The sequence below is a fragment of the Bos mutus genome, chromosome 23 (genome assembly GCF_027580195.1).
Source record: "Bos mutus isolate GX-2022 chromosome 23, NWIPB_WYAK_1.1, whole genome shotgun sequence".
Classification (NCBI taxonomy): Eukaryota; Metazoa; Chordata; class Mammalia; order Artiodactyla; family Bovidae; genus Bos; species Bos mutus.
In genome coordinates, this window is record NC_091639.1 from 12,374,321 (window position 1) to 12,586,416 (window position 212,096).

The 212,096-nt window shown below is 41.1% G+C and overlaps 1 protein-coding gene and 1 non-coding gene across 2 annotated transcripts; one reads left to right on the top strand and one right to left on the bottom strand.

The window, feature by feature from the left end:
• Positions 1 to 24,760: 24,760 nt before the first annotated feature.
• On the bottom strand, positions 24,761 to 24,833 carry TRNAE-UUC (transfer RNA glutamic acid (anticodon UUC)). The gene has a single exon. It is a non-coding gene; the product is annotated as a tRNA-Glu (tRNA).
• A 25,290-nt stretch (positions 24,834 to 50,123) lies between these two features.
• On the top strand, positions 50,124 to 190,234 carry CAP2 (cyclase associated actin cytoskeleton regulatory protein 2). The gene is made up of 13 exons (XM_005898225.3): positions 50,124 to 50,493; positions 73,715 to 73,836; positions 77,789 to 77,889; positions 104,628 to 104,705; positions 142,171 to 142,314; positions 142,640 to 142,725; positions 149,526 to 149,631; positions 170,906 to 171,095; positions 173,106 to 173,281; positions 174,820 to 174,943; positions 175,039 to 175,121; positions 180,045 to 180,185; positions 185,389 to 190,234. The coding sequence occupies exons 2-13, from the start codon at positions 73,716 to 73,718 to the stop codon at positions 185,497 to 185,499; spliced, it is 1,461 nt and encodes a 486-aa protein (XP_005898287.1). The 5' UTR covers positions 50,124 to 50,493; position 73,715; the 3' UTR covers positions 185,500 to 190,234.
• Positions 190,235 to 212,096: the final 21,862 nt, after the last annotated feature.

Genomic DNA, 212,096 nt, shown 5'->3' on the forward strand with positions numbered 1-212,096 from the left:
GGTTAATGGACCAATGCAAGAATCCAGCTGCCAAAGCAAGGGACACAGGTTTGATTCCTGGCCTAGGAAGACTCCAAATGCCACAGGATAACTAAGCCCAAGCACCACAACCACTGAAGCCGGCAGACCTCAGAGCCTGTGCTCTGCAATAAGAGAAGCCACTGCAATGAGAAGCCCAGGCACTGCAATAGAGAGCAGCTCAGTCTCTCTCTAACTAGAGAAAGCCTGCAGGCAGCAACAAAGACCCAGCACAGCCAAAAATTAAATACAGTACCCTTCTTTCCAGTTACTTGTCTCTTGGGAGATGAATGTCATAGCTTTTTAAAATCCAAGATACTACCTCTAAGCCATCGATATGCTATCAATATACTTTAAGTGAGTTGGAGTGTGTGCATTGTTTTTCCTGTTTCCACTCTCAGAGGTCATTCTGATTACATCATAGGAGGGATTGAGTAGCAATCGTAATTTCTTTTCATTTAATAGCTCAGATAATATGTTCATAAAAGGGCAAATATTTCAAACTGACTTCCAGAGTGAAACACAAAAACCTTTTGCCAAGTATGTGCGTTTGTGCTCAGTCCCTCAGTCAGGTCCTACTCTTTGTGACCCCGTGGACTGTCCTCCACCAGGCTCCTCTGTCCATGGGATTTTCCAGGCAAGAATACTGGAATGGGTTGCCATTTACTCCTCCAAGGGGAATCTTCCCAACCCAGGAATCGAACCCATGTCTCCTGAATTGCAGGCAGGTTCTTTACCCGCTGAGCCACCAGGGAAGCCCAGAAATAACGAGGCTTATCTCTTATCTCTAAACTAGGTTCACCTGACAGTCGCAACCAGGTATGAACATGTTTAACTTTCTGAAACTCTCTAAGCTGCACCACTTGTGCTCAAGGTGCCTCAGGTGAGGTGAAGAAGATAGAAAAGATTCTTCGGAGCATCTTAAGGAGCACGCACTTCCATTCTGCATTGTCTTGTGTCCATTTTGAAATTTGAGAAAGAAGGGGTGTGAAAAGGAAGTAGAAGAAAATAATGAAGAAAAGAAAAAAAGCGTGCCCTAAAGCAAGGTGGCGGAGAAGGCAATGGCACCCCACTCCAGCACTCTTGCCTGGAAAATCCCATGGATGGAGGAGCCTGGTGGGCTGCAGTCCATGGGGTCGCTAAGGGTCAGACACGACTGAGCGACTTCACTTTCACTTTTCCCTTTCATGCATTGGAGAAGGAAATGGTGACCCACTCCAATGTTCTTGCCTGGAGAATCCCAGGGACGGGGGAGCCTGGTGGGCTGCCGTCTATGGGGTCGCACAGAGTCGGACATGACTGAAGAGACTTAGCAGCAGCAGCAAAGCAAGGTGGAAGGGGATGAGATGGAGTGGGAGTCAGGTGGGCAGATCACGTGTGGCGAGGGCCTGCCTGTGGGTGGCTCACATGTGGCGAGGACCTGCCTGTGGGCGGGTCACGTGTGGTGAGGACCTAAGCGGGTCACGTGTGGCAAGGACCTGCCTGTGGGCGGGTCACGTGTGGTGAGGACCTAAGCGGGTCACGTGTGGCAAGGACCTGCCTGTAGGCAAGGGCTTGCATGTGGCGAGGACCTGCCTATAAGCGGGTCACGTGTGGCGAGGACCTGCCTGTGGGCAGCTAGCGTGTGGCGGGGACCTGTCTGTAAGCGGGCCATGAGAGCAGGAGCCGGGAGGCGAGGGGGCTCGGCGGCAGGAGACTTCGTCTGGGGGTGAGGAGAAGCAGCTTATTTATTTACACTGATCAGCTATCTAGTTTTCTAATTCAATACAGAACAACAGCTGAATTTTTGACTATGCTCTGAAAAGTTTAGACATTTTTTAAAAAAGGTATATTCTTGGTAACTGAAAGTTTAGAAGCAGACACGAGTGCCTGCAGTAGTCCCAGACGGAGCTTCGTCATGGCCCTTGGCCCTCCAAGGATAGGACAGCATCCTTTCATCCCTTGTCACTTTCAATTTTAAGCAAACAAGCTGGGGGCGGTGGGGGTGGGGGGTTGGGGTGGGGGGTGGGGGTGGCACAGGACTTCCCTGGCTGTCTTAGCTGTTAAGCCGCCTCACTTCTATTGCGAAGGGCACCAGTTTGATCCCTGGTGGGGGGCGGGCGGGGGGCAGTACTATAAGATCTCACATGCCAAGGGGCTTTAAAAAAAGAGAGAGCGAAAGGTGGGGGAGATTAAAGGAAAATGTACTTACCTTGCTAACCAGTATAGTTTCCTTCAACGCAGGAACAGATTGCGTGTGGTGAAGAAAGGTGAGCTCTGCATGTCTCTATTTGCACATGTTTCTGCCTCAATGCGGGTCACTCCTACTGATGGGTCTTTGGGAGAAGTAACCAAGTTGAAGAAGGGATGCGGCCTGCACCGCTAACCACACGTCGGGTACCAGGTACTTAAATGTGAAGTAACTAATGGTATCCCCGGTTCGATTCCTGGGTTGGGAAGATCCGCTGGAGAAGGGATAGGCTACCCACCCCAATTATGCTTGGGCTTCCCTTGTGGCTCAGCTGGTAAAGAATCCGCCTGCAATGTGGGAGACTTGAGTTCGATCCCTGGGTTGGGAAGATCCCCTGGAGAAGGGAAAGGCAGCCCACTCCAGTATTCTGGCCTGGAGAATTCCATGGACTATAGGTGGCAAAGGGTCGGACAGGACTTAGCAACCTTCACTTTCACTTTCAATGGTATCCCCAACTGCCCGGTGAGCAGCCTGCCCCAAGCCACAGCTTCAGCATGGCACAGAACCGGATTTCAAGGTGGGGTGGCCTGAAACCACCTCCTCTGTGCCGGCCACGTCACCACCTGCTTCTGGACCTGTTCTTTCTCATGAACCCTAGGTGCTTCCCCTGGGTTCCTCAGACAGAGCCACTGGTCCTCAATCTCCTGTAACATATGAGCAAGTGACCACTGAATTAGTGGAGGCAAAATTCCTGCACATAGATATGATTGCCTGAAAAGAATGGGAGTAGCAGATTCCAGGGGGCTGAGGAAGCTTTCAGTGTTGCTGTGAACAAGTCCGATTCATTCCCAGTTACACGTAAATCCACTCTTTCATCCTTTCACTTGACATCTAACTGTAGTTTGTGTACCTGCTAATCAGTGGGGACCAATATTACAAAATCTAATGCCAAATTTTCTGTACTCTGCCTACTTCATCAATTGATAATTTAAAAACATTCCATGTGGGGCTTCCCTGTGGTCTAGTGGCCAAGACTCCTACAGGCTCCCAACCCATTGGATCCCTGGGTTAGATCCCTGGTCAAGGAACTAGATCCCACATGCCGCAGCTAAAGATCCTATCTGCTTGCAGTAACCAAGACCAGGAGCATCCAAATAAATAAATATTAAAACAGAAAACAAAAAAGAAACAAGCACTCTGAGAACAGTCTAGTGGCTACCAGTGGGGAGAAAGGAAGGGGGAGGGGCAACATAGGCGTAAGGGATTTAAGAGGTACAAACCACTATGTGCACAATAAATAAGCTACAAGGATATATTGTACAGCACAGAAAATATAGCCAATATTTTATAACTGGAAATGGAACATGATCTTTAAAAATTGTAAATCACTGTTCTATACCTGAAAATACGAAATATGAAAGTGTTAGTCACTCAGTTGTGTCCTACTCTTTGCGATCCCATGGACGTATGTTACAGGTATACAGTATGATTCACAATTTTTAAAGGTTTTATTCTATTCATAATGCCCTGGTGACTCAGTGGCTAAGACTCTTCACTCCAAATGCGGGGGCATGGGTTTGATCCCTTGATAAAGAATCTGCCTGCAATACAGGAGACCCAGGTTTGATCCCTGGGTTGGGAAGATCTTCTGGAGAAGGGAATGGCAATCCACTCCAGTATTCTTGCCTGGAGAACCCCATGAACAGAGGAGCTTGGTGGGCTATAGTCCATGGGGTTGCAAGGAGTCGGACATGACTGAGTGACTAACACTACTACTCTATTTATAGTTATCATATATAAAATATTGAATATATTCCCTGTGTTATACAATATATCCTTGTAGCCTATATTATGCCTAATACTTTGTACCTCTCACTCTCCTTACTCTTCGCTGTCTTGCCTCTCCTTTCTTCCATCTCCCCATTGGTAAACACTAGTTTGTTCTCTTAAGTCTGCTTCTTTTTTGTCTTATTCATTAGTTTGTTGTATTTTTTGGAGCCCAGGTATAAATGATACCACATAACATTTGTCTTATTTTACTTGGCACGATGCTCTCCAAGTCCATCCATGTTGCTGCGAATGGCATTATTGCGTTCTTTTTTATGACTAAGTAGTATTTCAGTGCGTATATATACACCACATCTTCTTTGTCCATTTCTCTATTGATGGACACTTAGGTTGCTTCCCTATCTTGGCTAATATAAATAACTGCTTACATTATCTTAAATCCTCACAGTCTCACTATAGACTTGGCGTTATTATCTTCACTTGTTTTGGAGGCTGATATAATTTCCTTAAAGTCGTAACTGAAGGTGATAGAACTGTGAGTTGAAACCCAGGTCTGAGTCATGCCGAAGATTAACTGCCACAGGATTATTTTAGCAGTCTCTTTCTGTGTCACTAGGAATTGTCTCAGAAATTTTAAGGCAAGTTTAACAAACATGCTTTCAATCTATAGACCCTTCAAAACCAAATCTAAGGACCCTGAGGCAGGTTATTTACATGATTAAAATCCTTTAAAATATATAAAGATACATATAAAGATAGCATAGCACAAATGCCTCTGTGCTCATTCTCTGAATTTAATTTCTGTGGTCAACCTTTATGTAGTCACTATACTAAGGGTTACGTAGAAGGCGATGGCACCCCACTCCAGTATTCTTGCCTGGAAAACCCCATGGATGGAGGAGCCTGGTAGGCTCCAGTCCATGGGGTCTCGAAGAGTCAGACACGACTGAGCGACTTTACTTTCCCTTTTCACTTTCATGCATTAGAGAAGAAAATGGCAACCCACTCCAGTGTTCTTGCCTGGAGAATCCCAGGGACGGGGGAGACTGGTGGGCTGCCATCTATGGGGTCGCACAGAATTGGACACGACTGAAGCGACTTAGCAGCAGCAGCAGCATACTAAGGGTTATAATGACTGTTTAGTCATCTTGACCTCCATCCATTTGTGATTTTGGGGAAAATGTATTATACTGTGATTTATTATTAGGAATGATCATAAAATTGAATGAGTATGTGTCAAAGAATGTCAAATAGTTATATACTTGTAATAAATATAGCCAATTTTAATAATAACAACATGGAGTTTAAATGGAGAATATGGATATTAAAGGTATATGGTTCAAGTCATCTGCCATGCATGAGCTAGAGTAGTGAGCTTAACTGTCTCCATGCCAGTTAAGAAAAGACAAAGGAGGAAAGGAGAACTTGATGAAGAAATAGTGCCCAAACCAGGAGCCATAGCAGCTTGGGAATGGCTGAGTGGGAGGTACGTGTTTGCAGAGTTTGAGGACTGAGACTGACCAGTGAAAGAATTCTCTGTGCTCACCCCTCAAGCACACATGGGGAATGGCTTTCCATCCAGGGCATACCGGGAATCTTGATAATTCACACTTTCCTAACAGCTGCATTTCTTATCATCTTTGGCATATTTCTCCAGATTGCACAAAGCCTCTTATCTTGCAAACATTCTCTCTCTGGACTCCTGTCTCTTTCAGCTGCTTAGAAGCCACGTCTCTTAAATCTCCCAGCTGTCTTTCTTACCTTTCAGCCCTTGTTTCCTTTATCTGTACTTTTTTTTTTTTTTTTTTTAATCTTCCCCAGCTGCCACTTTTGGCACAGTAGTTGTCTCTCTGTTCTCTCAGAGTGAGACATTTCAGCACGCTGATGTGGGGAGGGAACATAACCATTATAACAATGCATTTGCAAAATTAGCCCTGAAATCTAGCAAGAAAAAAATTCATCTCTGCATTCCTCCAACCTGGTGCACTGCATGAATCAACTCACGCAATTCTGAAAAGATGAGACATCTAAGAGACTTGCACAGAGAAATGCCACAGAGAACCACAGGGCACTTAATTGTCCAAAACAAGAGATTTCTCCCCTTAGAAATGCAGAATCTCTGCAACAACAGCCTCACCAAGTTTATGTAACGCCTTCTCAGTGGCATAAAATGTTAACTGGCATCCCAACTGTGTACAGAAAGGTGAATGCCAGAAGCTGGTGACAAATTTCTGTTCATATTGGAAACTCCTTGGTTTTACTTGCCTATCACCAATACCTATAGCTGATTCTAAGTTTTTGTAGTCAATGTGATTGTCACACCTCATGGTAATTCTCTTGAGAGAATATTAGTGGTTCTGTGAGGTTATCAGATTTTCTTACCATGATGGATTCTGAGAGATTGAGAGAAATAATATAATTTTAGTTTGAGGGAATTTTTTTAAAATACATAATAAGGGCTTGAGGACCTCTGAAAAAGAGGGAAAACTTTTGGGATGCTACACTGCTAGGCAGCTAGGAGTTTCTGGTTTGGCAGCAATCATTCATTTATTCCCACTCAAGAAATGCTCCAGGACTTCCCTTGAGGTCCAGTGGTTTAGACTCCCAAGTTTCCAATGCACAGGTGGCATATTCAATTCCTGGTCAGAGAACTAAGATCCCACATGCTGCACAGTATGTTAAAAAATGTTAATGCTGCACAAATGTTAAAAACAAAACAACAACTGAAAAAAAATAAAAACCTAAAGAAATACTCCAAAAGTAAAATGTCTTGGGTAATCCCTAGGTTCTCTTTGGAGCTGGCCAATAACCTCAGAAATTTGAACAAATCTGTTAAACTATCTTTGTGTTGCTAGTATGCTAACAAGAGTGTCATTCCAAAAATGATATCAACCAATATTGAAAGTAAATCTCTTGATTGTCCTAAATACATACCCACTATGCTTTGAAGTAAATGGGAACTTTTTATATACTTAATTAAGTCCAGGTTCTTGAGGGGAAAATCAACAAGCAAGGTCCATTTGAACTGGATTTACTCATTTTGACTGTCATCTCAATCAGATCAGCTGCCATATCTGAATATATTCTATAAAAGCCTGCATTGATTATGATATGCCAGAATGAATAGTTGAACACACACACACATATCTCCAAGTTACAAAGGGCAAACTCTTTCTGGCTATTGCTAATTAGATAACAATATGGATTCTGGTAAAAAATAGTCTGTGTTAGAAGGATAGAAGCTCATAGCTTTGTACTCAGTGATGATCCAGAGGGGTAGGATGGAAAGAATGGGAGGGAGGTTCAAGAGGGAAGGGTTAGATGTATGCATATGGCCAGTTTACTTTGTTGTACAGCAGAAACTAACACAACATTGTAAAGTGATTGTACTAAACTGAAAACAAATATTTTTTAAAAAGGATAGAAGCTCTATAACTCTAAATGATGAATTGATATCATATTTGAGATCCTGAAGTTCCAAATATTATCAACTCAGTACTTCATAACTCCAGGGAAGACAGGTCAAACAGCCAGTGGATTCTATAAATTACAATTGAAACACTAAAGTCATAATTATTTTTCAGAATCATTCGTATTCTTTTTTGTCTTGACAGTGTTCCACTTTCCTTTTCTGTTACAATGATATAAACACTGAAATCTCATCTTCCTTGGGTATTACTGGGCATTTCCTGTGTATGCATGTATGTGTGCTAAGTCACTTCAGTCACGTCCAACTCGTTGTGACCCCATGGACTGTAACCCTCCAGGCTCCTCTGGCCATGGGATTCTCCAAGCAAGAATACTGGAGTGGGTTACTGTGCCTTCCTCGAGGGGAATCTTCTGGACCCAGGGATCGAAACGCTTCTCTTATATCTCTTGCATTGGCAGGCAGGTTCTTTACTACGAACACCACCTGGAAGCATCTTCCCTGTGTGTAAGGCATGCTAAATATACTATTAATACATCTTTCTGGGATTTGGCTTCTGTGGAATAGCCAATGTATGACAGCTAACATTCCCTTGACATTATTCATTTTTATGAGATCTTTGAATAAATAACTTTTAAAAATCTCTGATAGAATAAGGTAGGAGTTATAACTAAAGTGGTGGGAACTGGTTATTAAAACTAAAATATTCACTATTTTATAGATCAGTTATCTTTCTTATAATTATTTCAGAGGCATTATTTGCAGTGGTAACCATAAAATTGTAATCATTTTTGTGATTTCGGTTATGTTGAGTTAGATAGCTAGTATGTGTTTACAGATTCTAAAGACACAGAGGAGATGTCAGTGTGGACATGAATGCAAGCGTAAAGGCTATAAAAAGACTATGGGAACGTGCAAGTGGATTGAAGAATGATGCAAACTGTTCTCTAAGGGTGGGAAAATAAAACTAATGTGCACCATAGTGTGAAGAATCGGAAATCTGAACAAAGAAACACTGAGCTGTTGAACTGTTCCAGTGTTTATTGCAGTGTTACACACCACCCCAAAACCAAGGCTTACAAAATAAAAAACATCCATTTGTTCATTTTTGCTGTCCTGTGGGTCAGAAATTCAGAGGGGGACAGCCCTTCTCTGCTATACAGTGTCTGCCCTAGACCAGCAGTCATGGTTAGAATGGCCAAGGTGTCTGGAATGCACAGTGACCCAAATAGCTGGGCCTTGGAGGATCACTTCCAGGATGAGCTTGAGCATGGCAGTCTCAGGGCTGTCTGACTTTCTGCACAACACTTCAGACTTCACTGACCAAGGAGTTTGAGTTACCTCTCTTGGCCCAGCCTGAGAAGTTACGTAGCACTGCTTATGCTGTGTTCTGTGGATTCCAAGTAAGTCACAAAGACCATGCTGCACTTAGTAGACAGAAGACTTAGACCCTACCTCTTGATGGGAGGAATAAAAAGTATTTGGTGCCATCTTTAAAACTACCATCTTAGGGACTTCCCTGGCAGTCAAATAGTTAAGACTTCACCTTCCAATGCAGGGGGATGTGGGTTTGATCCCTGGTTGGGGAGCTAAGATCCTCCCATGCCTCAGGATCCCCAAAAAATATATATAATATATATATATATATATATATATATATATATATATATATATCAGAATCAATATTATAACAAATTATAACTTTTAAAATAGTCCACATTAAAAAAATTTTTTAAAAACCCTGCCATATTAATAAAGATTTTTTCAGTGTAGATTCACTTACCTTGAATGCCTTTTTCATTCTAATACCTAATCTGTAAGTAATAAGTTCTCTTCCCCTTTCTGTGGCTGTGTTTGCTCATTTTTGAAATGTAGAATTGGTGTGCTGAGTTATGAGTAGTAGAGCCCTGGGATATAGCTGTATAAAAGGTTACTTCTGATATAAACTAGTCTTAATAATAATCAAATGCTTTAATAACCAATACTTTGGCCACCTGATGCAAAGAACTGACTTATTGGAAAAGACCCTGATCCTGGGGAAGATTGAAGGCAGGAGGAAAAGGGGACAACAGAGGAAGAGATGGTTAGATGGCATGACCAACTCAATGGACATGAGTTTGAGCAAGCTCTGGAAGTTGATGACGGACAGGGAAGCTGTGAGGTCTCAAAGTGTCGGACACGACTGAGCAACTGAACTGAATAATCAAATAGAAATTCAGATGTCAGCAGGGTATAGTAGTTGTTAGATATAATTTATCACAACTGTTTAGGAGACTGACAGTTTTTCTAAATCTGATAACCAGCTAGCCAGATGTTAGATTATGAGTCCAAATTCCTAGGGCTGGGATATGCACTGGAGGAAAATTAGCCAGGTCCATGGAGCACAGAGTGACCGTGACACTAACAGCAGGAACCAACATCCTGAGGAAGCCAGCAGCCCATACAATTAGAAGGACACTGTAGGGAGAGGTCAAAGGCTACAAGTTCAATTCCTGCCCCACCAGTAATTGCCATTATGCGTCTGGGCAAAGATAAAGAGTCTATCTTGTCCTCTGTTTCCTCATCTGTAAGAGGTTTGACTAGGGAACCTCAGGATTTCCCTTCTTCCAGTTACAGTGACAGTGACTTTCATGCAGGTCCGTCCTACTGTGCTCCTAACAGGGCAGCTCTTAAAGCATGTATGAAAAGAAGCTAGGAAAAAAACTAAAAAAGCATTTTTTGGTGACTGTCTTACAGTAGAGCTTCCAGCCCTTTGCATGTTTCAGTGCATTCTTGCCTGTATTAAAATACTTACATGAGGAAAAGAAAGACATGAGAAAGAGCTTGAAGAGGAGGTATTTGATGCCAATAGGCCATAATTAAGACAATGGGTCCCTATGACTCAGGCAGTAAAGAATCTGCCAGCAATGCAGGAGACCGAGGTTCAATCTCTGAGTGGGAAAGATCCCCTGGAGAAGGAAATGGCAACCCACACCAGTAATCTTGCCTGGAGAGTTCCATGGATAGAGTAGTGTATGGGGTCACAAAAAGTCAGACACAACTGAGCAACTAACACTATGTCAATTTAAAAATTAAAATAAAATGGCTGGTTAAATATATTAAAATTGAAAAAAAAAGATTTGAGTCTAAAGAGAGCTTCCTGGTCAACCTGAGAGGTACCCGAGAGTGATGTCTCTCCAGAGCAATGAGGACAATGGCCAGGTCCCTTCCCACCCACTCTACACACTCAGCCAGGGAAAAGCTGCTCTTCCTCTAAGAGGTAGCATAAACAACAGCCACCCTCACATTGCCTGGGGTAAGTACACAAGTAGGCTACTGGAGGAGACATCTGGGCCTGCTGAAGTGAGGCTGAAAAGCTGTGTCATATTTGTCTAAAGCAACAGGGGCCTCGCTTAACAGTGAGATCCATCAATAATCCATGGCCCTGTGGAGAAAAAACCCTATTAATAAGATATGTCGCTGTTTGTGGGAGACAGAGCCAATGAGGCCCTCGTTCCAGGGAAACTGAATATGCTCAGAGTGACGCAGCACTCCCTGAACTTTCCAGTGACACCACCAGATAGCTTAGATCAGAAGCAATTTTAGAAGATACATTCAACACACAGCAGTCCTTTCTGCCAGCCTCATTTGTTGGGGTCAAAGGCTGGTCAGAAACACACTTGACCCGTGCGCCATTTATACCTCAATAGAAAGAGAAAAGGGAACTTCCCTGTAGCTCACAGGGTAAAGAATCTGCTTGCAATGCAGGAGACCCGGGTTTGATCCCTGGATCAGGAAGATCCTCTGAAGAAGGGAACGGCAACCCACTCTAGTATTCTTGTCTGGAGACTCCCATGGACACAGGAGCCTGGCAGGCTACAGTCCATGGACTCCCAAGGAGTCAGACATGACTGAGAGACTAAGCACACACAAGGGGTGGGGGGACGGAGAGGGAGAGAAAAAGAAAGAAAAGGAAAGGGGGAGGGGACAGGGGAGGAAGGAAAGAAACTTGACCAGAGGTTTTCTTGTTTGTCTTTAAGAACGGTCAAGGGCACTGAGTTATTTGGGGGCCTTAGGCTTTATATTAGGTCACTGTTTAAGCATAAAAATGTTATCTGCCTGGTTTTAGACCCAATATGGAAGATTGAAAATCAACAGAATTCCCAAATCTATTTTTCATTCCATTTAGAGCTCATCATCTTCTAGATCTATCTAGTTCTTCTTTATGGTAACATTTAATTATTAATTCTTCCTTACTTTTAGCTTCTAATTTAAGAATACATTAATAGATTGCTCACTAGGAGTTAGCCAGAATCATGGCAGGACAAGGTCATCAGTGTATGATGGCTAGGCGCTCGGACTTGGAGGCAGATGGATGTGGGACTGAGACTGGCCTCCACCACGTACCAGCGAGTGACCTTGGGCAAGTTCCATATCCTCCCTAAGTCTCTGTTTCCTCCTCTGTAAGAGGGGGATGATGCTTTCCTCATAAAGTATGATAATGTAAAGCATTAATAAAGGCAAGGAGTAAGCACTCAATAAAGATTTTATATTTTGTTTTTCTTAATTATTCATCTGACAAATATTAAGTGTTTAATAAGTGCTGGATATTGTCTTAGGCAGTGGGGACATAGGAGTAGAAAAAAAGTACAACTTTGGTGCTCATGGAACTTATATTCTTGGAGGAGAGGAGACCAAAAATAAACAAACAAGTAAATATAAGAGGTGAAAAAGTAATGATAGAGAATAAAAAAGGAAAAGGAATTGAGGGTGAGAGAGGTAGGAAGGAGGGTAGTGGCATCTTATTAGTTTCTCTGATAAGATAACATCTAAACCAGGAATAAGAACATATAAGGAGTAAGCCATGTGGGCATTTGTAGGAAGATCATTTGAGGTACAGGGCATTGCATGTTCAAAGGCCCTGCAGCAGGAGTGTGCTTGATGTGTTCAAGGAAGGGCAAGGAAGACAGTGTAGCTAGAGCAGAGAAAGTAAGGGGGAGAAGTGGTAGAAGATGAGGTCAGGGAGATGGAAGGGAGCAGCCAGAACACCATACAACTTTATAGAAGATGGCGACTTAGGGTTTTACTGTGGGTAGGGTAGGAAGCCACCCACAGGTAGAACAGTGTTGATGTCACTGACATGCAGAGGGGGTGAGCTAGCATTCAAGAGTTGAGGCGGGAGTGTGGGCAGTCTTCCATGGTCAGAGGAGAGAAGACAAATTGTAAGGGCACAGATACAGATAGGGTAGTAGGTGGGGTGGTGAGGGACAAGTTCTCTTGTGACTGGTTCAGTTTTTTTCAATGCAGTACGTAAATAGTAATGTCATTATCTAAGAGCAAGGGCAGTAAATGCATGTTCTGCAAGGTTCTGTGTGTTCTGGCTGCTCCCTGCCACCTCCCTGACCTCATCTCCTGCCACTCCTGCCCATTACTTTCTCCACTGTAGCTGCACTGTCTTCCTTGAACACACCAGGCACACTCCTGCCTCAGGACCTTTGCACGTGCAGTTCCCGTGCCTGGAATGATCCTCCTGCAAGTGCCCACGTGGCTTACCTCTCTTATTCTTGTTCTGTGTTTAAATGGCATCTTATCAGAAAAGCTTCCCAGACTTGCCCGCTTCCTATCTCTGTCTCTCCTTTTCTACCCCCTTTCCTTCTTTATTCCTTGTTATTATCTTTATCACCTATCTGAAAAGTATATTTGCATGGTGATTTATTTTGGGTCTTCATGCCCCCAGAATTTAAGCAGCACAAGTACCAAAATTTTGTGTTTTGAGAAGGGAGGTGAAAAAGTCTAGGAGAATGGGCTTGTGGTGAGACACAGAATAGGATCAACAAGCAGTTGTTCTAGTAAGGTTAATGGCCATGAATTTAAAGCACTGTATCTTTTTTAAAAAATATGCCAATATTTAGAAGTATGGAAAATTCTGAAAGAGATGGGAATACCAGACCACCTGATCTGCCTCTTGAGAAATTTGTATGCAGGTCAGGAAGCAACAGTTAGAACTGGACATGGAACAACAGACTGGTTCCAAATAGGAAAAGGAGTAGGTCAAGGCTGTGTATTGTCATCTTGCTTATTTAACTTATATGCAGAGTACATCATGAGAAACGCTGGATTGGAAGAAGCACAAGCTGGAATCAAGATTGCCAGGAGAAATATCAATAACCTCAGATATGCAGATGACACCACCCTTATGGCAGAAAGTGAAGAGGAACTAAAGAGCCTCTTGATGAAAGTGAAAGTGGAGAGTGAAAAAGTTGGCTTAAAGCTCAACATTCAGAAAACAAAGATCATGGCATCCCATGATGCCATGGACTTCCATGCCATGCCATGGAAGTCCCATCACTTCATGGGAAATAGATGGGGAAACAGTGTCAGACTTTATTTTTCTGGGCTCCAAAATCACTACAGATGGTGACTGCAGCCATAAAATTAAAAGACGCTTACTCCTTGGAAGGAAAGTTATGACCAACCTAGACAGCATATTCAAAAGCAGAGACATTACTTTGCCAACAAAGGTTCGTCTAGTCAAGGCTATGGTTTTTCCTGTGGTCATGTATGGATGTGAGAGTTGGACTGTGAAGAAGGCTGAGCACTGAAGAAGTGATGCTTTTGAACTGTGGTGTTGGAGAAGACTCTTGAGAGTCCCTTGGACTGCAAGGAGATCCAACCAGTCCATTCTGAAGGAGATCAGCCCTGGGATTTCTTTGGAAGGAAAGATGCTAAAGCTGAAACTCCAGTACTTCGGCCACCTCATGTGAAGAGTTGACTCATTGGAAAAGACTCTGATGCTGGGAGGGATTGGGGGCAGGAGGAGAAGGGGACAACAGGGGATGAGACGGCTGGATGGCATCACAGACTCGATGGACATGAGTCTGGGTGAACTCCGGGAGTTGGTGATGGACAGGGAGGCCTGGCGTGCTGCGATTCATGGGGTCGCAAAGAGTCGGACACGACTGAGCGACTGAACTGAACTGAATTGAACTGAAACACTATAACAAGTGTTTAGAAGTATCTAAACACTAAACATTATAACTCCCTTGTTTTCTATCTGAAAAAATATTTGTACAGTTTCATGAACAAACAGGAGAAGTTAAGAAAAAAAAGTCATGAGATTCCTAATGAAACGTTTCGATTGTCATTCAAATGATGCTGCCAAAAAATATTCCAAGAGTATTCCAAAGTATTCCAAGAACCTGATATCTTAGTTTAGGTCTTTGCTCCCAGGATGCTTTTCCACTCCACTTCATCTACCTCCCATTAGACACTATCTTTCTAGGAGACTCAGAAAAGCCATCTGGACCAAGGAACAGACTCCGACTCTCACTACAGAAGGCTGAACAATAGAAAGGAACTGCCTTTACTTAGAGCTTTTCAGGTCTGTATGTATAACGTTGAGTGTTTGATTTGCCCCTAAAGGGCAGGGGCTCTATCCTAAAGGATAGAGCAAGGGACAGTCTTTGTTTATAATATGGCTAATTTATACATAAGTGTAGATTTGCAATTGTGTGAACTTTTCCCTGGTGGCTCAGACGGTAAAGAGTCTGCCCGCAATGTGGGAGACTCGAGTTCAATCCTTGGGTCAGGAAGATCCCCTGGAGAAGGAAATGGCAACCCACTCCAATATTCTTGCCTGAAAAATCCCATGGACGGAGGAGCCTGGCGGGCCACAGTCCATAGGGTCACAAAGAGTCAGACACGACTGAATGACTTCACTTTCACTTTCAACTAAACTAAAAGGATAATATGACAGAAATTGTTTCCTCATCACTCGCTGAGAGAGAAATGTGTTTCTCTCTGGAACAAAGGTGAACTACATCAAGATTATGTGCTCTCCTTCCCAGGACCTATCTTGGATTGCCTTGTTCATGAATGGTATGGTTTGGGTGCTGCTGATCCCTGATATTTTAGTAAATTATGGCCTTGAATTTCTTTCAAGGGAAGAAATGGAAAAAAAATGATGGGAAGACTCAGCCCATCGTTGATCAGCCCCCAAAGGTGTGCAGTGTGAATAGATTCCCAAATCTCAGTGGCTTATGATAACAAAGTTGAATCTCAGTCAAGCTACAAGGCCATTGTGTTTGGCTGCCATGTTGTTTCATGTCATCTTCACACCACAACCAAGGATACCCTGGCAGAGACTATCTGGTATGTGGCTGGTGACGGGAAAAAGATGAAGCAAAGCACAAACTCCTCAGGAATTCCCTGGTGGTCCAGTGATTAAGACATGGACTTTCAGTGTCATGGGCCCAGGTTTGATCCCCAGTCAGGGAACTAAGATCCCACAAACCATGCAGTGTGGCCAAAAATAAATTAAAAAGCACAAACTCCTCTTAAACTTTTGAATGAATGTGATACATATCACTTCTCATACTCCATTGGCCAAGCATGATTTCAGAGGGTTGAGAACATAGAATCTTCTCCAAGGAAGAACAAATAGATATTGGTTAACTGTAGTACAATCTACAATAGATGCTTTATTGAATTAAGTAGTACTGGATGGATTGATTAAGATTGGATGAATTGAGTAGATTTGGATTGGATCAGACTGATGTAAAGCAGAGTATTTGAATCAATGTGTTGGTGTGTAGTGTCAATAATTAAGCCTGAATTGAATATAGCATAAGCCAAAATTGACTTAGATGGGACTTTGAATGCAGAGAACTGTTTACTTAATGATGATGCTTTACTGATGAGAAAAGTAAAGCCTACATAGAAGAGTTGACTGGTCCCACATCACACAGAGTCAGTGAAGAAACCAGATTTTGACTTTTCCTAGTTTGGTTCTTGTTCTGTCATAACTGGAAGCCCCTCGGGAAAAACAACAATACCACCACAGTCCCCACCTATGTATTTACCTGATATTTATTTATAAAATGCACATTTGAGGTAAAATTTGAAATAAAAAAAAAAAAAAGCAAAATCCACCCTCCCCACATCGTACCTCAGCTTTACCTCCAGACAAGTAACCACCATTGACACCTGTTTATATACAGAAACCTTCTGTCCATGCACAAGCATGCATATGTGATCTATTTTTACAAATTATATGATATATGTATCATTTGCTTTTAAAATTTAACAATATGGACAGCAGAAATGAACACAATATTGTAAAATCAGCTATATTTCAATAAATAGATAATTAATTTAACAATTATCCTGAACATATTTAGTCTCTGTCTCTGTGAATCTAACCCTTGTTTAATGGCTATGTGATATTCTCCTATGAATACCACTATCTATATAACCAGCTAGCTGTTATACACATTTAAACATTTCATGTATTTTCATATTACAAATGATGAAATCCATCACCTATATGCTCAGACTTTGCAACTTATGTCTCAAGCCTTGACCTTCCTCTGGATTATTACACTACTTATCCACTGTGTATACTGCTTATACTACTTTGTACTGTCATTTTTTTTTTTTTTTTAGTTTTTTTTAAGAGTATGGATCATGTTTAAAATTTTTGTTGAATTTTTAAATTCACTGGACTTTATTGAATTTTTAAAGTCTTTTAATGAATCCCCATCCAGGGATTGATCCCACATGCTTTGTGGCCAAAAAGTCAAAACATTAAAAAAAAAAAAAGGAAGCAGTACTGTAACAAATTCAATAAAGACTTTAAACATGATCCACATTTGAAAAGAAAAAAAAGTGAAGCTACAAAGTAGATAAGTAGTATAATAATCCAGAGGAAAGGTCAAACGGGAGTTTAGCTCCCCAACCAGGGATTGAGGGCTTCCCTGGTGGCTCAGCTGGTAAATTATCTATCTGCCTGCAATGCAGCAGACCTGGGTTCAGTCCCTGGGTTGGGAGGATCCCCTGGAGAAGGGAATAGCTACCCACTCTAGTATTCTGGCCTGGAGAATTCCGTGGACTATATAGTCCATGAGGTTGCAAAGAGTTGGACACGACTGAGCAACTTTCACTTTTACTTTCAACTAAGGATTGAACTCACATGCCCTGCATTGAAGGTGAAGTCTTAACCACTGGACTGCCAGGGAAGTCCTTGTATCTTCACTTTGAATATCTAATAGCTATCAAAACTGAGATGGTCAGAAAAGAGAATTTTTGTGCATCCCAATCAAATTTTTCCTTTCCTAATCTTCTTTGCAGTTAATGACATTTCTGTCCACCTAATAATATAGGCTAAAATATTAACAGTCATTCTTATTTCCTATCTTTCTTCAGTTCTTATATCCAATTTCTTGTTGGCTCCCGCTCCAAATTAAATCATGACCTCAGCCACTTTCCCTGACCTCCATTGCTGTTACTCCAGGCTAAGCTCTCATCACGCTTCACTTAGTTCACTGCAGTCGCCTGCTTGCTGGATTCCCTTGACCCTTTTGGTCCATTTACATTCACTGCAAAGTAGCCGGAGTGATCTGTTATTTTTATTATCAAACAGCAATGTATTGGGTTGGCCAAATGTTCATTTGGATTTTTCCAACCCAAACATTTTGTGCTACATGTCTGTGTACATTCTGTCTAGCACACACAAGGCTAGACAGACAACAAGCAAATAAATACTATAATTTCTTATGGTGATAAGAGCTAAGAGAAAATAAAAGACTGTTGGGATAAAGAGTGATTGGGAGGGAAGAAAGTTACTTCGGATGCCCAAGTCAGGAAAAGATATTAAAGATAAGAAAGAGGCAGCCAGGTGGAAGAATCAGCAATATCCCAAGATGGAAAAAGTTGGCTGTGTCTCAGGACCAGAAGGAAAGCCCACCGTAGCAGAAGTGGGCTGCATGACAATGTACACAATGCTACATTTTGGTCAACCCAATATATAAATATGTATATATGGATACCAGTTCAGTTCAGTTCAGTCGCTCAGTCGTGTCCGACTCTTTGCTACCCCATGAATTGCAGCACGCCAGGCCTCACTGTCTATCACCAACTCCTGGAGTTCACTCAAACTCATGTCCATCAAGTCACTGATGCCATCCAGACATCTCATATACATGGATATATACATCCATAAAATTTAAGTGAAATGAAACATACAAATTTTTATTCTTCTGTTTTATAAGCTTTAATCCTATCACAATATATCGATAGAACACTAACATAACATCAGAACATTTTCTCACACCTCTTTATAGTCAGTCCGTGTCCCCTATCTCCAGCCATAGCGATATAAAAAAATTTGTTCAGATTTTTCCTTCCTTAGACAAATTAAGCTTGTTGTAGAATTTTATATACATAGAATCAATTGTGTTCTTTTGTGTGAATCTTCTTTCAATTAGCATAGTGTTTTTGAGATTTATTCGTGTTGTTAGATATATCAATAGTTTGTTCCTTTTTAGTGCTAGCTAGTACTCTACTGTATACATATACCACAATTTTCTTATCCATTTTTGGGTTAATGAACACTTGGGCTGTTTCCAGTTTAGGGTTATTAGAAATAAAGCTTCTGTGAACATTTCCATACAAATCAGTTTTTGGACATATATTTTCATTTCTGTTGGGTAAAGACCTCAGGAGTAGAATTGCTGGGTTATAGGGTAAGATTATGCTAGGTTTTATAAGGAACAGTCAGATCATCTTTCAAAGCTGTTATACTATTTTATACTCCCAGCAACAAAGTATGGGAGTGCCTGCTTTCTCTTTCTGCACTGTGGTTTTATTTCTTGTTCATTTTTTAACATCCAGTATGATGTGAGCTTTATATAGGCATTCCCTACAATACTCCCAGGGCTTCCCTGGTGGCTCAGGGGTAAGGAATCTGCCTGCCTGCCAAGCAGGAGATGTGGGTTCGATCCCTGGGTGGGGAAAAATCCCTTGGAGAAGGAAATGGCAACCCACTCCAGTATTCTTGCCTGAAAAGTCCCATGGACAGAGAAGCCTGGTAGGCTACAGTCCATGGGATCACAAAAGAGTTGGACATGACTTAGTGCCTAAATGACAATACTCCTGCCTTGACTGGACAGTAGACTTTATCTCCTTCTCTGTGCCCTGAGCATCAATCAATTTAGAGATTAAATTCAACAAAGTTAAGCATATACCCTTAGGATAAAAGCCAGTTTCAGGGATGTACCAACTAGGATTCTGGTGTTATTTCATTTTGGCATCTGCAAACCCCTTACTTATTTGCTAGATCTTGAAAGCATTAAACATATAAAATTATCCAGAATTTTTAGTTGTTTTTAATGAGAGAGATTCATTTCACATTTTAATTGGATTAGATTTCATTTGGGACATCTAGTCTGCCTTGCTGTCATAATTGGAAGTCTCCAGAATGTACTTTAAAAACTGTAAACACGGGTTACATCACATCTCTGATTAAAATTTTCCAATGGTTTCCTATGGCCCTTAGAACAAAACTGCAACTTCCTATTTGACCTTCATGGCCCTGTGTTGTATGACCTGTGCTTACTCCTGTGATTTCATTTTAAAACACTACACTTCTGCTACGTGGGCTTTCTTTCTGGTCCTGAGACACAGCCAACTTTCTCCATCTTAGGATATTGCTGATTCTTCCACCTGGCTGCCTCTTTCTTATCTTCAATATCTTTTCCTGACTTGGGCATCCGAAGTAACCCTCCTCCCTCCCAATCACTCTTTATCCCAACAGTCTTTTATTTTTTCCTAGCTCTTATCACCATAAGAAATTATAGTATTTATTTGCTTGCCTTGTGTGTGCATGCTAAGTCGCTTCAGTCATGTCCAACTCTGTGCAACCCCATGGACTGTAGCCCGCCAGGCTCCTCTGTTCATGGGATCCTTCAGGCAAGACTACTGGAGTGGAGTACTCTCGCTATGCCCTCCTCCAGGCGATCTTCCCGGCCCAGGGATCAATCCCATGTCTCTTATGTCTAACCTGCATTGGCAGACGGGTTCTTTCTCACTAGCACCGCCTGGGAAGCCCTAGCCCTGTAAGAGAATGTAGATTCCATGAGCACAGAGACTGTCTCTCTTGTTTTCCTGCAGTTTTCCCAGTGCCTAAAATTGTACTGATAACCTGGAAGCACTCAGTGAGGACTTGTTAAATGGAAGCACGAATAAACACATTGTGAAGGGACTAACCTCTGTTTACAATAAATGTAGCCATGCTGGAACATGTAAATATTAAATCTCCATTTAAAAATGAAGCTGATTTTTTTAATTTCTCCTTTACCTAGTGTTATTTGGATTCTTAAGAAACTTACTAGGGACTTCCTGGTGGCCCAGTAATTAAGTATCTGCCTTCCAAGGCAGGGGACACAGCTTTGATCCCTGGTTCAGGGAACTAAGATCCCACATGCTGTGGAGCAACTGAGCCAGCGCACTGCAACTGCTGAACACTCGAGTTCATTGGCCACAACTAGAGAGAAGCCCTTGTGCTGCAACCAAGCCCCAATGCAGCCAAATAAATCAATTTTTAAAAATATTTACTATATGTGTGTATTATCTGATTTACAGGGGCATTATTATTTGTTGTATAAAGAAGATGCTAAAAAAAAAAGGAATTTCCTGGCAGTCTGGTGGTTAGAACTCTAAGCTTCCACTGCTGGAGGCCTGGGTTCAGTCTCTAGTTGGGGAACTAAGACCCCACAAGCCTTGTGGTGTGGAGGAAAAACAAACAAACAAACTGGTTTTCAAAGGGTTGAGAACCATTGTGTTAAGGCCTCATGTGCTGTTCTTAGTTGCTCAGTCATGTCTCTTTGCAACTGCCACACTCCTCTGTCCATGGGGATTCTCCAGGCAATAATACTGGAGCCGGTTGCCATGCCCTCCTCCAGGGGATCTTCCCAACCCAGGGATCGAACCCAGATCTCTTGCATTTCGGGTGGATTCTTTACCGTCTGAGCCACCAGAGAAGCCCTAAGTGCTCGTGACTGCCTATAACCTAAGCACCTATGTTCTATTGAACAGCTTGCCCTCAGACACTGAATGGCATTCTAGACGTGTCCAAAGCAAATTTCATCATCTGGCTTCACAAAACTTTCTCTTTGTGCTTGGTTCCTGCGTGTTTCACTCTTCGTCACCATGTCCTTCAGTTCAGTTCAGTCGCTCAGTCGTGTCCGATTCTTTGCGACCACATGAATCGCAGCACGTCTGGCCTCCCTGTCCATCACCAACTCCCGGAGTTCACTCAGACTCACGTCCATCGAGTCAGTGATGCCATCCAGCCGTCTCATCCTCTGGCGTCCCCTTCTCCTCCTGCCCCCAATCCCTCCCAACATCAGAGTCTTTTCCAATGAGTCAACTCTTCGCATGAGGTGGCCAAAGTATTGGAGTTTCAGCTTTAGCATCTTTCCTTCCAAAGAAATCCCAGGGCTGATCTCCTTCAGAATGGACTGGTCGGATCTCCTTGCAGTCCAAGGGACTCTCAAGAGTCTTCTCCAACACCACAGTTCAAAAGCATCACTTCTTTGGTGCTCAGCCTTCTTCACAGTCCAACTCTCACATCCATACATGACTACTGGAAAAACCATAGCCTTGACTAGACGGACCTTTTTGGCAAAGTAATGTCTCTGCTTTTGCATATGCTATCTAGGTTGGTCATAACTTTCCTTCCAAGGAGTAAGCGTCTTTTAATTTCATGGCTGCAGTCACCATCTGCAGTGATTTTGGAGCCTAAAAAAATAAAGTCTGACACTGTTTCCACTGTTTCCCCATCTATTTCCCATGAAGTGATGGGACCGGATGCCATGATCTTCATTTTCTGAATGTTGAGCTTTAAGCCAACTTTTTCACTCTCCACTTTCACTTTTATCAAGAGGCTCTTTAGTTCCTCTTCACTTTCTGCCATAAGGGTGGTGTCATCTGCATATCTCAGGTTATTGATCTTTCTCCTGGCAATCTTGATTCCAGCTTGTGTTTCTTCCAGTCCAGCATTTCTTATGATGTACTCTGCATATAAGTTAAATAAGCAGGGTGACAATGTACAGCCTTGACGTACTCCTTTTCCTATTTGGAACCAGTCTGTTGTTCCATGTCCAGTTCTAACTGTTGCTTCCTGACCTGCATACAAATTTCTCAAGAGGCAGATCAGGTGGTCTGGTATTCCCATCTCTTGAAGAATTTTCCACAGTTTATTGTGATCCACACAGTCAAAGGCTTTGGCATAGTCAATAAAGCAGAAATAGAAGTTTTTCTGGAACTCTCTTGCCTTTTCAATGATCCAGCGGATGTTGGCAATTTGATCTCTGGTTCCTCTGCCTTTTCTAAAACTAGCTTGAACATCTGGAAGTTCATGGTTCACATATTGCTGAAGCCTGGCTTGGAGAATTTTGAGCATTACTTTACTAGCGTGTGAGATGAGTGCAATTGTGCAGTAGTTTGAGCATTCTTTGGCATTGCCTTTCTTTGGGATTGGAATGAAAACTGACCTTTTCCAGTCCTGTGGCCACTGCTGAGTTTTCCAAATTTGCTGGCTTATTGAGTGCAGCACTTTCACAGCATCATCTGTCAGGATTTGAAATAGCTCAACTGGAATTCCATCACCTCCACTAGCTTTGTTCGTAGTGATGCTTTCTAAGGCCCACTTGACTTCACATTCCAGGATGTCTGGCTCTAGGTCAGTGATCACACCATCGTGATTATCTGGGTCGTGAAGATCTTTTTTGTACAGTTCTTCTGTGTATTCTTGCCATCTCAGTATCTTCTGCTTCTGTTAGGTCCATACCATTTCTGTCCTTTATCGAGCCCATCTTTGCATGAAATGTTCCCTTGGTATCTCTAATTTTCTTGAAGAGATCTCTAGTCTTTCCCATTCTGTTGTTTTCCTCTATTTCTTTGCATTGATCACTAGCCCCACCATCATTTAATCAGTCGTCTAGTGTTATCTTTGTACCTCTTCAAATTACTTGTGACTATTCTTTTCCATCCCCATTTCCATGACTTAGTTCAAATGCTCATCATCTTACCTGTAGAACCTTGAAACATTCTTCTTTTGCATCTTCTCGCCACCCTCTATCTCTGTTATCCATAGACTATATAAATATCAGTCATATTATGGGCATGGAATAACAAAGAGGCTACTGTGTATGACATTGACCATATTACAAAATTCGCATTACACAGCACCCTTTCTAAAGTTTCAAATCTGATCATATTCCCGGCACATTGCCTGCCAAAGGAAATCCGTTCCCCTCAGCGTGGTTATTACCACCCAGGCTCCATCTTAGTTCTTTAGCTTCTTCCCCAACTCCATCCTATACTCCAGCCATACAGACCAGATCTGCAGTTCTCAAGACAAGTTCTTATGTTGCCTGAACAGACTTGGACATATTTTCTCAGCAAGAGTCATTCCCACCCCATCTCCTCTGTCTTGCTGCCAGAATCTATAACCATCCTCCAAAACTTAGCTCAGCCTTCACTTCCACTGTGGAGTTTTTCATCTCACCAGACTGGGATTGCCTGGGTCTGAAAAAGCCTGAAATCTCCCATAAGTCCTTGAAGTATTACACTTCTGTGCTGTCCTGTAACTCCTCATATATATCCCCCAACTGTAATGCCAGCTCCTCATAAAATCACGACCAGCCCCATGTTTATAAGAGACTAGACCATAAGAGATATATAACAAGTATTTCTTGAGTAGATTAATGAATCTTGCACTTGTATGGTATATATTTCTTCTAAGGAACATAATTTTCAATATCTAGTTTGTGAGCTTGAATTAATATTTCCCCATGGTACTTGAGATTTCTTTTATACGTCCTCAGAGTGGAATTTAATTAAACCATACTTAACATAATTACTGCATATCTGCCACAGGCAAAGCAATCTGGGCTTGAAAACAAACAAAAGACAGAATCTACAGTGTTGTGAACTCACAGTTGTGAGGTCATGGTGGCATCGTAGACTTCTGAACTTTAATCAAAGTTCATTTTAAGGAGTGGAAAGTAAGTGAGGTGAAATCTCAAAGACAGCCTGTAGCAGAATTAGACTAGAGCCAAAATTTCCAAGTAGGAAAAACACAACACAACACACACACACACAGAAACAGAGAGTAGAAGAGTGCTGTGTAAGTGCAGGAAACATATTTAGCCAGTAAATGACACCTGTTTATTTTTTTGTTTTCAAAGAGTTATTTATTGTTGTTAATGTTTGGCTATGCTGGGTCTTCGTTGCTGCACACAGGCTCTCTCTAGTTGCCGTGATTGAGGGCTACTCTCCAGCTGCAGTGCACAGGCTTCTCTTGTTGTGGAGCGTAGGCTCCAGAGTGCTCGAAGCTTCAGAAATTGCAGCACCTGGGCTCTAGAAGGCTCAGTAGTTGTGGTGCGTGGGCTCAGCTGCTTCCCGGGGATCAAACCCATGTCTCCTGCTTTGGCTGGCGGACTCCCAAACGGCTGAACCAGGGAAGTCCTGTTTTTATTTTTTTTTAATTATTATTATTATTATTTTGCCACACTGTGTGGCATGTGGGATCTTAGTTCCCTGGTCAGGGATTGAACCTGCGCCCCCTGCATTGAAAGTGCAGAGTCTTAACCATTTGACTGCCAGGGAAGCCCCATGACACCTTTTTAAAAATTGGAAACACTAGTAAAGTGATGCGATCGTTCGTAGCCTCAGACAATTCAGTTAGGCTCTGTGCCTCACTTTCTCTCAGTTAGAAAGCAGGGGTAATAATGGCTGCCATCTGGAGTGTTGAGGGAATTATAAATGTTACAGGTGAAACACTCCATCAGCTAGGAATGCTTTGGCTGTGAGCAGCATAAAACCCAGTAATACCTGAAGAAGGAAATGGCAACCCACTCCAGTATTCCTGCCTGGGAAATTCCATGGACAGAGAAGCCTGGTGGGCTACAGTCCGTGGGGTGGCAAAGAGTCAGACGTGACTGAGTGACTGAACACATTGAGGGCTAAGAAATACAAGATATATCACTAATATAACACTAATTTGTACATATTATCACTTATTAGAACATCTGTAGGATATGTCAGCTATCACTTTGGAGAATCACGTTATCATACTGAAATTATACTCAAAGAAGACTAGGAAAAACAGTGGAAATGTTTAAAGTATATTTTCCCTATGAAAGAGTATTCATAAACCTTACAGATTTCAAAGAATATAAAACATGAACTGGAAAACCCATGAAAAATATATAAAGTCTTTGGGTATAATAATTATATCTCTCAACTAAGTGATGTATTATATGTTGTATCACATGCTTTTCACAAAATAAAACACGAGATTTAACAAATGTTTTTATTGTGAAAAAAAAAACAATTGTAGGATCTTAAGCAAATAAGCTTTTTTTGTAATATATATTAAAAGTCTGAATGGAGGAAGTTGCTGGCCTTAATCCAGCAGCATGAGTCTTTGAAAGTTTCTTGGCCTTTTCTTTATGTTGGTGGCCTCCTGCTGGTCACATGGGGGTTAAAGGGCCTGCCATCATGCCTGCATTCCAGACTGAAATGATGGGGGAAGGAGAAAGGTCCTGCTGGAACACCTGTCCCTTGTTATGGGGACAGCAAGTTCATCTAGAAATGCCCAGCAGAATTCTGCTTATAACAGTGCTATCCTGTCACCATCCGTAGCTAAACAAAAAGCTACAAAAGCCGCGGTTTGACTTTTAAGCGTCTGGAGTAGAAATGTCAGGGGAAGGGGAATGGGGAGTAGCTTTAATTTTTTTTTTTTTTTGGCTGTGCTGGGTCTTAGTTGTGGCATGCAGAATCTTTTAGTTGTGGCTTCTTGTAGGATCTAGGTTCCTGACCAGGGATAGAACTCAGGCCCCTGCATTGGGAGAATATAGTGTTAGCCACCGGGCCACTAGGCAAGTCCTGGGAATAGCTTTTCAGTAGTCAATGAACAAGACCTTTCACAGGAACCTACCATAGGAGGCTTAATTTTGTTCTTGTTGTTTAGTTGCTAAGTTGTATCTGACTCTTTGTGACCCCATGGACTGTAGCCTGCCAGGCCTCTTCGTCCATGGGATTTCCCAGGCAAGGACACTGGAGTGGGTTGCCATTTCCTTCTCCAGGGTATCTTCCCCACCCAGAGATCAAAGCCGCATCTTCTTCAATGGCAGGTGGATTCTTTACCATTGAGCCACCTGGGAAGCCCCAAGAGGGTTAATGATGAGCAGTAGTTGAAATTTTAAATTAATCTTTGAGGTTTGCTATGAATTTTGCAGTCGTCTTGATCTCTGCACTCTTAAACAATGAACTTCTCATTACAAAGAGTAAACAAAGAATTGGCTGGTTTTGGTGTGTGGTCTGTGGCTTCACCACATATCTTACACATTTCTTGAGGCTGCCTGGGATGGTGGGGATTTGGTGACTTGGGTCATGAACGCCATTATTTTGTCATTAGCCTTCATGGTAAAGATCCAGTATTAAGCTGGTCTTTTTATCTATTTTTAATACCTTGGATTTGGAGGTAGAGGAAATTAGATGAAACCCCCAAACACACCGAAGATCATGAAATAATGAAAATGTAAGTGGAAACATGCAGAATCAATGCATCCTTTATCATTCTTAACGGCTTAAATAAAATGACTGACTATTCCCAAAGTCAAAAATAATTCAGAATTTAATTGGCAAGGGTATTTTAAGGTTCTGTCTTTTTCTATTTTTCTCCCGCTTTGGTGAAGCTATGAATTATGTTGCAGGCACTGAGCATCTTGAAATAGTAGTTACTAAGACAACGTCTTGAATTAGGAATTAATTGAATCTTTAAAAATTCTCCTATGTGCACATACAAACATACTGGTATTGTGCTTCTCATCTTACCTTGGCACAACATCTTCCTAAGAGGAGATTATATTCTTTAAATTTTGAAAGTTAACATTTTCACACCTCCATAAGTAAGTAGAATCCTTTCCACATGATAGAGAATCTTGTTCCAAAAGGAAAGCTACTTGCTACACATAACGGAGTCATATTATATGACTCAACTTCCACCAAATTATGGTAAATAGCTGCTGTTATCTGAAAGTTGATTCCAGAGTTCCCATGATTATTTGTCAACGATACCTGGGCCTGTTAACTGTTTGCTTTTCTTAATTTCTTGTTGTGAGCATGAGGTTCCTCCAACATGGTAAATTATGGACACTGAATTTGAGCTATGTAAGAGCTGGAAGACACTCCTGATGATATGAACTAAGTATTCCAGCAGAATATTTCTGTTCTTTAGGGAAGCATAAGTCTTCCTATAGTCACAGAAGTTTAGAGGTGAAAGATACTGTCAAGGACACATGACTCAACCTACTTGATGTTATTCATAGAGAATCAAAGCACCGATTGGCTAAGTCACTTTCCCAGCACTGCCAACTAGTGGCAGAGGGAAAGCAAAACCCCAGGTCTTCATACACTTGAACTCCTTCACACTGTTTTACAGAAATAATAACGGGCCTCCACCATCTGCTTCATTCTCTACCTCCAGGTTGTGTGTCAACCACTGTAGTAGGTGCCATGGATACAAAAGGGGTTGAGACGTGATCTTGCCCTTACAGAGCTCATAATCTTTAGAATCTTTGAGAGGAATGAGAAAAATGGGAAGGCCCTGGTCTAAGTAAAGTCATCTCTGCCCATATAAGACAGGCAACAGTCACATGGTAGTGATTTAAATTAAACGAAGACTTTTCTCTTACTAATTCTCTCTGCTCTACAAAATCTGTCTTAAAAGGTTGTGTTATGGCTTTGTGTCCAGCAGAATGAGAAAACGAATCTCAGCTCAGCCTTTTGTCTTTCTGCCTCTCCATGTCTTTGCCAATAAATAAGGATGATGACAGGGCTTAACCCCTAGACTTGTGGCAGTTACAACACAGAATCTCTAATATGTGCATTACAGAAAGAACTTACTATAGGCCAGGTGGTCTTCAGAGACTCTGATTTTCTTCTTATATTTATGCAGTCCAGTTTTCGTCTCTCAAACAATTTGACCTTCAAGACTACAGGGTAAAGTTTTCTCAATACCCTTCCTTTTATGCCTTCAGGATCTGGTGACTCCCGAAGCTGTTGGCAATGCAGAGCTCTTAGAAATTTACAGGAGTGACTGTGGATTAGGGGTGGGAGTGGGAAGAGTTGAGTAGGATGTGTGGAGTGGGAAAATGGGAAGAAAGTTGTAGCCAGCAGCCACTGCAGGCTCCCCCACCATGATAGAAGTGTGGCTGCCAGTCCTCCAATCCAGGCCAACTCTAGAGCAGCCAACTGAACTAAGAGCCTTCAGCCTCAATGTTCAGGATTTCCATTCTATTCTCATTTCTCACCCACTGCCATATGAGTATCAGCAGGGGCTAGTTTAACATGATTTAGACAAATGTCATTCTCTACGCTGGAAATAGTTAGAAATTTCTGAGGGTTTTTTTTATTATTATAAAACAGTGATGGCTTTATTCATTGTAAAAAGAATATGTCATTTTTAAAAATTGGAAAGAAAAATGTTGAAATATAAATACAATATTTTGAAATGTCACCATCTTCTAAACACAATCATGGCAGTGAATTGTTGAGAAAAGATTTGGTATATGAATAATCAGTATTTCACCAGGGCTTCCCTGGTGGCTCAGTGGTAAAGAACCCACCTGCCAATGCAGAAGACATGAGTTCGATCCCTGGGTAGGGAAGATCCCCCGGAGAAGGCAACCCACTCCAGTATTCTTGCCTGGGAAATCCCACGGACAGAGGAGACTGGTGGGCTACTGGACATGATTTCACGACTAAACAACAACATTTCACCACTGTTTCAGGAAAAAATGTTTTTCTTAGCTTAAGCTTTAAAGTGTCACAATCAGTCAGTCAGTTCAGTCTCTCAGTCATGTCCAAGTCTTTGCAACCCCATGGACTGCAGCACACCAGGCTGCCCTGTCCATCACCAACTCCCGGAGCTTGCTCAAACAATAATAAATATATTCAGAGAATTCATTTGCTTCATTTCAGGTATCTTTATTGGTATGTATATTAGTATAGTATGTATATTTTGTTCCCGTAAATTTGGGAAACGTAAGTGAATATGTGTATGTCAAGGACAACTTTGATCTGTAATCATAATGAATTAATATCTAGTACTCTATGCTTTCTGGACATTATGAAATACAAAAATAAATGCCCTCAAAATGCTCAGAGTCTAGTTGGGGAAACAACCATTTCATTGCTGCCAGAAACTGACCTCATTGTCTTGCTAGCAGCTACTGACTGTGGTCCAAGATTCTAAAAAAAGACATCCCAACTCACAAGTCAGCTCCAAATTGCAGAAGAAATACAGTTGCACATTCACCACCAGTTCTCTTGTCTTCGTTTTCTATCTCCCAGTGCTACCTCATCTACTGTCTGTTCAAGGAGAAATGTGTTGCTGAGCCTTTGTTCTACTTACACATTAAAATGTAGGATTGAGGACATCCATTCACATGGGTCAGGACATTGGGCTTTAAAATTTTTAGATTATTCATAGAAATTTTTGTTCTGAGTTACCTAAATATCTGCCTTAGTTCTTTAAAAGTATACTCGTAGGATAAGATTGAGTCATAGTCAAAAGAATGTTTGTTTATCCACTTAGCTGGTACACCAGAAAAGGGAGCCATATTTATCCAAATCTGAGTTGCTTGGCAACTGCATCAGCCTTCCATTCTAGTTAACCAGCTGTGGATGGAGCTGTTAGAGTCCAAGGACTGAGCTAACACTCACATATTCACAGAAGGCCTAGATCTACAGCCAACCTGGCCTATGATCTCAATAGAATCAATGCTTCTGGCATTTATAAGATAATAAGCTCCCAGATTTGAAAGGGGCCCACAATGTTATTTAATCTAAGTGCCATCCTGTCTATAACTTCGCTGCTGAGCTCTGGACCAACCGCTGCATAAACATCTGCCAAATTCAGTGAACTAGTAAACGCAAAACTTTTTTCAACAGTGCATTAGCATGCTTGAGATTAAACAGATGGTGAGATTTCCAAATAATAACAGTGTTTATGTTTCAACATTTTTTGTTCTCCGATTTTCTTAAAAGGACACATATTCTTTTTACCATGAAGAAAACCATTATTGTTTATCCCATCTTTGGACAGTTTTTACCCTTAAAAATTCTTCCTTAGACTGAGACAAAAATCTCTCTTTTAATTCTCCCCATTAAAGATAGTTTACCTCTTAGTGTCTTATAGATCAAATCTAATTTCTTTCCCATATAACAACCTAGCAATATTTTATCTTCATCTAAGTTTTTATTCGAGGCTAAATTCTCCTTTCCTTTAATCAAACCTTGCATACATAGTGCTGAGTCCTTCGTGATTTTGATTACTTGTCTCTAAATTTAAACTAGTTTTCGTATATTGTTTTGAAAGTGCTACTCTTAAGAGTAGATCATAGCCTTCCAGGGGTCACAGAATAAGTTGGAACTATGAATTTATGCCTGAACTTGAATTTATGCCTCGTTTCTAGTAAGGCAACTCAAAACTGCATGACCTTATTAATACACATCATGCAAAGAGTTGACTCATTGGAAAAGACTCTGATACTGGGAGGGATTGGGGGGAGGAGGAGAAGGGGACGACAGAGGATGAGGTGGCTGGATGGCATCACTGACTCGATGGACGTGAGTCTGAGTGAACTCCAGGAGTTGGTGATGGACAGGGAGGCCTGGCGTGCTGCAATTCATGGGGTCGCAAAGAGTCAGACATGACTGAGCGACTGAACTGAACTGAACTGATTAATACACATAATATTTGAACTTGATACATTTTGAGTTATTGAAGACAAAAACTTCTGTGGCTTGTCCACATACAAGCTATTAAACAAAGTCTCCATCACATTCATATGTTTTAGAGTTTGGGGACCCAAATGTAAGACCTTAAATTTACCCTGCTAAATCTCATCTTATTTAATTCTGTCTCTTGGGTTAATCAGTCAAAGTCTCCTGATTCTTCTCTCCAGTATATCCTTTCTTTCAGCTTAGGTTCTTATAAATATGTGATGGACCTCACTGTTTATACTCTTCCCCAAGTAGATGACAAAAATGTTTAATGGATGCAAAGGACAGAATCCCATTGTAAATCTTGAAACCTATCACCAGACTGACAGTGATCCATTAATCCACCTTTGATTACAGTCACTGAAGCAGTTACTCATGTTTGCCTCTAGCCCATAATCCACTCTTCATGAGGGATATATGTATCAGGAAGAACCTTGTCAAATGCCTTCCTGGAGCCAGAAGAAGAGAACTAAGATATACTGGCCACCTCTTGCCTTCAAGTAATTTATACTACCTCATTTAATTCATTTGGTTAATTAACAAATGTTTATTGATCATGTATTATATTCCAGGTGCTATTCTAGGCTCTGGGGCTATATAACAATACAAGATTTTTAAAAATTACCATACATACAAGTATTATCCTCATTTTGCAGAGTAGGAAATTGAGGCCTAGAGATGTGAACCAATTCCCAAAGTGAACATATAATTCACACACACACACACACACACACACACACACAATGAGCTGTGGAAGAACACAGAGATAATTACAATCAGCAGTTGTTTCTGAGTGGCACAGAGACTTGGGGATTTGGGAGGCTTATTCTTTTTATTACTATAATAATATACCCTTTTTTCTGCTAAAAAAAATCCAGTTTCAGTTATTACTTTTTCAATAAAAGTCTGGTTCCTTATGGTTTTATTAGTGGCAGGGTGGGGGAAGGGGGAAGGGTAATGGTGAAAGATTAAGGACGTGAACTTAAATTCGTTACCTAGAAGAATAAAGACAAATATAAGATATTCTAAATTACTTTGCTGGTATCTTCTGAATTAAATATAGTATTAGTGTTCTTTTTGGGAACTGAGAGCACTAAACATCCTCAATCCTCATCTTCTTCTAAGCCATGACTTGGGGCCATGGTACAGTATATATCAGGCTTCCCTGATAGCTCAGTTGGTAAAGAATCCACCTGTAATGCAGGAGACCTGGGTTTGATCCCTGGGTTGGGAAGATCCCCTGGAGAAGGGAAAGGCTACCTACTCCAGTATTCTGGCCTGGAGAATTCCATGGACTATACAGTTGCAAAGAGTGTCAGACAAAACGGAGCAACTTTCACTTTCACAGTATATATAAAAGCACATGTGTATCTTTTTTCTTGAAGCTCTTCCCATGTAAGATAGGAGAACTTACCACATTCTTTTTAATACTTACATTGTATAATCCTGCAGAAATGTACTATATCTGATTTAATACCAGCCTCCTATTGATGGACAGTTGCCTTGTTTCTAGCCTTCACAATTGAGAGCAATTATTTTAATTTAGTTACTTCAAAATATATAACATATACCAAGTGCCAAGCAGTATTCCAAGCAGTTTACAAAAGCGAGCTCATTTAATCTCTAAAATAACCCTTTGCGGTAGGCACTGCTACTATCATGACTGCTCTGCAGATGAGGAAACTGAGAGTAGAGCAATGAAGTGATTTGTCCCTGGCCACACAGCTTAAAAGCAAGAGCTGGCATTCAAACCCAGGCTGTTCTAGCTAAGAATTTGTCTTAACCTTTGATGGGATTTGATTCCTCTTCATTGCTGCAACATAATTGTCTGTTCCTGAAGTAGATCGGTTGCTAGGCATAAGGAATGAAGCATGCTTTTAGTAGCCAGCATTAGCATGTGGGAAAAAACTGAGAAGAGAAAAAATAGATGGCAAAATGCATCTAGAGCCACTTTCATTCCACTCTGCCGTGCTTACTCCCAACAACCTCTGCAGAGCATTTTGAAAGGCAGGCAGACCAAAGCCTCCCAAGTGCTACGTTTCCCTACAAGTAGGAAGTCTCTTCAACCAGGCACACTGAAGTAGAAATGACAGCCCAACAAAGACCATCAGCTTTGAAATTTTGCAGAAAAATAGTACAGACACTAATGTAATTTTGTATAAAGTTTCATTAGGGTGCATAATTTTAAGTTAAGGGTAAACAATCTAAGTTCTCTAAAAGAAGAATTTGTTTCAAGAAAAAAAAAAATTTTTTTTCCGGAACTACAATTGTAGTTTCTCAGTCAGAAGAGAAGTAATTTTGTTGTGATGAAAAACTCAAAAGCCAAAATGCACTCAATTCTTTCCCCCAGATGTAGTGCCATTGGTTTTCTGGTGCCAGTTTTTATATTTCTTAAAGATGACATTGCATGCTGCCAGTTAGTAATACTATTTGAATCTCATAAGTCTTCAGGGGAACCTTGTCAACGCTTTTAAACTTTTATACTTGGGTTTTAAACTTGACAAGTTCCACTCTCCCATGCTCAAGTGGTAAATACAAAAAATAACTTCCAGTTTCTTTTAGTACATATAACGCTAATTAGTTCATTGCTCTAATTTTACATCTGGCCTTTGGTACAGCTGAAGCTTTGCCTGTATATTAGTAATGACATAAACGTTTGCACATCTTTGAAAGTCTGAGAATATGAATCAACTTAAGAGAAACAGATTTGATTGGAACAGAAGAGATACATCTGAACAATTTCTTTACTGTTGTTAATGGTGGTAGAAATGCAATTTGAACTTCAAGATGAAAAAAAATTATGGAGAATAAATGAAGAGAGGGAGTGACTGCAAAGTATATGCAACTCTTGGCAGTCAAAAGAGAAAAATTCAGAAAATTAATGGCTCATGTGGGAGACATGAATTAATTTGGTGTTCTAAGCAAAAAGATAACATTTTCCAAGTATAGAAGAATTTATAAATTCTGCCGTTTTGAATCAAGAGGTGGTATCTGCACACAGCTGAGAGAGCTGTGCTGCCAGATATAGCCATTTCACATTAGGAACTCTGGCCTGAAGTGATGGGTGCAAGGCCTCCTGCACACAGCACCCTGTGAGTAAGCAGAATGACTAAGCACAAAGGAAAGAGAAGGGGAAAAAAGATTTTATTTTATTACCCAGATTCTGTTTTTATTTACCAGGAATTGTTAGAGGGCTTTGCTGGTGACATTCTCCCAAGTAAACAATGAATCTTCACCCTCCAAAACATAGATGTAATTCATTGCTCTGTGTATTTGGAATGAAATTAAATCTGATAAGGCTTTATATACATCAGAAATGTGAAGAACTTTAGATAGTCATGGGAATAATTCTGCCTGATCTCATATCACCTGTGTAGGAAAAAATTCTGATAGCCTTTGAAATGTACTGAAAGGTTCAGTTTAGTTCAGTCCAGTTGCTCAGTTGTGTCCGACTCTGCGATCCCATGAACTGCAGTACACCAGGCTTCCCTGTCCCTCACCAACTCCTGGAGCTTGCTCAAACTCATGTTACTAGTGGTTTTCACGGAAAACTATGTTCAGTTTAGAGCACATTCTTTTGGACTATCTCGTTCTAGAGGGCTTGTGTCCTTCATTGCCTTTGAGCTATTTTACAGCTCTGTAATTTGTAGATAATGAATGCAATGCAAATATTTTTTGTCAATAGTCCCACAAATAAATTTTGGAGCATCAGGAGACAATTGCTGTCTCTCTCTTACCCTGCAGACATAGACAATTTTTGCATCTATTTGCATATTTATTTCATAATTTTCCTGTACCTCCACCTTTGAAATTCTCCTTGAAACCAGCTGTAACATCTTATTGGTTCCTTTATTAATTAATGAGTTAAATGTCTTGGTACTTATTGATTTTAGATGTACTATATAAAATTCACAGTTTCTCTTTTTTGAAAATTATTTTTAATGATTTAACCAATTCCTATACATTCCAATTTAATTAACATTTAAAATTATTCAAGACATCACTTCATTTTTCAAGAGAACCTCCAGGTTCCATTTCCAAAGAACAGAATATGGAAATATGGCTATTCCCCCCAGCTCTGCTCATCATCCCTATCTTGCAAGTAAATTTTTTCTCATAATTTAATAAGATCTTTTGTTTCCCTTATAAATGTTTCATTCATCAACTTCCTTGGAGCCAAGAAAACTCGTCAAAGAGACAGCCATTCTGTGAGTGGAGTAGGTTTTCTTATTTCCCCCCTTTCCTTGTTTTTGGTACTTTTAAATATATACTTTTAATATCAGTACTATCTTTCTTTTTTTTCTTTTTATTTTACAGTGTGTAAGCCGACTGATATTATGTATGAGTGAGTGAGTGAGTGAAGTCGCTCAGTCGTGTCCGACTCTTTGCAACCCCATGGATTGTAGCCTACCAGGCTCCTCCCTCCATGGGATTCTCCAGGCAAGAGTACTGGAGTGGGTTGCCATTTCCTTCTCCAGGGGATCTTCCCAACCCAGGGCTCGGACCCAGGTCTCCGGACCCGGGTCCCCCACATTCTAGGCAGACGCTTTAACCTCTGAGCCACCAGGGAAGCCCTGATATTATATATAGTCTAATATTTATGTATATATATATAGTCTAATATTTATGTAGAAAGTATACTTGTGGTGGGGGTCAAATTCAAGAAATGCCCCCCAAGGAGGTCTTTCAATTATATAAGCCTTGCATAATCTGTTCAGATTCTCCTGGTGCATAAATTAATACTGAGTACTGAATATTTGAGAAAATAGAATCTCTAGCTTCCAGGAAATCTTTTAATAAATGAGTATCACAAATCTTTCAGCAATTATTACTAAGGTCTTATGTATTAGATAACCACACACACATATGCCCTCACCCCAAAATACTGAAAAGAAAACATATGTTTTTCATTGAACTTGATTTCAGTTTTAGACTTCCTTTAAATCTGCAATCAGTATACCTTTGAAATAATGGGCTTCCCTGGTGGCTCAGACAGTGAAGAATCTGCCTGCAATGCAAAATCCCAGGTTCGATCCCTGGGTTGGGAAGATCCCCTGGAGAAGAAAGTGGCAAGCCACTCCAGTATTCTTGCCTGGAGAATTCTATGGACAGAGGAGCCTGGTGGGCTGTAGTCCATGGGGTTGCAAAGAGTTGGACACGATTGAGTGACTAGCATACACACACACACACACCTTTGAAATAAGTGGAAACATTTGAGGTGTTCCTATAGTATTCTGATTATCAGGAGCAAACAGGAACCAGCAGTTTGTAGTGACAGAATTTTATTAACAGCTTAAAACTATTCTTATGGAATCTACAGCTCAAGGGTCATAGAAGACTCAAGAAGTACTAGGAAGGTTTGGTTAGTTAACCCTCATAGTGACCCATGGTACTTCTTGCATCCACAGCAATCTTTTCAAGAATTGAGAGCCCTGTTTAGTTTTTTTTTTTTTTTCTTTAACTTACTCTTTTAAAAAATCTAGAAATAGGAACTGTTGTCAACTCTGTTCCCTAAGCTCCCCAGGAAACAGCATATTCATAAGAATAAATAGACCCAAGAATGCTACTTACATTTATAGCTAAATCAATTTTGTTTTAGTTTTATATTTCCTAATGCTATAAATGATAACACTTTCTATAATACTGTTTACTTAACAGCAGAGTTATCCTTCACATTAAAAATCCTCAGTCCTGCTGAGTCCCTTTCTGATCCTCCCAGTAGTTCTACTGGTCACCTGGGGGAAGTATAGGGTGGTATCTGAGAGTCAAGCCAGATCCCATCATTTACTTAATCACTTATTTCAATCGCCATTCTGGAAAATGACTAATAATGGTGTCTGTCTTAGAGAGCTGGTTTGAGGATTAAGAAAATCAATGTGGGGTCTTCCCAGGGGTCCAGTGGCTGGGACTCCGAGCTCCCAATGCAGGAGGCCCAGGTTCTATCCCTGGTTGGCGAACTGGATCCCATATGTAACTGGGAGTTTGTATGTTGCAACTAAAGAAAGAAAAAGAAAAAAGATCCTGCCTGCCACAACTAAAGATGTTGTGTCCCACTACCATGATCTAAGATCCCATGTGTCACAGTAAGACCCAGCATAGCCAAATAAATAAATACAAATAAATATTTTAAAAGGAAAATTGCTGTGTGTAAAGCATGGTATCTGGGCTGCAGTAGGCACTCAATAAACATTAACATGTGCAGGTCAAAGATTGGCTCAAAAACTGTTGTGTACCAAGGCAGATAACCCAGGAACAACCCACTCCATTTAACAATCCACTCCACTTAGACTCTGCTTTCCTCCCCGAGACAGGTAGCAGAAATGAGCTCTCTTTGCCTTGAGACCTGGTAGAAGTAGAAGACAGAGGAGGCAATCCCTCCCAATCCTCTCGCCCCTGGCATTTGTTAAAGTGTCCTCTGAGGCAGTGGTTCTCAAGGGTGGTACAACTATTTCTCTAGTGGCTCTTCAATATCCTCCCGGTTGGTTTGTGAACATCCTCCTAGATTCAAGCACAAGCAAGAAGACTTAAAGAAAAAAATCTCACTGCTCTAAATAAATTCAGGTCTCCCAAACCAGATAAATTATTTGAAATTTTTTAAACAAGTTAATTTTTAAAAATTTCTCTGTATATAAAATCATCTCTGTGCTTTACTCATCCTGTAATGGCACTTCACGTGGAAAATATAAAGATATTTTTCTTCTATATCCTACAGGACAGCCAAACACTATACTGTCCAAAACAGTAGCCACTAACTCATGTGGCTATTGAGCCCTTGTAATGTGTCCAGTGAGGAGCTGAATTTTTCACTTAAGTCAATAAAAGTTATAATAGCCACCTGTGACCAGAAGCTACCATATTGGGCAGAACGACTCTAGAACAACCCTTGTCACCAGAAATCTGTTTCTTCATTCTTTCCCTGTCTGGTTGCTATTTTAACTTTTCAGCCCTCACCAAAGGGGGACTGATAAAGATGATTCCTGGCAGCAGTGGTAGACATTTCTGCTCTGGGAGGTGAAGTGCGTGGGATGGGGTAGGGAAGCACACTCGAGCTCTTCAGATCACACTTAGATGAACACATCCATCATTACAGAAAGTTCTTTTGGACAGCACTGCTCTCTAGAGGGTGGCTGAAGGTGTTTGAACATGACAGGTTTGAACTAATGGACAAAATGAAATCTGCTGTCTGCACACTTCCAAAGCCAGGACCAGGAAGAGTTATTGAATTATACTGGCTGTCTATCTTAAAATACACAGAGCAAATGCTAGAGTGAATCAGCCATCCTCAAGCAGGCTCAAAACATAACCTGGTCATCATTGCTCTGGACACCAGGGAAAGATGAGCTCTGGGACCTTGGCACATAGGCTGGATTTTATGTGGATAGTTGAAAACTATCTACAGAATGTACTCTTACATAATGAATAAGCTTCCCTCACTGATAAATGCCAACTTTCCAGTGGACCATGGAAAATTGGCTATTTTTGGCCACTCAGTGGGAGGCCATGGAGCTCTTACTTGTGCTTTGAAGAGCCCTGGAAAATGCAAATCTGTGTCAGCATTTGCTCCAATTTGCAACCAGTTCCGTGTTTTTGGGTGGGTATGTTGGTTGCTCAGTCATGCTCTACTCTTTGAGGCCCATGGACTGGGGCTCACCAGGCTCCTCTGTCCATAGAATTCTCCAGGCAAGGATAATGGAGTAGGTTGCCATTTGGGTGGGTGGGAGGGCAAAAATCTCTCAATGGACATTTGAAATCAGACTGAAATCGTTGAAAAGCTTATGTCACTGCTGTTCTTTGTAAGTTTTATTCAAGTTCTTGCTATACATGATCAAGGAGGCAATGACTAAACATTTCAGCCACACAGTACTTCCTGACATCAGTTGTTTTTAGATTACAATAGGGTTATGATTATAGTTACTTTTCTTTGCAATCTTTTTTAATGACCACATCAGTATTTAAGCAGTATTCCCAAATTCAGGAAAAATCAGGCACTAGAATCTTTTTTGAGGTATAGAAGTTGAAAAAAAAAAAAATACAGTTAATTTGATTTTAAAATATGAGTTTTCATGACACTAAAAGAGTTTGTATAGTTGAGTGCTTCAGTCATGTCTGACTCTGCAACACTATGGATTGTAGCCCGCCAGGCTCCTCTGTCCAGGGGATCCTCCAGGCAAGAATACTAGAGTGGGTTGCCATTTCCTTCTCCAGGGGATCTTCCTGACCCAGGGATCGAGCTCACGTCTCCTGGGATTGCCAGGTGGGTTCTTTACCACTAGCACCACTGGGAAGCATCTAAATACAAGAAAATACATAAGACAAGAAAAGTCCAAGTGCATACTTAGGATTGTAGAAGGCTTGTCAAACGTGTTTGAACAGTACCACACAATTATTCAGACTTTTCTATAGTTACTTTTTTAAAGAATGTAGGCAAACTGATCTTGTTTTACAGATCTCTTTGACACTTTTTATGAGGTTGTAGTAAATCATTCAAGACTTGTCTGAAGATTGAGTTTCATTTGAGTGAGGAATGGATTTTCATTGCTGCATCTGTGAGAGGTAAGAAATTAATCACTTTTTTCTCCCCAAAGTCAACTTAGAATTAAACCCCACATCTTCTCCTTCCTCATCATGTTAGAAACTGGAATTATAAACTATACTCCATTCTGGGCTGTAGAATCCTTCCCTTCCCTGGGTCTTTCCTGGTGGCCCAGTGGCTAAGACTCAGCACTCCCAATGCAGGGGGCCCAGGTTCCATCCCTGGTCAGAGAACTAGATCCCATGTGCCACAACTAAAGATCCCAAATGCCACCCCTAAAAAAAAAAATGATCCTTCATGACGCAACAAAGATTGAAGACCCCCAAGTGCCACCACTACAACCTGACACAGCCAAAGAAAGAATCCTTTTTCTCGCCCATCAACCTTTCCCACAGGTATTTGCCGAGGTTGCTACTGCTGCTAAGTCACTTCAGTCGTGTCCGACTCTATGCGACCCCATGGACTGCAGCCTACCAGGCTCTTCCGTCCATGGGATTTTCCAGGCAAGAGTACTGGAGTGGGGTGCCATTGCCTTCTCCTTTGCAGAGGTTACATTGATTTTATTTCATCCACTATTATTTCATCAACACTGGGAGAAATTCGCAAAAGTATAGATACTTATTAAAGCTTCAGAAATGCACAATTTCACCCATTCATGCTTTCATTATCCTTAAAACAGGGAATAGAAAATGGAGCTCCTCTAAATTCCTTCCAATTAGATTTAGGACTGCATAGGGAGACCTGCCACAGGGTCACAGGTGGTGAACTTGGAGGTTTTTATCCCAGGCCTTGGTTTGCCCCCACCCAAGACACCCACACCCATGCCAGCCAACGCTGGCACCACAGGCTGGTCCTGGCTCTGGCTCCATCCATCCTGTCTACCCTGTAGACAGTCCCAAGCCCTTTCTGCTGCCTGCTCCAGGCCTCCCTCCATGCATGCACTGCCAGATGGATCTAAAGTATTTTCACTTTTGCCTCACTGTCGCATACTTCCCATTTCTCCAGTCTGCAGCCCTATTGATCCTTGAGAAGTAGAAGCGTGGTCCATCCTAGAAGCATGGTCCAAGGGCCAACACTGAGCCAGATCCCAGCTCCTCAGTCAGAGCCTCCTCCCTTCCACCTACCACTGGTCCACTAACTATTAACAGGTCCAACAGGACCCAGAGAATTTCTGAAATGGCATAAAGTGAACAGTATGTTCTCTCTGTTTCATATAAAATCTAGCTGCCAGTGGTCCATGGGGATATTCAAAAGGACAGTTATGCAAAAGCTAAAAGAATAATAACAACAACAAAAAGCTGAGTATTTACGGTAAGTTCAGACATGCTTCAGGGAGCACTGGTGGATGTAGGCAGAGGTACCCACCATGACCACCAGCAGAAGCCCACGTGGTATAAGCAGAAATGTGCATGTTGACTCTCTGTCCTTAATTCCTCTGTATGCTCAGGTTCTTGTGTTGGCAGCTGAGAAAGCCACTGACAGCTGGGGAGTTATTTTCTCCTTTGGTCACAAGATGATGGAGATGATCTAGGGTGGGAAGTGAGGGGGAGAGAAAGAGGAGACAAATGCTCACTGCTCTGACCAGAACTGGTAAGAAGGCTCATAGGTCTTCCTTTCATGTAGGTCAGACACCTAAATAACTCGAGTCTATCCCTTGCATTTGACTAGAAACAGCAGGAACACACCAACAAAACTCTTGAGGTGTCATAACGAAGTATCAGGTTTAAATCAGCCTTTTTTTTCTTTTCTTTTTTTCCCTTGGATCATTACAAAATACTTAATCCAGATTGTATTATTTCCAGAAAACCTGAGGAATCCACAGAACTCAATAGAATACTATTTTCCAAGTATGAGAGCTAGCCAGGAAAATTATTAAAAGTTAATCTTTCCTGTTTTGTTGATGACTGTTGAACTAAAACAGGCAGAAACTTGGATATCTAGAGTCGTCCATTGTACAATGTTTTCAGGCACCCTGACTAGGAATATACCTGATGAGAGAGAGCTATTGTTTTGGAATTTTCCACTTGCTGTCTTAGTGAGTCCATGAATTTGCAGATCAATCCACTCTTTAGTTTACATGTGTTAAACATACTCTGTATTTAATACATGCTGCATCTATAATATATCTGTACAATGTTAAATTCATAATGGACCACTGATTATTATATTTACTGCTTAGAATTATCTTGAACAATGAAAGTTTTTTCCAGACAATGCATATTTTTTCGATTGTTCCCTAACTGAATGTTGTTGTTGTGGATAGATATTTTGGCATTTCCATCACTTAAAAGAGGGTTGTTAATTCTGGCCACATTCTAGGTAGAATTCTTTACATTCTTCAGTCTTTCTTCCCCATCATGAGCTATTCCTCTTACAGCAGTTCTATGTAAGCATTACTTCTTTTATGATCAAATTAGGCAAGTGTGTTCTACTTAATAAACTAATTTTATTTTTTACAGTAAAATTCTCTATTTTAGCTATACATTTTGACTTCACCTTTAAACTTACAGCAACAAAGTATATCATGTAAAAAATATGAAAAGTGGAAGACCATAAAAATGCCAGTGTGTCGTGTTAGGATGATATGATTACTTTTGCTGTGTATTTTCATTATTTTTTGTTTGTTTGGTTGGTTTTTTGTTTGTTTTTGGCTGCACCATGCAGCTTGTGGGATTTTAGTTCCCCCACCAGGGATTGAACCTGGGCCCATGGCACTGAAAGCACCAAGTCTTAACAACTGGACTGCCAGGGAATTTCCTGTTTTCTTTAGTTTTAAGATATTCCATTAAAACGAAAGATAAACTTGCCTTGTTTAACCATCGGTCTCAGGCAATTCAATTTCTCAAGCCTTCTTTATACTCAGAATTAAATACCGTGTTGGCACCTTTCTCTATCCTCTTTCTGAATTTATATTGAGATGGAGAAGGCAATGGCACCCCACTCCAGTACTCTTGCCTGGAAAATCCCATGGACCGAAGAGCCTGGTAGGCTGCAGTCCATGGGGTCACTAAGAGTTGGACACGACTGAGCGACTTCACTTTCACGCATTGGAGAAGGAAATGGCAACCCACTCCAGTGTTCTTGCCTGGAGAATCCCAGGGACGGGGGACCCTGGTGGGCTTCGTCTATGGGAATCACACAGAGTCAGACACGACTGAAGTGACTTAGCAGCAGCAGCAGCAGCAGGTCTCTTAAATTCTCTTGGATAATCTCTCCCTTAGGCCACCTCTAAACTTTTGAATCTTGTTTTATTATGTTTTATTACTGTGATTTATTTTTATAATTACTGATTGAGTGTTAGTCACTCAGTCATGTCCAACTTTTTTTGACCCCATGGACTGTAGCCCACCAGGCTCTTTTGTCCATGGGATTCTCCAGGCAAGGATACTGGAGTGGGTTGTCATTCCTTCTCCAGTAATTATAACAAATTATAATTAAATCTGTTACTTCTCACATTCATCATATTTTCAAATTCAGTATCTTATTTCTTCTCAGTAGTTAGAATTTTAAAAAATATATTAAACATCATGGACAACAGTTATATTTTCTGTACTATCTCAAATGCACTGGTCTATTTCTCTGAGCTCTGACTAAATCTGGATTTGTTTCAGTAAGCAAATCAATAAAAACTGCTTACTGACCATGGATTGCATGTCATGTTCTCCTTGGTTAGGACCACTGTGTACAGCTATGCAGGTGTGCCCTGCACAAGGGCACCTGGCCAACAGATGAATGGAGGCTATTTGTTAACATCTGCCAAGAGGAGGAGGCTATGGGCAGCCCTTTCTTTAGCATTCAGTTCAGTCGCTCAGTCGTGTCTGACTCTTTGCGACCCCGAATCGCAGCACACCGGGCCTCCCTGTCCATCACCAACTCCCGGAGTTCACTCAGACTCACGTCCATCCAGTCAGTGATGCCATCCAGCCATCTCATCCTCTGTCGTCCCCTTCTCCTCCTGCCCCTTATCCCTCCCAGCATCAGAGTCTTTTCCAGTGAGTCAACTCTTCACATGAGGTGGCCAAAGTATTGGAGTTTCAGCTTTAGCATCATTCCTTCCAAAGAAATCCCAGGGCTGATCTCCTTCAGAATGGACTGGTTGGATCTCCTTGCAGTCCAAGGGACTCTCAAGAGTCTTCTCCAACACCACAGTTCAAAAGCATCAATTCTTCGGCACTCAGCTTTCTTCACAGTCCAACTCTCACATCCATACATGACCACAGGAAAAACCATAGCCTTAACTAGATGGACCTTTGTTGGAAAGTAATGTCTCTGCTTTTCAATATGCTATCTAGGTTCTTTAGCATTACATCAAGTGTGCCTTAGAAAGCATCACTACGAACAAAGCTAGTGGAGGTGATGGAATTCCAGTTGAGCTATTTCAAATCCTGAAAGATGATGCTGTGAAAGTGCTGCACTCAATATGCCAGCAAATTTGGAAAACTCAGCAGTGACCACAGGACTGGAAAAGGTCAGTTTTCATTCCAATCCCAAAGAAAGGCAATGCCAAAGAATGCTCAAACTACCGCACAATTGCACTCATCTCACATGCTAGTAAAGTAATGCTCAAAATTCTCCAAGCCAGGCTTCAACAATATGTGAACCATGAACTTCCTGATGTTCAAGCTGGTTTTAGAAAAGGCAGAGGAACCAGAGATCAAATAGCCAACATCCGCTGGATCATGGAAAAAGCAAGAGAGTTCCAGAAAAAAAATCTATTTCTGCTTTATTGACTATGCCAAAGCCTTTGACTGTGTGGATCACAATAACTGTGGAAAATTCTTCAAGAGATGGGAATACCAGACCACCTGATCTGCCTCTTGAGAAATTTGTATGCAGGTCAGGAAGCAACAGTTAGAACTGGACATGGAACAACAAACTGGTTCCAAATAGGAAAAAGAGTATGTCAAGGCTGTATATTGTCACCCTGCTTATTTAACTTCTCTGCAGAGTACATCATGAGAAACGCTGGGCTGGAAGAAGCACAAACTGGAATCAAGATTGCTGGGAGAAATATCAATAACCTGAGATATGCAGGTGACACCACCCTTATAGCAGAAAGTGAAGAGGAACTCAAAAGCCTCTTGATGACAGTGAAAGTGGAGAGTGACAAAGTTGGCTTAAAGCTCAACATTCAGAAAACGAAGATCATGGCATCCGGTCCCATCACTTCATGGGAAATAGATGGGGAAACAGTGGAAACAGTGTCAGACTTTATTTTTTTAGGCTCCAAAATCACTGCAGATGGTGACTGCAGCCATGAAATTAAAAGACGCTTACTCCTTGGAAGGAAAGTTATGACCAACCTAGACAGCATATTCAAAAGCAGAGACATTACTTTGCCAACAAAGGTTCATCTAGTCAAGGCTATGGTTTTTCCTGTGGTCATGTATGGATGTGAGAGTTGGACTGTGAAGAAGGCTGAGCGCCGAAGAATTGATGCTTTTGAACTGTGGTGTTGGAGAAGACTCTTGAGAGTCCCTTGGTCTGCAAGGAGATCCAACCAGTCCATTCTGAAGGAGATCAGCCCTGGGTGTTCTTTGGAAGGAATGATGCTAAAGCTGAAACTCCAGTACTTTGGCCACCTCATGCGAAGAGTTGACTCATTGGAAAAGACTCTGATGTTGGGAGGGATTGGGGGCAGGAGAAGAAGGGGACGACAGAGGATGAGATGGCCGGATGGCATCACTGACTCAATGGACGTGAGTCTGAGTGAACTCTGGGAGTTGGTGATGGACAGAGAGGCCTGGTGTGCTGCGATTCATGGGGTCGCAAAGAGTCGGACACGACTGAGTGACTGAACTGAACTGAACTGAACTGAATGATTAACAGTAAATTTGAACTGTATATGGTTCTGCTTTGAGGCACTTAAATATAGATAGATGAGACCTGGAAAAAATTTTAAGAGAGTGATTTCTATATATTGTAATGAATAAACTGTAAATGTACTCAATTTCAAAGGTATTTAATGACAGAAGAGATGAATGTGGACTGGAGTATTTAGGTATAACTCCAACAAATCAGCGGAATATAAAAAGAATCCTTAGGTTTAAGCCCAGCAGTCTTATCTATTTCTAACTACATAAAATTTTCATGCAGGGACAGTCTTATCAGCAAAGTGGGTTAATAGAGACATGCCTGGTGGTCTGAGTGGTGTCCACCAGCCCTCTTCATCATCTCAAATGCCGCTGAACCGTTCCCCATGCTCTCCTTGATGCCTGCGATTAGTGAGTTAGCCCTTTGAGTTAAGGTCTGGCCATCACAAGATGCCCTTTAAATAAAGAAGATATTCCCCAAAGAGTGAACATACCAAACATGGTTAGCCAGGATGATTCTGATCAGCAAGGCTGATCACACCTTTGTTCTGGAGAGCTAGAGACTCTGTTCACCTAAGCCTGAGATGCTGGCTTTGTAGAGGGACTTGGGAAAAAAAGCAGGAAGGAACCTCTTCTCTGCACTTCTGTAAAATCACTGATACCTTGATCAATTTTTAGACATAGATGACTCTGAAAAACATGATGAAAGCTGTAGAGTATCTTCCCAGATAAATGCATAAAACCTAAAACATTGCACATGCCTTATGGAGCTCACAGACTCCTGAAGCCTGTCTAGGGATCTCGGGTTAAGAATCTCTCTTCACTGAACGAATAAAAAGTGCTATTCTTATTGTCTGTAGTGCTGTGGAAACTGGCATTGCTCCCCTTCATTTTCTTCCATTTATAGTTCATCCACTCACCTTTCATGCTCATCTTCCCCACCCCCTACCCCCATCCCCACCCTCATTGGTGGGTGGACAGAATCATCAAAATAATGACTAAGAATCCTCACCTTAGGAAGAAGAGGTATGCTGCTACCTCCAATTTATTTCCATGTGCTAGAACTATGTAACCAAGAACAAGGTGTAGCCAAAGGAGGGGCTGTGTGTGGTGGTGGAGGGGCAGGTGGGCGGTGGAGGTGATGATGCAAAGGTTATATGGTGTGGCCAGCTCTGGCACAGTTGTAACTGCTCCATCCAGTGAGAGCTTAGTTTAACTCCTGCACACCAGGGAACAATCAGACCACAAATCGTAGCCATTAAGGAGTCTTACAGATGCTGGGTCAGGACAGACGGAAGTAAATTAGATAGAATTCTTTACTAAGGACCTTCACGTGGCAAAAGTTTGGACTATTTTAAATTTGTTTTTAGTGTCTTTGACTTCTGGAACACACACTTCCAATGGAGAGGAGAGGGTCAGGATGCAAGAGCTGAGCTCTCCCCATTCCCTATTTGAGAAGAAACAATGTAAAGAACTCATTCACATGGTAAGTGTAACTTTTCTCTACTATTATCAGGCTCTGTTTGCTTAGAGTGTGGTTATTCTCAGTACCCACTATGTGTGGATCAGCTGCTGATAAATTACCATTGATAACTTTCCACCTGGGAGTTATTAAAATGAAATGCAATGTCTCATTGGACATTGGTAATGTTTTTTCTTCAAAACTCCTGAAGAGTGTTTGTGGAGACCTGTTGTTATTATTCTTTCTTCCTCATGGGCTTGGAAAAGCTCCAAAAAAGCTGTGAAGACTTCCCTGGTGGTCCAGTGGCTAAGACTCCATGCTCCCAATGCAGGGATTCAGGGTTTGATCCCTGCTCAGGGAACTAGACCAATGAGCCACAACTAAGAGTTTGCATGCTGCATCTGAAAGAGCTCAGCTGCTGCCACTAAGACATGATGGGTGCAGCCAAAGAAATATTTTTTTTAAAAAGGCAACTTTGGCCATTCACTCATTAAAAATCTGCATTAAAAACTAAACATTAAAAAAAAAAAAGAACCCTGTGTTCATTAGCTGTTTTCCGCTTACTGGTATGATCTCTTACTGGAAAACAGAAAAGGGGATTCAGGTAAAATAGCAAAGGGACTATAATCTGGTCTCAGTATGTCAGCAGCCGTGAGGGTAGGAGATCCTAGCAAAGCCCCTTCATATAAAATTGTCAGTTTAAATGTTTTATACTATATAAAGAAATGTAGAACAGCGGAACCATTCCAGTGATGGGTCCCCCTGTTCCCCACGTGTCTGTCACGTTACCAGCTTTCTAGTATAGCCTGGCCAGTAGCAACAAGAATGTTATCCAGAGACAAAATCAGTGGGGAGGAGGAGTCTCAGATGCAATGCAGAGGTGGAATAAAACAAGAATATTGTTAGCTTAGGCAATGAAGGGGATCTTAATTCAAATGCAATGTAACGAAAGGGTGTAGAGGTTGACATGGCACCAGCCTCCTTGTAAAGCAGATAATAAGATCATCTCGTAAGGAGAAAGGCAAGGTTTTGGGTTGGAATCTCAAGATCCAAAAAGATTTAGAAGAACCCAGTGTCTGCCCTGTTCTTTCCAACTCTACCACCTTCAGAACTAATTCTGTAAAAGAAAAATGTACCAATAAATATGTACTCAATGATTTCTTAAGTGTCAGTCTTGAGAAGATAGCCTTGAACCTTTAAATAGACATGATCCTTGCTTTCTTGGAACTTTTGAATCTAGTTCGAAAATATGGACAGTAAGTGTTAGAGAGCTGTGAGGAAGAAGAGTTGACTGGAGGTGGGGGGATGTCCCCCCACACCCCATGCAGGCATCTGTCACATAGCAGACAGATGCTATGCCAGGTGCAATTCGTGAAGGGAAGAATTCAGGCACCAGGTTAAGACTCATTACTTTCCCAATCAAACTAGTTTTCTTAGAAAACTTCTCTGTCTCCTATCTCTTTCCAGTTCTGGATGGCACCACCAAATCAACTGTGTCATGATTCTCATCCAAAACTGTCAGTAATACCCCAGTGCCTGCCCCTTAGGGTTCAGAGAATTTAAGCTAAGACTGAAGGTCTCCATCTGCTGGGGCCTAACCTTTTTTTCCCCGGATCTGGGTCCCACAACTCTGCTCTCATATAAGTTCACGGATTCTCCTTCATACATGTCCCATCCTTCATCACCTCTCCACTTTTGTCCCTGTTGTCCTTTCATCTTGAGTGCCCTTACCCCCACTGCCCTTTCTTACTGTCCTATTTCTGCTTGAAAGATCAACTCTTACTTCCACCAGAATGCATTCTCTGGTTCGCGGAACCAGAAAAAACCTCCCTCCCCTGCATATCCACAAACTTTGTTCATACTTCTCTTGGACCATGTTTTAAAGTCTTCCTTACACTGTGTTTATTTTTATACTCTCTTTATCTTCTTACTAGCTTATAAATCCAAGGGGAGGATTTGTGCCTCATTCATTCACCTTTATACTCCATAATACTTTATACTCCAGTGCAAAATACACTTAGCCAAAAGAAATGCTCTATTAATGCTTGCTGAAGTTAATGCTAGAGAAAAAAAAAAGTCATGTTAAACTGGAAACTTGGAAGTTTCCTGTGAACCTGTAAAAATCGTTTCTTAAGGATATATTAATTTTTGTATTCCTGGAACATATATATATGTATATATATTTTTAAAGATTCGTCTGTTCATTCATTCTTCAGTAAAAATGTATTGAGTACCTATCAAATGCAAGGCATGTGCACAGCAGGGACAGCACTGATCCTGGATATGTGTAATGTATCCATTCACATAGCGATGTGATCAATGACATAAACAATGTCATTCTGTTTCCCTTCTTTCCAGACAAAGGGGAGCAAGAAGGCACCCCTCATCACCAGTGTTGGACAAAGAACAGTGTGTGATAGGAAAAAACCTTAAGTTGTGACCTCTGGGGTCAGAATAGCCTTGTCATGCACAGAACCAAATTACATGCAATTTTAACACCGAGAGAAAATACTGGCTTTTTAGACACTCATCCTAGTATTTGCTTAGAAATTTTGCTTTAAGAAATATCAATGCAACCCCGCCCCCCTTTCTTCTCTGTAATTATTTTCCTAGCATTCATTCAATGAAGAGCTTCAAGTCTACTTTTTCAGATTGAAATAAACTAATGAAAATTGAAAATCAATGTTTTCTTTCTAACAGCGTTAACAAAAAAAAGTAAAAATCTCCAGTTTTGTAATTGTAGTCAACATACCAAGGGGAATGGCCACAAATACAATAAAAGTAAATTGGTTTAGGGTACCAGGAAGTGGGCTTCCCTGGTGGCTCAGACGGTGAAGAATCTGCCTGCAATGTGGCAGACCTGGGTTCGATCCCTGGGTAGGAAAGATTCCCCTGGCGGAGGACTTGGCAACCCACTCCAGTATTTTTGCCTGGAGAAACCCCATGAACAGAGGAGCCTGGCGGACTACAGTTTAGGAGGTCACTAAGCACAGCACTTTTATCCTTAAACAATCAGGCAATTTTTACAAAAAGATGTATGTAAAGTACATTTTAAAATACATTGTTAAAATGTTGTTACAAAATATGAATGCATCTGAACTTTGTGTCTAGCTGAAGTGTTGCTTCTCCACCTCCCTCTCCAGCCAGGAACTTTATCCCTCTACTGGGGTTGGGGAGAACACTGGCCGGTCTGTAGCTCCCCAAGGACCCATCCTTTCTCTGCACAAGCCTTTGAGGATCCAATCTTCGGCTTCTTCAGCCAGGAGCCTCCCGGATCTTTCCAGACTTCTTTGCAAGGCTGCCTGATGCAGCGAATTCATTCCTGTCTGAGCCTGCCGCCCTCTGCCTTCCTCCTCTCGCTCTTTTCTCCCACGGCCCATCTGCCCCTCCTCTCCTCCATCCCCTCTCTCCCCTCCGCTCCCCTTTATTTCCACTCCCCGCCGGCGGAGCTTGGCTCCCCTCCCTTCCCCCCTCTCCCTCTCTCTCCCTCTCGGCGAGTCAGTATTTGGAGCTCCCGGAAGCCGCCGGCCACTCTCCCCGGGAGCAGCGTGACCGACACCGACTCCTGCTAGGGGGGGTGAGGAGGAGGAGGAGGGGAGGAGGGCGCGCGAGTGGCCGAGCGCGGATTGGCATCGCCCAGCACCGGACCGCGGAACCCGACGGCAGGTAATCCAGAGCTGCCGGGCCGGGCCGGGCCGGGCCGGGCCGGGCCGGGAGGGGCGCGGGGTGGAGTGGGGGGAGCACCCCGCGGCCGCGCTCGGAAGTTGCGCTCCATGGGTGGGGTACAGAGGAGCCCGGGCCGAGGCGCGCGGGGAATAAAGACGCTTGCTGGCCCGCATGCGGGAGAAGCGGGCGGCCGCGGGGCCTGGGTGCAAGGCCCGGACGCGGGGGTGCGGGCGTGAGGGGGGCACCCCATCTGGGTCAGCGCAGCGGCGCTCCCCGCCCCCGCCGCCTGCCCGGTGCGCGCCGCGCAGGCCGGGCTGGAAGGCGGGTGCGGGCGTGCAGCGGTCTCGGGGCTGGACCCGTGGCTGAGGCCTCGCAGCCGCACTCCAGGCGGGTCTAACTTTGGGGGTGCTCGCCCCCTCTGCTCTGAGCCTCAGGGGGTGCGGGGTATTGGGGAAGGGGGGTTGTCATTGGACTGAATTTGATCCTAGCCAGGAAGTGCTGGAAAGAAATGGACCTGGCTTCTCTGCAGAACCTGACCTGAGGTCTTGAGTCACTTTAAAAAAATGTACTGGCCACTGAGGCATTGAGGGACAGCTCCGAAGAGGTCACCTCGCCACCACTGGGTCTTTCCTTGGGTAGAGGGGTTTGGTGGAAGCAGCTTCGTTATCTTCGCTTTGGAGACTAATAATCACATATGCAAATAGCCTTGCCTTTATTGCCATCAGAGTGGTATCAGACATCACAAATAGGCTGCAGGGTTTAGCGATATTTGAATTATTGCATTCTCTAAAAGGAATGAATATGGATATTGTACTAGAATTAGGTCCAAACAGCCAAAGCGGAGATGAACACAGCAGAGAAGATCAAGAACCTCTGGTTATATAGTCAGAGGAATGCAGAAGTCTATGGGACTTAAACCACAAAAGTTAACCAGAATTGTTTGCAGAGTACTATTTCTTTACTGCTTATATAAGACTTTTTTAATTTAAGGAACATGGCTTAGAATTCTTGGCAAAATATCTAAGCCCATGTAATGTAAGGTTACGGCTGTGGAGTGATCCTTGGGGGAATTGTTCTTATAGTTATTAAAGTCCAGTTAGACTGTAAGCCTCCTGAGGGCAAGGGTGGGTATTTTTTAAAGATTTTACTGCACCAAGCAGTATTTGACTCCAACCCTTTAATGAACAGGCAGTAAAAGTTTGTTAAAATGATTAACCCAACGGTTTGAGTGTGATTGTGACTTTTTGAAGATACTACATTATTTTTTAAGGAAACACTACTCTTTGATCTCCAAATCTAAAAGTCCTTAATAAATTAGAACTGAGGTATCATAAATATTTATTAAAATTAAAGAGGAAAAAATTGAGAAATCATGAAGGTAAATGTCAAGGCAGTATTGGCTAGTAGGAAATAGGTTTTTGCTGCTCATTGTAGAAGTGAAAAATATTTTAACTTGTTGATATAAGGTAAGGTTTAGAGTAAAGGGCTGGATAGTAAACTTGTAGACTTTCTTGGCTCTGTGGTCTCTTTAGTAACTACTCATCTGTGCTGTTGTAGCTTAAAACCAGCCACAGAAAATGACTAAATAAATGATGTGACTGTATTTCACTTTATTCGTGGACACTGAAATTTGAAGTTCATATAATTTTCATCAGTATTGAAATTTGTTATCCAGCTCTGTGACCCCGTGGACTGTAGCATCTGCCAAGCTCCCCTGTCCTTGAAATAGTCTTTTTTTTTTTCCAGGCAGTAAAAACTGTAAAATTCATTTTTAGCTTGGGAGAGGATGGGAGACACAAAAGCAGCTGGAGAAAGGGGGCAGGTTTGTCACGTTGGTAGTAGTTTACTCTTCCCTCCTACCATGTGTAGAGTTTGGAGGGGAACCTGTTTGTTTGTTTTTTTTTTTTTTTTAAGATTTTTTTCTTTTTTTGATGTGGACCATTTTTAAAGTCTTTATTGAGTTTGTTACAATATTGCTTCTGTTTTATAGTTTGGTTTTTTGGCCACAAGGCATGTAGGATCTTAGCTCCCTAATAGGGATTGAACCCTCACCCCCTGCATTGGAAGGCAAAATGTTAACCACTGACCTCCAGGGAAGTGCCTGGAGAGGCACCTCTCGAAAGGGTCAATGGGCCAGATTAACTGGGGGCTTAAGTCATACCAGGAGCTTCCCTGGTGGCTCAGAGGTTAAAGCGTCTGCCTGCAATGTGGGAGACCAGGGTTCAATCCCTGGGTTGGGAAGATTCCCCTGGAGAAGGAAATGGCAACCCACTCCAGTACTCTTGTCTGGAGAATCCCATGGATGGAGGAGCCTGGTGGGCTACAGTCCACGGGATCACAAAGAGTCAGACACGACTGAGCAACTTCACTTTCACTTTTCACTTAAGTCATACCCAGGAGTTAAGTTAATACCTTCAAGAGTAGCATTAACTTATTTTGGGCATTGCAGTATTTTGTGTCGAATATTTCCTAACAGACATCTTTATGTATGACGTTTCCTTTTTAATTCATCAATTATGTGATATACTTAAAATAATTTGGTAAGTTTATGTAAACTGTAAACATAATATTCAAATAACTGCCTGTAGCCCTGTCCCGGGCTTCCCGGGTGGTGCTAGTGGTAAAGAACCTGCCTGTCAATGCAGGAGACATAAGAAACTCAGGTTCGATCCCTGGGTCAGGAAGATCCCCTGGCGGACAGCATGGCAACCTACTCCAGTATTCTTGTCTGGAGAATCCCATGAACAGAGGAACGCGCCAGGCTCCAGTCTATGGGGTCTCAAAGAGTCAGACATGACTGAAGCAACTTAACATGGCAGCCCTTTCACTAGGGCTTTCAACCCTTAAACACTAGGGCTTATGAACTAGATAATTGTGAAAATATAACCCACAGAATGGGAGAAAATATTTTAAAATCCTATATTTGATAAGGAACTTGTATCCAAATATATAGAGTTCTTACAACTCAGTAATAAAAAGTAACCCAATATAGAAATTGTCAAGATATCTGAATGAATATTTCTCCTAAGAACATATACAAATGGCCATAAGCACATGAAAAGATAGCTCAACATCATTATTCATCAGAAAATGCATATCAAAACCACAGTGGGGTACCACTTCACACCCACTAGGATGGCTAGAATTGAAAAGTCAGATAAGTGTTGGTGAGCGTGTGAAGGAGTTAGAACCCTTGACAGCCTTATATGTTGCTGGTAGAAATATTTCTTGTACAGTTGCTTTGGAAAACAATTGGGCAGTTCCTCAAAAATTAAACAGAGTTACCATGTGAAACAACAATTTCACTCTTAAGTATATACATCCAAGAGAAATGAAAGCACATGTTGGCACAAAAACCTGTACATAAATGTTTATACCAGCACCATTCATAACAACCAAATTAAAAATAACTGAGATGTCCATAGGCTGAGGAATGGATAAATAAAATGTGATATATCCATACAATGGGATTTTATTTAGCCATAAAAAAGAATGAAATACTGATTACATGTACCTTGAAACCATTATTCTAAGTGAAAGGATTTAATCAAGAAAGACCACACATTGTATCGTTCTATTCATATGGAAATGTTCAGAACAGGGCAATGTATGGAGACAAAGTAGGTTAGTGGTTTCTTAGGTGTGGAGGTTGATGGTGAGGGTGGGAGTGATAGCAAAGGGTGCAGGGTTTGTTTTTGAGCTGGCAAAATGTTCTAAAACTAGTGATGGTTGTGAACATCATCAGATGGTACACTTCAGATGGGTGAATTGTACAGTAAGTCCCCTACATACAAACCTTCAAGTTGCAACCTTTCAAAGATGCATATGTATTATAAACCTATTATAGTACTATAATCATATGCGAGCCATATCTCAATAAAGTTGTTAAACAGAAGGCTAGAAAAAGAGGACTAGATTGCTACCCATACTGTTGTATATTTCTTTATGCCCTTCTCCTATGACATTCACTGTACCCATCCTTACACTGGATTTTGTGTTAACCATTCCTGATTTTATTGTAAAATGCTTTTGTGACATGTATATGTTCCTAATCAAGTTTGTCTACATTTGCTTGTTTTTCTAAAACCATATCTTTTATTTTACATTTCCTTAGGAGGGACCTTTTATTTTGTTTCTGTCACTGAAGGGGTTTTTTGGCTGTGCTGGGTCTTTATTGCTGTACTCAGTCTTTCTCTAGTTGCAGCACACAGGCTCTGGAGCGCGGGCTCAGTGGCTGTGGCAAGTGGGCTTAGCTTCCCCTTGGTGTGCAGGATCGTAGTTGTCAGACCGCAGACCAAACCTGTGTCCTCACGTTGGACGGAGGATTCTGATCCACCGGACCACCAAGGAAGTCCCTTGGTTTTTGTGTCTGTGTTTTTTTTAATTTATAAAAAGGGTATATGTATATTATAACCTCACTTTTAAAAAGCTCAAAACTAAGTTTTCAAGGATTATCCGTGTTGTTGCATGTAACTATGTATTATTGTTGGCAAATATTCCACAGTTTATCCTTTCTCTCATTGATGGACATTAGGGTTGGCGCCCATGTTTTGTTGCTTTGGAGACTTTTTTTCCATGTGTCTTGGCACACATGTGTCTTCTGTGTGAATGTGCCATGTTTTTTAATTACCAAAAAGAGAGTTGATTGACATACACAGTAGTGGTATAACCCCAGCTTATTCATTCCCCTAAACCAAGTGCTTTAATCTGATACCCTATTATAAATCTCATCCTACTTAAATTCTAGTTATAATATCTGGTTTCTCATCACCTAAGAAGCATGGAAAAACACTATTTTAAAATGCTAAAATGAATTTGCTTGACAGATATAAGCAAGCTTCTTCCACTGTGAAAGAGGGAAGTCCAGTGAAGTTCCACAGGATAAATGTTACTTGTGTGAAAAAAGTCTTGGTTATTCAGTCATATCTGACTCTTGGCAACCCATGGGCTTTAGCTCTCCAAGCTCCCCTGTCCATGGAATTCTTCAGGCAGGAATACTGGAGTGGGTAGCCATTTCCTTCTCTAGGGAATCTTCTCGATATTTGCATGCCAATACACAATTATTACTTGCTTTATTATCAATTTTCTACATGTTAACTTTTAATTACAACAGCAGAGTCATGGACCAGAAATGACTGAAATAACCCAGAAGGATGAGCAATTATGCTACTCAACTAAATTTCAGTCTCCCTAAATTTTTCCTTACATTGATGATTTAAATAATTTTAATATTTCATCACCACGTGATGTTAAGTATATAACTCAAGGAGTTCAAAAAAATTGAGTGACATTTCTATTACAAAATTTCATCCATTTGCATCTCATTATATGAATAGTTTGCCAGGATTTACATTGATAAAAACAAAAATTGAGAATCAAATTGATTTTCAACCTTGACTCTTTCTAGCAATAAGTATACTGATCCCATATGCATGAGACAATTGAAAAATAAGAGCTCTAAAGAGAGAGGTTTTCAATGAAAAAAATACCTTTTATCTACATTTACTAATATTTGTCAATATTTGTAGTATTTGTTTTGTTTTTGGTAAGTTCCTTCTAGTAAGAGTTACAGTGGTAACAACTAGGAGAGCACTCTTTACCATTGAATTTAAATACATATATATATCAGATGACACCACCTTTATGGCAGAAAGTGAAGAACTAAAGAGCCTCTTGATGAAAGTCAAAGAGGAGAGTGAAAAAGTTGGCTTAAAGCTCAACATTCAGAAAACTAAGATCATGGCATCCAGTCCCATCACTTCAAGGCAAACAGATGGGGAAACAATGGAAACAATGGCTGACTTTATTTTTCTGGGCTCTAAAATCACTGCAGGTGGTGATTGCAGTCATGAAATTAGAAGACGCATACTCCTTGGAAGGAAAGTTATGACCAACCTAGACAGCATATTAAAAAGCAGAGACATTACTTTGCCAACAAAGGTCCGTCTAGTCAAGGCTATGGTTTTTCCAGTGATCATGTATAGATGTGAGAGTTGGAGTATGGAGGAAGCTGAGCGCCGAAGAATTGATGCTTTTGAACTGTGGTGTTGGAGAAGACTCTTGAGAGTCCCTTGGACTGCAAGGAGATCCAACCAGTCCATCGTAAAGGAGATCAGTCCTGGGTGTTCATTGGAAGGACTGATGTTGAAGCTGAAACTCCAATGCTTTGGCCACCTGATGGGAAGAACTGACTCACTGGAAAAGACCCTGATGCTGGGAGGGATTGGGGGCAGGAGGAGAAGGGGAAGACAGAGGATGAGATGGCTGGATGGCATCACCACTCAGTGGACATGGGTTTGGGTAGACTCCAGGAGTTGATGATGGACAGGGACACCTGGTGTGCTGTGATTCATGGGGTCACAAAGAGTCAGACATGACTGAGCGACTGAACTGAACTGATATATATATATATATATATATATACTTTTGATACAGAAAAGTATGATAGGTAATGAATAAAAGACATTAAAGCATAAAATATGTAAATCTAGGATAAACTCTTATAGAGTGAGAAGAATGGAAATGTAAATTAACGGAGAAATATAATCATGCAAGATTTTTGACTGTCAAAGAACAACCTCTTTATGTATTCTTTTAAAGTAAATGATGATGAGTTTCAATGGATGTATTTCAGCAAGTGATAAAATAGTTTTAGTTTTACATGTCAATATTTACAGAATACTGGCAGCTACATTCTTCACAACAGTTCACATTTTGGTGGAAATTTTTACATGTCAACCTAAAAATGCGAAAGAGGGATTTACAAAGTTCTTTTAGGTTGTATACACGTAAGAATTTGAAAATCCCTTTGAAACTCATCCTGCTTCCATTTTCTGACCAAAAATAAGAGTCTCAATTCAGTTCAGTTCAGTTCAGTCGCTCAGTCGTGTCTGACTCTTTGCAACCCCATGAACTGCAGCACTCCAGGCGTCCCTGTCCATCACCAACTCCCGGAGTCTACTCAAACTCATGTCCATCGAATTGGTGATGCCATCCAACCATCTCATCCTCTGTCATCCCCTTCTCCTCCTGCCCTCAATCTTTCCCAGCATCAGGGTCCTTTCAAATGAGTCAGCTCTTTGCATCAGGTGGCCAAAGTATTGGAGTTTCAGCTTCAGCATCAGTCCTTCCAATGAACACCCAGGACCGATCTCCTTTAGGATGGACTGGTTGGATCTCCTTGCAATCCAAGGGACTCTCAAGAGTCTTCTCCAACACCACAGTTCAAAAGCATCAATTCTTCGGCGCTCAGCTTTCTCCATAGTCCAACTCTCACATCTATACATGATCACTGGAAAAACCATAGCCTTGACTAGACGGACCTTTGTCGGCAAAGTAATGTCTCTGCTTTTTAATATGCTGTCTAGGTTGGTCATAACTTTCCTTCCAAGGAGTAAGCGTCTTTTAATTTCATGACTGCAATCACCACCTACAGTGATTTTGGAGCACAGAAAAATAAAGTCAGCCACTGTTTCCCCTGTTTCCACTTCTATTTGCCATGAAGTGATGGGACCGGATGCCATGATCTTCGTTTTCTGAATGTTGAGCTTTAAGCCCACTTTTTCACTCTCCACTTTCACTTTCATCAAGAGGCTCTTTAGTTCTTCACTTTCTGCCATAAGGGTGGTGTCATCTGCATATCTGAGGTTATTGATATTTCTTCTGGCAGTCTTGATTCCAGCGTGTGCTTCCTCCAGCCCAGCATTTCTCATGATGTACTCTGCAGAGAAGTTAAATAAGCAGGGTGACAATATACAGCCTTGACATACTCCTTTTCCTATTTGGAACCAGTTTGTTGTTCCATGTCCAGTTCTAACTGTTGCTTCCTGACCTGCATACAAATTTCTCAAGAGGCAGCTCAGGTGGTCTGGTATTCCCATCTCTTTCAGAATTTTCCACAGTTTATTGTGATCGACACAGTCAAAGGCTTTGGCATAGTCAATAAAGCAGAAATAGATGTTTTTCTGGAACTCTCTTGCTTTTTTGATGATCCAGTGGATGTTGGGAGTTTGATCTCTGGTTCCTCTGCCTTTTCTAAAACCAGCTTGAACATCTGGAAGTTTATGGTTCACATACTGCTGAAGATTGAAAATAAGAGTCTGTGATGTGGCAAACCATTTCTGCAGGTTTAGTGTTGATAAATTAACTGATTCATTGCTTGATAGTGACTCCTTATTTTACTAGATTCAGAGATTTTTGAAAGGTCAAGTTCTTGATACTTGTGACACCTCTCCAAAGAGGATGATAGCCCAGTACATTTTATTTATTTATTTTCAGGCAGTTATGTTAATATCTTTATTCATTTTTCTTGTTCTTCACTTGGAGGCATTCTCTGTAATGCATTGCATTTGTGTATATGTATGTGTATAATAACCAGACAGATAGCACTCTGGATCTGTAAATGTATAGCTTTCTCCAAGTTTGGGAAGTTTTTGGCTGTTATTTTTTCAAGTATGTTTCCTACCTCAGTCTCTTTGTCCTCTCCAGAAATTCCAGTGACACTAATATCAAACCTTTTTGTATTATCCCACAGGCTTTTTAGGCTCAGTTCACTTTTTTGTCCCGAGAAGGCAGTGGCACCCCACTCCAGTACTCTTGCCTGGAAAATCCCGTGGACGGAGGAGCCTGGTAGGCTGCAGTCCATGGGGTCGCTAGGAGTCGGACACGACTGAGCAGCTTCACTTTCACTTTTCACTTTCATGCATTGGAGAAGGAAATGGCAACCCACTCCAGTGTTCTTGCCTGGAGAATCCCAGGCACGGGGGAGCCTGGTGGGCTGCCGTCTATGGGGTCACACAGAGTCGGACACAACTGAAGCGACTTAGCAGCAGCAGCGGCGGCGGCACTTTTTTCTTCAACTTTTTTCTCTTCTTTAGATGGGATAATATCTACATCAAGTTTATTGACATTTTCTTTGTCATCTCTGTGCTGCTTTTGATCCCATTCCATACATTTTGTACTTGTTATTGTATATTTCAGTTCTAAAATTTTCACTTGTTTCTTTCTTGTAGGTTTTGTGTCTCTGTTGAGAACTCTGATCTTTCAATTTATGTTGAGAGTGTTTACCTTCATTTCTTAGAACATAGTTAAAAACAGCTTCTGTAATCTATCTGATAATTTCAACATCTGTATCATCTTGGAGTTGGCATGTGATAATTGTCTTTTCTTTTAAGGGTTGACCATGTTCTCCTGGTCTCCTGCATGTTACTGATAATTTTTTTTTAACTGAATTCTGAACATTTTGAGTATTATGTTGTGAGACCTCTGGGTCCTTTTGAAATGCTCTGTGTTTTCTTTTACCAAGCAATCAACACAGTTCTATATTGCATCCTGTGGGAATGGTTCCAATATCAGTTCAGTTTTCAAAGCCTTTGCTCTGTTGCGTTGGATCCCATGGAAGCACTGTTTAGGGGTTAGTCTGGGACTTGAGCAGTGAGATTTGAGCAGAACTTAAATCGTAGTTCAGTTCTCAAAGCCTTTGGATCTGTCCTACACATACATAGCTCAGGGGTGAGACTGGGGGGTGTCCACTGGTTCATGTACAACGTCAGGGGACCCCCTTCTTCAGCTGTCTCCATTCTGAGATTCCTCCCACACTCCCCTTCCTCTGGGATCCTTTTGCTGCTCTTCTGGCCAGAAGGACTAGGTTTCTGTTGAGGTGTTAGCTACTTCTGCTGCTGCCGTTCAGTTTCCCCAAACAGGGGCCATCCTTAGGACAAAGAAGTAACAGAAAATAAGAGGGGAGAATGACAGGGATTCTGACTACACTCTTTGGATCACAAAGGGCCCTTTCCCTGCTCCTCTGGCAATACGATTAGGATTTTGGGGAGGTATTTTAGCTGTCTGTGCTGCTGCTTGCTCTTCTACCATGCAGTTCTCTGATGGGCAGCCACTCTTGGAAAAGAAAAAAGGGAAAAAACCCAAGCAATCCAGACTTTCCCTCACATCCTTCCATTTATATGGGCCTCCTTTTCAAGGCTTCTGATTGAAAAGAGGAGGGTTCTCTCAGAGATTTTTTTGTTTGTTTTTTCATTGGCCACACCATGCAGCGTGGATGACTACCCCGACCAGGGATCGAACCCACACTCCCTGCATTGGTGACGCAGAGTCTTAATCACTGGACCACCAGGGAAGCCCTCTCTCAGAGTTTTTGTTGCTTGTATCCTGTGTGCAGTTCCAACTGCAAGTCACCTCTGAAGAGAAAAGAGGAACAAGCCCAGAAATGCACTCCCAAATGGATTCCTTTTCCCAGTGTTGATTGCCCTTCTCAATACTCCTGCTGTTGTTTATCCTTCAGGGTCAGGAGTTGCCTCTTGCATTTGAACACAGTTTAGAGACAGGCTGTGGTGAGCATATTCCCTCTGAATGGTCTCTGGGAGCCCCTCCTCCTTTCTTACTCCCTTTTTCCACTTTTCCCCCATCCCTCACCATTCTTTCCTTTCTGCTTCTCTTTCTCTCTTTCCCCTTTACTCTAAGCTCCCAGGTCCAAAGAGCGAAAAAGAACTTTGCATCTTCTGGTGGTCCACAGCTCTATTTAAAAACTGATCTTGTCATAAGTAGTAAATCGAAGTCAAGTATGGAAGTGGTCAAGTATTTTGAACGTCAAGTATTTTGGCCCCTACAACTAGTTCCAGGAGTGAGGGGTGTGGCCATTCAGAGCAGCCTCTGGTCAAGTTTAATTACTACCTGTGACTTTGTAGGGAGATGAGAGTGCCAGAATCCCTCAGATTTAACCAGTTTTCAACCACCTCTTTAAAAAAAGAAGTACTTATTTTTGTTTTGTTTTTTGTAGCTTTGGTGGCAGTGGTGGTTTAGTTGCTAAGTTGTATATGACTCTTGCGACCCCATGACTGTAGCCTGCCAGGCTCCTCCATCCATGAGATACTCCAGGCAAGAATACTGGAGTCAGTTGCCATTTCCTTCTCCATTTTGTAGCTTTATTGAGGTATAATTTTGCATACCATAAAATTACCCACTTAAAGTGCACAATTCAATGTTATTAGTGCATTATACAACAGCCACCACAATCCTGGCTTAGATCGTTTCTATCTCTTCAAATAGAAATTTTGTACCCATTTGCAGTCACTCCCCATTTCTCTCCCCAGCCCCAAAGTGAAAGTGAAAGTCACTCAGTCGTGTCCAACTCTGCAACCTCATGGACTGTAGCCTGTCAGGCTCCCCGTCCATGGAATTCTCCAGGCCAGAGTACTGGAGTGGGTAGCTGTTCTCTTCTCTAGGGGTCTTCCCAACCCAGGATTTGAACCCAGGTATCCTACATTGCAGGTGGATTCTTTACCTTCTGAGCCACCAGGGAAGCCCCTCCCTAACCCAAGGCACCCACTAAACTACTTTCTGTCTCTACAGATTTGCTTTTTCTGGAAAGTCATATAAATGGAATTATACAATACACGGTCTTCTGTGTCTGCTTCTTTCACCAAGCATAGTGTTCTTGAGGTTTGTTTATGTGGTAGTATGTGTCCGTACTTCACTCCTTTTTATTGTTGAATAATACTCCATTGTACAGATGGACCACATTTTGTTCATTCATCTTTCAGTTGATGGACATTTGGGTTGTTTCCGTCTTGTGTGTGTGTGTGGCCATTGTGAATGATGTTGTCATAAACATTTGTGTACAAGTCTTTGTGTGTGTGCACACATTTTTCTTTTTTTAATGTTTATTTATTTGACTGGGTCTTAGTTATGGCATGTGAGATCTAGTTCCCTGCTACTGCTAAGCCCCTTCAGTCATGCCCGACTCTGTGCGACCCCATGGACTGCAGCCTACCAGGCTCCTCTGCCCATGGGATTCTCCAGGCAAGAGTACTGGAGTGGGGTGCCACTGCCTTCTCCACTAGTTCCCTGAGCAGGGATCAAACCCAGGCCCCCTGCATTGGGAGCAGGGAGTGTTTGCCTCTAGACCACTAGGGCCATCTCTGGATATATGTTTTCATCCCTCTTAAGTAGGTAAATATGAATAGAATGGCTGAACAGTATGGTAAAAATGTGCTTAACTTTTTAGGAAACTTCCAACCTTTTTCCACAGCAGCTGCACTATTTTACATTCCCACCGGCAATGTAGGAAGGTTCCAATTTCTTCATAACCTTACCAGCACTTGATATTGTTTGTCTCTTTGATTGTAACCATCCTAGTGGGTATTTTCAGTTCCCCTAGTGAAGGTATAACCCGGTGGTTACAGATAGAAAAGATAACCTGGTGTCGTTGTGGTGTCGTTTGATTAGGATTTTCCTGGTGACTTGATGTTGAGTGTTTTTATAGGCAGTGTTGGCTATTTGCATATCTTCTTTGGAAAAACGTCTCTTCAAATATTTTGCCCACTTTTAAGTTGGTGTACTTGTCTCCTTCTCATTGAGTTTCAGGTGTTCTTTATGTATTCTGGGTACAAGGCGAACAATACGTTTACTTTAAGGAGGAACAAAAGGTCCATGGAAGCCCTGCCTGGGCCCTGGTAGCCTGGCCAGGGGGGCTCCACCGTTCTTCTTTACCCAGTGCCAGAATGTGGCCCTGGGGGGAAGTCCTAGAAGCATCTCTTTGACCTCTCCCTCCTCCATGGCCTCAGCAGAGCAAAACAACAGCAAATAGAAAAGCTCAGGAATAGAAAGAGTTCTCAATAACATAGGAGTGCAGAAAGTGGGTGGGAAGGGAGAGCAATAGGTCTCCAGCAAAAGGTCCTTACTTCATGCTTAGCTAAGAGAGCACCTGCTTCAGGAATGGAATGTGTTAGGGATCTGCTCTGGTCCCAGTTAGCATTCAGAGTCTGTGATTTTATGTCTCTGTCCTTACGCAGCCCCGTCACCCCAAGTCAGGGCACAGCACCAGCCTTTAAGATATAGTTAGACGTCCCACACGGTTTCTGATTCCACTGGACTCTCTTCTGCTGAAATAGCCCAGTGCCCTGTGTCCTGGTGTTCTTCAGGGCCAGCTGTCCTTAACAGCCAAACCATCTGCTCCCCAGGGAAATCATGGTGCCTTGAAAATAGAATCTGTGTCTCATCCATATATGTAGCCCCGGGAACTCTGCTCAAGACACATACAATTATCATAAGTCCGAATGAAGAGGAAGGGATGAGTTCATGTATTGGAAGTGAGAAAACTGAGACTCAGGTTAAGCAGTCTACCCAGAGTCACACAGGTTGTCAATGAAGGGATTGGGTCTCAAATTAAGATTCTCTGATACCAAAAATACTTTTTCCACTAAGTCAAGTTATGAGTCCTAGCCTCTCATCTTCAGAGATTCCAACTTAGAGAAGAAGTATTTATACTAATAGACTGAACAGGGATGGTTCTGGGGAGTGATGCCACAGTGTGGAGAGGGCAAATGGGCTGAGGAGGTCATTTCTCTATGTGGTTTGTTTATGACGTCCTTCTGTACCCAACTCTGGATTTGGTGGACACGACAGGAAGTACTTCAAGGAAGGTTATCTCTGATGGGTAGGATGAGGGATGACCTCTTAGAGGGTTGGGATTCAAAGCCTGTGTGCATCAGGGCCTGAAGGGGTCCTGGAAGAAGTGGAAATGGCAGGACTGTAGTATAGAAGGGTTGTGGGGTTGTATTTGGGAAGGGATGAGTTGTCTCGCTGATGGACTCTTAGGAACCTGGTGAGTTGTAGTGATAGGGTGAGGGCCTTTTGAAAATCAAGCTAAAGTTTGCTTGTTTGCTTTTTTCTCTGCAGTGGAACATTGTTAGAGGCTTTATAGGAATCAGTTGGCTAACCAGGATCATACGCATTTTCTCCAGTTCTGTGAAAAATTTAAAGTGCTCTTTTATTCATGTAACTCTTTGATCTCTCCTCTTCTGATTCCACTGTTTCAGAGCTTAAAGACTCTTGAAACTTCTTTGCAGTAAAAAGAAAACAGTGGCTTTGAGACCTCCCTGGTGGTCCAGTGGCTAAGACTCCCACTCCCAATGCAGGGTACCTGGGTTCAAACCCTGGTTGGGAAACTAGATCCCACATGTCTCAGCTGAAAGATCCCACGTGCTGCAACCAAGGCCCGGCGCAGCCAAATAAAAAATATAAATACATATTTAAAAAATAATAAAAATGGTGACTTTTTTGCTGTTTGGTGAGAAACTGGCTCCAGATGGTCCCTTTGGAGACTAAGGGAAAGATGAAGGCAGGTACCTTGACAATGTGAATGTGTGTCTTATGGAACAACTCTCTGACTTGACTGAGCAGTGTCTGCTTGCAGCCTCCTACCACTACAGCTGGCAGGATGTGTATTTTAATTGCTCTTGATTTTCTATGTACGAGTATTTTCATAGCAGATAGTGGGGACTATCTTGATGAATGATACAGCGTATTTAGTGAGCCAGTCAATGAACGGATGAATAATGCCATGATTTGTTTCTTCTATACATACCATTACCCTAATTAGTAATAGTGAACCACAGGATCACTTCCCCCAGTGACTGGTAGGTTACAGAGGAAAGAACAGATAATTGTCTCAATAGTCTCAATAAAGAGAAACCACAATCTAGGAAAGTCTGGTGTGAAGATAGTTAACCAAATATTTTTGAATTTGGGTGAACTTATAGAGAAAGTCGGAGAAGGTGATGGCACCCCACTCCAGTACTCTTGCCTGGAAAATCCCATGGACGGAGGAGCCTGGTGGGCTGCAGTCCATGGGGTTGCTAAGAGTGGGACACGACTGAGAGACTTGAGTTTCACTTTTCACTTTCCTGCATTGGAGAAGGAAATGGCAACCCACTCCAGTGCTCTTGCCTGGAGAATCCCAGGGACGGGGGAGCCTGGTGGGCTGCCGTCTGTGGGGTCGCACAGAGTCGGACACGACTGAAGCGACTTAGCAGCAGCAGCAGCATAGAGAAAGTAGTCCATTGTGACTTTTTATTGTTTGCAGAGAGCTCACATAAAAGCCAACTGCCCAGCCTTACCCTAAGAAAAAGTTTGACAGTCTTCAATTTCCTGTCACTTCAAGTCTATTTTCTATTTAATGTTAGGCTCGTGATCTTTGAAATCCCTTGGATCTGGGTTTCTCTTATAGAGGAGAAACTCCCCATGAGTATTTCTGCATCTTTGGTCTAGTTAGAAGTTTAAACCAGCAACCCAGAAGACTTGGCTCTTTTATTAACCTGAAAATATTCCCAAAGTAGTATTTATTTGTTTTATGAATTTGCTGTGGGAAATTTATAAAACTGTATAGACAATATGGAGTTTTTTAAAAAATCTGAAAACCTAAAGAAAAAGAGCCATAGAGAGACTTCCCCAGTGGTCCAGTGGTTAAGACTCTCCCTTCCAATGCAGGGGGCATGGATTTGACCCCTGGTCAGGGAATTAAGGTCCCACATCCTACAGGGTGCAACTAAAAATTAAAAAGCAAACAAAACAACAACAGCAAAATGAACTATGGAAAACCAAAGGTTCACATTGGAGGGAGCAGGCATGCTCTTTCCTATCACGGGAGGAAGACACTGTAGGTCTCCGTAGGAAAAACTAATCTTGTGTCTCCTTTTAAATGGAAATTTCTTCTGCAAAAATCTGGCTTTCCACCTGATCTAGGATTATACCAGTGAGTGGGCAGGCGAGGGAAAGGCAGTGAGGGGTAGCCAATTAATTAGTCAATCAAAAAATATGTATAGAGTTCTCCATGCACCCAGCAGCATGCAGACTCAGTGGGAGATACAAAGAAAGTGAGATACAACCTCAGCCCATGGGAAGCTTGTACTGGTTTCCTTTTGAGGCAAGGTATACATGTGCTAGCAGAAAAAATGGCACGAGGAGGCATTTGCATTCAGCAGTCTGTCTCGTAGATACCAAGGGTGTAGTACAGACAAATAGGCTGCTATTCGGAGAAGGCAATGGCAAGCCACTCCAGTACTCTTGCCTAGAAAATCCCATGGACGGAGGAGCCTGGTAGGCTGCAGTCCATGGGGTCCCTACGAGTCGGATGCAACTGAGCAACTTCACTTTCACTTTTCACTTTCACACAATGGAGAAGGCAATGGCAACCCACTGCAGTGTTCCTGCCTGGAGAATCCCAGGGATGGCAGAGCCTGGTGGGCTGCCGTCTATGGGGTCGCACAGAGTCGGACACGACTGAAGCGACTTAGCAGCAGCAGCAGCAGCAGGCTGCTATTCTGGGCTTATCACTACTTCCTCTGTGCCATGGGGTTGTCAGTATTCAAGGTAGCTACGGAAGCTGCTTTTCATAACTGGTTAGACTGAGTAGCTAGGAATTTAGCAGACCTCTTGCCACCGAACATAAGATGGTTTGATAGAGAAAACAGGAGGGATGAAGGAGGGTGTTGTTTTTTTTTTTTTTCCCCAAAAAATAGTTCCACAGAGATGTCCTCAGAGGACTAACTAAAAGCAAAAGTCATATAAAAATGTTTGGGGTGGGGGGAAACTGTGACTATAAAATTACTAATTACACAGGAAAATTTTTGTTTTTGTAATAACCATTACACATAAGACTTGAGAAAATCTCTTTTAGAAATGTTGAAGGAATAAGTACATTGACAGAAGAAAGTGAAATGTTGAAAAAAATAATGATAAAGGTGTATTGACCTGAAGTTTTCAGCTAGTCATTTCCGTTGTTTAGATCTTCTAGATGATTGCTCAGTGTTTCAAGTTCATGACAGCTTGATGTAGCAGTGTGTAGGCTAACTATTCCCGTGAGAGCAAGGTGGAGATGGGAGATTTTCATGACAGTAGCTGACATGTCTGTCACTGACCTCGTGCCAGACTTTTTATGTTTTGGTATGCATGTTTATAGCAATCCTATGTACAGGTGGTAACTAAAGTAAAACCAAATTAAGCTCTTTTTCCAAAGTCCTCCAGCTAATAATTCCAAAGCCAGGCCACCTCTATGCTACCCCAGTTAAAGATGAGCAAAACAATTGAGACTTTATAAAAAGGTTAAAAAGTGTAGGGAACTCTCCCATTCTGGAAACCACTATGAAAAAAAGGATAGGAATACTGTTTCTCCTATGTTTTAAGTGTAGTCATTGTACTATTGGCATAACATTGGACACTGGACATAAAATTGGACTCTGTGTGTGTGTGTGTGAGAAGTCGCTTCAGTCATGTTGGACTCTGCGATCCTATGGATCGTAGCCCCCCAGGCTCCTCTGTCCGTGGGATTCTCCAGGCATAAATACTGGAGTGGGTTGCCATGCCCTCCTCCAGGGGATCTTCCCAACCCAGGAATCAAAACTATGTCTCTTGTATCTCCCTGCATTGGCAGGTGGGTTCTTTACCACTAGCACCACCTGAGAAGCCCTAAAGGTAAATAATATTAGGAACTAAATATCTGCAATTTAACAATGGGTTTTGTAAGATGACCAATGAGGGAAAAAAAATAGTATTTTTAAACATTAACAGCTGGATTTCCCTGGGGGCTCAGTGGTAAAGAATCCACCTGTCACTGCAGGACACACAAATTTGATCCCTGGTCTGGGAAGATCCCACATGCCTCAAAGCGACTAAGCCTATGCACCACGACTGTTGAGCCTGTGCTCCAGCGCAGGAGCCACAGCTAGTGAGCCCATGTGCCCTAGAGCCAGTGCTCTGCAACGAGAGGAGCCGCCACAACGGGAAGCTCGCAAACGGCAACTGTTGAGTAGCCCTCGCTTGCCGCAACTAGACAAAAGCCCACACAGCAGCGAAGACCCAGCACATCCAAAAACAAATAAGTAAATAAAAACAATGACAGCTACCTCTCCTCCTAGGAAACTGTCTCCAGAACACCTTATTATTCCAAGAACAGTATATGAGAAAATACTGATCAGCTGTATTCTTACTGAAGTGCATGAAGTTTTTGTAAATGTATGCAGTTGATGTAAGAGAAGTTTGAATTGTTTAAATATTTAGAATGCTAACTTCTTTGTTTGAAAACAAATAGACTTGTTTTATTAACTCACCCAGAGACAAACTATATGCACTGTTCATTCTCCAATCTTTTCTACACTCCTGAAAATCATTGATAAGAAAATATTTGGGGACAAAAAATGTTTGATCAACAACAGAGCACATCATCATGAAAATTCAAAACACTGGGGATAAAGAGAAGATCCCATAAACTTCCTCCAGAAAGGAAAACACGGATTACATCCGAAGGAAGAAGGATCAGAATGGCTTTGGACTTAGCAGCAGCCGCCTAGGAAGCTAGAAGAGAATGGAGTGAAAACTTCAAAATTGCAAGGAAAATTTCCAGCCTAGAATTCTATACTCTACCAAACCAGTAGTCACATGTGAGGGCAAAGTATAGATATTATCAGACTACTAAGGTCTCAAAAAAATTGCCCTTTTATGTACATGTTTTCGAGGGTAATACTCTTCCCAGGTAAGAAAGTATCTCAAGAAAGAGGAAGATGTAAAATTCAAGCAACAGGTGATACTGCACTGGAGGGAGAGGAGGGAGAGTGAAGGTAGAGGCGGACCCCAGGGGACAGGTGTGTAGCAGGCCTGCAGAGCAGTCTTGCAGTTGGAGTGATCTCCAGAAGAGATGCCTCTGAAAAGAAAAAGCTAAGACAATTCCGAGTGTGTTTGGCCCTGTGGAAAGGAGACTTATTCAACTCCTGGAAAAGCTTGGAGATGAGTGATTAAGTGTAAAGAAAACTGAGAAGCTGAACATCATAGCTGTAGGAAAACAGGTTGTGCAAAAATGGAACGCGATCTTAGCATACCTCATGACGCAGCTGTGAATAGTCATAATTGTTTCAACACTGATGACGAGTCACAGAAAAATTGTGATATCATAGTGTTGGGAGGATGGGACAAGAGGAAATGTGCATTGATGTGCTGGTGGAGATTAAGCAAGAGAAAAGTAAACGCTCATGTTTCTGGAGGGAACTCAATGGATAATGCCTAAAACTGAAGGAAACAAACAAGACGTAGAGATAGAACCATGCTACTTAGAGACAAGGAGGTAATTACTAAAAGAAACAGCTGAAATAATTGAACATGGTTGACTCTTAAGGCAAAAAATGGAAGAAGGCATTCAGGGGACTGTTGTGGTTTTTGTGATAAGCCTTGTAGAATTACTGACTCTACGTTATGTGCATTCTTTGATAAAAATAAAAAACTTTTTAAAAAGTAAGGGGTAATTCAGATAAGAGAAAATGACAAGGATGAGTTACCATTCCCATTATAAAGAAATTCAAAATAAAATACTTAAAAATTAATACAAAATAAGAAATTAAGATTCATCTCAGGTATAATTTCCTAAACATTCAGAAGAGACAGTCATGTAATTCCATGTTCCTCTCCCTTTTTTTTCCCACCCATCCTCACTCTCTGGTCAAATGTTTGGGCTTCTTCTCTGTAAGCTGTAGGTTATAGGGGAACTTCAGCTTAGAGTTGGCTTCTACTTGAGTTAGAATGACTAGAAAATGTGGAGGCCAAGTTTGAGCTGTATTGTCTAAGCCAGTCTCTTGGTTGTCCAGCTGTGTATCTGGTTTCTCTTTGCATCTCCTCAGAGTCTTAGAATATCTCAGCTTCAGCCATTCTGCCCTGTCTCCCTCCTCTGCTGGCTTCCTGACCCAGGCTCATCTGTCTGTCCACCTGGCCTTGACACATTCCTTCCTCTGACCCTGCTGCCTACATTTGCTTTGACCGTCCTCTCCACTTCCTCAGCCTAATTCTTAATTCCTGGCTCCCCACCTCCTCATCTGAACGTGGATAAATCCACTTTGGAGAACCAAGGCGAATGGAACTGCCTGGGAGGAATGTGGAGAATCTGTAGCTCTGTCCTTTCTTCATTCTTGAGAGCCCAGCTGCCAGCTGAGCGCACATGTGGGGGAAGTGTGTGTGTGTGTGTGTGGTGTGGTGTGGTATGGGGCAGTGCGGGGGTGGGGGGTGAGTGGGGAGGAGAAGAGAGCACAGCCGTCTTGGACTCCGTCATTTGCCCTGGGAATGCTCGTGTATTTTTGATATCCTGGTGTCGTCTTTCTTTTATTTGTTCTGCATGTCTCTTAGATACCGGTCTAAAATTTAAAACCCAGAGGCATCTTTCCAGCTTCCTTGCATGAGCACTGTTTTGACCTCTTAAGAGGCCATGGCCAGACTTCAGCTCCTGGTGATCTTACATGAAGTGACATCTGATTCGCTTTTAGACTGCATTCCACACCAATCTGCCCGGCCCTGCAGTTTATGGGCTCACTCCTGTTGTCTTTCAACATATGGAGCACTGTGAGATAGTGTGAGTTTGAATCTTGTCAGGGAGGCTGATTAAGCCACCATCAGGGACAGCAGTCCTATGTGTGAAATGTCCCAGGCCTTCCCAAACAGCTCTGGGAGCGGCTGGGGGTGGTTAGTGCTTCTCCATTGAGGGGCAGAGAGACCTTGCTAACAAAGCAAACACATTGTTTTTGTATCACGGGCGAGGTCCACGGTGGTAACATTTGGCACGTTGAGTAACAGGGAACATAGATAACTGTGAACAGATGGGCAACTATTAAAAGATCCAGGGGCTTTTATCATTTCTCAGTTGGCCTTCACCCACCTACAGGATACCCAGTTCCCTTGTTAAATTACATAAAGAGCGCAAATAAATTTCTTCTCCCTCCTCTTTTTTTTTTTTTTTTTTTTTCAATTGCGATGGAAGCAAAAGCTCTGACGTTGAAGAAGAGAATAGATGAGAAACTTCTAATTTTGAATCCCCTTGGGATTAGATGCTGATTTCAGCTGCACACAGAACACTGCCCCATATTTTTAAAGAGTAGCTGCTGGCAGTTTCAGAGGCGATGACTTTCCAAAATAGACAGTGAACTCCCCTGTCTGTATCTGGTGACCATCTGACATTTGGGACACAGACTTACAGAGCCATCCACGTGTTTTGATGCGTATAACCTCGCTGTTAGAAAATGGCAGTGGCATGTCATTAAGCTTATGCTCAGAACTAATGGAATACAAAATACAAAAAAGAAACACCTTACCTGGTTCCCAGAAGCAGTGGAAAATATTTACACATCTTAGAGCAATGAGATTTCTCCGCACTCTGGGGAAGTGTTGTCTCTGGCATAGGAGTGTGCTAGTCCTCTTTGGCTCAGGATGATACTTGGAGAGCTCATGAGAGAAGAAGTGGGACTTCCCTGGTAGTCCGGTGATTAAGACTTTGCCTTCCAATGCAGGGGCTGTGGGTTTGATCTTCGGAAGCTAAGATCCCACATGCCTCATGGCCAGAAAACCAAAACATGAAACAGAAACAATATTGTAACAGACTCAGTAAAGACTTGAAAAGAAAGAGTGAGAAGTCCAGACACTGATTGAGATGAGACATGTCTTCCTCTGTCTGGGGCAGCAGCCTGATTTTGCCCAAAGCAGTCATAGGTTGGTACGGTCAGTTATGGTACATATACCTGAATCTGATGAACCTGGCCAAATTAGATTGGGTTAATCAGAGGTGGCCTTAACAACATTACATTCCAGGGCCAGTAATTTTAAAGTATATCCTCTGTGGGCCTCTTGGTGGTTCAGTGGGAAAGAATCTGCCTGCCAATGTAGGAAACCCAGATTGGATTCCTGGGTCAGGAAGATCGCCGGGAGAAAGAATGGCTACCCACTCCAGTATTCTTGCCTGGGAAGTTCCATAGACAGAGGCGCCTGGACGGGCTACAGTCCATGGGGTCGCAAAGACTCAGACACAACTGAGCGACTGAGTACACACACACATGTACACTAAGTGTAGCTATCGAAGATCTGTTTGAACGCAGGAGGGGTAGATACCCAGCCCACTTTTATTCTCAGTCCCTTAGCTTCGAAACCAATTTATCCCAGCTAGGAGTGTTGGGTAGCTAAAGATCCATGTGTCCAAAAACAACCCCAACAAAATCTAAATTTTATTCTAAAAATAACCAGCGGAAAATGGAAATAACCATTTTTATTATTTTATTTATCTGTTCATGTATTTTTTACTGTTAGTTTTGGCTCTGCTGGGTCTTCGTTGCTGGATTTTTCTAGCTGCAGTGCAGACTTAGTTGCCTGATGGTATGTGGAATCCTCCTGGAACAAACGTTGAGCCTGTGTCCCTGGCATTGGCAGGCAGACTCCCAATCCCTGGACCACCAGGGATGTTCTCTCATTCTGATTATTTTAAACTAAGACCTACACTATTAAAAAATAATTTAAAACAATTAACACTGAAGCCAATGATAATAAGTAGAAGACAGCCCTTGGAGGGAATGGCATCTGTTGCCAAATGATACAGTTTGATAAACGCATACTTCTTCTGTGCTGGGCTCTTTGGTTTAAGATAATTGAGTAAGCAAGGGTTATCACTGGGTTTAGTGTCCCCTGTAGAATTATACTTTAACAGAATTATTGGAAATAGATAAAACATGCTGACACCATTTAGCAGGAATGTTGGTAATGTTAATTATGAGATATATGTTCATGGGATTTTTTTCTCTTCCTTATTTTTTAAATTATGAAAGTATGATAGCACATTTATAGGAGACTTGGAAAATACAGAACACAGTTACATATAGTTCTTATATATTACAATTATTTTTAAGTAGATAAATTGAGATTTTTAGTTGGAGTTTGAGTATCAAACTCTCAAAAATTAAGAGAACAAATATACAGAAAAGTAGAAGGATATAGTAGACCTGAAAAGCACCATGAACCAATTCAACATAATTAAGATTTATATAATTTTCACACAATAGTAGGATATAAATTCTATTCAAGTTCCCATAGGCTATAAACTAGGAGAAACTGGAACATATCCAGGGACATAAAACAAGGCACAAAATTTTCATGGTCTGAAGGTATTGAAATCATACAGAGTCTGTTCTCTTATCACTATGGAATTATGTTAGAAATCAATATCAAAAGATATTTGAAAATAACCCACATATTTTCAAGTGCAATGGTTCACAGTCTTTTAAGTAAATGTTATGCATCAATTCATCGTAGAATAAAGAAGCATCCATGGAGACACATGATAATGGTATAGAGAGTGAATATTTGTGTATTGCAATATGATTCTTATAAACATCCCTGAATTGAATAGAAAATAAGATGAGCTCAATGTAATTAGTTTTTATTCTGCTGTAAGTTTTATGTTTTTTTGAATTTCACCTATTTCCCTGACATATAAAAATACTCTCGAGGTAATTAAAGCCATAGCCATTCCGAATAATTTTTATTTTCCTTCTCGCTGCTGTTAAGTTTAATGGTGTCAGCTTGCTAATCCTCCCTGATGCTCACATGGCCTCCATTTGTGCCGGCATTTTCCTAGGATGGCAGAGATGCAGGGGCTCATGGAAAGACTGGAGCGGGCTGTCGGCCGGCTGGAGTTGCTGTCTGCAGGGTCACATAGGCCTCCTGGGGACTGCGGGGAAATTAACGGTGTCAACGGAGGTAGGACTACACAGTTGTCATTACTGGTCTCTTTGTGGGTCACTTTGTTTCCATCATTGAGTTTTCATGAAACATTTCTATGAACTTTAACTCCTCCATTTCTTCCTTTCCATGTGACCATGACGTTAACCAGATGCAAGCGATCCCCCCCAAAAAGAAAAAGAAAGTCTCAATCCACAGTCCACAAAAATTACCTCTATCTGTGCCTGTTAACAGTACAATGCATGAGCTGAATGTTATTATTCTTTTCTTTTTGTGTTTATACTGCTCTTCCACATTCAGTGACTAAGTATATTATCTAAGTCATTATCAAAAAGAAGCTAATGTTCTCTATTAGACTGTAAATTGGAAGAAATTATCATTCTGTGCATTTTAATTTTAAAGAGAACAAGTCATTAAGTGTAAGAACTACAGTTTTGAAGGAAGAGAATCTGATGTGAAACCAAATATTATTTCGAGGTAGCATGATCACATCACATTGCTTTACGTTTACCATTCCTCACCAAATATGTTTTTAAAATTATATGCTAATGCCACACATTTTTAAAAAGAGTTAAAAAATAATGTGAACAAACATATAAAAAGTTAACTACTTCTTTAAAAAGATACTATGCGTGGCCAAATCTGTTATCTACAGTAATTTTTCCAAATTCTTTTTGTCTAAGGTTGCAGATTTAGCAAATAAGAATACAAGACACCCAGTTAAATTTGCATTTCAGACAAACTACCTTTTTTTGGTTGAAGTGTATTCTGAATACTGCATGGGATATACTGCATGATACATACTTCCTCTTAAAATTTATTCTGTGTTTATTTGAAATTCAAATATAAATGGACAATCTGTATTTAATCTGGCAACTCTATTCTTGTCTCACACCCATTGCTTCCGTATCTGACCCATTTTGAATTTTGTCAGTCTTTTGGGGCTTGAGAAAAGCCTTGGGGAAGAGGGGGCTTCAGAAAAAAAAGCTTTCACTGGGCAAGATCCACATTGGTGCTTCTAGAATTTCAAGCGTATTTGGAGCTGTGCCTTGCATTACATGCCCTGGGACAGAAATTACTGTGTGAACACAAATGCACAGGCTGGGTTTTTCCCCCCTCCCTACCCCTCAAACATAATGAAAATTAAAATGCCCTGAATGAATTGAAAGGGGATGTTGTTTAAGGGAAAGCTGCCAGGGGCCTGTAAGTTTTTTCCGCATCAAATGAGACACATCTATGATTTCATTTTAAGCTTCTTTTTGTTAACTATACAGTTGGAATATGAGATTCAATAGACTTTATTTGTAAGGAAATATTTTCGTGTTCTTCTTCAGTGACTTTGTTTCCTTATGCCTTTGGCATCAGGTGATCAAAAGACATTTCTGAGATTGCTGCCCACAAATATAAAGCCTGTGAATACATAAAATAAACTCCAACTCCCAGGAGGCTGTGTAGTGTTGCTGAGTTAAGGAAAAAAGAAACCCCAATAATTCAAACCTCACTTACACACAGAGGTACTAGACTGCTTTGTACTTTCTTCATAGAAGAAGAATTTCCTGGGGAAATTAATAAGCTAAGCAAATTTGGAAGGCATATACTTAAATTACTTAAATATTTAAACACAGTTTCTAGTATAACAAAACATTCCAAACCAGTTATTAAAGTTCTCTTAAAAAAAACTTAGCCAGCAGTTTACTATCCTATTGATAGTATGAAATGAAGACAGGTACTTGGTTAGTAGGATAATTAGTAAAAGGTCTGAATGATGTCCATCCTTAAAATCTTTTCTTATCCTGAACAACATCACTTCCACTTCTTCTAAATTAGTCAGCTTTGGTAATTTTCTAAATTTTATTTTTAACAAATCCTTAAAGACAATCTTCTCACCTTCATTTACACCTTCAAATGTAAACACCATCATTACAATAATGTTATAACTAAGGTTAATTTTTTTAATTTAGAAAGAAACTTGTAGAAGGAACCAGTTCATTACAGATCCATAGTATGCACAGATCAAAGAACTGCCCTATGAGACTGGTGTTATGTTGTGTTTTATGATGTGTTTTTTGCTTACTTTGACAATCAGGTAAGTTAGGCTCAATTCTTGAAGAAATATTTTCATGCCTGCCAATTGACAAGTACTGTGGTAGATGCAGGGGCATCTAAGATGAATTATACACAGTCCTAAATCTTCCAAAATCTTTGGTCTCAATGCATTACTATTCTGGGCCTCAAATGCTTTGATTAAGAGATGCTCAAAGGATGCAGACTTGGGAGAAAGACAGGTCATTAAAGGCTGCCCGGAGGAGGTGTGAGCAGAGCTGAGTGATGAAAGGAAATTGAAAAATATTCCCTTTTATCATTGTCCCTTCTGCTATGTAGAGGCCTCCATCACATTTTAAAACCTTTTCCCACTTTAAACACTAAGCAGAGACCCCTCAGACCTCTTCTACGGCAACAAACAGGTTTATCTGTTTCCAAATGGATCCGCGAGGAATCTTTGGGTTTGCACCTCTTTTATGTTATAGAAGTTGGTACACACTGCATTTTAAACTTAGGATGATAACTCAGCTTCAGTACCCTGCCTAAAAGTGAGACTTAGAAGTAGGTGCAGAGAACTGTGCACAGCTGTTTCCATCACTTTCTGGGCCTGTGGAAAGGGCAACTGGGAACCAGGGAAAAGGAAGGAAATTTATCCTATGCATTTATGAGCTTGGATATTTCTGTCCAGTATAAGAATGGGACTCCTAAGTTTGACTTTGAATCTTATAAGGCTGTACTGCTGAATTTGTCAGTATTATCTTTCTCAACATTAGAGATGCTGTCAGGGACTTAGACAAAAGTTTTTTTAATGAAAAGTCAGGGAAAGAAATACAGAGCACCCCAGTTTGGGCCATTGCCCCTTTAGCTTTAGAGTAATTTAGCAGATCCGAATTCACTGTGGGTTAGCGCACCAGTCATTTTTACACCCACCCTCAATGTTGCTCTCCCCCTGGGAAGTGAAGGAGGAAGTAAATAAATGTGTGAAATCAACTGTCTTCCTACTTTGCCCAGCATTCATTATTACCTTTTAATTGTCCTGAATAATCTTGGTAACTATGTGCAAGGTCATTATAGAACTTGGATAGGTCAGTGTAGAAGTAAGTACACTGGCTTTGGATTCAGAAGGTGTGATCAGTTTTTGGATCTGCCACTTCCTTGGTGTATAGCCCTTAACAAGTCACATCTCTGTTTGCATCTTCATTTCCTCGTCGGTCAAAGTGTGACAGTGCTACCTACCTCATGGGTTTGGGGGAGAATCAAGTGAAAGCATGCAGGTGAAAGTACCTACTCAACGAAGTATGTCAGAAAGAGAAAAACACGTATTGTATATTAATGCATATGTATGAAATCCAGAAAGAAGGTACAGATGAACCTGTTTCCAGGGCAGGAATAGAGATGCAGATGTAGAGAATGAACATGTGGCTCCAGGAGCCAGGGAGGAGAGGGTGGGACAAATTGGGAGATTGGGATTGATGAATATACACTACCATGTGTGAAATAATTAGCTGGTGGGAACCTGCTGTGTATAGCACAGTGAGCTCAGCTCTGTGATGACCTAGAAGGGTGAGATTGGGTGGGTGAGAGGGAGGCTCAAGAAGGGGATATATGTGTATATATAGCTGATTTACTTCATTGTACAGCAGAAACCAACACAACATTGTAAAGCAATTATATTCCAATTAAAAGATTTTTTAAAAAGAAAGTACTTATTCAGGAGGACAAAAATAGAGGAAAACAAAAAAATTAGGAAAACACTGCTTTCTTGAGCCATTGAGAAGTGTTTAATAAGTACTGATTGGGTGAATGAATGAATTAGTGAATAGAAAGAAAATGATGTGGATGGCATGAGACTTATCTATTACTTATGGCAAAGCAGTTCCAGCTTTCACTAAATTACCAGGGAATAACACAATGTTCCTTTCTAAAGGTGTGGCACCCTCTGTGGAGGCCTTCGACAAGCTGATGAACAGCATGGTGGCTGAGTTTTTAAAGAAGAGTAGGATCCTGGCTGGTGACGTGGAGACCCATGTGAGTACTTTCCTCTGTTGTACTCTGTGGAAAGATTGACTGCTATTAAAATATTTTTAAAATAATGGTCATAACCAGGGCTGGCAAAGGATGGAGGGATTGAGACCCCTGTGTGCTGCTGGTGGGAATGTAAAAGGTGCAGCCCATATGGAAAACAATATGGCAGAACATTAAAAACAGAATTAACGTATGATCCAGCCATTTTACTTCTGGATATAGACCCCAGAGAATTGAAAGCAATATCTCAAAGAGATATTTGTATATCCATGTTCGTAGCAGCATTATTCACAGTAGCCAACATGTGGAAGCAACCTACGTTTCTGTTGACAGATGAATGGATAAACAAAATGTGGTCTGTGCATACGATGGAATATTATTCTTTCATAAAAGAGGAAATTCTCACACAATGAAAACATGGATGAACCTTGAGGACGTTATGCTAAGTAAAATAAGCCTGTCACAAAAAGACACTGTATTGGGGAATTCCCTGGCAGTCCACTGGTTAGGAACTGGCACTCTCACCGGTTGGGGAACTACAGTCCCACAAGCCACGTGACATGGCCGGAAAAAGAAAAAAAGGTACTTATGATTTCATTTATATGAGGTATTTAGAGAAGTCAAACTCAAAGAAACAAAAAGTAGAATGGTGGTTGCCAGGGGCTAGAGGGAAGGATAAAAACAGGAATTTGTTTAATGGGTATTGTTTTACTTCTGTGATGCATACTAAACTCCAGAAGAAATGCTGGCAGTCTGATGCATAACAATGTGAATATACTCAACACTAAAGAACTGTATGCTTTAGAAATGGTTAATGTGATACATTTTGCATTATGTCTATTTTACCACAATTGTTTTTTAAACTGCAGCTTGAGGAAAAGCAGAGTTGTAGAATTTGATTGGTAGAGACTTTTAATGCTATCTAGGCCAGCCTCCCGGTTTAGACACTTTCTATACATTTAAAAAATCTTTAGCATTTTCCCTGAGGCTAGACATTGTTTGAGTCCTTTTAATGAAAATAAAAGCCAAACCAATTAACAACCTAAAAGAAAAAAAAAATTTATTCAGGTACTTTTTATTCATTTGCCTTTGTTTCTTGCAAGGATTGAATTTAAAATCCATCTGCTTATAGATTTCTCAGCAAGAAAGCATCCCGGCAAAACCATTTTCAGTATAGACTCACAGAAAATCTGATTCTTGAATAAAGTTGTGGTTTGCAGTTTAAAAAAAAAAAAAACACTCTTTTTGCTCCTTCTTCAATTAGACATTATACGCAACACTCAATACCAGTCTTCCAGGGGATCTGGTAACTCAGATTATACCCTTGGTTCCAGAATTGTAATTAAATAGGTGTTTATCTCATCACATTTGCAATGTATTTGCTCATCACATCTAAGAGAAATGAAGATCAGTCTCATGGACCTTTTTATTAAATATTCCTGTTGAAATCCTCACAGGCAAAAGAAAGGAAGCTCTGATATGCAGGAGTTCTAGAAGAGTCTGTGTAGTAAGACCTACTTGAGATGTATCACAGAACTCTAGAATTGCTCTGGTTTGTTCTTGAGCTTGATGTCTGTGTTTACAGAAACCTGGTCTGCAGTAACATGGTGGCTGAGCTTCTGATATGTTGACTCATGATTGTACTTGAAATCTAACATATAAAATGGAGTATCAGCCCCAAGACCTTAAAGAGATATAATTGAAGAACAGTTTACTCTCTTGAAAACTATTATAATAATTATTATAATTAGTATTGTTACCATTAATATTGACATTATATTATATATAATGTGTACTTCTGAGGTACACAGTACATTATAATTCTTATTAGTAATGTCACAAAATTCTATGTAGTGTTCTTTTACTGGGGAATAATGAAGCCTGTAAATATGTATATTTAACTTTGCATTTTAAGAAATGTAAGGTTTGCATACTAAGTAATTCTCTTCAAGCTGCATAGTAAACAGTTCCTTTAAATTCTTTGTAGAACGAAGTGAGTTATCAATAAAGAGTAGCTTGATTTATGTGAAGTTTTTTCTTCTCCCTGCTCATCAGCCTGAGAACAGCAAGACTCAAAGGAAGGAATATTCTCAATAATGAATAGATAATGCTTAAAGAAATTTGTGTTTTTCACTCATTAGTTTTTTAACAAGGAAGGAAGGTAGGGAAAGAAGAAAGAAGGGAAGAAAGAGAAGAGAAAGAGAGAAAAACACTTGTCATCTGAAAGTGTAGACTTGGTTTCTATAACACAAAGAAAAGCTCAGGCAGCTTTTGTCCATCTGCCCATGACTTTAATACGTTAAACAAGCAGTTTATTTTTTCTCTCTTATAGAGCCATGTGTCACTGACATTAAGCTTGCAGCTGCTGCCTCTCCCATAAGCCAGAAGTAGGGGTTGAACTTTGTTCCAAGAACACACCTGTTGCTTAGGGGAAAGAAAAAACCCACATACCTGATTGTACAGTATGGAAATTTGAGAATGACACAAATGTCCATCACGTTAACTCCTGTCCCTGCGTGTAAAAGCTGTTTCACAGACACTAACGATGAAAAAGGGCAGCCGAGCTATGATTTAACGTCTGTCTTGATGTGTTGGCTGCTGGTTGGGCTTAATTTACTGAACAGTCAATAGTCTATTGACAGAACAGACCACAAAAAAAGGGAACTAATAGCTACAATTAGGAAGCTCTGTTGAACCGAAGAACATAGCAGGTTTAGAAAAGATTAGATCTTGTAAAGCCGCCTTGTATGCGGCATAAACTGAAGGGCTTATTTAAATTACCCTTCAACCCAGGAACACTGACACAGCTTGCACCCTTTTTAAGAGATAAACAAACAATGCACAATTTTATAATACATGTTTAGGGTAAATATAGTCCTCAATGTCAAAGAAAAAGATCCCCCAGAAACTGGGCCTGCAGAATTGTAAGCCCTTGGTCAACAATCATTTATCCTTAAATGGATGAATGTCGTTTGTTTTTTTTTAAAACAAAGCTGTCCTGTTGTTATTCATGGTATATGGAACTAATCTTAGGTCTGTTTCTAAATGATTTGACCATCATGAAACAACTACAAATCTTATAGCTCTTCCTAACTCAAGCCCTTTTTGGAGATTTATAGAATTTACATATTAATGTTTGTAAAGGTCTGGAACATTTATTTCTTGTCATGATTAAGATGGATACAAAAGAAATATTCTTTTATTAATTGTTCAATAAAAATGAGAGACCCACAATTTGAACAAAAGGGCAATAAAATTCAGCAAAAAGGCATAATACACTACATATGGTAAGATTAAATGGTATTAAACAATATTATAGCTTTGAGTTCCTGGACTTTATAAAGGATGGACCTATTTAGACAGTTATTATAGCTCTACTTTTAATGGGCCGTGGTTACTCTTGTAGATGTTCCTAGAACTTGTTACTTACTTAAATCATCTACAGAATGTCTTGTTCATTTTATGCCTTGTGGGTTAGGTAACATGTCCAAAGGGGTGTAAGTTAAGGATGATCTCTTGTTTGTATTTGGATTTCAAAGCTGGCTCTTACTTTTTATAGCATGACCTTGAGCTAGTCCTTACCCTTCTCAGTAATGAGACTGGACCACATCACTTCCAAGGGCTCTCCGAGCCCCTTTGAGTGACTCACCCGTTGTCTCAGTGTGAAAGCATGAGGGAGTTAGTTGCCAAATGAAGAGCTTGAGATAGAACAGCTTCATCACCAATATAAAGAAAAAAAGAAATCTTGAGCCATGCCAGGGAAAGAACCTCAAACAAGCAAAACAAGCAGAAGGAAACATGTCAGAAAAAGGATACACAGAACACTAAAGATAACGTATCATCCTGCTTTATGATAATATAGAAAAAAATCAGACTCCTTCATTTAAAAAGACCTTGAGGGACTTCCCTGGCAGTCCAGGGGCTAAGAAGACTCCATGCTCTGAATGTAGGAGCCCAGGTTCCATCCCCAGTCAGGGAATTAGATCCCACATGCCACAACTAAAGATCCTGCATGCCACAGCTAAGACCTGGTGTGGCCAAATAAATAAATACAAAAAATAAAAAATACAAATAAAAAGACCTTGCAGCCTCCGTGAATCTGTCCTTCTTGGTCTTACTAGTTCTTACTTCTTCCTTGACATGGACCTATGCCTAGAATAAATAAAGTAAAAATGGCTATATATTTATTTTACTAATTGTATCCATATTCTTTCTTCAATTTTAGAAAACCTTTACGTTTGTACTCAAAGAGAACAACCATTTGCATTTTTGGTGCTTTATAAGCTGGGTCTATGTAGAAACCCTCCTGCCCCCACCAAAAAACAAAAAACAATCAGAAGCACAAGTTTGGTGCCTCCTGAGAAACCTGTATGCAGGTCAAGAAGCAACAGTTAGAACCTGACATGAAACAATGGACTGGTTCCAAATTGGGAAAGGATTATGTCAAGGCTGTATATTGTCACCCTGCTTATTTAACTTAAGGGCTTCCCTGGTAGCTCAGCTGGTAAGGAATCTGCCTGCAGTGTAGGGAACCCTGTTTTGATTCCTGGGTCAGAAGATCTGCTGGCGAAGGGATAGGCTACCCACTCCAGTATTCTTGGGCTTCCCTGGTGGCTCAACTGGTAAAGAATCTGCCTGGATTGTGGGAGACCTGGGTTCGATCCCTGGGTTGGGAATATTCCCTGGAGAAGGGAATAGCTACCCACTCCAGGATTCTGGCCTGGAGAATTATTTATATGCAGAATACATGATGCGAAATGCCAGGCTGGATGAATCACAAGCTGGAATCAAGATTGATGGGAGAAATATCAACAATCTCATATATGCAGATGATACCACCCTTATGGCAGAAAGTTAAGAGGAACTAAAGAGCCTCTTGATGAAGGTGAAAGAGGAGAGTGAAAAAGTTGGCTTAAAACTCAACATTCAGAAAACTAAGATCATGGCATCTGGTCCCATCACTTCATGGCAAATAGATGGGGAAACAATGGAAACAGTGACAGACTTTCTTTTCTTGGGCTCCAAAATCACTGCGGATGGTGACTGCAGCCATGAAATTAAAAGACACTTGCTCCTTGGAAGAAAAGCTGTGACAAACCTAGACAGTGTATTAAAAAGCAGAGACATCACTTTGCCAACAAAGTTCTGTTTATTGAAAAACCAAAGCTACGGTTTCTCCAGTAGTCATGTTGGATATGAGAATTGGACCATAAAGAAGGCTCAGCACCTTTGAATTGTGGTGCTGGAGAAGACTCCTTGAGAGTCCCTTGGACTCTCTTGCAAGGATATCAAACCAGTCAAGCCTAAAGGAAATCAACCTTGAATATTCACTGGAATGACTAATAGTTCCCAATATTTTGGCTCCCTGATGTGAGGAGCCCACTCATTGGAGAAGACCCTGGGGAAAGATTAAGGGCAGGAGGAGAAGGAGGCGACAGAGGATGAGATGGTTGGATGGCATCACTGACTCAATGGACATGAGTTTGTGCTAGCTCCGAGAGATAGTGGAGGACAGAGGAGCCTGGCGTGCTGCAGTCAGTGGGGTCGCCAAGAGTGAGACACGACAGAGCAATTGAACAACAACAGCAGTGAAACAGCCCGTTCCACACAGATCCAGCCTCCTCAGTCTCCTGCTTGCCTTCAGTCAAGTTGGCCCTCCCATTGACTAGTTTCTTGCTAATAGTTTTAATATGAACATTTATTTTTATTATAATAAAACATAAGTATACCTTGGCAATCTCAAGCTCAAAGGATCATGTGATATCTGTCACATTCTCCAGATGGCAGAGACCCACCCCCCAAAAAATTACTTGTACAAAGAATTCTGCATCTAGGTTTCAAACAGGCTTTATATCAGGGATCTTTTGTCTTACAATCTTAGCCAGTTATGATAGAATTATTAGAGAAGAAAATACCTTGGAAACCATCCATTCCAATATACATCCTCATTTCTTTTTCTTTGTCTTTCTGCCTCCCTCCCTCTCTCCATCTCTCACTCTCTCCCTTCTCTTCTTTATCTCCTAACACCCAGGGACAACTCTCTGAAAGAGAATGTACCTGAAGGTGTTAGTCACTCTGTCATGTCCGACTCCATGGACTGTAGTCTTGTAGGCTCCTCTGTCCATGGGATTTTCAGGCAAGAATACTGGAGTGGATTGCCATTTCCTTCTCCAAGGAATCTTCCTGACCCAGGGATTGAACCTGGGTCTCCTGCATTGCAGGCAGACTCTTTACCATCTGAGCCATCAGGGAAGCCCTCCTATATACATCCTCATTTCTCTTTCTTTGTCTTTCTGCCTCCCTCTCTCTCTCCATCCCTCCCTCTCTCCCTTCTCTTCCTTCTTTTCTTCCTCTCTACCTGTCTTTTTCTCTTCCTTTCTTCAAAGAAAGAAACTGCAACCTAGAGAGGTTGGTGATATAGGTGCCATGTTGTATACAGAACCATGACCCCATGGCAGAGGAGGAATCTGGTCTCCAACATCTCCATCTGTGGTTTGGGAGATGCCTGGCTTAGACTCCCCAGGGTCAGCTGTGTCTCACTGCCTTTGTAGGCAACTGAATCACTAGTAAGATGCAGTGGCATGTATCTGCCACCTCTTCTTGTCCTCTGCACTCAACAGCTGGCACCGTTCCCCCTATCAAGTTTCCACAATAGGTCAAGAAAAGGGTGGACTTGGGCGCAGCAGGTGAGGAGAGGAGTTACAGTGAACATCACCATAACTCATGTCTTTCATGTGTCTCCTCAGAGCAGCGCTGAGTGAGGCAGCAGAACAGTGACCTCTAGGACAGATGAACTGTGTCCCTCATGGGTCTTTGCTTCTCCCCAGTCACTAAACCAGCCTGCTCTCAGCCTGGTCATCCCTCACTGTGCTGTTGACACCAAATTGGCAGAATTCAGAAAGATCACAGATCAATCCATCTCTGTTATGATTTCTTTCCAAGAAGGTGGAGAATTTTGACTCTCAGCACTGAACACATACTTTGTTTTTAACTTAAGGATGTTTGCTTTTAGAACATCTAATCCCCGTCTCTGCCCTTGAACATCCTAGTTTCATAGCACATTTTAAGCCTAGGGAAGGCTCTTTATCAGGAACTGGCCTTGGAATCTCAGCATCTCTTGAAGAGACACCAGGCACCACTAATCGCCAGAATCTCCCTGTTTACTCCACCAAAAATAAATATCTCCATAATATTTTGCTGAGACAATGAGTTGGGTTCCATGAATCTCTCAGGTTAAGATGAGACCTGTGCTTTTCTTTCTGCTTCTTAAAGGAAACCTGTGGAACACCAGCCCTGATTATTCTCTTCTGGTCTGTGATCACTGGTGTAAGCAAAATGTAAGAACTGAAATATGCGGAGATGTGTTCTGAACATACTCAGACTTCTGTGTACACATTGCTATATTTAAAATGGATGGGCAGCAAGGTCCTACTCTATAGCACAGGGAACTCTACTCAATGTTATATGGTAGCCTGGATGGGAGGGAAGTTTGGGGGACAGTGGATACATGTATATGTATGGCTGAGTTGCTCTGTTGTGCTGAAACTCTCACAACATTGTTAGGCAGCTATACTCCAATATAAAATAAAAAGTTAAAAAAAAAACCCGAAATACCTTTCAGAAGATTGTTTTCCATGTGAGAATTTAATCATGTTACTTAGAACTGCACAATAGAGGTCCTTTTCCTTTCTCTTGCCTTTTTCTTTTTTCCCCCTGTCTTTCCTTCTTCCTAAAACTATGCCAATAATGTGAACATTTATTGTTGTTTTCTATCTAGACTTCAGGATAATTTAATTGTTTGCCTGGAGGCTGCTTCAGCGTCTGAAAATTAATACTTTGTCTAAAAGTAATGACCTGATCTCATTTAGATTATCTTATTATTGCTATTCTAGCAACCATACCCACAAAACACACCACACACACACACACAGAGACATGCCCCTCCACACATGTATATCTACTATTCAGCTAAGAATTCCTTATAATAGTGTATTAGCTACATATAAGAAAAAACAGCCTTGATCAAATAGATGGGCACTCTGACCTGAGTCACTCTAATCGTAGTGTATGTGTTTGCAGATTCCTTAGTGTGCATAAGGCAACTACAAACTATGCTTTTTAACCTGTAGTATATTTTTCCCTTTTCAGTTGTATTTAGAATATGGTTGAAAATTGTAAGTTTTGAAACATGGCAGTTTACACTTTCATAACATATTACAAGCCAATTCTTTTTAATATATAAGATGTTTTAGTGCTGTGGAAAAAAAAAACAGGGTATTCAGTGAGTTAATAATTTATTACTCTGTGTATGTGTTTGCAATAGAAATACTTTCCTTTTCAGAAAACACTTTGCAAAATAAATATTTTAAATGGTAAGGTACTTGGAATGCTGATAGTTGACTTTCAATGGCTTTGGTTAAAACAACTCAACATATAGAAAAGATGGTATGATTTATCCCTTCAGGCCCACCTGTTGAGTGCTGGGGACTAGTTCAAGGTTCCAGAAGTACGCTGTTCTCCTCTTCCCTTCTTAGCGTCCAGCACTTATCCATAGTAAGTGGTTAATAAATGTTTGCCAAATGAATGAATGAAACCAAATGTGTAAAGAATCAAATTACTGAATCAGTGGACACATGGATGTACTATGGCTGAGAATTTGGATCAAGCAGTATTATAGATGAGGAGTTAAAAGAAAATCAAGGCCAGGTTGTATGTCATGAATTAGCAAGAGAAATATAGATTCTATAGATTTTTATCATGAATACATACACACGCACACACAATCCCTGGTTTTATCATAGCCCTGACAATGTATCTAGTACCCTCTTCATTCTCTTTATTCTCATTCCTCTTTTATAGTTGAGGAAAATGAGCCATTGAAAGACTGGAGCTCTAAGGCAGTTTAAGAAAGCTATGGAATTTAGAAAGACAGTAACAATGACCCTATGCAAGACAGCAGAAGAGACACAGATGTAAAGAAGAGACTTTTGGACTATGTGGGAGAAGGCGAGGGTAGGACGATATGAGAGAATAGCATTGGAACATGTATATTACCATATGTGAAATAGATGACCAGTGTAAATTCGATGCATGAAGCAGGGTACCCAAAGCTGGTGCACTGGGACAACCCAGAGGGATGGGGTGGAGAGGGAGTTGATGGGGGTTGAGGATGTTGAGACACATGTACACTCATGGCTGATTCATGTCAATGTATGGCAAAAACCGGAGAAGGCAATGGCAACCCACTCCAGTACTCTTGCCTGGGAAATCCCATGGACAGAGGAGCCTCGTGGGCTATAGTCCATGGGGTCACTAAGAGTCAGACACAACTGAGCGACTTCACTTTCACTTTTCACTTTCATGTACTGGAGAAGGAAGTGGCAACCCAATGCATTATTCTTGCCTGGAGAATCCCAGGGATTCTGGTGGGCTGCCGTCTCTGGGGTCGCATAGAGTTGGACATGACTGACATGACTTAGCAGCAGCAGCATGGCAAAAACCACCATAATATTGTAAAGTAATTAGCCTCCAATTAAAATAAATAAATTAATTTTTTAAAAACTTAAAAAAGAAAGCTAGGTGGGAATTCATAAGTAACAGGAAAATCCATCAATATATTGACTTGTAGTCCAATAGAAATCCCATGAGCTCTGTCTGTGACAGTATATTTTTGTGAGCCTTACTGTAAGTATTTTAAACTGAAGGTCAGAGTTAGAAAAAGGACAACTCTGGATTTTGTTTGATTTTTCTGTTTGGATTGGGTTTTACCATGTTGCTTTCCCCTCCAATCATTAAAGTGATAGCTATCAGGCAAGAAATAACTTGGGAGTCAAAAGGGCCAGTTGAGAAATTGAATTTTTGTCCAGGACTTCATGGCATCATATTTCTAATAATTAGTTATTCCTGGTTTCAAGAGTCTTTAGTTGTATTTATATAATTTTAAATATCTGGATGAAAAGTGAAAAATTCAGTTGTTGTTGTTTAGTAGCTAAGTTGTGTCCAACCCTTTCGTGGCCCCACGGACTGTAGCCCACCAGGCTGCTCTTTCCATGGGATTTCCCAGGCAAGAATACTGGAGTGGGTTGCCATTTCCTTCTCCAGGGGATAGATCTTCCTGACCCAGGGATTGAACCTGCATCTCCTTCTTGGCAGGCAGATTCTTTACCACTGAGCCACCCGGGAAGTGAAAAATTCAGTAGATTGTCTCAATATATCCAGGTCAGACAGTCCCAAACTTTTAGATGAGGACTCTCAACCCAAAGTTCATCTGTAAGTTAGTTCTTAGAAACTTGGAAAACATTTGCCTGTAGACCTAATGTAAGGGATGGGTGGTTCATTTCATATGCAAAGATGCAGAAGAGTATTACTCTGTGTGTGGTACACAAACCACTGCCTTCCACAGATTCTGCTAATGGTCTGCCACGAAATGAGTACAGAAATTGTGAGTAAGACATTGAGAACTTTTATAACAATCCAACAGAGTCATTTTAAAGGCTACTAGGCACCCCACTCCAGTACTCTTGCCTGGAAAATCCCTTGGATGGAGGAGCCTGGTGGGCTGCAGTCCATGGGGTTGCTAAGAGTCGGACACGCCTGAGCACTTCACTTTGACTTTTCACTTTTATGCATTGGAGAAGGAAATGGCAACCCACTTCAGTATTCTTGCCTAGAGAATCCCAGGGATGGGGGAGCCTGGTGGGCTGCCATCTATGGGGTTGCACAGAATCGGACACGACTGAAGCGACTTAGCAGTAGCAAATCTGATAATTTAAGAAACTTGGACTTGTGCTTTGTGTGTCTTTATTTCATTTTTCTAGTAAGGCTCTTTTATTAATATTTCTTTTACAAAACTATAAGTCTGTGAGAGATGAGAAATTAAAAAGAAAGTCTTCACCAAAGGTTTTTTGAGTAGCACCATGTAATGCAGAATGTTGGGGAAGAAACATGACTCAATGACTCTTCCACCATGATTTTAGTTTTAGTTACATGAAGCAGGAAAACAATAATATTAAAAGAAAAACACTCATTTATTATGAATGCTGATACCTGGGGGAGTGCGCATTTAATTAGAGAAGGACTTAGCACCAGATAAAGATTTCTGTGCTGATTCTGTGTACTTACCACTGACGATGGACCTGGTTCCTTTCTACTTTTGCTACCGTGCATAGTATTTTTCTTTTTCTTTGTGTGAGTATATAATTACTCTCCTTTGATTATCAGAATAAATTCAGAATTGACATGTGGGACCAATAAAAAAGGAGAGAAGAAATTTTTCCAGGGATAACAGAACAGGAATTGAAAGGGTAGAGAGGTGATGTATACACTTACCAAAAGATTTGCCTTATTGGAAAGTGAAGTCTGCTGGCTTCCCTGATGGCTCAGTGGCTAAGGCTCCAGGCGCCCAATGCCAGGAACCTGGGTCTAATCCCTCGTCAGGGAACTAGATCCCATCTGCCAAAATGAAGAGTTTGCATGGCTCAACTAAAGATCCCACATGCTGCAAATAAGACCCGGTACAGCCAAATTCATAATAAATAAATAAAAATAAATATTTTAAAAACATTATGATTATATAGTTTGCTTTAAAAATGATGAAATGTTTATATGTATATATATTTTTACGAGAAGAAAGGCTGGAAGGATACTTATTAAATTGCTGAGAGTAGTCATTTTTGGGGGCCAGACTTGCCAAAATCTTTACATTCTAAACATCCATGTCTTTTGAACTTTTGTAACAAGCATGTGTAAACTGTTATCAGAAGAAAAGGAAAGGAAGATTTGGTATTTTAAGAAAAAGATCTTGGAATCGAGGTATTGCCTGGAAGAAGTTCACTGAGCAGCAAAAGACAAGTGAGAAAACATGGGTACCAAGTAGTGTTGGTTCCACACAGCTTGGCTGCGTGCTGGTCAGGAGTGGTCAGGAGTCCAAGATGCCGCAGAATCCATGGGGCCCTGGGGAACCAGTGTTCAGCAAGGACTTTCATGGATTGAGTGCTCCATCGTAAGATCTCAGTCGTTGTCAGGCCTGTACGGTTGATGGATGAACAAAATCTGGTTTGTGGCTGAATTCTATGGTCACCGGAGATCTATTTCATTTCCCTGCCATATTTAAATTTTCTGTATTAGTAAGAGAGGCGAAGGGGAAAGAGAACTAGCATTTATTGAGGACCTACTATGTTAAGCACTTCATACAGCTGCCGATGCATAGCTTTACTTGATCATCAGGAGAACACTTTAAGGTAGGTAAATTCGAGATAAAGAAGCCAGGCATCAGGAAGGCTGGATAACTTGCTTATAGCCCTGTGTCAATGGGTAGAGTTGGATTCCATCTCAGGCCTCTCTGAAGATCTGAAGCTCACGGATTCTCTGCTGTGCCACACCGTTTTCTAAGAATTTCAAATCATTCATTATTTATTGGTAGTTATTGAGCTTCTGGTGTAATAAAGGCCCTTCTGTATAGGCACTGGGCTTCCCAAGTGGCTCAGTGGTTAAGAATCCTGCTATTGTAGGAGACATGGATTTAATCACTGGGTCGGGAAGATTCCATTGAGAAGGAAATGGCAACCTGATCTGGTATTCTTGCCTGGGAAATCCCATGGACAGAGGAGCCTGGTGGGCTACAGTCCATGAGGTTGCAGAGTTGGACACGACTTAGCGAATAAACAACATGTAGGCACCCGGGGGCCTAGTCTTCAAGAGCTTATTACCCACTCAGAGACTCAAGGCATACACACAGGCATGAAGCTTAAATAAGCATACGACTCAAATAGTACAAAGTGAAAGGACAGTGCTTAGTGTTGCAGTGCATTCTAGGATAAGGAGTACTTGCTACCTCTAGTTTTTCTGATTCATTGCAGCAGCCAAGTATCCTTTACTTGTATAGACCCCAAAATTCAGCAACCATGCAGCACTTCTGGCTTTGAGAGTCAAAGGATTTAGTTTAAACATGTTGGTAAAATGCTTTTGATTCCTTAAGTGTTAGAAAAGCAAGTTAGAGAATTTTGAGAGGGGCCAATTTGCCAAGTGTCTTGTCACTATCAGATCAGATCAGTCGCTCAGTCGTGTCCGACTCTTTGCGACCCCATGAATCGCAGCACGCCAGGCCTCCCTGTCCATCACCAACTCCCGGAGTTCACTGAGACTCACGTCCATCGAGTCAGTGCCATCCAGCCGTCTCATCCTCTGGCGTCCCCTTCTCCTCCTGCCCCTTATCCCTCCCAGCATCAGAGTCTTTTCCAATGAGTCAACTCTTCGAATGAGGTGGCCAAAGTACTGGACTTTCAGCTTTAGCATCATTCCAAAGAAATCCCAGGGCTGATCTCCTTCAGAATGGGCTGGTTGGATCTCCTTGCAGTCCAAGGGACTCTCAAGAGTCTTCTCCAACACCACAGTTCAAAAGCATCAATTCTTTGGCGCTCAGCCTTCTTCACAGTCCAACTGTCACATCCATACATGACCACTGGAAAAACCATAGCCTTGACTAGATGGACCTTTGTTGGCAAAGTAATGTCTCTGCTTTTGAATATGCTATCTAGGTTGGTCATAACTTTCCTTCCAAGGAGTAAGCGTCTTTTAATTTCATGGCTGCAGTCACCATCTGCAGTGATTTTGGAGCCCAGAAAAATAAAGTCTGACACCGTTTCCACTGTTCCTGTCTATTTCCCATGAAGTGGTGGGACTTGTCACTATGCATTGACTAAATTTGAAAATGAAATTAATTTCAGAGAAGAATTTTGTTCCGATTACAAACTTAATCTGCCTGTCAGAAAAGCAAACAGATTTAAATATACAATAGTGTTTTCTTTTTTTCTATTCTGATGTCTTAAGAAATACTCACTGGTTTTAATTATTTCAAACAGTTGGTTTTTTAAAAGGTCATCTGCTACAATTAATTGTTTAGAAAAGTTTTATATTGGGTTTTTAAAATTACATGATTAGTTTTATACTATAGATTTTACAAACTTTTCTACACATTCTATTGTTTGTGACCTGCTTGTTTTGACCATGTGTTCTGGGCCTCTTTCCATGTCAGTAAGGTGAGGTCTATACTATCACTTTTAATGACTGCATAGTATTTCATTGCGTGGTTATACCATCATTGATGTAAACAATCAAAATCACAGGTGGAGGAAATAATATGGACAAGGATGCAGAGCCCAGATGAGGGTAGGACGATTAAGGCCCTAGGGTGTGACTCTGAAACGACGTACACCTGGGCTCCACGATTGTCTCACCTGGTCTCTTCCCTGAAAGGATGGGCATCTAGTGGTATTTCAGTCCAGTTCAGTCTCTCCGTCGTGTTCGACTCTTTCTGACCCCATGGACTGCAGCACGCCAGGCTTCCCTGTCCATCACCAACTCCCGGAGCTTACTTAAACTCTTGTCCATCCAATCGGTTGTATTTATAATCATTTAAAAAATTACTGACATTTGACTTTTTTTCATTTTTTCCTTATTATAAATGAAGTTACAGTGCATATCCTTATACAAATACTATTCTATAATTGTACAATTATTTTCTCAAGGTAAAGTCCAAGGATTGGTACAGCTGGGTCAGTGATAAATGCTCCCTAATACTTACTGTTGTCCCCCCTACCACATCCCGCCCTTCCTGCCCACCACACACATTGTACTGATTCATACTCTCAGTGTCTAAAAGTGCTTTAGGCTGTTGGGTGATAATTACAAACTAGCAAAATAAAAATTTTAGGGATACAATGCATGATTTGAACGCACATTATTATTCATGGAATTAATTGTTTAAAAAAACTTTGCCCTCTGTTATACTAGCAAGAAGATAAAAACAAAGCTATATGTCCCCCTGTATTTTTTTGCCAGAGAAGATCATTTATCAGTTCTACCTTTTATTTATTTGACATGGGATGAAGTTTGTTTAAATTGGTTCTCTGGGGCTGGATGGGACATGTTCTGGATGGGGTGTTACTTTAATGGAAACCAATAATGCAGCTGAGCTATGTAATAGACGATTTCAGGCCTGAATGTAGAAAGGACATGTTGGAGCTGTTCCTTAGTGTCAGAACTGTGCACTGTGGCTGATGTAAACTACTTATGTGAGCTGGAAGTTGCCAAGGCAACAGTCCTATTAATGAAGAATGAACCTCTCTTATTATCAGTGCCTGGATGAATTTTTTTTTTTTTTAATAAAATGTGCCTAGTAGTCTCACATTGACATTTTCAATCTACCTACTCATCTTTCCTTTCTAGGCTGCAAAACTATTTAGCTCTATTCAATAAGGATGCATTCTTTCTCTGCTAATGAAAGTGAAATCATTGGGGAAAAAAAAAAACAGTCAACTGTAAGGGCAGTAAAAATACTAATTTATAACAATTACCTAATATAAAATTATTGTCCTTTTGATATATGCTTTGGCTAAGGCAGAGCCTGAAATTGACTGGGACTTGGTAGGTATTTGAGCAGGCCAGAGTCTTTAAATTAACTTGTCTTTATGATATAATGGAGTGTTGCCAACATATTTATAAATAAGTGGAGTGTGACATTGCTTCTTCCTTCTCCTGGTCAGACTGTAAATTTAGACTCCATTTTATTGTGTGCACACTAGAAATTAAAAAAAAAAAAAAAAAAAAGCTGTGGTTGTCTTGAGCCAGAGAGCCATGTTAAGGGGGACGATGGTTAGAATGCCTGGGTACCAAGCATTGTGCTTCCTGAGGTCTAGAAAGAAGGAAATCATTTCTTCAAAAAAAAGAATACATTCCTGGGACTTTCCTGGCCATCCAGTGGTTAAGACTCCACACTGGGAATGTGGGTTCAATCCCTGGTCAGGGAACTAAGATCCCAAGTGCACGGCCAAAATAAAAAAAAGAATACATGCCCTTTCTTAATGAGAATACTTCTTATATTTTGTCAGGCTAACCAGATGAGGAACTTACCTTTCAGTTATGGTTATTGGCAGCCCATTCCTTTCAAAACAGAACGTTAGTTGTCTGTTCCACCCAAATATCACCTTGTCGCCTGTTACAGTCATTAGTCATTCTCGGCTTGTTTCCCCTGAGAAGGTACTCAGAACTTTCTGATTATGAAATTAAATAATAAACTTCGATTGTGTTCTCATCACATCTTTTTGATAATTATTTTCTGATAGTAAAATTTAAATGTTTGAGGTAGAAATGTTGACAATAAATGTATGAAGAAGAACATTTTAAAAACCACTCATAATCCCACTACTCAGTTAACTGCCACTGATGTCGTGGCATACTTACTTCACTGGGACATTGTTCAAAGTCCTCCTTGCTAAGATAGAATCCACACTGATCTGTGAGGGCCGTATGTGTAAGGACAAGTGACACATACCAACGGAGAGACAGAGATGCTGACCGAAATCAAGGGGACAGTTGTAGTCTAAGCAAAACTTGGCCCTTCTGTGTCACTGTGGCAATTCCAGGGTCAACAACAAGTAGCAGTTAATCTGATTTTTCATTTCTTATATCATTGGACTATATGGCTGACAAAACAGATTTTGCCGTCAGAACAAGTTTTAGCACAAGCATGCCTCCAATTTTCTTTGTTAATAGTAATCCTGGCTTGCTTCTTTGTGCCTTTCCTATTGGCACGTAGGGAAGAGAGAGCTGTTTCCCAAACATGCAAAATAGGACAAAGTTCATGGGAACTAAAGATGTCATAGTGAAGAGACACTGTGTACTTGCATGTTTTATTCTTGGCAGTGATGGTATAAAGAGGCAGTTTGGGTGTTGCTTTAGTCCCCTTCAAGCATCCCCAGATAAATATGATAAAAATAACAGTGATAAGCACAAAGAATGAAAGTCTCATGCACTGAGGATAAAAGCTTCTTTAGAGAACTTTGCTATTTTTAACAAACTGAAACAATCCAAGGAAAAATAGAGTGTTTATCACTGAGTCTCTTGGTGACCCCCTGTCAGCACAGTCCCACCATCCTTTCCTCCAGATAATGCCCCTAAGCCCCTCTCGCATGGCTGTTCATAACCAGCCCCACTCCGATTCCATAATCCAATGTGCATACATCACAAGGCAGGTCATGGGAAAATGCTCTGTCATCAGAAGGATGAAGCTGGGATGGAAGTTCCAAAATGTCTGAAGAAGGACATTTCAGTTTCTGGTTCTGCATGTAAAGAGCCTGGAAGTCACCACTCCATCCAAATAACAAGGAAAAAGCTGAACTCTGAAAAAACAACTCTTGTTGGGTCCTTAAAGGAGGACACAGGGAAAACTGCTGTCCCTAAGACCAAAGAAACAGGTGAAGTTTGGACTTAATGGAGCAGCGACTCATGAATGAAACTGTCAAGGGAACCAGTTGTTGTTCAGTCGCTAAGTTGTATCTGACTCTTTGGGACCCCATGGACTGCAGCACACCTGGCTCCTCTGCCCTTCACTATCTCCTGGAATTTTCTCAAACTCATGTTCATTGAGTCAATGATGCTGTCCAACCATCTCATCCTCTACTGCCCTTTTCTCCTCCTGTCCACAATCCTTCCCAGCATCAAGGGCTTTTCCAAGGTGTCAGCTCTTCATATCAGGTGGCTAAAGTATTGGAGTATTTGTTGAGGTAGAAAAACCTGAATTATAATTGGCAAATTATTGGAAGCTCAATGCAGACAACTCAGAGTTAAGAACTCTGGGGGAACCCATTCATAGGCAGCCCCCACAATATTTTGAGATTTACCTCTAACAACTCAACTAGGTTCCCACAGTAAATCCTAGAGAAAAATCTGCTTGAGCTTTTGGCAGGTGGAGGGCAAAAAGAAGCATTTTGAAATAAGCCAGAGCACTGGGTTCTTAGTAAGGCCCTAGCATTACCCTACTACCAAAATAAAACAAAGACATTATAAGGAAACTACAGACCTATATTTCTGTGAACATAGATGCAAAAATCCTCAGCAAAGTACTAATTAAATCTAAAAAAGTATAAAAAAGAATTATGTACCATGATCAAGTTGGATTTTTTCCCCAAGTATGCAAGGTTGGTTCAACATTCAAAAATCAATTCATGTAATCTGTCACATCAGCAGAAAAAGAAAAATCACATGATCATTTCAATAGATGCAGGGAAAGCATTTGACAAAATCCAACACCTATTCCCTGGTGGCTCAGCGATAAATAACCTGCCTGCAATGCAGGATACTCAGGTTTGATCCCTGGCTCAGGAAGATCCCCTGGAGAAGGAAATGGCAACCCACTCCAGTAATCTTGCCTGGGAAATCCCATGGACAGAGGAGCCTGGTGGGCTACAGTCCCTGGGGTCACATAGAGTCAGACACGGCTGAGAGACTAACAACAATAACAAATTCTTTGTTGGGAAGATCCGCTGGAGAAGGGATGGACTACCCACTCCAGTATTCTTGGGCTTCCCTTCTGGCTCAGCTGGTAAAGAATCCACCTGCAATGTGAGAGACCTGGGTTTGATCCCTGGGTTGGGAATATCCCCTGGAGAAGGGAAAGGCTACCCACTCCAGTATTCTGGCCTGGAGAATTCCATAGACTGTATAGACCATCTTTTAGGACTTGAACTAGCTCAACTGGAATTCCATCACCTCCACTAGCGTTGTTCGTAGTGATGCTTTGTAAGGTCCACTTGACTTCACATTCCAGGATGTCTGGCTCTAGGTGAGTGATCACACCATCCTGATTATCTGGGTCGTGAAGATCTTTTTTGTATAGTTCTTCTGTGTGGAATTCTAGTTGAGCTATTTCAAATCCTAAAAGATGATGCTGTGAAAGTGCTGCACTCAATAAGCCAGCAAATTTGGAAAACTCAGCAGTGGCCACAGAACTGGAAAAAGGTCAGTTTTCATTCCAGTCCCTAAGAAAGGGAATCCCAAAGAATGCTCAAACTACTGCACAATTGCACTCATCTCACACGCTAGCAAAGTAGTGCTCAAAATTCTCCAAGCCAGGCTTCAACAATACGTGAACCGTAAACTTCCAGATGTTCAAGCTGGTTTTAGAAAAGGCAGAGGAACCAGAGATCAAATTGCCAACATCCACTGGATCATGAAAAAAGCAAGAGAGTTCCAGAAGAACATCTATTTCTGCTTTATTGACTATGCCAAAGCCTTTGACTATGTGGATCACAATAAACTGGAAAATTCTGAAAGAGATGGGAATACCAGACCACCTGTCCTGCCTCTTGAGAAACCTATATGCAGGTCAGGAAGCAACAGTTAGAACTGGACATGGAACAACAGACTGGTTCCAAATAGGAAAAGGAGTACTTTAATGCTGTATATTGTCTGTATATATACAGACAATGTATAAAATAAGCTGTATAATCCTGCTTATTTAACTTATATGCAGAGTACATCATGAGAAACACTGGGATGGAAGAAGCACAAGCTGGAATCAAGATTGCCGGGAGAAGTATCAATAACCTCAGATATGCAGATGACACAACCCTATGGCAAAAAGTGAAGAAGAACTAAAGAGCCTCTTGATGAAAGTGAAGGAGGAAAGTGAAAAAGTTGGCTTAAAGCTCAACATTCAGAAAACGAAGATCATGGCATCTGGTCCCATCACTTCATGGGAAATAGATGGAGAAACACTGGAAACAGTGGCTGACTTTATTTTTCTGGGCTTCAAAATCACTGCAGATGGTGACTGCAGCCATGAAATTAAAAGACGCTTAGTCCTTGGAAGAAAAGTTATGACCAACCTAGAGAGCATATTGAAAAGCAGAGGCATTACTTTGCCAACAAAGGTCCATCTAGTCAAGGCTATGGTTTTTCCAGTAGTCATGTATGGATGTGAGAGTTGGACTATAAAGAAAGCTGAGCGCCAAAGAATTGATGCTTTTGAACTGTGGTGTTGGAGAAGACTCTTGAGAGTCCCTTGGACTGCAAGGAGATCCAACCAGTCCATCGTAAAGGAGATCAGTCCTGGGTGTTCATTGGAAGGACTGATGTTGAAGCTGAAACTCCAATACTTTGGCCACCTGATGCAAAGAGCTGACTCATTTGAAAAAACCCTGATGCTGGGAAGGATTGAAGGCAGGAGGAGAAGGGGACGACAGAGGGTGAGATGGTTGGATGGCATCACCGACTCAATGGACATGAGTTTGAGTGAACTCCGGGAATTGGTGATGGACAGGGAGGCCAGGTGTGCTGCATGCAGTCCACAGGATCTCAAAGAGTCAGACCCAACTGAGTGACTTTCACTTTCACTTTCAACACCTGTCCAGGATAAAAACTCCATAAACTAGGACTAGAGGGAAACTTTCTCAATTTAAAAGTTTCCCTCTAGTCCTAGTTTATGGAGTTTTCTTACAATGACAAGAAACTGAGAACTAACATCATATTTAATGGTAAGAAAATCAGGGATCAGGTGCAAGGCAAGGATGTCCCCTCTCACCAATCATTTTCAACATCAAACTAGAAATTTTTGCTGATGCAAATAGGTGAGAAAAGGAACTAAAATGCACCCCGACTGGGAAGATATAAAACTGTCTTTTATCACAGATGACATGACCTTCATCTATGTAAAAAGTTGAAAAGAATCAACAGAAACTCTCCTGAAACTTAATTAAGCAATTACAGCATGCAGTATTTGTTAGAGAATTCATTAGAAATGTGAATTATTGGGCCCACCCAAATCTACTGAATCTGAAACCCTGGGGTGAATCGTGACAATCTCTGTTTTAACAGAGCCTCCTGGTGACTGTGTGACTCAGCTGGTAAAGAACCTGCCAGCAATGCGGGAGACCTGTGTTCAGTCCCTGAATTGGGAAGATCCCCTGGAGAAGGGAAAGGCTAACCACTCCAGTAATCTTGCCTGGAGAATCCCATGGACAGGGGAGCCTGGGGGGCTACAGTCCATGGGGTCGCAAACAGTCAGACATGACTGAACAACTTTCACTTTCACATTCTTTCACCAGGTGACTGTAATGCAAACTTAATGCAAACCAGTGGAGAAATGCTGGTGTCAGCCTTCTTCATGGTTCTTTATGTCAATCCAGACAGCTTTGATAACCTGACTTTGTACAGTTGGTGCTTGTGTTCATGTCTATAAGATTAAGCATCTTCAATATTGTTTGAAGCAAAATCGTGAAGTGGGTGAAACTCGGCTTTGGCTTCCCATCACTTCTTTTTGTCAGCTCATCTTCCTGCCTTGCTTTCATCTGTCAGGTTCTCTTTTACCTTTTTGTTGGATGAAACTCAAGAGACTTCACCGTTAGGATAGATTAAAGGGTCCTAAGGAATCAGATCTAAAAACACAGCACCTCTAATTATAAAATACGGGACTTTGGCAGACTCGTTGGGGAGGAATGTGAAGGTGGTGTTGATAGTGACCTTCCCAGAGCCCCCAAATTGCACCTGATGAGCAGATGCCCATTCCCTTGACCTTCAGTCAGAGAAAGAGGACCCCCTTCCCTTTGCTGTCTGGTTCCCAAGAAGAGGACTGATACAGTCATAAGATCTGGAAATATCTTCAGCACAGGCATCCTAGCTGCATGCTTTTTGCATCTCCTCCAAGTCTTACCTGTGCCCTTTCTCCCAGTTGCACCTTGCTCATTTTATCACCCACATGGTGCTTTGTGGCCTATAGATTTCCCAATGAAATAATGCGAAGCTTTAATGGGTGTCCAGAGACCAATTGGGCTTCCCCGGGGAGCCAGTTCTCTCTCAGGGGGATTAAATGAAAATAAGTCATATTAACTGGTGTCTGTTTATCCCGAGGCTTGCTTTAAACTGATGACTGAAATTCATTCTCCTACTCTTTCCCCTCAGACCGCAGGTCAAGATTGTACCCCAACCTGTCTGTCTAAGAATTCTAGTCACCTAAGTGAAAATTGATAGAATTCAAGCAAAATACACAACTTTGTCTCTCACCAACACTGTCCCTTTCCTCTCTGCACACACGTGCTCACAGGCAGATAGATGCGCATGTATACCCACAAAGGTCACTGAGGCGCTCCGAGCCTGGCACATGTGTGATGAACAAACTCAGCAAAAACCCTCAATTATTTGTCGTTACTGAAAATCCCTACGTTGGACTTTTTCTTTCACAATGTTTTGAACGGCCTGAGTGAGCCAAATTCTTCCTTTCAAGTTATCAGAACTCAGCAGGTTCAGAGGAATTGTTACTGATGCTGTCTGGTTGAGGGGACTCATGGAACTTTCCAGAAGTAAGAAGCAGGTAGATCAGAATGCCTCAAAGATGGAATAAAAATTCTTTGAAATGTGAATGGATTAGATTAAAAATGAATGTAGTTTAGAGTCTGCTAGTCACGCCCAGAGTTCCAGGGAGCCGGAAGAAGTACACAGCTGAATCCTCAGAAAGATTTGTCTACATCAAGGGAGAGTGGAAGCAGATAGCTAAATATTCAGCCTTTCTGTCCTCCAACCTCCACCGCTGTTGCTGAGTGAAAGGCCATGTGGGGGGAGAGACTAATTAATGAAATTGGCCATCTTCACCTAATCAGACCTGCCAGAAAATTGTTCTGTTAACAAAGAGCTAAATGTTGTTGCTCAGGAAAGTAAAAAAGGGCAGTGATTGTGTTCATCTTAGGATAACTACAAAAATATTGTTAATGCCATCTCTGAGCTGCAGTTTTAACTGTAGAAGTCAGGCAATCCCAAATTGCTGTTCCCACAGCAACTATGATTCAGATGACTCCACAAGGCTTGCCATAGATGAGGACCATACTTCTGTATCATCACTGTGGGAGAAGTGCACTTCTTTTATTTATGTCTAAGCCATGGAAAGTTTTATTTCATAAGCTTCTATTTGGAAATGTGGTTATTAGAGACTGACAAAAGTCCTTCTGAACCACTGAAAATAAATGTTTTGATGTATAGATAAGCATTCATGCTACTCTTGAGCTTCATGTTCAGGAGGTCATAATGGTCTCTAGGACAGTAAAATTTGAAAATCCTCTATTTCCCTAAGGAATATCCAAAATTTGAGATTTTTGAGCAACATAATCCCAGCACTCAGGCTGCCAGGACAAAGAGGAGATGGTGTACTCCAAAAAGGAAAATATACCCTCATTTAAATATTCATAAGATTTAATCTGTTATGTTTATGATGATGAATTTGTCATTCTAAATGTAAATGATCTACAAATCTTGGTTTTATTTTAAGCATTTTCTTGTCAGTAAGAGGGAAAAAAAAACCCTTGGATGAGAAATGAGAAAAGTTAAGCGTTCCCTTTTCCTGTCTCCTATTCCATCAGGCCCTAGAAGATTAGGAAGAACACTTTTGCTTGAAGTGGAAATAAACCAGTCTCCAGTAAGGTGGCAAAATGCTCAAGGAATCACCCACAGGGTTACTAGAAATAGTGTGTCAGAGAGGAACAGAGCAGGCAAAGGAAAGTTCATTGTCTCAGAGGAAATGAGACAATGAACAGAAACAGATTTCTCACTGTGGCTTAATTAGAGTGTAACTTAGACTCTTAAAACTGAATAAGAGTATTAGCATATTTTTCGGAGAAGGCAATGGCACCCCGCTCCAGTACTCTTGCCTGGAAAATCCCATGGACGGAGGAGCCTGGTAGGCTGCAGTCCATGGGGTCGCTAGGAGTCGGACTCGACTAAGCGACTTCACTTTCACTTTTCACTTTCATGCATTGGAGAAGGCAATGGCAACCCACTCCAGTGTTCTTGCCTGGAGAATCCCAGGGACGGAGGAGCCTGGTGGGCTGCTGTCTATGGGGTCGCACAGAGTCGGACACGACTGAAGCGACTTAGCAGCAGCAGCAGCATATTTTAAAAATATTTTTCAGGGGCTTCCCAGATGGCGCGGTGGTAAAGAATCCACCTGCTAGTGCAGGAGATGCAAGGGACACAGGTTCAATCCGTAGGTCGGAAAGATCCCTGGAGAAGGAAATAGCAACCTGCTGCAGTTTTCTTGCCTGGAAAATTCCACAGACAGAGGAGTCAGGTGGGTTACATTCTGTGGAGTTGTAATGAGTTGGACGTGACTGAGTGAGCACACAGCATAGCTTAAGGTGATAGAACAGTAAGAATGAAATACAAACGGAAATTGAAGTCTAATGAATCAAAATCAAAAACAACATTAATACAGAAATGAAATATAAATTAGAAATGTTAATGTATATGAGACCCTATTGAATATCCGTGTATCAGCAATAGAGAAAAGTATTGATATAATCACAGTAATTACAGATGACAGATAAGGAAATGAAAGGCAGAGAGAATCTAAAAGGTATGAAATCATTGAAATATTATACAGTATGAAGATAATTGTTTGAACCCCTGAGTAGAAAATCTAACAAGTGGAACAAAACATATTTTGAAAGATAAAGTTATGTAAGAAAATGTACCATAAATGAAAGGACCAAATCTATTCCAAGAAATATAACACAGAATGCTCAAAATCCAGACATAACTTAAATTGTTAAGCTTCAAGGATAAAGAAATAATCCTTCAGGTGTCAGAATAGAAAAGTCAGTTTCCTACAAAGGAGAAAAAAGTCAAGCTGGCTTAGATTTGTGCATTGCCACAGTCAATTTGTGCATTGCCACAGTCACTGCTGTCCTTTCTGCACGTGGTGAGAGAGAGAGACCCAAGGATGTTATATCTAGCCAAGATGTTGTTAACATGTATAGACAACAGGGAGACATGCTTCAGACTGAAGAACTTAAGCAACTTTGAGACCTTTTTGAGGAACATACTTGATAATGGGAGTCTAGCCAGAAAAAAAAAAAATCAAAACTCAGAAATGGAGAAGCCATGGTAAAACAACTGGTGAGAACCACTAGGTATGTCTAAATGTAGAAGTAATTCTCAGGAGCTATGGGGTTAGCATTACAGTAAGAATAATAACTAAAACAAAGTGAAAAATGGAGACCAGAGGTAGAAAGAAGTGGGAAAGACCTGTGCTCTTGTCTTTCCCAACAAGGAGTCAATTAGTATCATCTAAAATTACATTATGTCATTTAAAATATAAGTACATAAGTATTCCAGTCTCTTAATATTTTGTATTTTTATCTTAGAATGATCATTTGTGTGCATGCTCAGTTGCCAAGTTGTGTCCAACTCTTTGCAACCCCGTGGACTGTAACCTCCAGGCTCCTCTGTCCATGGAATTCTCCAGGCAAGAATACTGGAGTAGGTTGCCATTTCCTTCTCCAGGGGATCTTTCCAACCCAGCGATCACACCTGCATCTCCCACATTGACAGGAGGGTTCTTTATCACTGAGCCACCAGGGAAGTCCAGAATGATCATTTAGATGATTTAGAATGATGCATAATAATTATAGTGCAGAAACTTTTATTTGAAGCTTATCAGTTCTTTCTCTTTCATCTTTAGTATTCAATTATAATGAAAATTTATACTTTCATTTTAAAAAATAGTACTTAGGGTATGGTCCCATTTTACCAATGTCTGTCTGCATATGGATTTTTAAAGATGGATGCTGTGATGTTCATCTTGTATTAATAATGATTATTTCTAGGTTACGAGGTATTTTTTAAAATTTTTTAATCTTTGTAACTTATGGGATTTAAACAAATATTCTGAATCATTGTGCTTTGTCTTATGAAAACAACTGTATGACTTTTCTTAAAAACTAATTGTGTGTGATATAAACATTTGGAATTATTTTCTTCCTGATACTCTTCTGTAACTTTTTGAATTTAAAAAAATTAAAGAATTAATCAACTAGTTAAGACTGAGTAGATGGTAAGGATAAGAGAATATGGTACCACGTATTTGAAGACATTCCCACCTGCTCAACTCCTTTTAGGGTGTTGAGTACAGGTAGACCTGAAGTCTCCTCCAGAGCCATCTAACTGAACAGTTGTAGCAACTACTATTGCTCGGTGAGCATATCTTAAATATTTATTTTTGTTTATTTATTTGGCTGTACCAGGTCTTAGTTGCAACATGCAAATCTTTAGTTGCAGCGTGGGAACTAGATGTGGGATCTAGTTCCCCAAGCAGGGATCAAACCTGAATCTTCTGCATTGGGAGCACAGAGTCTTAGCCACTGGGCCATCAGGAAAGTCCCAGGTGACCGTATCTTTATGGGGATAGCTTAAGGGACAATTTTCTTTCCATTATCAAGTGTAGAACAAATTGGGGTGTGAAAGAGGATAGTAGAAACACCCTTTGTAAAATAGTTACACTTTGGGGCTCAATATTTTTTTAATAGCTTCATTGAGATATACTTCACATATCATAACATTCACTCTATTAAAGTATATGATTTGGTGATCCTCAGTATATTCACCACGTTGTGAAACCATCACCACTGTCTAATTCTGCAACATTTGCATTGCCCCCGAAAGAAGCTCCATGCTCATTAGCAGTCACTGCCCATTCCTCCCTCCCGCCAGCCCCTGGCAACCACTAATCTACTTTCTCTCTGTAGATGTGCTTATTCTGGACATTTCATATAAATGGAATCATACAAATGTGGTCTTTTGTGACTGGCTTCATTCACTCAGCATAATGTTTTCAAGGTTCCCCCCATGTTGTAGCATGGATCAGCACTTCATTTCTTTCTATTGCAGAGTAATATTCCATTGTTATGGATATATCACATTTTGTTTATCCATTCATCAGTTGATGGACACTCTGGTTCTTTCTGCTCTCTGGCTATTATGAATAATGATGCTGTGAGCATCTATTTACAAGTTTTTTGTGTGGACAGGCATTTTCATTTTTCTTGGATATATACCTAGAGATGGGACTGCTGGATCATATGGTAAGTCTCTGTGCAGGTACTCACACAATTAAACTGTTCCCGTTTTGTTTTTGTTCCCAGGCAGAAATGGTGCATAGTGCTTTCCAGGCCCAGAGAGCTTTCCTTCTGATGGCCTCTCAGTACCAGCAACCCCAAGAGGTAAGAGTGTATCCTGAGAACCAAGGGTGCCCGGGGAATGGGCAGTGTAAGATAGAAAACAGGCAAGCAACAGAACCAGTTACTGTGAGACACATCCCGAAAATGAGATGCAAAGGCCTGAAAGTTCTGTCTCTAATCCACATTATAGTACAAAACATTTCTTCGGCCTTTACAGTCTTATTATGACCAAATTTATACAGTGACATTCGACATCACCTATTTAAAGGGTCAGTTTATCTATGTCGCCTGTATTCTATTCATTTTTACTAGTCTCACAACTAATTTGTAATTAAGGAAGTATTTACTACTAATTTTTAGTTCATACTTTGTACTTCTTTGTTATCAAAAACTGCTAGATTGCTGCTTCTCAAACTCTAATCTTCATCCGAGTCAGTCTGGATTCAATGATTTGTTAAAGTGCAGAGTCTGGGTCACAGGTCTAGAATAGAGCCCAGGAGTCTATAGTTCTAATAAGCTCTCGGTGATGCTGCTGCTGCTGGTCTGTTGCTACATTTTGAGCAGCAAGACTCAGGTGTCCCCACCTGAAATGCCCACCAGCACAAAATCTTTTTGTAGACAAATACCAAGCTCGTGTTCTTTTTTCCTATCGTGTCTATATCAAAGCAGGCTGTTATGCTGCATTAACAAACATTCGCAAAATCTTAGTGATTTACAGCCCTGATTGACAGTGATGACATCCAACTCCAAATTTCCTGTCTCATTTTGGACTAAGACACATGGTTCTTATACTCTCTATTACAAAGGATTTCAAATTTTTCAACCTTGATCTATAGGAAAAAGAGTATTTTATTTCACCATCCAGTTACACAAAACAACAGTTGTAATGTGCATTTTGTTATGATGTATTTCACATAGTCAATTCTATTGCTCTGTTCTTTTCTTCTTTTTCAATTTGTCACCCACTGAATTGATTTCATGATGTACTTATGAGTCAGCCCATCTTGCACCTTGCAAGCACCCCTCTTTCTTACAGACCTATTACAGTGATCCTGATATAGAACAACTTGTGAAACATGTGCAGAACATCTCATGCTTTTCTTCTCTCCCCTTGTTGTAATTTATAAAAATGATCTTTGGGCAAAAGATTGTTCTAATCTTTACAGTATTGTTGCTAAGAATTCTAGTGACACAGAAGAGCAAATACTGTACAATTCTACTTATATGAGGGATCTTAATTAGTCATACTTGCAGAGACAGAAAGTAGAATGGTGATTACCAGGAGCTGTGGAGAGAAATAGATTGTTGTTGAATAGATAGATGGTTTCCCTTTTGCAAGATGAGAAAGTTCTGGAGATCTGTTTCATAACAGTGAGCATATACTGAACACTGCTGAACTGTGCACTTAAAAAAAGGCATATACAGGAAGCCTTTTGGGTATTACAGACCAGGTGCTACCAAACTATGGCCCATGGCTCAGATGCCTGCTTTTTTGAATTAAATGTTACTAGAACATGAAAAAAAAAAAAAAGAACTCTAGTGACAATTTATCAAGCCCATCTTTTCCCAGTTGATAGAAGGAGTCTCACATAAAAAATGGCCAAGAAACCCCTTTTCTATATGTGTAGAATTTTGGTGCATTCAGCTCTTCACTGGGTGCAGGGAAAATAGGATATTTCTAATTTGCGAGCATGAAAAATGAAGTTCAGTGATACATTTTAATGCCCTGGCCATGGAATCTGGACCTGGGCCCATTACTTTACTCACCATCCAAAGTTCTCTTCATGGATACTACACATAAAAAGAGCTGCAATGCATAGTCATTTATAAGAGTTATGTGGTAAAATAAAACTGTAGAAAATTTTTATAGTTAACAGAGAGAGGTGAAATAAGTGCTGTTGGCATGGAGACGTCTCCCATCACCTGGGAGAGGTGTGGGAGACGATCTTTAATCATCTCTACCGTGTGTTGTTGTTCATTTGCTCAGTCATGTCTTGCTCTTTGCGGTTCCATCGACTGCGGCGTGCCATGCTTTCCTGTCCTTCACTATCTGCCGGAGTTTGCTCAAATTCATGTCTGTTGAGTTGATGATGCCATCCAACCATCTCACCCTCTATCACCCCTTCTCCTACCATCAGTCTTTCCCAGCATCAGGGTCTTTTCTAATGAGTTGGGCCTTTGCATCAGGTGGCCAAAGTATCGGAGCTTCAGTATCAGTCCTTCCAATGAATGTTCAGGGTTGGTTTCCTTTAGGATTGATTGGTTTGATCTTGTGGTCCAAGGGCCTCTCAACAGCCCCACAGTTCGAAAGCATCAATTCTTCAGCTCAGCCTTCTTTGTGGTCCAACTCTTACATCCATACATGACTACTGGAAAAACCATAGCTTTGATTATATGGATCTTTGTCAGTAAAGTGATGTCTCTGCTTTTGAATATGCTGTCTAGGTTTGTCATAGCTTTTCTTCCAAGAAGCAAGTGTCTTCTAATTTGTTGGCTGCAGTCACCATCTGCAGTGATTTTGGAGCCCAAGAAAGTAAAATCTGTCACTGCTTCCACTTTTCTCCCTTCTATTTGCCATGAAATGATGGGACTGGATGCCATAATCTTTTTTTCTTAATGTTGAGTTTCAAGCCAGCTTTTTTTACTTTCCTCTTTCACCCCTATCAAGAGGCTGTTTAGTTCCTCTTTCTAAGTTAAATAAGCAGGAAAGAAATAATATACAGTCTCATCATACTCCTTTCCCATTTGAACCAGTCCATTGTTCCATGTTCAGTTCTAACTGTTGCTTTTTGACCCACGTATGTGTTTCTCAGGAGTCAGGTAAGGTGGTCTGGTATTCCCACCTCTTTAAGAATTTTCCAGTTTGTTGTGATCCACACACTCAAAGGCTTTAGTGGAGTCAATGAAGCAGAAGTAGATGTTTTTCTGGAATTCCCTTGTTTTCTCTGTGATCCAATGAATGTTGGCAATTTGATCTCTCATCTCTACCGTGAGTGACCTCAAAACTTTGGCCACGGCTGAAAATGTAACTTCTGCTAGCCCAGTGCCTCTAAAGTCCTGGATGGGCACCACTCGGAAGGCTTGTCACAGGGGTTTTTGGGAGGTCTGCTGCCTGTGCCCCTCCACCTTGTTTCGGACAGATGGGCAGCACCTTTGTGGTCAAGGACCACATCTGTTGTGCTGTAACTACAGCAGGGAGTGCCTTCCCACCTACAGACACTTCCATATTTTCTTCAACACGTCTTATGCTGCTGAGGACCTGACAATGAAACTGTGTGAGTGTGTGCTTGCGTGAAATTAATGTGTACTGGTACACAGTGGAAGAAATTAACCCTAGGTTTCCAGCTAAAGGGAAGATGATTTATGGCCATTGACTGGCCTGTTGATTTTGTTCTATTAAAAAGACTAGGAAATCTGAGTTTTTTAATCCTCCATAAGTAAGAAAGAGTTTCTTCCACCTGCCCTCTTTTTCTGTCTTTATTTGACTTGCATTTTAAAAGGAAATATTGGTCACAGCACTGTGTACAATAGCCAGGACATGGAAGCAACCTAGATTTCCATCAGCAGATGAATGGATAAGAAAGTTGTACAAATACACGGTGGAATATTACTCAGCTGTCAAAAGGAATACATTTGAATCAGTTCTAATGAGGTGGATGAAACCGGAGCCTATTATACAGAATGAAGTAAGTCAGAAAGAAAAACATCAATACAGTATATTAATGCATATATGTGGACTTTAGAAAGATGGTAACAATAACCCTATATGCGGGACAGCAAAAGAGACATAGATATAAAGAACAGACTTTTGGACTCTGTGGGAGAAGGTGCGGGTAGGATGATTTGAGAGAATAGCATTGAAACATGTATACTACCATATGTGAAATGGTAGTATACATTGATCAGTCCAAGTTCTATGCATGAAACAGGGCAACCAAAGCTGGTGCACTGGGACAACCCAGAGGGATGGGATGGGGAGGGAGGTGGGAGGGGGGTATGGGACGGGGGACACCTGTGGCTGATTCATGTCAGTGTATGGCAAAAACCACCACAATATTGTAATGTAATTAGCCTCCAAATTAAAATAAATGAATTAGTTAAAAAAAATAAATAAATAAAAGGAAATATTGGGACTTCCCTGGTGGCCTCGTGGTTAACAGTTCACCTTGCTATGCAAGGGCCACAGGTTCGATCCCTGATTGGGGAACTAAAGTCCCACATGCTGTGCAGTTACTGAGCCCATGTGCTCAGGAGCCCGCACTCACCATAGCTAGAAAATTCGTGCCCCTCAATGAAAGATTCTACATGATGCAACAAAGACCCTGTGTGTGTACTGCAACTAAGACTTGAGGCAGCCAAATAAATAAATAATTATTTTTAAAAAAATAAAGAGATAGTGCCTTCCTGTGCACTGAGCAGGAATCTAAAATGAATTTTTGTCCTTTCATTATTTAAAGAGTCTAAGAAATTAGAAGAGAAAGGAGGATGAGAGACCCCTTCTGTCCGTTCCTCCAGCTAGTGATATGCATGGCCCAGCAGAGTGCTCTGCCAGAGCACTCACTCAGTAAGGATTTTCTAAGCTGTGGGGCAGTAATCCAATGTGTTGATAATTTATTAATCTTAAACCAACCAAGAAAGCCTAGTAGTTAACCTTAGTACTTAAGCTAATTACTTAGGTACACTGAGAGATTCCAATTATTTATGGGTTTATGCCCATAGGTTTGAGATTAAAAATATATATATATTAATTTGTGAGGGTGGTCAAGGGTAGAATCTTTGGACTTGGGCCTACCTGGATTTGAACCCTAGATCTTCTACTCTTTAGCTTTGTGAATCCAAATGCAAGAAAAACAAAAAGGATCTTTTTTTTTTTTTTTCCTGGATGGCTACTTGCAAATTAATCTGATAAAGTCCACAAGAAACTCCCACTGAACTGAGCCACTCTAAACCAACTTGTCAAGTTACCCACTTAAGAAAGCAGTTAAATTCTCTTAGCCCATGTTTCCTTATTTTTAATAGGGATAATAGTTCTTATCTCATAGAGTTATTGTGAGGATTGAATGAGAAAAAATATGCAAAGGTCAAGTGATTGAATAGGAGACTTTAGTACTAGTTAGGTTAATCCAACTGCTTTAAGCAGAAGTGCCTAATTCTCATTTTTCTTGCTTGCCTGAGGTCTGCTGTGGTGTTTTTGATTGACAGTCTTCCATATGGTCATTCAGGGACCAGGCATCTTCTATCTTTTAGCCCCTTCCTGACTCCAAGTCCTTGGCCACTGACTCAGGAAAGACAATGCAGGATCATTCCTGGAAAGGTTTTATGGGTCAGACCTGGAAGTGGCATATGTCACCTCTGCCTTCATTCAATCTCTTGGACACTTGTAGTTGCAAGGGTGGCTGGGAAATTTAATCAGCCTGTATGCTGGGAAGGAGAAATTCATGGATTTGGTGAGCATTTAGCCAGTCTGCCAGAGTGGGTAAGTTGGCTTGACTAAAATGAAGTCTGTCTTAGTGGAAATATCTTTCTAAACTTTCAAGTGGGTTTTTCTGGGCTAATCCCCTAGGAGGCATCCAGAGAAAGACAAGAAAACTTTCCAATCTAACCACTGAATTTGTTTTCACTGTACTTGAGTATAGAGAGATCTAGAGATGTAGATACATATATAGAGAGATCTCAACATTTCTTTTAATTAGAGTGAGTTCATCCCCCCCTTTTTTTGCCTCTGTATTGTTTAACACAAGGTGTCAAATTATTGTCTAATATTTTGAAATGGCAAGCAAAGTAGTCATGTGACTTTGATCTCAGAACATGCCTTGAGTAAATTAGGTGGGGCTAGTGGCAGGTCTGGAAATTGTAAAGAAAAAGCAAACGAATGAACAAAGACAAACTCCCAAGTGTTCCTTAAGTCCCTGCCCAGAAAATGTCACAGCATAGCTTAGTCACGATTGCTGAATCTTGAAAGATTTGGCCACAATGAGTACTGCCAAGTTCTATTGTTAGGGGGCATGACAGGTAACATAATGCAATAGAGCAATTCTGGCCCTAATACAAAGTGAAATGCCTACTTTAAAATATTGCCTTAAAGCTTTCTGTCTTCATGTAAAAGTATCGAGAAAATATTCTGTTAAGTAACTGCTGTTATTTATATGTGTTGAACAAGTCTTTTTAATGGTTTTTTAAGTATGTAATTCTACATTTATCTGGAAAACAGAAAAATAAAACTGCAAGAGAAATAAAAGGTAACAAGTTTTCATCTTTTGTGTCATGGTCAGTTATGTTTTCATTTGACAATAGTATTTCCCAGTGTTCAGAGTTTCAAAAAGGAGTAGCATCTTAGAACCTAATCAGTGACTCACTTTATGGCCTTTTCCAAATTAACTGTCTCACTTCATAAATATGCATAAGTTTGGACTCACTGATATTACTAAGTGGGTGGTTCTCTTAACTATCAACTCAAAAGCACTCAAAGGCAATGCATGCTTTTAATTTCTGAAGAGATAGGCTTAAACCCAACTGAAATGTCTGCCCAAGTACAATCTATGATGAGCAGGTAAAAACGGGTTACAGAGACTTACAGGATTGAATTTTTTGTAACCAGCAGCTTTCTGAATAGCATTTTGTGTTGTATTTGGAGAAGTGAGGCAAAAAGAAGCCTTTGCTTTTCATATGAGCCTTTCCAGGGCCAGAAAATTGCCTTGGTAATTACACCCGGGCTCCATGTGTAGGCTGGATGTTGATGCTGGTTCATGAAGAATGAAGCACCCGGGAAGGAAGGAGAGGAAGAGGTTTGTGTGATATCATCAGGGTCTGCTTGAGTTGACAGCTTGAAGCTACCCAGTCGGGGCTGAATCCCAACAGGAAAGCGAATCATTAGTTTATCAGGATGCAGAAAGGAGGATAATCAGAAAGGAGGGTAATGCTGTCATTCTTCTGCCCAGACTGTTTGCTTTAGCAACATAAAGCTGTGAATGAGCCTGTGAGCTGTGACTGTGGGTTAGTAGCTTTATAGGTATTTAGAAACCCAGGACTATGGAGGCAGAAGGGATTTGCTAAGATCCTGTCCTGTTGGACATCACTCATGGTGACTATTTTTTTTTTTTAATCTGATAAGGCACATTAGCTCATTTCTCTTTGTGTAAGACATGAATTAGATAATGAATGACTGCCCAAAGGAAGTGAGGTGGTTATCACACACATGGGATTTGGGGGATTATCCAAGGGGGTAAAGGTTAATAAAGAAGGATAATATCCTTTGTTTTATCCACTATTTCATACTAAATTTGTTACAGTTCCAGACTGCCTCAATGGCAAATTCTGCAAAGAGGTTAGGGCTACGTAATATGACTAGGGAATTTTTCATTCTCCCTTTAGTCAAGTTTTGGGATCACATTGCATTTTTCATAACATGATTATCAACTATTTTTCATTCTCCACTGTACAGCTTCCTATCTGTTTGCTAGACACCATAAATCTGAAATTTCAAAATTGGTAGGGTTACAAGTTTTTCTCTTACAGCCTGATTCAAAAATTGATTTTAAAAGGGGTTTAACATCATTCAACAAATCTTTTTAAAAGCCAAACATGTTTTAGCCTTTGGGTTTGCTACTTGTTCGTCATTTCAGCAGCCTTAACATGAGTCCTCTCTGCAAGACGTAGCTTCTATCATCTGTACAAAGCTGTATATGCGAAAATAGCAGACAGGGAGAAGGTAATTCCAGCTGGCATTCCAGTCTGGATCCGCTGTCATAAATTACTTAGCAGAGGGCATGGTCCGTTACTTTTTATGGTCATGTTCTATATTTGTATGTGCTGCGGGTTGGATCACATGACAAAACCATCATTTGATATTAGTGTTTATGTGCACCAGCCAGTGAGGGCTGGATTTAAGCTACACTGTGCAGCACTTTTAATTTGTATACTTAGCTCTTAATTGAAAATGCAGACACTTCCCTAAGTACTAAAATTACAAATAACTCAGAATAAATTTTACATAATTATTTTTAGGAGAAGACAAACTACTGTATAGTCTCACTAATTGAAATGCACTGTGCCTTCCAGAGATTTTAAAACATAAATTTTGAACATGAACAGGCCAACATTGCCAGAATAATAAAGACCCATATTCACCACTTAATGTCTTCCCAGCCCCTCTCCTAAGTTGAACAAGAGAGCGTCTTACTGATGACAGTGTTTTTTAGTGAAGACGCATTTCCCAAACCAGTGGAGAGAAGAAAACACACACATGCTTTCCCCCTTCTGTTTCCCACTGTACTCCCCCCCAGCTGGCAGCAAACACCTAGAGAATGTGCTTCTTCCTGGACCGTTACCTCTTTTCATAAACTGAAAAGGAAGAAAGAATGTTCTTGTCAGGTTTTTGGTAGATTAACTGCTGCCAGGATTAGTGTTTCTATATCTGGAATCGCTTATTAGGTAAATTTGCCTGTTAAGTAGTTACTTCAGATCTTTGTTAAACCCTGTTTACCTTACATATTCCAGCCCTCTTTAATTTCCTCCACTCTATTAATTTATTTCTTGGGTCTTTTTTTTTTTTTTTTAACCAAACATTTACTGGATCCCCTGCTATATAGCAGTCACAGCATTTGGCATTTCTGCATCTATCATTAGCTCATTTGTAGGAGAAAATACTTTGGAAAAATAGGGTCTGGGTGATGTTATTTATCATGATTTATATATTTCTGTACTTTGCACTTATCTTTGTAATTTCTGCGCTGTTTACCACCATGACCATTGTTTGAACTTTCCTACCTACTCTCCTCTATCAAGGAACATATTCAACATGCCTTCTGATGGTCTCTTCATAGCTTTGAACGTCCCAGCACCGTTACAGTACTTTCTGTCAACACAGAAGTAACTGGTTTACATGACATTTTAGGAACATCCCACCGTTACTTTTTGTGCATGTTTTCCATCCCCTCAACAAGATTCTGAGAGCTTCAGGGAGCTTGAGAGTTGATGTGTCTTTGCTTTCATGACTCGTTGTGGTCTTAACTATATTTTATTTGATGTCACGTTTGATTAAAAAAAGACCACCTCTGGCTTCTGACACTTTGTGTTGGTTTGAGGAATAAAAGCTAGGTTAATAGATTCCAGTAGTAGAGGAAGGGAACGGAAGAACAGGGTGAAATGACATTTTTATTTAGTGGTACTGTTATCTTAAAAAAAAAAAAAGAACTTGATATTAGGAGATTTATATGGTATGGATTGAGATATCAGTTGAAGGTATAACTGCTAAAATGTAGGTTGTGGATCAGCCACATCAGATTCGCCTTGAAAAAGTGTTCTTCAGGGGAATTTGGAAAAGGGAAAGTTAGAGGAAGAACAGGGGGCCTGGGGTTAGGAAGGCATTTCATTTCAAGGATGCTGTTTCGCTGCTGCATGCTGTCACGAAACGAGTGCCTCTGAGGCTACCACTGAATGTTTCGTTTCTGGATGTTCAGAGTGAATGACAAGAAATGAGCACGGCCAGATTTGGGTGACAGATGTAGCTCAAGCATTCAGTGATGATAGAATATAGGTTCTGAGAAGTGTGCTGATTCAATTCACATGGGCTGTGGAGATCCAGCTGGCCTGGTATTTAAATGCTGTTGAAAAATATTCCAATTAGATTTCCCTATATAGAGTTTTCATGTAAATTGTGAAGAGTGGTACTTTCTTGAGGCTGTGACATTGTTGTGAGTGTCCAGCATCAGTCCTCTAAAACTGGTAATTTCACAGTTAGAACCGAAGTGACTGCAGTGCAGAAGAACTTCAGGCTTGATCCCATCTTCGTCCATCTGGATTCTCTATATAGAATAATGGGCAGCACCTCACCCAAATTGGGTTTCAGTGGTTCAAACAGCAGGAGTCCCATCATTTCCTTTGGCTGGATAGCTTACGGTTGAATGTGTTTAGTGTTCCTTTTGGAAAGTCATAAGTTGGAACAGGGACAAGGATATAATTTGAAACTTCACATGTTACCAACCTGACAGCAAATGAAGCACAGAGAGGGCAAACTACACATAATAAAAACCAAGGTACAGCTAAAACATTATCATTATTTAAAATGGGGAATGTAGCTCCAAGTCCTATAAAGAGGTTATAAATATATTGTTAACTTTGAGTCCCTACTGAATTTTAGAGCTTCCATGATGACTCAGTGGTAAAGAATACACCTGCAATGCAGGAGATATGGGTTTGATCCTTCCTGAGTCAGGAAGATCCCCTGGAGAAGGAAACGGCAACCCATTTCTTGCTGGAAATCCCATGAATAGAGGAGCCTGGCAGACTACAATCCATGGGTTGCAAAAGGGTTGGACACAACTGAGCGGCTGAGCAACTACAAATGAATTTTAACTGCATATGCCATTCAGTTAAAAAAAAAAATATATATATATATATATCATAGCTTACCTATCTGAAACTGATAATGGCTATAGTAAATAGTCATCAATAAAAATTTACTTGACATTTTTAGAATTTGAAGGATCTTTTTATAGAGACATACTGGATAATTCATTATCGTTAAAATATGTTTTGTGGGAAAATGAGAACTCTTGCCTTTCCTTTTTCTCTTTTGACAGGATTTCTCTGGTCTGGGACAGAGACATTCAGAATCATTCTATAATTCTCTAATACTGTACCTGAGACTGAATCATCTTTTTTTTTTTTAATGTTGTTGTTGTTCAGTTGCTAAGTTGTGTCAGACTGCAACCCCAAGGACTGTAGCCCACCAGGCTCCTCTGTCCATGGGATTTCCCAGGCAAGAATACTGGAGTGAGTTGCCATTTCCTTTCCCAGGGGATCTTCCTGGATCAGGGATTGAACCCACGTCTCCTCCATTGGCAGGCAGATTCCTTACCGCCGAGCCACCAGGGAAGCCCAAGCAACCAAAGAGTCACAGCATTCAGTGATCTGTGTTTGAGACAGGACTTTTGTTTCTGATCTTTCCAGTCAACTTTCCTTTGTTGATATCTGGAAATGTATTTGGTATGGATTGGAGTACTCTCTTGGTTGAGTCACAGAAGAGCAATGGGAAGAAAGAGAGCCGAGAAGGATCAGCATATCTCCTTTTTTATATCAGTCGGGAGAGAGGAGGTTTCAGCCAGGCACGTGGCTGTGCACCTGGGGACTTTTTAGCAGATGACTTCCCTGAACCACTCTGCGCTTATTTTCTTCTTTGTGTTTTTGTCCATCATTTGTAGCCCCAAGGCCCTGAAAGTGTTAGAAAGTAGGTGTTAATTAGTAAGAAGGTAGTGACAAAGGAGTGAAACTGAAATACAGGGCTGTCTGTGGTGTTACAACATGTTGTGAAACCACCTTTATTTCCTTTGATTTGTTATTAATATCTTTATTTCCAGTCAGGTTACCCTAAACTTCGTTGTTTTCCCTAGATTGATTGACTCATCATGTTCTTAGGTTGCCCCTGGCATCACAACAGTTTGATTGTTGACTTAGGTTGTGAGTAATGCCTTCAGTGACTGCCAGTCAGTACCAGGGAGGGATTAATATAATAGAATGTGATTATTCAGTACTGCTGAGTCATGAACACCCAGCCCTGTGTCCAGTGGCCATAGTAGGTGCTCAGTAAGAGACTGAGTGAGTTAAACATCTAAAGCCAACAGAACCCTAGACATTCAAGATGATTAAGACCTTCTCCCCAGATCACTTATTAAATGAATACCTGGGAACCTTCTCTTATCTTTGTGGAAACAAAGAGTACATGGAAAGTCAACCCCAATTGCTTTTTACAGTGAGAGAATCTCAGTGCGACTGGAAGAGGAGAGTCTTCTCTCTGTACTTATTGGATAGATATTCTCTGGCAAAAAGGAGATTCACACTCAACAAGACCATAGGAAGACCTTAGCATAATCATCTCCTGGCCTATAAAAATAAGTATTATTATTTCCATATAGATAAGGAATAAAGCACAGAGAGATTACTTGTCTGGTATCCTTCAATAAAGCAAAAAAAAAAAAATTGAACACCAGGTTTTTCTAATTCTAATTATGAATTTATCACCTCAGTCTGTCTTTCGTTTGGCTTTTTGGTTCCTTTTAATTTTCTTTAAAATGCTAATTAAATTATGTTCTTCCTACCTGAACATCAAGATAATTGGCTTATAAGATCTCCCAATGTGTGAGTGTCACCACAAATTTCACCTGTGATCTTTTTTTTTTTTTTTTTTGCTCTGAAAGGTTTTTTGTGGTTTTAATCTTGTTTGTTTTTTTCCTACGTGGAACATTTATTTTATTAATAATGGGACTTCAAGATAGATTTAGCTCATTTAAAAAGAGTACATTTCCTGAAATTTCCATGACCTTCTCATTTTCTTGACCTCAAAGAGGATGAACATCATTCCATTTTGTCCCTGATTTTTTTTGGTTTTGTTTTTAAAAAAGTGAATTTAAGAAATTCTAAAGGTAATAAACACTATGCTCAAATGACTTACATTACTTCACACTCTCCTCAGTTCTATGTCAAAGTATTTTTTCTGCTTTTCCCTAGAACATAATTAAATATTCACATTTTCTCATATCAAGCAAATTTTAACAGTGTAATTTTAAGGGACATATACTGTATCTGATAATTATATATGGCACTATTTAATTGGGCATTCTTCTATTTTTGAGTTACTTTTGGTTGATCATAGATTCTTATGATCCATATCTTAATTTTTTATTCTGTTCTCCAATAAATGTTAGCCCATACATATAAAACATTTTTTTGTATTTATAAAGTAGAATGAGTAGAGAAGATCATCAAATAATAATCACTCTTTATGCAGAACAAACACCCTCCAATGTCCTCAGCTAAGCTTAAGGAGAAATACTGAAGAGCTGGGTTGAAAGGATTGTTTCAAGAAGTGAAATTCTAAAGAAATTTAACCCACAGGGGTTGGGTCATGGCTTGCCTCTTTTATTGCTATTGTTTATGAGAAAAAATTTTTACTCATATAATATTGCTTAAATAGAATTAAGTTGATATTGTTTTTCTAATATTTATGAGTATTGTTGGGCTTCCCTAGTGGATCAGTGGTAAAGAATCCAGCTGCCAATGTAGGAGACATGGGTTCGATCTCTGGGTTGTGAAGATTCCCCGGAGAAAGAAATGGCAACCCACTCCAGTGTTCTTGCCTGGGAAATCCTAAGAGCCTGGTGGGCTACAGTCCATGGGGTCTCAAAAGAGTTGGACACAACTTAACAACTAAACAACAACATGAATGATATGCGTATGTGTTTATTAAATATGACTTTGTCTCCCATATGTGATAGATATTGATGGTACACCTATTTCTATTGAAAAGAAAAGATTTTCAATTCTGTCATTCAAGTTGTCTCATATACCGGTTATTGCAATTTTCATTTTTGTTTCTCTTCTTTGTTCAGCTTTATCTCTGTTCTTTATTCAGGCATGTCTTGAACAGAGTTTGTTATGCAATTACTAGCTTTATTTCTTCTTGCAACTTCCTCACTGTTACCATATATATTTTTTATGTTGCTTGAGACATAAATATTTACTATTTTAGATAGGTTGTGTCTTTTGCAATCCTATAGTGATCCTTGGTAGAGTTTTATTCAGGATACTTTTTTTAATCTGATAGCATTATAAGTTTTCTTATTTATTTGACCTCCTTCTAATTTCTTTGGAACCTTATCTGATCAATCATTCCCTTCTTTCTCTCCCTACTGACTCCTGTTTAATCTGCAAACCAAATCATTTCTCTCCTTGATAAAAACAGCTTCCTTGACCACCTGTACCATCTCTTTCCTCCCTTTGCTAGCAGATATCTTAGGAAGACTCTGTCCTTCCTCTCCGTCACTTCTCTGTCACTGCTCAGTCTCCTTCATCTGTCCTCTCTCCTTATCATTTTACCAGAAAAGCCTTTCTCGTTGGTGTGGTATCTTCCTAATTGTCCTCATTCGATTCACCTTCCTTAAAGAATTTTTATCAATGACTGTCCTTCTCCTCAAAGTTTTTCCTTCCCTTGGGAGTGAACTTTTTTTTTTTTTTTTTCATGCAAACAGCACACAAATTTAATTCCAATACAACAAACCACATAGACAGTATGCAGACTATAAACTCGGAGTTGATGTGTGCGGAGTAGGAGCCCGGGCTCCATCCTGATCTCGCGCCTCGCATCCGCAGAAGCCCTGGCGCGCTGGGAGGCCGCGGCCGCTAAATCTGCGCAGCAACTCGGGAGTGAACTTTATTCTTTCTAAGTTGTCTGTTTCATTTAATTTCTTTGTCTGACTTCTCTTCCTTCCTCTGCCTTTTAAATGTATATATTCCTTCAAAATTTCATTCTTTGTCAGCCAAAGAGGATTTTCTTGAGTATAGTCTGTCCCTGGTCGATTTCAGCCATGTCCCTGATATGTCACGCCTACACTAGTGGTGCCAGCTGTCCATCTCCAGGCCTTACTCCTTAATCCTGGGTCTGCATTAACCCTGCATGAGCTGTAAATCCACTTTTTTCAGAGCCACACACAGAAACTGTGTTCTGCCTTCTGGTTCTTTGTCTCAGGTGTTGGAACTCCAAACACTCTGCCCCATCACCTGACTTCTTTTCCTTCACCCCCTCATGTCTAACCCATCTCTGAATCCTGACAACACTCTGACCACAAGAATCTACGGGATCTAAAACCTTTGCTCTGTTCCCAGGGCCCTAGTGCAGGAAAAAAAAGAGGGGAGAAGTATGAGAAAGAGGGAAGGAAGTAAAAAGAAAGAAGAGAGAGAAGAAAGGAGAGGAGGAGGAAGAAGGGATAAAGGAAGGTGAGAAAAAGAAAAAAAGTTGAAAAGAGAAAGAAGGGGAAAGATAGAAAAAGATCACCTGCTTTTTAAATTTTTTAAGTAAAGGTATTACAAGCATGCCTTTTAAAAAACTAAAATAAAAAGAAGATGTAAGAAGAAAAAAAAAATGCCACCACTCACTGAAAAACACTATTGGTTTAGCCTCTTAAAACTGATTTCTCTGCCTCAAAACTTCTCCTCCAACCTGTTCCCCATTCTCTCATCATAGGAACTGTTACAAACCAAGGTGAACAAATAGAAAACACAATTAGTCTGGAATCCTGCCATTGTTTCCCATGACCTGCGCGATCAAGTCTCTAGGCTCCGCAGGATGGCCTTCAAGGCCCTTTGCACTGCAGTGTTTCTGCATGTGAGTGCTCTCCCTGAAACTCCTCTCCCACAACAAATCCAATATCCCAATCATACTGGAGGACCAAGTCCTGGGAAAAGAATGATGGACCTGAAATGTCCTCTTCCTAATCCATACCTTTGTCATTATAATAGAGATATCATATTCATAATTTGATTAGCTGTGTTTGGAAACACCAACAGCTGCTTTCTTCAAGAGTTCAAGGTCTTATGAGGCCAAAAGATCAATCCAAAGGGGGTACATCATAATCTCTGCTGAGCTGATGGGTGCTCGTAGGTGGCAATCTTGAACACTGCCTGAAGATTGGAGAAGTTGGAGACAGAGTCACAGAGAAGGGGCCCCTCTAACCAAGTCTTGCAAGATAAGTAGGATTCAAGTCTGTGAAATTGCATCTAACACAGGAAGAAGCCCAGGTATCTCTGCTCTTGTCTTTAAGTGGGTTAAATCTTAGACAGTCCTCTCCCATCCTACCTATTATAACTGACGTGGTGCCAAATGTGTTTTGTTTAAACGACAGATTGTTGAGTTTTATTTTTTAATTCAGTCAATAACTTCTTTTGTTTTAATAATAAGCAAGTTTAGTCTGTTCACATTTTAAGCTAGGCCAAAAGGTAAGCTTAAGTGGTCTACTTCTTAACACTTTAACATTAATGTATTTCAGGGGGAAAAAAGCATTTTAATTGCTCCTATTTATTTTTATTATTAACTAAATAAACTTTTATTCCCTTTCAGGAAATAAAAGGAGTCTTTCATTTCCCTCATTCAAATGTGTTTGTATGAATAGTCCCAGGTCCATGGGGCTTTTGCTCATTCCCTTTGAAGTTGCAGAACTATTACACAGAGTTCAGTTTGTTAACTGGGGATTTTGACGTATTTATTCTTCATGAAATTTATCATACATATTTGTTGTATCCTTTTAAAATTAATTTTTTAAAATATGTATTTATTTATTTTTAGCTGTGGGTCTTTGTTGCAGCACGTGGCTCTTTGTTGTGGTGTGGGGCTTCTCTCTAGCTGTGGCTCATGGGTTCCAGAGCTCATGGGCTCTGTAGTTGCTACACGCAGGCTCTCCAGTTGTGGCACACGTGCTTAGTTGGGGAATCCTAGTTCCCTGACCAGGGAGTGAACCTGCGTCCCTGAATTGGAAGCAGATTCCTAACCACTGGACCACCAGAAAAGTCCCCATTTTTATATCCTGTTGTTTGTCTTTTTCAGATCATTTTATTGGCAAGGGGGTTACTATCCCCTAGATTTTCCTCAAATCTGTGTACCCCAAGGTACACAGCATACAGCTCTTTTATTTAATTTCTCTTTTCCCTACTTTGTTTGCTTTCCCGTTCTTATAGGCAGTTCTGTGAGAATCTTTTGGCTCCCTAAGATGCCATGTGTATACATGTCAATGTAAAGGACTTAGTTGGTATGCAGGTGGCCACACTCCAGGGAGGTATAACGAACAGTGGACTCGCCCTATTAGGTGCAGATAAGGCGATGACAAAGCGTCCAGTTTAACTGGAATTCATTATTACGATGGGATGAGATGGGCTCGGGCACCTGAGCCAGAGAACCAAATACTAGCCCATAAAGGGAAGGTGTAAAAAGATGGAAATTCAAAGCTGCATGGAGCCCCAGGATCCCTCAAAGTCACATTCTCAGATATCCAGCCTCCATCGAGGGCCCGCAGAGTCCTTAGAGAGGCTGGCCTTGTAGACAGATTAGAGATCTTCCTCTGGGATTGCCAGAACTATTGTTTTTACATCAGGAACCACCAGCTCCTTGTTCAGTTATAAGAAAAGTGGACTATCCTAATAAACTATATACGAGAGGAGCCTGAATAAAACCAGAAGAGCATACCCTAGAAAAAGCCCTATAGGTTCTCTGCTGTGTCTTTCCTGTATGTCTTCTGGACACATGCAGGCCACTTCTGTTTGGAGTTATGGAAGTTCAGTGGGAAGACAAGTCCAGAGAGCACAGTGGGCAACTCAGAACCATTCCCATGCCTATGTCCGTGGGAGCATGTTGTTGGCTAGTCTGAATTGAGAACAGTTTTTGCAGACCAAAATTGAAGGTGATTGATTCCATTTGTTTTCCTTCCAGAATGCTCCCCTGACAGTGAGGATGTCTGTGGGTCGGGAAAGGTAGAAAAGACTCGTTTCTGTACCACTTTTCATGAGTCTGCTTCTGTGTATTCAATACTTGACGCCCCTCCCCTTAGGCAAGCCCTTGTAATGAGCTCCCCTGTCATGAATTGTTGGAACCCACAGTCTGGCTCAAATGACCAAGGGGTGCCTCTTTGTCAGACACACGCTGTGCATCTGGCAGCATCGCCAGGGGTAACCTGATAGGGCTCACGATTTTAATTTTAACCAAAAATACATCTGCCAGGTTCATTTCAACTGACAGGATAAATATCGTATTTCTTTACCAGTTTGTAAACACCTTGCTTTTCATCTCCATCTAACATGTTTCCCTGGTGTTTTACAAATAGAAAAATCAAGTTGGAGCCATATGGGACTGAGCATATGTGTTGTGAGTGTCAGTCAAGTGTGGGGGTAGCTTTACGAGGAACTGGGTGCAGTGCGAGCAACGCGTGTGCACCTGACCAAGAGGTGTGACGTGACAGCACCGGAGAATTCTCCGAGTGCAAATGAGTCTCTCAGTTGTGTCCGACTCTTTGAGACCCCATGGACTGTCCTCCACCGGGCTCCTCTGCCCATGGGATTCTCCAGGCAAGAATACTGGAGTGGGTTGCCATTCCGTCCTCCAGGGGATCTTCCCAACCCAGGGAAGAATTGTCTAAGAAAACCCCACAGACAGTATGGTGTTGGGACCACTCAGCAGCTGCCTGTGGACAGCTGGAGCTGTCCCTGTGACAGATGAAGGATGGAGCGTGTTATTCTCAGGGTCCACATCCCGTTGCTTCTTTGGACCCAAACTATTCTTAACCGAAGTTGATTTTCTTTCACTGCCTTTGAAAATCATTCTTTATGATATTCTACTGTGAAGATTCTTCTGAATGAATCTAAAATGTGTGTGCTGTGCTCAGTCATGTCCAATTCTTTGCCATCCCGTGGACTGTGACCCATCAGGCTTCACTGTCCATGGGATTCTCTAGGCAAGAATACTGGAGTGGGTTTCCATGCTGTCTTCCAGGGGATCTTCCAATCCAGAAATCAAACCTGTGTCTCCTGCATCTTCTGTGCTGCAGACAGATTCTTTACCTCTGAGCCATCAGAGAAGCCTCTGAATGCAAAATGCAAGGCACAAATGCTGTTTTTGACAATGAGACGGCCAATAGAGGAGGGACGGCACTTATTTTGTGAAGTCAGGAAGATAATTTGACATGAGTAAAATGGCATATAGAAATAATAAACAGATTTCCCAGTTCTGAGCCACCCCCCTCTCAGTCCTAACATAAATGGTATAAGTACTGATGCCCTTTTGTGTGAATATTTATAAGGGACTTTTAATTAATCTCAAAATTCTTTTATCGCCTATTAATTTTCACAGTGTCACACTAGAGCACAAGGGTAGTAATGTTATACTCCATCTACAGATGGAGAGATCAAAGCTCACAGATGTTCAGTTTCAGAACTTGCCAGAGACCCGGAGTGATCAGCTGGGCTCTTCCCAGTCCAGAGCACAAGCCTCTGGTTCCCACTCGGCTTTGCCCCACCAGACTTGGTAGCCCGGGGTACTCTGACCTGACACAAGGCTGATTCTCTGAAATCAGGTCTAGAATTAGCCCTGGGATCCCATGGGCATGCCAGATTCGGACCTCACCTTCTCAGCGTCCTTTTCCTGCAGGACAAACTCTACTCTCCCCTCCACTCCTTCTTTTGTATTCAGTGCTTTCTTGCTCTTGGTTGATTTCCACTGACCCTGGAAAAGGGTCAAATGATAACTAAGGAGTTATTAATTATAATAAGGTCACAGTTTTCCAAAAAAGTATAGGCATTTTGAAAGGAAAATCTGAATGGCAGTCAGGTCTTCTCAACCTTACTTTCTTTTCCCTGTTTCAAATGCTCTTTCCCTTTATTATCAGAAACCAGAGGTTCATAGAACCTTATATGGAAGTCCCCTTGAAACTATACCTCCATGCCAGGCCCTCACATAGTGCAGGGACTTCTGAGGATGAGGGGGAATGAGGGAAGAAGGAAAGGAAGGAGGACGTGCATGTTCCCACCATCCACAGTGCCATCATGCTGTGAAAGCTTAAAAACCTAAACACCCCTCCTATCCATCAATGTCCTATGTGTGTGTGCATGCTAAGTCCCTTCGGTGGTGTCCAACTCTCTGCAACCCTATGGGTCATAGCCCCCAGGCTCCTCTGTCCGTGGAATTTTCTAGGCAAGAATACTGTAGTGGGTGTCCTTGCCCTCCTCCAGGGGATCTTCCTGACTCCAGAGTTGAACCCCATCTCACGTCTCCTGCATTGGCAGGTGGGTTCTTTACCACTAGCGCCACCTGGGAAGCCCATTTTTGTGGCCAGATAGGTTCTAAGGACCAATATGATAGAAAAATCCTACAAAATGATATGAAGTAAAACTCTGGGAATTTGTGACTGTTGACCATTTAAATTTTTTCAAGAGAAAAATACCTATATAAATAATTTTTAAGCATGGCCAGGATATCATAAAAAGACCATAAGAGTGCTTCCTTAAAGAGAGTCCCTAATACCATCACATGGGATCATTAAAGGCTAGGGATCTAAAAACGTTTGTTCTTACTGACTCTGTGACCATAACTGTGACCATAGTCCAAAGGCCAGCTGAAGAATTAGCAGCTACGGAGGTGGAGACCGTTGTATCAGTCCCATCGTGGCATCTCACGGAATAGTAACTGGTGTGTGTCACTCAAGTGTACACTTTGAGTGACCGCAGTTGACCTCAAATTATACCCTGCAGAAGTGTAGGGAGGAAGGGCATTAGCTGGGAGCACCTGTTGCTTGACACCTGTTCTGTGAGGTGGATATTATTCTCTTGGTTAATAAGGGGCGGAGTCAAGACCAGAATCCGGGGCTGACCTGTGCCCAGCTGTGCAGGCCCTCTGCTGTGCTGCCCCTTATGCCAGAGAGTTGATCCCCAGCAAACAGGACCTTCTACCACTAGAGGGTAACATGTGCTTTTTGCCTGTGGTCCTCTCCTGCAAACATAAAGTCTGGAAACTTATATTAAATAATTAATTCCAGAATTTATGAAACGGATGGCTGCCATGAACCACAAGAGAAATGGCTTTTGAACAAGTCAACAGCACAGCATCTACTATTTAGTACTGGTTCCCTCTGGAAAGGCTTGTGCAGACGTGTGGGGCTCCTAACGTGGCTCCTGGTGAGGACCAAAACCCAGTGGCTCAGCTCCAGCCTGTCTCTATGTTTATTCTGGGAGGAACATTCTGTGTACCAGGAGGAAGGAAAGAGTTTGATCTTTCGGCCTGTCCTTTGCAGAATTGTATTTTGTACTTTGCAATGCTGATGCTTGAAAGGTACCTCTTAGATATTCACAGAAATCGTTTAAAACCGACTGTGGAAAATGTTTATATATTTTACCTCTCTGAAACTTATCAGCTTCTCTTATGATGTTGGCCAGTGTATGCATATTTTAATTTTTTATTTTGGGGTCACCATAAAAAAAAAACAAAACAAGGAACAGATGATATTTCGTAAACTAACTTTGTGGGCTGGAAAACAGAAGGACCCAGAGCTGACAAAGGATAACCTAAAATAAAAAACTAAGATTGGTGAGACAGCACAATGATCAAATGGGGACTTGAGACTGCAGCTGGTGGATTTTATTCTGTAATTCTAATCAGCAGCAAACATCTCATCCTCTACCACGTGCCAAGGTCAAGAGTGTCTGGAATTGAAAGTGAACTATACAGCCTGTGAGTGGCGGAATTCAAGTTAGATAGTTAGAGGGGAAAGCAGCGTTTATCCCTTTCTAGTTCCTGTTTTGCCCTCCTGGATGCTCCGTATTCTACTCTGATCAGCTGCTAGCATGTGACAGATGGGCTAGATCAAATAGAATTAACCAAATAATCTGTCAAATATTTCAGCCAGCCAAAAGTTCTACTTAAGCCTCTTTTACATTAATTAAAAACTCCAGCACCCAATCCCTTTTTACTGAGCTGCTCCTTTTTTACAGTATGTGTATTTATAAGTGTATTGTTTGCTCTCTGTTTATAAACTCTGGAGGAAAGGTCTTTCTTTTCTCACTGATGTATTCCAAATACATAGGATTGTACTTGGTACTTAATAGGTGCTCAATAAACATTTTAACAGATAATAGGAACAAAAAAGGGCTTTCCCAGTGGCTCAACAGCAAAGAAATTGCCTGCAGTGCAGGAACCTCAGGAAATGCAGGTTCGGTCCCTAGATAGGGAAGATCCCCTGGAGGAGGGCATGGCAACCCACTCTAGTATTCTTGCCTGGAGAATCCCATGGACAGAGGAGCCTGGTGGGCTACAGTCCATGGAGTCACAAAGAGTCAGACATGACTGAAGTGACTTAGCACACATTCACAGGAACAAAAAAAGGCATGATGAGGTCAGGGAAAGAGGACACCAAGCCCCCGAAAAAAAGCTTATGAAGGAAAAAAGAAGACAATGTAAAAGAAAATGTCTGATAATTTTGTTCACTTAAGAATAAGAAATACACATATCAAAACAAGATAAACTATTAACATCTTAGATAGGTAAGTTTATTTCTGATACCCAGATTACATCTGTCTTTCTCAGAAGGTTCATTTTTATTTATCACTTCAACATTAGTTTGCTTATTCATTCACTCACCTCTTATGTGACAAGCACTGTCTTTGGCATCAAAAGGCAAAGCAGGTCTCCAATGTACTCTCATATGAGAGGGTCTATCCCAGATCAGCCATCTTAAACAGTGTGTCTCCATCCATTACCCCAATTTGATAAAATATGGCACAGATAAAGCCAGGTCCAAAGATGGGGTAGCTCTGTGGGCCAGCTTGTTTCAGGATAGAATGAGCAATTAGCTTGGGAAATTAACAAACATAATTTTACCGCCAGCCACAGAACAAACTCATAATCCATGGTGACTGTCTTCACAAACGTTTGCTGCTGGCCAGAGTGGATGACTCAGCACAGGCTGTCACCGGGAGAGAACAGCACAGAGCTCACTCCTTGCTGACTGGGGTTCAAAAGCACCATCCTCATATGTGAGAAACAGCTCACTTATCCAATGTATTGTGCTGAACTGAGAGTGTGAGATGCTCCCAAGCAAAGACACACTGAAGGGTGGACACCAGAAAAAGACTCAGCTAGCGGAGGGAGGAGGGAAAGCCAAGGACGTCAACAGCTGCATCACAGATCATATAGTAATGAATTGTAGCCCCTGGGAAAGGTTGATTAAGGATAAACAGTGTGTCTAAATTGGCGCTCCTGGCCTTCCTGCCAAATCCTGTTCCTTCTGCAGTGTCTCCTTGTCCCGATGATGGCATCTCCGTCCTTAGAATTTGCTCAAGTCCAGAACCAAGGAGTTATTCTGTACTCCTCCTTTGCTCAGTCACCCACCTCCAATCCAGAATCTACTTCTCAGAATCTCCACTATGGTCACTTTGGTCGCGGCTACCTTCGTCTCTCATCCAAATTATTGAAGTCTCTGGGACTTGGCAGTGCAGTGGTTAAGACTCTGCCCTTATAATGCAGGGGGTGCGGGTTCAATCCCTGGTGGGGGAGCTAGGATCCCACATACCGTGCATCATGGGCCCCAAAAAATTTTTTTAATAAATAAATAAAATAGCAAATTATTGCAAAGTCTCAAATATGACCTTCCTGCTTCCACCTTATCCTACCCTCTGACAGTCTAGTCTCAATACCGCAGCCAGAGTGATTCTCATAAAGGAAGACCACATCATGTCATTGCTCTGCTCAAAACTCTCTGGTGATTTCCATTTCATTGAGGACAAAAGCCAAAGTCCTCTCAACAGCCTTCATGATTTCTGCCTCTCTCTCTGCCTCTTCCCCTCCCACCTGGTACCCCACCACTTTCCCCACACTCATGCGGCTCCTCTGTCCTGCCTGCCGGTCCTTGAGCTCTGGAGACACATTCCAGCCTTAGGACCTTTGCATTGGTTCTTTCCTCTTGTGGTGGTTGTGTCTGCCTCCCCCAGATACCCACATGGCTAAAGCCTCGTCCAACTATTTATGCAAATATCACCTTCCCTGTGAGACTGACTCTGGCCCTATTGTAAACTGAAACCCATCCCCGACATATATCTGATTCCCTTCTTTTGACTCTATTTTCTTCCCTATGACTTTTAGCAGCTAACATACCATATAATTTAGTTATTCATTACGTTTACTGTCTGTCTTCCCCCAGTGACGCATCTTATACGTCAGCTTGACCGGGCCATGGGATGCCCAGATATTTGGGCAGACATTATTCTGGACTTTTCTGTGAGGATGCTTTTTGGATGAGATTAACATTTAAATCAGTAGACTAGACAAAGCACAGTCGTGCGTGGGCCCCATCCGATGGGCTGAAGGCCTGAATAGAACAAAAAGGCTGAGCCTCCCCTGAGTAAGGGAGAATTCCTCCTGCCTGACTGCCTTCAAACTGGGGCTATCAGCTTTTTCTGTGTTTGGACTCAAACTGAACATCAGTGTGCTGGGTCCCAACTCTGCTTCAGATGGGAAAACTTAAGCCATCATGCCTCCTGGGTCTCCAGTTTGCTGACTCACTCTGCAGATCTTGGGACTTGACAGCCTCCATAATCCCATGAGCCAGTTCCTTATAAAACTCTGTATGTAGTCACATCCTACTGGTGCTGCTTCTATGGAAAATTCTGACTAATCCACTCCCCACGCTACTTGGACAAAAGAGGACAGGGACATAAGAGAGCTTATCTTGTTACCACTCTGCTCCATCTTCTCTCCAGCCCTGGCACATAGATATGGTGCTCAGTATATATTTGTTAAATAAATGAAGAAATAAATGGACCAACAGGTAGCAGTCTTTAGACGTATCTTTAGAGGTGTGAACACAATCATCTCCACTTTATTACAGTCAAGAGCTGTAGGCTTTCTATCTAAAGAGCTGAGCCAAAGATCAAAAATGGTCTTCTTGCATGTGCCTCATAGAATTCTGGATGTACATCACGTTTTTTGTTTCTTGGGGGGTAGCTTCACACATGGCGTTAGCCACACTTTCCCTTCGGGGTCAGTGTGAGAAACCAAACACAGCCATCCTCCGGCACTGATAGGATTTCGAGTGTATGTGATCTGTGGCATGAGGGAGACTTAATGTCAGGAGAAGCTATGGGAGTCCTCTGGACTTGGAAGGAGCCAGAAATCTCTCCTGGGTAACAAAAAAGCATCGCATGGCCATGGGGCTGCACATAGGAAAAGATAGGTCAAGACTTGAAGACGAAGGGCAAGCAAATGTCATTAGCCCTCAGTTTGCTCTGTAGAAGGAATACTGTGATGCAGGGGTGTTGTTTCTAAATGGTCTGCCTTTCCGAACACAAGGTTCAGTGTGAGCAAGAAGAGAGAAAAAAGATGAGGAAAAAGGAGAGGAAAGAGATTCTGACTGCCAGTGGTGATTGGAAGTGGGGGCAGGGCTGACCAAAAAACGACTGACTGTGAAGCTGCAAGAGGAGGTAGACTCTCGGTGCAGAGTGGGGAGGGTCATGCCAGCAGTCCTCTCAGAGACGATTATAGCTCCTGAAAACAGCCTGTGTATGTGTGTGTGTGTGTGTTAGAAATGCGAGCGAAGAGACTTCTTTGCCTCCATTAAATGGCCCTGAAAGTGTTTCCATGGTAATGAACCAGCGTAACCGAGAGGACAAACGCGCACGCACGGTGAGCAGCCCGGCGGAGCCCGGTGACTCTGAAGCCGCTTCACAGGCTTCCGCCGCCACCCTTTCCTGGAGGCTGTTCTACAGAAAACCAGTTCCCTGCAAAACGGAGGGAGACGGGTGGGTGGAACAAAACGTTCTGTGAGCTAAGAAGCTTGAGAAACATCAAGGTAAACGAGATAAATGCGCTTCTTCAGTGACTCCATTAGTGTTGTGAGGTGGGTCCGGACTCGCCAAAAGGCAGATGCTGTGTGCGGAGTCCTCTCAAACTCCATCGACCAGGACGCCCTGTTTGTGTTGAGCTGTTCACCAAACTGGAACTGGGGCTCTGTGGGATGCACTGTGGGAAGCATGGCTCTTGAGAACAGCAATCAGTAGAATCGGACAAAGATTCTACTAACCTTAACAGAGAAAGCCGAGGGACGTCCTCAGTGGACCCGTGGTTAAGACTGTGCTTCCAACGCAAGAGGCTCAGGTTCAATCCCTGGTTGGGGAACTAAGATCCCGCATACCACATGCCCGAAAAATAAATTAAGTGTACAACTTGAAGAGTTTCAACAGCCTTTTTTTAAAAGGAGAGAGGAAGCTGATTTCTGATTAAGGATGATTAGAGTGCTGTATCAGTGCGTGCTAAGTCACTTCAGTCAGGTCTGACTCTGTGTGACCCTATGGACTGTAGCCCACCAGGCTCCTCTGTTTGTGGGATTCTCCAGGCAAGAATATTGGAGTGGGTTGCTGTTCCTTCTCCAGGGTATACTCCTGACCCGGGGATTGAACCCTCATCTTTTGTGTCTCCTGTATTGGCAGGTGGTTCTTTACTACTAGTGCCCCCTGGCAAGTCCTGTGTCTGTATTAGTAGCTTGGTACAATTATTGGTAAATCCACCTTGCGAGATGTCTTAAGACATAGAGCAGCTATTGCAATTTTTTGCACCTCCTGAGACTGAACTGGAAACTAAAGATTTACGTCATCTCAGCCATGTCCTGCACAAATGAATCTCAAAGGAAAGATCTAACTCTCCCTTTACCATGGGCCTGTTTATCCAGGGGAACAACAATGACCCAGGAAATGCAGCTGACTGTGCAGGGATCCTTCAGATGATGACATTGGTGGTTTAAACTGAGATTTATCATTAGAAAGCAGACAGAACTAGGGAAAACCAATCAATATGATGAGTGGCATAGAGTCCATACTCCACAAACATTGGTAGAAAAAAATTTATAGTACTTTGGGAAAGAGGGGAGATAAATTAAGAGTTTGGGATTAGCAGACACAAACTACTATATACAAAATAGATAAACAACAAGGTCTTACTGTATAGTAAATACAGTACAGGGAACTATATTCAATATCTTACAATAACCTACAATGAAAAAGTATGAAAGCTAATATATATGTATAACTGAATCACTTTGCTGTATACCATGAACTAACACAACATTGTACATCAAATATGCTTTAATTTTTAAAATGTATAGCAATTTGGATTTTTTTCCATCTCAGAGAACTAGTTTCTGATATATTATTTTTAAGACTTATAAAGCTGGTAAATTTGAATGCTTTTGGCAATTCTCTCCAATTTTAGAAATTGTTAGTGAAGTCCTGTGTGTTCAGGTAAAGCACAGTGAGATTGCTTTTCAGCTTTAATGTTCAGAATCCCGTAAAGTAAAATTATAGGTGATTATAAAATTCATCATTGTCAGAAGCCAGACAGTACCTACCCAGAGAGGGAAAATGTTGGTGTCTTTTCGGCTAGGTCCATAAAATAAGTTGAAACAATGACAAAGTACAAGATGAGATTCTTCTCAACCATCCAGTCTACTCTCTTATGCTTATTGTGGGTAACCAGGTTAAGCTTTTGATTTTCAACTTAATTTTTGCTTCTGGTTTCTCTCTGCCATGATTTTGTATGTCTTTATTCATCATTGCCCTTTATTGACCACGGCTTCCTTCCTGGATCTCAAATAATCCAGCTAATCCCATGTACCTGCCATGACTCCAGCATTTTCTCAGAACGCATTTTGTCAAGTCCAGTTATACAGAAGAGAGGCACTAGAGCTTCATATGTGCCTCACACACAGTTGTTAGCAGCACAACAATCCATGAATGGAAAAGACGTGTTTTCTGTAACTGGACTATCATCTTTCTGTATTATCAGGGAAAGACTCTTCCTATCAGAACCTATATAATGAAAATTATAAATCTCAATATGAAGAACAGCTAAGGTTAAGTTTGTTCGTTTTTATCATCTTCTGACTGTTGTTGCAGCAAGATTCAGGAGATGAGATAGTCAGTTCAGTCTTTCAGTCGTGTCCGACTCTTTGCGACCCCATGAACCACAGTATGCCAAGCCTCCCTGTCCATCACCAAGTCCTGGAGTTTACCCCAACTCATGTCCATTGAGTCGGTGATGCCATCCAACCATCTCATCCTCTGTCGTCCCCTTCTCCTCCTGCCCTCAGTCTTTCCCAACATCAGGGTCTTTTCAAATGAGTCAGCTCTTCTCATCAGGTGGCCAAAATATTGGAGTTTCAGCTTCAACATCAGTCCTTCCAATGAACACCCAGGACTGGTTTCCTTTAGGATGGACTGGTTGGATCTCCTTGCAGTCTAAGGGACTCTCAAGAGTCTTCTCCAACACCACAGTTAAAAGGCATCAGTTCTGCACTCAGCTTTCTTTATGGTGTGATCACTCACCTAGAGCCAGACATCCTAGAATGTGAAGTCAAGTGGGCCTTAAAAAGCATCACTATGAACAAAGCTAGTGGAGGTGATGGAATTCCAGTTGAGCTATTTCAAATCCTAAAAGATGATGCTGTGAAAGTGCTGCACTCACTATGCCAGCAAATTTGGAAAACTCAGCAGCGGCCACAGGACTGGAAAAGGTCAGTTTTCATTCCAATCCCAAAGAACGGCAATGCCAAAGAATGCTCAAACTACCACACAATTGCACTCATCTTACACGCTAGTAAAGTAATGCTCAAAATTCTCCAAGCCAGGCTTTGGCAATATGTGAACCGTGAACTCCCAGATGTTCAAGTTGGTTTTAGAAAAGGCAGAGGAACCAGAGATCAAATAGCCAACATCCGCTGGATCATGGAAAAAGCAAGAGAGTTCCAGAAAAACATCTATTTCTGCTTTGTTGACTATGCCAAAGCCTTTGACTGTGTGGATCACAATAAACTGTGGAAACTTCTTTAAGAGGTGGGAATACCAGACCACCTGACCTACCTTTTGAGAAACCTGTATGCAGGTTAGGAAGCAACAGTTAGAACTGGACATGGAACAACAAACTGGTTCCAAATAGGAAAAGGAGTACGCCAAGGCTGTATATTGTCACCCTGCTTATTTAACTTCTCTGCAGAGTACATCATGAGAAACGCTGGGCTGGAGGAAGCACAAGCTGGAATCAAGATTGCTGGGAGAAATGTCAATAACCTGGCTCAGACGGTAAAGCGTCTGTCTACAATGTGGGAGACCCAGGTTTGATCCCTGGTTCGGGAAGATCCCCTGGAGAAGGAAATGGCAATCCACTCCAGTACTCTTGCCTGGAAAATCCCATGGACAGAGGAACCTGGTAGGCTACAGTCCATGGGGTCGCAAAGAGTCAGACACGACTGAGCGACTTCACTTTCAGATATGCAGATGACACCACCCTTATGGCAGAAAATGAAGGGGAACAAAAGAGCCTCTGGATGAAAGTGAAAGAGGAGAGTGAAAAAGTTGGCTTAAAGCTCAACATTCAGAAAACAAAGATCAGGGCATCCGGTCCCATCACTTCATGGCAAATCGATGGGGAAGCAGGGGAAACAGTGGCTGACTTTATTTTTCTGGGCTCCAAAATCACTGCAGATGGTGATTGCAGCCATGAAATTAAAAGATGCTTACTCCTTGGAAGGAAAGTTATGACCAACCTAGACAGCATATTAAAAAGCAGAGACATTACTCTGTCAACAAAGGTCCGTCTAGTCAAGGCTATGGTTTTTCCAGTAGTCATGTATGGATGTGAGAGTTGGACTATAAAGAAAGCTGAGTGCAGAAGAATTGATGAGATATTATAAGGACACAAATTATTGTGAATCACTGTATAAACTTTTAGATTTCCATTGAACTTGACTTTTTGTATCACATACCTACCCTTCTGAGACAGGTGACACATTGAAAGCTTGGAGAAAATAGCAGCCTATGTATCATGTCAGCAAAACTGTGTTCTTGTTCTGATAATAAAATGTAAGTTTCAGAGTGAGGGCTTCCTACGATAGTCTAGGACAAAAATTAAAAATAATGAGAAATCAGGTTCACACTTGTGAACAGTGACAAAGAAAAATAAAAAAACAGGAAGTTCGAACTGACAAACATACATTGTTCGTTGGGTTAGTGGCTCCAAAACCCTAAAAAAGGCTTTGAATGATTCTGAAAAGTTAAAGTATATTGATAAGCAACAGTGTAAGTTGTCTGAAAAGTAAAAAAATTACTTTAGAAAAGGCTCTTTAGCCTGTGGTTTGCTAAATGCTTTGGCAGAAAAAAATTACACTAAAAATGCCTGATTTGCAACTATTCTACCTTTATAAGAAAGTACAACAATTTGGCATCAAGCTTCAGTGCTACCCCTGAGGTTCTTTCTGAAGAGATATCTGTCCTGTGCTCCAGACCTCTGCATTTCCAGCTGTTTTTTGGAAATGTCAGTAAAGGGATATCAGAGATGATCCTTGGCCCCAATGAAATATTAAATTATTTTTCATATACAGAGGTGCCTGTCATTATTTTCTATGTTTTCCTGTATGTCTGAAATAGTTTATTTCTCAGATATTATTACTGGGGGAGGATGTGCTGATGAGTATAAGGGGTTGTTGATAGATTTGTATAAAAAATTTAAGTAGGAGTTTATGCATACTGGAAGCTTCTCTCATAGGTATCAGGGCAATGCAATTCATTTTCAAACATAGTTCATTCGTTTTACTCTTTAAGAAGACTTGTTTTTAATTGAAGTATAGTGGGGGACTTCTCCAGCTTCCAGGAGTTAAGACTCCCCCTTCCGATGCAGGGGATGTGGGTTCAGTCCCTGGTCAGGGAACTAAGATCCCACATGCCACAGAGTGCAGCCAAAAAAATTTTATTTGAATTATAATTGACTTACAATGTTATATTCAGTATTCAACATAGTGATTCAATATTTTTATAGATTAAAATCCATTTCAAGTTATTATAAAATACTGGCTGTATTCCCAGTGCTATACATTACATGCATGTATCCTGTTTATTTTAAACCTAATAGTTTGTATTTCTTAATTCCCTTCCCCATTTTGCTCTTTCTCCCACCTCTCTTCCCCAAGTAACCAGTTTGTTCTCTGTGTCTATGAGTCAGTTTTTGTTTTGTTATATTCATTTATTTTTAAATTTTTTAGATTCCATATGTATGTGAAAACATATAGTATTTGTCTTTCTTTGTCTGAATTATTTCTCTAAGCATAATACCCTCCAGGTCCATTTATTGTTGCAAATGGCAGAATTTGATTCTTTAAGAAGGATTTTTAAGGAATAAAAGCAAAAAAGCCTTTGGAATTCTTGAGTATATTTTTAAGTGTTTTGTTGTTGTGGTTGTTCAGTTGCTAAGTTATGTCCAACTCTCTGACCCCATGGACTGCAGCCTGCCAGGCTGTCCTGTCCTTCACTGTCTCCTGAAGTTTGCTCAAATTCATGTCCATCGAGTTGGTGATGTTATATAACCACTTCATCCTCTGCTGCTCCCTTCTCCTTTTGCCCTCACTCTTTCCCAGCATCACGGTCTTTTCCAATGAGTTGGCTCTTCCCATCAGGTAGCCAAAGTATTGGAGCTTCAGCTTCAGCATCAGTCCTTCCAGTGAATATTCAGGGTTGATTTCCTTTAGGATTGACTGGTTTGATCTCCTTGCAATCCAAGGGACTCTGAAGAGTCTTTTCCAGCTCCACAATTCGAAAGCATCAATTGTTCGGTGCTCAGCCTCCTTTTTGGTCCAATTCTCACGTCTGTACATGACTACTGGGAAAACCATAGCTTTGACTATACGCACCTTTGTTAGCAAAGTGATGTCTCTACTTTTTAATACACTGTGTAGGTTTGTCATAGCTTTCCTCTCAAGGAATAAGCGTCTTTTAATTTCATGGCTGTAATCACCATCTGCAGTGATTTTGGAGCCCAAGAAAATAAAATCCCTCATTGCTTCCACTTTTTCCCTTTCTAGTTGCCATGAAGTGATGGGACCGGATGCCATGATCTTAATTTTTTTAATGTTTAATTTTAAGCCAGCTTTTTTGCTTTTCCTCTTTCACCCTCACCAGGAGGATCTTTAGTTCCTCTTCACTTTCTGCGGTATCATCTGCATATCTGAAGTTGTTGATATATTTGCTGGCAATCTTGATTCCAGTGTGTGATTGATCCAGTCTGGCATTTCACATGATATACTCTGCATGTAAGTTAAATAAGCAGAGTGACAATATACAAGCTTGTCATACTCCTTTCCCAACTTTGAACCAGTCAGTTTAAGAGTTTAACAGTCATAAAATAAGACACATAGGGAATATAAATTCTTAAGGACATATAAAAATATTTTCCAAGGAATTTGTTATAATGCAATATAATGGCAGCTACCATAGTATCATGTACATCCATGGAGCTCAGTTGGTTTAATTTATTTAGATTGACTTCTGTGACAGTTTTGCAGATGTCTTTAATTTTCAAGTTGTCTTAAATGTGCAGATGTTTCTGAAAGTATGATCATGAGGATATTCTGAAACCTCCAAAATATTCCTGGACAGTGGAAATTTCTAAATTAGAGGAACAATGAAGGGAAATTAGTCTAGAGAAATATCTACAAAGCAAGTTAATGCAAATTAACACTTCTGATTTTAAAAAAATTGCTTTTGACTTAAAATGGTGAAAACAATTGCTCCATTTATTAGGATGTGCCCAAATGATATATTTTAGATGTAAACACTGTTGCTGATTTGGATAACCTTTGCCTGAGAAAATGTTAACTATTCTTCTTCATCTGAATAATTTATTCTAATAATTTCTGAACATATTTTCCTGAAGCTACTTCCCTAATGGTGAAAGTCTTAATATTTTTATATCTATAAATTTAATAGACCTATATATAAATTTTTTTGCACCATTAAAGGTACAAAACTGGTTAATATGCTTTAAAACTTTTCCATTCATTACAAAAGAAGTGCACATACTTAATTAGAAAATTTAGTATGTATGGATTAGGCAATCAAATTGAATGAAAATCCTGTGTTAACACTTTGATGAGTATCTTTCTATGTTTTCTGTGTAATATACTCATGTGTACTCAAGTGGAATCAACTGGTAAAATTTGTTGATACAAAAACACCTAAGACAAAGTAATCGTGATTGATATTTGGTAGTATGGTTGGCTAAGATGTACTGCTTAATATGAGCTTTCTTAGGATTTTTTAACATTGGTGGGATTCAAATATTTAAAAAGTCCAATTTTTACTTTAATGCTGTTAAATTTGCCTGAGTTGTAACAGTAATATCTCCGTAGCATTTATATTTAAAATATCCTTTCTAAAAATGATAGTTTCACAGAACTTGCCAATATATGGGTGGATTTTTATCTGTTTTTTGTGCCTGCTTGTTTTAATTAAACCTCTTAAATTCAACTCAAGACTATTCCTTATGGTCTCAATAGCCATTATTTACAAAGAAGGCATTGCTATTTTTGAAGATATCTCTAGTAATTATATCGACAAGAAAAAAAATAAACATTTAGCAGTGTTTTTCTCCTTGTGGTGGATTTAGGGGTGTTTATTGTTTACTTAGGGTGGAAGGAGAAGAGGGCGTCAGCGATGCAATGGACATGAACTTGGGCAAACTTTGGAAGATGGTGAGGGATAGGGAGGCCTGGTGTGCTGCAGTCCATGGGGTTACAAAGAGTCGGACTTGACTGGGTAGCTGAACAACAACAACATTGTTTACTTATGTTTATCCATCTTTATTCTCCAATTTTCACATAAAGAGGATAATCAAGAAAAGAAATTATTTTAAAAGAAATAACAGCAGATTGATCCATTTTCTACCTGACATAGAACTACACAAGAACCATGGATTCCAGAAATAACAAGCTTATTTTGTTTTACTCAATGGCACATCTTTAAGGTCAAACTCCCAGAGTTTGTTCCCTCCCTTACAAAACAGCATGAGTGGGAATTTGGTTTTCCTTTTTGGGTAAAGTTTCTACAAAGCTCGCTGATAAAGCTCTTTAGTTTTACTTTCTGCAAAACAATTATTTCTGGAGCTAAACTGAGATGAATCTGATAATGGGTCTCAATTCTTCAACTTTAAAGCATTTAGAAACTAGGGTCATAAAGACATGGAGTCCTTAAATACTCTCCCAAGTACAGTCCCATCAAGCTAAGACAGCCCTTGGAAAAACACTCGCTGAAACTTGCAGTTTGCACATGCATCTTCTCCGGTTTGGCCATTTTGACCTTCTGTTCAAACCACAGAAACCTGGAGAAGGGAAAGGGAGATTTTTTTGGCTAATTTTCACATAAGTCTTGAAAAATAATTTTCCTTTAGGGAAGTTTCTCTTGGAATTAAAAAAAAAAAAACTTGAGTGATAAGTTTTTTAGAAAGTAATCTGGGTGAGACATGTAAAACTGGCCAATTTACAGTCATTCCAGGCACTTCCCTGGTGGTCCAAAGGTTCAATTCCTGGTGTGGGAACCAAGATCCCACATTCCGCAGAGCAGCTGAGCCTGCATACCACCAACCAGAGAATCCGTGCACCACCATGAAAGATCCTGCGTGATATGACAGAGATCCCAGGTGCCATGGCTAAGGTCCGTGGCTACTTGTCTAAATAAGTAGATAAAAATAAAGTCATTCCAAAGCGCACTAGCTTCTAGCTCTGTCTGAAAAGCCAGCACCAATGCATTCCATTGGGGGGAAAAAAAAAACAAAAACAAAACAGATGCCTCTAAAATAATCTATCAGTGGAAAGCCTTGATATAGAGGTGACTGACCTCAGTGCAATTCAAACTCTAAGTATTGAGTATGCGTGTGTGTGTGCTCAGTCATGTCCAACTCTTTTGTGACCCTATGGACTGTAGCCCAACTACTGTCCATGGAATTTTCCAGGGAAGAATTCCAGAGTGGGTTGCCATTTCTTACTCCAGGGGATCCTTCCAACCCAGGGCTTGAACCCACATCTCTTGAGTCTCCTGCATTGGCAGGTGGATTCTTTACCACTGCACCACCAGGGAAGCTCATGTGCTTGACGCATAAACAGGTGGGAGTTCTTCTAACAGCTCCCCTCCCCCCTCCCACCATTCGCTTTCCCACTGATATCCCACAGGATCAGCCTTGATGGAAATCACACCATAACTCGAATGTTCTCTCTGTGTTTTTGATTCCAGCTGTGAAAGTTCAGGATGATCTGGAAAATGTAAGCCTCCTTTAAAGCGCATGAGAAATCTATTGGCACAGAATAAAAGCTGTACTGTTTATTAGGGTTTTGCAAGTAGCCGTTGTGCTTAGTTGTCTCAGCATTGCTTTTTTTTTTTTTTTTTTTTATTGAGGACAGTTCTTCACGCAATTTGCCAAACTAAGGCAAAAGAAAACTTTCTCAATCTTTATGGTGCTTTCATCAGATAACCAATATAAAATATCTTCCAGAATACTGTCTCCTCAGACTTTAGAGTTTGTTCTTGGGAAGTTAGAGATAAACAAGGATGGCCTTAATAAATCTAGCTAACATTGTAAATACACAGTTTCTGGTTCTTTTTCCTCTTGGGGCAATAGGCCAGCTATCACTAACAATTCAAATATTCTGGCCTTTCTCAAAAATGTCATTGCATCAAGAGCATCATGGCTGAGCAAATCATGGGAGAAAATTAGGATGCTTTCTACTGGTGTTCCCATAATTAAAAATCAACTGCCTTCTGGGGAAACCTGTATAACACACCTTTGATTGGGTGTTGAATTTGGACTAAAAAAAAAAAAAGTCTCTCAAAGAGGGAAATGTTTGCCTTCTAAAGAGTGAAATTCTAGGAAGAGCATTTCAACCTGACTTTGGCTGTCATTAGCCAAGAAACGTGGAAGAGCTGTGTTTGGGGCAGGGACTGTTTCGAGAGGTTTTATTTGTCTGTTTATTGAGGGTTTGGGGTGTTTGTTTGCTTTTCCTGTATTGTCACTGTGTGTGTGCTCCATCGCTCAGTCGTACCCGGTGGACTGTAGACCTTCAGACTCCTCTGTCCATAGGATTCTCCGAGCAGGAATACTAGAGGGGTAGCAATTTCCTCCTCCAGGAGATCTTCCTGGCCCAGGGATTGAACCCGAGTCTCCTGCCTTGGCAGGGGATTCTTTACCACTGAGCCGCCTGGGAAACCTATACTGTGATTACATCCTTGCCTTAGTTTGCCAGTGTTGCCAGAACAAAGTACTGCAGACTGGATGGCTTAAACAAATAGAGGTGTGTTGTCACAATTCTGGAGATTCGTAGTCCAAGATTAAGGTGTCGGCAGGGCTGGCTTCTTCTGAAGCCTCTCCTTGACTTATGGATGGCCGTCTTCTCTCTGTGTCATCACATGATCTTCCCTTTTGAGTCTCTGCCTCCTCGTCTCCTCTTCTTATAAGGACACCTGTCAGATTGGTTTAGGGTCCACACTAATGACCTCAGTTTTAACTTAAGTACCTCTTTAAAGATCCTACCTCCTAATACAGTCACATTCTGAGGTTCCAGGGATTAGGACTTCAACATTTTGAATTTGGGAAGGACACAGTACAGCTCATAACAACCCTGGTTCAGGGTCTTCCTCAAATCTCTTAAGACCTTTCCTTCATAATGGCCAGGAAGGGAAAGTAAGAAGGTAGGAAGGTATTCATGAATTTTCCACAAGACCTGGCTTGCTTTTGAAGCAACCTTTCTTTTCCACCTTCTTCAATATGGAAGAATTTTAAAAGTCTACTGACTTTGAAGGCATCATGTTACGTGAAATAAGTCTGAGAAAGAAATCCTGTGTGATCTGTCTTACATGTGGAATCTAAACAAACAAACAAAAACCCACCAGACTCACAGAAAAAAAAAAAATAGATTTGTGGTTACCAGAAGTAGGGGCTATGGGCGGGGGTTGGGGGTCAGAGGAAGATAGTAATAAGGTATAAACCTCCAGTTACAAATAAATACTAGGATGAATTACAGCATGATGACTATAGTTAACACTGCTGTGTGATCTGTAGGAAAGTTGTTAAGAGAACAGATCCTCAGAGTTCTCATCACAGGGATAAACGTTTTTTTCCTTTTCTTTTTATTGTATCTATATCAGATGGTAGATATTGATTAACTAAACCTATTGTGGTAATAACTTCACAGTATATGTAAATCAAACCACTACACTGGTTTGATTTGCATGTATTTACACCTTAAACTTATACAATGATGTAGGTAAATTATTTCTCAATAAAACAGAAAAAATAAAAGTCCACTGAGAACTTTAAGAACACTTTGCTTTCTTTCCCTGTGTTTCTGTTTCTCCCAAAGGAAAACATTCCTCTGTTCACCTGCAGATCTCAATTAGAAAGTGTTTTGCTTGCGTTTATATATCCGTGATAGGAAAGACCTGGTCGGTGAATCTTGTCAATCAGAGACTTTTAAACTGGCAGAAACCTTGGAGATCACTTACTGGGTTGGCCAAAAAGTTCCTTTGGGTTTTTCCATAACATCTTACAGGCTTTGAGGCCAACCCAACATAAATATTCTAAGCCATCACCTTCTTACAAAGAACCTCAGTGAAAGAGTTCCACTTTTTTTGCATGGGTTATCATAATTATGGTAAAAACCAAGGACTCTCCCTCATGTCATTTCATTTCAAGGACTCTCCCTCCCTCATGTCACAGGAATAGGAAGATATCCGTTTACTAACCTCTACCTATGCCGATTTTAGGTGTGTATTATTCTGATCATTCCATCAGATGATATATCTATGTGTTCCATTAGAAAATATAACTTGATCTGCACTCAATTTCACTGGGTTGCATTCAGAAGTCTTCAAAACAGGGGCCTGGGGAGGGAGGAGGGAGGAGGGTTCAGGATGGGGAACACTTGTATACCTGTGGCAGATTCATTTTGATATATGGCAAAACCAATACAATATTGTAAAGTTAAATAAAATAAAATTTTTAAAAAAATAAATAAAAAAATAAAATCCACTCTCAATCAAATATAGCTTCACCAATGTAACCTCATATAAAAATTATTTGAAAAAAAAAAAAAAAAAAAACAGGGGCCATACTGTACTGCTGGATTTTTTCCCCATGCCTATGGAAGCAGCATTAACAATATAAGAAATCCATGCAATTTTCATACTTCAGACAGTGAAAATACAGTATGGCCATAAGGGGAAAAAAACCCGCTCTCTTCTGAAAGCCCCTGACAAGTGCTGAGTCCTCCTGCTTAGGTCAGCGTGAACGGAGGCACTGCGTTTCTGTCGGTCCCCAGTAACCGTGCTCCATGTTTGCTTACAGAACGACGTGGCTGCACTTCTGAAACCAATATCGGAAAAGATTCAGGAGATCCAGACTTTCAGAGAGAGGAACCGGGGGAGTACGATGTTTAATCATCTCTCAGCTGTCAGCGAAAGCATTCCCGCCCTTGGGTGGATAGCCGTGGTGAGTCCGGCTGGAACGTCGCCCCTGTGCCTCGTCGCGTTTTTGGAGTGTTTGGGGAAACTTGTGGCCACCTCCAGCCTCCTTCATCCTTCGTGAAAGGAAGGTTCCTTTCAGGCTGAACACAGCAGCTCTTTCTTAACCCCACTTGAAGTTCAGGGCTTTGTGTTCTGAGATGCAGGAAGCGTTTCACCGATCCTTACAGAACAAAATTTGCCTCCAGTTTTCCATTGACATCTCCATTGCTTCTCTTCTTCTTTAAGGCATTTTCTTTCTTATCCTTTATTTTTTTTCTTTCTATGCTTGGGTGATGGCCCTCTTCTCTCAGTCCCCCAAACCCGGTCCTTATGTCAAGGAGATGAACGACGCGGCCACCTTTTACACTAACAGGGTCTTAAAGGACTACAAACACAGGTACGTACCTTCTTTTACTGACGAAATCTTCAATTGATTGTTCGTTAAACATTTGTCCCCAGACTTCATATAGTTCACTACTGATTCCTTTCAAAGGCTAATTGACTATAAACATTAAGGAAAAATCCCATCTGTGTAGGTAAAGCAAAGTAGAAAGTGAAATCAATGATCCAGATAATATGTGTGTTTTAGAAAGTCTTGCCTCAATTCTCTGGTAATGAATAAACTCTCCCAGCAGGAATGTATGTCACTCCGTTACCTATCACCACAATAAGGAGAGGTCTGTGATGATTTGTGACGGACCAGCCCTAAATGGACAAAACCTGAGTGAGTGAGAGTCACTCAGTAGTGTCTGACTCTTTGCAACCGCCTGGACTGTAGCCCGCCAGGCTCCTCTGTCTGTGAGATTCTCGAAACAAGAATACTGAGTGAGTTGCCATCTCCTCCTCTAGGGGATCTTCCCAACCAAGAGATGGAACCCTGGTCTCCTGCATTGCAGGTGGATTCTTTTACCGTCTGAGCCAGCAGGGAAGCCCATTGATCAAAATAGAGTTGGTGAATGAGCAGAGAGAAGACAGGGAGTTTCAGGAAAGGAACTAGAAGTGAGGAACAGAAATGAGATGTGACAATAAACTAGGTCAGTGAGAGGGAGACCAGAGTTTGCGTTCAGATGAAGTGAGTTGGTGGACAGAGATATCAGTAAGAACAGCTGCCATTCGGAGAGCTGTTGAAAGTTCACAGATGAGGCTGAATCAGCAGGTTTTGCCTGGAGATTAAAAGGACATGCAGTCTCCAGCACAAATAACAGGTCCTAGAGAGCCTCAGATGGGGGCTAGAATTGGAAATGGGACTGAATGAGGACAAATATAAAGAAATATCAACTGGGGTTTCCCTGGTGGTCCAGTGGCTAAGATTTTGTGCTCCCAGTGCAGGAAGCCCAGGTTCAATCCCTGGTCAGGGAACTAGATCCCACAAGCCGCAATTAAGACCTGGCATGGCCAAAATAAATAAGTAAATAATTAAAAAAAAAAAAAAAAGAAGTACGTACCAATATACTTTTTACTACAAAAAAAAAAAAAGAAACAGTCACACTCAGCAATCCCACTCCTAGATGTATTTCCAAAAGAAATGAAAACATAGGTCCACACAAAAGCATGTACATGATTTCATAGCAGCATTATTTAAGGTTGGCAAAATGTGGAAACAATCCAAACGTCCATCAGCTGACGAACAGATAAGTAAAATGTATAGCCATTTAAAAAATTAAGTAGTAAAAGTAATAAAAGTAAAAAGGCAAAATGGATGTCTGGGAGGCCTTACAAATAGCTGTGAAAAGAAGAGAAGCGAAAAGCAGAGGAGAAAAGGAAAGATATAAGCATCTGAATGCAGAGTTCCAAAGAACAGCAAGAAGAGATAAGAAAGCCTTCCTCAGTGATCAATGCAAAGAAATAGAGGAAAACAACAGAATGGGAAAGACTGGCACCCCACTCCAGTACTCTTGCCTGGAAAATCCCATGGATGGAGGAGCCTGGTGGGCTGCAGTCCATGGGGTCACTAGGAGTCAGACACGACTGAGTGACTTCACTTTCACTTCTCACTTTCATGCACTGGAGAAGGACATGGCAACCCACTCCAGTGTTCTTGCCTGGAGAATCCCAGGGACGTGGGAACCTGGTGGGCTACCGCCTATGGGGTCGCACAGAGTCGGACACGACTGAAGCGACTTAGCAGCAGTAGCAGCAGAGCTCTCTTCAAGAAAATTAGAGATACCAAGGGAACATTTCATGCAAAGATGGGCTCAATAAAGGACAGAAATGGTATGTACCTAACAGAAGCAAAAGATATTAAGAAGAGGTTGCAAGAATACACAGAAGAACTGTACAAAAAAGATCTTCACAACCAAGATAATCACAGTGGTGTGATCACTCACCTAGAGCCAGACATCCCGTAATGTGAAGTCAAGTGGGCCTTAAAAAACATCACTACGAACAAAGCTAGTGGAGCTGATGGAATTCCAGTTGAGCTATTTCAAATCCTGAAAGATGATGCTGTGAAAGTGCTGCACTCACTATGCCAGCAAATTTGGAAAACTCAGCAGCAGCCACAGGACTGGAAAAGGTCAGTTTTCATTCCAATCCCAAAGAAAAGCAATGCCAAAGAATGCTCAAACTATCGCACAATTGCACTCATCTCACATACTAGTAAAGTAATGCTCAAAATTCTCCTGGCCAGGCTTCAGCAATATGTGAACCGTGAACTTCCAGATGTTCAAGCTGGTTTTAGAAAAGGCAGAGGAAGCAGAGATCAAATTGCCAACATCCGCTGGATCATGGAAAAAGCAAGAGAGTTCCAGAAAAACATCTATTTCTGCTTTATTGACTATGCCAAAACCTTTGACTGGGTAGATCACAATAAACTGTGAAAAATTCTTTAAGAGGTGGGAATACCAGACCACCTGACCTGCCTCTTAAGAAACCTGTATGCAGGTTAGGAAGCAACAGTTAGAACTGGACATGGAACAACAGACTGGTTCCAAATAGAAAAAGGAGTACGTCAGGGCTGTATATTGTCACCCTGCTTATTTAACTTCTATGCGGAGTACATCATGAGAAGTGCTGGGCTGGAAGAAGCACAAGCTGGAATCAAGATTGCTGGGAGAAATATCAATAACCTCAGATATGCAGATGACACAACCCTTATGGCAGAAAGTGAAGAGGAACTAAAAAGCCTCTTGATGAAAGTAAAAGAGGAGAGTGAAAAAGTTGGCTTAAAGCTCAACATTCAGAAAACTAAGATCATGGCATCTGGTCCCATCACTTCATGGGAAATAGATGGAGAAACACTGGAAACAGTGGCTGACTTTATTTTTGGGGGGCTCCGAAATCACTGCAGATGGTGATTGCAGCCATGAAATTAAAAGACGCTTACTCCTTGGAAGGAAAGTTATGACCAACCTAGATAGCATATTGAAAAGCAGAGACATTACTTTGCCGACAAAGGTCCGTCTAGTCAAGGCTATGGTTTTTCCAGTGGTCATGTATGGATGTGAGAGTTGGACTGTGAAGAAAGCTGAGTGCTGAAGAATTGATGCTTTTGAACTGTGGTGTTGGAGAAGACTATTGTGAGTCCCTTGGACTGCAAGGAGATCCAACCAGTCCATTCTGAAGGAGATCAGCCCTGGGATTTCTTTGGAAGGACTGATGCTGAAGCTGAAACTCCAGTACTTTGGCCACCTCATGCAAAGAGTTGACTCATTGGAAAAGACTCTGATGCTGGGAGGGATTGGGGCAGGAGGAAAAGGGGACGACAGAGGATGAGATGGCTGGATGGCATCACTGACTGGATGGACGTGAGTCTGAGTGAACTCCGGGAGTTGGTGATGGACAGGGAGGCCTGGCGAGCTGCGATTCATGGTGTTGCAAAGAGTCGGACACGGCTGAGCGACTGAACTGAACTAAACTGAACTGATAGATGAGGCTTGAAAACACTATGTTGCGTGAAAGAAGTCAGACACAAAAGACCACATACTGTATTCCATTTATATAAAATTCCAGAATTGGCAAATCCATAAAGACAGAAAGTAGATTAACAGTTGTCGGATGGCATCGCTGACTCGATGGATGTGAGTCTCAGTGAACTCCGGGAGTTGGTGATGGACAGGGAGGCCTGGCATGCTGCGATTCATGGGGTCGCAAAGAGTCGGACAAGACTGAGCGACTGATCTGATCTGATCTGATCTGAGGGTAGAGTAACTGCTAATGAGTATTGGGTTTCTTTGGGAGGTGATGAAAATGTTTTAAAACTGACTGTGGTAATGATTGCACAGTTTAAACTTAGCTATTGAATTGTATGGATGAATTGCCTAGGATATGAGTTATATCCCAGGAAAGCTATTATACTAAACAGAATAAGACAAAAAGCAACCACAGTACTCTCCTCCTCTCATAGAGTTTAGTTATTCTGTTAGCTCTTCTGGGAAGAGCAGCTCTAGAGACTTCTGACTTCTACACACCTTTTTTCCCTCCTGAGGTCTCTTCCACCCTAAGGAAGCTTCACTTAAGCTCTGATACTCAGTAACAGACTCCCTGCACGCATAGAACTGTGGTTGAGTGCCCAGTGATACAACTCCAAATGTTGCCACTTTGTGTTAGAGACTACAGAACTGTGCAGTATGAATGAGAACAGGCATCAGAAATGCAAGACAATCTGCCCACATAAAAATAGCAGTTCAGGAAAGAACAAGTTTAAGTTGCAAAAGTATGTCAGCATTAACATGAAAGACCTCTTTACCTAGTCCCTTCTTGGGATATGCAGACACACGCCTGTACCTGCCTATTCGGGACGCCTTGGCCACCTCCTGAGCCTCTGCCTTTTTGCACATCACCCTTGGAAGCCATTTTTGTTTTTATCTCCATTCATCAGCTCCTGTCCTCCAGTCCCTACTTTTGAGTGTGTCTTGGGGGCCATGGTGTGAGTGATTCTCCAGGTGTTGTACAGCCAAGAGAGTTAAGAGTTTGCACTTTTTTGTGCACACACAAAGAAAGTCTAGCATTTGTTCCTCTTGATCAGCTATTAGGTAGAAAATCTACTTCTGACAGCATCAAGGACAATGCATTTAAACTTAATGGACCACTCGAAGACTGTGTAGTGTGCTGGGGAAATGCATTCAGTCCTAAGTCACCACGGAGCTTCCAGGAGTGCCAACCTGAACAAAGCAGAATGCTCCACAGCCGCTTGCTCACACCCATTTATGTGCACACCCAAGTCAGCAGTGCCTGCACTTTGTGTGGGCTCAGTGAGGGCTGCAGGGTGTTGCAGACTCATTGATGAGGTATCACCAGTGTGGCAGGCTGACGGCTGCCTGCCTGACAGACAAGCCGTGGGTGGAGGAGAATAAAGGTGGGCTTCCTTGTGGTGTACACAGAAGGGCTGTGGGCAGTGGACTCGCATCTGTGCAGCCTTTTCAGCTGGCTTGACTGGCTGCTCAGCTCTTCTGTCAATAAATGAAAAGAGCAAGTTAATTATTTTGACTTTCCAGAGGTAAGACTTTTCTGAGTCATAATCTTTAAAAGTCACCCATCCCGCATAGCTTCTTCCAGGGGAAGTGGAACTGAGGCTGAGTTGTCAGCTCCTGAAGTATAGTGAAGTCCTCCTCAATTTGTTGTCTCTTAGACACGGGCTTCCCTGGTGGCACAGATGGTAAAGAATCCGCCTACAATGTGGGAGACCTGGGTTCGATCCCTGATTTGGGAAGATCCCCTGGAGAAGGGAAAGGCTACCCACTCCAGTATTCTTGCCTGGAGAATCCCCATGGACAGAGGAGTCTGGTGGGCTACAGTCCATGGGGTTGCAAAGAATTGGACACAACTAAGCACAGAGTCTGCCTTTGGGTTAAAAGGGACCATGTTGTTATTCCTTACTACACGTTTAGCTAGAACTTTCTTCAAGTTAAAATGATACTGTAATAGTTAAAAGAAAAATAATTTGCCTGTGCAGGTTTGGACTTCATGTGTTAAGCTTTTTAATATAAGTATATTGAATGTGCAACCTGCTTTTTCTAGAATGCCTACAGACTGTATTGTGCATACATATGTACATATGCACATGTATGAATTAAATGACCATATAATAGATAAACATGTGGATTTGGGGTTTTGACTGTAAAATTGAGAGGAAGTGACAATGAAATATTTCATAGATTTGATTAATGTAGTCAGTAAATCTAAAAATGTGGAACAAAATCACTCATGTTTTTCCTTTTTGAGGGGCAGATAGTTATGAGTTCATTTCCCCATTTTCCTTTTCTTAAATGGCATGACTTAATACTCTGGAGTTCTAAATATGCTCATGGTACTTAGAACTTTTCAAGGAAAGCAAAATATATCCAGAGACAAGTCGTTATTGACAAAGGCAAAATAATAGAGATTTCCTTCCAATATTGTCTTCAGATTAATGGCCCAGGTTTGTGATTAAATTTTTGGTAACAGATTTCATCATTTTCTCATTTACCACTACTTTATTCAAAGTAGAAAAAAATGTGTGGTTGGAAATTATCCAAAGGAAATGCAACTATTTTTGCCTGTTTATATTATAAGTTTAATGTTTCTAACAGTTCTCCCAATCCTATATGTTAATCTAGTTTTAAAAGGTAAGTATTTTATCACTTCTTGGTTGAGTAAAATAGGAATAAAAATACTGGCCGTGCCCTGCCTTGCTTTCATTGTCATTATGAGTATCAACTTAAGGTAATCTAAGTGATTGTCCCTTTACAACTGTTGAGTGTTACCTATTTGTAGGAAATCATTTTTCTTACTATAGCAACTTTCCTTATCAGTCCAGAATTCTCCAATTTGGTTACACTTTCAATCGAATAATTCCACAAATTATTTGAAAACAAGCCAAAGGACCTTTTTTCTTTTTAGTACCATTCTCCTGCCTGAAAACACATTGTTTTTCATTTTGCATCAGAAGCAGTACAGAAAGAAATGATCTCCCCTCCGTGTTCATCTCCCCGTGAGAGATGGCACGAGAATGAGCTGACTGGGTTCGGTGGATGCTCTCTCCGCGGGCCTCTCTGCTCCACACCAGACCTCAGGGCACTCGGCTCCTCTCAGGGCAGACCTGGACCATATCCTTCCGAGGTTCTTTTCAGACTCAGTTCACAGTTACTGGACTAGAAAGACCGTTGTTCCAGAGTCATCTGGTGCTTTAGTTATTAGATTGCCATGTGCCTTCCAGTGTTGTTAAATTTTTATTTTAGATCCTAACAGCCCTCTCTTCCACTCTCTTTTATGACAAAGTGATCTACGTCATGTGGATTGGGTGAAGTCATATCTGAACATTTGGAGCGAGCTTCAAGCATACATCAAGGAACACCACACCACAGGCCTTACTTGGAGCAAAACAGTAAGTACCCAGCCCTGTTCCCCCTGGCTAACAAAAGGTTATGAAGATACTCATTCTCAGTAGCCTGGTAATTTTAGAATTTACCTCAAGGAAAACATAAGATAAAATATACATATAGAAGCTACTTATAAAAAATGCCATTGGCGTAGGAAAGCCTGGGAACTGCCTGCATGACAGACAAAGAGAAATTGGTTGAGTTGTCAGTGGTAAGAACCTAGTGGAATGCTCTGCAGCCATCAAAATAACAGATACGGTGATTACAGGTGATGAGATGTACCAGTCAATGTTAAGTAATAGAGTACAAATGTTAATGAGCTCTAAGATGACATGTTTATTAAGAAACTGTGTAAGTAAAATTGAAGGAAACAAGATTTTAAAATAGTTGTAATTTTAAGCAGATAGAATTATGAATATAATTTTTAATGTTTTAAATTTCCTTTTGGCATTTTAAAGTTTACTAAGTAGTATTTTTCAATACTTAGGCAATCCTAGTGATTTGAATGGTATCCTAGTCCTAGGATAAAACCCCAGCCTGAGTCTGTTCCAGCTTGAATTCCCACAGAAGAATCTGATTTGATATTTGCCCTCTTCACCTTGTTGCTCGTCTTCCGCTCTCACTGATCCAGCGCTACCAAACTACCTGCAGAATTCTGAGCACGCGCAGTGCTTAGATTGAACCAAATCACACTGTTGTTTTTCAAATTTTGCACGTCTCATATTTAACCTTATTTGCAATGTCCTGAATATCTATTGTATAACCATTAGTGGTTCAGTGGTAGAATTCTCACCTGCCATGGGGGAGGCCTGGTTCAATTCCCAGCCAATGCAAGAGCACACAAGTTTTAGATCTTCCCAGGTGGCACCAGTGGTAAAGAACCTGCCTGCTGGTGCAGGAGACATAAGAGACATGGGTTCAATCCCTGGATTGGGAAGGTCCCCTGGAGGAGGGCACAGCAACCCACTCCAGTATTCTTGCCTGGAGAATCCCATAGACAGAGGAGCCCTACTGGACATAGAGTTGCAAAGAGTTGAACACAACTGTATCAACTTAGCATGAACATATATCATGCTCTATGACCTAAGTTCCCTGGGGAACTCTTTTCTCTAAGACTGAGTTCCAACATCACCTCTTTAAGAAACTTCATTGATCTCCTTTGGCACCCTATCTGGGTTGGTGATCTTCCTCTCTGCTTCTTTCACATCTTGAATATACCTCAGGCATAGTCTGTAGCATATAGAATTATAAAAATTTATGTTTTTAGATCTCTCCCACTGGATTGGAAACATCTGTGTCCAGGTCCTCACATAGTGCCTGGCATGGAGTAGGTACTCAGTAAATTGTTTGAACTAAATTGTGACTTAGGAGACTCTTAAGATCTTCCCTGCTCTTTAAAATCTCTGCACTTGTTATGAAAAGGCTTCCTGTGGGAACTTCCTTCCATTTGAAATGAATGTTAGGGGCTTGCATGGTGGTCCAGTGGGTAAGACTCTGCACTCCTGATGAAAGGGGCCCCGGTTCGACCCCTGGTCAGGGAATCAGATCCCACATGCTACAACTAAGACCTGGTGCAAATTAAAAATAATAAATATATAATGTGTTTTATTTTTGAAAAAGAAATAAAAAGACAGCTTTCAGTTGTCACAGTGGATGGTCTAACCAGAATAAATGTTGAAAAGATGAAGTGGCGCATTTGTGAATTCAGTTTAGAGGTAGAATGCTGACTGTCCCCACAGTCATAACCAGCAACTAACCCTCGTGCTGAATGTTGATGTCAGTAGCACAGGATTAATACCAAGACAGAATTTGTGATTTTTCAAGGGAGTGTGGAACTCCTGTATTTGTTCCCCAACCCTTGACCTCTAATGACTGATGCTTCTTTTTACATTCTACTTGGCCTGTTTTCTCCATAAGAAATGCAAGATATTGCATACTGGTTATTTTTCTTCTGCCCACGATATTATGATTTCTGTGAAGAGAGTTCAAAAACATTTGAAGGGTTTTAATATGGATGAGTATATGTGGTAGGTAGGTCTTTGTGTAGATTAATTAAAATTATTTTTCATAATTTCCAATGAAATGCTATTTGGCTATAGATCAGTTTGTCATAAAAGGGAATTGTCACATGTTTGCCATGGAGATAGGACATCATGAGAGAACAGAAAACTAAATATCAAGACTCCTTGGATGTCTTATTATTTCATAGTTAGATAAATGGGAAAGGAATGAGGATCCATTTGTGGGAAATAACTGTGTCAACAAATGCTGGCCTATTAATTCTCTAATAGTGCTCATGGAAAATGAATGGAAAATTCCTTTTTAAACGGTTTGCATACCTCTAATGCAATGTAAAAAACTGAGCAATTGTGCTTTGAATATAAAAGAGAAGGAATGACTATTACAGAAAAATAAATGTGGTTGTTTTCCTTTGTTCCAGAGTAAATACTTATCTTTTCATTATGTTCTTTAGAAATACATACTTTGTAACAATGAGCCTTAAACTTGTAAAGGCAACCCATAGTAAGAAATACCTTTTAGACACACACACCCCCCTCCTCACAATACTACAAGTTTCACAAAATACTTTGTCTTACCACGTGGAATGCATTCAGATATTTTCTTTTGTGTTTTGCTTTCTTTTTTAAATAAAATCTTGGCTGAGACCCACAAATTGACATCATGATCGATTTGAAAAACATGCTATAAAACAAAATGTTATATCTATATAAGTATAAATATTTATTTTGTTGTTGTTCAGTCATTCAGTCATGTCCAACTCTTTGCAACCCCATGGACTGCAGAATGCCAGGCTTCCCTGTCCCACACTGTGTCCTGGAGTTTGCTCAGATTCATTGTCCATTGACTTGGTGATGCCATCCAACTACCTTCTCATCCTGCCTTCAGTCTTTCCCAGCATCAGGGCTTTTCCAATGAGTTGGCTCTTTGTATCTGGTGGCCAAAGTATTGGAGTTTCAGCTTCAACATCAGTCCTTCCAATGAACACCCAGGACTGATCTCCTTTAGGATTGACTGGTTTGATCTCCTTGCAGTCCAAGGGGCTTTCAAGAGTCTTCTCTAGTACCACAGTTCAAAAGCATCAATTTTTTGGCACTTAGCCTTCTTTATGGTCTAGCTCTCACATCTAAATGTTTATTTGTTATAAAATATAATCCTTAGAGCATACATTAGGAGACATGGATTGCCATAATAATAGTGACAGCTGTTATTTATTGAGCATAAGTTATGATATGGGCAAATTCAATTTAAAATGGTGACTGTTATAAAGCAGAGCAGCTGCTTCACTTCTTTCATGGAAACATTGTATGATAAAGTTTTGACCAGATACTAAAAGTGAGGAAAAAATATATAAGAGAATGTTGGCTCAACAATCACATCATATGTGCAAAATCGTTCAACAAGTCTTAAGAACTCAGCAGTGGCCACAGGACTGGAAAAGGTCAATTTTCATTCCAATCCCAAAGAAAGGCAATGCCAAAGAATGCTCAAACTACTGCACAATTGCGCTCATCTCACATGCTAGTAAAGTAACGCTCAAAATTCTCCAAGCCAGGCTTCAGCAATATGTGAACCGTGAACTTCAAGATGTTCAAGCTGGTTTTAGAAAAGGCAGAGGAACCAGATCAAATTGCCAACATCCTCTGGATCATAGAAAAAGCAAGAGAGTTCCAGAAAAACATCTATTTCTGCTTTATTGACTATGGCAATGCCTTTGACTGTGTGGATCACAATAAACTGTGGAAAATTCTTCACGAGGTGGGAATACCAGACCACCTGATCTGCCTCTTGAGAAATTTGTATGCAGATCAGGAAGCAACAGTTAGAACTGGACATGGAACAAGAGACTGGTTCCAAATAGGAAAAGGAGTTCGTCAAGGCTGTATATTGTCACCCTGTTTATTTAACTTATATGCAGAGTACATCATGAGAAACGCTGGACTGGAAGAAACACAAGCTGGAATCAAGATTGCCAGGAGAAATATCAATAACCTCAGATACGCAGATGACACCACCCTTATGGCAGAAAGTGAAGAGGAACTAAAAAGCCTCTTGATGAAAGTGAAAGAGGAGAGTGAAAAAGTTGGCTTAAAGCTCAACATTCAGAAAACGAAGATCATGGCATCTAGTCCCATCACTTCATGGGAAATAGATGGGGAAAGAGTGGAAACAGTGGCTGACTTTATTTTTCTGGGCTCCAAAATCACTGCAGATGGTGATTGCAGCCATGAAATTAAAAGACGCTTACTCCTTGGAAGGAAAGTTATGACCAACCTAGACAGCATATTCAAAAGCAGAGGCATTACTTTGCCAACAAAGGTTCGTCTAGTCAAGGCTATGGTTTTTCCTGTGGTCATGTATGGATGTGAGAGTTGGACTGTGAAGAAGGCTGAGTGCCGAAGAATTGATGCTTTTGAACTGTGGTGTTGGAGAAGACTCTTGAGAGTCCCTTGGACTGCAAGGAGATCCAACCAGTCTATTCTGAAGGAGATCAGCCCTGGGATTTCTTTGGAAGGACTGATGCTGAAGCTGAAACTCCAGTACTTTGGCCACCTCATGTGAAGAGTTGACTCATTTGAAAAGACCCTGATGCTGGGAAAGATTGAGAGCAGGAGGAGAAGGGGACAACAGAGGATGAGATGGTTGGATGGCATCACCGACTTGATGGACAATGGTTTGGGTGAACTCCAGGAGTTGGTGATGGACAGGGAGGCCTGGCGTTCTGCGGTTCATGGGGTGGCAAAGAGTCAGACATGACTGAGCGACTGAACTGAACTGAACTGAAAAGTTGAGGTTAAAAAACTATTACAAAGTATATTATAAAAATTGTCTGTTTTTAATTTTAAATCTAAATTATTAAAAACCACATAAAAGATTCTAAAACATAATCCCTAGCATAGATCAAACTAATTTCTTCTCATTTACTATGGCTTGGTGACTTACCAGAGAAGTAAATCATAAACAATTATAGCCAGTATCACAACATTCTTTTTATAATTTTTTGTCTTTTTCGGTTATCTGTTTTAAACGTACCAATGTGTATGTGTCAATACCAAACTCCCAGTCTGCCTCTTTCCCTCCACCCTTCCTCCCTGGTCACCAGCCACGAGTTCATTCTCTGAGTATCACAGCATTCTTGCAAAGAAGAAGGAAAAGGCTATTAGAATTATCTGATAAAATGGTCTTTGGGAGGAAAAAATGAATAAAAATAATTTCATTTATTTGCCCAGTGATCGCAACTCTGCAAAAAGTATGTATTTCTAAAACAATAAGGATCAGAGAGAATGCAGAAAGGTGGGATGTTGGCCTTCACTGACACTACAATATTCAGAAGCTGTAAGGAATCCATTCCATCTCAATGGGCAAAGTCGAAAGGCTTATGGTTGTGAACATCTCAAGTATTTTGAGGAACCGCCCGTTTCTTCTGTTTTCAGATTGGCCCTTGAGATTTGAGCTCTGTGGGGTTTGAGTGACCAACAACATGCTGCTCTGGGCTGAGTTTCCAAGCACGCATTACTCTGAGAAATCTTTCCCTTGAGTTAACAGTTGGAACTGAACGTACTGCTCCCACCATCCAGCCTTTGCGTTCAGACTGCAGCTGTGCCAGGCAACTGTTGCTCCCTTCCGTTGTCCCACGAACTATAAATCTTTGAGGCCAGCGCTCTTTCGGGTCGGTGATTGGAGAGAAGGTCCATGTGTGTGCGCACAAGTGTGTTGGCATCGGGATGGGTGTGTTTGAAGGGAAGACGCAGCTGTTTAGTAATGTGTCTGGAATTTCTTGTTACATTTACTGTGGTGAATGGAATCTTCTCGCTCTGTAAGCATTTCTTCACATGACCATGGACTGTAAAGACTCTACACCAGAAATGACTTGCGGTTTTCCATTAGTTTAATTATTGGGAACTCTTTCTCCATATTCATTTGGTCTCCTCAGCACTGGGTTTCAAATGCACTTTGTTGAATAAATTGATCTTTTGGCAGGAACCCCTTAGAGACACTGGTATATATTATCCCTTGCAGTTGGTCAGATTTGTAATATTGGTTGGCAGTTCTGCAAACCAGATAGCTTAAGCTAAAAGAAGGGAGACCTAATCTTTACACTTATAATGACTGAAATAACTGATTCTTTCCATGAATTGTCCAGATCAGCATTCCAACTTTTATTCTGTTCTCTGTAGATCTAGCCAGGTCATGAAAGGAATTCTATGAATAGGATACAGCATGGCTGTTTTCTTAACTTTCCGGTGTGAAATTTGTTGACATATTTTTGTCCTTTTATGTGTCTTTCCAAATTAGTTTTGAGAACAGCTAGGGTATAATTATTTATAGAATAGAATAAAACTACACGTAGATGAATGTGTATGAAGCCTTGTGTTGTGGTGATTTAATTCTTTCTGTTAATAATGTGGATTTTTAAAACCTATCCTCAGGGACATCCACTGGGAGTCCAGTGGTTAAGACTTTACCTTCCATTGCAGGTGGGTTCAATCCCTAGTCAGGGAGCTATGATCTCATGTGCCTCATGGCCAAAAAAACCAAGACATAAAACAGTAGCAATATTGTAGCAAATTCAATGAAGACTTTAGAAATGGTCCCCATTGGAAAAAATCTAAATAAAAAAGAAAGAAATAGTAAAGTCTATCCAGTACACCAGATGTCAACCATCCTAACCTCCCCTGAACCTCCAGTGAATGAAATCACCGGCAGTGGTCACAATTAGACAAGGTGGGGCTTGATTTTTCAGGGTACTTTGTGATCACTTCTTTTCCTCCAGGCAGATATTTCTTTTCAGCCTATTTCTCAATGTAAAGGCCAGATGTCCATTAACAGAGCAAAAGTTTAACAGTTAGCTGGTGATCAAATTAAAACACAGCCAGAGGATAGCCTGACTCATAAATAATGTAGAGTCTGTAGCACATCATTAAATATGTATGTCTCGTAAATTTTCAAGTCTTCTGGCCTCTCTGGTTTCTCCTTGATTTTTACAAGCAAAAATTTCCTCAATCTTTTATATCAAAATTTTCATTTAGAACTTGTACCAAATCTGTACCTTAGGTTTAATAATCAAAGTAAATAGGTGATACCTCAGCCAGTGTGTTGTTTGTCTGGACCACAAGCTCATTGATTTCCTCTATGGGTCTATGGAGAGTGGCTCTCTCCAGTCTCCCTGACCACCACGGTGGTAATTACTCCTGGGTTTTTAGCTCATCTGGGGGTCTTTGGGTGTCCAGTTCCTTTCATTCTCCTGTGGAAGAGATCTAGACTGCTCAGAAGGAGTTAGGTGTGCTCTTAACTGAAAGTTAGAGAACATTTCATGCAAGGGGAACATCTCATGCAAAGATAGGCACAATAAGGACAGAAGCAGTATGGACCTAACAGAAGATATTAAGAAGAGATGGCAAGAATACACAGAAGAACTATACAAAAAAGATCTTAATGACCCAGATAACCACAATGGTGTGATCACTCACCTACAGCCAGACATCCTGGAGCGTAAAGTGAAGTGGGCCTTAGGAAGCATCACTGTGACCACAACTAGTGGAGGTGATGGAATTCCAGCTGAGCTATTTCAAATCCTAAAAGATGGTGCTGTGAAAGTGCTACACTCAATATGCCAGCAAATTTGGAAAACTCAGCAGTGGCCACAGGGCAAAAGGTCAGTTTTCACTTCAATCCCAAAGAAAGGCAATGCCAAAGAATGTTCAAACTACCACACAATTACACTCATCTCATGCACTTGCAAAGTAGTGCTCAAAATTCTCCAAGCCAGGCTTCAACAGTATGTGAACTGAGAACTTCCAGATGTTCAAGCTGGATTTAGAAAAGGCAGAGGAACTAGAGATCAAATTGGATCTATGGAGATCCATCCAGTGGATCATAGAAAAAGCAAGAGAATTCCAGAAATACATCTATTTCTGCTTCATTGACTATGCCAAAACCTTTGATTGTGTGGGTCACAACAGACTGTGGAAAATTCTTCAAGAGATGGGAATACCAGACCACCTGACCTGCCTCATGAGAAATATGTATGCAGGTCAAGAAGCAACAGTTAGAACTGGACATGGAACAACAGACTAGTTCCAAATTGGGAAAGGAGTACGTCAAGGCTATATATTGTCATCCTGCTTATTTAACTTATATACAGAGTACATCATGAAAAATGCTAGGCTGGATAAAGCACAAGCTGGAATCAAGATTGCTGGGAGAAATATCAATAATGTCAGATATGCAGATGACACCATCCTTATGGCAGAAAGCAAAGAGGAACTGAAGAGCTTCTTGATGAAAGTGAAAGAGGAGAGTGAAAATGTTGGCTTAAAACTCAACATTCAGAAAACTAAGATCATGGCACCTGGTCCCATCACTTCATGGCAAATAGAATGAAAACAGTGAAAGACTATATTTTCTTGGGCTCCAAAATCACTGCAGATGGTGACCGCAGCCATGAAATTAAAAGACACTTGCTCCTTGAAAGAAAAACTGTGACCAGCCTAGACAGCGTATTAAAAAGCAGAGACATTACTTTGCCAACAAAGGTCTGTCTAGTCAAAGCTATGGTTTTTCCAGTAGTCATGTATGGATGTGAGAGTTGGACTATAAAGAAAGCTGAGCACCGAAGAATTGATGCTTTTGAACTGTGGTGTTGGAGAAGACTCTCGAGAGTCCCTTGGACTGCAAGTAGATCAAGCCAGTCTATCCTAAAGGAAATCAGTCCTGAATATTCATTGGAGGACTGATGCTGAAGCTGAAGCTCCAATACTTTGGCCACCTGATTCGAAGAACTGACTCACTAGAAAAGATCCGGATTCTGGGAAAGATTGAAGGCAGGAGGAGAAGGGGACAACAGAGGATGAGATGGTTGGATGGCATCACTGATTCAATGGACATGAGTTTGAGCAAGCTCCAGGAGTTGGTGATGGATCAGAAAACCTCGTGTGCTACAGTCCGTGGGGTTGCAAGGAGTCAGACACAACTGAGCAGCTGAACTGAACTGACTAACAAAGGAACTCGAAATGCATTGAGAATGAAGTTAGGTTGTAAAGGGCTCTGAGTTCAGCTTGAAAGAGCCTGCAGAAATTATGGGACTTGCCTGGGTCATGGCAACCAACTCCACGATTCTTGCCTGGAGAACCCATACTCCCTGCTTTGGAAGGTGAAGGCTTCACCTCTAGATCACCAACTGTGTGTGTGTGCTAAGTCGCTTCAGTCATATCCAGCTCTTTGTGACCCTATGGACTGTAGAGTCAGAGAAGCCCACCAGTCTTCTCTGTCCATGGGGATTCTCCAGGCAAGAATACTGGAGTGGGTTTCCATGCTCTCCTCCAGGGGATCTCCCCAACCCAGGGATTGAACCCGAGTCTCCCACATCTCCTGCATTAGCTGGCGGATTCTTTACCACTAGCGCCACCTGGAAAGCCCGTGTTGACATAAACCTTGTTAATTAGACTTCTTGGTGGGTAGGCAGGGCAACAGAGGGCTACATTTGATTTGTGTCTTGTGTTTTGTTTGTTGGGGGGACGGGGGGCGGGGTTGTTGTGGTTGTTGTTCTGTTGTGTTTTCATTGAAGTGTAGTTGACTTATAATATTATATTAGTTTCAGGTATACTGATTTGGGTCCTGAAGGATGAGTAGGAGTTCCCTAATTGACAGTAACGGAAAGGGCAGTTCTTAGCAGAGAATGCAGCACATGCCCATAGGACATGAACTAAGTACTTTGAGAGCAAGAAAAATATTCACCTGAGTTTTCACCATGTTGCATTTGAGACACAGGTGAGATGTCCATCTCGATGGGGAGGTGAAGCAGGCAGGTAAAATGCAGGTCTGAAATTCGGTGAAAGGGGAGACTTAGAGATGATAATTAAATATTTCCAAGAGAAGACAGGAAAAAAGAGAATATGATGAAGGATAAAACCCTGTGGTACACTGTTACTTAGAGAATGGAATAAATCAATCAAAGAAACAGAGAAAGAGGAGGAGAGCTAAGAGTCCAGGGTCTAAAGCTCTAAGAACAATAGGCTGGCCTATCAACTGTGACAGCTGGGGGAGGGTAAGGATGGAAAAAAGACTTTGTGTAATGATATCTTCATTATTTATAGACCAGGTGTCTGATTTGAAGGATTATTGCTTATAGCTTCAATCTCTGCCTTTTGAAATTTGGGCATTATTCGTGGATTTTATTTTTACCTTCATTGTATCTTTAGTAGAATAAGTGTAAGTCAGAAATAAAATATCTACAATTTCATAAACAGCAGTTTAGAGTTAGCTGTACTATGAAGCTGTATGCAAGCTTTTTATATTTAGGACTGTTTTTATTATCTCATAAATACCTTTGAGTTTTGTTAGTCAATCAGAATGCATAAATATTTTTAGAGTATTTAAATCTTTATCTCCCTAAATCAACCCAGTAGTGACTTTTGAAACTGCCTAATTTAATAATGAAGATTATTTTATTAACTAGGACTTTTTCATAACCAAGAATTCAAACTCTCTAAACCCTGGGGCCAGCAAGTTAATAAATGTTCTCAATTTATTGAAATCATCACCTCGGGAATATTTTAATTAAGATGTGTGCATTTCAGATTCTTTAAGATGTTAATGTTGAAGGCAGTGGTGTAATTGAGGGTGTCCTATTGAGGACTCTGTCCTCCAGCCCTTCATAGTCAGGAGGTTGTGGCTTAAAGGTGCAGGCAGAAGTGCTTCGTGGAGCAGAGCTAGGAGGTATCTGGATAGGAGGAGACTTTGAGTGAACTTGGCTTTCAGTCCCAGCCTAGAGCAAGCTATTATACAATACCCCCACTCACTGCCCTCCAAGTTTTCATTCACCCCTGAGGTGCCACACCTCTGGGTCCAACCTCTTAGCCTTCACTCCCAGGGGAATGCCTCTACTTCCTAATAATTGCTGCCAGGGCTGAATGGCTTTATCCACCTCCTTCTCCCTCCCCACCTCCAAGGAGAAAGACAATGGCAGATGAAGTTTTTGGCCCATCCTTTTTGGGATACTAAGTGGTAGCAATTTTTCCTTCTTTACAAGTGAATTTTATCTTTTCAAATGACCAAAAGCTATTGAGACCCTCTTTAGAGAGGGGTTAATTCAGGTAATACTCTTTGGTCAAAAGGAGCAGAATACAAAGGCCTACATGATTATTTGGTGCGTGTGTGTGTTTCTGCAAACAGTCTGAAAGCAGTCCTCAAATAAAGTTTTGAGTACTGGTAGTTTCATCCAACAAGTGTGTCGCCTCAGAAGCTAGTGCTTTGAAAGACTTAGTGCTTAAATGGATCTGTACGTTCTTGGGTGATTAGTAACAATTCAGTTGCATTTGTTCATTGTAATGACAAAGCTCATGTACCCTCCTCCTGGAATCCCCTTCCTCTTGCTTCCCTCTGTCAAATCTGACCCAACTATCTTTCAGGGTCTATTTCGAATGATCTTCCCTCCAAGAAGCCTCTCTGACCTCCCCCCGCTTATCACTTTGCCCTTCCTGGCTGGAACAGAACTTCTTTAGTACTTAAGATCTGTACTTCTTCTATGATGTTCGGCACTTTCTACCTTATAAAGCAGTTACTTGTTCACTTTAGTAAATATTTATGAAGTACCTACCGTGTTTCAGGCACCCGGCGCATTACTGGTGACATTAAGATGAATAATGAGTGGTTTTTCAGAGCTCCGGCTCAAGAGGTGACCAAACCTGAACTCACAGACAAATAATTTCACTTTTAATGTGAAGTATTATAATAAGGGTGTTCCTACCAGATCCTTGCAATAGGGAAACAGAAAACTTCCTCTTAGAAGAGTTCCAGAAAGCCCACAAAAAGAAGAGAACTTTGAGTTGAGCCTTGAAGATTTTGTAAGAATTTTCCAGATAGTAAATTGGGTGAGAACCTTCCAAACAAAGGCACAGGCTGAGCAGAGACGCGAAGGCTAAGAGCCAGGTTCCTGTTGTGGGGGAGCACAGATGTATCTTCTCTCTCCTCCGAGAGAGCTCTTTGAAAGCATCGTCCTTCTCCACTCTGCCTGAGATCTGCAGCAGTGACTAGTACAGGGCCTTCAGTTCAGTTCAGTTCAGTCGCTCAGTCGTGTCCAACTGTTTGCGACCCCATGAACTGCAGCACGCCAGGCCTCCCTGTCCATCACCAACTCCAGGAGTCCACCCAAACCCATGTCCATCAAGTCAGTGATGCCATCCAACCATCTCATCCTCTGTTATCCCCTTCTCCTCCTGCCCTCAATCTTTCCCAGCATCAGGGTCTTTTCAAATGAGTCAGCTCTTTGCATCAGGTGGCCAAAGTATTGGAGTTTCAGCTTCAACATCAGTCCTTCCAATGAACACCCAGGACTGATCTCCTTTAAGATGGACTGGTTGGATCTCCTTGCAGTCCAAGGGACTCTCAAGAGTCTTCTCCAACACCACAGTTCAAAAGTATCAATTCTTCGGCGCTCAGCTTTCTTTATAGTCCAACTCTCACATCTATACAGGGTTAAACACAGACAATATCCAAAAGCTTTTGCTAAATTGAACACAGTAATTGGTAATCATATTTCTTCACAGTGAAATTTCCAGAGGGTTATTCCACTAACTACATATTGTGTTCATTGTTTAAGAGCCATGTAAATACTATTCCTTTATTTCTTTTATCAAGCGATGGCAATGGAAATCGACAGTGCCTTTTCTTATCAATCAGTTCAGCCACTCAGTGGTATTCGACTCTTTGCAACCCTAAAAGAACTGCAGCATGCCAGGCTTCTCTGTCCATCACCAGTTCCCAGAGCTTGCTCACATTCATGTTCATCGAATTGGTGACGCCATCCAACCATTTCATCCTCCGTCATCCCCTTCTCCTCCTGCCTTCAGTCTTTCCCAGCATCAGGGTTTTTCCAAGGAGTCGATTCTTGCCTTTTCTTATAGGAAGCGGCAAATGCCTTCCCTGCACCTGTCCCCATTCCTTGCCATCCCCAGTTGGTATAAACTCAGGAAATGCAAGCTAATATTAGATTAACCAAAAAGCTTTTCCTATGAAGAGATGGAGGAAAGGTACAGATTGTCTTTTAAAGGTAAAATAAGCCCTTCGTAGAATATAACCTAGAGCTTAGCCCAGACTTATGGTCCAGGTTGCATCCTTGATTTAAGCAGAGCTAATCACAGATGCTTTCCCAGACCTTTCCCGTGAAATTTAGAACTGAAATTAAGACAAAAGTTACTTTATCTTAGTGTGCCTCAGCTGTAAACCTCAGAAGATGTTGATGCTTCTATTTACTTTTCCTAAGTAAATAATGTAAATAATACAGCGTGTGCATTCTCAGCCATGTCTGACTCTTTGCGACCCCATGGACTGTAGCCCACCAGGCTCCTTCTGTCCTTGGAATCTTCCAGGCAAGAGTACTGGGTTGCCATTCCTTCTCCAGGGCATCTTCCCAAACGAGGGATTGAAGCCGAGTGTCTTGAGTCTTCTGCATTGGGAGGCAGATTATTTATCATTGCAGTACCTGGGAAGCAAATAATGCAGAGTCAAATGTCAGTCATGTCTCGTGACCGAAAAAACCAAAGCATGAAACAAACAGAAGCAGTACTGTAACAAATTCAGTAAAGACTTTGGAAATAGTCCATACTGAAAAAACATCTTTAGAAAAAGATGGTTTACAAATAATACAGAGCCAAACATAAATCATCTTTTTTTAAAGATTTTTTTTTTTTTGATGTGGACCATTTTCAAAGTCTATGTTGAGTTTGTTACAATATTGCTTCTGTTTCATGTTTGGTGCTTTGGCCACAAGATATATGGGGCCTTAGTTCCCCGACCAGGGATAGAGCCTGCACCCTCTGCACTGAAGGTGAAGTCCTAACCACTGGACTGCCAGGGAAGTCCCTTAAGTCATCTCCATAACAGCTTTCATTTGGCCTCAGCTCCCACCCTAACTTCTGCCGTTTACCAAGTACAGATAACCTAAGAAATACAGTTATTTCTCTATGACTCTAAAATCCAGAAGCAAAACAAAAACTTCACTGCAGTGATAGTTCAGACCTATGCTTTTCTGACGAATGAAGTCATTGTCCAGATAATTCACGCTCCATGTCACTCTTGGCCTTATAATTGCTGCCTATCTGTAGTGTGTGTCTTTGAGGGATATCTTTAACTATCTTTAACTATCTTTAGCTATCTTTAACTCTGGAAATTTTTCCCATAGAAAATTTAATTTTATCTCTCCTTTTTTATGATAAATTGTATTTTCAAGCTGCCATGGCTGGCAGACAAGAAAAAAAGACAATCTGGGAATCCCAGATTTGGTCCACAGAGCAATAGCAAAAAAAAAGGCCAAACTCATCATTAAAGCTACTTATGAAGACAATTTATGCAACTTGAGCAATTAGATTGTGTTCCACGTATTCTTCTGGAATCCGCTTTGAGGGTTTGGTCAGCTCTTGTCAGACTTCTCTGCTTTGGGTATTGTAAAGCAGAAATCACCACCTATGTTTTTGAAGGGTCACATCCAGATCTATAAATTAGGAAACGATAAGCATAAAGATAAGCTTCCCTGGTGGCTCAGTTGGTAAAGAACCTGCCTGCAGCAGACCTGAGTTCAATCCCTGGGTTGGGAAGATCCCCTAGAGGAGGGTATGGCAACCCACTCCAGTATTCCTTCCTGGAGAATCCCCAGGGACAGAGGAGCCTGGCAGGCTACAGTCCATTGGATCACAAAGAGTCAGACACGACTGAGCAACTAAGCACACACAAGCTTAAAGACTCTAAGTTACTGGTTTGTAGACTGTGTAAGGTATTTGCAGGCTGTTTTCCAGTTTACAGCTATTTTTCCTTCTCTGAAGGGACTTTGTTTCTTGTTCTTTTTTCATCTGCTGCCATATTTCACATCTTTCCAGGTCATCAAAGTAACATACAGAGAGTCCAGGGAGGGTGGGAAGAATGGAGATGAGGAAACCATCAGAGATCATTGGCGAAACCATGAGATCTGGGTTCTCGTTATCTTTCCTCTTGTACGTGTCTTAAGTTAGGGAGGTTAGCGTCTCAAGAAAAGTGATCAAAATGTGCCCTACATTTCCTTCATAATTGTGGAAATATCTTTTCATTTTGATGGTCTATAAGTACCCTTGGTATTTTTACGGAAACTTGAAATTCAAGTAGTGTTCTGTTACCATAGGTGAAATAGAAAATATTCCCTAAATTGACTTTAAAAATTATTAACAAATATATGCTTAAAATATTATGTAGCTCTTCATTGTAATATTTTTTTTGACAATTCTGTTTTCTTGGAAAAGCCCCCAGAAATTTTGTTTTCCTTGGCAGAAGTCTCAAAATTATAGGAAGTGATAAGAATAGGAGATTAGAGACTAAAATCACAAATTCACTTTGGTTTATACTCATGTTGCAGAGGATGATCATCCGTTAGTTTATGTGCAATCTTTTTTCTTGAATATGGTTGTCTGCCAATAAAAGTGTGATATAAATATGAATGTAAAATGTGTAAGTACTTATGGAAATTTAAAAATTTGGAAATGTATCAATTTCACCAAGTTCTTAATCAAAGTACGTCTTGCAGAAAATAGAAAGAAACTAGTTTTAACATCTAAACTATAAACAACCCTAAATCATGAATTCATGAAGTATTTTTTACTGCTATGAAAGCTAGTTTATGTATATGGAAAGTCAGTCTTTAGTTATGAAACTGTAGTTCTTTCTTTTAATCCCTCCCTCTTATTGTGATATGTGAGAGGCTTATCCTATTTATGTGCCATGTTACACAAGATCATCTGAGAATCTTTTTCTTTGGAAAAACTAATAGACAGCATTGGCCAAAAAGTTCCATTATAAAATCCTGTGAATTCCTGTAGTTTTAGCAGGTTAATGTAAGTCCATTTGTGACTGAAATGGCTTTATGATTTCTAAACACTTTTTTTAGTGTGTAATTGGACACAGGTACCTGGAGAGCGTTAACTGTAAGCCAGGTGATTAATGGACCAAGCTGGCTCTGAGATGGACAGCCAAAGAGAGAACCTGACCACAAAGCTGAAGACAGTCATCTGTGTGGGCATGAAGGGGCATTGAGGTGGTGGCCATAAGGAAAGGGTGTGAGGTGGGCAGGAAAACCCATAAACAGAGCCACTTCGTGTCAGCTGTTCCGTTTTCTCACTTTATCTATGATTTCCACAAATCCTTAAAGGCAGGTAGCTCAGAATATTACTGTCACTAAGCTGGTTTCATGGAAGAAACATCGTAACTAAAGCTCTGTTGTGTGGGCCAGAATCCACCTGTTCCAAGAGACTGTCACAGAATATTTTGATTTTCTTGGTCTCTAGCTTTTAAGAAGTCAGTGAAAACACAGACCAAGATGTGGGTCGCCAGGCCTGTTCATGAAGTTGGAGATCACTGTTACCTGTATATACATCTGTCCCTCAGGGGCTCTCCTTACAGGACCTCTGTGCTCTGTAGACCATTCGATGCTATGGCCCCAGCTTAAGCCACCCCAGCAATTCTCCGGCTCTCTTGACCCCACTGTCCTGAGAAGAGCCAGCCAGAGCCCACACTGGGCCGCCAGGGACTCCTGTTCACGTGAGTCACAACACATGAAACTCCATCTGCAACGACTTGTGCGCTCAGCATTCCCACTAGATCATGACTTTCTTAACAAACAAGACGTATGCCTGCTTCCTCATCATCCACCCAGTTCCTTTCAAGGTTGCTCTTGGCAAATGTTGAATGGACAAATGAGTCTATTCTAATTCACTTTCAATCTATTGAAGAGTTAGGTTCTATTTAGATCAGATCATTTGCTCTTGCTATGGTTGAATTTGAAAAATCTTAGACTTTAAAAAGTGAAAGTTGAAAATTTCCCCAAAAGGGTAATTATTAAGTAGAATATCTTCAATGGAAAATTTTTCTTTGAAGCTGATTTCTTTTTTTTGTTTTGCTTAAATGGCTATATTTCACTTTTTGCTCAATTTTTGTCACAAAGACATAAAAACCTCCATATAAAAGCACCCTATTAGTCCTACTTTCAACAAACTCAACAAAATGGATAATTGGAGTCCCGTCCTCTCCAAATTAACTGGATAACTAAGACTGTGGTGTGTGTTGTGGGGGATAGAAGTGGTTGTTTAATTACACCAGCAAAACAGTGTGGAGATTTCATTTAAGAACTAGAAGTAGTTTCCCTTTCAGAATAAAACCTAAATTCCGAAGTAATAAAATAAATAATTATTTCAAGTAATATTTAATGAAAATATTCTGATTCATTTTAGTATATAAATATATTACATGTAATATAATTATATGGAGAGTATACATAACCAAAACTTTACAAGCTTTCCACATGCCCACATACAATGGTTTCATTATTTCATAGTTATCATTCATATATTTAAAGTCAGAGGAAGCAGCTGTTCCCAAGACAGTTGAAATTAATTTAGAGAAAGGGATTTGCAGACGTTTTTAAAAGTCTTTGTGCCTCCCTTTCCTGACTCAAAAGTAAATAATCAAGCATCTGCTCTCAAAATTAATCTTGATAGAGCTTTCAAAAGCAGCATTTTTAGGTTATGTGCTGTGTTCATACAACATAAGTTAACTTTTGTACCCTGAGTATAGCCATTTAAAATCATAAATTTCAGAGCAAGTACCCCATTACTGGCACCAGTGGGTACTCAGGAAAAGTGGACGAGCAAGAGTCTAACTGCTAGAATGAGGGTACAGAGTCTGAACAAACCAGCGTCAAGAGTGACTTGCTGCTGAGATGCCAATACTGAAGACTTCTTTATCCCATGGGATAAGGCCCGGCTCCAGAGTTGGCTGTAGGAGCCGGGTCAGCTGCCGAGGCATTGGAGGGATGGAGCAAGTAGTGGAGATAAAAATTAAATTATTACACCACCACCCAGTACTTCATGGATATTCAAGCCAGAGGCCCACGAGCAACACTATGTACATGTTAGTAGAGTTAGTTGCTCAATCGTGTCCGACTTTTTCCGACCCCACGGACTATAGCTGCTAGGCTTCTTTGTCCATGGGCTTCTCCAGGCAAGAATACTGGAGTGGTTAGCCATTCCCTTCTCCAGCGGATCCTCCGGACCCAGAGATTGAACCTAGGTCTCCCGCATTGCGGGCAGATTCTTTACCGTTTGAGCCATCAGGGAAGCCCACGTATATCATGGGTAACCCATGCCTCTGATTTTTTAATTGATTGACTACTTTTTTTTCACCTGAATATAGCAAAAAGGATTTCCCCTGAAGAAAATTTTAGGATCAAGCAGATATGTGCTTGAATTATATTGCTGCCATTTACTGGCCATTGAATATTTGGTCAGCCTTTCTGACTTCCTGCTTTATTTTCTGTTAGAGGGGGAATTTCAGTCTTACTAATATTGTGATGACTAAGATTAATCTCAGCACAAAGCATAGAGTGTTTCTTCCCAAACTTGTCCACACACTGGAATCACCCAGGGAGCTTCAGAAAGTACAGAGGCCCATGTTCCACCTCCCCAGAGTGTTCCTGCTTGGGAATTTCTAACAGATCCCCAGATGATTCTAAAGTTCAGATAAATTTGGGGACCCTTGGCATTGAGCCTGTCCTAAACTGAGCATTAAAGTGAGTGAAGTGAAGTCGCTCAGTCGTGTCCGACTCTTTGCAACCCCATGGACTGTAGCCTGCCAGACTCCTCCCTCCATGGAATTCTCCAGGCAAGAGTACTGGAGTGGGTTGCCATTTCCTTCTCCAGGGGATCTTCCTGACCCAGGGATCGAACCCAGGTCTCCCGCATTCCAGGCAGACGCTTTAACCTCTGAGCCACCAGGGAAGCCCACTGAACACTAAGTATCTGTTAAATGAGTGGGAACAACCAGTGCCTGGCAAGTGTGAGATTTTCCAGAATTCTTGGCTCCCTTTCCTTCCCTGACCATCTCCCCCTGTCTTAAGGAAACACCTGAAGACAGTGTCAGGCTGTGACTCCAGTCGATGCAGCTGCCACTCATGCCAGGCAAAGGAGAGCACAGAGAGCTCTGGTCCCACATGCCTGCAGGAGAAGAGCAGGTGGCAAAGATCAGTTCATTGTGTGGCGCAGCCTAGGGCAAGCCTGCTAAGGGAATGCCTGATTTGCCTTCGAGGACACTGTGCATGGAAAGCCCCTGAGTGCTGCTTGTCACGTCACCCTGGAAACTATAGAGCCTGGGCTACACCCTTATTGGAGCCAGAAACGAGCCAGAACATACAAAGGATAAACCAAAGGCAGAGTTTCAACTGGTCCTGAGTTCTCTTATTTTTTTGGCTTTTATAGTCAACATTTGTTGCAGTAAATCCTTTGTTTGGTGTTCCCGGGTCAGCCATCCGAATGTATCATAGTTCCAAGAAGTTGAATATGTGGCTTAATTGGTTTCAGTGTCCTTTAATGGCTCTTGGAGAGAGGCTGTGAATTCTGAGAGCGAGGGAACCATCTAAGTCGTTCTAAGATTTAGAAGCCCGTCTCCCCTTTCCACAAAACAGGAGATCTTTAAAGCTGCAGGGTTTCAGATGTGGGGGAGGGGCCTGGCCCTTCACTGACTGAGTTATGATATGCTTATGAGTAAGAGTAATATGTTGTGGCTCTGAGTGTCTGGAACCGAGGACTGGAATAGTGTTAGATGTGCAAATCTTGTATTTTATGCTGTTTATGATTCCCAGCAAATTCTCACATTTCACCCCAGTAACAAAATAGGGAATGTTTAAGATACTGAAAAAAAATTGGTCTGTCTCATGAACTGTGCAGTTATTTTCTACTTGACCCAAGAATCCCAATGGAGTCAGACGTTTATCAGGAGTTCTTCCTGATAAACAAACAAACAAAAAAAATTACAAATTACAATGTCAAGAGATGAGAACTCCCAGCCTACTCAGTTTTAAAGATATTCATTCTCAATAAGAGAAGGATTTTCAGGATAATATTTTCAGGATAATTCTCACTTAATAGGGATTATATAAGTACTTTGAAAAGAGTGTAGATTTTTCAACTGAAAAGTACCACAGGTAAAAAGTTCCTGATATTGACACTTTGTAATACTTCCATGTTTATGAAAATAAGTGTCTGCTGTCTTTGTTAATACTTAGCAGTAATGTTGATGTTTTACACATTGTGTTTGGTATTGAAAACATATTAATATAAGCCTCAATCGCATTTTCATCACTCTCAATTTTCAAAGTTTCTGATCTTTTAATTGAACTAACTTACCATTCTTTATCATAGGCATACAGCTTTTCTCCAGGTTTAAAAATAAAACGGTGTATAACACCAGGTTATAGTGTATGTGTGTTTCTATCCTACTAGTTTTAAACTCTGTGACAACTTTGTCTATGGGGTCCTCTCAAAACATTGAGACAAATCCCTCTATTTTCTATCAATCACCTTTTAGTGACATCTGAATTTGTTAGAACTTCATATTGAAAACAAAGATTGAACTTTGCATAGCAGAGAAGAGAGAAAGCATGAGCCTTGATCAGGCAAAAATACAGTTTTCTCTGGTTTACAAACAGTTAGCATTAGACGAACCAAATCATCAGAAGGATCCCGGGCCCTGATCACCTGCGTGTTTGACAGACATGCCGGTTACATGTGATCCTCACTTGGGGTTCAGTTTGAGGCTTACATACTTGAAAAACAAGTCCTGGAGAATGTTTCAGTATTTCTTTTCTTAGCTGCTCAGAAGGCTAACCACTGAAACTTTTTCACCTCCCTCCCTCTCATTGGATGGTTGCTATTCCGTGTCCCCAAAGAATCCTCTTATCAGTTGCGCCACTCTTTTCTTGTGATTATCAATTGGCCAAAGCCCAGTTTCATTCATATCCCGAGCTTTGGACATGAACCTATGGCTTTGTTTTCCTGATGCTGGGAAAGATTGAAGGCAGGAGGAGAGGATGAGATGGTTGGATGGCATCACCGACTGAATGGACATGAGTTTGAGCAAGCTCCAGAAGTTGGTGATGGACAGGGAACCCTGGCGTGCTGTAGGCCAAGGGGTCACAGAGTGGGACACGACCGAGCAACTGAACTGAGTGGGCAAGCTCCTGCACATGCAGTTTCTACGTCATGCTCTGTGTTCCCAAGACAAACCCCCACTCGGTCCCAGGTCTTTGGAAACAGATCCATGATGCACAGGTGTATTCCTAGGTGCCCTCTGTGAATCTCAAACCCCAATCTCTCACTGACAACAGGTTCTCAGTGATGCTGGCAGAATCTCAGTTCTCAGCAAGGGCATCATTTCAGTAACGTGCTTTCCATCTTCTCTCTCCCGCAGGGTCCGGTCGCATCAACTGCGTCAGCATTGTCTGTCCTCTCCCTTGGGCCTGGCCTTCCTCCACCCCCGCCTCCCCCGCCTCCTCCAGGGCCACCTCTGCTTTTTGAGAGTGAGGGCATAAAAGAACCGTCCTCTCCTTCACGCTCAGCTTTATTTGCACAACTTAACCAAGGGGAGGCAATTACAAAAGGTGAGAAAACCAGGCCTTGAGGCTGTCTCCCTCTGGCTCCAGGCACACAGATCCCCTGGAGCCCACGGTGATGGATACATCATTCCATTTCAGTCTCCAGTATACAGGGAACTATGAGATCATGGGCTCAGTGGGCTTCTGGGTGGATCAAAAAGAACTCAAGGGATTCTAGTTTCAAGTTGACCAATGCACTGTATCACTACTTCAGCCCCTGACACTCCAACACCAGCTCCAACCAAGGCATCAAGATCAAGTATTTAGAACCTCTGTCCTCAAGCAGTGTATGGGCTTGTCAAAGAATTATATCATTGAACTACCTTTGTCTTCATAGTGAATGGTTACTTTTTTTTAATCATACACTTAATAAAGTCATTATTGACTATGCCAAAGCCTTTGACTGATGGATCACAATAAACAGTGGAAAATTCTGAAAGAGATGGGAATACCAGACCACCTGACCTGCCTCTTGAGAAACCTGTATGCAGGTCAGGAAGCAAGGTTAGAACTGGACATGGGAACAACAGACTGGTTCCAAATAGGAAAAGGAGTATGTCAAGGCTGTATATTGTCACCCTGCTTATTTAACTTATATGCAGAGAACATCAAGAGAAATGCTGGGCTGGAAGAAGCACAAGCTGGAATCAAGATTGCTGGGAGAAATATCAATAACCTCACATATGCAGATGACACCACCCTTATGGCAGAAAGTGAAGAAGAACTAAAGAGCCTCTTGATGAAAGTAAAAGAGGAGAGTGAAAAAGTTGGCTTAAAGCTCAACATTCAGAAAACTAAGATCATGGCATCTGGTCCCATCACTTCATGAGAAATAGATAGGGAAACAGTGGAAATGGTGACAGACTTTTTTTTTTTTTGGCTCCAAAATCACTGCAGATGGTGATTGCAGCCATGAAATTAAAAGACGCTTACTCCTTGGAAGGAAAGTTATGACCAACCTAGACAGCATATTAAAAAGCAGAGACATTACTTTGTCAACAAAGGTCCATCTGGTCAAAGCTATGGTTTTTCCAGTAGTCATGTATGGATGTGAGAGGTGGACTATAAAGAAAGCTGAACGCCGAAGAATTGATGCTTTTGAACTGTGGTGTTGGAGAAGACTCTTGAGAGTCCCTTGGACTGCAAGGAGATGCAACCAGTTCATCCTAAAGATCAGTCCTGGGTGTTCACTGGAAGGACTGATGTTGAAGCTGAAACTCCAATACTTTGGCCACCTGATGCAAAGAGCTGAGTCATTTGAAAAGACCCTGGTGCTGGGAAAGATTGAGGGCAGGAGGAGAAGGGGACGACAGAGGATAAGATGGTTGGATGGCATCACCGACTCAGTGGACATGAGTTTGGATAAACTACAGGAGTTGGTAATGGACAGGGAGGCCTGGCGTGCTGTGGTTCGTGGGGTTACAAAGAATCAGACCCGACTGAGCAACTGAACTGAACTGAATAAAGTCATGTTTCCAAAAACCTTATGCAAATATATTTTTGTTTTGTATGGGCAATAGGAATTATGGTATAAGTGTTCTTATGCGCTGGGCTGGGAGCCAAGGACCAAAAAATTGAACAGTTTTTCTGGCTCCAGCTGGCTGCATTGTCCCCTCATCTGTAAAGGAAGAGAATGAACTTATAACCGTTAAATCGATTCTGACCTATGTTTGCTGAAATGCCCTAACTTTTTAGACTATATCTAGGTAATGATTTGGCCACAACAGAAGTAAATCATCGAATTCTTTCTGGTGAGGTAGCTTTTTTGCATAATTTTATCTATCATCTTATCTCCAAAAAGAAGTTCCTCCAATTAAAAACTACTTAACAGTGCTTATATCAACTCTAAACATATGCAGGTCTCAGGCTCTGCATACTAACCTTGAGAAAACACTCAACTGCTAAAATAACATTACTAAAAATTCTTAGGCCGTTTACATCATGTTCATCCAGAAAGTAGGGACGTTTCCCTTTGCATATGATGTAAAGAAATGTGTCTCTGTGTTACCTTCCCAGGACTCCGGCATGTTACAGATGACCAGAAGACATACAAGAATCCCAACCTACGGGCTCATGGAGGACAATCTCCATCTCCTACGAAAAGCCACACTCCAGGCCCCAAGTCTCCCCAGTCTCATCCTTCTAAGAAACACGCTCCTGTGTTAGAGCTGGAAGGGAAGAAATGGAGAGTGGTGAGTGAAGCCCTTTAACTGTATTCCTGATATACTCCAATGAAAGGAGCAATGGCTAAACTGTTTGCCAAGGCCTTAAGGATTTCTAAGGCTTCCCAGGTGGTGCTAGTAATAAAGAACATGTTTGCCAGTGCAGGCAGTGTAAGAGACACGGGTTTGACCCCTGAGTCGGAAAGATCCCTTGGAGGAAGGCATGGTAACTCACTCCCGTATCCTTGCCTGGAAAATCCCATGAACAGAGGAGCCTGGCAGGCTACAGTCCATGGGGTCAGAGAGTCGTACATGACTGAAGTGACTTAGCAGTAGCACTAAGGATTTCTAAGTGAAAAGACAGAGACACAAGTCACTTTGTAGAAACCAAGGCCTTTCTGAATGCTTCCATAAGTGTTTTTTGGTTTTCATTCTTCTCATGTATTTTTTCTTCAACTTCCTCAAAATTATTCTTTAAACTCTGGTAAAGTGCACATGACAGAAAATTTACCGTCTTAGCCTTGACGTGTGCATTCAGTGGCATTAAGTACCATCGGACTGCTGTGCAGCCATCACCACCATCCATCCACAGAACTCTCTTCATCTGTCAGAACTGAAGCTCTGTATGCCTTCAACAGTAATTCTCCACTCCCCCTCTCTTCAGCCCCTGGCAACCACCTTTCTACTTTCTGTCTCTATGAATCTGACTCCTCTGTCAGTGAATTTTAATCTGTGCCCCATCTATTGTAGGATCTACTGTAGGATGTTTCATTCTGTTCCACTGACCAAGGTGCTGATATAACCTACTGAGTCACCCATCATTTTCACCATTGTCTGAGCAGGACAGGACACTTTGTATGTGGATGGAAGCTGGTACCCCCTGTCAATCCAGTATGAAAATGTTAGTTACTCAGTCATGTCGGACTCTTTGCAGCCCCATGGACTGTAGCCCATGGAAGGAATTCTCCAGGCAAGAATGCTAGAGTGGGTAGCCATTCCCTTCTCCAGAAGATCTTCCCATCCCAGAGATTGAACCCAGGTCTTCTTTATTATTGCAAGTGGATTCTTTACCATGTGAGCCATCAGGGAAACCCTGCCAATCCAGGGGGCTTCCCTAAAGGTGGAGGAACAAAGTCCCCAGAAAGGTTGTTGTGCTCTGAAAATACACTGGGACTTGGACCATTGCTAGTCTATGTACCCAACTCCTATTTGCAGATATTGCTACAGTATCAACTCCAGACTCAGCATCCGGACTTAACCAAAAGCTCTCACATCCCTGGCCCAGCCCCTACCCACTAGTTAGTGCCTGACGCCTGACTGTTCACAAGTGGACCCTGACCCCCCCCGCCCCCCCCGCAGCCCCCCCCCACCCCGCCTTCCAAGTAACCATTCCCAACATCACAGCGACAAAGGAAGTCCTGTGGTTTAGTCTGTAAGAAAAAGGTTGCTGAAGAAAGAACATACTGAGAAGCTCTAATTGGTGAATGCCCCACAGTAACTTCAGTATGCAGTGGACTTCATTTTCTGTCTGTCCTTATATTTAATATTTGCCTGTGTTTTAATTTTAGGAATACCAAGAGGACAGGAATGACCTTGTGATTTCAGAGACTGCACTGAGACAGGTGGCTTACATTTTCAAGTGCGGCAAGTCTACTCTGCAGATAAAAGGGAAAATAAATTCCATTATAATTGGTAGGGCAGAACTATGGATCTGTACTCATTATGATAAATTGCTTTTATAAATATGCTGTCTGTATTTAGGATTTTGTTTTGTTTTGTTTTCCTAGACAACTGTAAGAAGTTTGGCCTGGTGTTTGACAATGTGGTGGGCATTGTGGAAGTGATCAACTCCAAGGACATTCAAATGCAGGTAAGTGGTCCTTTCAACCTTGCCCAGCCACCACCAGACCATCCCTTCTGTTTACAAGGGGCCCTCCATGTCCAACTAGAAAACTCTTACTGTCTTTTCTCTAGACACAGCTCTGTCTTCACCTCTTCTCTGAAGCCCTCTCTTACTTCTTGGACAGTGTTAATTCCCCCTTTTCACCCTCTTATAACCCACCCTGTTTTGCACAGCAATTACAAGTTTTCCACTTCTATTTCAGGAATAGCTAATTAATCTTTACAGTTCCATAAATTTGCATAATACCAGCACACAGTAGGTGTTCAGTAAATGTTTGATCGAGTGAGTGATTGGAATGAATCAACTAATGAATGAACCAAAATGGTAAGAGATTCACTTTTCACTTTCATGCATTGGAGAGGAAAATGGCAACCCATTCCGGTGTTCTTGCCTGGAGAATCCCAGGGACGGCGGAGCCTGGTGGTACCCTGCCAAAGAGGATGTTTTTCCCTGAGGAAAAAAAGTGATTCTGGATAAAGTTTTTCTGAAGAGTCAATGAGATTATCAGCAAAACAACCTGGAAAGTAGGATTGGAATTGAATTTGCAAAAGAGAAGAACATCTGCACTGTTTAAGCAATTTTAATTTAGCCAAATGGGATTTTATAATATGCCCAAAGCTAAATGACTTGTTACTTTGGCCAACTGTAACTACCGTCTTTGATTATACTCTTTTCATATTGTTAATCACCCCTTATTATCTGATGTTTCCTGATAATGTTTGTTAGACTTGGCTTCCAGTTTTTTAGATGGTTCTCTTTGGCTTTACTAAGCTTTTCACCACTGCCTCTCTTAACTGAAGTAGTACATTCCATAGTTGGCACATACGTGGAGATATATTTTAGGACCCTCCATGCAGAGAAAAAATATTTAATCTCTACCTTATACCGTACATGAAAAGTGAAGTCCTAATTGTGAAAAGAAATACTTTTAAACTTTGAGAATAAAGTATAGAAGAAAAGGACAAATAAATTTAACCTCATTAAAATATATGTGTTCAACAGAAGACATCAGATGCAAAGCTAAAAGACAAGGCATGGATTGAAGAAAGATACTTGCAATGCAGATTATCCAAAAGGATTTATAACCAGAATTTATAAAGTTAACACAAATCAAATAGAAGAAGACTAACCACCCAATAGAAAAATGGACAAAGAATATTAAGGCAATTCAGAGGAGGAAAAACTGAAGTGTTTGATAAATACATGAAAATATGCATAACCTGCCTAATAGAAGAAGAAATGCAGATTAATTGGGTATGTCCTCTTATACTCATCAGTTTTGAATTCAGGCTGTGCTTACTTTGCAAAGGGATTGTGAGCTGAAACTCATGCATGTCGGAACTGTGCAATTTGAGGACTGCCTATATATTAAAAAGTCTCCTGGTATGAAAGTTGTTACGAGAATCCTGATACATCAGTGTTGAAAGAGCAAAGTTATTACACTCACCGTGCAGAGAAATCAGCACCATCTAATAACGTCAAAGACAGTCATAGCCTGTAACTGAGCAATTTCACTCTTGGGCGTGTGCACCTAAGAAGCTCCAATACATATGTTGATGAGACGTGTAAAACTGTTTATTGCAGTATTATTCATAATGGCAATAAAACCCAGAACAATTTAAATGTCCAACAGCTGGTAAATGAACAAATAAATCCACCTAATAGAATACTGTATAATAGTTAAAATAATTGAATACACTTACATGTTTAAAAACAGGGAAATCTCAAAAGCAACCTTGAGTGATAAAGGCAAATTACAGAACAACAGGCATTGTATAATGTGTCCCTTTATATAAAGATCAAAGACATGCAAAACAGTATGCACATGTGAAATGTACTCATGTAGGCTCGAGTTCACCTCAGGAGCCAAGCCTGCTGTGAACTGTAAACACAAAATTCAGAAGAGTAGTTAAGTCTGTGGAGGGAAGAAGGGAGCACAGGGAGATGGTGGATGGTATAGAGGGCCTTTCTACTATAGTATAAGATTATAGCTCTAAAAATAAGGCAAATAAGCCAAAAAGTTAAATTCTGATAAAGCTGGTTAACAGACATATATATATGTATATGCATATTTGTTTTATTATTCTTTGTGTGCTCCCATGTTTGAAATATATCCTAGTTTTTTCGAAGCTATGAGCCTTAAAATAATCTGGAAGGATGAATCATGGTTATCTGTCCAAGAGGGATAGAAACTTGGCAGCCTGGCTCAGGAACAAGAGAGAGACATTTTACTGAACACTTCTCAAACTTCTGGATGTTCAAACCAAGTGAATTTCATTACCTATTTAAAACATTTAATAAACTATTTTAAAAGGGCCTGGACACAATGAAGACGGAAAGCAGATTAGTGCAGGCTGCCTGGCGATGAGGACAAATTGACTATAAATGGGCAATGGGGATATTTGGGGGATGATGGAAATATTCTAAAACTGAATTGAAGTGACGGTTACACGAATTTACTGAGTACCATTAAACTGTACACTTAAAGTAGGTGAATTTTATGTTTGCACATTTTACTTCGATAATGCTATTTAAAAGATTTCAAGGGGATTTCCCTGGTGGTCCAGTGGCTAAGACTCCATGCTCCAAATTCAGGAGGCCCAGGTTCAAACCCTCATCAGGAAACTAGATCCCACATGCTGCAACCAAGAATTCACATGATGCAATTAAAGATCCTGAATGCCCAGGCTTCCATGGTGGCTCAGTGGTGAGGAATCTGCCTGCTAATGCAGGAGACATGGGTTCGATCCCTGATCTGGAAAGATACAACATGCAGAGGCGCAGCTGAGTCCATGTGCCAGAACTTTTGATGAACCTATGCTCTAGAGACCAGGACCCACGACTACTGAGCCCGTGTGCTGCAACTGCTGAAGCTCACGCTGCCTAGAGCCCGTGCTCTGCAGCAAGGGAAGCCACCACAGCGAGAAGCCTGAGCACCACAGCGAGAGAGTAGCCCCCACTCGCCGCAACTGGAGAACGCTTGCGAACAGCAACGAAGACCCGGCACAGTAAAATAAATAAATAAATAACTTTTTATAAAAAGATCCTGAATGCCACAACTAAGACCCAGCACAGCCACATTAATTAATTTTAAAAGATTGAAAGGAAGAAAAGGACATGGATTCGTGTGATTTAGTTCAGTTATTCAAAAAATAGTACAAATTGTGGGAGAGAGAAGAGACTTAAGATATTATGTGGAAATTTTGAAAACTTTTATAGAAAAATAAATTGAAGAAAGTTAATACAGATACATGCATTACATGCTACAGCATTGGCCTGGGCAAGGTCACATATCACCTGTCACTCAACAGAGAAGCTACTTGTTAGTCCAGTTCTCCTGATAAGAAACAATCTCTGTTCTCAAAATGTTTACAGACTACAAGGGATAAAAGGCATATATTGTATGTAATTTGCTCTAAGGAAATACTGACTAAGATGCTGTGGAAATGACAGTTCTTATCCTATCAGGACTATTTTTTAAAATTGTACTGTTTTTCAGATTTTTCATAGATGTTCTAGCATTTGTAAGGTAATACAGTGATAAATAAACAAAACTAAAACGCCTTTGCATACTGTGCTATCCTCATGAGACCCCACTCTGTCTCATAAATGAATTGCCTAAGACACCCTGACAAATTACTTGCATTCCCTTTGCTTGCCAGGTATTCATACAGTTCTGGGCAGTATGGAAATGCTCTCCATCATTATAAAATAAATCTAGAAATTGTCAAAACATTACTGCTGACACATTCTTGATATATAGATATAGGTATTATTTTATTTTATTTATGGCAAAGCCTTGTTGCTTAGCTGACCTTAAACTACCTCTGCGTTTTTTTTTCCCTCGCTGTGGCTCAGTTCCAACTCAGTGTCCAGTTTCTACGGGGAGAGGAGAAAACAGAGCAGTGTGGTGGCCTGGCTGGGCTCCCCCAAGGAGTTCTTTACATCACCTGCACCATCACAAGCCTTGCTCTTTAATTTGCAACCCAGTCTTTTCTTCAGAGTGAAAGAGGAGATGTTTTTATCGCTTCAGTTACCATTACAAGAAGGAAAATTATAGAGTTGTAATATGGTCGTTGGGGGAACAGTCTGTCCCTGTAGAGATTTGGGGGTGGGGGGGCAAGGTGGGGGGCAGCTATGTCTGAAAACAGGACTGTAAAAAAGAAATTTTAAACTGATCAGAATTTTTATAGCACTTGATATTTGTAATAATACAAAGAACCACCTCCTCTTGTGTATGGTACTATTTACCCATACAATGAGTGGCCTGAACCAAGTCTCCAGTTTGGGCTCCTGAAATGAATACATTTCAAAATACCTAGACACTCTTTATCTCATTTAAGCTCCGCATTCAGCCAGTGTGATTTTTATCTAGCAAAGGACTTATGTGAGAAGAATTGTAGTGATTTTTACTTATTCTTACTTAGATTGAGGGAAAAAATCTACTCATTTACATAATAATTTACTCTTAAAGGACAGTATTCATGCGTGTTTTCATCCAAGTTTCCTAGAGATGTGTCAAAACTAAAATTTTAAGCACATAAAAGCAAAAGCATCTTGTTTCTTTTATCATGAAATCAAATATATGCTTCATTTCCACTAATAGGGTTGTGAAGCATCTTCTGAACATTTAGCTGCTGTTTTCAAATTAGTCCCTTTGTTTGTGTCAGGAAAGAGACCCTGAGGTTTGAGAATCCCCTGGTGTAGTCCATTCATTCTGTCCCCAAATGACACCTATTAATTCACCTTGGAGACACTGTCGTCAACCAACCTCCCCAGCCCTGACTGAGCTATTCCTAACGCTTGCTTAGGCCCGTGGACTGTACTTATTTGGGGATATTGGAATTTCTATTTATTTGCTTTGGCCCTAGATTTTTTTTTCTATTTCAGGTAATGGGGAAAGTGCCAACAATTTCCATTAATAAGACAGAAGGCTGCCACATATACCTCAGTGAAGATGCGTTAGACTGTGAGATTGTGAGTGCCAAGTCATCTGAAATGAATATACTTATCCCTCAGGATGGTGATTATGTAAGTACCTTTTAGAAGACTGTAAAGAAGTTTTCATGATTAACATTCTTAGAGACTGATTAGTCACCTACCAACCTTTGAGCTTCCTGTGTAGAAAAATGTGCAGTTAAGAAAGGAACTCAAGAGAATGGCCTTTCACAATTGGGCTCCCCTGTTAGTTTCTTGACTGTGCCCAGTCCTGGATTTGTGGTTCTCAAAGTGGTTTCCTAATAATTACCTTAATGGGCTGCTGCTGCTGCTGCTGCTAAGTCGCTTCAGTCGTGTCCGACTCTGTGCGACCCCATAGACGGCAGCCTACCAGGGTCCCGCGTCCCTGGGAATCTCCAGGCAAGAACACTGGAGTGGGTTGCCATTTCCTTCTCCAATGCATGAAAGTGAAAAGTGAAAGTGAAGTCGCTCAGTCGTGTCCGACTCTTAGCGACCCCATGGATCGCAGCCCACCAGGCTCCTCCATCCATGGGATTTTCCAGGCAAGAGTACCAGAGTGGGGTGCCATTGCCTTCTCCACCTTAATGGGCTAGCTTTCATCAAATAGTAAGGGCCCTCGTGGCTCAGATGGTAAGAATCTGCCTGCAGTGCAGGAGACCTGGGCTCAATCCCTGAGTCGGGAAGATCCCCTGGAAAAGGAAATGGCAACTCACTCCCATATTCTTGCCTGGAGAATCCCATGGACAGAGGAGCCTGGCAAGCCACAATCCATGGGGTCACAAAGAGTCAGACACGACTGAGTGACTAACACATCATCATCATCATCAAATAGTAGACCAGGTGTCTGAGCTTATTTTACTAGGACTTGTTATTTTCCTTTGGTATGATGGGGGCGTGGGCTTCCTGGTGGCTCAGAGGATAAAGAATCTGCCTACAATGCAGGAAACCTGGGTTCAGTCCCTGGTAGGGAAGACCTCCTGGAGAAGGGAATGGCAGTGCACTCCAGTATTCTTGCCTGGAGAATTCCATGGACAGAGGAGCCTGGAGGGCTACAGTCCACAGGGTCACAAAGAGTCGGACATGACTGAGGGACTGACACATGGTAGGGGCAAAAGGGAAGAAGGAGAAATGCTTTGGGGGCAAGCAGAGGGAAAGGAGGTAATAATAAGTGAACCTATTTGTACAGTGGTTCTCAAACCCAGCATGAGAACCAGCTAAGGATTTCTCTGGCTGTTGATGCAGTGTTAAGATGCAGTGCTTCCAAGGCAGGTCGATCCTTGGTCAGGGAACTAAGATTCCACTTGCCACGTGGCACAGTCAACAATTTAAAAAAAAAAAAATCAGCTGGGAAACATGATGAAAATACCAGGTCCCAAACTTTGCACCGAGAGGTTAGAATCAGGAGGATTGGAATGGGGTCCAGGAATCCGTGGTTTAATATATCCCAGATGATTCTGATGCCATCAGCCCATCCAGTGGCCTTCTGAGAAACACTCACCTAAGCTACCAGGTATTTTCTTTGTCTCTTCTCCTCACCAAAGCAGTTTCTAAAAGGTGCAAGCCCATAGTCTCACATTGAAAAGGAAGTATAAACAGATACACTTTTTGCGTCACACAATGTAGTGGACTTGCTGGTTGTTGCCATTTGGTGGCAAGTTATCAATATTTCTTCCTACTAGTCTTTGCTTCTTGAAAGAGAAATAAATCCAGAGATCATTCCCTCTGGTCCTAACTGTACAAGGAAGCAGTGAACCAGGGAAGGATGGGATAAAACGTAACTTAGCCAGGCACACCTTTGAAAGGGGAACCCCACAGTCCCATCAGCCTGTGGGTCAGTCACTGGTGGTCTGCACAGCAGTCAGCACTTGGGTTAATGTCTTTAAGCAGACAATGAAATTGCTGCCATGTTTTCAGTAAGCCCTTTTCCGGCGCACACCACACACTGCTGCCCAGAATTCACTATTTAAGTCTGAAAAGCAAAACTGCAAGCATTGGGCCATGCTACATGAGGTATTCAGACTGCCTAACCCTGAGCTATAAAGCATCTAGTCTCGGGCTCTCCACCTGAAGAAGCTACTGAAGAGCTGAAGCCAATACAGAGCAGCTTCAGAAGGAAGCCAAAAATTAGGAGACGCTTACTCCTTGGAAGGAAAGTTATGACCAACCTAGATAGCATATTCAAAAGCAGAGACATTCCTTTGCCAACAAAGGTTCATCTAGTCAAGGCTATGGTTTTTCCTGTGGTCGTGTATGGATGTGAGAGTTGGACTGTGAAGAAGGCTGAGCACTGAAGAAGTGATGCTTTTGAACTGTGGTGTTGGAGAAGACTCTTGAGAGTCCCTTGGACTGCAAGGAGATCCAACCAGTCCATTCTGAAGGAGATCAGCCCTGGGATTTCTTTGGAAGGAATGATGCTAAAGCTGAAACTCCAGTACTTTGGCCACCTCATGCAAAGAGTTGACTCATTGGAAAAGACTCTGATGCTGGGAGGGATTTGGGGCAGGAGGAGAAGGGGATGACAGAGGATGAGATGGCTGGGTGGCATCACTGACCCGATGGACATGAGTCTGACTGATCTCCGGGAGTTGGTGATGGACAGGGAGGCCTGGCGTGCTGCGATTCATGGGGTCGCAAAGAGTCAGACACGACTGAGCGACTGATCTGATCTGATCTGAAGCAGAAGGTTCAGCTGCAGGGGAACTGGATCTGCTAAGAATAACTGTGAGGGTTTGCACGAGAACTCCAGGCTAATTAAACTAGAACCCCTGGATGTGGTACCCCGACATCTGTCTTGGTTAAAGCTTCCTTGGTGATTCCAGTGTGGAGCCAAGATTGAGATCCAATGACCTAAAGGATGAGTAGAGCTCAACACCTAAGCTTTCATGCTGAGAACGTAGTCTCCCCTCAATAGGTGAATTGTCTGTGCCCTCAGTGCGTTTTGCCGTTGTAGGTAGCAGGGAGCAATAGAGAGGTCCTGCCGTGGGCATGGTAATCTGGCAGTGGAGGGTGGGGATGACTCATCCGAAAGAAATCAGTCTCCCAGAGAAGATCTGTCATCCCATTGCTATCACGGCACTGCCAAGAAAGATCGGGAACAGCTGTAGTACAGTTACGATCAAAGAGGGGCCTTCACTCTGGAGCATTCTCCGCCTGGCTTGGTGCTTAAGAGCAAACACCAAGCCTGGTTTACTCGTGAAGAGCCCCAGAAGGGGTATTGGACACACACACACACTTATTCAGACTGTAGCTTCTTTGCTTCATGGTAAGACTCCATTGCAGGGAATTCCTGGTGGTCCAGTGGTTAAGACTCGGTGCTTTCACTGCTATGGGTCCACTTTCCATCCCTGGCCAGGGAACTAAGATCCCACAAACCAAGGAATTGTTGTTGAGTCACTAAGTCGTGTCTGACTCTTTGCAACCCCATGAACTACAAGCATACGAGGCTTCCCTGTCCTTCACTATCTCCCGGAGTTTGCTCAAATTCATGTCCAAGGAGAGCAGCCAAAAAAGAAAAAGAAAAGACTCCATTCCAAATTTCACTTGAGAATTCATGACAGAAAGGGCTTTCCCTTTAAAGTAAATAAATAAATAGCTTCTTACAAAAGAAACAGCTGGATCCTACTTCAAGGAAGCTATGTGTCCATGTGTGTTTTCCACTGAAACATCACATCTCACCAACAGATGAGCACCAGCCCTTCAAACTGTGGCTTGTACAGGAAGTCCAGAGAGGCCACAAAACCAGAAGCAAGGAGACTGCTCCTCACCTTCCTTTTCTGCTCTCTTCTGTAACGACTGGGGACTCACTATCTACAGAAAGGAGAGACCCCAAGCTAATTTTATTTTGTCTAGTTTACAATTTTTAATGCTTTTAAAAAAAAATCATGTGGTTTTTATGGCTCACGAAGCTTGAGGGATCTTAGTTCCCCGACCAAGGGTTGAACCAGCACCCCCTGCAATGGAAGCCCAGAATCCTAACCACTGGCATGCTAATTCGCTTCAGTCATGTCCTGTGAGCCTATGGACTGTAGCCCACCAGGCTCCTCTGTCCATGGAATTCTCCAGGCAAGAATACTGGAGTGGGTTGCCATGCCCTCCTCCAGGGGATCTTCCCTACCTAGGGATCAAACCTGCATCTCTTATGTCTCCTGCATTGGCAGGCGGGTTCTTTACTACTTAGCGCCACCTGGGGAGCCCCCTAACCACTGGACTACCAGGGAATTCCCTATTCTGCATTTTTCTTTGTGTATGTGTGAGTGTGTGAGGGAGGGAGGAGGATATGGTGTGTAGTGTATCTGGGTGGCATGTGTGCGTGTATTTCCCAATGGAAAGAGTAGGAAAACAGGATGTATAACAAATGTATATACAACTTGCAGCACATTTTTATAAGTAATCAAAGAGTAGACAGATATAACACTGGGACAAAGCCCTTATCAGTGTGACTGGGGAGCAGCCTCAGCATCCCCTGGGGACTTGTTGAAAACATAGACTGTCATCCTATGTCCTTGATCTGCTGAGGCAGAGTCTGCCTTTCAACAAGGTCCCCAGTTGATGGTTGTGCGTGTTTGAGTCTGGTGCAGAGTCATGGGTAAGAGAGGATGTCTAAGGTTTGAATTCTGGCTGCTCAGAGGCTTGACCTCTCAGGCCTCTGTTTCCTGTAGGTGGCATTTCAATAATATCTAGTTCTTAGTGTTCTTGTCGGAGAAGGCAATGGCAGCTCACTCCAGCGTTCTTGCCTGGAGAATCCCAGGGACGGGGGAGCCTGGTGGGCTGCCGTCTATGGGGTCGTACAGAGTCGGACACGACTGAAGCTATTTAGCAGCAGCAGCAGCAGCAGCGGTGTTCTTGTAGGGATTAACTTGAGTTCATTCATACCTGGTGTTCCGCAGAACACCTGGTTCTTAGTAAGTTCTGGCATTAATGAGGATGCTGGCAGGCAGTCACAGAGCTGTCATATGACCATGCAGGTTTGGGATCTCTAAAATGTCTTTGTCCACCATGTAACAGGGCTTCCCTGGTGGCTCCTGCCAATGCAGGAGATGCAGGTTTGATCCTTGGGTCGGGAAGATTGCCTGGAGAAGGAAATGGCAACCCAGTCCAGTATTCTGGGCTGGGAAATCCCATGGACAGAAGAACAGTCCCATGGACTGGCGGGCTACAGTCCATGGGGTTGCAAAGAGTCAGACTCACCTGAGTGACTGAGCATGACACTAATCAGCCATCCATCAGTTTGCAAAGCCTTGGTTTAAATAATCTTGCTCTTATTGCTTTTTTCCAGAGAGAATTTCCTGTTCCTGAACAGTTCAAAACAGCCTGGGATGGAGCCAAGCTAATCACTGAACCTACAGAAATCATGGTTTCTGAGAGACCACCAAAGCCCCTGACCTGAATCCCCACCCCAACATGAAAAAAAGAAACACGAATAGCAGCAGCATTAAGGACCTAGACGTTGCAGTGGCACCTACTGCTTTAGTTTTGGCCTCCAACGATTCTGTGCTGTAGAAACAGCATCGTTTCTGGCACACCTCTGAGGGCTTTTGAAATATTTAACATTTCTTCATGATTTGCCTTTGTGTGTGATTTTGAGTTCCACATGATGACTTGTGAGCATTACATATTTAAAGGGAAAAAAAGAGAATTCTGTTCCCCTCATATCATTTTCACAGTAGCTGAGAGGTGAAGGTACTGCATGGCTCACTTTTACACTTAGGTTTAATTGCTAGTTGAAAATAAAACCTTCGGGAATCTAAGATGTACATTTTTACCTTTTAGGCAATTTCCATATATATAGTAGTAGTATGCTCTAAAAAGGTATGATTTCTGTTTTCTTATTTTTACCACCTTTATCAGCATGAATACACTGCCAGCCTGAATACATATTTGCTTTAAAAACATAAAGTTCCATACTAACATATCCAGTTTCTTGGTCCTTGAAAAGACCTGTATTCTTTACAGTTACCAAAAACCTAAAGTAAACTCTAATGATTCATCTTAAATATTTTTCTGCCATGTCACTTGGGAAACTTTTACTTCTCTGCATAAAGATTTTTATGCAAAAACATTGATAGGAAGAAGCAGGGTGTTTTTGTTTTGAGTTTTTCTAATACCTCAGAATTTTGCTCTAGGAACAAGCTCAGTGGTTGTTTTCCAGTTTTGAACCTGTGAGATATCAGATGCCTTGTAAGTGGTGTCTTTAACGTTTTATTATAGACTTTCTTCTTTTCCACTTGCCAGACTTGCTAACTAGTCTCAAAAATGAAAATTAAAAAGCCATAGTTATATTACAACTTTTAAAATCTAAAGAATTGTTTGTTGGCTTGGCTCGCTGCTCCTGCTTTGTGTTATTGATAGTACATGCTTTTTCCATAGAAGAGTAACTCTGATAATCCTTTTTATCTTTTTAGTACCTGACGCTGAAAGCCTGCAACTTCTTGGATCACTTGTAGTGCATTCTAGTATAATGCTTGCAGACCCAGTACAAGCATATATATTGTGCCTATTACAGCCTTTGGAATACATCATTTCTGTTTTTTAAATATCTTCTATAACCATATAGTACTCAGATTACTAATGCTCGTGTACCACAGTTTTGCTATAAAAGTTTTTGTCCAAAAGAATAATGTTGTGGCTTTAGTAAATATCTTTTTTTTCAACAGTAAACTTATTCTGAAATAAAGTAAAATTCTAATTGTTTAAATACTGTGATGAATTCAGGGTGTTAACATTTTTTTTTCCTCTTTGATTTGCCCTTTGCTCATATGTCAGCTTTAGGAAAGAGAGCTGAGTCTTTCTAGTTGAATTAGAGAATTTATCCAGTATGCCATCAGCTTCCCTGAAGAACAGACTTCTTCTAAACATCAGATAAAGCCAAATGTAGTAGGAAGGACTGTCAGAAAATTTTAGAATCGAGTTTTTTCTTTAATTGAAGTATAGTTGATTTGCACTATTGGATTAGTTTCAGGTATACAGAGTAGTGATTCAGTTATATTTTTTGCAGATTATATTCCATTACAGATTATTACACAATATTGACTATAATTCCCTATCCTATACAATAAATCCTCATTGCTTACCTGTTTTTCATATTGTAGTTTGTTGTTGTTTAGTCGCTAAGTCGTGTTCAACTCTTTTGCGACCCCGTGGTCTGTTTCCTCCCAGGCTTCTCTGTCCATGAGAAGAAACTCTCGAAGGTCATTAACTTTAGTGGCTTTATCTCATTTCTCATCCACTGAGAATTTTTTCCCCAATAATTTTATTTATTTATTTTTAGCTGTGCTGGGTCTCCGTTGTTGCATGGGCTTTTCTCTAGTTGCTGTGAGCAGAGCCTACTCTCTAGTTGCCATGCACAGGCTTCTCACTGGTGGCTTCTCTTGTTTCTGAGCACAGGCTCTAGAGTGCACAGGCTTCAGAAGCTGGGCACGTGGGCTCAGGAGTTGTGGCTCCCGGGCTCTGCAGCGCAGGCTGTAGTTGTGGCGTATGGGCTTAGTTGCCCCCCAGCATGTGGGGTCTTCCTGGATCAGGGATTGAACCTGTGTCTCCTGCGTTGGCAGGCAGACTCTTTACCACTGAGCCATCAGGGAAGCCCTGAGATTCTTGATGCTGCCCTTTCCTCATTAAACTTCCTTTGATTTGGTGATACACAATATACTTCTCATACTCTTGTCCCTTTTATCTTCCCCTTCCTCTCAACTGCTCAGCCATCTCCTTTGACTTCATCTATCACCTCTATGTAGATGACGCCTCCAGATTCTTAACTCCAAGTATCCAGAGAGTATTTCAGTCTGCCTGTCCCAACTCCTTTCAACATGATAAGATGCATGCACATTGCCCACACATAGCATCTTTTCCTCATCTGCATTTCTAGTTTGAGTCAGTCTCCTCATACCTTTCATCATAGATGTAAAATCAGCCGTTTCCTGTGATAGGAAACACTGAAAGAGAACCATGAGCTGGAGAAAACCATGGTTCAGTCTTGAGCGTGTTTAACTCAGCACATCTTTGTGATGCTTAGTTGGAAGTGGAGAATAGACGGTTGAATACAGGTTTGGAGTCTTTTCATTGTGTCTGATACCAAATCTTTAAGGATCATTTCAGAAGTAAAATATATTTTTAAATGACTTTTATGAAACATGTTCATTTCCAAAGAATTATTTTAAACCATTGGCACTCTCTGTACCACTTGATATACAGTTATAATTTTAAAGGCTTTAATTGCCTCAACCGAGACAAGTTGATTTTATAGTCTTTCACAGATTTCTTTTGCAAGTTTAACTATTTTAATATTTCTGTGTGTGATGAAGCTTATATCTATGTTACAAGTGGAAAGTAAACCAACTCAGATCAGCCCTCAATAATTCATATTTCTCCAAATGATTTTTTATTCCTGTGCTGTTTAGTAACTTGGCACAGAATAGGTAACTAATGAAGGACTGTTTGCTTATTGGTAGAGAACTTTTTCCAGGTTTCCCTCCAGAACAAGGTATTTATATTTAAAGATAATTTTTGCCTAAAACTACAACTTTGAATATTTGGGTTCTAAGTCCACTTTTATTGTTTTTTAGGATCATCATAGTTAAAAAAAAAAAAGATACCTCTTGCTGACATGAAGATCCAGATGAAATACGTCATCGACCATGCTTACTTAGCCATGATACTAATTATTAAGTCTCATTCACCAATATCACAAGGGTTTTTTTTAATTAAAATTCAATTAGTAACTTCCCATGGTGTCAGTATTTCATCCTGGAAGCTAATCAGAAGATATACATTTAAACTTTTTTGTTATTTTAAATAATAACTCCTCACCCTCATTTCAGCTCCTAAGTCAGTAAACTTAAAATAGGAAATCTTCCCATGAACATAACAGTTCTATAGATTTATTTGGTAAGAGTGAGATTCGTTTGGGAAGACTACTTTGCTGCTCATGTTCTCTATGGGGCATAGTCATGCCCACACATAATGAATGGCACACATCCCTAGCAGGGGTGAGCTAATGGCACACATTGCCCAGCAGCCTGCCCTGCATACCGCCGATATTCCCCTTCAACTTTAAAGCTATAGAGAAAAGATCAGAGTTAGTTAGATGCAGACGGTCAGTTCTGGGGCAGTAATTACCTTCTGCAATCAAGCATGATAAAATCTATAATCCTTTATGGATATTTGAAGACATTGTCCTGTAGCATTATAAAAGATGTATAGAGGTCCAGAGAAATATTTTACAAGAGCCATGTACAATATGTATCTTCAGGAAAATGATACAAGTTTATGGAAACATATTTAAAGGGGGTGTAAGTTTTAGATATATAATATATATATTTTTGTTTTTCCATATCCTGAGATAGAGAAAAGTTGGATAAAATAACCAGGAGTTTCCTCCACCATCATGAATTTCACTTTTTTAGCTCTAACTCTAATGGCAAATCAAAACAGATTTTTATATTTATCTGACTAATGTAAGCAAAAAGAAAGCAATTGTATATGCCTATTGGGAAAGAAACAGTATTTGAAAACCTCAGGTATCCAAATTACCCATGCAAATTATCTGACTAAATAAGGGGTCACTACTTTACTATATGTTCATTCATGGGTCACATGTAATTATCTGAAGCCTTTAAGAAGAATGTTAATATAAGCCCATTCACTGGATGTGGAATTCAGCGGGTGATGTCCTAAGATTAACAATTAAAATCTGGTTCTCTAGAGAGTTATCAAAATGTTCCTTTGTTAGCATCTAAAATAATTACACCAGCAATATGGTCTACGTTCTGCAGGCTGTTTCTACCAACTGGCTAGACAACTATTTTCTCAAATTAATTCCATACTGTATAGTTTACAGAAATAAGTCTCTCTTCGACATCTACTAGACAGACATATTGCCAATAAAACTTATCTTCAGGGGGAAAAAAAGTTCAAGCTTCATTAACTCTTCACAAAAAGTAAGTGTTGCACTAATTAGAAAGAGCTTTGGCATGGAACCAGAAAATACAATCTTCATTCTGAATATGCCACTAACCAGAGATGTGCCCACTTGACAAATACCTGTGACACCTTTAAAGACGTTATTCTTTTAATATGAGATCAGTGTGTCAAATGTTTTTAAAATATAATTAAACAAAATACAACAAAACTGTGTCAGAGTCACTTAGTTGTCCACCAAAATCTATCCTTCTTTCCTTACTAGGCTACATTTCCCAGTCTCCACTGCAGTCTGATGGCCATGAGAATAGATGCTCCTTGAGGGAACGTGAGTATTAAGTAACGCAAATCCCACTTCAGGACTTCATCTTTGAAGAGCACATATTTTCTTATGTTCCATTTCCCTTCTACCAGTCGTATCCTGAATGTGGCAACCAGCCTTAATCATGCAGATAACAATATGCTCCTGTTATGCAAGAATAACAGAAGGAGCCTTGGTCCTTGAATCACAATATGGAAGACAGCCACCCACTGACCTGCTTTAAGCAATTACATGGGAGATAAACTTAACTTGTGGAGGGAATGTTGCTGAAGCTGAAATGCCAGTACTTTGGCCAGCTCATGCGAAGAGTTGACTCATTGGAAAAGACTCTGATGCTGGGAGGGATTGGGGGCAGGAGGAGAAGGGGAAGACAGAGGATGACATGGCTGGATGGCATCACTGACTCGACGGACGTGAGTCTGAGTGAACTCTGGAATTTGGTGATGGACAGGGAGGCCTGGTGTGCTGCGATTCATGGGGTCGCAAAGAGTCGGACATGACTGAGCGACTGAACTGAACTGACTGAAGCTATTACACAGTTGGATTTATTTATCAGAGAACATTAACCTACCAAAATTAATATGCCAGCCAAGGAAGCCCATGTTTTTACTGATTCGGTCATTAGAAATACCTTTTAAGAATTTAAAAGGTGTACAGAATACATTAAGTAAAATGAGCATGTATTAGAAAAACATTGTAAGAATATTTCTATTAAAATATATATCAATTAAAAGAACTGTATTTGCATAAGTGTGCTCAGGTCATATCTGACTCTTTTTGATGCCATGGACTGAAGCCCACCAGGCTCCTCTGTCCTTGGGATTTCCCAGGTAAGAATACTGGAGTGAGTTGTCATTTCCTTCTCCAGGGGAATCTTCCCACCCCAGGGTTTGAAGTCAAGTCTCTTGTGTCTCCTACATTGGCAGGTGGATTCTTTACCACTATGCCACCTGGGAAACCCTATATTTGTACATAAAGGTATGTATATATTGGATGAGAGACAATTTAGTATTGTTGTTACTCTTCAGTCTCTAAGTTGTGTCCAACTCTTTGCAACCACATAGACTGCAGCCCGCCAGGCTTCCCTGTCCTTCACTATCTCCCAGTTTGTTTAAACTCATGTCCATGAGTCACTGATGCCATGCAACCATCTCATCCTCTGTCGCTCCCCCTTCTCCTCCTGCCCTCAATCTTTCCCAGCATCAGGGTCCTTTCCAATGAGTCAATTTAGTATGGGTTAGTGGTTGACAGTATGGATCCTAGTTTTATCATTTACTGGCTATATGATTTTGAGGGAAAAAATCGCTTCTCTACACTTTGGTTTGTTTATCTTTAATGTAGTGATGATGATAATAGTATTTACCTTCCCTTTGGGTTGTTTTTGGGAGTAAATGAATTAATATATGTATCAGTTCAGTTCAGTTCAGTCGCTCAGTCCTGTCCAAGTCTTTGCCACCCTATGAACCACAGCATGCCAGGCCTCCCTGTTCATCACCAACTCCCGGAGTTTACGCAAACCCATGTCCATTGAGTCAGTGATGCCATCCAACCATCTCATCCTCTGTCGTCCCCTTCTCCTCCTGCCCTCAATCTTTTCCAGCATTAGGGTCTTTTCCAATGAGTCAGTTCTTCGCACCAGGTGGCCAAAGTATTGGAGTTTCAGCTTCAGCATCAGTCCTTCCAATGAACACCCAGGACCGATCTCCTTTAGGATGGACTAGTTGGATCTCCTTGCAATCCAAGGACTCTCAAGAGTCTTCAACACCACAGTTCAAAAGCATCAATTCTTCTGCACTCAGCTTTCTTTATAGTCCAACTCTCACATCCATGCATGACCACTGGAAAAACCATAGCTTTGACTAGACAGACCTTTGTTGGCAAAGTAATGTCTCTGCTTTTGAATATGCTGTCTAGGTTGGTCATAACTTTCCTTCCAAGGAGTAAGCGTCTTTTAATTTCATGGCTGCAGTCACCATCTGCAGTGATTTTGCAGCCCCCAAAAATAAAGTCTGACACTGTTTCTACTGTTTCCCCATCTATTTCCCATGAAGTGATGGGACCAGATGCCATGATCTTCGTTTTCTGAATGTTGAGCTTTAAGCCAACTTTTTCACTCTCCTCTTTCGCTTTCCAAGAGGCTCTTTAGTTCTTCTTCACTTTCTGCCATAAGGGTGGTGTCATCTGCGTATCTGAGGTTATTGATATTTCTCCCAGCAATCTTGATTCCAGCTTGTGCTTCCTCCAGCCCAGCATTTCTCATGATGTACTCTGCATATAAGTTAAGTATATGTATACCACATAGTAGAAATTATAGATGTTTTAGTCAATATTATTTTCATCATCATTATAACAGAGAAAAATATAGAAAGGCTATCTTTGGAGTATGGGGTTAGAGGAGAAAAAAATCTTCACTCTTTCTGTTCTTATTATTGTTTGAATTTATCAGACTAAACATGAGCACTTGATTATTACATTTCTCATAGTTTTTAGTGATTACTAAACATCCAATCATTTTAAAGACATTCAAAAAAACATATACTTTTTAATAATGTTTTAGTTGTAATTTCTTCTTTTTTCTTAATTAGCATTACCAGAATTTTATGTATTGTTTTTTCCTTTCTGAAAACTAGTTATTGGATTTGTTGACAAGTTATACTATCATTCTGCTTTCTAATCTTTTAATTTTGATGACTAGCTCATTTTTTTATTGTTTTAATATTATAAATAATCCTACAGGAAATATGCTTGACTTGCATCTTTATACCCTTGTGCTTATATTTCTATAAGGTAGATTTCTAAAAGGCGGATTAATGAGTCACAAGTCTAGGGTTTTTAATGTTAATGGATACTGCCAAATTGTCCTTTTAAAAAGCTGTGCAATCTTACACTTCCACAAACTATGAGTGAACCTGTTTTTCCATATCTCATCAACACTGGGTACCATCAATCTTAGTGATGTTCCCAGTCTGATAGGTAAAAATATGATATGGCCTATTTAGGCACAAAGCTGAGAGAGTGGCGGTGGGGCAGCCACTGTATAAAACGCACGTATGTTATCATGGTTAGCAAATGAGAGTCAAATGAGCCAGGATATTAAATTTAGAAGAGTGTACAGATCAACAAAACTCTCTGATAACGGAGAAAATGGAGAAGAAACCAGCAGAATTATGGAATTTTTCATTCTTTAAAAAGGATGATGGGGGCCAAGAACAGAGTTGGCATTAGATGAAGTTGATACGACGTTTCAGTTAATGTCCTACATGTTATGACTCCAAATCGGCCTTCAGGGGGAATCCCACTTTATCATGAAGATAAGAAAAACCATGTAAAAGCAGTAATAATGGGGCTGTGGAGGGAACTCAGGAAGAAGTTTGGCAGGAGGTGCGCAAGGTCAAGGGGGAAATTTCAAGGAAAGAATCTGAGTTAGTGAGATGAGGGCTAAATTGATCTGGTGGTGAAAAGCTTCCATGGTTTTTCCCCTTGGGTTCGTTGCTTCCAGTGTTAATAAATAAAGGAGCAGCAGCAGCTGCTGCTGCTGCTAAGTCACTTCAGTCATGTCCGACTCTGTGCAACCCCATAGACGGCAGCCCACCAGGCTCCACCGTCCCTGGGATTCTTCAAGCAAGAACGCTGGAGTGGGTTGCCATTTCCTTCTCCCATGCATGAAAGTGAAAAGTGAAAGTGAAGTTGTTCAGTCGTGCAGACAGAGGCAAATCAATGGTTTTCATGTACATCATGATGTATCAACACTCGATAGTTTATAAATATTTTCTTTGTGTTTCGTAACAGTGTTCCATTGCTGACTGTACGAAAGCCAAACTCAGCCCCCTTTCTTGACCCTTCTGTATATCGTAACACTTTCCAACATCTCACCGGGGCTCTCTCTTTCTGGCTTCTTTCCTCCCTTACATCATAGTCACCCTACTCAGTTTCAGCTTTTTATCTCAAGCTTGAAAGTTGAAAGTGAAAGTCACTCAGTCATGTCCGACTCTTTGCAACCCCATGGACTGTAACCTCTATCCATGGAATTCTCAAGGCATGATCACTGGAGTGGGTAGCCATTCCCTTCTCAAGGGGAATCTTCCCAACCCAAGGATCGAACCATTCATACCTAAAAAGCTCTCACCTCACCCCCAGTTCTCATATCTCACAAGTAAAATCTAATCCTAACCTAAAACAGTCTTTCCTTTTACTGGAATTTCCTGGGCACTGTGTATATATATATATGGGCTTCCCAGGTGGCACAATGGTAAAGAACATGCCCATCAAGCAGGAGACATGCGTTCAATCCTTGAGTCGGGAAGATAACCTGGAGAAGGAAATGGCAACCCACTCCAGTTTTCTTGCCTGTAGAATCCCATGGACAGAAGAGCCTGAGCCTGGCAGACTACAATCCATGGGGCCGCAGAAGAGTTGCAGTCCATGGGGCTGCAAAAGAGTTGCACACGACTTAGCAAGGCAACAACAGCAGCGTATATGTATACACGACTCAGAGCTAGTCAACAGTTCTTGGTTTCTGTCCGTATAAAATGGACAAAATTGGAGGCATGATTTTTAAGATCTCAGGTTCTGAAATCGGGTTTGGAGAGTGTGGTGGTTCTTAGCTTTGGAAATTCCTCCACCTACTGGTTGTCTGAAGTCAGTTTGCACTGAGAGTGTTGCTTTATGAGTCTGCCCATTTTCAAGAATATCGTGTGCCTCTATGGATGCTGACACATTTATAAATCACTTTGAATTCCTAAAATTCTGTTATGAAGAGAATGTATTCTTAAACAATATTATAGAGCAGATGATAAATTTCTTAATGCTGTGTGACAACCGCTGGAGGGCAGAAAAGCATCATATAGTGACTTGCTCCAAGTTTGGCTAGAGAAGGAAAAGATACCTTGTTTTATGCGTATTTCTAAAAGTTAGAGATCAAATTATCTTAATATTTAATCTTTTATTTGGTGCATGGAACATCTTTTCAGGTGAAACTTCTGGTAGTGGTTATATACTTTTTTTCAAATTATTTTCCACCAGCATATCAGATCAGACAAAAGCAATTTGCCATCAGGCAGTGGGTTTGTCAATATTACTAAAAAGAATAGTTGAAATATGTTGATAAACTAAATATCACTAAAGATTAGAGAAATCAATTCTGAAACAACAGCTCCACAGCTGCCCAATTTTTAGGAACTCTTCAGTTACCCTAACATAGAAAAAGTGAAAATGTTAGTCGCTCAGTCATGTCCGACTCTTTATGACCCCATGGACTGTAGCCTTCCAGGCTCCTCTGTCCACGGAATTCTCCAGGCACGAATCCTGGAGTGAGTTGCCATTTCCTTCATGGATTCAAACATGGCTTACAATTATTAGCTACTTTCCTAATGCCTCCTCTTCCAAAATAAACTCTTGGAAGATGAGAATGCAAGTACTGTGTCTACTTCCTCACCTTCAATCAGCCTTTCGCCCTTCACCCCAAGGAACTACTCAGGTAAAGCCATCAATGACTTTTTAATAGCTGGATCCAATCAAGTTTCTTTAGTAGAAGGATCACAAACCAGCCCTTGCTAACTTAACATGTAAGAGGAATTTACTAGAAGAACATCAGTCTCTGGACTTAAAGGAAGACATGCAGGCAGCAAGAGCTAATCAAAAGTCTTATCAGGGATCTCTGCTGGCATTACATTTGTGCCATCCCTGGATCACTTGGTTCAAGTTTCCAAGTCCCAGGTGAGCCCGTCCAACTTGCTGAGCTCAGGTCACACGCTCATCCCATGACTCAGAATGACAGAACAGAAGTTCCGGTTTGAGATGTCAACGACTGACTGACTTAACGAGATCAGCCCTGAGCTGACATCCCTTCCCCCACTTCCTCTATTTCCCATTCTCTCATAGTAAATACATCACAAGTTCTGGTTAAAATAACTGTGTTGATATTATTATGACTCTAAATATTATTCGGTGATGGGCTGAGTAGTAACTGTGATTAATGTTTCCTGTCCTGGGTCTTTTTTTTTTTTTCTTGTTATTTTTTTCACAGTTTCTTTTCTGTCATCCTTATTTCCTCTCTCTGTTGAAGAGTCTGTAGGAGGACAGCTTAAGCCCCACTCGGAGGTGGCTCTTCCTCATTCAGGGTCCTGAGTGGTGGAAGCTGGGGATGAGACTCCAGTGGCCGGATGAGCACTCCAGTCCTCAGCAGGGAACTGCTGGTCTGTGTCCACAGGGGGCACCTGTGCTCCTTGAGACCAGTCTGTGCCCTCAGGCTGAGTAGCCGTCAGCCCAGGAGCTGGAGCAGTCCATTCACCCCGAAATTCTCCCTAGGTGACAGCCTTTCTCAGCAGCAGCCTGCTCTTCCTTTGCAGCCTCCTCAGGATCTTTTTTCAGAGAAGGCGATGGCACCCCACTCCAGTACTCTTGCCTGGAAAATCCCATGGACGGAGGAGCCTGGTAGGCTGCAGTCCATGGGGTCGCTAAGAGTCAGACACGACTGAGTGACTTCACTTTCACTTTTCACTTTCATGCATTGGGGAAGGAAATGGCAACCCACTCCAGTGTTCTTGCTTGGAGAATCCCAGGGACGGGGGAGCCTGGTGGGCTGCCATCTATGGGGTCGCACAGAGTCGGACACGACTGAAGCGACTTAGCAGCAGTAGCAGCAGGATCTTTTTTAGAAGTAGAGTTCAGTCTTCCCTGGTAGTACAGACAGTAATAAACCCGCCTGTGATGCAGGAGACCCAGGTTCCCATGTCTCCTTCATTGGCAGGTGTGTTCTTTACCCCTAGTGCCGCCTGGGGAGCCCCCCAGGTTTTCTGTATATCATCTATCCAATTATCTTTTTAATTGTCAAATACTCATCAATTATTATGCTCCACAACTCGTAGATTGAGATTTATAGATTTCACTTTTGTGTAGGGGACTTCTTTCCATAAGCTTTTCTACTCTTAATAGGCTTCAGGGTGGAGTGATAAGCTGGTAAACCAAACTTTTGCTCTTGGAACTCCAAATGGCAACATATAGAAGGCTTTCTCTGCCACCATTTGGTTTCTCCAAAGAACACTCCAATATTCAGTTTGGGAGGCATGGGTTTGGCTGATGGGATTTCAAAAAAAGGAACAGGAAAAAATTGGGGTGTGAGGAGTCACATATTCAGCTTTCCAGATGGTGCAGTGGTAAAGAATCCTCCTGCCAGTGCAGGAGATGCAAGAGACAGGGCTTTGATCCCTGAGTCAGGAAGATTCCCTGGAGTAGGAAATGGCAACCTACTCCAGTATTCTTGCCTGGAAAATTCCATGGACAGAGGAGCCTGGGGGGCTAAAGTCCATATAGTCCATGGGGTCGAAAAGTGTTGGATACAACTGGGCTAATGAATACACAAATACACACATTCAGCATACAGACTCACTTATCATTTCCCTGTGAGCACTGTACTCCACTTCCAGTTCCCAAAGAACCCATATGTACCTCCAAGTTCTGAGCCTGTCCTCAAGTCAGTGACCTTCTGTCTTGCAAAAGTGCAGCCACCTTGTTAATTCTGTAATTTTATTCCTCTATTTCACTTCAGTGGGTGCTTTGGAAAGAAAAGGAGTGAATGTGGTCAATTCCCCATGCTTTTCCAGACTCCCAAATTTATTTAACTCAGGAATTAGACCCTTAGGATCTTATTTTCTCAAAGTCATTTCTTTTTTGCCTTTCATCCCTTGGTTTTGAGTTCCATTTCCCTCTCACTAACGTATGTCCTTTAGATTTTAGGTATGTGAGTGAAAAATTCTCCATCTTTTACCACTTTCACTAACAGCTTGATGGGTTTTTACCAGGTGAACGTATGTGTATTCGCTTCCCAAATCAGAGTTTTGTCAGCCACACCATAAGCCTGTGTTCTCCATTCCAATCACAAACCCCTCACTGACCCAAAAGTAGTCACTATCCTAACTAGGACAGTCACAATTTTTAAAACTCTTTAAGTATATATTTAGACTCTATCATCTTACTCTTATTTTTTAATTTGATGTCTTCAAAAAAATATTTTATTGAAGTATAGTTGATTTACAGTGTTGTCTTAATTTCTGCTATACCGCAAAGTGATTCTATTAGACATATCATATTATTTTTCATTTTCATTTCCATTATAGTTTATCACAGTGTATTGAATCCCTGTGCTATATAGTCAGACATTATTGTTTATCCTATTATAATAATTTATATCTGCTAATCCCAAGCTCCCAACCCTTACCTCTCCCACCCCTTCACCCCTTGGGAGTGTACAGAGGAAAATAGTATTCCGTTGTATGTATATATGTGTGTATGATACAAAGATGTATATATATCACGTCTTCTTTATCCATTCATCTCTCGATGGACATTTAGATTGTGTCCATGTCTTGGCTGTTGTGAACAGTGCTGCTATGGACACTGGGGAGGCATGTTTCTCTTTGAATTATAATTTTGTCCAGATACATACCCAGGGGTGGAATTGCTGGGTCATAAGGTAGCTCTCTTTTTAGCTTTTCAAGAAAGCTTCATACTGTTTTCCATAATGACTGCACCAGTTTACTTTCCTCCCAACAGTGTAAGAGGGTTTCCTTTTCTCTACACCCTTTCTAGAATTTCTTATATGTAGGCTTTTTAAGGATGGCTGTTCTGACTGGTGTGAGGTGGCACCTCCTGGTAGTTTTGATTTGTGTTTCTCAAATAGTTACGTTGAGCATCTTTTCATGTGTCTTTTGGGCATCTGTGCGTCTTCTTTGGAAAAACGTCTATGTCTTCTGCCCACTTTTTGATTGGGTTATTTGCTTTTTAATATTGAGTTGTATGAGCTGTTTTAACATTTTGGAAATTAAGCCTTTGTCAGTCACTTCATTTGCAAATATGTTCTCCCAGTCTGTAGGTTTTCTTCTCATTTTGTTTATGGTTTCCTTTGCTCGTGTTTGATTAGGTCCCATTTTAAAATTTTGTCTCTGTTTCTATTGCCTTGGGAGTTAGATCATATCAATGTTTTCTTAGGTCTGTGTCTGAGAATAATTTACCTATGTTCTCTTCTAGGAGTTTTATGGTGCTGTGTCTTATATTTAAGTCTTTAAGCTATTTTGAGTTTATTTTTGTGTGTGGTGGTGTTACTGAAAGAGTGTGGTGGGTCCAGCTGCTTGTTACTCAAAAACCAGTAAACAGGACAAGTTGGTGGAAAGGAAAATTTGCTTTCTTTCAGATGCCAGCAACTGAGGGTGGGCGAGGGTAGTGGACATCTGTCCAAAAGCCAACTCCTCCCTCCTCAACAAGCAGTGGGGCAAGAAATTTTATAAACAGAAGTGGTGGGGCGGCCACATGCAGAAATAGCACAGTCATCGCTAACAGTCATCTTCAGATTGATCATCAGTGGTCCGACCAGCGTCATCTTGGTGGTTTTAGGTACAGTTAATCTTCAGTTCCAGGGTTCACTGGTTCCCGTTTCTTTGTGGCCAGTTCTTGGAATTGTAGCAGCTCACGTCCTGGGTACAGTCTGGTCATCATGTAGTTAGCTTTTCCACATGGTGTTTTAGTATCTATAAGACAGCTCACAGGATATGGCTCAGAATAAAATCTAGGGCCCTTGAGAAAGAACTAAAGGTCCTTGACCATGCTTAATAACTACATTCTTGTTATTTAGTCTCCTTTGGCTGTTATTCTTTGTTTTCACATTTCTCTCTTCTCTGATTAAGCTTCTTTGACTAAACTTTTCCACAGGCAGAAGGCAGGCAGAAGACATGGTCGGGGCTGGGGGATGGGGGGCAAGGACCATATGGTCCTGCTCCATTTCAGTCCCCACTGTTCTTTGACCCTCCTCAATCTTGAGGAGGGACAGCTACAGAACAAGACCGGGAATAAACTTTCATAGCACCTGGACAAACGTTTGAAAATGACTAGACACATTACAATGAGGATAATAATAAAAATGCATCTTTGTATTTTTCTCTGAATATATTTTTCTCTTAATGGTTAAAGCAGATGTACATATATATTTCATAGGCCACAAACAGGCTGCTTTGGCTAGCCTAAAGTTCAAAGTAAAGGTCAGAATGACTTCCCCACACCTCAGTGTGTGAAAATTTCTTCCATCATTTTCCCCTTTTAACTGTAACTCCTTTCATAGGAAGCACTGATAATCAATATATTTTTCCAGTGTTGCCAGAGTGGTTCTTTCGCTTGCTCTGGCCCACCCACGCCCCTCATTGCTAGGCCTTCTTTTTATTTATGTGTTTGCCTAGTTGTCCATGCTGGGGAAACTAATCAGATGCCATGAACAGGCCCAGAGGTTAACAGGGAAATGCTTTGTAGGCCGCACAGTTTATCACCTACACCCTTAAAGGCAGCAGTGCTACAGACCATGCGTAGTTACACTCTGTAACATCTTTACTGGACGATTTTTCCATCTTGAATATTAGGGTCAAAAGTATGCTTAGAAACAAAGCAATTATTTTCCGTTAGAAGTCTGTGTTAACCAAAATCAGATCAATATTCCAGGAGAACTTTGCTTTCTTAACAGAGAGACAAAACCAAATTCAGTCTTGCATCAGTTTACTGTTAATAACAAAATTCATTTACCTAATTAAATTCAGTCTAATCTTAATCCTGACAACATACAAAATTCTTTTCTCAGAGTTCCTTTTTAATAAACCTTTTATCATCTTCTGGATCCAAAGAAATTTGTCCTGTATTTCCTCATCCAGAAACAAACAACTGTAGGACAAAATTATTATCGTTTTTTTCTAACCAAAAACATCTCTATTTTTTATACCTTTTCTTCACACACAGCACGTATCCGACTTGCTTTACATACTAAAATGGTTCCCTTATCGTTTTGATATATCACAATTTTTAATCCTTGAATACATTAACAAAACCAAGAAACAAGTGATTAAAATGTTACACCAGCATTTTCTATTTGGCAAACTTAAGAATATATTCTATAACCTTAAAAAAAAAACAAACTTTTTTCATAGCATAATTTTTCTTCAGTGTTACAACATGCATGTTTAATAAACCAAAACATCTTTAGTTTCCCTCTTGGTCTTACAAGAAGACAAAAGCAGGTAAATTTAGATTTGTTTGATTTATAAGTGTTTATTTCTGTTTAAGGCCAATTATATACAGCTCTTTTACAAATAAACCTCAGCAATATTATCCAAGGACAAAAACACATATTGAGACATACAAACATCCAGATAAACAGAGATCTCATTGTTTCATTTTTTTTTTACATTTCATGAATTAGGCATTGCAATTAAACTTATCAGTCAGAATAGCCAAATTTACACACTCAATTTTAAAAGGCTTCCCTCCTTTTCTTTTTTCTTTTTGATTTGAATTTTTACTATTAACCCAAGGCTGAAGATCCAGGCAAAGTGGACTGTATTTATATTTCAAGGACGTGATAAGTGTTAACTTCAGATTTTCTGCTAGGCATATTTTTGTTTCCTCAGAGTCTGAAAAAAGTGTTTTATCAAGCTGGCTTTCCCTAACGGCATATGCAAAATGAACCGTTTTTGTTTTTGTTTTAATTTCAAGAGTTTCATCTTAACGTATCTTCTCCAGACTTTAAAGGATACTGTTGCCAAACATACATTGTCCCCAAAAAAATCACTTCTTTTTAGTCATAATTTCATGGGTAAAATTTTTCTTAATGAATTGGACCTGAATGGACCATTATATATAAGTCAACAAGAGTACCAATCATACAGATGGAGGACACACTCACACAGCTATTACAAACACTCTTTCAAGGTGACCCGTACGAAATCCCAAACAAACACTTCCCCAACATAAACAGTCCTCAACAGTAGTCAGATGTCAGACTCAATTGGCCAGAATGCCCAAATAGCACTTCATGCTTCAAAATGGTCCTCAAAGGCAGACAGACATCAGAAGCAATTGGGAAAAATGTCCAAATAGCAGGCAGTGCTCACAAACAGTCTTCAGCAGCAGTCAGAACCAATTAGCAAGACTGCCCAAACAGCACTAGTACTCACAAATGGGAAGGCTGCCCATGTGCACACCGGTGGATTTACCTGGTTTTGGAGCTCGTCAGCTTGTCCCAAGTGCAAGTTCCCATTCCACAAAAGAAAAGCATAAGTTGGCAACCAGTGCCGAGCAGGGGAGAAACAGGGAGGATCCTCAAAACAAATGGTTTTTGCAGCAGCTAGGAACGTCCCCCCAGTTCCCTACTTGGGGCTGGCTAGCCATAAACAACAGGCTAATACACTGTCATGGCCACAGTTCTCCCCTGAAAAACCCAGGACAGTCAGGTGCCATGAAAGCAGGAGCCAGCAGCAGCCAGCCCTAGGTTGGGCCACCAAAATATGTTACTGAAAGAGTGTGTGTGGGGTCTGATCACTGCTCAAAAGCCAATAAAGAGGCTAGGTTGGTGAAGAGAAAAGTTTGCTTTATTTCAGATGCCAGTCACTGGAGGGACAGGAGGAAGATGGCAGACATCTGTCCAAAGGCCAACTCCCCCCACCCCCCGACAAGCAGCGGGGCAAAAGATTTTATGGATAGAAGCGGGGGTGGCTACGCAGAAATAGCACCGTCATCCCTAACAGGCATCTTCAAATTGACCAATAGTGGTCTGACTAATCAATTTGAAGATGACTGTTAGGGATGACTGTGCTATTTCTGCGTGTAGCCACCCCCACTTCTATCCATAACATCTTTTGCACCCCCTGCTTGGTGATTTTAGGTACAGTTAATCTTCAGTTCCTCGGAGAAGGCAATGGCACCCCACTCCAGTACTCTTGCCTGGAGAATCCCATGGACGGAGGAGCCTAGTGGGCTGCAGTCCATGGGGTCGCTAAGAGTCAGACACGACTGAGTGACTTCACTTTCACTTTTCACTTTCATGCATTGGGGAAGGAAATGACAACCCACTCCAGTGTTCTTGCCTGGAGAATCCCAGGGACGGGGGAGCCTGGTGGGCTGCTGTCTATGGGATCACACAGAGTTGGACACGACTGAAGTGACTTAGCATAGCATAGCATAGCAATCTTCAGTTCCAGGGTTCATTTGTTCCCGATTCTTCGTGGTCAGTTTTTGGAATTGTGGCAGCTTATGTCTGGATGCAGTCTGGTCATCATGTAGTTAACTTCTGCGCCTGATGTTTTAGCATTTAGAAGACCCGTCACAAGATATGGTTCAGAATTTTATCTACAGCCCTTGAGAAAGAACTAAAGGTTCTTGACTATGCTTAATGACTACATTGTTATTATTTGGTCTCCTTTGACGGTTTTCCTTTTGTTTCACACTTCTCTCTTCTGTGATGAAACTTATTCTTTGACTGAAGTTTTCCACAGACAAAGGGCAGGCAGAGGGCATGGTGGGGGAGGGGCAAGGCCCTGGTGTCCCGCTGTTTCAATGGGAGGGCCTGCTCGTCATTGATCCACCTGCAGCTGTCCAACTTTTCCAACACCACTTGCTGAAGAGACTGTCTTTTCTCCATTGTGTATTTTGCCTCGTTTGTTGAAGATTAATTGACTATAGGTGTGTGGGTTAATTTCTGGGCTCTCTATTCTGTCCCATTTATCCATATGTCTGTTTTTGCGCCAATACAAAAACTGTTTTGGTTACCCTAGCTTTGTAGTATTGGCTGAATCCTGGGAGGGTTATGCTTCCTGCTTTGTTCTTTTTCCTCAGGATTGCTTTGGCAAACTTGAGTCTTTTACAGTTCCACATAAGTTTTAGGATTATTTGTTTTAGTTCTGTGAAAAATGTTATGAGTAATTTGATGGGGAGCACATTAAATCTGTAGATTGCTTTGGATAGTATGGCCACTTCAACAATATTAATTCTTCCATTCCCAGAGCATAGGATATCTTTCCATTTCTTTGAATCATCTTCAGTTTCCTTTATTAATGTTTTTAATTCCCAGCATATAGGTCTTTCACCTCCTTGGTCAGGTTTACTCCTAAATATTTTATTGTTTTGACATGATTTTAAAAGGTTTTGTTTTTTAACATTCGCTTTCTGATATCTCATTGTTAGTGTAAGGAAATGCAACCGATTTCCATATGTTAATCTTATATTTGGCTACCTTGCTGAATTTGTTTATCAGTTCCCGTAGTTTTTGTGTGGAGTCTTTAGGGTTTTCTATAGAGTATTGTGTCATCTGCATATAATGACAATGTTACCTCTTCCCTTCCAATTTGGATACCTTTTATTTCTTGTCTGATTGCTATGACTAGGATTTCCAATTCTATGTGAAGGAAGTGGTGAGAGTGGGCATTCATATCTTGTTCTGGATTTTAGCAGGAAGGCTTTCAGCTCTGCACCATTGGGTATTATATTGGGTGTATGTTTGTCATAAATAGCTTTTATGATGAGATGTGTTCCCTCTATACCCGATTTGGCAAAAAGTTTTCATCATGAACGGATGTTGAATTTTGCCAAATTTTTTTCCTGCATCTATTGAGATGATCATTGGTTTTTATCTTTTCCTTTGTTGAAGTGATGTATCACACTGATTGATTTGTGTGTGTTGAACCATCCTGTGACATCGGGATGAATCCAACTTGGTCATGGGATATGATCTTTTTTATGTGTTGTTGGATTTGGTTTGCTAATATTTTGTTGAAAATTTTTGCATCTTTATTCATCAAGGATATTGGTTTATAACTTTCTTTTTTGGTAGTGTCTTTGTCTAGTTTTGTATCAGGGTGATGGTGGCTTCATAGAATGTCTTTGGCAGTATTCGTTCCTCTTCAGTCTTTTAGAAGAGTTTGAAAAGGTATTTTTGGTAGAATTTGCCTGTGAAGCCATCTGGTCTTGGACTTTTGTTTGTGGAGAGGGTTTTGTTTTTTTTTTTTTGGAATTACAGATTCCATTTCACTTTCAGTCTGTTAAAATTATCTATTTCTTCTTGGTTCAGTTTTCGTGAGCTGTATGTTTCTAGAAACTGGTACATTTCTTCTGGGTTGTCAAATTTGTTGACATGCAATTGTTTGTAATATTCAATTAGGGTTTTTGTATTTCTGCAGTATTGGTTGTTATTTCTCCTTTCTCATTTATTTTGTTTAGTTGGGTCCTCTCTTCACTGTAAGCCTGGCCTCTGTTTGTCAGTTTTGACACCCCTGTTTGTCAATCTTGTTTACCCTTTTAAAGAACCAGCTCTTGGTTTTATTGATTTTTTTCTATTGTTTTTTAATCTCTATTTTATTTATTTCATCTTTGATCTTTATTATTTCCTCTCTTCTGTTGACTTTTGTCTGTGTTTGTTCTACTTTCTGTAATTCTTTTAGGTAGTAGGTAAGGTTGTTTATTTGAGATCTTTCTTATTTTATGAGGAAGGCCTGTATTGCTATGAATTTCCTTCCAAGAACTGCTTTTGCTACATCTCATAGATTTTGTATGGTTGTGTTTTCATTGTCATTTGTCTCAAGGTATTTTAAAATTTCCTCTTTGATTTCATCATTGACCCATTGGGTTCTTAGTAGTATGTTGTTTAGTCACAATGTAATCTTTTTCTTCTCATTTCTTTTTCTGTGGTTGATTTCTAGTTTCATACTGTTTAATGCCTTTTTCGGAGAAGGCAATGGCACCCCACTCCAGTACTCTTGCCTGGAAAATCCCATGGATGGAGGAGCCTGGTAGGCTGCAGTCCATGGGGTCGCTAGGAGTCCGACACGACTGAGCAACTTCACTTTCATTTTTCACTTTCATGCACTGGAGAAGGAAATGGCAACCCACTCCAATGTTCTTGCCTGGAGAATCCCAGGGACGGGGAAGCCTGGTGGGCTGCAGTCTATGGGTCGCACAGAGTCGGACACGACTGAAGCGACTTAGCAGCAGCAGTAATGCTTTTGTGGTCAGAAAAGATGACTGAAATAATTTATATAGTCTCAAACTTGTTGAGGCTTACTTTGTGTCTTAGTATGTGGTATGAGGATGTTCCACAGATGCTATGCACATGAACTTGGGCAAATCTGGGAGATGGTGAGGGACAGGGAGGCCTGCAATCCACGGGGTTGTGAAGAGTTGGACACGACTTGGCAACTGAGCAACAATAACATGAGGATATTCCATGTGCACTTGAAAAGCATGTGTATTCTAGGTTTTGTTAATGTAATGTCCTGAAACTATCAATTAGTCTAACTGTTCTAATGTATCATTTAGGATAATTTGATGCCTTTTAATCTAATGTCTTTTATTTCCTTTAATCCAGTGGTTCTCCTCACTCTTTTTCATACAATTTATCTACTGAACTCAGCTGTCTGACTTGGGTTCCCCACAGTCTGGATTTTGCAGACTGTACACTAATGGTACTTCCCTGGTGGCTCAGCTGGTAAAGAATCCGCCTGCAATGCAGGAGACCTGGGTTCGATCCCTGGGTTGGGAAGATCCCCTGGAGAATGGAAAGGCTACCCACCCCAGTATTCTGACCTGGAGAATTACATGGACTACAGTCCATGGGGTTGCAAACAGTTGGACATGACTGAGCAATTTTCACACTAATGGTGTATTTCAGTATGTCTTTGTCCTCTATTTCCTGTAAATTGGCAGTTGAATCCAGAGTGTTGGAAAAGTGGTGTTGGAAAAGTCGGATTGATTAGATTCAGGTTTGATCTCTTTGGTAAGACTATACATTATTATGAATTTATGTATGTAAACTTATTTATACGGTGTCAATCCATTCTAATTATCACCCTTGCTACTGCTGCTAAGTCACTTCAGTCGTGTCCAACTCTGCGCGACCACATAGACAGCAGCCCACCAGGCTCCCCCGTCCCTGGGATTCTCCAGGCAAGAACACTGGAGTGGGTTGCCATTTCCTTCTCCAATGCATGAAAGTGAAAAGTGAAAGTGAAGTTGCTCAGTCGTGTCCGACTCTTAACGACCCCATGGACTGCAGCCTACCAGGCTCCTCCATCCATGGGATTTTCCAGGCAAGAGTACTGGAGTGGGTTGCCATTGCCTTCTCCAATTATCACCCTTATTGAAACTCAAATTATCCCATCTTTGACCGATGGAGAACTTCTTCAAGTTAGCCTTCCTGGGTCCTCTGGACGTGACCCTAGAAGTCTTTAATAGTTCCTCTGCTCTCTGGTATGATAAGATATATTATGTTGATTCTATACATTTCCTGCCCCAGATCTAGAATCATCCAATTCTCCAAGTAATCTTTGCTTCTTTAAGTGGGAGTTGGTATTTCAAACTGCAGTCCAGCTGGTAACAGTGAACACTGCTAGTGAAAATAATGCAGGAAACTAGATATTTGATACTCATGATAATTACTCATTTCACCCCATATTACATATGTATGTGTGTATATATATATATATGTGTGTGTGTGTGTGCTCAGTTGTGTCTGACCCTTTGCAACCCCATGGACTGTAGCCTGCCAGACTCCTCTGTCCATGGGATTTCCCAGGCAAGAATACTGGAGTGGGTTGCCATTTCCTCTAATATTGCCATCATCAATACACTGAAAAGTTAAATTTTTGCTAATGCTCTTCCCAAACTCCTTCCCAGTTTTACAGTAATTTTGTACCAATATTTCAGATTATAAATCCATCTCAGATTATACTCTTTGTGGCTCTCAGCTCCAGATCTTTGTTTGCTGTGCAATAATGGAGCTGAACTCCGCAAATACTTCTCCAATATCAGCTGGTTTAATGTTAGGCTTTGTTAATGGAGGGTGCTCTTGGGAGTGGAGGCATGGAGGTACTGGAGAAGGAAGAGGCTTCTCTTTCTGATTCTTGTGTGCTTATCTCTTTGGGCTCCCCTGCAGAGCTGGTGGTTCCTTCCAGCAGTGCCCACAACAAGCAGCAGCTTCCCAGGGCAGTTTCCCCAAAAACACCATGTTTTAGATGGCTTCATGGAGTGGTATGCTGCTGGCATATCACCTTCCTGAAAGTGGCTGCTCTGGGCACTTTGCAGTGAACTCTGATAAAGTCATTTCTCTCTGGATAGCTTCTCCAAGAACTCCAGGGAGGATTTAATGGGTTCCATGGGGGCCACGGAAGAACTGATGCTTTTGAATTGTAGTGTTGGAGAAGACCCTTGAGAGTCCCTTGGGCTGCAAGGAGATCCAACTAGTCCAGCCTAAAGGAGATCAGTCCTGAGTGTTCATTGGAAGGACTGATGTTGAAGCTGAAGCTCCAATAATATGGCCACCTGATGAGAAGAACTGACTCATTTGAAAAGACCCTGGCGCTGGGAAAGATTGAAGGCGGGAGGAGAAGTGGATGACAGAGGATGAGATGGCTGGATGGCATCACGGACTCGATGGACATGAGTTTGGGTAAACTCCGGAAGTTGCTGATGGACAGGGAGGCCTGGTGTGCTGCAGTCCACGGAGTCACAAAGAGTCGGACACAACAAAGCAACTGAACTGACCGACTGACTGACCGATGGGGGCCACAGCAGTGAGCCACAATTATGTCCTCTTCAAGTAGGAGGTGGCTGGGGTGTGGGGTCAGGGGCCAGGGCCAGGGCCAGGGTGTTTCTTGGCCACTCTATTTCAGTTTGAGTGGTGGCTTCTCTCTGTATCTACTCTTCCTCCTATACGCTAAGTGTTCTCTTTGCCTGTTAGCAGTCAGCCTCCTTTTATTCCAGTTCTATTAATAATTCTTCATAGTATTGAACATAGTCCTCGGTTCAAATTACTATGTAGTTTCTATCTCTTGACTAGACCCTGACTGAGACAAATCTTCTTTTAGTGTTGGTTCTAAATGTAATATTTCAAGTCACTGTGAGTAATTTTGGTTACTGAGCTTCACTCCTCAGGAAAAACTCAAATAAATGATAGTCTGAGTTCTTTTGTTTTGATAACAAATACACTTTTATATTTGAAAGTCAGTTTTGCTGGACACAGAGCTCTTGGTTCTCATTTTCTTTGAGTATTTTAAATATTTCACCATTTTCTCCTCACATGAAGTATTACTACATGAAGTAGTAATTTTGAAGTATTATGGTAATCCAATTTTCTTTCAGAAATATTTTTTTACCTAAATGACCATTTTAAGAAATGTACAGTAATTTTACTACGTAGAATATATCTTGTTTATTCTGAGTGTTTTCAGGTACATAGTACACTCTTTCAGCATGAGACTTCAAATACATATATGAATATATGTGTGAATATATATATAAATAGAATATATGTACATATGTTCTATTTCAGGGAAGATTCTCTTGAATTATAATGTGTTTTGTTCTGTTAGCTAGCTATGGTTTTATCAAGAACTTTTAATCCATATGTTGGATTTTCTTTACTTGTCCTCAATATTTATCTTTTCTCTAAAATCATTCCTACCTGTTTTACTTAAAATCTCATCTTCAAAGTCTAGTTTTCTTGAGCATCACCTGTATTTACTTTTGTGTTCCTTCTGCTGCTGCGAAGTCACGTCAGTTGTGTCCGACTCTGTGTGACCCCATAGACGGCAGCCCACCAGGCTCCCCCGTCCCTGGGATTCTCCAGGCAAGAACACTGGAGTGGGTTGCCATTTCCTTCTCCAATGCATGAAAGTGGAAAGTGAAAAGTGAAAGTAAAGTTGCTTAGTCGTGTCTGACTCTTCCCAACCCCGTGGACTGCAGCCTACGAGGCTCCTCCGTCCATGGGATTTTCCAGGCAAGAGTACTGGAGTGGGGTGCCATCGCCTTCTCTGGTGTTCCTTCTAGTTCAGTATTTATCTGAAACCACTTTTTCCTCTTATTTGTAATTCTTTCCCCAATTGTTACTTTCTGAAGGTTTTTAAATTCCAATTTCTCTTTCACGTTTTATATAATTTTCTTAGTATCTTCACAGTTTTGATCTGATTTTTTCTGGCATTGACACTATGCAATTTTGCATTTGCGGTTTGATCTCATACTCTTGTATTTGGGGGTCTGTGGCGTTATCTATTATCTAGTTTTGTAAACATTGCCCCATCCATGCATTTTTGGTTTCACTATACAGTTTGTTTTGAATTGGTGGTTCATGGAGATTTGAGATTCATGTACTGCCTCCTTCCCAGAATCTGTTTATATTTTACAGACTCATGAATACTTCCTTTTTTATGTCCCTGAGACATCAGTCCTTAGCTGAGTATGACAGGACGGTACTAAGGTTGTTCAGGGTGTTGTCTGGATTGGCAATGGTGCGTTACATCACATCCTCATTCTTGACTGATGACTTACTTGGTTATAACATTTTAGATTGTCCACAGTTTCCCCTCTGTACTATAAATGTTTCGCTATCTTCAGGATATTTTTACTTTTGACAATATGGCTTTCATTGTAAATGCCATTTCTTTCTAGTTAGGTTATATTTTAACTGCTCCTATTTAAGATTATTATTTTTCTCTTTGTTTAAATTCATCATGTATGTGTTGTATGTATATGTTATTTTCCCAAGACTTGATGTGATGCTTCAATGTAAAGAGTCATCTTTCTTCAATTCTAGAAAATTACTGGCCATTATTGCTTTTTCCGTCTTTTGGAATGCCTATTAGATGTACTGTTGAACCTTCTTATAATATATAAAACCTCTGAATTTGTTGGTTACAAAAGGCAATAATTTTATTCTTGGCTTAAGCCAATTAGAATTAGGTTTATTACTGAAACAGGAACACTCTTACTTTCTCAAAAGCAAAGAAAAAGGTGGTCCCTGAAGCTATTTGATTAACTATAACTAGGTATCCTTGAAATCTAAACTATTTCAGAACTTTCTATGCAAGTCAATAAATTCATTTACTTTTTATCCCTTAAATCAATTACAGTTGGATTCCTGACAACTGCAGCGGAGTCCTGATTAATAACAAATGTCTATGTGAGCAGCACTATGCCAGGTGCTACCTAACCAGTGGTATTCAAAACGAAGTCTGTGTCTCCAATAATCACGATATTTACACTCATTCCATTTTCTCATTTATTTGTTCTTTCTTCCCTTTCCTCCCCTACCCAAACTTGGAATGCAAGTTTAAACGTTACAATTTCTTCACAGTTGACTTTTTAAATATTATTCACTTATTATTTAACTTTTGGCTGCACTGTGTCTTCATCGCTACACTTGGGCTTTCTCTAGCTTCGGCCAGCACGGGGGAGCCGGGGCCAGCGCCGGGGAGCCGGGGCTACGCTTCCTTGCGGTGCATGGCCTTCTCATTGCAGTGGCTCACTTGTGGAGCACCAGCTCTAGGCGTAGGCGGCAGCATTTGGTGTTTACAGGCATAGTTGCCCCAAGGCATGGCAGATCTTCCCAGAGCAGGGATCAAACCTGTGTCCTCTCCATTGGCAGGTGGATTCTAAACCACTGGACCACCAGGAACGTTGATTTTTAAAACCACATTTGTAAGAATAAACCTAGCTATAGGCCACCACGATCTTCCCCTTGTTTTGGATACATACTATATTGGAATTGTCTTAAATAGGTCTTCCAGTGCTTCATCAAAGTCTTTCCCTTTAACCTATCCATTAGCTTCTTAAGGGGAAAAGTTAAGCCTTTTACTTTCATTTCCCAGAGCAGAGTCAAGAATGATTCTGGGATTCATCATGCTGACAACTGTACCCACAGTACCTGGCCCCTGTGGATCTCCTTCCTGTGTGGGACAGGGGAAACAAAGATATATGCCTATCACTTAACCAACTTAAGGACTTTGGAAGGCATACTAAAATATAAATACGTTAAGGTGCCATATATAGTTCAGAGGAAGGGGAAATCATGCCTGGGCTACGGTACTCAGAGGAGGTTCCAAAGCCCCGAGATACGAACAAGGCCTTTCCTGAACATAAAATGAAAGGCAGGCGCCAAAGGTTTGAAACAACGTGTC

What these genes read in the sequence shown, in the direction of transcription:
- CAP2 (XM_005898225.3), top strand. Translation starts at nt 73,716, where the DNA reads ATGGCAGAGATGCAGGGGCTCATGGAAAGACTGGAGCGGGCTGTCGGC. An exon ending in AGTACCAGCAACCCCAAGAG is followed by an intron (nt 104,706 to 142,170) that starts GTAAGAGTGTAT and finishes GTTTGCTTACAG; the next exon opens with AACGACGTGGCTGCACTTCT. An exon ending in CCCTTGGGTGGATAGCCGTG is followed by an intron (nt 142,315 to 142,639) that starts GTGAGTCCGGCT and finishes CTCTTCTCTCAG; the next exon opens with TCCCCCAAACCCGGTCCTTA.